This window comes from Equus caballus, chromosome 2, assembly GCF_041296265.1.
Source record: "Equus caballus isolate H_3958 breed thoroughbred chromosome 2, TB-T2T, whole genome shotgun sequence".
NCBI classification, from domain to species: Eukaryota; Metazoa; Chordata; class Mammalia; order Perissodactyla; family Equidae; genus Equus; species Equus caballus.
In genome coordinates, this window is record NC_091685.1 from 68,519,557 (window position 1) to 68,750,954 (window position 231,398).

General features: G+C 39.3%; 1 protein-coding gene and 1 long non-coding RNA gene across 3 annotated transcripts; one reads left to right on the forward strand and one right to left on the reverse strand.

The window, feature by feature from the left end:
- Nucleotides 1–6,157: 6,157 nt before the first annotated feature.
- On the reverse strand, nt 6,158–141,933 carry GALNT7 (polypeptide N-acetylgalactosaminyltransferase 7). 2 transcript variants are annotated; one of them, XM_023636293.2, is made up of 12 exons: nt 141,602–141,933; nt 71,142–71,602; nt 32,172–32,338; nt 27,464–27,594; nt 27,137–27,216; nt 24,641–24,823; nt 21,668–21,785; nt 20,092–20,214; nt 16,734–16,952; nt 12,590–12,688; nt 11,737–11,865; nt 6,158–8,232 (listed from the first exon to the last, which is right to left on the reverse strand). In XM_023636293.2, exons 1-12 carry the CDS (start codon nt 141,725–141,727, stop codon nt 8,095–8,097), a joined length of 1,974 nt encoding a protein of 657 aa, XP_023492061.1. In that variant the 5' UTR covers nt 141,728–141,933; the 3' UTR covers nt 6,158–8,094. The 2 variants fall into 2 exon arrangements, with proteins under 2 accessions (XP_023492061.1, XP_023492062.1); XM_023636294.2 differs by lacking the exon at nt 24,641–24,823 and adding an exon at nt 24,964–25,146 and having other exon boundaries at nt 141,602–141,928.
- Nucleotides 141,934–173,853: 31,920 nt separating this feature from the next.
- On the forward strand, nt 173,854–189,178 carry LOC138921761 (uncharacterized). The gene is made up of 2 exons (XR_011434647.1): nt 173,854–174,042; nt 188,983–189,178. It is a non-coding gene; the product is annotated as an uncharacterized lncRNA (long non-coding RNA).
- The last annotated feature ends 42,220 nt before the right edge of the window (nt 189,179–231,398 follow it).

Here is a 231,398-nt window from a genome sequence, read left to right on the forward strand (position 1 = left end):
TGTACATATAAATATTACCCAAATGGAAGTTTAACATATATTGTTCTGCACCTTATTCTCATTTTAGAAATCTTTCTCTCAGTATGACAGAGCTGCCACACTTATTTAAATAGCTATCTGCATAGTATCCCATTGAATAGATCATAGTTTAACCATTTCCCTAAAGAAAACTTACATTGTTTGTATTTTTTTGTTTTAAGAACCATGTTGCTGTGAACATTCTTGTATGTGACTTTAAAAAGGCCTATAAAAAGCGTTTAAAATTTTGTACATTTTAAAGTTTGCTAATTACAGTCGCTAAAACCTGTTCTTGGTATATGCTAGAAACTGCTCTTGTGCTTTAATTTACCGAAGCCTGCCAAAATTGCTCTCAATAGAAGTTATACTAATATATACCTTACAGTGGTGAATGTTTTAGAGTGCCTGTTTCCTCATCTCAGCAACATGATAGTTCTCAAACTTTTTAGTCTTTGCTATTCCCATACACAAAAAATCGTTCATCTTATGAGTTTAATGTATTTTACATTTAAGAGCCATTTGTATTGCCTATGGTTTTCTGACTCATTGGTCTTTTTATTAGTAATTTGTGGGAATTAAGGAAGATGACCATTTATAACATGCAATGTAAACATTTTTCTCCTTGTCATTTGTCTTTTGACTCTGTTTATGATGCTTTTTTGTGCAAAGATTTATTTTTATGTAGGTAAATTTATTAATTCTTTAGTGGCGTTGGGAGGCCTCTCCCACTCAAAGATTATGCAAAGTTTCTTTGCTGTCTTACTTTTTAAAATTAATTAAATCTTTGATCCTCCTGGAATTTATTTTGGTGCAAGGACTAAGGTAGGGGCCTAAATTTGTTTCTTTCCAGATGGCAGCCACTACTTTTGCTTTTTTTTTTTTTTTTTTTTAAAGATTTTATTTTTTCCTTTTTCTCCCCAAAGCCCCCCAGTACATAGTTGTATATTCTTCGTTGTGGGTCCTTCTAGTTGTGGCATGTGGGACGCTGCCTCAGCGTGGTTTGATGAGCGGTGCCATGTCCGCGCCCAGGATTCGAACCAACGAAACACTGGGCCGCCTGCAGCGGAGCGCACAGACTTAACCACTCGGCCACAGGGCCAGCCCCACTACTTTTGCTCTTTTAACCTATAAAAGCAAAGTGCTGGGTTAGAAGATCCTAAGGTCCCTTAGGTATCAAAGAAGTCACTTGCAAACTTGCTCAGTAGATGGCAGTATGCCTTTTTGTAGGCCTTTTTAACAGCATCATTTACTGTAAGTAGTAAATCATAAGCTTGACTTAGAATAGTACAAATATGGTGTTATCTTAAACCTATTACTACATATGCCACGAAAAATGTTTTACGAAACAGTAGATTTGATTTCTTGGGGAATAGCAAGAAGAAAGCCAAAGAAACTTATGCCACTGCATAACATCCAATCCTTTTAAAACAAAACACATCTCTAGAAATAAGCCATTTTTGTACTAGTTCTCATGAGAGTCCTATTGGAGACTATAACATTTTGAGAAAGATAGAATGTTGACAGGAGATGCAAAGAGCTACAGAGGGTAGACAGGGAAAAGGGCTGGATGTGATAAAGTGAGGAGCATACAAGAAAGTAAGCTCTGAGCACAGTGAATTTTTTTTGTATACTGCTGTATACCTGGTGCTGGAAACATAGTAGGTGTTCTATAAGTATCTGTAAACATAAATGACCAGGATTTTAAAGGGGACAGCCACTATTTAGCTCACTCCTGTTGCTGGATGGGAATGTGGGTCTAGGATTCCCAAATCTAAATTTTCAAGTGGAACCAGAAATCCGGATTTTAAAATGTGACATCTGTATTATAAATCTTGGCAATGAATTCAAATGTTGGGGTCAAAGACAACATGTCTATTGGTAAGATTCTGCCCAAGGGTTACCAGTTTGCCACTTCTATAAATAGTGTAGGTAAATAAAAGATTATTAATGATACTTCAGTTAGGGCTGTGGATAAAACTTGATGTACGCCTTCTAGCTAAGCATTGTTTTTAGTTGTCTAAGAAACCCTTCTTGCCCTAACTGGAAAGTCATCTAACTTCTTATCCTGTTGTAAAGGTAAATATAGACATTGTTTCTGAGGTTTTAATGGAATTTCATTGTGCTCCTGGGCCTTTGTTCTTCAGGACTTGACAGTGCAGACTTCTCTTTTAGTGAGCTTCATCCTAGGAGTTCCCAATCTATAGAGCAGTGGCTAAGGACATTTAGATTGTCCCATTAAATGGAAAGAAAAATAACTTTTAACCAGTATGTAGCATCAAATTTCAGAACTGGAAATGAGCTATCAATTGGTCCAATCTCCTTTTTTCAGGAAAGACATGGCAGTCAACTAGGACAATGTCCTAGGGCGGCAGGTAAGAGTAAAACTATCTCATTCACATTTATGTGTTATTCTTTGATTCTCCACATTTTTACAACAAAGATGAGATGGCTTACAGAAAGAACAAATTAAAATACAAACAGAAAAACAAGGCTATGAAAGAAATTAAGAGTGAGGTGAGGGGCCGGCCTTGTGACCGAGTGGTTAAGTTCATGCGCTCCGCTTGGGTGGCCCAGGGTTTTGCTGGGTCAGATCCTGGGCACGAACATGGCACCCCTCATCAGGTCATGCCGAGGTGGCGTCCCACATAGCACAACCAGAGGCACTCATAACTAGAACATACAACTATGTACTGGAGGGCTTTGGGGACAACAAGAAAAAAAGAAGATGAGTGGCAACAAATGTCAGCTCAAGTGCCAATTTTCTTTTTAAAAAGTGAGGTGATGAGAAGCTTACACTTGGGAAGCAGAGTTTGTAATAGGGCTGTTTCTCAAACAAGTCATGTAACCTTTCAGTTTCCTCATCTGTAAAATTAGAATTTTTTTTGAGGATTAAATAAGGCAATACATTTAAGACCCTTATCTTGGTGGCAAGAAATAGTAAATACCCAATAAATACTAGCTAAAAGTATACATACCAATATATATGGGTTAATATAGTTGCTATGATGAGAGTATTGGTTTCAGTTCTGAGACTCTTGATGGTCAAGGTGGAGAGGAAAACTACAGTTACATGGAAAACACAAACAAAAATTCCTCCCACAGTATTCTGGGAATATTGAGTACTGGAGTTGTTTATTTCCTTGACTCCAATACTAAATTTGTGAACTTGGACAAGTTATTTAACCTATCACATATAAATCTATGACTTACTATATGTTTAACTTTTGTTCCTTTTGATTTTACAAAAAGTGTTTGCTGAATGAAGTCTTGTGGGAATTTCCTTTGTTACTCAACACTATCCTACTGACTTGTTTATAACTAGTTCACTCATGTTCATTGCTGTGTAACATTGCATTGTATGATTATACCACAATTTATCCATTCTCCTGTTGATGTGTACTTAGGTTGTTCCTGGGGTTTTTGCTATTGTAATGGCAGTGCTACAAAAATTCCTGGGCAGGTCTCCTGGTATTCAAGTGCACTCCCCTCTGGTAACCTGCCCTGTAAATTCCAGCTGTCTCAGCAGCCCCAGATCCCCAAGATATCACCACTGTTTGAGCTCCACTTCCTTGTACCATGATTGGGAATATTCTCCTAGGCAGACACATGGTGAATCTGGGGTTCACCATGTGTTTCCCTTCTCTCAAGTTTCACAGTCTGCTTTGCCTGTTATCCACTTCCTGAAAACAGCTGCTGCATGTATTTTGTCCAGTTTTATGTTGTTTAGGACAGAAGGATAAGTCCAATACTAATTATTATGTCATGGCCAGATGTGGAAGTCTAATCATCTCTTATTTTCTTTTGAGGAAGATTAGCCCTGAGCTAACATCTGCTGCCAATCCTCTTTTTTGCTGAGGAAGACTGGCCCTGAGCTAACATCTGTGCCCATCTTCCTCTACTTTATATGTGGGATGCCTGCCACAGCATGGCTTGACAAGCTTTGCATAGGTCTGCATCCAGGATCTGAACTGGGGAACCCTGGGCTGCTGAAGTGGAACGTGCGAACTTAACTGCTGTACCACTGGGCCGGGCCCTATTTATCTGTTTTCTAGTGAAAGTTTTAGTTTCATTTTGGGTATGTAATCATTAATACAGCTAGAGTTTATCTGCTCATTTCAAAAGGCTGAGAGAAATTTCATTTAAAGATAACTTAAATAATACACTATCTTAGACATTCTTCAAGATGCATTTAGTTCTATCTAAGAGGTTAAATTAGACCACTGAAAACTACATTTGACACATGCTATATGAATGGTGTGAGGTAGCAATAACAATTTATTCCCTTATGGGTAACCATTTCACCCCCGGTTTAAGAAGATTAACTTCTGAGCTTCACTTCTTCACTTAATGATATCTCATATATGAAACACAGGTACACACACAAGTAGCCTTTATAGATGGTCTGTAGTGTAGACGTCTTAGTTCTTCTCATTAAAGACAGATTTTAAGACTTTAAAACCAGATAATAGCAGCTAACATTTATATTACCCTGTCTTTATGCAGGAACTATTCTAAGCACTTTATGTACACTAACTCATTCAATCCTAATAACAATCCTATGAAATAGTTGCTATTATTCTCTCCACTTTACAAATGGGGAAACTGAGGTATAGAGTTTGCCATAGCTTGCCCAAGGTCACACAAGCAATTTGTAGTGGTACAGATATTTGAATACAGACAAGCACACCATACTATACTACTATTCAGACGAGCAGATTGTAACGCCATTCTATTGTGAAAATTAAGGAGCCCTTCATTCCACCTCTGCTCAGACACGGCCCCAGGCCTGATTCGCTTAGAAAACTGAATCCACCCACCTCCATCATGGGCATTTCAAAATCTTAAAAACGAGAACTGCAAAGCAATTAGTGAATTTAGTTTAAGGATAGTCCTCCCTTTAATTCCAGGAATAGTGGTCCCCCAAAACCATTCTCTCTGACATTTGTCCATTTTCTTGCAACAGATTGATTCTAATGAATAATATGCATTTTCATAGTGCTCAATCCTTTTTTAAGTGCTTTCACATGGATTAATTTTCACATACCCAAACTACTGGCCTACTGGTGTCTGTCATGTTTTCTATCGAATTAGAAGTGGATTTTTTTTTTCAATTGCATTCTGTCCAGAAATGAAATATACTCCAAGATCCCCATGAGAGACTATCTGAAATCAGTCAACCCACATTTACTCCAGTCTGGTGCTACGTCACTTTTTCACATTTCTGAGGCACAGCAGCTGAGAATTGGAAGACATGACAATAGCCAAGTCAGTTGAGAGAAAGATTCCCAAATCAACACAGCCACTTCTTTCTCCTGAGATGTCGCGCGTTGTGCCACAAGGTCCGATGGCCTATTTCTAACTTCATTTTGGTAGGCTTCCCTTCTCTCTACTCACTTGATCTGCTAGGTTGTAAAGAATTTTGACTTAAATTTTTTATTTCAATAGGCAATTATATAGTAGAATACACTGCCAAGAAAGATATTGTTGGGGTTGTTTTTTATAATGGGTAAGGACTTTAAAAGAAATGACTATACATAGGCAACCAGAGGTAAAAATAAACCTCTATGTTTCCTTCCTACGGTTAGGTAAGCTCTGCATAAGCACATTCTAAGCAGAATTCTAACCAACATTCAAGCACATACTCAACATAAAACCATGGTTTATGATATTTTAGCTATTATGTTAGTGTATCTTGTAAACAATAAAGTCAAATAATTATTTCAAACAGGCAGTGTTTAGATTTAGAAATGATTACAAATACTGAAAAAACCCATGGATTAAAATACAGTATTTTATTTTTTTCTCACCTAAAAAACAAGCAACCCAGAATTAAGATATACATAAACTTCTCAAATTTATCCCTAATAAAATTTTGAATATTTATACAATTTCTACAGAAACATACAGTGTATCAAAATCTGCATAAATCAAATTTATAAAATGTGTAGAAATGCATAGTGATATTATCAACTTACAAAGCAAGGATATGAGAATTATTTCCAAAGCAGCCTACAGTAGAAAATAGTCATTATGGCAGCAGCTTCTGATGTTTTTCGCGTTTGGTAAGGTTTCTGATTTCAATATATAGAATCATTTTCATAGAGTATCTTAATGAATTGCACAAAATACCCACTTAAAATTTACATGAACAGTTTATGTGCCACCTTTCTTAGGCCTATGCATAGTTAACAAGGTTATAATCTATTCAACAAGGAAAATGAAGCCCATTTGCAAACACACAAGTACCAGTTCTCTTAGTCTCTTTTTTATAGTTGATTTATTTTGTAATTATATAAGCATAGAAATGAGTTCCTTTTAAACATCCCTGGAGATGAATGAAAGTTAAAATGGTTGATCACAGATCAGTAGCAAAATACAAATTGACAATTCAAAATTATAAATAGAACTTTGTTTGGGATGTTTAACTTTGACTCTCCAAATTTAAGAACTAAGCTTGGAAGAAACAAATTTGTAGGCTTTTCTTTTAAAGAAATGTAGAGTTTTGTTTTTTTTGTTTTTTTTGTTTTTAGTTTTTAAGCTTTACTTAAAAATATTCCCCTCTCACAGTAGTTTGTGAATTCCTTTCATTGTAATTATATCATGATTACAGGATCAAAGATGTGTAATTTATTTGCCATTCCCCACCTTATCACATTTTTTTTTCACTCAACATAGCATTTTAATCTTTTGGGTAATAAAAGAATTTATTTAGAACTTAAAATCTAATTGACCACTTGCAGTATTTGGTTTTCCTATTTTAGGTACTATCTTAATAAATGTTTAAATCGAAACAAGTCTTCTTTTCACTGGAAAAATACTAATAGAAATATGCTTCCTAAAAAACATTAAGAAACACTAGGGAACTAACACCTAATCTAAAAGAAAGGAGTTCATCTTTGTTAATGAGCTGTATTTTTAAATAGCCTTTTTTTTTTTAATTTTAAAAATGTGCAGGGAATTTCATTTGGATGAAGATATAAATGAAACATCCATTCACTCTTGGCTTCATAGGTTGCACAGCTTAGGTTATAATGCACGGGAGTTTTGTAAGGCTTAATCTAATAAGGGCTCGGAAATTCTTATCTTGGTCAGGATGACCCTTTGCTGTGTTTACAGTGGTGTTTTGTTGTTTTTGTTACCCCCATTTCAAGGTTTCAAAACTGAGAATTATTTATAGTTTTCTGTAGTGATAAGTACTGGAGGAAAGAAATCCTAAACATCAGTGGACAATGTTTCTCTAGCTGGTAGACCCCTTTGCTGTCTGAGGAGTTGGTACTGACAGAGGGCATTGGGAATGCCAGGAAGTAAGGGAGTTAATGCCATACGATCTTAAACCCAACGGAATAGCCTGGGGATGTTCCATATGGTCATTTCTTTTTCAAGCCATACAATAATCAATTTCAGAGCAAGCGGTAGCACATAAATTCACCTCTGAGGAGTAAAAGTGTTCCTCACACAGGTGACAATTCCGTCATTACCATCCTATAAGTTTCATTAAAAGCTCTTGAAATATATACTGAGAAATGAAAGAGGCACTAAATGTGTTGAAATTCACCTTTCAAAAAAGCAGCATGACTGTGAAGGAAGGCCACCTTGGCTAATAACCTGTGGCAGTGCTTCAAAAAGATGTAAAATTAAATAAAGACACAACAGGTTGATAATCACCAAGTTATATATGAAAGTCTGGTTACTCCAACCTTTTTTCAAGTGTGTTAAAAAAAAAAAATCAAACTGCCTTTCAGACCCCTGAGTGTAATCCCAAAGAAGACAATAATGCTTTTAACTCTGTTCTAAACAAAGCAGAGCTAAATGCACAAATTACCAACATCAGCTTAAGACAAAACAAAAAAAGATGTAAACACCTACAAGGTTTAAGGTAAAAGCAGTTTTGTAAACAGTAACTGCAGATGATAATGTTATTGTAAAATCACAGTTTATCAACGTCCTTCAAACTGACCAGGAGGTTCTGGGTTTGGAGCTGTACAGGTAATAATCGTTGCAGCAGGTTTCAGGCGGTTTTCAGTCCTGTATAAATTTACGTGTCAGTAGGTAGGTTATTGGTTTCTTTTATCCTTTCTAAACACTATGGATGTTATTTATTTCCCACTTTTGAGTCATTTTACTTGAGTCACAATTGGAGATGAACACTTGATGTAGGACCTCTGAGCGATCTAAACACTTTCCTGAAGGAATGTGAGTAAATCTGTGCAGGTTCTGGAAAACACAGGAAAAAGAAGTTTTAATTTTGCACTGTTTTGATATCACTGACATTAGAAGAAGTCACTACCTGGCTTTCATAATAAGATAATTCAAGCAAATTAGACAGGCTTAAACCAACCAGACCCAAACTTCGGATTTCCGTCTTTCAGTCCTTTTATTGTTAAGTCATGATGTACTGCTGGTACCTCAAAAATCCAATGTAGACAAACCTAAATTCTTTATCTTCCCCTCAGAACCACTTCCCCAGCTCCTATCACAGCTAATAGTAATACCAGCTTTCCAGCCCTCAGGATAGAGGCATCTCATGCTGCACCTTCCTTCCTTCCTTCCTTCCTCCACATTGCGGCCTTCATTTGGGACTGATATTTGGAATGTCTCTGGATATATCCTTTCCCATCTCCACTGCCGATGCCGTAGGTTAGCCCCCATCATCTGTTGTAGGTTTGTTCAGTACAGCTCAGGGTTTCCCAGAGTGTGGTGCTTAGACCATCTAAGATTGGGTCTGTAAGGTGACAATTATTTTCATAATACAAAGACCCCCATTTGCTTTCTTCATTGTATTGACATTTATACTGATGGTGTTAAAGCGATGGGGGGTAAAAGGGCTGGGGTCCTAGCATAAATTAAGCAGCGACCCAATACTGTGCCAGTAGTTACATTCTTCACGGCCACACACTCAGTTACAAAAGAAAACATTGGTTTCACTTAAGAATGTCCTTGATGAAGCAGTAAAACTTATTAGTTTTACTAAATCTTGACCTTTGAGAATACTTTTAAAAAATATTCTATAAGATGAAATGCAAAGTATGCATAAAGCACTTCTATACACTGAAGTACAATGGTATCTTGAGGGAAAGCACGTGTGCACTTGTTGGACTTGAGAGTTGAACTGCTGCTTTTCTCATGGAATGTCATTTTGACTTGAAAGAACAACTCAAACAAACTGATTATTCAAACTTGGGACTGGGTAGACATTTTCTTGAAAATGAAGTGAGACTGTCACTTCAAGAAAAAAAAACCCAACACAAATCTAACAGTTTTTGTTGCCACTGATAAAATCGAGTATTCAAGTAAAAATTAGAGTTTTGGAAAACTTGTATCATCACCATGAACTTGATAGCTTTACAATATTTGAAGACTTTTCTGATGAAATCAGTGACTATAGTTGTGATTTTTTGACAATGTATAATGAAATGTGTCAACATTTGGAAGATCTACATAACTTAGTGGACCAAAATTTTCCAAACAAGCAATGTATGATGTTACAAAAGCTCACATGGGTAGAAGATCCATTCAGAGTGAAAGACAGACCAATGGATTTTAATGTGGCATGGGACTAAATGTTCACTGACATGGTTTCAGGTTCTACACTGCAAATAACTTTTAAGAAACTACCACTTTTCAAGTTGTGGTGTAGCACCAAAGAAGAATAGCCATGATTATCTGAAAAGGCTATTAAGTTAACCCTGTTTTCCAACTACATGTTCACGTGAGGCTGGATTTTCCTCAGACACTTCAACTAAAACAACATAGCACATTAAGTGCAGTAGCAGTATAAGAATCCAGCTGTCTTCTATTAAACCGGACACTAAAGGGATTTGCAAAACTAAAAAAACGATGCTATCCTTCTCAGCTTGTTTTTGAAAAAATTATTTTTCACTAAAAGGGTTATTTATATTAACAGGTATTAGTTATTATTGTTACTTTTATATGAATTAGTACATAAATACAAAATTTCTCAGATTTAATTTCCAATTTAGGAAATAGTGTTAGCTATAACCTAACAAATAACAAATAAACAAATAACAAATAGACAAAATCTGTCTGCAGGGAGTCTCGATACTTTTCTAAGAGTGTAAAAAGCTTGAGAACTGCCGATTGAGGCTGATCTCCTTGCTTATCAGTTCATTCTTCACAATGCTCCCAGGATTATTTTCCTAAAGGTGCCCACTGTTTCCTATCACTGTGTTCCTCCACTAACGTCAATCGCTCTCCAAAACTTATAAAATGAAGTTCAATGTTCTTCCATCTGCAGTGCAATTTAGGAACACCAAACTAAATGTGACTCCTAGAATTCTCTATACACTTTCATGCCATGGCTTTACTCACCCAGTTTTCTTATTTATACTCCATGAAAAGCCTTTTTGTCCATCAAGACGTGGTACAATGATACTTCCTATATGAAACTCATCAGAAATAATTCCTCCTATTAATCTCTCTTTTGCCGTCCTATGGCATTTTGTTTATTTTTATTTCTGCATGATTTTCCTTCTCTGCCATTAAGGTATGATGTGCTTTAGCTATTTTTTGAAGTCATCACATCGTTGGGCTCAGTGAATATTTAGTAATGTCTGATGCACAAATGTATATTCAGCGCTGTGTCCTTCAAAATATCTGAAATATGTTCATTCCATTTTTTTATCCATTACTTCTTGATGGTGGTTTCTGGCCTGCCAGCTTTCTTTTACTATTTAACTAATATTGTTCTCACTGACCCCTATCATGTTTTGCTATTTTTCATCTTTCTTTGTGGAAATAAACTCTGTTCTTCAGGGTTTACGTTAATCTTTCCCTTCCTAACTTATTATAAGAAAAAGATCAGCAACTGACACATACTTACGACTTCACAGTAATTATCTATGAATGATGATAACTAGGAATATTAAGTGGGGTCATAATATCATCATTACATAGCAAACAAGTGCTTGCATGACAGATAGGAGACGATAACAAAGATCAGACGAGTAAAGAAAGTGGAGTGTTGCCAGGTTCTTTCAGTCTGGGGCAGCTTTCCCAACTTTTTGTTTCATAATAAATTGATTTATTTCAGCCAAGTCTAGACTTTGAAAATAAATCCATTAATATGTTGGAATCCTCAACTTGGCACAGAAATTTGAATACTCACAGCTTAAATAGAAACACTCCTCCCAAAGAGTCAAGTGACTAAGTAAATATGAGCTTTAAAACAAGCAACAGGCAACAGTTATCTTGTTGTATTTAGCAAACAGCAATGATAAGGAAGTTGTGAAGGCCTAGATTTCCAAGTGTTATTTGTTTGTCTCTGTCGCCACCTGCTGGACAACATGAACTATAACTGCAGTATTTCTTACATATACATATTATTTGACTTGAATGAATTTAGATTTAAAAAATCATTTTAAATCACCTTAATCACTTAAATTTCAAAAAATCAGATTTTGATATTAGAACAAATGGTGATGCTTGCTTCACAGAACATTGATTTTCCCATGTTACTGAAATTAGCAGTGGGTCTTCATGGATACCTTTTACATGACAATATTGCACCAGAGAATAAAAGTGACGCTTCATTATGGAACAATGAGTCACTCAGTGATCAGGAAAACAACTGACTAAATGAGAGGGAAGTGCAAGTCAATTTGAATGCAGCTTTTAAGATTTATACATCTAAGTTCCACATGGTAGGTGTTATTAAAATGAGATGGCATATATTATTTCAGGAATTAAAATGCAGAATACCTTGAAGTACTGCCATTCCTTAAATTCGTTTAAATTACAGTGTGTAATCATAACTTTTGACCCATCAGGTCCCTTTGTCAAACACTGGTCATACTGCATGAGTTGATTAGCTTCATTGATTCGGAAAAGCTATTAAAAAAGAAAAAGAAAAAATAACAGTCATCCTCTCTGCTGATATACATTTAAAAAACAAAAAAGAAAAGAAACTTGTCTCCTATAGTTAAACCTAATGACTATCTTATTTTTCTGTATGTTCAGAACTCTAAGTACAAAGACAGGAATTATATTCATTTTGATGTTAGTGAAGACCCCTACTAACACTTAAAGAATTATGTTCTTTAGCCTCTTAGATCTAGAATGGTCATGAACACACATTTATTATGTACCAATAATGTGAGCAAATGAAAAAATGGAAACAGACCTGATAATGTTTCACAATCTAAATTAGAGACAAGAAAAATACCCACATAAGGAAGTAAGAAAATGTATGAGTGAAATATACATTACTGGCAGTAACCAGGTTACTGGTTATCCCAGCTTACCGGGTAAAAATATGGAATAGGAAAATATTTGCAGATAAAATTGTTTGGGAATTAAGCTTACACAGTTATATGCTCACACAAAAATATATTCTAATCTCTTTTATTAGACACAAGTTCTAGATTCTGATTGCTTACGTGAAATCCAATATTGCTATTATCCCCCTCAACTAAGTAAAGGTTTCAGCATTCTCAATGTTTTATAGAATGTTTTACTTTTTCAAAACAAAATCACCAAATTGGAAACCCTGCGATCAACGAGCCTGGCAGCTCTCAGTGCAGACCAATTTAAACACGACAGTATGGCTCCTTACCTGATTCCCTCCCATCCTGTGGCAGGGTCCTAGTTCAACAAAGCCGCCATTTGTTCTTCCCATGCTATCAATGCAGTAAACAGTTTCAAAGCCTCTGATCTAAAAAAACAAACAAAGAACCAAAAAGCAGGCAACAGTTTAGTTTTTAATAAGCTCTGGCATCAAAGTAAAAGAATGTCATGTTAAATGTTGCAGTTCACAGTGGAAATCTGGGTATGTGTCGTAACAGGTCATTACAGTATTGTCAGTCTTTGCAGGGTTTAGAGCATATCAGTTATCTGTGAAATCATTTATGGTCTCGAGGTCAACACTGGAATGGACTCATTCCAACTAAGGGCAATGGCCTATAGATTTTGATAAAATACCACGGAAGAATAAATAAAAAGATATCATGAAGTACAATTTCTGATTCATGATAATTCTTGTGAATGAGAAGGAAATAGAGTAAAGTTACCTAACCACAGTGGTAAGACACTGACCCTAGATGTCTAGACCAGACCATATTTGTAAGGTAACTCTCTCACTTTTGGTGGCTACCTCCAGGGGCCTAGGGGGCAAAGGTTATGGCATGTGGGCCAGGCAGTGAGACTTTTCTCTGACTGTGGATAATGTAGGTGAGAAGCAAACACAGGTTTCCATCTTTGGGATACACATTTTGTATAAAAATAACCTTTCTCCTTTTTGGAAATATTATATATTTATATTTCAATTATAAGATACTGTAGTATTTGGATAAAATGTCTTGTTCATTCATTCAGTCAGCAAATACCGACTGAGCACCTATGACGATAAGAGCTTGAGAAGACACAAAGAGAAGCAAGTCTTGGCCCAGGCCCTCACGTCTGCAGGGCTGCTGGGGGAAGTGTCGCTCAGGATGGCGCGAGGAACATGCAGAAGGAGACTCTCGCCCTGTCTGGAGGAACTCTGAAGACAGCCCCAAGCAGACGTCTTTGTAACTGGTAGGGGTCTACCCGGAATGTGCAGGGAATGCTGAGAGGTGAAGCGTACCGTGCAGGGGCCAGAACAGAGAGAGGTTAAACTGAAGATGTGTTCAGGGGTGACACTTAGGGGGACAGGCAATTCCATCTCTCCATTCACTCACGCCTTTATTCATTCATCAAATACTAAGTGACACTGGTCAGGCATGTGGTAGGCTCTGATAGACCAGTGAACAAAACATAAACATCCTTACCCCAGCGAGCTATGTTCTAGGGAGGGAAAGACAGAATAGACGCAAAAAGCATGATGGATATGTTAGGAAGTGACTGGGGAAAAGAGGAGCAAGTTAAGGGCAGGGCACTGGGAGTGTTTGGGGGCCAGCAGGGTAGATCTCATTGAGAAGGTGACCTTTGAGAAGATGTGGGGTCTATATATATCAGCCACGCATGCAGAGGCTAGCTTTGCTTTTCCAGGCAGAGGGAAGGGCAAAGGCAGGAGCATGCTTGCGGCAAGTCTGAAGACCAGTGAGGAGGCCAGTGGGGCCAGGGTGGAGTGAGGCCAGAGAGGAACAGGGCTGATTACGTAGGCCGTAGAGGCCACTGGGAAGGGCTGTGCCTTCACTCCACGTGAAAGGGGGTGTCACTGCAGGTTTCTAACAGAGGTAACGTGACCTGACTCACGTTTTAAAAAGCTGACTCTGATTGCCGTGTTTACAACAGGCAAAGTCAGTCTCAGTGAGAGAGATGTGATGGCTGAGAAACAGCAAGAAAGGGTCAGAGGGGGAACCAGATGTGAAGTGTGAGAGAAGGAGCGGATCCAAAGATGACTCCAGAGCTTTTGGCCTGAGCTATCAGCAAAGATGGGTTGGGGAGGGGAGACAGGAAGTTCAACACTGGATTTGTCGAGTTTGAAATGTTGATTAGACATTCAGTGGAGATGTGGTGCAGGCAGCTAGATGTCCTTGTCCAGGCTCTGGGAGACAGATTTGGGTCGAAGATAGAAATTTTAGCATCATCAGCACATAGATGGTTTTAAAGCCACGAGACTGGACAAGATCACCAAGAAAACTCATTCCTTTTACAGAGAAGGCACTGTGCTAATTAGGTGTTCTCAGAGATTAAGAGAGAACCCAGATGTGGTCCAGACTCCCAGGGGCTTATGGTCTAAGTGGGAGTTAAACACAATTTGCTGTAACAGAACAGAGGTGAAGTAAGAGTATACGGAAAAAAAGGTATTAAAACCAGAGGTGCAGAGAGAGCAGCATAAGTGTTGGCTTCTCCTTTTATTCCCAAACTCTAAATGTTGGAATGCCTTAGGAGTGGATCCCATCCTCTTTTCTCTATCTATGTCTTCCCCCTGAGGTAATCTCATTCAGTCCCATGAAACTGTGCACCTGACGATGGCTCCAAATGTACAATGCCTCTTTTCTGGGCTTCAGTACCACAAAGCCTGAGATCCACTTGACAGCTCCACCTAGATGTCTAATGGGCACTTCCCATGAGCAGAAAACCAACAGAGAACTTGCTATTCCCTGAACCCTCCCCACCCGTCCCCTCTACCACCTACCCAATCTCAGCTGCCACCTGATTGACTACTCAGATGAAAACCCAAACTAGTCATCTTGGCCCATATCCTTCACACATCAATCCATCAGTGATCTACCTCCAGATGAACTGTATATCTCAAATCTGTCCACTTCTCTCCACCTCCATTTTCACCACCCTAGTCTAAGCCACCATCACTTCTCATTGGAATTACCCTACTGGTTTCCTGACTGGCATCTTTGTTTCTACTCTAAATTCTTACAGCAGGGTGATTAAAAACAAAAGCATAAATCGAATCGTGTTACCTGTTTAAAACCCTCCCGTGGCTTCCCAACACCCTTAGGATAAAGGCTTCCCTCCTCATTTATTTAGTTATTTAATTTTTGGTGAGGAAGATTAGCCCTGAGCTAACATCTGTGCCAATCTTCCTGTATTTTGTATGTAGGAAGCCACCACAGCATGGCTTGATGAGTGGTGTGTAGGTCCGCACCTGGGATCTGTGTGAACTTAACCACTATGCCACCAGGCTGGCCCCAAAGGCCCCCCTCCTCATTTAACCTCCTCTCTCCTGCTTATCAAACATGCAAAGCATTTCCTTACTCAGAGCCTTCAAACTCACCATTTTCTTTACTTGGAACACTCTTTCCTCGCTCTCTGACTTGCTTTTTATCATTCAGATCTCAGATTAAACGTCACCTCCTCAGAGGAGCCCTCCTTACCCTGTCCCTAAGTCCTCTTGAGCATCACCTGTTTATTTCCTTCATAGCCCTTACCACCACCTGTCATCATCTGCTTTGTTTTCCCTGTTTTTCTCTCTCTCCCCCGTGAGCATGCAAGTTCTCTGAGGAAAAGGACCTTGCTTGTCTTGTTGTATGTCTAGAAGAATGTCTGGCATATAGTAGGCCCTCAACCAATATTTTCTGAATACACAATTAAGCAAAGCCATGAAGACTTGAAAGGTCACGGCATGTTTAATACACCTATGAGGCAGCAGTCAGTATAAGGCACTTGGGTGGATGCAATCAGAAATGGGGTTACAAAGGCAAGTTTGCAGAAACAAAAAAATGAAAAGACAGATCAATGCCTTTGCCTGATTTTAATTATTTTCAGTTACCACTGATTAATTCATTCATTTGACAAGCATTGTGTGAGTGCCTATTGTATATGGGGATCTCTGTGTTAGTCCATTGGGACACAATGGTGGACAAAGTGTTGAAGCATTTACAGGAGGGCTGAGAGAAAGGCAATTCTGAGCATTATGAGAACCTATGGAGAGATCACAGAACTCAGTCTTTTTGATGGAGTGCGGAAGAATAGAAAAAGGCTTTTCAGTGGTGGTGCACTATAAATTGAGAACTATGGGATAAGTTGGGATTAGCCAAGAAAGGGAGTCGGAGTGAGGGGCAGGGAAGTGGCAGGAGCTGGAGGGAGCGGACAGTGTTCCAGACCAGAGGGCTACATGTGCAAAGGCTGAGAGGAGGGGACATGGCGGTTGGGGGTTGGGGGAGTTGTAACCTTCTAGTGGAAAGTACCAGACAGTTTTTAGCTAAACTCTTCCCCAAGAATTCTTCTCTTTCACTCACACATTTCCATCTCTGCCTTCCCCCAAACTCAGTCTCCAAACACATAACTTTGAGATCTGAATATCAGCTGATACTTACTTCTCCCCAGTCAACATTTTTGGGTGGTAGAGGGTAGTGTGAGGTGATATCATAAGCTATTTCTTCCATGAACCATTTGAAACTTTTGCAGTTGTGATCTTCTCGAAATTTCTTCAGCTCAGATATATCCCCATATGGTAGTGCTTTCGATTCAGGACGACTAGCATAGAAGTAGTCTTTATATTCATCCCACCAAACCTCTACAACTCTAACATAATTCTGTGAAAAAGAAAGTTAGTATCATTCTGAAAAATAAAAATATTAGTAATGTCATAAATAGCCTATCTTAGACACATGACATATGACCAACATATAACAGACTCATTTCAATAGGACCTAATGTTTAATTAAGCAACAAAAGCAAGTGAGCTAATGTTTCTAATTTGTCAATTGCCATGGATAGAAATGTCACACGTGTTCAACTAAAAAGTGATAGACACAGAATCTGATATCCCTGAGCTGCAGGATCATGTATTCTACGAAAATATATTCTATGCTGCTTTGAGAGGAAGAAATTGAAGCCCAGAGAGGGTTTATGAGAGGCTGGCTGGACACTGGTCCTCCTTCTCCCAGAACAATCTCTTTCTGTTAAGAGCCACACTACTACCATGTGTAGGGAACAAATCTCATTTCAGAAACAATCATGAAAAACAATAACTCTGATTAATAAAACACATTTTTGCAGGTGGCTTTTGTTGGTCTTGTTTCAACTCTAATATAACCATTTTACTATAACCCAGAATTAATTGGACATTTTCCCCAGTTGGTGCACTTTAAGAAAAAGCAACTAAAGAACAATACAGTATGTTGACATTGTGATAACTGACAAAGATCTAACTTCTAAGGTTTTACTGAATGAATGCATGTGACAGGTTTAGAGCATACGCAATCTAGTCCCTTGGTCTTCTACATCATGCATCAGCCAACCTTCTCTTTAAAGGGCCAGAGAGTATGTATTTTTGGCTTAGTGGGCCATACTTTCTGTTGCAACTCCTCAGCTCTGTTGTTGGAGTCAGAAAGTAGCCATATCACAACACGCAGACACATGGGTGTGGCTGTGCTCCAAGATAACTTTAGTTACTAAAAAGGGCTAGATGTGGCCTATTGGCCATAGTTGCTGACCCCTGCCTGTTTTACACCAGGAGCAGGAATATCTACTGTTGAGATTAGGTTTTCTAGGGTACAAGATAACTATCAAAGGGTGAACGTGCTCCCACAGGCATATTGTTGCAAAGCCCGTAGATTCAAACCTAAAAAAAACCACATGTGATAGTATTGATAAATATTTTGAATTCTTGCAAATCCATCCAAAATTAGATATAGTTCATGTCTTCTAGATACTAACACACGAAGAGACGAGTGCACACACATATGGTTATAGCAACAAAAAGAAGGAGCACTTCATTGTTTGGGATGGAGAAGGCCAGAGGGGCACCACGGAGGGTGCTGGAGAGCTCAGTCTCAAAGGAGTGGTTAATTAGGTGGGAATGATATCCATGGCAAAGAGAAAAGCAAATGAAGTATGACAGTCATGGTGCATTTGGGGTCCTGAAAGAATTCTACCACAAGTGGAATGCAGGATCCACTGAGAGAAAACCTGCCTCAGTTTCCTCATTTTAAGATGAGAATAATTATAGTCCTTACTTTACAGTGTGTTTTGAAAATTAAGAAGTTCATCTATGGAAAGCATTTAGATTTGTGTCTCGTACATAACTAAGCACTCAAAAAAGTGTCAGCTATTATGAATATGATTATTCTTTCCTAGGACTTTGCATTTTATCCTTTAGTAGAGAGCCATCAAAAGGTTTTAAAGAGGTAACAGACATCAGTTTTAATTTTCAGGGGGATAACGCTGGTGGTGAGTGGAGGGTGGACTGAAGGGGGTTGAACCTGATGGTAGAGAGCCAAGTGGGAGGCCCCCTGATATCCAAGGGAGAGATCTGAGGACCTGGACTAAACCCAGAGAGGAATGGATTTAAGAGATACGGACGAGGTGGAATCATCAGGGCTTGGAAAGGCGGGTGGCGAGGGAGGAGGACAACCCTAAAATGCCCCCTAAGGTTCATTCGTGGGCAAACAGAATACAGGAAAGGGATCACTTTTGAGGAAAAGTTTAAGTTCGGCTTTGACTGCACTGAGTTTGAAATATCTGAGGGTCATCTAAGAGGATAATTCTAAAAGACAATTGACTATAAAGGTCTGAGGCTCAGACCAGACAAATGGACTAAAGAAATAGACATGGGCCACTGGCACCCTGGTGGCTGTAGTGGACAGTGTTGAAACTGGAGAAAGGAAAGTACCTGGCACAGTCTGGGCACTCACTAGGTGTAGGCTGAAGTTACATTTATTGGGTAGTTTTATGGCATCTGCAGTTAATTTTAGAGTAGATAAGTATTTCCCTCTCATCTCTTTTCCTTTTCTTTGCAGCAGAGACCTTCTTGAATCAAGGTGATTTTTCATTAATCCTTCGTGCTTATGGGTCTGACTCCAAGGGCAGGTTCTTTTCCTGTAATGCCCGTCAGGCCTGGTGTTAATTTGGAGCTATCTTTGTTTTATCGTGGATCTTCTAATCTCATCCCTTGTTATAGCTGGGGCTCCATTTGGCCATTTCTAAGATAATTTGCCCAGTTAGAAAGCTGTGCAGGATCTTAAAGCCTAGCTGTCTTTGCTTCTGTTATCTATTCCCCTTTGGGGAACTGTCTCAAGTTGCATCTGCAGCCAATAATAAACTTCCTTCTGCTTTTGACTTGGTTAAAAGCTGCAGAAAACGAAGGGCATCGGAGTCATATGTTCTTAGAATTTATGAAAGCAACCCAACCAAAGGAACTTCAAAGTTTCTCAGTCACAGAGAGTGCCTTCGTGCTCCTAACAGTGGGACATTTGGCCTCTGTGGGAAGCTTTCCTGGTTTGTCCCTGGTTTAAGGGACAAAAGATACTAATATTTTGCAAACACTGTTCAAAAATTTGATTTTGTTTACTACAAAAGTTCTTAATATGGTTACTTTAATTTTTTAAAACCAAACAAAAATAATATTTTTCTCATGTGTGAATATTAGAAGCTAATATTTTCCTTTCAACTACTTTCCTACAGAGTGTCAGTTCTTTTTGAATTTATTTGAGACATCTTCGTGGAGAACACTCAATATAAGAATCTTAACCAGAATGAGATACAATGAATAATCTTAAAAAACAGTAAGATGTTTCATGACTAAATCTAGCCTAAGTTAAAAATGAGAACCAGCATGATTGCTTAAACAACATATCCCATTCAGTGAGCTGACATTTAAGTTACTACCACAGCATTTGGAACACAAATGTTAGTTCCTTAGCCTTCTCCCCTTTTAACCAAAAAACTCACCTTCAGAGTTGGAGAAGACCCAACATAAAGGGGTGGAGGATTCCCTTGCCAACCCTCAAGACGGTAGATGTGTCCAACACGAGAACAAGGGACAAACAGTAATTTGCCACCACACTGCCATATCTATCAAGGAAAAACACATGTGGAAGTTGTTTCAAATGCCAAAAGAAATTATAGCTGAAAATTTATCTTGTAAATGTAAATCTGAAATCTAAATGAGATACAGTGTCCACGGGGAATTCATAAACTAAACAAATCCTAAAATAATTTGCTTGTTTTTCAAACTCACATAATGAGGAAGAAGGCAACAGGGAATTAGTAATATACTGCTACTAAGGGGCCTCTTCCTGTGTATGTGTAGCTCCAAGCAACCCTTTCCCAATGTAACCTGGCAAAGTCATGCAGATTCTTCATTCCTAAAATCATTCATCATTTCCATTGTTAATATATTTCCCACCTGGCTGATTATTATAATAATGTCCTAACTGGCTTCTTCACCCCAGCTTCTCTCTACTCAAGGTTAACCTTATTTATACTAAGAGATTATTCTAGCTGAAGGGCAGCTTTGGGTCATGTTCTTCCCTTGCTTAATACCTTTCATAGTTTTCCATTGCTTATCAAACTAGATAAAAATCTCTTAGCTCAGCATTAAAGGCTCTCTTCTATATGGTTTTCACATACATGTCCACTTATCTTCTGGATGTCTTTCTCATTCATGCTGTCAGATTCTGCTAAACCATGCTCCTCACTGTTTCCCGAATATTCTTCAGGTTCCCACCCGTTCTGTTTGCGTAGAATTGCCCCTCCCCTCCCTCTCTGCTTATTGATACCGTGCCCAAGTTGTAGTTCTGCCTCAAATTCTACCTCCAGCATGATGCTGTTTCTTAATCACACCAACTGAATGCCATTCTACCTTCTTATTGTATTATGAATTGAAGTATAATTCTAATTTCTTCTTATTGACTGTAAGTTCCTTGAGATTAAGGACTGAGTTACTCCTATCCCTCATGGTGCTAAGTTGAATATTCAACTCAAACTGCCATACAGTTCTTTCTTTCTTTCTTTTGGAGAATGGGGGGAGGGGAGTAGGAGCAGAAGACATCATTGTCCAAGGACTGCCCCAATGACGGGGGCTGCTGCAGGAAGGCAGCTCCACTGTCAGTCTGAGGATGCCGTCACTGTTGGGATCTGCTTCTGTCCTGCATTATCATGTCCTGTGATGATGAAGGGTAACCACATCAGTGAATGGTCAAATGTAGCCCCAATACATGCAGATTCTCCAAGGGGCTCCTACAAAAATGGCTCTAGTGTATAGAATTCCTTGGCTGGGGGTTGGCGGGGGGGTATTTCTGAAGCTTGCTGGCCTCAATTTTGAGCTGAGTTACGTAAATAGGTGGTAAATTTGGAGCTTGCATTTTGCCTTATTTTTCCCGAAAAGCATACATTTTTGATAGTCATTCCTTATGATTTAGAGAAATGCTTTAAGGAGTTCTTTCCAAAGAAATCAGCCTTATCTGAAAGTCGTGAAAGCCAGTTAACTACTTTGAAAACTCCATTTGTTTAAATGAAATGTTACCTTGTATGAGATCTCAAAGTTTTCACCACCCCAAATCTGGAGACCTGGATCATAGAGACCCAGTTCAAAGAAGAACTCTCGTTCGATGGCAAATAACCCACCAGCCATGGCTGGGGACCTAAGAAAAAGAAACACTAATAACTATTAAAGACAAATTGCCAATATCCCTTCACCAACAGACAGCAAGTGTTTCTGGAATACAGTCTAAATAATGCATAACGGGGAAAAGATGATGGCCAAACATCAAGAAATTATAAAGCCTTACAATCTGTTCATAATTCTTCTTTAATAGACTTACCACAATTTCTAACTGAAATAGAATTACAGTTCACTACAAATTAGAGGATTGCATCATTTTGCCATAAGAGGGCGCCTTGGTTCCTTTACTGATTTAAAAATTAAGCCTTTAGAGTTAGTTAAAATACAATTTCTCTTTCACTCCTAAAAACACTGAGCCACACAGCCGTGGTCTGCTAACTGCTCCTGAAATGATTTATGAGTCATTCTGGGATGAGCGAAACCATACACCATGGAAGTAGTCTGTCATTTTTTAATTTTATAGCTCAGGGGCTTGCCAAATAAGGGTGTAAATCATCCTAGAACAGCCACAGTTCATTCAGAGTTTGCAAATGTAGCACAGAGACGACACAGAAGAATTAGACATAGCTATTTACTGTGTCGGGAGGTAGGAATGCAAAAGGGTGATCTGTGGGGCTTCTTGAATGGGATCTTGAATTGGGACTTTTTAGGGACAAGAGAAAAAAATTTGGTAGCTTTTTGGAGACAAGCCATTTCCATCATTAGGAGAAGTGACAGGGGAATAATTTTCATCCTGTTCTTTGTCTCCTACCCCCAAACAATTAATTATTAATGCATCATGACTTTTAAGTAGATTCCTCTACTAGAGGACCTCCTTTAGCATTACACCTGATATTCAATCCATCACTAATTCCTATTGATTCCACCTTGAAAATACATCTTGAATCTGTCTACTTCTTTCCAACTTCACTGCCACCACCCTAGACCAACCTACCACTGCTTGGACTGTTGCAGTAACCCCCTAACTTGTCCTTTTTTCTATTCTGCCACCTTCCAAGCCTGATCCACAGCAAGCAGAGCAGAGTCAATGTGGGCCTGCATGATGCCAGCCTCTCTCCACTCTGGAGGTTCAGCTGGCTCCCTCGTCCTGCATTCTTCACTGCTCTGCTCGTGCCATCAACATGTCAAACTGCCTTCTGTCTCAGGGCCTTCACTTGTTCTGTTTGGTCTCCTGAAATGTTCCTCCTCCTCCACAGGGTTGACTCCTCATTCTTCAGGTCTCAGCCTCAAGGACACTTTGTCAGGGAGGCGGTTCTGGATCCTCCAGGCTGGACTAGGTTCTCCTTTCATAAGCTCCATGTAGCCTTTTATTTTTCTTCATACCACTCATCGCAGTTGCTGTTCCAGAGTTATCTATGTAGTTATCCATTTAGTTTCTGTCTCACCCACTATATTTTAAGTACCATGAGGGAACATATTTTTTAAAATTTATCTCCAGAAAATAGTGCCTGGCACACAGTAAGCACTCATTAAATATTTGTTGAGTGGATAAATAATGAATCAAGTAATATTCTCAGTGTTAAAGGAAAATCACATCAGGGGAAAGTCATTCTCTGTTGCCTTTTCTTCTTAAAGTATGCTGCCTAACTCACTAAACAGCCCTATTACATTTTTGGTTGTATTTTCATGTCTCATTTATTTAGCTATCATTTAAAATTACTCTATTATAACTTTGCCTTTTTGATCTTTAAATATATTCCCACTTAGCTCAGTATACGTTTGAAAATAGATCTTAACACAAAAACCTCCCTTAACTTTTTCTAGCTCACTTCTAAAAGTTTCTTTACTAGCCCATGGAATTGGCAGAAATATAAATGTAATCATCATCCCCTATTTTTTTTCTCTCAGAATTATTTGTTAGGTTAAGTGGGTAAGCAGTAGTTTCCTAGACTATTTTGAAAAAAAACTTCAAAGAGAAATTTGGAAACTGTCAAATAAAGCTTAAGGTTTTATAATTTCCTTATGTTTGCCATTTCAGTATCTTGATATCATGATATGCCCAAATCCCACCGGCATTTCCATGACATTGGAAACACCTTCCCAAAACAGAGTTCTAACATTATCAGTAGTGTAACAGGGAGAGAGAGACCAAAAGCAGAACCATAAGATCAGAAAAATAAAATGAGACACATTTAGAAGCCTACACTAACATTTGAGCAAACATTTCATTTGGGGTCCCTCTTTTGAAATATAGTATAATGTTCCACTTATAAAAGACCAGAAGAATAGAGGAACATAAATTGTTCTATTTCAAGAACCACAGAAGGGACGAAAGCTGATTTTGGAACAAAGTTTCCTTTTAACCAAGTGCTCTTCTGAGAATGAACTAATAAAATCTTCTACTATGTAACATTTTCCACAGTCACGTATTTTTATGCATCAGATTTAACGGGTACAAAATTAGTATTTAAGAGTTAGCATATAAAAAAGAAAGAAAAAAACAAAAGAATCTCTCGCTAATGCCTTTCATTGCTAACACTACACCCAAGGCATCAAAGTGGATATAAAACTTGGATTGTAATGGAATTTATGTGTTTTAAATTTACAGAATGACATTACCGTCAAAAGAATAAAATTTGATGTCTAGTTTACTAGGAAAGGATGGCAAAGATTTTCTTTTCTTCATTCGTGTTTGGAACTAATGCCATATAACATCCCTCCCTCCCACCAAAAAAAGAGAGCTTGCATTTAGGGAGAAAGCAATTACAAAGAAGCAAAAGTGAATTCAGATCTCGAATAGTGCAAGGGAAGAAACCCTCTCAGAATGTGAGGCAGCAGTTACAGTTTTAATAACAAACTTTTTAGCTTGGCAAGAGGTTAATAGGTTAGCAGCAACTGGAGAAAAGAAAAACATGTAAGTGATTTAGTGATTACCGATATGGTTCAGTTTTTGTCTTTCTCATTCTCTTCTCTCGAGGGGTCAGAGGCACCCGTTTCCAGAGCATACTCCAATCCCATGCTCCTCGGGCATACCCATCTTCGTCACCACCCCCTTGGGGGATAATTTCATATGTTTTGCCATTTATGACATCTATAATCGGCACAGTGCAAATGGTTCTGTATTGTGTTGATGATGGCAGCACAGATGAAATGGAAGCATATGTATGGACCCACATATTTATACGAGGACATGGGGAAGGAAAAAAAAAGTACTTAGATAAACATTCCACATGAGAAAATAAAGTAGTAATCTTTACCGATAAGGTTCAGTTCTATGTTTTCTTTTGGCCTTTTCCTTGTGGCTTAGAGGAATACGTTTCCATAGTAAACTCCAGTCCCAGGCCCCTCTGGCAAAACCATCTTCATCCCCACCTTGCTGTGGTTCAATGGAATAATCATTCCCATCTATGTAATCTATTAGAGGTACAGTACATGTAGTTCTGAAATATTTACAGAAAATGGAAAAGCATTTAAGAACCCAAAACTGACTAGTTTAGAATGCCTAACTATATTATCTTTTTATTGTTAATTTTTTTTTTTTGCAGTAGGGGACTTTAATATCTAATGGGAAATCGAAGTAAATGAATGTCCTTGCAAGTCAAGGAGGCTGTTTCGATAAGGGGAGGACAGAGGAGATTCTTCCTCAGCTGACTGACACGTGTCAGGGACAAAGAAGCACGTCTTTGAACTTAATCATGTGTTCTCATTCTCGCTCTGGGCCGATGGGCAGCTTTCTCTTGGTAATTCTGGATTATTTATGAGATTTTCCTGCCTAGTACTTTCCCTCCTCATCCTTTTATTAAACCAATGAGCGTGTCTGTGTGTGTGTGTGTGTAGAAAGACAACACCTGCTACATTCTTAGCAGTTCTCCCAATTCTTTGCTGCTCTCTGTTTCTCTGGAAGCAGTTATTATGAAAATCTGTTTCTGTACTTTTACTTGCTTTTCTTTTCCTATTTCTTTTATTACAAAAAACAGCTTTCATTGCAAAAAAAAAAAAAAAAAAAGATACTGTATTATATTCCTGCTTTTAAAAAAATGAGAAGAAAAATCCCTCAAAACCTGCTGAAGAACTTAAGCAGGGGCCTGAGAATTTGAAGCAAAAAAAAAAAATGCCATGTATTCGGGTTATAAAAATGCTAGTACCATATGAGTAATTAGGTATAGAGTCAACTCGACAAAGATAACTTGGTACCCTGCTTGTTGCAATGCTCATCTTATCAGAAAGGATTTAAAAATGCATTTCCTAAAATGGAGATTACATTTTACGTTACATTTACATTTTCATAACCATGTTAAGGTGCTTTTTAGATGTTTAGAAACCAAGGAGAAGGGGAAAATCTTAGAATTTTGATATGGGAGCAGTAGAGTTGAGAAAGGTGCTTTATTCCCTCCAGCCTGTGGACACTCATGGGACAGTGGAGAGTCACTGTGGGGTATGTGGGACCACCACAGGGCCTTGTGGGAAACCATGTCCTTATCGCCCTGGAGGACTGCTAGTCTTCACCCGGAGAGGTGAGGTTCGTTATCTTTCCTCACTTCTCATGACTCTCAGATTTCTAAATTGTGCAGAATAAAGTGTCCCAGAGAGATCTCAGTTTGATAGTTTATTAGCTGTTGGATTTAATTGATTTCTCTAAGCCTCAGTATCCTCTTCAGTACAATGGAGCTAATAATATCTCCCTTGCAGGGCTGCTGTGAGGATTAAGAGAGACAGCACTTGAAAAATGTTTAGATAGGCCTTCACATTAAATCCTCTACTGATTAAACCCTCCAAAGTTCTTCCTTTGACTCATGCCTTTCGTCACAGGGACATGTCTATTTTCCTAGATTCCGAGAATTCTGGACCAAAAGCAGCAAAGGCTTTTGGAACTAGGAAACTGGTGCTGCCTTCTATTATTTCAGACATTTCTGTAAATTTAATGGTGATGATCACATTTGCATAGAATAGTGGATTATTTCTAAATTTTGAAGTTTCTATGGGAACCCAAACCCCGGACACAAATAACAGCCGATCCTTACTATTTAAAGTAATCATTAAAAAGGGCATAAAAAGACCCAATAGCTATAATTTCAAAGTATACTCCTTCAAGTCTTTAGAACTGTTACTACAGTGTAAAGGGTGCAATTAATATTACTGTTAGAGAAAGCTTTTGGAGCTGGAGGAAGTCTCTTCCACAACCCAACCACAAGATGATTCTGGAGGGAGCCACCCTAGGCTTATCCCAAATGCCTAACTGCCCACATTTGAATCAGCCCAAAGTATCAGTCTAGCTCCACCCAAGGAAACAACTAGCTGAAAAATAAGACTTAAAACATAGCACTTGATACACTGAATGGAACTGGAATCAGAAGAATGAGAATATCATTTGTCCTTCTAGGATGAAGTTTACTTTTCAACCAGGAAAGAAAAAAAGCAAGGTAATGTTACCTGTCCTTAGATATGGGAGCAATGAGTGGTGCATACCAGTTAACTGCCACCTCACAATGAGCATCAAGGTATATCAAAACCTTTAAAAAAAAGAAGCAAGGTAAAGAACTCTCCTCATATATGGGACATCACATATCTCTCACAATTGAAAATTAGATGCTAATATAAATTATCATCAGAGTCAATTTTGACATAAATTATCTGCTTAAGCCATCATTTTCATTTCAATTAAAAAAGTAAAAAAATTGAAGGGTACTTAAAAATCCATATGATCTATTGGTTACCAAATCCAAAATGCTGACACTGTAGATATCAAATGTTTCTTACCTGCCCAAGTTTAGCCTTCTGGGCACCAATACTTCGTGCTTGAATTAAACCTTCTCTTCTCTCATTTCGAAATACCTTCACTAGGCCATTCCACAGCTTAATATAGTCATCTAATTTTTCCTTTAAGTGTTCTATGAATAAAAAAATTCAGTCAACATTATAAATTACATTTATGTATATAAACCAATTAAACTATTATTTTTCTCAAGAAACAAGGATAGGCAACAGCTACTTTGGATAGTCACTAATTTTACACACACCAGGTTGAACGGTTCATCTTTAGGGAAGCAAGGTGAAGTGATTATTTGAGTTAAATTTTGAGCTTAATATGCCTACAGAGAAGTGGTTAGCCTGAGAATTATCAAATATCCCTCTAAACATTAAATAAATGCTAACTATTGCCAATTGACAAGAAAACTTAAAACAGATTCACATGTTAATATCATATCTAAAAGCTTTCAGGCACAATATTTCGTTTGATTTTGGCAGAAGCAATGGTTCAAGATTTCTGAAGATATATTGCCTATAAACAACATTATATGACTTCACTGGAATTCACACAGAGTATAGTGAACATTTGTTCTGGTCCATCTCTCTCCAACTACAACCAATGTCGAAGCTTGAGTCTTGGTGTGATGAATAGAGTTGCCATCAAGTTAGCAAGTAACAATCAAAAGATCCCATTTTCTCTCTATTTTAAGTATCAACAAGTGTTCATATATCTATACGTATGTATGTATATATTTATAAATATTTACATATTTATATAATAAATATAATATTTTATATAATAAACAATAGACATATATTTGCAATTTGGTAGAGGAAATTTGGTGTTACAAAAACAAGATACATCAGCCAAAGTTTCCATCTTGGCTTCCCAGTTGCAAGAGAACAGTTTTTGTTTACATCACTGTGAGCCTATGAAATTGGCACATCACAGCCACAACTAGCTCCCGGATCCTTAAAGATGTTTCTTGGAGACATAAATATTATTTTAAAATTGTTTAAAACTTTGGACCATTAATACAAAAACAAACAAAAATAGCTGTATTTCGTGATGAGCTGGTGGTTAAATGGGCAAATCAGACTGTACACTTAATACTTTACTTTTAGGGAGCTTATAATTAGCAAGACACCCACACATGGGTATTCAAAATAGAGAATAAAAAAGTTTTCCTTTTTCTATTTTGGCAACCAGTTTTAATGAAAATTATAAGTAAAATTCTTATGCTGAATTCTATTTTTTCACTCTGAAAATCTAGGTAATTTTCCCTTCGATGTAACTTTTTCTTAAAAAAGCTCTTACCTTCCTTTTTTTTTTTTTTTTTTTTTTTTTAAGCTCTATACAGTCCTAAGTTTTTTAAAGCCCCTTCTGAATTTCATTAGGTACTCTTTTGGATATGCAATCTAAATAAATCTAACATAAATCATTATAGCCAGCAATGAGTTGATGGCTGGTTCTTCAAATTTAGAGTCTTAGTTAAGAGGCTCCCAAAAGGGAAGTTGGTGACTCAGATGAAGTTGGTGACTCAGATGACTTCTGCTTCTTTGGGATCTCGCACTGTGGTAGTCTGTATTACTGTCCAAAATATTCACCCAGCTCCTTGGGGGTGATTATCCAACCCACTGACGGCAGCCTGGGCCATGTGGCTTGCTGTGGCCAATCAGATGGGGGGAATGATGTGGGGCACTTTTGAGCAGAAGCGTTAAGAGCTCACTAATACATTACCAAACCTCTTCTTCCCGTTTGCCTCAAGGCAGGCAGTGTCCACAATCAGGCTGCTCTGCCAGCTAAGCCTGACCCTCAGGGACATGTATAATAAGTGAGAGAATAGTATAACCTTTGCTGTTAGAAGCCACTGAGAGTAGGGACTTGCATTTTCCCTCACCCCACTGAGCCTCAGCGGGCTGATGCTCGCCTGTAGCCAAGTGTGCTCCAGAACCTTGTTAAGAGAGGACATTGTAATTTCCAGAAACCCAAGTGTTATGAGCAGCCAGCTCATCTGTGAGGTTTTATATTAGTAAAGTATTTCATCTTTAAAAGAAAATTATAACTCAAAGTTTTACTTTCTGAATATATTGGGGAAAGAACAAACCAAATTTTCATTCAAGTCAGATTTACCAAACAGTATATACTTTTACTGAGGATGGGACTGACTGATTTTAAGGTGTCTTGAAATTGGGAAAATTAATCAAAGCCCTCTGTTCAAGGATAGCCCCAACAAACGTCTCTCCTAAGGCTGCCAGCAAAGCTGCCCCTGTGAGTGACTGCTGTTATAGTGTGTTACAAGAGTCTGAACATAAGAGATTTGTGACAACAGAAGCACTGATCACAAAACAATGAAAGCAAAGTGGACAGAAAACTTAAGTCCAAAATTTTGTTCTCTCTTTCTTGGGCCAAGCAAGAACGCAAGATTTTAGAATGGCAAACACCTTTTGGCGGGTCTTCACTTTTTTTTTTAATAGAACATGCTAAGCTTTTACTTGTATTAATAACATAGGGGTTCTTAAAACAAGTACAATTATAGCCGTGGGAATTCTCAGTTCTTTTTGTAGATTTAGATTTTTCTAAATCTAAAATATTGTTGTACCAACAATATCACGTTAAAACATATTTTCAAATATTTATTTTGAGACAGGAATAGTATTCTTAATGAAAACACTCCTGTCCTAGAAAATTGCAACCAAGAGATGTTTAAGCTAAAGGCATTTGAGATGACTAAAAATTTTAAAGCCAAACGTTCTCTAGTGTAGTTAAAAATGATTAGTTGAAAAAAGTGATTAGTGCACAAAGATGAGGGGGAAAGGAAATAGGCCATATTTCTACTTCTTCTCCATGCTGACATGTGTACAAGATCAAGATTCCGGTTATGTCCTCATAAAAACAGCAGAGGTTTATCCAGACTGCAGGAGTTCTAAATTAAGTTTTGGAGGAAGCTTTTATAAAGCTATTCTGAATGGTATTTTCATGCTACCCATGTTCTGTCTTCACTTCTAAACATTATATTCAGTTGCATCACTACTTGTACACAAAAATTCTCTGTAAAACTTACTGGCCAAAAAGCAAATATTCTGTTGCTATTGAGTAGTCTGAGCTCCTTGGTTACTTTTCAAAGGTTTTAATTCAGTTTTGTGACAAGCAAAGAAGAATAAATAAATACTCAGATCTGGGTTTCAGCAGCACAATTACATTTTTTTATTCAGCATGCTTATGTGAGGTCTGAGCTGTGGCATTACCTATCTTGATATTTATGTTATTAAGAAGATATATTCAGCTTACAATAATGGATCTATTTAAAGAAAAAAATGTTGGAAAGCAGTTTGGAGTATCCTCAGAAAATTAAGGATAGATCTACCATATGATCCAGCTATCCCACTGCTGGGTATTTATCCAAAGAACTTGAAAACACAAAGGCATAAAGATACTTGCACCCCTATGTTCATTGCGGCATTATACACAATAGCCAAGACTTGGAAGCAACCTAGGTGCCCATCAAGGGACGAATGGATAAAGAAGATCTGGTATTTATACATGATGGACTACTACTCAGCCATAAGAAATGACGAAATCCGGCCATTTGTGACAACATGGATGGAGCTTGAGGGTATTATGCTGAGTTAAATAAGTCAGAGGGAGAAAGTCAAATACTGTATGATCTCACTCATAAGTAGAAGATAAAAACGACAAACAAACACATAGCAACGGAGAATGGATTGGTGGTTTCCAGAGGGGAGGGGGGAGGGCAAAAGGGGTGATTCAGCTCACTTGTGAGGGGATGGACTATAATTAGTGTTCGGGTGGTGAACATGATGTAATCTACACAGAATTCGAAATATATTATGATGTACATCTGAAAGCTATATAATGTTATAATCCAATGTTACTGCAATTAAAAAAAATTAATTCCTTTTCTAGAATTAAAAAAAAAGAAAGAAAAAAAGAAAGAAAAGAATGTTAACTTAACAAACCCGCTTATCTGGAAAATTCCCTGCTCAATCTCTCTCTCACCAGAATGAACCAAGACTAACCAATGCCTCCCTAAATGCTGTAATATCTGGCTCCTTAAAAAGAATAAAAATAAAACAATTTCCTTTTATTTAGTATCCTAAATCAAACATAGGACAAAATAAGCTTTAGTAGATAATTTCTATTATGAATAAAAGTAGTCCATGGTTTCTGGTCAAATTCAATATTTGCATTCTCATTCAAATGCAAAATACAGGCTATTCAATAGGTATATGGATTTCAGTCTGACAACTCTGGATGGAGTTTCAGGTGGCATTACAATATAAAGGCAATTGCATTCTCTCAGTCTTTCAATAAATTACCTCTATGACTAAAATTTTGCAAAACCCAAGGCCCGAAGAATTGGTATAGTATAAGACAGTGGTTAAATACACAAACTTATGTGCCTGTAGATTGGGATCTAGCTGTTAATTACTACCTCTGATTGCTGACAAGTTACTTAGCATCTCTGAGCCCCAAGTGCAAAATGGAGATAATAGCAATATCCATCGCAAGGATTTCTGTCAGGATTAAACAAAAAAATTAATATATAATGCTTGGCACAGTGCCCACTTGCTGATAATATATGCTATCAACAGATGCTAATTATTAGTTTTTAAAGACGATTTTGAAATCAGTTTTGCAATTACACATAATTAACTTATTTTATAGATAAAATGTCAATTCTATAACTATTACCTTTATTACTGAAGTCATCAATTAACACAATTTCTGCTAAATATTTCCTTGGCGTCCTTTTAATTACACTGTGGACCGTTCTCATGAGGGTTGACCATCCTTCATTATGGAAAACGATGACAACGCTGGAAGTGAGCAGGTTTTCATCATAATGCCAATACTTGCATCTGCAAAAGGAAAATTTCATCATATTTATTTAGAGGTAATCTATACTGCTTGGTTCCACACATACTATAATTATGCTTTCTGGCTGGATTACATATTATTGACTTAACTAAGGCAATGAAATGAAATATAACCTTTTATATTTTAACAGAAACACAAGATAGAAGAGAGAAGCTGCTATGAGATGAAGTTACTCACAGACAAAGCCACTTCCTAACCAAGTGGCACTTACTGTGTGATAAAGAGAACTAATTTGTGAATTTATGCTTCTCAGTTGGGGATGCTTAAGATATTATTTACAGCTATCAGGGTTTTCTTTCATGACTTAGTTTATTTTCATTTTTAAAACTTGAGCCTCTGGTGCAAGGGATCTTTTTCATTTGCTGTGAGCAAACCACTATGTAACTGTTTGAAAGCTCTTCTGTTCTAACAAGGCTATAACATTAAGAAAAGAAAAAAAATTAGGGTGAACTGTGGCATATAGCAGGCATTCAACTGTTGAATGAAAAAACAAAGCTCTAATAATGTTTAGAATTACTAGATTGGCTAAAGAAGGATCATTAGGTATTTTATACAAAACTATTTAAATAACTGTAGCAGGAAGAAAGTTGCTAGAAGCCTTGTTCTAATTGGAAGGAAATTCAAAACAGCGCCTGATGAAGACTCACAGAGCCAGGGATGGTTCAGTGAGATTCACAGAAGCATGATACATATCTTATATATATATATGCTAATTATATGTCTGTGTATACACATATGTATATGTACGCACACACACATTTTCTTCTGTGGTATGAGAGAAGAACAAGACAGTAACAACACAGACTAATGAGAACGATTTGAGACCCATGATCTTTCTGCAGGAGCTAGTTTTCAGAACCAGCATTTAGAGCCTATTACCTTCTCCTTAATAAGTGGGAGGGAAAGGTTTTGTTTTAGTTTTTTTATCCCAAAGCTTTTCATGAAGTAGTAAATAAGTTTCTCCCCAAGATTAAACTTAAAACCACAAAAACAATAATTAACATTATCAGCTTGATAACCTATACCAGCATTTAGAATAGTAACCATTATCTACATTATCTAAAATAGGACCTGGCCCAATATAGATGGAAACAACCTTTTCTCCTGCTGTTTATTTTTCTTTCAAAATTGTCTATGTTCTTAGAGGTTATTTTTGTAGAAATGCAGACTGAGTCTGGTCACCCATTTCATCTTATTTCTTCTATCTTCATTTTCTTATTAAATGAGTATTAGGTACCGACTATGCCCATGCTCTGTTCTGGGCACTAGAGCTGGAGCACTGAGGGAGACAGATATGGTCTCTGCCCTTATGAAGCCCAAGGTCCTATAGGGTAAGCGAGACACGGAGCAAATATCTGTACTTTCTATGAGTGTGTCGGTGGGGAAAACAGGGTGCAAATATCTGGTGGACCTCAGCCTCAAGATGTGTGGTCAGGAAGGCCTCCTGGAGCCCTGATGAGTGGGACCAGAAGGATGATTAAAAAAAAGTAGAGACAAAGAAGCGGGGAGGGAGCAGGGAGAAAAAGATGAAACCACAAGAATGAATGGCGCGCATATGATTCAGATATCATGAGAACTTAAAAATGAACAGATCGAAGATTTATGTCTTTGGAAGGTATAATTAAAACATGAAAAATAAACATAAGTTAAAGAGAAAAAGTTACAAAGAAGGGCATTCACGGTACCACAGCAAATAACAGCATATACTTATTATGAGCAAGGCACAATTCTATGTGCTTTACTTTGACCAACACCCACACCACACCCAACACCTCTATGAGGTTAGTACTATTAATGTCCCCATTTTACAGATGAGGGGACTGAGGCTTAGAGATGAATGATTTGCCTAAGATCACACAGCTAGTAAGTAATGAAGTCAGTAAATAAACCTAGGCTATCTTGAGTTTATAAGAAATCTTTTTTTTTAAAGTTGGCACCTGAGCTAACAACGGTTGCCAATCTTTTTTTTTTGTTTTGCTTTTTCTCCCCAAATCCCCCCAGTACCTAGTTGTATATTTTAGTTGTAGATCCTTCTAGCTGTGCATGTGGGATGGCCTGATGAGCGGTGCCATGTCCGCGCCCAGAATCCAAACCAGTGAAACCCTGGGCTACCAAAGCGGAGTGCAAGAACTTAACCACTCTGCCACAGGGCCGGCCCCAAGAAATCTTGTTAAACATAAAAGAAAAAAATACTAGCTATACCTATCCATGAATGGCTAAGAATTGATATTGACACTGAATATCAATTTAATACAAGGCACCCGTATTGTCATGTGATGGGAGCCCTCTTCCCTCTCTCTCTTCCTAGTGCTTTGCAGCCAGGAGATAAACCCAGGAATGGGGAAGGAATGGTGGGGGCATGGCAACAGTTTCAGCAACAAGTTAAACAAGGAGGGATTTCTAGAATAACTCAAAGTTGAGAGGGACCAAATGCTCTTTTGCAATAACAAGTTAAAAAATACAGTAGTGGAGCAATGCAGATCTTGAAAGAACACGTTTTGAGTGTTTCTGGAGAGAAAGCAACCTGAGCAGGTCTGTCTAAGGATAATAATCCCCAAAGCACAGTGGAACCCGGATGGAGACTCAGGCAACAGTTTTCTCCCTCTGAGACTAACCACTGGGCTTAAAGCAGCAGAACTCTTTAGGAAAGACGATTTTGATTTACAATAGACACCAGAATTGGTGACAATATCTAAGACATGAAGGGGATTTGGGACTTGCTGCTTTCTAAGGCAAAAGATGACAACTCGTGGAAACAAGCCAGATAAGCACTTTGAGTGGGAGACGGAAGAACTGACAACATAGAGGGACTGAAGGAGGAGAGGAAGAGGGTAGAGCGAAGATAAGAGAGATGGTCCATGAGGGACACCTTCCTTGTTCTGGGGAACACAATGTGGTGACAGTCTGAAGGTCTGGACAAGCTACCTTGCATTCTTACATGGGACAAGGGGACAAGCGAGCTGGAGTAGATTATGTGGTCCAATTTTTCCATGTCCTCTGACCTATCTACAGTTTGTAAATAACTCCAAAGATGTAAACTAGATTGTGTACCAGTAACAACTCTTGGTGGATATTTTTCCTATTTTCTTTGTCTTAAAAATTACAAAAGCAGTACACAATTTTTTTGTACAAAATTCAAGCTATATAGAAGTTTATAAAGTAAAGATGAAGTGCCCTCCCTTAACTCTTCCCAATTATGTCAAATCTCCCCTCCCAGGGGAAATCACTGTTAATGGTTGTATATTATTTAGATTTTTTTTATACTCATGAGACACACAAATGTTTGTATGTATATACAAATGGATTCAGATGAGTATATATAGATGCTTCTTCCATGTGGGTATGTATAGCTTTATTTTATTATCTAATGCTTTTTAACTATTGCATAACATTCCATAGTATAGCTGCTGTTCTATAATTTATTTAACTATTTCCTTATTATTTATGAACATTTCAGTTGATTCCACAAATAATGTTACAATGATCATCCTTATGCATACATTTCTGTGCCCTTGCTAGGAATCTCTCCTACAAAATGCTCAAGGCTGGAAGCTCATTAGGGACAGGAATCTCATCTGTTTTTCTCACTACCATCTAACACATAATAGCTACTCCATAGATAATTATTGAATTGCTTTGGGGATATTTTTGAAATGCCTCTTGATGTATTTTCTTCTCTCAATAATGTCCACTCTCCACCCCACAATCTTCCTCTGTTTTCAGGTACCCTCAAGAACAAGTCAGTCCATATATGGCAGGTGCAGGAGCGGACTTCCCTCTTCTGCAGAAAGGAGAAATAGAAGCTCTTCTAGTGGGGAGAGATAGAAAATCTTGGGGCAACAAGATGACAGCACAGAATAAAAGCAGATAGAGGAAGGGACTTGTGCTTAGCCTCCATTTCCAAACTTCAGGAGATTACCTACCATGGGGTGGCTATAGCACGGAACAGAGATAATGTTAAAGTGTATTTAGGCAGGGAGGGTGAAGGACAATTCCCTTCCCCACCTCTTCTTTGCAGTCTCCCTTGGCTCTAGTATGGAGCCAAGAGAGCCTAGAAGTTTCCACATGCTTTACACGTGGGAACATGTAAGGTAGCTGAGAGTTAAGATCCAGGGGCCAGTTAGGAGTCACCATGGGAAGGGGTAAGATGACGTGCAGCAAAGCTTAAGGGCTAGAAGGCTTAAGCCAGAGACTGGCCCTCGGGGTTCAGAGGATCCACAGCACCAGTGAAAGCCAAAGTGGAGATGAGTCCCCAAAGTGGGGCAGGCATGGGAAGGGACCACCAGTCCCGAGGGCAGCAGGAGAACTGACCAGAAGTTACTGCAGCAGGGGTTCCTTCAGCAGCAGATGAGAAGAGGTCAATACACCTGGGAAGACAGGGTGCACCTCACTCAGAGCCAGGAGTAGGTGGAAGAGACGGAGAGTAAGCAGTCCAGAACTACCCACAACACCTCAAGGATACATGACCTTTCTGTCACCTGGATGCTGTAGAAGAAGGAAAGGGAAGAGACAATATCCTCTGGAGAACAGAAACAACCCAGAAAGGGAGCCTGAACTCAGGCTGACTGGACACTAGCCCAGAGGAGATTTAAGCCAACATAGATTGGGTTACTTTTTTTTTTTTTTAAAGATTTGCACCTGAGCTAACATCTGTTGCCAATCTTTTTTCTTTTTCTTCTTCTTCTCTGCAAAGCCCCCCAGTACATAGCTGTATATTCTAGCTGTTAGTTCCTCTGGTTGTGCTATGTGGGACGCCGCGTCAGCATGGCCTGATGAGCGGTGCCATGTCCACGCCCAAGATCCGAACAGTCAAAACCCTGGGCTGCCAAAGCAGAGTGCACGAACTTAACCACTGGGCCAAGAGGTCGGCCCCAGATTGGGTTACTTTTAACTACAAGCTATTATTTGCTACATCAGACTGCATGCAGGTTCATGAGAAAGTTTAGCTCTTTGACAGCTTTTCTGATTTTCCACTGTAAGACAAAGCCACTGAGTGGAGCACACAGAAGAAATGCTTTTAATATACAAAGCTTTGCTGTTAAGTCTTAGTATTGAAAGAAGCACCTATGGTATTGAGGTAAAACCCTCTATTTTGCATCACTTCTCTCATTTTACTGGCATAGAATTTGTAATAAGTTCTAATAAGGAGGAAGGACACCTGAAAAAAGAGTGCCACAATTAAATGGATGGGTTTTGTTATAGATTTCTGATTAATTTCTGCTCTCTGGCACCTCATTTTCCAAGAGAACTTGAAAACCCTCTAACATCAAGGACAGCAGGGCTTAGCTCTGTCACAGAACTGCTCAGATTACTGGTTTGCAATGATTAAATCTATACAGTTATTCTTTTTTTTTTTTTTTTTTAAAGATTAGCACCTGAGCTAACTGTTGCCAATCTTTTTTTTTTTCCTGCTTCCTCTCCCCAAAGCCCCCCAGTTCACAGTTGTATATCCTAGTTGTGGGTCCTTCCAGTTGTGGCATGTGGGACGCCACCTCAGTGTGGCCCAATGAGTGGTATCATGTCCGTGCCCAGGATCTGAACCAGCAAAACCCTGGACGGAGTGCACGAAATTAACCACTTGGCCACAGGGCTGGTCCCAGCTGTAGGGTTATTCTTAAAGTAATTTTCAGAATATTTTCACAGTAGTTATGTGGGCCAGGTTCCTTGTATCAGAAGAAAAGATGGGAATAAGGGATTTTCATAGTGACTTCTCTATAACTTAAAAAAGTAGATTTCGAGCCAGCCCTGATGGCCGAGTGGTTAAAGCTTGGCACTCTCACCACTTCAATGGCCAAGTTCGGTTCCGGGTCATGGAACCACACTACTAGTCTGTCAGTTGCTATGCTGTGGCGGCAATTCAAATAGAAGAACTAGAACAACTTACAACTACGATATACAACCATGCACTGGGGCTTTGGAGAGGGGAAAAAAAAAAAGTACATTTCAAAACCAAAAATGAAATGCTTGTTAACAATTTACTTGCATTCTTTTTGTACCAACTATGTTTTTAACATCTGTAGTTTGATATAAAGCCTTTATGTAGTAGATTTTATCCATCAACAATATCCAATTCAGGAGACTACGAAAAACTTAACATTTTTAGGCTGGAAGTCCCTGCAATCCATACATACTATCATTAACCTACAGTAATGTGTGAATGTGTGTGCACGAGCCTGTGTATTTGTGTGTGAAAATTACTCATCTTGCCCTTTTTAAAGACTGTATCTTACTTCTAGCTCATTCCCTGAGAGTTTCAAGAAAGTCATTTTTGATTCTCTTTCTTTAATTCTGCGAGCAGTCCAAATCTAATAAGGGAAGATACTTTAGGCATAGGAAACAAATCCTCAGTTTGGGAAACAATGATTTTTTTAAACTATTTGCTTTTATTTTTAAATAAATTGAAAACCCTTCCTGCCTCCATCTAAAACCTCTCCTGCTCATTCCCATGACAAAAGGAAGTGAAAAAATGTTTACAATTTACATAAAACAGTGCTGACATCTCATGGCTGAATAAATTAGTAATGTAGAATATAAAATTTAACTTAGCATTCAGAAACCAATATACATTTTCAATGAAAGGAGAATTATCACTGTTAAACCCACTCACTCAAACTCAACAGATTGGGGGGAGTGGATTACACTCAAGTATTCAGATTCTCTGCACTTTGGAATGATACAAAGTAAGCTCCTTGAGAACACGCCATGGTGGACTTTATTCCTCACAGTGCATTACACAGAGCAAAACAAAGAATCTAAGCATCAAAGAAATTCATAAACTTCCTAATCACCATTCTCTGGATGTGCTTCACTTTGTCAATGTATTTCCCAGGAAAGAGTGCTATAATAATTCAAATGTGGACTAACCAACATAAGGGGGTAATATTACAACACTTAATCTAGATACAATTCCTTTATAAATATAATTTTAAATTACATTGGCACTGTATTTTTTTTTTGGCAATCATATCATATTACTAGCTTATAAATCCCTAAAACTGTTCTCCCCAAATTACTGCTAGGCCCAATGTCTTTCATTCTGTATTTCTGCAATTGAACTCATCATAAAATACTATGTTTACATTTACTGCATTTTATATTGCTGGTTTAGGTGCACGCTCCAGCAGGTTCTGCTCCCTTTGATGATTTTGTCAATTGGTGTATATAACCATCCCTCCTCCCAGTTTTCTATGTTGAAAACTGTACCCACTGTTTCTATGAATGAATATGAGAAGGTCAAAAGCAGTGCTTTAAAGTTATGTGCAACCCTTGAGAGGCTGCTAACACTCCATTCATCAACTTCATCTAAGCGCACTATCATTCACACTACATTTCTTTATCTTGTCCCCAGGGATTTGAAGACTTGACTCAAATATCCTGTTAAATCAAGATGTATTAGGTATCACACAGTCTCCTGGTCCACTAGCGTAAGCACAGGTCTTTTTTTAGACATGTTACTAGTTTGGTTTGACTTCTTTTCATAGACCCATGCTGGCACCTAGTGACAGCTACTTTTTAAGCATAAATGATCCCTCCTTGGATCTTAACAACGTATCAGTGTCAGGCTTCCGGAACTAAACTTTCTCTCTTTCCTTTGGAAAATATAAGGCAATATTTTCCCACCTCCAGTTTCCTAAAATCTCTCCTTCGCAATACCACTAGATTACTGACAGCACTTCCTCTCAAACTCATCTGGTAAATTCCTCAATATCTAGTGCTATAAGAGGCTTAAAGGTACTCAACAAATTTAATGTACTTAGGTGCTTTCTTATTCTATGCTCATTGTATGTGAATTTAATTCCCTCTTAACATGTTGGATATAAAACTTTCAATGTGGAGAAATCACTCCTGCAGAAAGCTAAGAAGGAAACAAGAAATATTGCACGTCTGTTTTCTCTCATATGTTAAAATTATATAATATGCCCTAATAATGTGTCTACACATTGCTTTTTCTTTATTTTACTCCAAATAGATTTGAAAATAATTGGTTCTTTGGTTACCTTTGGCAGATACCATCTGGTTTGCATGTCTGGAAAGTCTTCTGCTTCTCTGAAAGCTGCCCATCACAGTCCTGTCCAGATCCCCTTCTCTAAGAGGCTCCTTCAGCAGCAGTTTACTGAGGAGAAGAGACCACATGTTGTCATCCCTAGTCCAGTAGAATGGACTAGCAGGGAAGACTTGTCCAAGCTGGGCCAATCTGAGGCCCTCGCCCTGTGCTTCAGGCTTCTAAGACCCTAATTGGTTTCTATCAGGCTTTTGAATGATCTTGTGAGGCAAGGGCTGGACAGCTAGTTTCATGGAGAAGCAGAGAAAGAGAGAAGTAGAGATGAGAGTCCATGAACCCTCACAGAGAAAGAGCATATGACTTTGGTTCTCAACTGTTCGTTTTCTGGTTCAATCAAGTATACTTCCTGACCTTGGGTTCTATGAGATACTCCTATATCCTTTCAATTAGTGGCTCATTCTCCTCTGTTCTCACCCCGATGTTGACATTTCCCTTCCTATAATATATCCTTTCTTTTGCCTAGGCATAAAAAAATTGAGATTATGGTTTATTTTTTATTTAATCACTTTCTCAAAACTCGAGCTCAATGCCTTGAAGAGCTTGTATTCCTTTCCTTGATTATTAGAAACTCTAAGATGATCTAGTTACTTTTCCTCAATGTTCTCATCAATTAGTCCTCCCTTGAAAGTCAAAATTAAATGCCATAACAGAATTCATTCTTCCTTAACCATCCACAAGATGAAAATTCCAGCAAAGCTAATCATTGGAAGTTCTGCTCTTGGCCAGAACAGCATTTTTATCTACTATGTTAATACTCAATACATACTGGTTGGTTTGATTTCAAAAATATTTCTAGGAATAACCCTTTCCTCAAATTTGTACTATATCACAGAATACCACCCATTTTCCTTATTAATGAATTAAATATTAACAAAAAGGAGAATAATAAATCTTTAACTTCTGCTCTACTGAGATTGAAAGACAAAGTCAATGAAAACAGAATTACTGGTTAGGTCTGCAACAGTTTTTCAAATATACAACCTCTCAGGACAAAATTAGGAGGTTGAGAGAGTATAGCTGTGCGCCATACTTGTTTTGGAGTGTACTGTATAGTGCCATAGTTGGAAGGCAGGAAACCAGAGCAAGTATGAAGATAGGGACAATGGGGGCCTTAATTCATCAAGCCTATAATCTCTATCAGGTCCATCCTCCCAATCAGCTTGACCTAAATTAAAAAAATATGCTTGCCATGTGTGCGAGGTTTTAAAATAAGTGCCCCCAGTTCCAGGTAGCAGCATCTAAACTTCCCCTGGGGGAGATTTCATTTTCTGGGGCAGAGTTGTGGTGTACAGGTTGTACAGGTCTCTTTCATGTCCCAAATGATCGATGTGTCAGGGGGAAATTCTTATCAGAGCATAATGATGAGGACCAGAAACTCTCCAGCTCATCACAGCTGATTCCTAAGGCAGGATGCTACAAAAAGAGCCAGGAAAAACCACTGCTTTATGTAGTTTATGGAACAAAGAACAGCACCATTATCTGCCCAACTGGTCTCTGAAAACCTTGTATCTGTATTCATTTCCGTTTTCTCTAAACTTCTCTGAGGTAACCAGTTTCCTGGCACCCCCAGTTACTGGGAGACAGCTGTCCAGTCGTTAGCCATGACAGCCCAGCTGTCAATGATCCTCAAACACAGTCACAGTATGGTTAGAATTCAAAACAGCCAGAGGCTTCCTAAAGCTTACATCAGCACTGGACCACTCAGCTCGCAATCTTTGCAGCAACCTTAAATAACGTGCGCCAGCTGTGGGGTGGAAACCTTCGAGTACGGCGCAGGAGAACATCTCCATCTCAGCCATCCCACTGATGCTCCTCCACAATGAGTGTCCTAATAAGTCCAACCAGGTGTGAAGGGCACTGTCTCCATTTTGAGATCTCTGAGAGAAGATATAGGAGAGAACTTCTCAGCCGACTGCTGTCAAGAGTGGTAAGCACAGGGATGACTGTATGTCCCTTTGGTGAGGACATTAGTTGGATCACGGACCTCAGGCCAAGGATTTAGTGAGCACTGGCTGCGTGAGCAGCAATGGAAAGCCCACTGCAGTGACCCACAGAGAAGGAACACGAACTCCCGTAAGGGATCCAAGATGATTCATCCCCAAGCCATGTGTTCAACAATCCCAGCTGACTCCCAGGACCAGCTGGGAAACATTTGAGGGAACTAAAATTCGAGCAGAGTGGATAGCGTTTGAACCAAATAATAGTGTCTTTGCTATCTGTTATTATGATCTAATTTTCTCCCAGATTGGGGAAATGACGTTCTAATAGCTGTTATAGTTTCCAGAGTACACCCATTATCTTATCCGAGTTTCACAGTAACCCTGTGAGGCAGGCAGGGCAGCCATCAGTATCATGCATCTTATACACAAGGAAACTGACCATCTGTTAAGTTATATGATTTGCTCAAAGTCACAGTTAGTGACACAGGTGAGATTTAATAATGAATCCTTCTGGGGCTGGCCTGGTGGTGTAGTGGTTATGTTCACACATTCCGCTTCAGTGGCCCAGGGTTCATGGGTTCGGATCCCCAGTGCAGACCTACACAGTGCTCATCAAACCATGCTGTGGTAGTGTCCCACATGAAAAATAGAGGAAACTGGCACAGATGTTAGCTCAGGGACAATCTTCCTGAAGCAAAAAGAGGAAGATTGGCGACAGATGTTAGCTCAGGGCCAATCTTACACACACACACACACACACACACAAAATCCTTAGACTCTAACTTTAAGGTCCTTTTCCCTAAACCATAGATTTACAATGAATTACTCACAAATACATGCTTTTAAAAACCCCAGGAAAACGAATGCCTTATTTTCACTCAATACGCAGGGAATATATGGCCAGTAGCAAAATGACTACACACAGCTCTGTGGATTTCTGCCTGATTGTGAGGGCTGAGAAGACTAAATACATCAGGGCAAGGTAAGAAAGCTGACCTGTGTCATTGGGTAGCTGTCTTCAAATGTTCTTTTTCTGAAAAGGAAAACCTACTTGGGCAGACGTGTAATGTGTACACTTAATCATCTGAAATGCCAAAATACAATTTAGGAAAATAATCTGGCCGGGAATCCTAGGACTGCACCTATGTTCTTGTATATTTCTTCCAAATTCCCTGGGAAAGGATCAAGAACACTTCACAGTGTAAGCCATATGTTTATGGCTATATTGGACTCTCATTTCAAATAGGAGCTTACATACCATGTTCTGATTTTACAGAAGTACCAGCTTATCAAACACCAATATTGAGCTGAAACAACAACCACTAACAGGAGTAAGGATCAAGATGATGCTACTGCATGGCATATAATGACACTAACAGCATGAACCAATACAGGTTTGCACTTGTGATTTAGTTATTAATTTATACTGCACCTTATTCCACAAAGGAGTTCAGCTTACAAAGACACACAGAATACAACATTTCGAAAACTAAAAATAGGAGGGGGAATAGACGGATAAAAAAAGTGAGGAAAAAAAAAGGAGAAATCAAGAATGAGGTTTTAAAAGTGCATACCAGAGGACCAAGGGCTCCTGTGTGCCCAATTCTGGGGCACCATTCACAAAGAATACACTATGGATGGCACCACCCTGAGTTGGGCAACATAGTGGCCTTGGGTGCCTCCCCACTTCCATACTTATTATGGGTGGGCCACAATTTGGCCTGAATTTTCTAGCAGGGAAACCTGGTTAGGACTGTGTTTAATGAACCAGTTGTTCAGAAGAAATAAAATATTCTTAGTGTGAAGAGCAGGTAGGTTTTTTCTAGGGGGCCTCCTGATGGTAAATGCAGTAATGAGTTTCACTGGGCTGTTTTTCATGGAGGCTGGCAGTGGGGACCAATGGCATCATACCAAAATACAAGTCAGCAAAAACAGTTGTGCAGAGACCAAGCTGGGAATTTAAGTTCAACACAGATTTGAAAATCACACTTTGCAAACATTCCTTAAAATGTTTATTGAGTCATCTCCTATTCCATGTTTCATCACTCAGTGAGTGATCATATGCCTTCTGAACGTACTCTAATTACAATAAGGAAATCACACTGACCATATGGAGAACTTGCATTCCCAAAAGCAAATTCGACACTGCTAATGACTGAAGAAAAGGTATAAGCTTACAGTGGTAGCATGGGAACTTCAGGTGGGAGTTAGTAATATAATTTCCCTGCAGAGAATTCTTATATAGTGAAGGAGTTATCAAGGTAGGCTTTATAATATTTACTTATGGAAGTCTTAAACATTGATTGATACTAATGTTTCTATAGCAAAATGAGGAGGTTCTCTAGATCATTTTTGGAAGACTTTCTCAACTATAAAACTCTGAATACGGATGTGGAAAAGGGTACATAATGTACAACAGCTGGCATTTACTAATTCACAACACAGGCAATTTCTGGGGCTAGTAAGAATAGATCAACTATGTTTAGTAATTTATCTTCTTAAAGGTATTAGGCAGCCAGGTTGTTCATTTAGCATGTAATATAATTGATACCTATGAGATGTTCAATAAATATTGGGAGGAGAAAATCTGTTAATACTATTTCAAGAAATCATTAAAGTAGCCTGCCTCTTTTCCTGTGTTAATATAATTATATTTACTTCTCTCTTACATCTTTGCTTCACTGTAATTTTCCAGAAAATCAAGTCCTCTTGAGGCTAATGAGTCACCAAAAGTGAGTTGAAGTTAGTTATCAAAAGGTTTATGGCTCGAAGGTGCGATGGAATTATAAGGTAAAAACTGAAAGGTATGTTAATTCTCACGCTGAAGAAGGTAGATGCCAGGAAATCTCTAACCACAGTTTTGGAGAACATTTTAGTTCACTAAACTCTGGCAAGGAACCCAAGGACTGTACACACGTGAGTGTTACAAGTGAGGTACAGTCAACTGTTATCTTGAGACGGTACATTATCAATTTGTTATCTTCTCTCCTCAGGGTCCCTGGGTTTCTGATAGGTCTATAGATAGGCCATATGCAATGGAGACAATTCCAGAAAGAGAAGAAGAAAGAAAGAAAGAAAAAAAGAAATGGGCAAAACAAATATGTTCTGTGTGAGGTGGAAGCTGATAGAGGTGTGAGCCGGGGCTATGGTAGACAATGGACAAGAGACTCCAGAGTTGAAAAAATACTACCAAGTCGAAGGACACAGTTATTAATCCTTTGATCTAGCTATTCTACTAGGAATCTGTCCTACTGAAATAATTAATGGTGGGCCCAAAGATTGAGCCACAAGCTTCTTCATCACAGCATTGTTTATGATAGTGAGAAACTGGAAACAACCCAAATGTCTTAAAATAAAGGACTGGTGAAGTAAATTGTGGTCAACCATGCAGTGGAATATCTATATTAAAAAAAAACAAAACAACCCTACCTTGGTGGTAAGTGATTTTAATTTTCTTCTTTTAAATCTTCTATTAAACATATATACTTTCCTTTTTCACAACGCTTAAAAATAAAATTGCTACTTAAGACAACTACAAGTGTTCAGAACATTACTTGGCAGCTTCATCATCAGCAACCCCCTGGGGAAGAGGACTATCCTGATACCTCTCTTCTCATTAAAACTATCACACGAAGGCACTAGAGCTCCACCTGCGAATGGAATTAGACCCAACTTTGGCATTCACTGTGTAGATGGCTTTGCTGGAATGCCAAGTGAGGGCACGTTTTTAAAAAACACTACTATTTACACCCATTCTCATTTTGATTCAATAGTAGGATATGTGACAGATCTGCAAATTATACTTAAATTGTCTCTGCATTACATTTCTGCCAGTTTTTCCCCTCCTGACGCCAGCTGGTTATTCCATAGAATTCCACCTAATTATATAGCCCTTCCAGAAAGCTGCCATCATGTCATGCTGATAGAGCGGGAGCCTATACAGAAAAGGGCTGCCAAGAAGACTACTGTTGCTCAGCGTTCTGGAGCAGCTAGAAGCAAAGAGAAATGTGTTAAAGTGGGAAAGGAAAACACAAACAAAGAGATAAGAGCTCTGTCAGAAGAAATCTTTTATGAGGGCAGGTGCCAACTTTTGGAGGTTTATAAAGCCAAATAGGAAAGCCAGCTCTTCCGAGTTCCGGTATAATGTTTCAAATATTACTAAGTATGCTTAATTATCGCCGTTTTAGGAAAAAAAGTATTTCGTGTGGTGGGAAAATTACACCTCTTCAAAATCTATCAAAAGCCTTAGAAATCCTAGATATTCTGAAGCAGTTTTTTAAAGTTCTAGACATTCTGAAGCATTCGAGATATGTTCAATTATGTTTCTCAAAAGTAAAAAAGTTTAAATTCCTTTAAATAGCTGTGAGAGGACATCACTTCGTGGTACTCTAAATAACTGTTTTGACATAATACATTTATCTGACTTTTCAGTTCCTGCACTCCCTGAGCGCTCCTCTGATGCACCATGGCATCTGCTGACAGCCTGCCTGTGGTGGTGTCTGACCGCAGGATTAGCCTCCCAGCACAGCCCCCATGGTGACCTTTCATGCTAAAGCCTTCAGTGAAAGAAAGGAAGCTTTTTCTGCAGCTTCCTCATTACCTGACATATTAGCATGCAGAACACTAACTTTTTCCCTAAAATTTTTATTCACTAGACACGAGTCACCAAAACAACCCCAGTTTTTTTTTTCAAGCTGCTAAACTCAAGACCTCAGAGGAGCAATTTAGTTGAACCCCTTGGGTACCTAAAGTCTCGTTTTCTGAAGCTCATGTCAGTTTGTTAAATCTTTATTCTGGGAGCTCAGACAACTATAAGGGTTACTGTCACAGTTTAAAGGGAAAACAGTTTGCCTGTTTTTACCTCCAAATTATTCCCACCTCAATTTTAAAGATTTCTTTATGAGATTATCCCTATCTTTACATATTGCCAAAAGAGTAGCTCTGTGCCTCTGTAGAACTGTTCAAACCAGTGGCTATACTTCAAAGTACATTTGATATCGAACCTGAAGTGAGTTTGCTCACCCGTTGCTCAGCAAGCCAGTCTCTGACACTGGGTGTAGTGGAAGAAAGTAGGAATTTTATTATTGCACAGTGCTGAACAAGGAGGGAGGGCAGCTAACGCTGAAATCCCAAACTCCCCGAAAAGCTAAAAGGAAGGGTTTTTGTTTGGAGTTTTAGGTAGGGGAGGGGGAGCATATAGCCTTGCTGGTCAGAGCTTTCCCACCAGCCTGTCTTTGGCCTTGAGACTACTTGTGGACAGGAGGGAGCCCGTGACCTTGCTGGTCAGCAGTTTTCCCACCAGCCTGTATCTCTTTGCGGCAAGGAGATAGTAAATCCAGGTGCTTGTCCTTGGTGGTGTCTGTCTCCATGGAGGATAGTGAATTCTGGAGCCAGGAAGCCAGGAAGTAAGCAAGGAAAGAGTGTTATGGTTTTAATCCCATATATGCTGGGTTTATTGTAGGGCAACTGATATCAGGGTCAGTATCACATTTTATTAGCACTTTATATTTTCAGGTTCTAGAAATATGCACACGTGTATTATCTTAACTCTTTTCTTCGCAGGACCTTTGTAAACAACTTCCGCACGATCAGCTGGGGGGATGACGTATCTCTAGTTTTACTGGATCCCAGGAGTATGTGAACCCCAGCCCCCGACCCCAGCATGTAACTTCTGATCCTCAAACACCATTCCTTTCTTCTCCTGTTCTTACAATTGGACTTCATGGCAATGGTCTATCAGATTCTGTATGTTTGAGACCAAGACTGAAGTAAGAAACAGGTGTGATGTTCTTTTGTTTCCATGCTACCTGGAAAGAATTTACATTACTTTACTTGAAGAGGAGGGGAGATAAAATCTAAAATTAGTAATTGTTGCTGACAAAAGTCCAGGCTAGTTACTAGGAAATTAAATGAATTCCCTCAGCACCTAACCATTAGGTAAGGTGATGCGCTTGGGGCCAGAGAGTAACAAACTAATGTACATGGTCTTCAGTACCTTTGAAATTCAGATTAGGTCTGCTAATCAACAGAGACTATTTCAGCACTAAATCTAATAAATATTCCGAGCAGCGCAGAAAACCTCCTGTGTTTCACTGCTCATGCCACTGGCTGCAGCAGCCTCTGCTGAGCTCATCTTGGCATGATTCCAACTTCCTTCCCAAGCCCATTTTAGCAGTAAGACATGGGAAATGAGGTGGAGGGTGAGGTGGCAAGGAGAAAAGAAAGATGAATTGTGGGGGTACATTTAATGACAACTAGGCCAGTTTATTTCTGTTCTTTGAGTGGAAAAACAATATTTCTATGCTTTTTGGTCTTGATATTTCTAAAAGCCATTACCAGATTTTCTTTTTGGTATAAATTAACAGGTAAAAAATGTTTGGTCTATTAGAATTACCATTTTCAGTGTTACTGAGATTTGTATTTACTATAATGGGGTATTGGGCACTGTGCCTATTAACTATGTACTAAATATTCCTGTGATTAACTGGCGCTCCATATTCAAATATACAAAAATGCAGTGGATCCTTATTAATCACAGATTCTGTATTTGTTAATTTGCCTACTCCCTAAACTTTATTTGCAACCACAAAATCAGTAGCCAGGACACTTTGAGAACACGTGCAGAGCAGAAAAAAATGCAAATTGCGATTTGAGTTGTCTACACACAGACACAAAATGATGTTCTGCCTTCTTGTTTCCACTCTGATACTGTAAACAAGTGTTCTTGTCATAGTCTATTTAGTGCCACGTTCTTCTCGTTTTTGTTCATGATTTCGCCATTTAAAATGGCCCCCAAGCCTAGTGCTGAAGTGCTGTCTAGTGTCCCCAAGCGTGAGAAGGCTGTGCTGTGCCTTATGGAGAAAATACGTGTGTTAGATAGACCTCTTTCAGGCGTGAGTTCTACTGCTGCTGGCCGTGGGTTCAATGTTGTGATTTAACAATATACCTTAAGTAAGTTTTACGCATTGATCTGTTGATGAAAATCTTGTGACCAGAGGCTCACAAGAACCTAACTCTGTATTTGCCCTAGGAGCAACGCTTCTGTACTCCAATCCAGTGTTCATGGTGACTTACAGAACATAACTACCTTGATAACAAGAATTGACTGCCTATCAAAATGCGCATGCATAGAAATTACATTTCACCAATAAGGACAGTTACGAAAAGTCAGCTATAAAGTTTGTCACTCTTTTGGACTGCCCACTCTAAAGGGGAAGCATGACAGGTGGATGAATTTCTATTCTACGGGCAAATGCTTCTGGGTGCCAAAGCAACCTGTAAGACGTACGAGAGACAATCACATTCCCTCAATTAAAATTAAATTTATGCTTTGAAAACAATTATGCCAGAAAACAGGACTCTGATCAGTAGGGTCATAAAAAGTAAGGGTAAGTCGGGAACATTATGTATAATATCCAGGGATGCGTTACATAAAAATATGCCCTGAAAACTGCAGGAAATTGCCAAAAGAACAGAGAGGTCTTCAGCACTGAGCAGTGGTGGTAACCAAGAGCCAGCCACTGAGAAAGGAGTCTGTTTCACAGACTCACCTTCCCTGTAAAGGACAATGTGGTCTCTGGCTTAGACGACAATCTAGGCTACAAAGATGGTTACAGTTAAAATAAAAATTGGAAAACAGATTTATATTTTTAGAAATGGCAAAGAGTTTATTATTATGAAGTGTTTACTTACATACTAAACCCTATAGCCCTGATGCATCTTAATTTTTTCCTCACTTCTGTTAAAGATGCAAATTATAGATTCAATTACCCAGTACTTTCAGCAAGTAGTTCTTTATTGTATGCTGACATGAAGGACTCCTTTGTGTTTTCTCACTGTCTTTAGCACTTTTCCTCCTCTTACGTAGTAAGCTGACAGGATGAAAGACAACCAAAAGGGTAATATACTCTGAAGCTGAGCCTGTATACCACACCCCTGGCATGATGAGAGACCTATGTAGGAGAGAGAGCTTCTGGAGGTTTCTCTATGCCACACCAGGCTGGGGGTGGCTTCCAAGCACTGTGACCTGCAACCAGTGGGGCTCACGTTACCTACTGTACGTGTTACCTACTGTAACATAATGCTCTTTATCACATTTAATCTTCACAATAACTTTATGAGGCAAGTGTCATTACCCATGTTTGCCAGAAGAGACAAGCAAGGTTCTCTAAATGTCAGTTATCATTCTTCTCTTTTCAGCTCTGTGTGGGATCCCCAAGGTGTACCTCATGTGCACTCATGAACTCGGTACTCTCAGGCACCATGTGGTGCCGCCCTTTTCCTCTAGCTCAGGCTGAGATGGGACCCTGCTGCAAAGGGGCCTCTGCTCCTGTGAAGCTGGTCCTACAGCTGCGCCTGCTCTAAGGCAAGGCCACGTTGAAGACGCTTGCCAGTCTGTTCAAGGCCGTGGTTTCCTGTTGCTGCAGAGCCCACAGATGGTGATCTGCCACCACAAGCTTTGACATACCCTCCAGTGTGGAAATTTGCCATCCTTGAGTGAAAAGCTCTTACATAGAATCTCCTTAGCATTCCGGTATTAGTTCAGGGACCAGGCTGGGAGGATGACCTAAGTGACAGGCACTGTACGTGGTAAAACTTGCCCATTCCCTTAACAGTGATCCTCTCCTCTGGGACCACACCCACATGCTTTCTGCTGTCTTCTTCGGATGGCTTCTTCCAACACGGATTTAAGCAGAGGCCTTTGCCACAAATAGCTGGGATTTTAAATGCCTACATTTAAAGAGAGAGTCACTTTGGAATTGATAAAATACTCCCCTTTTGCTCCTAAGTAAAAATTTTTATGATTATAAAAATGTTTCATGAATGCATATCATGAATATTACATTTAAAACAACTGCTCTGAGAAACAGACTCTCCTGATCATCTACCCGCTATGGCGACAGGCCCTAGAAGACTCGGGTTCACTCCCGGCAGCCAGGGAATCCTGGACACTCACTTACTCTTTGGACTTCAGGTTCCCTGCCCACAAAATGAAGGAACAGTACCAAGTGACCTCTCTGGTCCCCCGTTAGCTCTAAAATTTTGTCTACAAAATACTTAATATATTAAGAGCAAGGTTGTTAAGTGTCCAATCTATTCCCTTTAAAAACTGCCATATGCCTCCGAAAGTGCAATCATATGCACTCGGCTCCCATCCATTGTGATCAGCACTATATCTGTGCCATTGGAGGAGTGAGATGAAAGCAAAGAACTGGACTCAGAGGGTGGTGATGGAAGAGGCAAAAACTAAGAATGAGAGGCTGGAAGGAATTCAAAGAAACCCCAGATTGCTTGAGAAAGGGAGAAGAGGGAGGAGAGAGGGAGAGAGTGAGAGAAGCCTGTGCCTACGCCACCATCACTGCTACTATAAACAGTTAGCACACACTTGCTGCTTCCCAGGTGCTGGCAGGGCAGCGTGCTAGCCATGTCACAAGCCTGTATCACGTAGAAAAGGCTGGTGAGGCTGAAGCATAAGGTACATAAGGAAGCGTAGGGAGTGATGAGCATGTAGAACACAGAACAAGTTTGTTATGTTCTAAAAACCATGACTATATGTATATAAATGTATGGGAAAAGAACATGACAAATATTCACCAAACAGTAGCTGCCTCTGGAAAGGGAGAAAGGAGACTTTTACTTCATGGCAGATGTGGCCAAATGGGTTTCCTACGCCCCCGGGAGCTGGCACATACAAAGGTTCACAAGAGGGGACATTCCCATAACAGGGTCATGTCCTGGAGATGCTGGCAGGGTGAGCTTGGCAATATAAAGTTGCTGATTGTCTTCTAGCTAATCCACTCTGGTCCCCTTCCTGCTTCGGGGGAAACCAGAGAAGGGTGAGCCTGGTATCCTGGCAGCCACTCTGATGTTCTCTCTGCCAAGCCTGGCATAGTGTTGAGGGGCTGGACACCAAGTGCCAGTTTTGCAAAACAGTGCAAATTGCTCAAGTGCTGGAATCAAAGCAGCACTTGCCTCATACAGATACCACATCGCTAAGTTAACAGACACCGCACCTGTTGTTACTTTCCAAGAAGAGCTGGCACCCACGGTGGTGGCCCAGGGGCTGCCAGGACCCTCAGCCCTTCCAGGACCCTCAGCCCTTCCAGGAAGCAGGAGCAGGCAACACCAAAACAGAAAGCACTCCGCTCAGCTAGAATGATAATAGCTGCACACCAGCTGCTTGCTTTTGCATCTAGAGATACACTGTGGAAGACCCAGGGGAGAGTTAGAGAAAAAACTAATTTTAAAATGGAAGAGAGCTTGGAGGATGTCTAGTCTGGTGGTTTCCAAACTGGACTGAGGAGCCCAGGGGCTTCAAGGAGGTGCAAGGAACTAAAGCACAGAGTTGCCTAAGAAGTCATTTGAAGAGAGGATTCTGGGGATTCTGGGACTAAAACAAGTTAAAAACACTGAGAACTCCCTCTTTTAGCAGATAAGGAAATTGAGACTCTGAGTGGACTATGGGCAGTGTGTCCTCAAAGAACTCACACCATAGTAGATAGAGACATAAGAATCAACACCAAAAGGTGTGTACACCCACACATTCTACTTTATAATGGACACTGATGGGAAAAATAAAACAATTCAATCGTCTTGTAGGGTTGGCTTTGTCTTATCAATAACATTTTGTCTTGTATCGTAACCACTCATGTCTTAGTTCCTCTGGCTTTGGGTGAATTCTTCTGATTCCACTGTGTACCTGCTTAAAGTTTTACAATCATTAGAACGGGAATAAATAACTACCTTCTGACTACTCAGGTATTAAACAGAAAATATTTTTCTTTTGACATGGAAAGGTGTGGTGGGTTGAAAAAATCAAAGCATGTCCTCAAATTGGCATATTTTTCTCATTAAAAATTTGATCCTAAGACTAATTTTAACGTCAAAATTTAATTTTTTTCTATATAAACACTACATATGATAAAAGACCATTTTTTGGTCTAGTAATTTGCTGAAGGGGAAAGTCTTGCATGGAATAGCTTTGCAGACGTCTTGAGCCAATGAGCTAGCAGTTCAAAAGCTAACTTACATCATCTGAGTAACATCTGACCAAAAATTTTCATCATGTTAATACTACTGACCTCACTTTATGATGCATTTATCTGATGTATTGATAGTTATCCTAGCACTATCTCTAGCCTTTAGGAAATACAGACAACTTTTGGCTACTCTGCCACGAATTCTTGAGATTCAAAAGCAATCAATACAAAATATTGATACGACAATAAAGTACCCAACTAATAACTTGTTGAACTTTGAATTCCCAAGTTTGAACCCCTGTTCGCTCCCATGAGTTCCTTTCTGAATCATTTAAATTATTCTGATGTGGGTAAACTACTCCAAATTTTGAGGTTGATTGCATCACACAATGTAAAAACATTTCTGTCCCAGGAATATTAGAGTCAGTCCTATGTAATTAGTCCCGAGATAGGATCTCATACTATCAGGTCACCAACCCTCTTAAAGTTGTTCTAGCACTTTTATAATATAAAATCAAGTTCTTCTTTACCAAATACAATAGAGTTCAATTAAATTTTGCATTAAGCTAGCATCTTAATCATCTAAATCATCACTAACCATGGAATCTGGTAAAATTACCAATGAATCAGGTATAAGAGCTAATTTAACTTCATAAAATAAGATTGTATTTGTCAATGACCAAACTGGAAGACTGAAGATGACAATTTTTTCCTGAAGAGTCTCATTATTATTATTTTTATTATTCACCTAGTTTATTCTAAAATCTTTAACAGTGGCTCTCAAAGTATCATCCACAGATCCCTGGGGTCCCCAAGACCCTTTCAGGAGTTTGGTTAAGTCAAAATTATTTTCATGATAATATTAAGACCTTCCGACCTTTTTCACTGTGTTGACATTTACTCTGATGGCGCAAAAGCAAAAGTGGGTAAAACTGCTGGTGTCTTAGCACAGATCAAGGGAAGGGTAGCAGAGGGCACTTGTGTTCATGGTATTCCTCACCATCACACACTCAAAGTAAAACCAGTGTACTGATGTCCTTGATGAAGCAGTAAGTCTTCCTGGATGAAGATTTATTAATTTCATTAAACCTTGCCCTTGAGTGCATGCTTTTTTAATATTCTGTGAGACAGAAAGGGAAGTAAGCATAAAGCACGCCTGCACATACTGAAGTATGATGCTTGTCTCAAGGAAAAGTACCTGTGCAACTGAGTTGCAAGTTGAGCTAGCCAATTTTTTCATAGATTGCCATTTCTATTTGAAAGAACCAATGGACAAACTATGGTCATTCAGACTTGGTTATTTGGCATTTTCTCAAACATGAATGAAGGGAGCAGGTCACTTCAGCAAAAACAACTGACATCATTGTTGCCAATGATAAAGCTTTCAAACAAAACTTAGAATTTTGGAATTATGACAGCCTCCCATGAGTTAAAGACTCTTCTGATGAGACTGATTGATGATATTAACAAATGTGGCTTTGCTTTTGTTATTGTATAATGCAACTGTCAATATTTGGAAGATCTGCATTGCTCAGGAAACCAATATTTTCCAGGTGACCAATACAAGATGTTATAACACCATGCAAGAGTAAAAGACCAGTCAAAGTGCAAGACAGACTAACAGAGAGTATTAAAGGCTCATTTATATGGTTTCAGAGTCTACATTGCAACTACTTTTAAAAAACTACCACTTGCCGTGTTTTGGTGTAGTCTCAAAGGATATCCACAACTATCTGAAAAACACTCCTCCCTTTTCCAATCACATATCTGTGGGAGGCCAGATTTTCTCATTTACTCTAACCAAAATAACATATGGGCAGAGACCACATGCATAAGTAGATACCAGAATCCAGCTATCTTCCATAAGCCAGACATTAAAGAAATTGGTAAAAATCCAAGACAATTCCACTTTTATCATACATTTTGGGAAAATTTAGTTATTTTTCATAAAATGTGTTAACATGTAAAATGGGTTTATTATATTATTAATTGAATTAATAATTTAGAGCTTGTTTTAATTTCAATATGGTAAATTTTGATATAGTCCACATAATCAAAAGCTTAATAATTTGGGGCTCTCAATGATTTTTAGGCATGTAAAGTGGGCCTGAGAGCAAAGAGTTGAAGAACTGCTGGTCTATTGCATCTCAACAGGCCAAGTTATTAAACAGGTATATTGTTATATGTTTTACCGTCACATAATTCATTCTGATACTTGCTGATATAACTAAAATATCAGTTTCTTACAACAGTCCTGATAAGTACATTATAAAATTATTTTCACAGCTTAATAATATAAGCATTATCGGTATTTTTCTTGTTAGAATAACATCCCCCCACAAGTATTAGCAATTTTCCTGATTAAAGAGGAAATGGAAATAACAGATAACTCAAGAGGCTGAATAGCTTAGGATAAAGTTCACACAAATATGTGCCAAATCCTGAAAATGTCATCAGTGGCCACCACTGACTGAAAGGTGGGACTAGATAAAAGGAAAGATTAGGTCTTTTTTTTAAAAAGTGAAATAAAGGGTGGCTCTCTCCATTCCACCCCTGGTGTTTATTATATTTTTAAAACATGAGAGAGAGAGAGAGAGATCCATGTATCCATGAATGATTACTGTAATATCACTGTTAATATTCAGATATTCTGCCATGATATAGCCTGAGACCCATCACAAAAGCCCCTAATCACTAGCTTCATTTTTACTTGGACCAAGTCTTATTTATTTCGCTCATTCAATCTGTGGTTATTTTTCTCCACTATGCTATGAATCCCATCTCTGTTCTTTCCACTATGTTACCCACCACCTGCTGGCCCAACATCAGAGCAGTGATTCCTAACCAGGGGTGATTTTGCCCTACAGGGGACACACGGCAGAGTCTGGAGACATTTTTGGTTGTCACAACCAGGGATGGGGAAAGGGTGTGTGTGTGTGCTACTGGCATCTAGTGGATAGTTTCCAGACAAGCTGCTAAACATCCTACAACACAGAGGACAGCTCCCCCATGACAAAGAATGTCAATAGTGCTGAGATTGAGAAACCTGGTCTTAGAGGCAGGAAAAAATTCTGTAATAATGTGATATAAAGCCTTTTGCCTTTTTCTAACTTTCTCTGTTCTTCTCTTAAAAAAGGTTAATGTACTGTAGTTTACTGTAACGTACCCCCTTGGCCATTAGTTTAGCATCACTAACAAGGCAATGTGGTATACAAGCCGGAATTTGAATCCCAGCGCCACCATCTTCTTGTTATATGACCTTCAAGTTATCTACTTCCCTGAGCCTCAGTTCCATCATCTGAAAATATAGTGAAAAAAATATATACTGTTTCAGTATGGTTATAAGAATTGGAGATAGTGTATTAAAGAATCTGGCACACTGCCAGACACACAGTAGGTGCTCAATAAATGGACAATGAGAGTACTGATCCTCACTGTCATTTACTGAAGACGCCCTGTCTTCATTAGCTGCTGCAACAGAGAAATATGGGAATGAAACATCATCGCAGCGACAGAGTTAATTATGTGGAAGTGGAAGACACAGTTTATACCTCACTTAAAGCGACTGACAAATATTTCCCCAAAACCATACAAACAAGCATCAACAAATGCCTAAGGGCTGGAACCTGCCTTTCGGTGTGTTCTACATCTATGGCATGTGTCCCCTAGCACACCCTTAATTCCAGCCCTTCCTCTCCCCAGCCCCAGTGTCTGGCATAGAACTGTGGAGAGGGAGATGAGCGCCATAACGACAAAAGACAGAAGGTCAAAAACCAGCCAAACCCTAATCCACATTGTTTCATTGTCTGCTTAGAAAATAAACTCTTCTTTGTTGGATTTAAATAAGAATACCCATGGTACTTTCCTAATAAGTTGTGGTTCACACAGACTTCAACAAAAGCTTTTAGGAAGGAGTTTCTGTCTTCCTTCAACACCCCTTTCCCTTTCTCTCTCTCATTCAGAAAAGAAACCAGCGTGAACATCTTCCTAGGCTGGGACCCGCGCCAGCAGGCCCGCAGCTGAGCGAGTTTCAGCTCTGGAGGGAGCTCCCGCCTCACTAAAGATGAAACGCGGCAGTTGGTCCTTCACACTGTCTTTCACTGAAGACTTTACAACTCTTTCCTTTAAAGCGACAGGTGTGCATCTCCAGGGTCTTAAGAACGTGCAGTTTAGATTCTCAAATCTTTCTCCAGAGCCCTTTATCCTGGGTTTTAATTGGCTCACTGCGACTTGCTATTCTGGAGAATACGCAGATATTTTTCTTTTGATTAAAATGACAGTGCTCATTCTAAAATAAGTTACTAGGTTATTAAAAATGTGACTTTCCTCCTACATTAACTGTTTTGGAGAGTGGAACCTCCCCCAGGATTCTGTGAAGAGGAAAGCACAACTATGGGCCATTTCCCAGAGATATGCTAAAAGATATTACTGAATTGAAACTATATTTTTATATAATTTTAACTCATGGAATTAGCTTGGCCTTTCTACTTTTCAACCTGTTCGCCTTATATGTCGCAAGAATGACGAAAGTATTTATTATATACTAAGTGCATTTTTTACATATTTGGCTTAAAGAGAGCAAAGATAATTAACTTTTAAGTGCATTCAAGAAGTTGTACGACAAATTATTCCTACTTCCACAGTCCTTGCATAAGAAAAACAATTGGTGCTGATGCTCCTGTTTCACATATCTCTCAAGGACTTGCCTTTACCCTGGGGGAGCTGTGAAATCGCCCCGTAGACTGAGGAGTGGATGGCAGCTCGAAACTCAATCTGACAAGAAAAAAGGCTTTAACCTGGTTCAACCACTTTTAAAGATTCTTCTCTCCCCCGATCCTACTTTTTGCTTCTCTCCAACACCAGTCCTTTTACCAGATGTCCCAGAGGTAAAGATCTACGTGTGTACATGTGAAAGGGTGAGGATGTCATCTCGGATTTTACAGCCTATCACGGCAGTAGCAGGATCTGGCTCTAAACTGGTCAGAGTTTCTCCTGAGTGTGTGGCCCAATGTGAGTGCTCACTCACTGAGCGCTGTCTATCTTGCAGAATGGTTGCTGTGCTTCTGGACTAAATGGACAGGTAGGGGATCTTCTTTTCCTTAAATGTTGGTGTATGCCTGGCTTAACAGGTAGAACCAGTTTCATGTAAATTATTCATCTTAACTGTGGGAAACACCTTAGATTATGATTCTGTAGTCATGCTGTGGTCCTATGTCCTGCAGTTTTGGCTCTGCCTACCCTAAGGCACAATACAGGCACTTCTGCTACAATGCCATATATATATATATATATATATTTTTTTTTTTTTTCCTGGTTATCCTCTGTTTTGCAAAATCATGCACTTAAAAAAAAAGAAAGAAGAAAATAGGACTCAAAGGAAAAGTAGGGATAGAACCAGACCACTCAAAACTTAGGGAACTTTGGGACCAGAGCCCTAAGGAAAACAAAATTAATCAGCACACCTAAAATCAACACTGTCATTCACACTTTGCACCACATTCCATCCTTCACATCCTCTGTACCCAGGCGCTTGTGTTTTCCTTTTTGTGGGTCCTTGGAGACATTCACTTCGAATACAGAGCAATTTTCCCAAAATTAAAACTATGATCCAGAGAGCGCCTTCTTCATCAATCAATCTCCTCTCAGCATTTCTGGATGCACTGGCAGCCTCCTCAGATGGCTTAAGACAATGACAAGGGCAGTGCATCTTGAAGCCACTAAACCCCACGTTTCTTGCATTAAAGAGAAATACTTGTGCAGGACTGTCAGCTTTTTTCTTACGGTCTTCACAAATATATGGTTACGGTGATCACTTTAACTGTGAGCAAGCTTGCCCCTGATCACTTACGAACATTAATGTGCAAGAGGACATCTAGAAACCACCAGGACTTCTACCCTGAATTGATGCCATTTCCCTATTTACCAAACATACAAGAGCCGATACCCACTAAGGAAACAGACACCCGAGTAACAGGCTGTAGGTATCTAACAGTCCTGGCTGCACCTGCTAGTCTGAGCTGCTAAATTACCAGAAGGGGCAGAGGGGGTCACGCCAACCCTCTGAGGGAAGCGGCTTGTGTTCTGATGTCCACCCTGTACTGTTCCATGTCTAGTTCTATTGGTAGAGGCTCTCTTTGCTGGGGAATTGATAAACTTTTAGCAGAGCACAATGACTAAACATTTTGAAATAATTGTTAGCTCCAAAATTGAGATTCTCCAGTAGGAGAGGGTAGAAAAACATCCCTTAATCTCCACGCCAGTACTCCCAATGGGTGGGAAACTTATCCTGAAGAGAAAAAAAGAGTCAAGGTTTTCCTGAAATTGTCACTGGCGTGGGATGTTATGGGATATCTCGTGGTGCCTCCATAAATATTTGTCTAACTAGCCTCCAGGGAGCTTATTCCAAATTCCTGGTTAGGGGCCGAGGGCTGTGAAAAGACAACCTGCATTTACAACTTTTAATCAGACATACCTTACACTTTTGTAACATTGTTGGGAGTAAAGGGAGAGGATGAAGGGAGGGAAAAAGAAGCTAAATCTCTTTTTAACAGAGCAACTTGGAAAATGGCTAGAGAGTGGGAGGGACCAACCAAATGAGGTCTGGCAGGAGAGAATGTTTCCACTAAGGGAAGTGAGCCATCCCAGAATGCTATCAAAGAGAGAGGGGGATTCAAGATTGCTGCTACTCTGTTCATGGTGGCTTAGAGCAACAAATTACCTCTACTGCCAGTTTTTGTAGGCTCATCCACGAAGGAGGTACCCTCTGAACTGCTGTGGAAATTGGGGAGACATAAGTTACCCTCTGATTTCTATAATAATTCCAGTTTGGCTAAATACATCTCCTGTGGTGAGGAGCCAAACTCCTTGTTAGGCCAAGACCTTAAACAAAAATCAGCTCTGCCACCATAATTGAGAAAATTCCAAAGCGCAATGTGTGTATATGTGTTTATAAGTGAAAGAAGAAAAGAAACTAGGTATCAGAACACAATTTGTTTTTAAAGTTAACCTGGAAAACCTCTGAACTCGAAAACAGTAGCTTCTGAGAGTAAAAATTTTCAGGCCAGTTAGAAAGTAACACTTTTTAGACATAAAAGAAGCAACATGTCCATCATGGGTCATCTGAAACCAATTTCAAATGTGTTTGCTACAGATTAGATCTAAGGCTGCCAAACTGTAGTTTGAAAAATGAGACATATTTTGGGTAGTCTACGAGAGAGAAGGATTGCGTGTTAATAATTATGATTGGCGTAGTTTGGATGGGGTCATGTAGAACCACCATATATTCTAATAGAAACTGGGACAAAGTACTGAAATAAATATGCATATATGTGACTCACATATCTATGTGCGTACATGACTTACAGATTATTCTAGTAACTTGTTTTAACCTCTTATGAGCGGCTCCTAAGAGTTTCAGTTAGTTCTCACTGAAACCCATGGCTCATGATATGTAGAAACTGATATTAAAAAAGAAATCTATAGCATTTCAACTAAACCGGTGTTATGAATATAGCATCTATTCTATAAATTACAGCACTATATTCTAAACAAAATTATCAAAGAGAGCTTCTAACACGGATAGAGAAAGAAAAAAATCTCACAACCACAATTCACCTTAAATAAAATTAGAGCATGAAAATCAGTATTTTGGAATCAGATAAGAAGAGAATTATCTGGTGTATGAGGCATGAATGTAAATATAAAATACCTTTTAAAAAAACCCTCAATTTCTCACAGACAAGCCTAAAAAAGTTATTAACAATTAATCATATTAGCATTTGCATAGCTCTTAGAATTTTCAAAGCACTTTAATGTCTATTATTTCACTTTGTAAATGCAACTAAGATAGCTTTCTACAAAATAGAAGTGCAATAGGTGCGTAGGTAGGAGGAAAGGTTAAATATTAGAAGCAGATGAATTTGCTCAGCAAGTCAAAATATTTAATGCATTTGTTCGAAACAAAATAGCTTGGATTATATACCTCTGATTGTCTGCCTTCTTGGACAGAAAAAGGGCAGAATAATTTCCATGTATTTGCATCAGCAGTTAGTTCACTGCAGAGGAACTAAAATCCCAAACTTTATTAGAAGAAAATAACATATCACACAAATAGCATTTTCCACCTCTTCCCGCAGACAGGCTCCCCATCCTGACGGGCTCTGAGTGAAGTCGTCTAAAGCCAGGGAGCAAACAGGTTTGGGGAACCCAGCTTTGGGCAGAGCAGCTTGTTCAATTCCAAGCGCCGGCACTTCTGTTAATGGCGCCCTTCTTCTTTGTGTTACTGCGCTTCAAAGCCTTAGCTTTATCTTTGATCCCTCCTTCCACCGGATCAGCTGCCGAGGCCCACTGATTCCAACTCTTTTGTTCCCTTTCACTGAGGCTCCTTTTTCTGGTTCTGTAACCTTCACTGAAGTTCCTATTCTAATGCTACTAACACCTCTACGGTCTGATATTCCTAAACTTCTCTTTATAAACATTCAATGGGTCCTCCCTGACCACCAAATTCAGTACAGACTGTGAATGGCACCGTGGTTTCCCAAACATGACCCTACCTATGCTACCAGCTTTGTTTCTCCACATACACTTCCTGATCCACATAAACTATACCACCTGCTTCCCTCCTAGTCAACGCCTAGCCTCATGTCTTCTACACTTGTAACCTCTTCCTAGGGAAACCCTACTCATCTTTCAGTGTCTGTCCGTAGTGTCCCCTACATGAATCCTTTGCTGACTCCCCCGTAACCGGACATGGCCTCTCCTCTGAACCGTGGCATCTTGCTCACATCTTTCCTGTGGCTCTTATATTATGCTGTTCTTCCCTTCTCCCCAGGGGTAGATGGGGAGTCTCTTCAAGGCAGGGACTGTATTTGCTCATTGCTGCATCCTCTGATGGGCTAGCACAGTGCCTCGCTTATTGAAGACGCTCAATATCTGTTGAACTGTGAAGAAAATCATACCTGTTTTTCATAGGAAATAAGTGTGAAGGCAAGTGAAGTCATTCTTTGGCACAAATCTTTAAAAAAATAAGTAGGCCTCCACTTCACTCAAAATACTGTTACTTACTATTTTAACAAGCAATCAACAGCCAGTAAATTAGTCAGTGAATGTAATTCAAAGCTGTAACATACAGAAGTATGAGTCATGCTGGCAGCTGGGCAGCTCTGTCCTGCTTCTAAGGTAGAGAACGTTCATCTGAAGAGACTATGGAACAGCCACAACAATGGGCAAGTTAACCACAGTGCCAGATGTCACAGCTGGACAAAGCGCCCAAAGCTTGGTTTCTTGGCTTGGCAGGTGGCTCATTTATATGTCTGACAGAGACAGGCGAACAAGACTGATAAGGCCTGTATTTTAAAGCTGCACAGAGTCAGCAACACCAAGCCAGTCTCTGATGGGCTCCATGTAGCACGTTCTTAGTGAGGGATGAGCATGAGGGAGGCTGCATGTGTGTGATATGGATGTATGGTGTGTGTTCAATATGTTGCCAGTAAAAGCAGAAAAGTGCTAATATGCATATTAGATAATATGCAAAACTTACGGGTGTTTTATTTGTTGCTGGCCTTTTTATTTTAAAGAAAGTTCATAAGACTGTCTGTATTCTAATTTAATTTATTCTAATTTAAGAATAACTCTAAGTTTTTTTTTTAAGATTGGCACCTGAGCTTACATCTATTGCCAATATTTTTTTTTTTCTTTTCTCCAAAGCCCCCCCAGTACATAGCTGTGTATTCTAGTTGCAGGTCCTTCTGGTTGTGCTATGTGGGATGCTGCCTCAGCATGGCTAGGTTCGCACCCAGGATCCAAACCAGTGAAACCGTGGGCTGCTGAAGCAGAGCACGTGAACTTAACCACTTGGCCATAGGGCCGGCCCAGAATAACTCTAATTTTTAAATAGAGTAGTCTACATTGAATTTTAAGTGTTTGAAGAGGAATAAAGCCTATCTCATTTTTTAAAAAGTGTGAGGAAAAAATCAGGTTTAAAAAATAATCTGGGATGGAATTTGGAAGATGGCAGTGTAGGAGGACCATGAACTCACTTCCTCCCACAGACACAACAAATCTACAAACTATCTGTAGAACAATTTCCTCTGAGAGAGATCTGGAAACTGAATAAAAGGACCCCCACAATGAGGGACAACACTGACTAGGGTGGAGGAGGCAGAAATACAGCTGTGCCAAGCAAAAACCACACCCTAGCTGCAGCATTTCACAGCCAGAAGTGATCTCAAAGGTATGGAGCTTTCCCCGAGGAGCAGGGATCTGAACTCCAGAGTGGGCATCTCAGCCCTTAGATTCAGCACAACCGAGGCAAGAGCCCATAATACCTGGCTTTGATGGCTTTGAAAACTAACAGGGAATACTCTCAGGAAAGCTATAGCACTTCGAAGAAAGAAACACCTGCTTTTAAAGGGGCCAAGCACAGATTCACCTGATTGAGAAACCAGCGCAAAAACACCAGACAGACAAAGGCACAGCCCATTGGTAAAGGAGACTCACTTACTAAGCTCAGAGTGCTTCTTGGAGACGCAGGAGGCACCTGGACCCGCTCCACCAGGGACTGAGACACTCACGTCAGCCATTATTGTGACCTACTTGAGTCATTCTGACACAGACCCTGGCAGCCACCACTGGATTCCTTCCTCTAGCCCATCAGTACAGGGGTCTGCGCCACCCACAAGTGCTCACAAGGTAATCGAGGGCAGCCAGGGCAGGCAGCCTGCCCCAGGGACTGGCCGTAGTCATCAGCAAGCCCATGGCAAACTTGTGGGCCTGCATCAGTAGGGCATGTATGTGTGGACCTGCATCGGCAGGAAGTTTGGGCCTACAAGTGGTGGGGAGTATGGGATTGCAGCAAACGTGTGCCACTGGCCATCACAAACCAGCACACAGGGTATCTTTCCCACCTTCCAATGCCTGAAACAATTGTATGCTGATGCACCTGGAGCTGGTTCTACCTATATCTGCTCCTGAGGCAGCTGTGTATCACAGGCAAGCAGAGCCAGACCTGGCCAGAGGCCTACGTCACCCAAAAGAGAGCCGACAACAGCCACACACTGCAGGGAGCTGTACCAGAGGTTTGCAGCAATTGTGAGCCCCTGAGCCTAGCAACTAGGCAAACTGGGAGCCCGACTCACTTAACAGCAAAAGAGCAGCAGTTGTGTGCTATTAGACCCTGCTGCCAGTCATACCAGGGCTTACCCTGCCCAATAAAGTGGCTAAAGTGACTAAAGCAGCCACACGCAACTGAGCCTTACGAGCAGCTGGCCCAGGAGCCAGCCTAGCCTACCTGCGCACCTGCAGCAATAGCAACCCCACCAAAACAGAAAGGCACACACAGCCCACACAAGGGACACTTCCTGGAGCATCTAGCATGGGTGATGAGAGGGGAGCAAGCTGCTGGGCCCCAGAAGGCCCCATAAGGACACATCTCCAAGATCAGGGGACGTAGCTGATCTACCTAACACATAGATATAAGGGCAGAGAAACGGGCAAAATGAGGAGACAAAGGAGTATGTTCCAAATAAGGGAACAGGACAAATCCTCAGATGAAGAACTAAACAAAACAGTGATAAACAATCTACCAGATAAAGAGTATAAAGTAACAGTCATAAGAATGCTCACTGAACTGGAGAGACGAATAGACAAACACAATGAGAACTTCAATAAAGAATTAGAAAATATAAAAAAGAACCCATCAGAGCTGAAGAATACAAAAATAGAAATGAAAAATTCACTAGAGAAAATCAACAGCAGACTAGATGACGCAGAGGACTAGATCAGTGAGCTGGATCAAAGAGGAGAGGCAATCATCCAAGGTCAACAGAAAAAAGAAAAAAACTAAAAAGAATGAAGACAATCTAAGGGACATCTAGGACAACATCAAGCACACTAACATCTATATTATAGGTGACCCAGAAGGAGAAGAGAGAGACAAAGGGGCAGAGAACATATTTGATGAAATAATAGCTTAAAATTTCCCTAACCTGGGGAAGGAAACAGACATTCAGGTACAGGAAGCACAGAGAGTACTAAAGAGGCCCCACTCAGACATATTATAATTAAAATGTCAAGAATTAAAGAGAGAATCCTAAAAGCCACAACCACAGAAAAGCAACAAGTTACATATGAAGGAAACCCCATAAGGCTATCAGCTGACTTCTCAGCAGAAACCTTACAGGCCAGAAGGGAGTGGCACCATATATTCAAAGTGCTGAAAGGAAAACAAAACTACAGCCAAGAATACTCTACCCGGCAAGGCTATCATTCAGAATGGAAGGAGAGATAAAGACTTCTCCAGACAAGCAAAAACTAAAGGAGTACATCACTACTAAACTGGCCTTACAAGAAATGTTAAAGCTTATGTAAGTGGAAAAGAAAAGACCACAAATAGGAATGAGAATATTATAAAAGAAAAAATATCACTGTTAAAGGCAATTATACAGGAAAGGTAGTGATCAACCACCTATGAAGCTGGTAGGAAGGTCAAAAGACAAAAGTACTAAAATTATGTATTTCCACGACAAGAAGTTAAGGGGTACACACACAAAAAAGAGGTAAAATATGATATCAAAAACCTAAAACGTGGGGGACAGGTAGGGTAAAAGAGTAGGGCTTTTAGTAAGAGGTCAAACTTAAGAGACCATCAATTTAATATAGACTGCTATTTACATAGGTTTTTATAAATGGTAATCACAAATCAAAAGCCTACAATAAATACACAAAAAATTAAGAGAAAGGAACCCAATCATAACACTAAAAAAAAGCCATCAAATCATAAGAAAAGAGAGCAAGAGAAGAAGAAAGGGACAGATGAGAACTAAAAAAAAAAATCCAGAAAAAAAGTCACGAAATGGCAATAAATACATTGCTTATCAATAGTTACTTTAAATGTCAATGGACTAAATGCTCCAATCAAAAGACATAGGGTGGCTGAATGGATAAAAAAACAAGATGCATATATATGCTACATACAAGAGACACACCTCAGACCTAAAGACACTCACAAACTGAAAGTGAAGGGATGGGAAAGGACACTCCATGCAAATGGAAATGAAAAGAAAGCTGGGGTAGCAATACTTATGTCCAACAAAATAGACTTTAAAACAAAAACTGTAATAAGTGACAAAGAAGGGCATTACATAATGATAAAGGGAACAATCCAACAAGAGGACATAAGACTTGTAAATATCTATGAACCCAACATAGGAGCACTTAAATACATAAACAATTATAAACAGACATAAAAAGAAAAATTTGACAGTAACACAATAGTAACAGGCGACTTTAACACTCCACTTACAATGGACAGATCATCCAAACAGAAGATGAATAAGGAATCATTGGCCTTAAATGACACATAAGTCCATCTGGGCTTAGTAGATATATACAGAACATTCCATCCAGACTACACATTCTTTTTGAATGCACATGGAACATTCTCCAGGATAGATCACATGTTAGGCCACAAAATAAGTCCCAATAAATTTAAGAAGATTGAAATAATACCAAGCATCTTTTCTGACCACAACAGTATGACATTAGAAACCACCTACAAAAAGAAAACTGGAAAAGCCACAAATATGTGGAGATTAAACAAAATGCTACTGGACAACTACTGGGTCAACAAAAAAATCAAGGGAGAAATCAAAAAATACCTGGAAACAAATGAAAATGAAAATACAACATACCAAAATTTGGTAACAGTGGTACTGAGAGGGAAGTTTACAGCAATACAGGCCTACTTAAAAACAAGAGAAATCTCGAATAGACAATCTAAAAATACACCTAAAGGAACTAGAAAAAGAACAAACGAAGCCCCAAATCAGTAGAAGGAAGGAAACAATAAAAATCAGAGTGGAAATAAATGAAATAGAGACTTCAAAAAAAAAAAAAAAACAAGAGAGGCCAGCCCAGTGGTATAGTGGTTAAGTTCATGCACTCTGCTTCAGCAGCCCAGGGTTTGCAGGTTCAGGTACCAGGCACAGACCTACATACCACTCATCAAGCCATGCTGTGGTGGCATCCCACATAAAGTGGAGGGAGATTGACACAGTTGTTAGCCCAAGACTAATCTTTCTCAAGTAGGGGGGAAAAAATGAGGAAGATTGGCAACAAATGTTAGCTCAGGCCTAATCTTCCTCAGCAAAAAAAAAAAAAAGGGCTTAGGAGCACTTGCTAAGATAGCCTCGGATCCTTTGATTTGATTGGAGACACAATACTTACAGGAATGATACGCAGAAACATGCAGCAATCCTATTTCTAGGTGCTGTTCCAGTTATGGAAGAGGAAAGAATATGAGGAATGAGTAGCCTATGCAAAGCATGGAAGAAGGAAGGAGGATAAGAGGAAAGAAAAGAAGGAAGGAAGGATGCAATGAAGAAAGGAAGGACAGGAGGGAGGGAGGGAGGAAGGAAGAAAATTGTAGAAGAGCAAGAAGTTTCAGAGGGCAATTGGTGTGTCTAAAATGATCAAAGGAGAGATGCAGAGTTTGCCATCATGGAAGGTGCAAATACAAGCAAGATGATGGAGATAAGGCAGTGTGTGACATTTACATTTTCTGAAAAGCAGAAGAGGACACCAAAGTTAAAATGTAACTGAAAACATTCAAATTTGACAAGAAGGTATGTGACCTGAAAAAAATGTGACAGCAATAAAAACAGCCAATAATATTTAAGTTTCGAACCAAAGGCCCGGGATAAAAGACTTTTAATCTGTTAAGTCACTTAATTATGATGCCAATCCTGAGAGATAGATATTGTTAGAACCATTCTAAGGATTGGATAACTGAGGGTTAGAGAGGATAAGTAACTGGTCTAAAATCTCATATCTAGTGATGGAGTCAAGATTTGAACACTGACAGACTTCATTCATTCATTCACTCATTCTCTCAACAGATATTTACCAACTAGATACTACCAAGCTCCTAGGTGTCAGTTACTGGTGAAGAAAATAGACATATTCCTTGCTTTCAAAACCTTATCATCTAATAAAAAAGACAGTCAATAAACACCTAAATAAACCACTATCTAATTATAAAATTTGATAAATACTATCAACAAAATGGCCCGAGGGCAGTAATACAAAATAAAGCAGGGCATTACCAAATTAGCATGGTTAGAGAGGTTTGACTGAGACCTAAAGGATGGGAAAGAGCCAGCCAATAAGAGGAAGGGAAGAAGCATTCAAAGAGGAGGGAGGAGACTGTGCAAAGGAACCAAGAAAAGGCCGACACAGCTAGAGCACTGAGCACAGCATAGTAGCGAGAGGAGGCTGGGCGGGCAGGGCAGGGTCGCGGCACAGGGCTGCTGCTAGTTAGGAGTTCGAATTTTATTGTATTGAATTTTACTTTAAGTGCATTGGGAAGGCAAAGAATGGTTTTATTTATTTATTTACTTTGGTGAGGAAGACTGCCCCTGAGCTAAAATCTGTTTGCCAATCTTCCTCTGTTTTTTTGTACGTAGGATGCTGCCACAGCATGGCTTGACGAGCGGTGTGCAGGTCCACACCTGGAATCCAAAACCGTGAACCCTGAGCTGCCAAAGGGAAGTGCATGAACTTAACCACTACGCCACCGGGCCAGCCCCAAGAATGGTTTTAGATAGGCTAGATTTGTTTGGCTCAAACACCATACTGGCTTCTGTGTAAATAAGGTAGGAGGCAAGAGTAGAAATAAACAGACCAGGAAGGAGGCTCTTGCAGGATTCCAAGACAGATGATGGTGACTTGGGCCTGGGTGGTTGCAGTGGAGATGAAAGAATGGCTCTCGGAAATAATCTGAGACATGTTTTGGTGGTAGAAACAAGAGGCCTTGCAGATAGAATACAGCGAGGGCTGAAGGAGAGGGAGGCACAGAGGATGACTCTAGTCCTGTGCACTGCTCCGTCTTGCATGTCATTTGATTTTCATAGCATATATCTTATATCGAAAAGTGAGCTGGATTTATATTGGTATTTTAAATGGCGTATCTTTTATAAATATTTCATGTGGTAAATCTCAGTTTCTACACTAAGCTCACCCTCTGATGGTAACACTGCACTGAAGCACATTGTCTGGGAAGAGACATACTTTGAGGTGGGGTGTGGTGGAAAGAGAAGGGGCTTTGACACCAAACCACCTTGGGTTGAGTCACAGCTCTGTCATATCGCTGGATACATACACACAACACTAAGCCTCAGACTGTACATACACAGGTAAGTACTCTCTCATAGTTTGGCTGTGAGAATTAGAAAGGATAACTTACAGTAAGTCCTGACATGTAGTAGAAAGTCAACAAATGTTAGACTCTGCCCTTCCTTTCCCTTTTTCCTGTTACAGTGGTGAGAACGCCATCAATAGGTTCTGAAAGAACCTTCTGTAACAGAGAGGAGTGGTTTGATTAAGTGCTATATTTTAGATGACTGAGATAGACTCCAGATAAGGGGCTGTAGATCCTGTTAGGGGTCCTAAAGGGTACTTGCATGGCAGTCCTAGTTCTGTAACAACCACCCTTACCCCCTGTCTTAGAAGAGGTGCCAGACATACAGGACGCCCAGTTATATTTGGATTTCAGATAAACAGCAATTTCTTTAAAAGCATAAGTATGTCCTGTACACAATTTGAGACATACTTAATGTTTTCCGTTGCTTATCTGAAATTCAAATTTAACTGAGCATCCTCTATTTTTATTTGCTAAACTTGGCAACCCTATGACTAGGCAAGTCTCTGCTTTGATTAGGAATAAATTGCTCCAAGCTGCTTCCTTCATAGTCCCTTGAGATGCTCCAACGCTTCTCTGTATGAAAGGTTGTCTCTCACATCATAGTTCTATGCTTCTACCCCTTCTACTTTCTTTGTATATTTCATTTACTCTCTCTCACTCTTACCAACAAATATATGAATTCCAAACTCTATTGAGTAACACTATATTAGGCACGCAATTTTACTTAGTGGTCATAAAAAATGCTGCTCTGTGTGTTGTGGGGGCAGTGGTGTGCGTGCGTGTGCTGTGTTAACCTTTTAAAATGAAGATTATGTTAATAACACATCATCATGAATACATTTTGAGAGTTTTCTGGTAGCAGTGAATTAAATCTGCATCCACATTATTGGAAACTATTTAGATCCTACAGGAGTAGAACCGGTTATTGAATAAACTGGAAGAGAAAAGCTTTGAGTTCATTCAATAATCACCGTCTACCAAAAGTTAAGAGTTGGAAATCCTTTAGTTTAAATCAAACTACGTGAAAAAGAACTTGAAAGTTTAGGCCATAGTTTTATCTGTCTAAGTGCTCCTTTTGCATATAGTCAGGAGTTTCCATTTCCAGTTTCAGGACTGAGGAAAAAAATTAAAGAAAACATAAATACCTAGTTAATTAAATGAGACATCTAGAGCAGTGTTACTCTTAGTTATTGTTCCACAACAAGCTAAGGAGCTTCATCCAGGATGAAAAGAAATACTTCAAGAAAGTTTTGTTATTAAAAAATTGTCAGGTGAACTAAACAAAGTATTTAATACTAGTTGATTTACATAATGGTACAAGCTCATTTTCTCATTGTGGACTGGTAACAAAAAATTCAGACTGGTGACAGTCTGGGGACCACATTTTAAGCAGCACTGATGTAAATGACCCCAGAATTTTCTAAGTCATACCCTCAATATAATGGCATAAATGGAGAGATCTCTTCCTTCTGGCCATTTTGTGGACCAAAGACCCTCTTATTTCCTTGAAATAAAGGCATAAATATTTTCTCCATTCTAACACCCTAACTAAATATCTATCAAAACAATAGTTGCCCCAATTTTAGAAAGAGGATGTGTGCTTACTCTTCTTGTCGTAAGTCATTGACGCTGCGGTCCAGTGAGATCATGTCACTTGCCACCATGTTAAATCCAAACTCTTTAATGCTGGCTTGAACTGCATGTTTGAATTCTGGTCCCAAAACCAATGGCTTGGCTTTCTCTCCAGGGCCACCAACCACTCCATGAGGCTCGGGTTCTTTGGGTTCAAAGTTACCGAGGATCCCTGGGCGTAGCACAGGATCACGGTAGGTGAATGTCTGAGGCTTAAATGTGAGATACTGCCTCTGTATTATGTCTTTCTGGTTATCTCCTCCAGCATGGCGCTCTTGTTCATTTTTGGCCTTGTTTTTTCTTCTAATAGACTCTAAGTCCACTTCTACTCCTTCAACATGAGGCCATGGTACCACAGGTTTGAATCTGTCATCCCCAGGAGCTAATCCATTGCCTCCTCGGTTAGGCATGGGGTTATTGACATCTCTCTCTTCCTATACAAAAGGGAGGGGATATACAATGAGTACATGAAGGCAAACCACAGCAGTTTATGATACCAATTTTCATGTCTACAAAAAGGCTGAGGCAACAATAAAATGGTTTAAAATGTGAAACAGAAGCAGGCCATTAACCAGGACTTCCCATTAGAAGACATCTTTAGCCAGGGAGGAGGGAGGACGTACCAAGAAATAGACTATTCTCTTGCCTTACCATTCCAAAATAAACAAATGGATGCATTTTTTACTTCTCCCCTTCTAAACCTAACTCTCTAGCAAAGACCTCTTAACAAAGCACATTGTTATGGGTTAGAGCAATGAGCTTCTAAGACCTATAACAAAATCAGACACTTAATAGGTCATGTGGTACAGTATGTAGTTTTCCCAGTTGTCTGGCATACGATACACATAACTTTTTGTCAGTAATACAGCCACACGGTGGGAGTGGTGTTAGATGTCACTCGTCATTAGGCTGGCTTCGTGCCCCTAAGGCAGAGGAACAAGGCAGGGATACACATTCAGTTCCAATTTGGTATTTTCTATTTAGCGAGAGTTCAGCTGAATTCAGAACTATAAAAAAAGCTCTAATAACTGTAACCAAGTCAGTTTGGGTTTTAAACCACACCCAATACCTACTTTGCCCCACTCCAAAGGCAGCCCAGGTAAAAGCAGCTTTTGCATGTAAGGATACTCTGCGAGGGCGGCCTCCCTACTCTGTTTAGATCCTCCTCATCACCAATGCAGACCTTTCAGTGAGAAATCCCGAGTGCTTTTGCTTCTGAGGTATTTTCTGTCAAGTTTTTGCTAAACCAGTACCATTCTTTGCACAAAGCACTGTTTCTCAGCATTAACATCAATCACCTCGGTGTCTTTGAAAAATACTGCTCTCTGTGTTCCACCCCCAGCCTCTGTGATTTAATTGCTTTGGGCATTCAGAGTTTTAAAAGTTCCCCAGGTGATTTTAATATGCACCCAAGCTTGAGAACTACTAACTTAAAGGGAGAGCTGCGAGCTATAATTAGACACGGGGATTACAGAGTATACACAGCTGGGGAAGAGGCAAGGCGAGCTTTGAACAAGTGCAAAATAGGCTAACTGGTCTGCCCCTTCACTCCACACTAAGATTATGGGATTCCTTAATAGATTCATAATACAATTAGTACCATCTAACCAAAATGTTTCTACAGCGTTAGAACGGTCTTGAACAGTAAAGTTAAAAACTTTGTTTTAAAGGGTACAGAAGTAAGATTCTAGGGCTGATGCTGATGCGTAGGTTGCTATCTACTGGCAGTTTAGCGACAAAGATCTCTTCAGAAAGTCAGTTAATGCAAATGTGAATTTAGTTGATGTTGACGTTTTGGTAAGGGATAGCTAACGATTGATTTTAGAGAGTTCAAAAAGGAATTTTAAAAATTTATCAAGTTTTCAGGTAAATATAAGCATGTGATACCAAATTCAAAGTATCCAAAGGGCAGAGAGTGAAAAGCAAGTTTTCTGCCTTCCCTTCTGTAGAGGCAATCGTAGCCAGCACTGTCTGGTGGATCTTTCTACAGATGGTATATGCATGTATAAACATACATGTGTATATATAACAATTGTTTTTGAATGTGGGACATAGATTTTAATTGACTTATTAATTAAAAAGAGAACTGTAAGATGTTGCAACTGGTTCAAAGGTGAATCCAAAGAACAGACAAATATAGAAACATCAAGAATATTGCAAAGAAGTTACAAATAGACGCAAAACTGGTACAACTGGTCAATATCCAGAAGGCAATAACCAATTGCACTCCATTGTACACAATTCCCATGGACAAGAATCTTTTGCATTACTATCAGGTTTCTGTCATTTACAGGACTGTAAAATAGCTCAAAGATAATGAAACGGTGAGATAACCTAGAAAGCTGAGTCAGACTATACCCAGTAATCTTTTTGGTCCATTTCAAAGAATTTTCTCAATTCTCCTCCTATAACACAAAACTAAATATAAAATGCAACTCTCAGCCTGATTATATAAATGTGATGCCTGTCTTCAGGCATGTGTTACAGGTACATAAGGCTTCTGGATCAGGCTTCTGATCATCACACAACTGAGCAGCAGGGACTTAGCTGGAGCCTAATCTGTGAGCCCTACTAAGAGTCAGAGGTAAATGGGTAGGAGGTAGTGTTGCCAGAAATCTTATATTCATGAAGTCCTTAAGATTCTCGTGGGAATTAACTCATCCAAAGGAGAGGAAGCCAAGCATGACTCTAATGGAGAGGTAGGCACCAAAGTTGAGGGGTGATTCTAATGATAGAAAAATATCCATTTCTCCAATTTATCTTCTGGCTTTTTCCAAAACTATACTCACTTATGGCAGTGTTGTAAGCAAATTAAAATAGAGAAATCACTATAAAAGTCTAAGATATTGGACCCAAGTTGATGTTGAACCAAGTATAACACAAAAAGGAGAAAGACATTCTCACCAACTTCAATTTTTCACATCAAGGCTCCAGTGCATCAGTAACCAGGAAGGTAAAAAGTGAGGAGAAGGAAATGTCACTAAATATAGAAATGTAGATTGAACAGGTCATCAGACGTCAACATGCATAACCATAGCATCCATTAGATTACCTAATATTCCACAGAGGGAAAATTGCATATTGGAAGAATGTGAAATATGATGGTACACGAAATCAAGATATCCAAATTGTGAAATACATGGTATGGTGTAGTTTGGCCAATGCTGAGGGAAAAATTACAAATTTAAATATTTCTGAAATTTACCCTCCTCAACAAGAGAATATTTAATAGATTCAAACTTAGTGCTTATCTTCTCCAAACATTGTTCTGATCTTTTCTTTGTCTAATCTTTGTTAGTGTTTATAGTTCCATTAGAAGTCTACCTGTCATTCTTCCCCTCATTGTGAGTTATTTCATTCTCTTCCAAGCGAGGTGATCAGATTTATATTGACTATACCTACATCCATTTCCTCAGCCCCCATCAACTTCTGATCTCCGGACTTTATAGTCAACTGCTTCCTGAACATTTCTACTTATATGTCTCTGGTACCTAAATTTAAGATACCCCAAACTGAATTTATAATTTGCCCCACATCACAAACCTGTTTCGACTACTGTCTTTCCCCTACTTCAGGGACTGGAACCATCATCCACTCAACTGATCAAGTCCAAAACCTGCATTTCATCCTGCATTTCTTGCTCTCTTTTATCTACCCTACTGACATCCAATCAATCACTAATTCTTGTCAATTCTAACACCTGTGTAGCTCCTGAATTTGGCGACTTCTCTCCATTACCCTCATTGCCATTGCCTTAGTTCATTACCCTCACCTCTTCATTGTTTTTTCTACATAGCAGCCATAGTGACTTTTCTGAAATTCAAATATGAACACGTCACTTGCCTTGCTTACAACATTCCACTGCTGGCCCACTCCCCTCAGGAGAATTTACACTGCTTAACAAGGTTGATAAGACTTTTCAGGCTCCAGCCTGCACCTCCATCACACCCACCAGAGCAGGGGTTGGTTAACTTTTCCTATAAAGGGTCCAGTAGTAAACATTTTAGGCTTTGCAGACCATAGGGTCTCTGCTGCCAATTATTTAAGTCTGCCATCATAGTGCAAAAGCAGCCACAGACAATATGTAAATGAATGGGTGTGGCTGTGTTCCAGTAACACTTTACTTACAAAGACAGGTGGTGGATGGACTTGGTCCCCCAACCCCTGCACTAGACTGTAAGTTCTGTGAAAGGATAGGGGTCATATCTATCATATGCACCATTGCATTGCCGATGCTTATCCTAGCATGTGATTCTTTAATAAATATTTATTGAGAAATAAATGAACCCTAAAATTTCTGCTTTGGTTAGGAGCGAGACTGAGAAGACAAGGGAAAGACAATGGAGAATACGGAGTGGGAAAGAGGGGTTTGGATCAGATAGCACCTTTCTGGCAATATTTTATGAATTCAGCAAGTGAATGGGACATAATTTTATATTCTCTGCACAGTATTGCACTCTTAATAATGCTATATAACAGTCACCAGAAAAATTGAATTTGCTCATTTCTCAATGCCTGTATGTCATTAAATCTGAAGGCAAAACCAAATATGAGAATTGTCTGTCTAACCTGAAGTCAATTAAGAATAATCATGTCAAATCTTAATGTTACATGATTCAAAGAATGGTTATAAAGCAGTGCAATACTCAACTCCCTCAAGAAGGAAAACTATATTCTCCTTCCTCCTGAGAGTGAATAAGAATCAGTAGACGCCTTTGTGACTCACTGGTACTCTAATACCTTCATAAGCACCAGCTGACTTACTGTATAGTCAAAGTCCATGAATCGCTGTTCATACAAATGGAAAAGAGAATAGCTGGATAATCTTCTCAGATCAGTCTATTCATAAAAGTGGAAACGTACTGACAAATATAATCACTTATCACCAGACGGAAATACGAGATTATCAGAAATCAAGTCCGACTATTCACCTTACACCTTACAAAGCTCCCCCCTCACCTCCAAATCCTACTTAAGTGTGATATTTTTCTAACATGGCCATGCCTCAGTAGAAATTATATGAATACGAATGGATTTGCAAAAACGGTCTGGAAAGCAAATGAAAGTAATATAGGCTTGTTCGGATTTGTAATTATAGGTGAACCCTAAAAAACTAAGCTCTTAATGATGAGCTTCTGCAGTCACATGCTCTCTTGAGAAATTACAATATAGCTCTCGGAAGTGGCCACTGCTAACAATATGCACACTATTTGGTTATCATTCTGTCTGAGCCACAGAACTTAAAAACAGAACAAGTCAAATTTAATTCTATGATTTAAAAACCCTCTTGATAAAAAACACCTTTGAGTAGAAAAATCACATCAGCTTTTTTTCTCTGGCTGTACTTGCTCACCCAGAAGGAGCAGAAGAAACAGGGGCAAAGAGAACAGGGAGGGAGGTGGTAAAAATAAAGAACTGCCAAAGTTCAGAAGAAACAGGGTGTGTTTGCAGGCTGGGCGTCCCCAAGCTCTCACCAACATGTGGCAGGATGTGGGTGGGAGTGTGGGGTACTCCAGCCTTAGTACCCTTGTTTCTCTGTGGTTAGCTAGAACTGGATTCTAAGCTAATCTGTCCCCTGCTGACATTTTCTGCTGAAAAATGTCTGAAGACCATCCAGTCTTGCTCCTTTCAGAGGACTGAGAGTTGATTGCATTGGGAATCAGTTGCCCTGTTGGGCATGAGAGGGAGGGTAGGGGTCAAGTAATTTGTCTGTGCTTAGTCAGGGCTTAAAATGGATAAACCCAAGATTAAACAGAGACTTTACTAGTCCTTGAATATCTAGGATGTCCTCCCTTACGGAAAAGCACCCTAATCCAAGTACATTTTAAGAGCCATATACCAGGAAGAGATTTAAGGCCAATAGCAACCCCTCTTGTTAGTAACTGGGGCAGAACTGAAAATGGAGAAGGGTGTGGCTTATCAGTAAGTAAAAGTATTACATTTTGATACAAAAATTTCTGCTGAACGAAACAGACTCATGTAAGAGGGATTCCTATTCTTCATTTTTATTCTCCTAAGTAACAGGCCAGGATATAAACCAAAAGGTAACAAAATGGAGAAAACAGCATGGCTGACTGACATCCCAGTAACTGCTTACCAAAAGAGATCCCGATCAGCTACTCTAGTACGATAAAGTAGACTGGCAGGGTAACCACTAGTCCAGGGTTAAGTACTATACACTAAGCCAGTTTGATCCAAACTTACTCTATGAAATGAGACACACTGAGACCCTGGAATATGGAGAGCTGCCTATTGCAAGATAGCTAATGATCATTCCTTTTCTTTTCTCTCAAAACTTATGATCCACGGTGGCAGCCACAGTTACAAAAGGGCGAGTTAGTGCTGCAGTTTTAACCACCTGCTGCAAAGATCTTACCAGGCTCATGAGGGAGCGTTTTGAGTCAATTAAATGCCAGTCCTACTTAACAAATAAGCAAAATATAAAATACAGTAGACAACACAGATCTATCCTGTGCTATTATGAATAATACTGAAATTAGTATCTTCCTAAAAAATTGGCTATGTCATACTTTTGAAGATTTAGTCATGTTAATAAAAGGGAGAGTTCCATTACAGAAGAGCCTCTCAAAAAATCTCATAGTTGTGAAACTTTGCTGTTAGTGCCGTGGCGTCGATTCCGACTCCTGGTAACCCTGTGTACAGCAGAGCAAAACCCTGCCCGGTCTTTTTTTTGCACTATCTTCTCATCTTCTGGCACTATATCAGACAATGCTCCGTTTCATGGCCAAATATTTTCAGGAGTGGGTGGCCAGGTCCTTCCTAGTCTATCTTAGTCTGGAAGCTCTGCTGAAACCCCTCTGTCTAACACAGGTGACCCTGCTGGTATTTGAAATACCGGTGGCACAGCTTTCAGCATCATAGCAACACGCAGCTACCACAGTATGACAACCGACAGATGGTGTGGTTCCCTGACCAGAAAATGAACCCAGGTCAGGGTGGTGAGAGTGGCGAATCTTAACCACTAGACCACTAGGGCTGGTTAGTTAGTACTTGCAGATTCGGATTTTCATGCATATCATAAGGTATTCTTAAGAGAAGTATCCATCTGCATTGACACAATAATTTTCTGAAGATTTCTGTGTATCTTGTAGAATAATCATGGTCAACTACAGAATATCTAGATATGACAAATTTTAAGTCTTGGGTTCTACTTCTCCCAGTTTAAACACAATTTCTTACCCATCACTAGGATGAGACAAGATAAGTTTGTGATTTACCTGACTTAAATAATGGAAAACTTAAAGTATTTAAAATACTATATACTCAGTAGAAAAATATCAACTATTTTTGGGAAATCAACTATTTGAGTTATTGAAGATAGCCTCATGAAGGTTATCTAAAATTACCTACATTTTCTGATGCCTAGAATGAGCTCTCAGTTTATCCTGGTCCAAGCATCCTTTTGGGTCCACTCCCTCTGGAGGCTGTGAATTCCCTTTTTTAGCACAAGGCATGTACTGTCATCCCAGCTGTTTCTAATCCACTCAAGGCTTTTTCCTGCAGGTAAATGATGAAATCTGGATGCTTAGAGTGGAAAACTCTGATCCTTTCTAAACATTTAAAATCATCTAAGAAACCAAATAAGGGTTAAAGAGGTTTCTTCCCACCAGATTAACTTGTCTGAAAAGTGTTTCAGAGATAAAAGGCAATACCAAAAAGAAAACTTCTGAAATATAAAAATATTCTAATTTTTTAAGTTTGATCTATTTGCATTCTAGATTATTCTAGTGATTAGGTATAGTTTAAAAATGGTTTTCACCATGTGTTAGTAAGCATGGGTAATAACATCCACTCCATTTCCTCAGAAGTATATAGTACAATTTAAAACAAAATTTAGTTTAACCAAACTAAAGTAAGTGATTGAACTGGTTAAACTTATCATAAAATTTACTTTTTAAAACCCACGTCAATGCACTGCATTCCTGCATTCCCTCAGTGTCTGTTTCCATGTTTCTCCCCAATCAGACTGAGGGCTCTTTAAGGATAATCTGTGTGTCCCAGCACCGAGTAGACAGTGTGTGTTTCTTTACAGACTGAGAAAATGGGGGACACTTAGCTGTGGGTCATCTGTTCTTACCCTGCTGGAATAGAAACTGACTTTGGATTCACTGTTTTATGCCATTGCTTGGCTTGGGTTAAGCTAGTATTTTGAGAATCCAAATGAGATAACTAAAAACATTACTCTCCTGACAAATCCAAAATTTGAATAATCCTTTTTTCAGTTCCTTCTCTTCTTCAGATTTGGGTAAATCATGTCTGCAAGTGAAATTTGTTACTTCATGGAAAATGAGTACTTTATTTAAACATGAGAAAGTAAATCTGCTGGTGTTAGTCTTAGTCCTCTAGGCCAATTTATCTTGCAAATGGTTTCCTGCCAAATTTGGTCCTTGTTTTAAAACAGTAATAAGACAGAGATTCTAAGTCAGGTCAGAAAAATATCAGATTATATTCAAGAGGGAATACATTACAAAAAGAAATGGGCAATTAAAGGACCAAAATATGGGTTAATGACTATAATAGGAAATGAACAAACTGGTTATCTTTTTACGAAAACCTTTTATTTGTAAGATCGTTTAATGCCCAGATCAAAGTTATTATCATAGACAACTAAGAAGACTATGAAACATGAAACTTAAACATATTTATGAAATCCAAATAATTTTTATTTTTCAGAGACTTTAATAAAAATTCATGCCTTAGCTCATAAACTGAATCATATGCATACTTTACAGGCTTTAAAAAATATTTCTTATTATAAATTTAATATTAAATCTTTAGCTGACTGTAACTGAATTTTATGCATCAAACATGAGTATTAAAAAAATAATCAATAAATCATTTTGTAGTATATTTCAAAAGGTGATAAAGCTATCTTTGTCAAATTTTATGCCATCATTTCAGTGAAGAGCACAGAGATCAAGGCAGGGCTATAAATACAAGGCATATCAATGTCATTTAAAAGCCTCATCTCCCAAGGGTAGTAAAACACAGATTATATATCTCTTAGAAATTATAAAAGGATGTAGTGAGTAGATTTTAACTCTCTATTTTTGGAAGATAAGCAATTAAAAAGAAAACTCCTAAGTGGTATTTTCATTCTAAAAACAGCATACAAGTTACACAAAATATTTTTATAACATTGTCAATATTTTACAATAAATATCCTATCACATTATTCCTACAAAATGACCTGTCGAAAAGTAAGATAGGTATTGGGGAAGGAATGAGAAGAAGAAAAGGAAAGCAAAGTAATGAGAGAAAAATTTGTTAAAAAGAAACAACAGGCCCCAAATGGAGTCACTTATGCTAAGCCCCACCAAGACTTACTATCTAACCTAACTTCAGCCTTTCTGAGGAGTGGAATCTTAAACCAATCAGTCTAGAATTTCCTGATCTACACTAGTGAGGTAATCTGCCTAAGACTCCTGCCTCCCCCAAAGAGAAGGTGACCTCGCTGAAACAATTCACTTTTTCAACTTCTTTGTCCCACCCTCTTTCTGCCTATAAAAACCTTCCATTTTGTACAACTCCTTGGAGCTCCTCTCTACTTGCTAGATGGGATGCTGCTTGATTCATGAATCGCTGAATAAAAGCCAATTAGATCTTCAAATTTACTTGGTTGAATTTCCGTTCTTTAACAGATTATAAAATAAAATCTGTGAAGATTTTTAAACACATGAATAATTTATGTATGCATACATATTATGTATGCACATGGAGAGAGGAAATACACATTTAAAAACCAAATAGCTTAGTAGGGTAAGAAATAAAAAAATTAACCCTGCTGAATAGACCCGTCAAAAGAACAATCACAGTATTTCATCAGGTAGAGAAAGGAGGAACTACTTAAAAGCTGGATTGATTACAAATGAGGTCCCATCTGCTCCTCCTCTGCCCACTCACATAATGTTGCAGAACTTCCTTTCAGCTTGTGCCAATCAACTCTACTTTCTTACCTAGAAGAGCTAAGAATCTGCCCTTACTCTTTTTTCTAGATCATCTTTAAAATATTTTAAAAAAGCAATCCCAACATCAATCAGGAGCCACACCGTTAACACTTTTTTTTTTTTAATCCAAGGAAGTGCTTCTTTACTCCTGTCCTTTTGATTGTTGTTTGCAATATAATCACGCACTTCATAATCTAATACCAGCCAAGGACAAACAGATAGCTTAATTCTTAATTCTCCTTCACATCTGGCAATCCCAGGGAAAGCACATAATGACTTCCAAATCTTCTTAGAAAACTTTATCAGAAATTTTGTCACCAACAGAATCATTAATAATTCTTAGGATATTAAGGAAAACATTCTACTGAGAGCAGAATGCGATCAAATGTGGTATTTGTGTTAGGAGAGAATGTTTGTAATACCCTTTTGAAAGCTGAAAAAGCGATGTCCTGTTATCCCTCTAGAGAAGAAATTCTAGAATGAATACAGCACTCCCACATGAAGTGTCACTACTTTCCGCAGCTGGAAAGGCATAACACAGCTTTTTTCCTCTAGTGCTTCCTTGCTTTGCCCTGAAGCTTGGCTTTCATAACGGCTCATAAAAAAAGTATTGCAACGTGGGGCTTTAGAATACATACATTTTGATTGGAATAAGATAATCTTCTCTTGCAAATCTGAAAAATAGTCACCTCAAGAAAGAAAATACCTCTAAGTTTTCAGGGCAGATATATCATTTTAAAGAAGTGTGGAACAACATTTTACTACCATGTCATAACTAGAAATCCATTTTAGGAAGGTGTGCGAAGGAAACATAACTATGCAAGACAGAAAAAATATATTCAGAATAGATCAAGGTTATTTACGTAATAAACTTTTTGACATTTTCAACTATCAACAGGCCTGCTCTCAGGGGGAATGGTCATCCAGTGACACTTGAGTTTGCCAGGCTGTTATTATGCATTCAGGGTAGTAGTTATATGCATCATTGAAAGAGAAAAGAACTGTCCTTTCAGTTGCTCAAATATTTATTACAGGTCTACTAGCTGCCAGGTACTCTCTAAAGTACTCTGTTACAGAAAAAGCTCCTACCTCTAAGGGAGAAGCAGCCTGGGGAAGGGACGCCTCAGAAGACTGTAAGGGACTTGATCCATGTTTTGGAAACAGCACACACTCCCTGGCACGTAGATGGGGGAATGGTTGGTAGGCAAGGATGTGGGAAGGCAGGGGTGTGGCTTGGCAGCCATTCTAGACTGAGGCAAAGGCACAAAAGCATAAAAGAACATGGACTATTCAGGGAACTCCAAATAGTCTGATGCAAGAAGTTCAGGGGACATACAGGGAGGTGGCAGGAGATGAGGTTCAAGATATTGACGGTGCCTCAGAGTGCCTCTTAAGAAATGCCAAGAGGTTCAGACTTTATCCTCTTAGATATGGGAGCCTTGAAGAGGGGAGCATGCCAGATGAGAGCTGAATTTTGTTCTAAGTGCTCTGAAGGAGCAAATGAATGAGAAGAGGAGCCGAGATGTTTTCAGAAGGACAAGAAAAAAAAATTAGAAATAAAATACCAGAAAAGGCAATGCAGGAGAGAATTTCAAGAAAGGAGTGGTCAACATGGCTAAAAACTGCAGGCAAGTTGTTAAATTAATGAGAATTCCAAGGCCTGAAGGTGTAGGCAAGAGAAGTATTTTAGTCTGAGTTCTGCAGCGTGACTTACTCACCAGCTCTGTGATACACAATGTTGGCGGAGGCCGCAGGAACTTAGATCTAGAGTGGCCTCAGGACTCCTCACAATTATCTCCTACCCAGCTGCCGATGGAAATATCCTACTATCTAAAGTGCTAGAGGCTTTTCTGTGACCCTCTTGTTCTGCCCTAGATGTTCCTTTGAAATGTCTGATGAGTTGACAAATCCATCTTGAGTAGCTACTCTGGACCAGGCTACAGGGATACAACGATGAACAAATACATCCCCGCTCTTGTGGAGCTCTCTGTCCAGTGGGGCAGACATATAATCAAATAATCACACAAATACAGTGCTGTAAAAGAGCCTTTCAAGAGGGTTGATCTAATCTAGGAATTTAGGGAAGGCTTCCTTAAGAATTAAGGATTACTGAGCAGAGATCCGAAGCATGAGAAGCCAACTAGGTAAAGAGAGGAGGGAAGAGTATTCTAGGTAAAGAACATGTTGTACAAAGTCCCTGCAGCAAGAAGTCTATAGTAAGTAAGAAGGACTAAACGTGGCTGGAGTGCCGAGTGGGGGGGGACCTGGTTCAGACAAGGCTGAAGATAGGTAGTGGCCAGACCAAGCAGGGTCTGGTGTCCATGGTAATGAATTTGGTCTTAATACAAGAGCAGTGAAAAGCCAGTTCATAGTTTTATTTGTTTTGTTTTGTTTCTGAGGAAGATTTGCATGCACTAACATCCATGCCAATCTTCCTCTATTTTTTAGTATGTGGGCCACCAGCACAGCATGGCCACTAATAAAGTGATGTAAGTCCATGCCCTGGGAACCAAATCCAGGCCGCCAAAAAGGAGCACACCAAACTTAACGACTAGGCCACTGCGGCTGGCCAAGTTCATAGTCTTAACTGCTCCTGGAAGGAAAAGGAGCATTTTGAAAATAGCCCACTGGCCAAGGAGTAAGAGAACACACTAGAAAGAAGCCAGAGTAGATGAGGGTTAATTAGGAAATGGAGAAATTCAGTGATGGACTGGGTATGGGTAGTGAAAGAGGCAGAGGTGTCAGGGATGGCTTTAAGGTTTCCACCTTGTACAATTGGATGCTAGTTACTAAAAGAGGAAACACTGAAAATGACGGAAATTGAAGATGACAAATGCCTTTTTGGATATGCAGAATTTGAAGTGCCTCTGAAACATTCAAGAGAAGATGGAAACACAGAATTTGTATCTCAGTGAAGAGGTCTGGACTGGAGAATATAATTTTGGCAGACATCTTCACATAGATAATAACTGACATAAGGACCTGAATGAGTCTACTTATGGAGAGATTATAAAGTGAGAAGAGGAGAGGGCCAAGGACCCTGCCTTGAGAAATCCAATTCTTTAAAGACTGGTGGAGCAGGGTGAGGTTACCAAGGAGACAAAGGACTGGCCCAATATGTAGGGAGAAAACCAAAAACCAAGACAGTGTATCCAAGACAGAGGGAACAGTCAACAGTGTTCAATACTGTTTAGAAGCCAAGTAAGATGAGGATATTTTTTGGTGAAAGAAGTTCACTGATAACTTAGTGACAGTTGTTTTGGTGGTGTAATGGATTCAGGAGTCCACCAGAAATGGGTTGAGGTATAGGGTTAGGAACTGTGGAAATAGTATAAGCAAAAATAGACAAAATTTGCGCAAAGTCTGCCTGTTAAGGGAAGAACAGAAATGGAGAGGTAGGAATGGAGGAAATGAGGTAGAGTGAGGAGTGTGGGTTTGTTTTGTTTTTAATGGGAAAGTCCTGATCATTTTAAATGAAAGGCAAGGGTGAGGCACTAAAATACACGTGAGAGAAGGAGTAATCGAGAAGAAAGTTCCTGAGAGTGTGGGAGTGGCCTGGTCAGGACAGATGGAATCCATGCAGACACAAGCATTTTTCTCTTCTCTGGGATCCACTCCCTCACCACTGCTGCCTGAGTCACTCCAACAGCCTTCCCATTTAATCTACTCTACACACTGCAATCAGACTTACCTCTGTTAAACACGGCTCTCACAGTGCATTGTTAGGGTTTTCTTTAAAAAAAATTGAAAGGCTCCTCATCTTTTTCTAACATAGCACATTCAAAATCCTTTCCCTGGCCTTCTAATGTCACCCACTGTTACTCACTCAAGCTGTCCCCCTTACTCTAGTCAGTGAGACCCCTTCAAGAGATCATAAAAATCCATTCTCAGTCCTGCCTCTGGAGTTTGGTTCATGTCATCAACCGTTAGCTATAGCACTGCCCTGTCTATCTCCTCTTCTTTCCTTCCAGGCTCAGCTCCAACTCCATTTATAAAGATTCAATCCCACCGTGTTCTAGTTCCAGATATTTTCCCCCTTATGGATTTCTACTCCTTAATACTTGTATAATTCTCTAACTATCCTGTGTTAGTTTTTTCTTCCCTAACAAGCCTAAAAGTTCCAGTTGAGGAGAGTCTTACTAGTCTTACTCCTTTTACATAGTAAGAGTTTCTATTATGGATCTTCTTTTCTCCTAAATTCTCTGACATTTCTATTTCCCTTATTTCTACTCCCATATACAAAACAATAATACCTATCTAATAGGAAACATGATGTCTCCTGGGCTCCATATTTCTAAAGGAGAGCCTGCTTTATATTTTTTTAGATGGATCTTGGGGAGACAGCAAAGAAATGTTTGATTTTAAAAAGTAAAATAACTGGACACTGTTAAGTATGTTACATACTCCAGCCCTAACAACAATCCTACAACAGGTGTTTTAATTTTATTCTCACATTTTATGGTTGAGGAACAAAGATTAGAGAGACTAAAAAACATGTCCAATGTCACACAATTAGTGAGTGAGTGATTTAGGACTTGAACCCTCGTCTGTGTGACTCCTCAGCCTGAGAATTTAGCCACAAGGCTAAGCCACTTGATTTAAGACTGCTTGATGATGACTTCTACTTTCTAGAAATTTACATGGAAATTAATTTGAGGGGCCTTTAAAAATGCCCAATTAATATACACTCTAATGTCTTTTTATTCTGCTTTTTCATCACATTATAGTCTGTCTTTGGCAAAGAAATAGCCAGTTCTGACACTCTTAACGAGATCTGCCTCGTCAAAAGGTTTTTTTGCTCCTTCAATGTGATAGGCTATGACTTCCCCTGCCAGCATGTGAAATAAGGGGGAAAACATTTTGAACTAATTTTACATAAAGAATTAAGTGAGCCTCTCTAGTGAGTGAGGACTAAAGTGTTTTGTCCCATGTTAAGCTGGCTCTCCTGACTGATGCACTGCTGTGGATTCTGAGCTCTTCAAACCCCCACTCAAGATTATTCTCGCATTTTTGTGACCAAAAGTATTGCTCCAGCCATGGAATAAAACCAAATTATTCATGATCAAGCCCATGACTATGGCTTCACAGATATTCTACTCTAACCAAAAATTTACCAATAACGACTCCATAAGGATGGCAGAAAATAACTACATCGTCACAGAGGAACTTACTACATTTCTCAGGAGGTGCTGCCCACATACAAGCTCCATTTGTTTCCTTCTATGGTGTAAGAAGCATCATTTAGGAAAAGTGGGGAAAAACCCCTCAGAGTATATATCCACCATTACTATAGTCTGTTTTCTAGGATACGTAAACATGCTCACTATGAAATTCAGAGAAGGATTAGGAGTAATATATCAAGACACTATCATAGAGAATAACACAGGGTGTTTTCCTAATTATTGTCTGATTTATGATGTAGTAAATGGTTTATACTTTTTTTTTTTAAAGACTGGCACCTGGGCTAACATCTGTTGCCAATTTTCTCTTTTTTTTTTTTCCTTCTTCTCCCCACAGCCCCCCATAGTTGTGTACTCTAGTTGAAGGTCCTTCTGGCTGTGGTATGTGGGACGCTGCCTCAGCATGGCTTGATGAGCAGTGCTAGGTCCATGCCCAGGATCTGAACTGGTGAAAGGAAACCCTGGGCTACCGAAGCGGAGTACGCAACTTAACCACTCAGCCATGGGGCCGGCCCCAGTGGATTATACTTACGTTAGAACATTAAAGATATGATCCAGTTAACTTTAAATTAACTTTCCATTTCTTTCCAGTTCCATTTCTCAATCTTGCTAACCAGACCTGTTAGAAATTAGAAGCAATATTCTAATTGTATCATAACTATATTTGTAATACTTAACTTCTTTCTAGAACACCTGATAAGTGATTAGACTGATCATTTCATTTCAAGAAACCTTTTGGCACTTTGGGAGAAGGAGCCACAGAAGCTGGTGAGCAACAGGAAGCAACTCTACGAATTAGCAGAGAGGAGCGAGTCAGTCAAACAGGCTGAATTTAGCTGCTCTGACACATTCCAACCAACCTCAGTATGTCACACATACTGCCAAAGTGGGACAAGTGAAATCTGATATCCCTTTGCAACTACAGGTGAAATTCTGGCAAAAAACACACACAGTACTGGGAGCAGTTAAGTCTAACCAAATATCTCAGTTTTATTTTGCCATAAGCTTCTGATGATCCTAAGTCCCATTCAAGGTTTTTCTGTTTTTCTATTTGAAAGATTTCCTTCTTTCACCTGGTACAACAAAGCTACACAACACATTTATCCTGGTATCTATGAGTGAACGGAAAACGAGGCGGCTGGTACTACAGCACACACTGAAGATCGCCTGCCAAGGTGTCAGTCAAAGCATTGTTAAAGTTAGCACATCGCTTCCAAAGGCTTAATGAGAAAAAAGGAAGACATAAAAAACAGTGGCAAATCAATTGATCACTGAAAGTGTTTCACTGAATGCTCATTTCCAAGACGATGACCACAATGATGATGAAGATGACAGGATGAGGAGGAGGCTGAAGAATCCTTACAACATAACAAGCACTATTCCAGTGCCTTACAGCTATCTCTTCCCATCCTCACAATAACTTTTGAGCTGGGTAAGTACCATCGTTATCTCACTCTGCAGGGGAGAAAACTGAGACATGGAGTTTGACTCGCTGAAAGCCATGCACTGAGGAGGTGGGAGAGGCAGGACTCAAACCCTAGGTCTCTCAATGCAGAGTCTATGCTCTCAGCCACTTCACTTTCTCCAGGGAGGGAGGCATCCGCAACCTTTTCGTAACTTTTAGCTATATAAATTGACAAATATCTTAAAAAATTTTTTAATGCAAAAACATAATATATTCCTTACACTCACTGTTAATTTCAGTAACTTCATTTCAATAAAAATGTCCTTTATTTTCAAGCTAATACAATGCTGTTAATTAGAATTTGTAACAAAATACTTCAGAAAGGGCTATTTTAATAGAAATAAACTTCTGAAAATCCAATTAGTACTTCAAAAAGTAAGTAATAACTTACTTCGAGGCCCACTAGCCTAGGTGAACATCAAGATGCAGGAAAATGTGATATCCTTAGGATGATATACTCACCTCATGTGACTTTGTTTGTACACAGAAAAATAGAAATTATTTTCAGTTTGTCACTTTGGCACTAAGACCATTAAACTGGGCTGCTATGTTTGCTTTTCTGATTTCACAGAAACATAGAATGGTTTTCAAAAATCTTCTATTTGTCTGCCACTGACAAATATGAAGTAAATAAAATAAGGTTTTTCAAATTGACACTAAAGAAGAGTTACCACCATTTCCACTCCCTGAGGCACCTTATTCGTCATATTCCTGGAAGGCATCCTCAGTTTTGATCACATGTACGTCTCACTATGGTCATATTTTTAACAAATTTCTTGCACATCTACTTCAGGCTATGCTTGTTGCTAGGCTTCTAGAAAGCTAAAAGGCAGTGATAACCTCAAGAAATATAAAATCTCTTTTTATAAATAAACATCAGTGATTCTTAACTTTTTTAGAGTCACAAAGATCTTGGACCCTTTCTAGGGGAGAAAGAAAGTACTAACAGTATAATGTTGGTAGAGTTTTTTGTAGAACCATCTGGCTGTATGTATCAAAATTCTTCAAAACATTCATTCCTTCTGACTACAAAATTTCAGAACTGGGAATATTTCCTAGGGAGATAATTCTAACTACAGAAATGACATTATGCATAAATGTTCATTGCAGCATATACAGCAAATACACTAGAAACAAACAGAATGCCTATAATGAGAATAATCAAGAAAATTACGGTTCACTTACACAACTCGCTAGAACATAAGTATAAAAATGTTCAAGAAAAGTAATTCTCATGGAAAACCCTATGATATAATGTTAGTTATTAAAAAGTAGGATAAATATATCAAATATACATAATGTTTATACCACATGATCTCAAATATATTTTAAAAAAGCATAGAAATGACTAGAAGGAAAGTTAAAAGTAGTAGCTGTCTCTAGTAGTGAGATTTTAGGCAATATTTTTTTTGTCTCTTGGTTTTCCTTATTTCCTGTATTCAGGATGTTTGTACAAAGTTTTCAAAAGTTGTTAAGCTTCTACTCAAACTTGTTTTAAAGATTACTGACAAGAAAATTGACCCATTAGAAAAGTTATACAGTAACTTGGGGTTTTTTCCCATAAGGAGACCCTACATCACAGTAGGCCATAAAGTTTGTTGATCGCGAAAGAGGTCACTGGGTATAATTTAGCGATAAAACAGAGAGAAGACACAACAAGCACTGTTGAAAGAAGGCTCAGAGAAACAATACTAATGACCACAAAAGGATTAAGCTGAAAGTTCACAGGCAGGGCACAGCTAGGAATATTTTTCATTCGAGGGCAGAAGCAAACTTCAGGTAGCATCAAAAAAACAAAACCCCCAGCTTTAGCAAATTAAAAGAAAAAAGCGCAAAAACCAGAATGCAGTGAATCTAAGTATTAATCACCCTATTGTCAATTATCAATCACTTAAAAGCAAAGGAGAATTACGTAGAATGACGTCTTCTAAAATGAGATGTACAAGAAGTAGAAGCTCGGGGCTGGCCCAGTGGCGCAGTGGTTAAGTGCGCGCGTTCCGCTTCTTGGCGGCTCAGGGCTCGCCAGTTCGGATCCCGGGTGTGGACATGGCACCGCCTCACAAGCCATGCTGTGGTAGGCGTTCCACATATAAAGTAGAGGAAGATGGGCACAGATGTTAGCTCAGGGCCAGTCTTCCTCAGCAAAAAGAGGAAGTTTGGAAGTAGTTAGCTCAGGGCTAATCTTCCTCAAAAAAAAAGAAAGTAGAAGCTCAAGTCCTACACTGCACAGCATTGTACGTGAAGATGGGTGCATCTTATGAAAAAGAACAAATACTTTATTACGCTTTGTTCTCTACTGATCTCTCCTACTTACACCTGCTCCCAGTTAAATCGTCCTCAAGATACTTCTTTAAAGGGAGTTAAATTCAAAATTTTAGAAATTATATTAAAATACTAAAGAAGTTAAATGTCTTTATCTTGATGTCGCTCCAAAGCAGTAGATGTCCACGGTAAACTGGAAAAAGGGAATTCAAAGGAGTGGTTGGATTTTAGCATCAATTTTGAGGTCATTTTTTATTATATTGCCTTTTAACCACATATTAAAGTATATTTGACATACACATAATTTGAAAGTATTTCATTTCTAGTTTAGAAAATACTGTAAAGCAAAGAAACTATGTTCCTGGGTGCCAAAATTCTGTGCACTGAGAAATTATTAAGTTTTAAAAACTATAGAACAGACATATTGAAAGTATACCACCTCCCTACAAATTCTTGATCTTTCTTTTTACTTCCCAGTCAGTCCTTTTCCCATTTCTTTACAGTTTTCTCTCTGTGCCCATTATCAACAATTATAATCAAATCATAAAAATGCCTTAGGAGAAAAAAAAAGGGAGTGTGAGATATTACTTAAGGCAAAACACGTCTCAGACATTCCAGCAACCCTGAGACTGACTAGGCAGTGGACCATGGATTTGTTATTTGACAAACACACATCTACAAGCTGACATTACTGTCTCCCCAAGACTCTGATTCAAAAGATTTGGGGGTGTAGAAATTTGTGCTTTAAAAAACTCCCCGGGTACAAAAAGAACTGCAAAGAAATCTTAAACCTCAGAGTTCCATTCTTAGTGGTAATAATATTGATACTGTAAATTTAAACATATGTATATATGAGGGAAATAAGCAAGTATATTAATAAGAACCAAGATTGTCAAAATAGACACAAATATTTTCAAAAAAGTTAATACTAAATTTAGAAATATCAATATGAACTCATGATTAAAAGAAAGAAACATATGTCCTTGCTCTGTATACCGGAAGGGCCTAGAAGCACTGATAGAAAAGTAGAACGAGCACGCCTAATCCTTAGATCGTGATTTCTAAATACTATCCCGCACTAAAAGGAAGTGGGGCTCCTTGAAGGAATAGCTGATTCTAGGTCTGAGGCAGGAAATTATAAGGTAAGCCAATTTGGTTGTGTCAGAAGGAAAAGTAGCACTGAAAAAGTGAAGGGAAAATTTGACTTATGAGATCTACCCCAAACATGGTAATTAAAGGGGAAGAATTAAGCGTTTACCCCGACTTTTTAGAAGGAACTATAGTCCATCCACAGTTGATGAGGGAATGCTCACTTTAACAGAAGAATGCCAGCTCACCATGTAGATGAAAAAATAGATTCTGGCAGGGACCACAGGATGCTGAAGCCTTTGGGTGAAAGGTTGTTGGGGAACAGGATAGTTACATGGTACCAAAGTATTACTCACCCACATTTGCCATTTACAAAAAAGAGATCTGGCAGTTACCATGATAAATAAGTGACTAAATAGCACCATTAATAAGGGAACAATCTGACATCATTTGCCTCCTAATGTGCTGTAATATGAAGTACACCCACGAACAAAGAGGTATTTTTATCAAGAATGTTTTACCTAAACCAAAGCAAGCCAAGGCCTACAGAGAAAGGTCTCTGTATAGAGAGGGAAGGGGAGGGAGAAGGAAAGAGAGAAAGCAAATCTGTCAAAATATTAATAATTGTTGAATCTAAGAGGTATTTATATGGATGTTCATTGTACTACTTTTTCAACTATTTGTATATTTGAAGAAAATTTTCATTATAAAAAGCTTAAGAGAAAATAACATTTAAAAAAAAGTTCTTTCGGGCCAGCCCCGGTGGCCTAGTGATTAAGTTTGGCATGCTCTGCTTTGGCAGCCTGGGTTTGGTTCCCACGGCATGGACCTACACCACTCTGTTAGCGGCCATGTTGTGCAGGAGCCCACATACTGAAAAGAAAAAATAGAGGAAGATTGGCACAAATGTTAGTTTAGGGCGAATCTTCCTCAGCAAAAAAAGAAAAAAAAAAGTTCTGTAAATTCTGATTCTGATGATCATTCTCTCTGACAAATTTTGGACTAGGGGTCTCATTTATGGGAGAGCTAGTTTTATGCCAATAGTGAAGTAAAGGAATTCCTAAAGAAAGTGTAAACCACAGAATGCCTTGTGCAATTCTTTTTAATTCTATAGTAACACATTATTATTGAATACTTACTCTAGAATTACAAAATTGTGTTACATGAGAACTAGTATGATCTGCTTCTCTTAGACCAAAGTTAAACTACTAATGTAATTCAAGCTTAGAAATCTTGCTGTACCAATTTTTTAAAAACTACTAAATTTATTCACCAAATTTATTGAACACTTAACATGGGTTAGAAGAAGGCAGGATACAGTATAGAAAACGGGTGGGAAGGCCTACGGCATTCAAAACGCAGCGAAAGGAATCCTATGCAGAATAGAGACACTATCTGACTTGACTTTTTGATTAGAGTATCAATGGTTAAAATTCTCAAAATCACTCATCAGGTAGCTTTCTAAAGGCTCATCTTTTGATAAAACGAAAGGCCTGCTTATCCTCAGGAAGCGCCACCTAAGTACAAGTGGTTCCAGGAAGTGATTTAGAGAAGCGCCGAGGCTAGGACGGGATTTGTTTTTAAAGGATGATTCTCACCGTCAAGAAAATCATACTACTATTGCCAAAAAAGATCCAGAGCCAGAAACTAGCTGTCTGGTGCTTTGACCTTGGTAGCAATTTTATTTAAAACAGTGATAGAGGTCAATGATAGAAGGGGATTAATCTTAGCCCTAAACCAGGAGTCAGGAATTCTAGTTTCCAGCCATGTCTTCCACTAATTAGCTATATAATCTCAGGTAAATTGCAGTTAACTCATTGGTAAAATAGGAGAAATAATAAGTGTTCAAACTCACAGAGCTGTCAAGAGGATCAAATGAGATAATGTGTGGGAGAGCCCCTGACATAAAAGTCCTATTTAAAAGTAATAGATTAAGAAGGGTAGGGGTAGTTTAAAATTTCTAAATAAGTGTTCAGAATGTAAAAACTGACTGTTTCATATGCATTACTTTAAAAGATAGATGATTTAAAAACAAATCAATACCAAACATGTGAGGTATAGATTATTAAGATAATGTTGAGCTCTTCTCTATGAAACGCTCTATTCACACAGAAGTTTATAGATAGACTGCTAAGCACATGCTGATGCTATAGAACAGAGAGACTGCCAAAGCTTAGGGATCCAAAAAGACGTGCGAACATAAGGTAAAAGGCAGCATTTAGAAACTTTAAAGCCATCTGATAGCTTACTGTATGTCTTCTGAATCTAATTTGGTCTTGTATTTTGTATGTTTTTAAAATTTTCATTTTTCTGTTAATTCACTTGTATTGTATTGTATAGAAGTATTGGTTTGTGACTGGATGGAAATAAGAAATGAAACAAAAAACAAACATGGTCCTTCCCCACAGACAGTTTGAGGAGTGGTACTATAGATCATAAAGTGATGAAAACAAAGTGTCTGCCCCTGTTAGAACTAATCCTAAAACTTAAGTATATCTCTCACCAGATCAATCTCTTTGAATGGCATTAATTAAAGAGTGGGTGGAGTTGAATAAATCTGAATGACACATCACTGAGGTAACTGCAATTAATTAATATCCTTGCCTTTATAATAAAGTCTGATGTGACAGCAAAACTTGCCAACATTTGAATCAGAGCTGAATTTTAAAACTGGCATCTGCCTTTTGCCCTTTTCAAATAAAGTTAATTAAATAACTATTTAATACTACTGAAATATTAAAGTTCTCAGTAAGCCAAATGCTAAGTAAAGAATCCCCCAAGCGTGAGTCTAGAAACTGCTATTTTAGAATGTAAGTTCATTATCTCTGTTGGTGGTCCCATAACTTCAATTAGTCTCTTAAAAAAATAACCCTCCTGGGCCCGGCTTGGTGGCCCACTGGTTAAAGTTCCATACACTCCTCTTCAGTGGCCCGGGTTCACAGGTTCAGATCCTGGGCACGGATCTACTCTGCTCACCAGCCACACTGTGGAGGTGTCCTACATACAAAAAAATAGAGGAAGATTGGCACAGATGTTAGGTCAAGGATAATCTTCCTCAGGAAAAAAAAAAGGAAAAAAATAACCCTCCCCAATTAACACATGGGTTAAAGATCTTAACAGGCACCTCATCTAAGAAGATATACAGATGGTAAATAAGCATGTGAAAAGATGTTCCACATTTTATGTCATCAGGGAAACGCAAATTAAAACAATGAGATACCGCCACAACCTACTATAGAATGATCAGAATCCAGAACACTGACAACACTGAAGACTCTAATGATGTGGAACAGGCACTCTCATCCATTGCTCATGGGAATGCCACGTGGTCCAGCCACTCTGGAAGACAGTTTGGCAGTTACTTACAAAACTAAGCATACTCTTACCATACGATCCAAGCATACTCCTTGGTATTCACCCAGAGGTGTTGAAAACTTATGTCCACACAAAAACCTAGACACAGATGTTTATGACAGCATTATTCCTAACTGCCAAAACGTGGAAGCAACCAAGATGACCTTCAGGAGGTGAATAAATAAACTGTGGCACATCCACACAATGGAATGTTATTCAGTGCTAAAGAGAAATGAGCTATCACACTATGAAAAGACATGGAGGAAACTTAAATGCATATTCCTAAGTGAAAGAAGCCAATGTGAAAGGCTACATACCGTCTGATTCCAACTGTATGACATTCTGGAAAAGGCAAAATCATGGAGACGTTCAAAAGATAAACAATTTCCAGGGGTCGGTGGACGGAGGGATGACAGGTGGGGCACAGAGGATTTTTAGGGCAGTGAAAATATTCAGTGAAAATACCATAATACTAGATATGTGTCATTATACATTTGACCAAACCCAGAGAATGTACAACACCAAGAGTTACCCTTAAACTATGGATTTTAGGTGATAATACGTCAGTATAGGTTCATTGATTATAACAAATGTACCACTCTGGTGAGGGATATTGATAATGAGGGAGACTACGCATACGTAGGGTCATGGGATATATGGGAAATCTCTGTACGGTTCTTTCAATTTTGCTGTGAATCTAAAACTGCTCTAAAAACATAGCCTATTTTTTAAAAACTCTCTAATTTTATTTATTAATTAGCCTCTCACCAAAGGATTGTGTCTCTGTACTAATATGATTGATAGTTCTGCTCTATTTGAGAAGTTCAGCTCAGTATTGGTTCTTCTTTATTTGATTCATGCTGACTTGTATTACTGGGCTGGAGAATAATTCCATAAAGGAGAGACTATTCCTGTCTTTTTACTGCCATATTCCCAATACCTAGGAGATCTCCAGGAAGACAAGTGTTGATGAAAAGAAAGAAAAACAAAACCAAATGACCAAGCATCTGGAAGCTGGTGGTCCTTAAGAGGAGGGACCATAGGCCACTCATCTTTGCATCCTGAGCATCTAGCACAGTGCTAGAAACAGCAGGGGTCAGTAAATGCTTGTTGAATAAAATGAATGAATGAGTGAATGAATGGGCCCACTGAGCAATTGCTAAAATTTAAAAGTATACATGTGCTTTTCACTCTCTACTTAAAATATTTTCATATTTACAATGAACCTTCAGCAGAAATTTTAATATCATTATTTGTACTAGATACTATCAATCCTTCTACAACCAACACAACATGAATAGCAACGCTCAAACTACAAAGAATTAGGAAAACTAAGTGGCTGAGAAAGTTGCCTGAGTTGCTCTTTTTAGAGTACATGCATAGAATTTCCTTCAAATACCCCTCCATTAAAATACATACACACACACACCCCCTCTCAATGGCCACTGCTGGATATTGTTTTTATAGTAAAGGAACAAAATATTCAAGGAGAATTTTAGGTAAGTGTGATACTATCTTGTTTTCCATAATAATAAAAAAAATCCTCTGAAATTTACTTTAAGATAAAGTTTTTTAGCTTTTCAGAAAACCTTCTCACGTTTATTCAACTAGAGTACTTAGAACAAAACTACTCACCCAACCCCTAAATTCCAGAAATCTCTTCTAAGCCTGAAGCAGTTGAATAAGATTCATTTTTTTATATCAGAAGCCATATTTCATTCACAAATAAAATGACTTCTTATCTACAGAAAATATCTATGCTAAGATTTGAGGATAAACCCAAGTCCGTAATCTATCTTATCATTTAAACTTTTTAAGCAACTCTGCCAAGCTTAATGAATAGCATAAAGTATTGGAATTTAATCTGTCTTCCTACCCTGTCTCCAGAAGCCAGGAGAAAATTTAATGAAGTGATTCAGTCAGCGAAATTAAGGTTATTACAAAATTTAATCAGAGAACTCTCTGGAGCCTGATGGCTTTATGACGGTATTTTATAAACAATTGTCAGCACCGTTAGCATTTTTTCCCTTTAAGACGGAGCATCTAATAGTAGGGACAATCTTCTATAAGCAGAGTTGCAAGTTTATCAGTCCAATCCTTAAAGACTGTCAGAAGGCAGCCAGGCTGCAAAATATCTGTGCCTCACCAAATCTGCACAGAAGTTTGATGTGTATTAAATTTCATCCTCACCGTGTGTCTTGAAGCACATATGGTACGAAAGTTTAAGAAAAAATACAAACGGCAAAACCACCACCTCGTAGCATTTAGGCAAAGGAATGGAGAAGACTCTAAGAGCCGAATCTTCGGGCAATGCAGATGTTAAATCCAATTTAAATAAAATGGCTATGCAAGGTAATTTTGGTTGTTTTTCTTTTTCTTTTGTAGAAACATTTTAAAATGCGCAAACTAAAACATGCTTTTCATTTCAACCTTACTTTCTTACAGACATCAGATATTTACTAGTTATTAGGAAGGCAAATTAATGGACTATTGCCACATGAAATGAAAATGCTATTTTTTGACTAACCTAGGATGTATAAAACTCTTCATTCATTTAGATTCTACTGATTTGGAATTGCTGACTAGTCACAAGGTTGAAGTTTACCTGTACACTTCTTATGAAAAAAGTGTTTGCTAAAGTAAATCAGTGCTGAAAAAAATATTAAAGACGGGAAGAGTTAACATAGTGAACTATCTTACGTAGAAATAACATATAGACATCATTCTCAGAAATCACGAAAGAAAGTTCTAAAGACGGGAATGTTTGTAAAAATGCAGTCGGTATTGTCTAGCGCAATCCTAATTACTATAACACTTGCAAAATAATTGACAGAAAAAATTATAGTTTTTATATGGTTCTATAATTCTAACATTTCATTAACTAGAAACAAGTTTCCTAGTTAATTCAAAAAGCTGAAGTTTTACTGTATCACAGACCTGAAGAAGTCTTGAGATTGGCCCCCTATCAATGATAGTTAAACCTAAAGCACTATTAAATTTTCTCTAATTAAATGACCTTCCTGAATTTTTCATATCAATTCCATTTTCATGTAATTTTATCCTTCTCATAAATGAAGACTTAGGCATGTTGTAATTTTATGCCTTTGTAAGACTGTCCAGAGAAACAGAGTCTCACACAGGCTCTTTTTTTTTGGTTTGTTTCGCTTGTTGTTTTAAATATAAGATTACTATATTTACAGCTAGAGAAAGATGCTAATATCACTGCTGCTGGACAGTAATCCCAGTCCTTGGACTAACTCTAGAACTTTCTTAAGGAACCCAAGAGTTGAGTGCCCAAAGGATTGTCAGAATGCTGCTTGAAAGGATTCCTTGAGCCCAACAGACGTACCATATCTAGGACTTCTCAGGGGTTCGGGTCAGCAAAGGGCCCTACCCAGCTAGCAGCTCTGATCCTTACTTAATCCAGTTGCCCTAGGACTCAATGGAATTAAAAAGAGAACAGAGATTTGAGGGGGCTAGCAAAGAACCTCTTAGATAGTTAGATTTGCTCTTTCACTAACTTTCTTTGTGCACCCACCATGCTCCTGGCAGACTCAGCTCTGGAGACAAGGAGATAGGCATCAGCCTTCTAGGAGTTTAGATTCTGCTGGGGGAGAAAGAAAGCAGGCAATTATGATAGGGTTACAGAAAGGAATGGGGTCCATGCATCCAAACCACAACTTGGCTACATGAACTGGCATTTGGCCATCACCTCAGCAGCTGGCGTATTCCTGAAGTACCGCCATGGGCTAGATGCCAGGATGGGCTGGTACTGCCTCTGGTATTAGAGAGGTGTTGAATAACATTTAGGAAAATGCTGTCCAACTACTGGGGCTGGAAGGAATATAATGAAAAAAAAAATCCACAAAACTGAAGTTTGGGAGTAAATGAAATGCAAGAGCAATAGGTTACTACTTGATTCCATCGAGCCATTCTACAAACTGTCTGGAGCCAAGTGCCAGTAATCTGACTCTCTCCCAGGCTTGAGAACCTGGATTTGGACTCCTGGGTTGGAAGAGCTCTATGGAGGTTCACATAATGTGCACGTGTGCCAAGCATTTCACTTTTCTTTGGGGCTCATCTGGGTCTGTTCATCCCTTTTCTGTTTGAAGATTTCTTAAACTCCGGTGTTTTCTTAGTGTCCTCAATCCCCTGTGGACTTGATTTAATCACACTGAGATCTTGCTCTCTCTTGAACAAACTGTCCCAGGGGACAGGCTAGTTAGCGATAAGAAGCCTGAAGCCACTACGACCTTACAGAGTGATCTGGGCCAAAGCACAAGTTAATGACTTCTCAAAACAAAGCTTCTTAGGTTATCAAAATCCAAAGGCTGAAATACTTATTACAACTGGACTCTTGAGAGTTTTTAAAGAGCTTTGTATTTATTCTGTCTTTTGAACTTAACTTTATTGTTTAAAGCAAACAATACTTGAACTTCTATTAAAATATCAAGATTAAAGAATATAGTCTAATGATTACATCTTAGTTATGTTTTGCAAACAGAATAAATAACATTGGGTTGTGTGCTATTTTCAGAGACAACCTAACCCTTTTTGCAAATGAGAGATTGTTTCAGCTTTACCAAATTTGCCTGGAACAATAGAAAAGCCCCTATATTAACTTTATAAAGTGAAATACACAACATCAGTAAAGTGCAGGGGTCAACATTTCAGAAATACATAGTGGAAAAGTCCACTTAAACTTATCTAAAAGCCCTCAGTCTAAAGTCAAAGTTGCTGTAAAAAATTTTGAGGAATCATTTTTAATAATAAGAGGAAAGGATGTTCGTGTAATTCGTTCAAGGAAAAAAACAAGACTTTTAAAACTAAACTGGTAAAAACAATTAGATTTGATGCGCTGTATGCATATCAGCGCTTTAATATTTATCAGAACAGCTTTATTTTTGTAATTTAATCTTTAATTTCATAAGACGGAATTTTATTACAAATCTTTTGGTTGGCAGACCTTCAAAAATTACTACGAAATAATTACAATATAGTTATCAAGTAATAGTTTTCAGGATATGTGTAAACAGGTTCCTTTGATTGCAAAGTATAGTACATAATAAAAATATAAATCTAGGATTCTTCTAAGACAATGTATGATTATTCATATTTGTCCACCACAGCTCACCTGTGTTAGAGACTACTGCTCATTCCCTGACCAGGTTTACAAACATTGCCACAGAAATACTAACTGTCGTTTTCTTGCTGGCTTTCAGCCTAGTTCTCCTTAATATTCTTGAATGGCACATGCTTAGCTTCTAACAAACTCCCAGGTTTACGGGGAGCAGGTCCTCACTGGGGAAGCCTGAATAGCACACAGAGTTGAGAATCAGGTTGATCAGTTTTAATTCCACAATGAAAACATTGTCCAGCATAAAAAGGAAAAAAACTACTGGATGGGAGGAGAATGTAAAAAGAGAGATCACATTTTTTTCTTATTTAGATTAAGAATCTTGAATACCAAGCATAAATCAGACCTTTATAAATAGAGTCTTCTGGTTATCATTTGGTCAATTTAAAACTGCTGATAAAATACATAGTTTTTCTCAGTTATTTAATACATTAGAAGTCAATTAAGAGCAACTCATACTTCCTAGTGCATAATATATACAATTATATACACTTGTCCAAAGCAGATTTTTTTCCTGAAGTGATCAAGCATGTTAAAAAGGAAAAAAAGGGCTGTGGTCCCAACTTTCAGTATTTTCCACAAAAGATATTTAAAAATTTGGCTCTTGTACTCAGTCATTAGAAATCTATTTTTGAAGAAATAATCATTCTCTATTTAATGCCCAATTGTAGACAGAGGGAAATACAGATGGAACTTTCAAACACTTTGAAGTCATGCTGCTACTGTCTTTATTCAATTGTATTTGTAAGTCCAACAGATAGATCTCAAAATATTTTGAATCATTTTGTTACAACAAATCACCACACCTTAATATGCTATTACATTTCAAGAAAAGAAAGTCACCATATCATAACCAATGAAAAGCAAAAATCAGTGAAGTACATCAGATGTAGACAGTGGCAGACCAGAAGGAATCTCCGTGTGACCTGGTATTAATCCCTCGATCTCTCTGGATCTCAGGCTGAATTTTTCATTTGTAAAAAGAGAGTTAGAGGCAAAACTACCGAGACAGTAAAAAGATGAGTGCTTGCCAGGGATGGGGCAGGGTAGTGGGGACTGGGGGGAATGGACAGATAGAGCACAGAGCATTTTTAGGGCAGTGAAAATATTCTACATGATACTGTAACGACGAACACATGTCATTAAACATTTATCCAAACCCATAGGACGCACAACACCAAGAATGAATCCTAATATCAACTTTGAACTTTGGGTGATTACGCTTTGTCAACGTAGGTTCATCAGTTGTAACAAAGGTACCACTCTGGTGGGAGATGTTGAGATTGGGGGAGGCTATGCATGTGTTGGGTTAGATGGGAAATCTCTCTCTCTTTCTCTCAATTTTGCTGTGAACTGAAAAGTGCTTTAAAGAAAAACAGTCTTTAAAAAGACTAGATAATTTAAACTCAAGACTCTTTCAACTGGGAGCCATATAACTATCCTGATTATGTTGAAAATCTGTTTAAACAGTCTGGAACTTTAAAATGCGTTTTAAAACTCTAGTAGTTATTTGTAGGGCACTTTGCACACTATTATTTTACTTAATAGGCCCTGTTAATTACTTGCAATTTCCGTAGACTTAAACTGATTTTTAATAAGGATGTCAATTAAAGAACTATGAAAATATTTAATTGTTAAATGCATTCGCCTTGAACAAAACTGCTGGATAATCTTTTAAGTTTAGCTGCTTCATAGAAAATTAGTGTCAAAAAGCAAACATTTTTCTCCATATGTTCAACTCATCTAGAATAATCCTGGCATGACCTTTGGATGACCTTTCTGAGATTTATTATCCTTCAGTGTAGTACATGTGCTGCCCTTGTCAGCTCTATGTGAAAGAAGAGGAGAAAGCCACTGTGACTCACCCTATAAAGAATACCCATAAAATTACAGAGTAGTCAACCATACCGCCTGTTGATATCTGGCAGTCTTGTCATTAGTTTACAGATATGAAATTTTAACCTGAAAACTTAAGAGTCGAGTGGGTTTTCCATGCTTTGAAAAATGGATAGGCTGAAGAGCTGTTATATTAGGTCATGATGTCCAGAGATACATTAAAATAATTGCAATGGTCCCTGATTGCTATTTTGATATAGATTTTTAAAAGCAGTTCAAAATAGCAGTCTATAACGCTATGGACTAATGCTAATGTCTAAAATACATCAAGAGAATGAAAGTACATACAAAATCCACACAGTCATGCCCATCACAACGACACCTCAATTAACAACAGTACTTAGGTAATGTGTGGTCAGTACGTTATTCCACATTTAATTTCCTGGCAATCTAAAGATTAATCTTAAAATCACTTTTGTTGCTAATGCTGTTTGTTGTTATTGAAAATCTACGTACAACATTAGTATGCTTTCTTATCCAATATCTTAGAAATGATGAGAAGCATGGTACAGCAAAAAGGACACCAGATTTGTCATTGGAAGACTCAAGCCTGTATCGTTACTCTCTGTGGGAAAGCTGATGACACTAGACGTGATTAGTCACAGGTAAAATGAAGAAACTGGACTAGTTCAGTGGTTTTTAATTAAAGATACTTGTCCGAATCACCTATGTACCTTTTTCAAAACACACATGCCCAGGCTCATGCACAGCGATTTTTACCTCAGTAAATCTATTGGGATACAGACAGGAATGTGCATTTTGAAAAAGTTTCCAAGTAATTCTGGACAAGTATCCCTAGTTACGAACTTCTAGAAATAGTTATTTTCAATACAAGGACAAAATAAGATAATCCAAAACTTAGAATTAAGATGATCTCTCATGTGGCTATTGAGCACTTGAAATGTGGCTAGCCCAAACTGAGATGTGCTGTAAGTGTAAAATACACACCAGGTTTCAAAGGAAAAAGATAATTTAAAGTATCTCTATTTTTTTATATTGACTACATGCTGATACATTACTTTGGATATACTGAGCTAAATAAAATACATTAAAATTAATTTCACCTGGGTGTTTAAAAACTTCTAAAAATGTAGCTAATAGAAAATTTATAACTATATGCGGCATGCATTTATTTTTCTGTTGGATAGCACTGGAATAGAGTTTCAATAAAGTATCTTCTACAGAAAACATTTAATTTTTAACATTTAAACTTTTTGTTGAAGAATCAAAAAGAAGGATGGGATTACTACAATAAATGCAAAAAGAAAAAGAATTGGTAGAAGTGATTCTCTGCTCTCCTTGGCTTCTTATAGAGATATGTGTTAGGTAGAGATTTTTCATTTTGCTCTAAGTGTGTTTAGAAAGAGTCAGTGAAGATGAGTTTCTGATGGTTGAAATTCTATCCACCTCAAACACAGGCTCCACATCCACAGAGACTCCAAAGCATAGGTCTCCTGGCATCCTTCCTGCCAGAAAACAAGTTCTCATTCTTCTGACTGGAATGAGTCATGTTTTATGCTACAATATTTCTGTGTAAGTATAATTAAATAAGTATTTCTTGAATTGCTCTGCCTGAGCACAGAGGTACTCAAGGTCAGGAACTTTCTGTGCTGACACCCTGGAAGGGAAGGCCAAGGATAGGCTGGCAGATGGGGTGAGCAAAGAGCCTGACTAAATGGCCTCTGGGCCAGCTATACATTGCTGAGGGAGGCAGTGATGGAGGCTGGGGGAGATTGCCAGAGATAGGCGCCAGCCAGGTGCGGGCCGGTGCCAGGTAGCGGAAGCACACCTGCAGTGTTGATAATGAAATCTGGCTAAGTGACCCTTTTCCTTGGCTCCAGGTAACTACACAAAAATGTCAGCGAAGACATATGTTCACAGAATCAGAGAGGATTAGAGTTACTGGCAATTTACTGCATTTTAAAATTTTATTTGAGGTCACATTGGTTTATAATATTATGTAAATTTCAGGTGTACATCATATTTCAGCTTCTGTATAGACTGCATCGTGTTCACCACCAAATATCTAGTTGCTATCAGTCGCTGTACACATGGGCCCTTTTCCCTTTTTGCCCTCCCCCTCACCTCCTTTTCCCTCATAACCACCAATCTGTTCTCCATATCTGTGTGTGTTTATCTTTTACGTTGAGTGAAATTGTACAGCATTTGGCTTTCTCTGACTTATTTCACTTAGCATAATACCCTCAAGGTCCATCCAGGTTATTGTAAATGGCACAATTTCATCTTTTTTCAATGGCTGAGTAGTATTCCATTGTATACATATACCACATCTTCTTTATCCATTCATCCATTGATGGGCACTTAGGTTGCTTCCCAGTCTTGGACATTGTGAATAATGTTGCAATGAACATAGGGATGCAAATATCTTTTCGAATTAGTGTTTTCATGTTCTCTAGATAAATACCCAGAAGTGGAATAGCTGGATCATATGGTAGTTCTATTTTTAATTTCTTGAGAAATCTCCATACTGTTTTCCATAGTGGCTGCACCAGTTTGCATTCCCATCAGCAGTATATGAGGGTTCCCTTTTCTCCAGATCCTCTCCAGCACTTGTTATTTCTTGTCTTTTTAATTATAGCAATTCTGATGGGTGTGAGGTGACATCTCACTGTAGTTTTGATTTGCATTTCCCTGCATTTTTCAATCCTAGTCCTGGAAGTGAGTGAGAACAAAACCTGGGTGGGACAGGGAACTAGTGTAACACAGAAGTTCTACTCCTCCTGCCAAGCTGGAAAAAAATACTGAAGATCGAAGAGATGGGTTAATCCACTGCAATCTCATTCAAAATATATAATACAGAGCCAGCACCGATGGCCTAGTGGTTAAAGTTCAGCAGTCTCATTGCTTTGGTGGCCCTGGTTCAGTTTCTGGTCTCGGAATCACACCACTCATCTGTCAGTAGCCATGCTGTGGCAGGGGCTCACATAGAAGAACTGGAAGAACTTAGAATATACAACTATGCACTGGCACTTTGGGGAGGAAAAATATGTATAATACAGCAAATTGTCTTCTTGCACAAGGGAAAAGGGAACACATCAGCTAAGACTATATTGAGGAAGAACAATGATGCAGGAGAAGAGACTTACCCTGAAGATATTAAAATGAATTCTGAAATAACAATGAAAGGCTTGGCACTGGTGTAGATAAGAGACAGATTAAGGAAACAAAATTCAGAAACAGCCACAAACGTATGTAAGAATTTAATATTTAATAAAAGGTGGTATTTAAACTTTGGATTACTTAGTAAGTGATACTGGAGCAATTGGCTAGCCATTTGGACAAAAGATCTCTAAACTATTTCACTCACCAAAATAAATACTGTAAATAAAGACTTAAATGTAAGAAAGAATTCTTATAAGTATTAAAAGAAAACATAATCTTAAATTGGAGAAGGACTTTTTAAACATGGCACCAAGGGTAAAAACTGAAAGAAATCATTTGTAGGTTTGATTACAGAAAAATGTTTTAAATTCTACACATCGAAAACCACCGAAGGTTCAGCTCAAAATAGTAGGCGAGGTACATTTACCTTTCCTCTTCCTGAGAACTCACTTAAATGAAAAGGCAGAGGTACAAGGAGGAAAACCTGTAACAGAGAAGAGAAAGGGAGAGGACAGGGGGAGGCTTTCTGGAAGACAGGTAGCAGATGAGAGTGGGCTGGGAGATGAGCCAGGCTGAAAGAGCTACAGTGGGGATGAATGCTGCTCCCGTGTAGACTACAGAGGGGAGGGAAGCTTCTGGAAAAGCTCTGGGCTCAGAGTCCCCCGGTGTAGGTGGGCAGGAGAGGAGTGGAGCGGAAAGGGTACAGCTGCTAACATTCTTACTTAATGAAGTGAGGAGTCAAGAGATGCTGTTGAATAATAATGGGGGAAAAAAATAGAGGATCAAGAGCATTATTTCAAATCATAAAGGTAAACAAGAGAAGAACTTTAAAAAATCTCAACTGTTAGTAGAATGAAAGGCGAACTGAAAAGGGCTGGCCCCATTTGCATCTTTTATATCAAGGAGTAAACAGAAACTTTCTATTGTTAAATCAAAAATAGGAAGAACTACGTATTTTCTAACACTATTAAATAGAAAATATAGAACCAGCATTTTTCATTTTCATTTTTCATTTTTAGCTGTTCAAATTTTCTTTAACCATGAATGATATTTTAACTTAAAATACCATGAATAAAATGAAAGACAAAAAGCTGGTGGAAATATTTGCAGTATATACGGAAACTGAAGTGTTAATATTCTTAAATTCCAGACCCCTACCCCCAAATCTTACAAGTCAATAGGAAAAAATAAACACCTATGGAAAAAAAGGCAGAAAAACATAAGCAGACAATTTACAAAAGAAAATATTCAAATGGCCAATAAGTAAATAAAAAAGATGCTCAACTTCACTAGTAATTTAAAAATACAAATCAAAAACAATGAGATTCCTTTCTTTACCTATAAAATTGACAAAATCTGAAATGATAATACCATCACTGAGGTTTTCAGTTACTAGTAAGAGAGTAAACTTATACAACCTAAGAGGCGAATGATTTCAAATTCTGCATACTGTTTGACCTAACAATTAAAATTCTAGAAACTTATCCTAAGGAAATCATGAGGCTATGGGTTGGTTGCACTGGGGGTGGAGCCTGGGTGGTAATTCTTATTTTATTCTTTTTCGTATTTTCTACAAAATTTTTTTATTTTTGAATTAAGAAAAAAATATTTATGAAGGGGCATTCTCATTAGCAGGGTCACTGACACTTTGGAGTAGCACACAGATGAATAGCTACAGTGACAAGGGCAACACGTCCCCTGTGGAGAAAGTTCTGGAGTGCACTACACAGTCCGGGGAACTGTAAACAGTTATAATTGGGACACAGCTATGAGGAAGAAGCGAGAAAACGGCAGATTATCACGTTGCAGACTCAGGCCAACCTATGAGACAACACAGATGAAGACGGCCAACATGGAGTCCACTTTACTGGATGGTAAACGCCAGCAGCTACCAACAGGAGACGCAGATGGAGAGGCTGGTGATGGCCACAGAGGGCCCCGGTGGCAAAAGGGGCAGTTTCCAAAGGCAGTAGCAGCCAGCGGCAGTGTCGCATGTTGGCTGCAGGCTGAGTTTTCTAAAGCCAGAACCACTCCAGTGGGAGGAAGACTTTGCACTGGGTACTAAGGACAATCTCTCCCCAGCACCTCAGCAACAGACCTCCTGGGGATAGGGCCTGTTGTACGGCCGTGAGAAGAATTCTCCCTCCGCCCTCAGCGTTCCTTTCTATTTCCCCCTTCTTAGAACAGAGGAGAGGGAGAAAACTCTTGAAGAACTTAAAGCCTAGTTTGAGGGTCCAGATCCACACAGCGGAAGCAAGCAGGCTCTGAATGAGAAAGACCGAGGTTTGAAACGCAGCTCCGCTACTCAACAGTTTTGTGACCGGTATGAGACTTAACCTTTTTGAACCTGTTTCTTCATCCATAAATTTGAGATAATGATAGTACCTACCTCAAGGGGACACCATGAAATAAAAACAAGCACCTGGTCTGTATTCCACAAAATGATCACTTTTATTAGGACATACCAGGCAGGATCCAAGCCAAGGCCGGATTGCATGGTGAAACAAAACCCTGCAAATGACCAGGAACAGAAGAAATCGTTGCAAGTGGGATTGAGTAGGCAAGGCTTCCTGGAGGAGGAAGATTAGAACTAGACTTTGACAGCTAGATAAGGATAGAAGAGGCAGGAAAAAAGGTGAAGGGGGTGGCCAGTCCCTGTGGCCTAGTGGCTAAGTTCGGCGTGCTCCACTTCGTGCATTCAGATGCTGGAGGTGGACCTACATCATTTGTCAGCCATGCTGTGGCAGCAATCCACATACAAAAGTTAGAGGAAGACTGGCACAGATGTTAGCTCAGGGTGAATCTTCTTCAGCAAAAAAAAAGAAAAAAGTGAAGAGGATAATCTAAGAAAAGGCAACTGCATGACCAAAGGCAAGCAGACTGACCCAGCCCCTCTTTAAGTGATTTCTCAGGCTCTAGCCACTGCAGACCCACACTAGGAATCAACTCAGAGGCTCTCCTCCCTCCACCGTCTGAGCTCAGGAAGAAGCAGCGGGCAGTGGTTTCTGCCTTGTATAAAGTCTGGTGTGGGGCTGGATCCACAACAATCTACCCTCCTCTTTCGGACAAGTCTCATTCACCCTGCATGTCTGAGTAGCCTTCTTGAGTAGCATGCCATGTGCCCGATATCGGGGATGAACCAGGAAAAGTACTTTAAATCATGTCTGCTTCTCAAGTTCTCAGAAATAAAGAAGTGCGACCTTTCGGCAAAATAAAAATTGGTATCATATATTATCAAGGTTGTTATGAAATAGGAATAAATATTATCAGAAAGAAGAAAAATCAATGAATATTATGAACTTGAAAATCAGACTTCCTAATAAACCATTCATAAACATAGGATCTTTTGTGTTTTCTTTTAGAAAGATTTTCCTCTCTTCCTCTCTTCCTCTCTTTAGAAGTATAAGATCAGGCATCCATTTACAGCAAAATTGTCACTTTTCTCAAAACTTCAAAAACATCTGAGACCCAGAGGTCTGAAAGTTCTCTGCCTTCCTATTAAAAGGAAAGGCCACAAAAATGACATCCCAATGGAAGTTGATAAAAAGCCGTTTGTAGGGTTCTGGACAACCTGGCTGAAGCTTACCAGGCACTCCAAGCCAATTACTATGGAAGGTTGTAGGACACAATCAGCAGTTACTAGAAAAGAGTGCTTTGTCAGAGATGCCCTCTCTGATATCACTTGTTGGTCACCTGTTTTGAATGGGAGTTGGCATTTTCACTAAGTTAATACAGTGTCGAACTGAATCCTACAGACCGAAAATGACTTACAAGCTTGGCTCAGTATAGAAATAGAATATAACCCAGTTCTCTTTGCTCAAAATAGATTGCATTCTAGTCATACAAATAGCTGTGAACTCGTTTAAAGCACTTAAATTTTTATCTGGATTCTATAAGGCAGCAAGGTGCACGGGGAACAGCAAGTGCTTGGTAATTAATCATGTTTGGCTTTGTATTAATATCCGGCTCTTCCATTTCCTACCTGTGTGACTTTGGCCAACTGGCCAATTCATTAATTTAATAATCCAACCATATACTGAAAAGGATATCAGGTGATCTAAAAGCATATTGTAAAAATACAATTTCTAAAATATAAGGCAAAAAAGAAATGAAGGCAGAAAAATCAGGGGAAAAAAAGATAAACACAAAATTCATTCTAAAAGTATTACATAGTTGCTAAGAGTAAGTAAAACATTTGGCTCTCAACTTTAAAGACATTAAAACGAATTCAAAACAATAATTTACAAAATCATTAGGCAACAAACTTAATCTGAACGAATTTATTTGAGATGGATAGTTATCACAGATCCGGAGTAAGAATTCAGGCCTCTAGGAAAACACCTCATGTAATCCCAGGCACATGGCAGCTGTCCCATAAATGTTTTCTTTCTTTTCTCTCAAGCTTTTCTGCGATACATCTTTCTTTCTGTTTTAAGCTGAGGTTCAAAAGTGATATTTGAGAAACGCTACTCTAATCCTTTTCTCATTCAGAACATTATTTTTGTCTCACTGAAATAAAAAGCAACATTCAACACACTCTACAATATAGAATTTCAGGATTATAGAATCTTTGTACTAAAAAGGAAATAACTTTATCCTGCACAATATATTTGCTGCACCATCCTTTATGAGAACACTTTCACCTCCCACTCCTTACATACTCTAAACACCTGATAGACATAAATTAGAAGAATAAAACCGCTATTAGCAAGCTGTGGAGAGTGTATGCTATTCAAATAACTAGGATAACACGGTCTTGAACATAGTATCCTAAAATAATATGTAGGAGGTTGTCAGCTCTCTCATATTAGTGTGTTAATTAGGATTACCCAGAATAAAATGATATGTTAAGTGAGACACTCCTTTTTTTTTAAGAGTAGAATCTATAGATTTTGGAAAGCAGTATCCAAGAACCAAGTGGTCTCAGAATGTGGCAGCACGTATGACATAGATAACTGAAGACAGTTTTAAAACAGATTCAGATGAGCTTTCCGCCTTAAATAATCAAGGGAAATTTGGCTTTCTGTAATGGAATGACCTGATATTTCGTTCTCTTGGCATAAAATTCTCATGCTGCATGAGGTGAATGACTTTCAACAGAATGCAGTTAGATTCATTCCAAAGGGCTGCTACAGAAGTTAGATAATTGGTCAGCTAAATGGGTTCTTCCACCCACAAATAGAATTTTAATAATTTCTTTAGCTTCATAAAAATCTCTCATTTATCTAAATGGTTAGGGTATGAGTTCTTCAGATTATGAATGTTTGCAGCAACTGAGACTTTCCTATTCTATACATGGATTGTCAATTTTTTAAGAATTAGAAGTCAATTAAATGCTAAAACTATTCCAGATACATCTTAACTTTTGTTAATTAAGAAAGAACATGATGAATCTTTTGGTGCCTTTATGTCACTTATGATAATCCATTATTATTGCAGATCTATGATTCTCATCTAAGCTAATCCTTCCAGCAGCTGGCTCACTGCAGATTCTGATTTGTCCCATCCTGCACTCCACCCTATTACTACCGCCCCTCTTGCCCAAATAGAAGAAAACCAGACTTAACACTTATAAATCCTCAAGAATCTTTTTTCCACTTAAAAAGTTAACTTGGTGGGTGATCATGTATCAGACTCTCATGGGCAAGCCTGGGCACCCCTGGGACGGGATGAAGGCTATCCAGGCCTCTGGGCCGCGGCACTCCGTCATCTTCCACAATGAAGACAATGATGATGTCACCATGACCTTCTGATGATGGTGACAATGACCATGATGCTGATTGTGATGGGAACATCACACTGTCATCACCAACATCATCTGTTGTAGCAAGTGGTCCCTGCGTTCCAGCACTGTTCCAGCAAGTTTGCATATACTAACAATCCGCTGAAAGAGGCACTATCAGGGTCCCTAATATTCAGTCACAGGGGTTCAATAACTCGCCCAGGGTTATAAAGCAAGTAAGTGGCAGAGCTGGGATTTGAATTTCGGCAGGCTGGCTCCAGCCTCAACCACTGCAACATGCTACCTCTGTCGTACAGCTTAACACTTGTCCCCTAAGTGTTGACTCTTTCTCCTTTGAATTACTCTATTCTTTAAAACGTAACTATGTTCTCTGTGTCTGTAGTACACGGTACCTAGCACATAATGCTCAAAAGAGATTTCCTATATTATACACAAAACTTTGATTAGGAAATACTTCTTATACATATGCTGTTTGCCCTGATTTTCCTCAAAGTGTGCTCCAGAGAACATGAATTCCTTTTTTTCTCTCTGCCTAGAAGGCTCTACCCTCCAAGACTTTTGCAAGTTCAGCTCACTTGCAGCATTCCATTTATTATTCAGATTCCAGCTCAAATATGACCTTTTCAAGAGGCCTTTTACAATCATCTGATCTATAATAGTTCTCACCTCTCACTCACAGCATTCATGCTGATTTATGATGTTTGAAATCATCATTTCAATCTTTTTACCTGTCTCTGTCCACTTGCCACAGCCCTCCCTGAGGCAGCCTATGACAGCGTCTATGGCACATAGCAAGTTCTCAAATATTATTTACTGAAGTAACAGGGCTAAAGTTAAACAAATTTCTTCAAGATTCTTCATACTTATGAATCTTTAAGGGAGGGGGATGTGATAAACAGTTTTTGCCAAACTTACCTGGCCATGGGAATTTTTTGTATTTTTAATGGAGCCCCTCACAGGAGGACACTCCGGGAGGGGAAACATAGAGACGTTTCGACTCTAGGAGACACCCTGGACACTACTTTAAGAAGTGGCCTTCTCCCCAAGCCTTTCTTCCCTGAGGACACAGGTTCAGTCAGGTCAGGCGAAGCAAGTCAGCAGCAGTGTTAGGAAGAGAATTTGGGGCCACAAAGCTGAGTACTCAGTGAACTGAAGTACATGCCTCCCACTTGATAAACTTCTCTCCTTCCTTTTCTTACATTTTTATTAGTCTGAAAACTCAAAACCAACCAAAGAAAGGAGTGCTTTTCCTTTAGGTACTTTCCTCAAGGGGGAGAGTAATTACAGCCAAATGCAAGAAAGAGTATTTTACTGTCAACTGGAAGTAGTGACTTGGATATGCCACTTCTCCTCATTGGATTATTTTCTACAGCTGAAGTTATGGAAATTAGCGGTTTTAAGTTAGGGTTTACATTCCTGGAGACCACTTCTCACGTTCCCCTCTTCCTTCCTCACACGCACAGAGTCCTGGGTTTCTGCTACACCAAACTACCTCTGTTTCCTCCTTCCCCTAACCTCTCCCCACAATGTAACAGGAGGCCAGAAATTGCAACACATAAACCACGCATTAAGCTATGTTTAATCCTCTTGGCAGCCCTGAGAGGGTGGGACTATCTCCATTTTACAGATCAGGAGGATAAGGCTCTGAAAGATTAAGTAATGTGACCCAATTCACCTAGGATCTAAGAGGGTGGATCAGGACTCAAAGTCAGAACTTTCTGGCTCCAAAGGCCATCCACTTCCCACTACTGCACACTCTACCCCTTCACCTCCCATGTCTCCATCTCCCACCTCTCCAACCAGAGCCTGGACATCCCCGGCCTGGGCTATGGGATGACCCTGAGTGGGGCGTGGCTAGCCAAGAGGGAACAAAAGTAGAGGATAGCCCATCTTCCCATTACCTACTGGAGCATACACTGCTGCTTGCACAATTCCCAGACAAGAATAAACTAACTGTGGTGAGAGGTTTTTTTTTTTAATATTCAACAACATTAGGTAGTATGGAATCTAAGCTCAAAGACAGGAACATCTCTGACGACCAGGAGTACAACAATTTCATCCCTTTACAGGATGAGATTTGAGAAGAGAAAGGTCTTTTCCACATTTCTGAATTGTTAATTAGGAAATTAATTACTTTTATCATAAAAGTCTGGTCCCAGGTTTATCAAAGCCATCCCTATCCTTTCTTTTCTCTCATATACGTGAAATTTCTTCTCTGTTCTAAGAGAACAATGATATATTAGGCTTCAGATGCAATATAAATTTATAAAAGCTTAGGTTACAGAAATCCTGCATGGCAGTACATTTTGTTTAAGACAAGAATATAATTTCAGTGATAAGAGTCTGAAACTCTAGGGTTACTTTCCAGAGCTTGCAAAAAGAAGGCATTCATGGAGTTAGATCCCTATTACCCACATCTTGACAATCCTGAATAACATAGTTCCTTCTGTTTCCCTGCAAAAAAAAAAAAAAAAAAGAGCTAACAATTTCACCTTCTCTGAAACATACACCTCTCAAATGTACCTCTGGGCAAAGAGGTACTTTACCCCACTTTGATACCCATCAATTTGATATTTAAACAATCGGAACGAATGAAGGTAACGTTTAGGAAGCAAAGCAAAGTCTAAATATGGACAGGGCCCTGAGGTTAGGTCATTATTACACCATTGCACCATAACCACCAAACTAATTTGTTTTCATGACAACCAAACAACAATCTTCCTATTACGAGCTAATAGTGCCTATCACTGCTCCAAACTCCAAGTTCTTTTTAGGTCTGGTGGAACAGATAAAATGCTTTCATTTTAAACAACTTAAATATATTCCAACTTCAGGCTCTCTCGATTATTAAAATATGAACTAGGAAAATATTACTAGGAAACTAGTAATGTAATTTGATGTAAGTGAATGTAATGCACTGCCCAAGAGTTAATTTTTTTCCATTAATTAGGGAATTATCAAATAACTAAAAGTATCTCATTCACATCTGAAAGCAAGTACAGTAAGCAGTTAGGGCTATTAGGAATTTCCATATTAATTTGAAGGCACCTACTCTTGACTGTGTAACATCAATAACAGGAACATTTTAGTTTTAAGATTTAAATTAAAGTGTCAATAGAAGTCACATGGTGATGTGTACCCTTTTTCCTCATTATTAAATCCCACATGACATTTTTGAAAGCTTCTTTGGAATCCATGCCAGATCTAGCGTCTGTCTACTGTCTAAGAGACTACACATTTGAGTAAACCAAGCACAAATTCTTTTACCTATCTCATCCAAGTCATCCACTTCTCTGAATACCTGTTTAAGAGGAACCTCCATAGAAAGCAAGGAATGGAACAGAAATTCTTAATGGTAATTACACATTTTCCAAAGAGATTCATTCGTCAGGGTAAGGACCGCTCTGCTCCTTCACTGAGAAATCATTTATCCTCAGGAGCTAGTGGTCCTCGAGAAGAAAATAGGTTTCTGGGCTACGCTTAGATATTGAAGTCATCGGGAAAGGCAGGGGGCATTTTTATGCCGCTTTTGTTTCTTTGCAGAATAATCCTAAGATCCTGGAGAAGTTATCAAGTTTACTCCAGAGAAGATGAAGAACCAACTCAAGCAACTCAAAGGTCTTCCGGACGGGAAAGGCATTAGATTCAGACAACTGTTGCAAACATGAAATCCACTTCAACGTGAGCCTAGAACTAGAGCCAGCCACTCAGACTCCCTTCAATTTCTGAAAGACTGTTCTGCCTAACCATTTTATAGATGGTTTCACTACCCTTTAAGAAATAACTAAATGTAGTCACCGATACTTACAGAAGAGGCTGAACAAGTAACGATAATCAAAGGATAAGAGGTATGACAGACTTGTTTAATGACACTTCATCAAGCCCGACACTCAATTCCATATCCCAAAGGCTGACTTTGTATTTTGGTCTTGGAATTAAAGGAAAGAAATGACTTTATAAATATTTTCTGTGTGTGTGAAACCAAATCTCATGAATCAATTGAGTTTTTATTATTAAACTGGCACTGAAAATTAATTTCTGCCACTTAACCACTGATTCTAGGTTGAAATTTAGTAAGGAAATCTAAGCCAGAAGTTCTCAGGTTTAGAAAACCTTTCACTGATCTCTTCAATAGCAACAAAAGATGAGAGGACACTTTTAAGATCTGGTCTGGACACTCCTATGGATAAAAGCCAGATTACATTTCTTTCCTGTAAGATAAAACCTAATCACAGTTTCACATGAAACCACCTCCAAAAAAAGTGCTTAGATTCAAAACCTGGTATGAGTTTTATTTTATTATTAGCAAACATCATCTCTCCCTTGTTTCCACACATAATGAATTCTTAAATTTACACTCAAAGCTACAGAATATCACAGTGACTGTGAAAGTGCTGGCAAAAAAAGTTCTGAACAGCTTTCCAAACATGTTAAAAGTTGCAATATGGTGTATACTAACCCTCAGGCGGTAAGGCAGACTTTCCACGTTGATAAGTAAATTGCCTGCTTTAAATTTACATTGTCTCTTTAAACAACTCAAGGCATGTAGAAAACATGCCTCTATAAATACTGTATATTAACATGTTATTTACATCTGACAATAAGAACTCCAATTAGTTTACATCATTAGTCTCAACCTTCTATTATCTCTTAATGCTTTTAACATTCTGTACCCTAAATGAACATAGTAAAATAAACAATAAACTCACGAAGCAATTAGCTGAACCATTAAAGAAATATTTAATTGGTTCCTAGACTATCAAAAAGAACTTAAATCCATTTACAAGTAGGAAAGTTGAAAACTGGGTCTAATTGCTTTCACTACACAATTCTATAACTACATAACATATGAACAAAATTCATATTAACTGAAAACTCAGAGTAAATACAGCAATAAATTATTAGTATTGTTAACAATGGAATACGTTTAGCCTCTTTTTTAAAACTTAATAGTCTATAGTTTTTGGCACAATCATCTATTCTAAAAGTCACTCAGATACCTCCTCAGAAAACGACAGATTTCCAACTCATCAAATTCATATTCTTCAAAAATTGAGTTAAAATGATACTTTTTTTAACCAGAAAGAAAAAATTAAAGTTTTAGGATTTTGGTTCAATGTACCACTCATTAGCAATAAACTAAATGCAAACAATTTGGGAGGTTAGTAATTCCTTTGTTCTGTTTTGTTGTCTTCTAAATTATCACTCATTTACACAGAAATTTCCACAAATTTCATATTATACATATATATATATCACAGTTAATGACTCTTTATTGCCAAAAAAGATCAACAAAAAGCCAGGCATCTCAAAAAATTATAGGAAAACAAATTTTACTCTTGTACAAAAGCATGCTTCATCCTTCTTGATTGCCATACCTCAAAAACAAATTAAGGTGGGGAAGAGACAAGACAGGTAGTGACAGAGAGAAATAAGGTGCTGGATAGCAACATCCTGTATGTGATTTGAGGGTCCTGCTCCAAAATCTTCCGCTCTGGCTTACATGTGAAATTCCCATGATAGTAATTCCTTTAGGTTAAAGCAGGAGATTATTTCTGTATGGTAGATTTGTTACTCTCGAACAATTTGTGTACAAGTTACAGAAGCCCATTTGGGTTAACTTAAGTAAAATGGCACGTGTTATAAGGATTCAGGCAAATGTCACAGAACCTAACCTGCAAGAAGAACAGGTAGGTCTCATGGAAATCAGAAGGTCCTCAGATAGAGGTAGAGTCTTTTTGTATGTCTGTCCTTCTCCATAACATCCTTCACCTCTGCTTCTGGAAAGAAAGTCTACTTCATTCCTTTCTTTGGTGACTGGCTCCCACAGCAAGAGTTTTAGGTTCTCCTCTCTGATAACTTTGCCTTGTATGTGACTTTGATGCTTAAGGAGTTGACCATGCTGCCGTGTCTACAGACCAACTCTGCGCCATCTTTAGCGGACACCACCACATGAATTGAAATTCCCAGGACCAAGAATATAATTGGTCTAGCTTAGATACCCCTGTTCCAATTAACTGTGCCCATGAGACAGGACTGTCCCTTCCAAACCAGGGATAGAGACAGAGAACTGAGACCAGGATGTGGCTTAAGATGTTACAAGGTCCCTTGAACTGGAATTTCACACAGAGGATAACATTAATCACTGGCACAAACAGGAACACTGAGGGAGAAAGGCTCAGGCAGGTACATTTTGATTCTTTGCCTACAATTTTAATCTGCTACCTTTCAAGGCAATGATGACAATCCAAGAACTCAACTGTACACACAAAAGCAACATTACATGCCCTCTTCTGGTGGTATGGCCGCTGAAGCATCTTTCATTGTTTGGTGATTCTCATACCTCTCAAGACAGCCTTTCATCAGCAGGGAGGCCCCACATACAGAAACTAGAAATTGTTCTATGAGAGACAACAAATATAAAAACAGGACGAGATAGTTTCAATTTGAAAATAAAGTAAAAAATAACAGGACTTTTCTGCTTGTAAAGGTGAATGTCCCAGCAAGGATATGGCTGAAGGACAGAAAGTGCTACTGGACAGGGGCGGGAGGGAGTGTGCCTATCCAATTCAAAATTCTGAAACAAGGAGAATCTCTTGAAGCCAAAACAAGGCCATTTTTAAGGCAACTGAAAAACGCTTCTTCATACAGCAACTGGTAAATAAATAATATATGCCATCTTGATAATTATTTCCTGAGGCTGGCCCCATGGTCGAGTGGTTAAAGTTCTGTGCACTCCGCCTCTGCAGCCCGGGTTCACAGTTTTGGCTCCCAGGTGCGGACCTACTCCACTCATCAGCCATGCTACAGAGGCATCCCACAGACAAAGTAGAGGAAGAGTGGCAGAGATGTTAGTTAGCTCAGGGCTAATCTTCCTCAGGCAAAAAAAAAAAATAAGAGGAAGACTGGCAACAGATGTTAGCTCAGGGTGAATCTTCCTCACCAAAAATAATAATAATAATAATAATTTCCTTCTTTCTCCTTAAATTTGTAGTTTCTATTTGCCATCCTCCCCCACAACACACAGCTACACACACTCCTCCCTCAGGCTGGCAAAGTCCTACTTCTGAAGATGAGCCCAAAGGTGAATTCTCCTCCACCGGCCTGCTCGTTTCCACTTTCTAGGTACAATTCATTCTATTTTCATATTTAACATATAATACTAGTTTCTTCACATTTGCCTTGTACCACAAACGAGGCTGTTGCTACCCTGAGGACAGAGACTGTATCTTAGTCATCTTTGTAGCCTCAAGGTCCAACACAATGCAAGACACCTAAAAAGTCTCACTAAGTAGTTTTTTAATGAGTCACAGACACTAGAGATAAACAAATTCAAGAAAGGTTCAAGGAAATTTATGAATAATAGTTTCATAACGGCTTTCAAAGGAAAAAGAAAAATCCAACCTGCATCCTTAACCTATAAGGACAAAAGGATGGAAGTCACACTCTCTCATAAAATTAGCTGTGGTACCGGGATAAGACAGCATACAAGACGGGGCAGACCGCTGTTCTACTTAGCATGCACATCAGCGGCATTTGGGAAAGAAAGTCTACGCTTGTCTATATGAAGAAGTCAGATCCATATTACATCCAGTCCAGACCTACCTCTCTAATTTCTCTCATAGTACTATTTGGCCCCAAACCTTCCAGCATGAACTTTCCAAAGGAAGACTTTACATCCAGTACTGTCTCAGGTATTAAACTATTAGCTCTCAGCTCCAAACTCACCCTTCTATATTCTGCTTTGTGGTCTGGAACTCTGCAAACATTTCTCCTTTGCCAACTGTCTCTGTTAGGCTTCACCAACAGGGGTGACAGAGGGAGACAAGGGCTGGCAGAAGAGATAATTGTTTTTTGCATGCTGTCAAAGTAAAGGCACTTTAACCATGGCCGTGGGAGCGGTTCTTTTATTGTTGTTAGTGCTGTCAAGGTGATTCCAACTCTAGCAACCCTGAGTACAGCACAGCGGAACCCTGCCCGGTCTTTTTGCACCATCCTCTCACCTTCCAGCGCTATATCAGACAATGCTTCACTGCTATTCAAAGGGTTTTCATGGGCAATTTTTTCAGAAGTGGGTGGCCAGGTCCTTCTTCCTAGTCTGTCTTAGTCTTGGAAGCTCCGCTGAAACCTGTCCACCAAGGGTGACCCTGCTGGTATTTGAAATACTGGTGGCATAGCTTTCAGCATCACAGTAACATGCAGCTATCACAGTATGACCACGGACAGACGGTGGTGAGAGCACTGAACGTTAACCGCTAGACCACCAGGGCTGGCTGGAGTGGCTCTAGCCTCTAGCATTTATCCAACCCAGGCCCACTCCACAAAACAGCCTGATTATAGTCTAGAGATACAATAGGCAGTTGGCCAGGGCCCACACATGTCACCCCCTGGGGATCTTAACCCCAGCTTGCAATGCCCTCCTGTGAGCTTCTGAATTCTGATCACCTCAATGTCTTCATTTTACCATCACCACCCTCCCTAACACCCTAGGGTGGGAAGGTCTTCTTGCAATCACTATCTTTGTGTTTTCTTGATATTCCCATTTCACTTTTTCAATTCTCCAACACATCTTGGTCACTGTAAGACCTACCTCTTACTGCTGCTATGTGAGTCCACAGACTTTTGCTCCCTCCTCCAGTGGCCCATAACCCTTTCCATGGTCTCTGACTGGCAACAGCAAAGGGGCCTGAGAGTGACTTTGTGGTCACAAATCTTCACCAACCCAGAAAATTCCATACCTCCTCTACATTTCTGAGCATGGATGAAGCATCTGCTGCAGGAATTATGGGCTATTCCAGTTGGCATAAAAAAAGACAAGAAACCACTGACTGACTCTATTATCAAAAGAGGCAGAATTTGAATAACTCATCATAATTCAATGTGATGGAATTCACTGAACACCTATGTTAAAAAGTATTGCTTGGTGATAATGAGTGCATAAGAAAAACTTAAAACCTGCTCCTGTTGATGTGAGCTTAGCAGACAGCTCTGAAAACAGTCTTGGAATCAACAGTTAATTAAGTAATACAAAAATAAGAAAATTTTACGTTTGGGTAAGAAGACCAAACTTACACCACATACCAACACCATGCTGATTGTTCTAGGGAAGGAAAAGTTAGGTAGAACCAAAAGTTGAGCTGCAAGTGACTTTTGACCCTTGCTTTTACAACTTTATCATTAAAAAACTTGTATGTTATTACCTTGTGGCAAAGACTACTATTCCTCAATATCCTTTCTCTCCTTCTCTCTCATTAATTACCCACCTCCTAACCTCCAGTTATTAGCCATGTACATAGCCACCCAGAATAAAGATACATTTCCAACTTCCCTCAGAGTGACCACATTTTGGCCAATGGAATGTGGCTTAAAGTGACATGTACAAATGGAAGAAGAAACTCTCCTGTTTCCTTCCTTCCTATTGACGGAATGTGGATAAGGTGGTGAAATCTCAGCCCACGGAAATGAGAGCAACTTTCTAGGAATGACAAAAATAACATGGAGAAGGGGTATGGATCCCTGATGATGTCACACAGGACTATGAAGAGTTGCTGGATCAGTTTGAGTAAGAGAAAAAAGCTCTAACTTTTTGGATTTCTTTTATAGTAGTTAAATCTGTACTTTAATTGATATAAACCCCAAATACCTAGTTACCACCCCTTAACATTCACATAGAGCCAACAGAGCCAACTGATAACTGAACCTGTGGTCTGCCCTTCCTGTATTTCCCAGGGAAGACCGGGATGGTGGAAGAAATCATCTGTTTCCTGGCAGGCATCATTCAACAACTTCCACAGGCATTTGTGCGCACTGAGCATGGGGTGAAAACGGTCAAGACAGATGATGTTAATTTTGTACAAAGAAGTTCCTTCGAGCAATGGAAGAAGATCCATGATTACTTCAGGGAGTTTCCAAAAGAAAAGGTGATGCTTTCAGTGCAAACTTTATTAGACTCATATTTTAAGAAGCTTTGCTCAATCCTGCCTACGCAGAAAAATTTATCCACATAACAGACATGATATAGTTTTGGTTGTATGTGTCTGCAAAATGTCTGTAAAAGCATCTATTTGGTTTGGGGGACCTGCTTTGGTATTTTCATAATCTAAAGTGGGTTTCCAGTAACTGAAACACAATTTATACACTGGACATCTATCTATTTCTATATGAACAGCAATCTAATATGAGTTATACTTAAAACCATTTGCCTCACAACCAAAGTCAACACCACATATGTTGAGATTCTCTGTATACGAGAAATTCCTAATCATAAATTCTTAGCAGATCCACTGGGCTCCTGAGGCAGTGGAGCGAGACGTAGGTGACAGCCAGCCAGGGGATGTTCTAAGAAACCTATTGCAACTAATCAGTAGGATTTTTCTGTAATTGTGAAATACTTTCTTTGTATGAAAATTTACAACAGAAATGAAATCATTTTTGATAAATAACACAGCAAAATCATTGAGTTTGTCCCACTGGAAAGCAATAAAAGCAATACAAGGAGCATGACTGCTGAAGCGAGTGTTTCGTAAGATGGTTACATGAGTTCCTCAAGTTTCAGGATTAAGAATAAAGTGCAGGTCTCACTGGGGGTCATAGTCAGGAGACTATGAGTATCTGTCAACTGAACAAAAGCCACTGGAACAACTTGGACCTCTCTCCTCTAAGACAGTAAGACCAGAGGCTAATCATCGGGAAACCAAGGGAGTTTAAGTATAAACAGGGCCTCCCCTCAAGGAGCTTAGGGACCAGCTGGGGAAACAGCCATGTGCTCGCGTATTACAGTCATTTATAATCACACACCATAATGAGGAACCTTTCTGAGACTGGAGACATCAGTGTGGACTAAAGTGGTTAAAGAAAGCTTTAGAGGAGAGGTAGAACTTGGACGGATCTTAAAGAACGGCAAGAGTCAGACAGTTGGATGATGATATGCCAAACATGAACACGTAAGTAAAGACCTACAGGCAAAATTCAGCAAGCCCAGGCAGCTAGAGTCCTCCCCTGGCGACAGCTGCATCCATCCACGGAGCACTGGCCAGTAACATCACGCAGGTAATACCCTTACTTAGACTCAGCTATTAGCAAACTGTTCTCTCAGTACGCTAGAGTTCTTCAAAGACTGAATCACGTCAGTTTGTAAAAGATGAGCTAAAATCTTCAAGTTTATCTTCTGTAGGATTTTTCAGAGCTTTTAACATACCAATGTGCACTGTGAATCTCTGAGGGGCTGATACAACATGTAACATTTTTCAATCTTATTGGCCCAAGAACCCTTTTTAAAGTAACTCCTGCTAATATATCTTGGTTCACAAAACACAGTTCAGGAAGCGAGCGGTCCTGAATCTCCCTGGGAGGACCGGGCTCTCTAGTCAGCCTGGCCTTGAACTCTGGTTCCATTACCTCAAAGGCCGGGCGACCTCAGGCAAGATGTTCAACCTCCCTAAACTGCAAGTTACCTCATCTGTAAAATGTCAGCAGATTAAACTGAGAATGTAAACACACCTCGCAGAGGGCATAGCAAGAATTCAACAGAAGTCCCTACTAGTATTTGATGCTCACCAATCAACTTTCAGACTAGAACTCGGCTCCCCACATGGGAGGGGAGAGACGGTGCTGACCTATTATTATATATAAGTATAAATAAATAAACAAAACGTGTGTGTGTGCTTAAAATAAGATTCAAGGACAGAGAAGAGAAGACCCCTATCACTGCACAGCGGAGCAGGCGTAGTCCAACCACGCAGTGAAGAAAGGGCACAATTTTCATTTTTAAGTGTCATAATATGGAGAAAAATATTTGAGAAAATCCAGAAGTGGCTGAGTTGAATCAGTAGAAGAAAAGTTATTCTTCACAACACAGAGATAATAGGAAGAAGATTAATAAATAAAATCAACAGTGTATTGACTAAGCCTCACAATTAACCCCATGGCAGTGACTGAGATTTCTTAATACTTATTCACTAAGCAGAAGTTTAAAAACTTTAGAGTATTCAGCAACCACAACTGAAAATTAGGTTGTGGACTGTGCTTGGGGAAGAATAAGGAAGAGAGAATGAAATAAGTAACTTCCCAGTTTTATTCCTCATATCACTTCTGTTTTTCTCCATTTAATTGTTGGTTTAGCCAGGAAGCACCCAAAATTAAACAGCAGCTTTTATAAACCATCCTATAAACCTCAGAGTCATACCTAGGTGTTTTAAGGGGCAGGGAAAAAACAATTTTGCAAATGTGGTGTACACAATTTAGGATCTGTAACTCCCAGCACACTGGTATTTCTTTTTTTTCCTAATGTCCTCTTTCCTTAAACCACCTCAGTGCTAAAACAACCAGATACTAAAAGATTAGTTTACAAAACAGTATACATATCCTAGAAACAATATATAAATTAAAATATTTCTACAGTAAAATAAAAAAGGGAATCCACAAAGCAGTAAACACGTGGTCTATGTCTACCTATACTTAAATTTGGGCAAGGCATATACCAGACAGATCATAATAATTAGCTTTGAGTAAGGAAGACATATTATGGGTGACTTTTAGTTTCTTATTTGCTTTCACTTTTTTATATTTTCTACAATGAACGTACATTTACATTCAGGGAAAAAGTATATTTTAACAGTAAATAAATGATAGCATTTGCCTCTTTCCCCATTTTAGAACATTCGTACTGAAGGACATAATTTATAAGGCAAAAGTCTAGGGGGCCAGCCCCGTGGCCGAGTGGTTAAGTTTGTGCACTCTGCTTTGGCGGCCCGGGGTTTCACCAGTTCGGATCCTGGGCTGGGACATGGCACCACTCGTCAGGCCACGTTGAGGTGGCGTCCCACATCCCACAACTAGAAGGACCTGCAACTAAGATATACAACTATGTATGGGGGGGGTTGGGCAGATAAAGCAGAAAAAAACATTTAAAAGAGAAGACTGGCAACAGTTGTTAGCTCAAGGGCCAATCTTAAAAAAAAAAAGTCTAAAAGCCTAGGAGAAAAGACAATATTCAGCCCCTTTCCACTTATAGTTCAAAATAATGAATTCATAACAAATTTGCATAACTTAAGTATTTTTCTTTTAAGCACTCTTAAAACTATGTACAAATTATTATGCTCATCCAAGAAGAAGGAAAAGAAAGAAGAAAGGGAAAACAATACGTGTAAAGCTGCAAGTTAAACACTGCCCTAGGAGCTCTGATAGACTTCACCTAATAGAGGCACAAGAACGCTGCTATGAAGCAGACTGTGTCTACCTTACAGATGAGGAAAAGGAAGCTGGGAGAAGTCACTAGGCCAAACTCACTAAAGCTATTAACAGTGTTTACACCAGGATTTCAACCCATGTCAGAGTCCACACGCACTTTTACACTATACAATTGATGTCAGCTTTTCTTTTTAATCCGGCAGCTTGTCCTTAGGGAGCTACACGCTACACAGTAAGGTAAATTAAAACATCAATATAATTTCCCCAGGATATTTAGCATTCATGGCGATTAATATTCATAGTTATCAGCCTGATTATTTTTAAAAAGAAAAAACACGTATGTGGTTTAGATACCCTCATCCTCCCTGCTCCCCACCCCAACACAAATGACCTAGACACGACCTTGTACTATAGCAAAGCTCCTCCTCCTCTTAGATGGCACACCCTTCTCTTCCTACACAAAGCTCAAACGCCCTGCCCTACCCCTCAAGCTCTAGTACGGAATACTATAATCAACTTGAGTGTATCCTCCCTAGGAATCTTCTTTCATTAATTATGGACTTATTTGAGTTTTCCAAAATCTCAATGAGACTGACAAGAAACCACCACTAAAATATGAGATTACTCCGAAACCATGAGATGGTGGAGTCTCTTGACCCCAAACAGAGTTTATGTTTCGTATTTGACTAGCACACAGTTTACATAACAACAGAAACTGTCACAGTTCACACAACAGCAAAAGCAGGACAGGAGTAAACTCTGAGGCTTGCACAAGGAAATAATAAAAAACTTCCCCAGCAGCACAGATTTGACCTCCACTACTTCCTTGTAGCTGGCCAACACTACGAAATTCTAGGTTTAGTATTCCTGAGCTGTGCGTCTCTTTTGCTTGTGCTAAATATCCAATACGTTTTCATCCACTACACTGCCTGGGACAGGAAGAATTTAAGCAGTATTATAAAATCATACAAATGTAGCACCTATATTCTTAGAGGATCAGGGAATTCTCTCAGCAAAGTAATTGCAGTAATCCAAATCCTGAATTATACTACCTTTCCCTCTAAAATGATTTTTTCCACTTTTCTGAGACTTACTGATCTTCACTCAAGGCAGTAAGTTAGCCATCTAACAGACGTTGTCATTCCAAGATTCCAGGCACCACTTAGCACTCCATTCATTCCTTAAACATACTTGATGAGGTCATGCACACTGCTACCTGCTATCACAGAGCAATAAAGAGAATTCAACCAACCTAAGTCTCCGCTGGCAAAGCAAAGGTGATTTCCAAATGATAATGAGCAGACTGAAATGCAGCCAATTTCTGATGCTTTTTGCTTCACCCCAAACCAGTTAACTCAAGGTGATTTTTGTTATGTTTGTTGTTTTGTTTTTTGGGGTGTCAGTCATCTATTACTAATATGTTTTTAAACGTACACTTTCGATATCCTACCTAAAAACAGCTATCTGAGTATCAGTACTGGCCCATGGATTTAGAAAATAAAATAAGCAAATCAAGTATATATCTCAATGGAAGACACTAGACGTAAATCAAGAACCTGACTAAATAAGGCACTGTATATTTTCTGATCTTTTGTTACCACTTAAAAACTCTGACAAGTGGATCAATGCTTATAGTCACCTGATGAGAGGTAGTGGGAATGGAGAGAAGTAGACAGAAACTTCCACTTTCAGAATATTCACATTTCAAAGTATCAACAACACTGTTCTAAATCTGTTCTTCATTTTTTTTTTAATGTTCCACTTAGCAACTTAAATTTGATTTGATTTTTTTCACCACATATATGAGGCAATTTTAAATTAAGCCCACTCCAACTAAGGAAAATCTGCACTTTTTTGATGGAAGGAATCTCCTGCAAGAAAACCAAATCTCTAATCCTTCCATTCCTAGTCATATTTCACAGGATGCAATAGCTTCTTAGAGCATTGTGTTAAAAAAAAGTGAGGTATGTGAGAGGCATTGTGGGGAGGTGGCATGCAGAGATTACAGAAAGGGCAAAAAGTTTTAAAAAAAAAAGGTTCATTATCTCTAATTTTAGAAATGAAATTTTATTTTTTCATTAGCACTGACTCATCACTGGAGTGATGAGTCTGACAGGACTGCGAAGGTTTGGTTATCTTTAATTAAAAAGAACTGGGTATATTCAAAAAAGGCAACCTCTGCTTGCGTCAGAAAATTATGAGTCAGCTGCTAGCCTCACCATTCAGAGGCGACATGCTGTGTGCCCAAATGGCAGGCAGGTTGTCTCGCTACCTTGCAGACAATAAAATACAGGTGCGACATTTTTAACTTTGAAAGGATCATTCTCACATGTAGCACCCACTGGGACCCAAAGAAACTGACCACTCAACAAATGTCTCATAATCAAAGAAAGGAATCCTCTGTCCCAAGGGAATCCTCTGTCCCAAGGGAGAAAAAAATAGTGGAACAGATTGCAGTTATTTTCATGGAGAATTGAAGGAACAGTAGGAAAGGTATCACGATTCATCAGAAAACAAAAATACTGAACAAATATATATATATTACCTTTAGTTTCTGATTTTCTATAATACTAAAAATCTATTCCTTAATTGTCACGTACAACGTCTTTTTAGCTACTCTGCGTGTTTTACCAGCCCTTTTAAGTCATAAATCATTACACAAGACATGTTTGCTTTTAAACACAAGTGCCTATTATTTAAGCTAAAGAATTAGATGCAAATCAGAACACATGTTTCAAGCCATTCGCTTCATCTTCAGGAAGTGATTTTTGCCAACACATAACAAGATTGTAACCTTTACTTTTCTCTTAGTGTTACCAGTAATTGAGCAGAGGTCAAGGATGAGAACTGCCTCTTATGAAACATGATGGTACCAGCATAAAACTAGTTAATAGACTCTCTGGCTGCAATTTTCTTCAATCTAGTCACAGGTACAGGTTGCTCAAACAAGAGTTACTGGCACTCTTCCTGTGGTTGCAATTCACGGAAAGTCAAATAAAGCCACATTCACTAACACCTTCCTCAGATTTCAAAGAGGACGCTGGGAAAAATAATCTGACAACACCCATACAGTGCATATATATTTTGACCTATACTTCAGATGACGTCAGCCATCCCTTTCTCAAGCTAAGAAACAAGGAGGACCTGGGAAAAGGCATGGTATTTTGGGCTCTGTTAACTTTGCAGGTTTGACATCGCTCTTCAAAATTTTCGAAGTTAACAACTGTGCTTACATGTACTCTACATTTATTTTAAAATAGAAGTTACACATGCCATGGTGTAGAGTCTAAATCTTAACTACAAAGAGTTGTCTTAATTTCACATAGAAAATGTACTCCTTTAAAATACCAAGGTATTTGGAAATCACCCTCTTTGAGCACATTTTTAGAATAGAGAATTTTAGAAAGCTAGTTGCTAAAAGTATTCTCTTTACCACCCACTAGGATCTCCCTGGACCATAAGCAAACATTTTAATTGACCACCACACTGGAAACACTCTCTTCCAAGCTTCTTTTACAAACACCGGACTTTGAATTTCCTCTGAGGCCATCACACAGAGACAACAGTTAATGAAACTGTGTGCCTATATTTCCCCATTCTACCAATCCTTTGCTTAAATGTTAAAATGTAATTATATATTTTAAGTGATCAAAGTTTCCAATCCTGACAGTGATCTTTTAGCTTGAAGAACTAAACACTCTACCATAGCAGAAAAATCTGCATGTGTAAAGTAATAAGATTTCAGTCATTTCCATTCCATTACTCTAAAAAGCACTTTGTAGTCATTTATTCTGTACCATAATTGAGAGCTTATTTGCCAAAAATCTAATGGATTTTTTATTCATTTTGAATCACTCTGGCAAGAGTTAGTAGACTTTTGAACAGTGTTTTAAACTTTCTTTCAAAAGAAAAGATGTAAAACCCTGCAAACAGATTGTAAAGGTAACAAATACTAAGACTTACACAGGACAACTTGTGGTATTAAAGACTAATTCTGTTCGATTAGATAAATTTTAAGAAGCATAATGATCAAATTGTTCTAATAATTGCACAGCAAAATATTAAATTGCCAGAAAAAATATTGGGGAAGAGGGTTGGATTTAAGTCATCCCATAAATAAAACCCATCCCTAATCATAAGCCAAATAGGTGAGAAAATGTCTAAGACAAGTTTTGAAATGGCTATATAAAGTGGAGCTTTGATTTCATAGGTACACGGGCTGTTATTGACAAAGCACTCCAGTACAGTGTAACATACTGCATGGGAAATTTTTCTAGGCAACTATTTCCCATCACAGATATATATTTTTCATAGCAGCATTAAACAATCGAGCAAATTAAAATATCTTAGTTGATTTAACTCCACTAGATTCTCCCTGAGCCACTTTTGAAATGTTTATACAATTAACAAACTATAAAATAAACAGAAATGGAATCTACATATCATGCTCCTCCCTTCCGATTTTCTGTCTCTGAACATCTTTATCCAGATAGCTTTGATATTTTCTGGCAAAATGAAACTTGCATGACTCAAGTATACTGATGGTTTAGTTTTTTGCTAGGTTTATAAGGGAACTATTTTTCTAATAACAGATGTTGACAAAATGTGTATGAAATGTTTACTTTAAAGTCAACAAAGTAAAATTATTTAAAATGCACTTGTAAATCCTGACAAAAAAATCTCTAGAGCACTTCAAATTTCATGACTTAGGGACTTTAATTTTCATAACGTATAACTGTACTTTATTGTCCTTTTTCTATTTAGCCTGTCTAAAGAATTTATCAAAAAAGAAATTCTCACAGAAGCATAAAGATACTGTGTTGATGTTATGATATCACTTCTCCACAAGTGCTAATGTTTCGAATTCTGAAAGACTGTTGGAAAGTGTCTCTTATACCACATTAGGAGCCTGTGGTACTGCTTCACTTCAGTGGCTGGACTCGATGAGTTAGTCTCAAATCAAAGTTTCCACCTGCAGGACTCAGCCATTCACATAGTTGTAAAAGCTACTTGCAAGTCTTGCTCACATTCGAGTATCTTATCACGGTTTTTTAAAAAAATTTTTTGGTGTTTTCATTCAAAGAAAAATCAAGAGTCAAAGAATAATTACAGTCTAAGAAACAGAAACACTGGCACACCCACCTCTCATAAGAATGACAAAAAATTTTTTAGCAGTTTCTCAGGTAATGTCTACTTAAGACATGCTTACTCTTTAATTAACACCAACTCTTCCTATACGATGTACACATCACCAGTGAGTACATAGTTTTCAAAGTAACTACTTCAATCATTAAGCGCTAAAGCATGTTATAAAATATTTTATACAGGGAAGAACTACAAATGCTAAAATTATGTTTAAGCCAGATAATTGTTAAGCATGTAAGTTTACTATTGAAGAGAACAGCATACCTCTCGAGGCCCAAATGTATTCTTAAACCCATGGACTCAATAAAAGATTAAAGAGGAAAGAAATGATTAGGTCATCTATTCTATTCTATTCTCCTGCAGAACTACTCCCAATAGTATGTGATTTAATTTTAATTCATCCAGCTTAAAACATCCTTGGTAATAACAGATTCCAATTGCTTTGCTTGGAAGCCTATTAGCAGACTAGTTGATATTGATATAATACTGCGGTTAATTGTACCTTCTAGATTTGGGAAACCAGGCTGCTCTGCAGCAATTCCATAAACCTAATTAGATAATGCAAAGTTAATTTTTTCCTCAAGTTTCAGTGTACCAGGTCTTATATTCTGTGAACTGAATCAGGGCTCCCTGTTGGCATGTTTAAATGCTTCTCAGGAGCAACGCTGTAAAACGCTACGAAGGCTGGGGAGCCCAGAAGGGAGTTTATAATGGAGCAGAAACGAGAACATTTCTCATTTTGAAATATTCAGGATTCTTAGCAAATGAAGCAACTGAAAGTTAGTTCTTCCCTCTCCAAAAAAGACTTAAGCCCTGGGTAATTGCAGTTCAAGTTGTCTCAGCGTTGCTTTCGCGATCACCGGACTGAACTAGAATTAAACAGTAGACCTCATCTTAAAAAACAAATATTACTGAAATGCTGAACATACAATTTCACTATTCTGTTTTCTCCTTTAATTACACATAAGCCAAATTAATGGATTAAAAACCAAAAATTGCCTAATATTCTCAGGTAAAATTTCTTTTCCAACTTTAAATATTAAAATGTTCTTCTAGTCACAGCTTTACATGTTACTGGATTTCAGACTAAAATAGAGTGCAAAAAATGCCTAACATGTATTCTAATCACATTTTAGTAGAATGTGTATAGTATTTATAGTATATATTATCACAAGTACATGATTATGGTTCAGCTTGAAATACATATGTACAACTGTGTCTATATATACACCCATGGTGGTGGGTGGGGGGAGGGGGAGAGGCACCCAATTAAGACAGAACAGACATAACCCAAAATGTGCTAAGTTCCCCTTTGGTAGTTACTGTTCTCTAATAAAACCCTTCCTCTTCTAATTGTGTGTTTCCTCTAGCAAAGGCGACTGTTCACTTGAATTTTTTTTGCATCTGAGCCAGTCTTCCTGGGTCCTCATTTTTACTGAGATGCTGGTGAAGATGCCACTGTATCCCCATCTAGACCCAGGCACTATGGGTTTAGCAGGCAGGTGAACCTGCTTCCACAGCCACTTGCTGCATCCTTAATTCTAATGGGTTCTTGCTCAAATATTGCAGCATTTGAAATTATTGCTGGTCCTGTCCTTAAATTATCTTTGCCCATGTTTTCTACAGGGCAATGTTCTCTAAAGCATTTCCCTCCTGCCTGTGCCTTCTTTCATCTCTGCCCCTCCCAGCACCTAAAAGAAGGCATTTTCCATGTTTCTTTTTTCCTACCCACGGTTTTCTCCTCCATCCACATACACTGCCTTAATCTATGGATCCAGTCCCCGAGCTTCAGACATGCTCCTGCCAATGATTTGCACACTTTGCATCCAGTTCTGATTCCTATGCATTGCACATTTGCATTCCAGTACCTTCACTTGACTGACCTGTGGTTTGTAAAATACTATACGCCCAAACCAAACAAGTGTACACATCCTTTAGACCAGCACTTCTCAAAGTGTGATCCCTGGACAGCAACATCAGTGACACCTGGGAATTAGTTAGAAATGCAAATTCTCTGCCCCACTCCAAACCCACTGAATCAGAAATTCTGGGCAGGAGGCCCCAAGTAATCTGTGTTTTAACACACCCTCTAGGTGATTCTGATGCCTGAGGAGGTTTGAGAACCACTGTTTTAGACAGTTCTATTCCTTCTAAAGGCATCAGCATCCTCGCTTCCCCATTTCATCCAGTATGATTCCTCCTCCCTCCAGCTACACTGGGTAATTCTACTTTCTTACTGTTCTTCTCCTAGTTTAGGCCTCATCATGTTCTACAGTGCCATTTCTCTCCTCACTGAAATCTAGCCTGCACTGTTTCCAGATTATTCCTCATAACCCAGCTCTGACCATACACAATATTCAGGGTTCAGATTTTGTTTGTCTTTCTAGGGTTCTCTCTCCCATTCCTCCCCTCTGCTATCCAGTCTCCCAACCATGAAGCCCCAGGAGTTGCCACAATCTTTCCCGCTTTTGCTTACACTGTTCCTCTTTCCTCATGTATTCGTCCCTCCAACATGCCCTTTCTAAGATGAGCTCTGACAGCACCTAGCCCCGCAGACTAGATGCTGCTTTCTCTGGGATCCCACAGGACCCAGGAGACTTAGCTAATACAGTTCTTGTCTCACCCACTGCAACTGTTATTTGTGTGTTTGGCCCAAAAACCTGTGGCAAAAAAAAAAAAGGTTATTACTCATTTTGTTTATCTAGGACCATATGTAGTAAGTAAGATTAGATAATTTATCATCCAACCCAGAGCCCTGCCAATTCTACTTCTTGAACATTCTATCCTCATTCAAACCTCAGGGGCTTTGCAGTTCCTGTTCCCTCTGCCTGGAATGCTCTTCCCTCAGAATTGCATTATAGGCTTATACTCATTCTTTAGGCCTCAGCTCAGCTATCACCTTCCCTGAGTGGTCCCTTCTGCTCCTTTCTCCTTCATATTATCCTGTATTGTCTTCATAGAGTTTCTCCCTATTGCCTCTGTGTCCCCCTTTCAATGTAGTCCACATGAGCTCGTCTATGTTGTTAAAATCTGCAGTGTAGGGTCAGCGAGCATGGCTCTGAAGCCAAAACACCTGAGACTGAATCTGGCTCTACCACTTACTAAGTAAATGACCGTGGGCAGTGAGTTCACCTCTCTGTAAATCAGTGGCCTCATCTATAAAGTGAGGATTACATTAGACTTGCATTAGAGGGTTACTGTTACAATTACACAACACAGTACACGTAGAATGCTTACCTGGCACAAAGTAAAGATTCTATATATGTTATCTATTATCACTGCTATTATTTACTACTCTGTAGTATCTCCAATGCCTAGAGCAATAGATGGTACTTGGTAGACACCCAATAAATATTTGAAATATTTGGGTGAATTAGTGAATCAAGAGCTGATGAGTCTCTCAACATAAAAAAAGGGCATATGTGACAAATCCACATCATACTCAACATCGTACTCAAAAGCTCGAAGCCGTTCCTCTCAGATCAAGAACAAGGATGCCTGCCCTCACCACTTTTACTCAGCATAGTGCTAGAAGTCCTAGCCACAACAATTAGATAAGAAAAAGAAAGAAAAGGCATCCAAATTGGAAAGGAAGAAGTGAAACTGACACTATTTGCAGATGACATGATACTATATATAGAAAACTCTAAAGACTCCACCAAAAAACTAGTAGAACTAATAAATGAATTCAGTAAAGTTACAGAATATAAAATCAACACACAGAAATGTTTCATTTCTATACACTCACAATGAACTATCAGAAAGAGAAATTTAGAAAACAATCCCATTCACAACTGCATGAAAAAGAATAAAATACCTAGGAATAAATTTAACTAAGGAGGTGAAGGACCTATACCCTGAAAAGTATAAGACTTTGATGAAAGAAATTGAAGAAGACACAAATAAATGGAAAGATATTCTGTGCTCATGGATAGGAAGAATTCATATTGTTAAAATGTCCATACTACCCAAAGCAATCTACAGACCCAATGCAATCTCTATCAAAATATCAATGGCATTTTTCATAGAACTAGAACAAATAATCTTAAAATTTATATGCAATCACAAAAGACTCCAAACAGTCAAAGCAATCCTGAAAAAGAAGAACAAAGCTGGAGGTCTCACACTCTCTGATTACAAACTACACCACAAATCTACAGTAATCAAACCAGTATGATACAGGCATAAAAACTGACACACAGAATAGCTATAATTAACAAGACAGGAAACAACAAATGTTGGAGAGGGTGTGGACAGAAGGGAACCCTTGTTCACTGTTGGTGGCAGTGCAAACTGGTGCAGCCACTATGGAAAGCAGTTTGGAGTACCTCAGAAAATTAAGGATAGATCTACCATATGATCCAGCTATTCCACTGCTGGGTATTTATCCAAAGAACTTGAAAACACAAAGGCATAAAGATACTTGCACCCCTATGTTCATTGCAGCATTATACACAATAGCCAAGACTTGGAAGCAACCTAGGTGCCCATCAAGGGACGAATAGATAAAGAAGATATTTTTATGTGGTATTTATACACGATGGACTACTACTCAGCCATAAGAAATTACGAAATCCGGCCATTTGCGACAACATGGATGGACCTTGAGGGTATTATGCTGAGTGAAATAAGTCAGAGGGAGAAAGTCAGATACCATATGATCTCACTCATAAGTAGAAGATAAAAACGACAAAAAAAAAAAAAACATAGCATTGGAGATTGGACTGGTGGTTACCATTGGGGAAGGGGGGAGGGGGGAGGGCAAAAGGGGTGATTAGGGTCACATGTGAGGGGATGCACTATAATTAGTGTTCGGGTGGTGAACATGAAGTAATGTATACAGAATTCGAAATACGATGTACATCCGAAAAAAATAAAAATTAAAAAAAAAGAAAAAAGAAAAAAAAATAAAAACTGACACAAATCAATGGAACAGAACAGAGAGCCCAGAAATAAACCCACGCAAATATGGCCAATTAATACATGACACAGGAGCCAAGGATACACAACGGGGAAAGGACAGTCTCTTCAATAAATGGTGTCAGGAAAACTGGACAGCTACATGCAAAAGAATGAAACCGGACAACTATGTTATGCCATACACCAAAATTAACTGAAAATGGATTAAAGACTTGAATTTACAACCTGAAACCATAAAATTCCTGAAGAAAAAACACAGGCAGTAAGCTGTTTGACATCAGTCTTAGCAATATTTTTTTGATCTCCTCAGGCAAGGGCAATAAAAGCAAAAACTAAGCAAATGGGACTACATCAAACTAAAAAGCTTTTGCACAGTGAAAGAAACCATCAACAAAACAAAAAGGTTACCTACTGAATGGGAGAAGTTATTTGCAAATCGTATATCCAGTAAGGGGTTAACATCTCCAAATATACAAAGAACTCAACTTAATATAAAAAAAAAACCAATCTAATTAAAATATGGGCAAAGGACCTGAATAGACATTTTACCAAAGAAGATATACAGATGGCTAACAGGCACATGAAAAGATGCTCAGCATCACTAATCATCAGGGAAATGCAAATCAAAACCACAATAAGTTATCACTTCATACCTGTCCCTCACACCTGTCAGAATGGCTATTATCAAAAAGGCAAGAAATAACAAGTGCTGGCAAGGATGTGCAGAAAAGGGAACCCTCATGTACTGCTGGTAGGAATATAAATTGATACAGCCACTATGGAAAACGGTATGGAAGTTCCTCAAAAAATTGAATATGGAGAGGCCAGCCTGGTGGCGCAACGGTTAAGTTTGCACGTTCCAGTTTGGCGGCCTGGGGTTCACTGGTTCAGATCCCGGGTGTGGACCTACACACTATTTGTCAAGCCATGCTGTGGCAGGTGTCCCACATATAAAAAAAACAATAGAGGAAGATGGGCATGGATGTTAGCTCAGAGCTAATCTTCCTCAAAAAAAAAAAAATTGAAAAGAGAACTACCATACAAAGCAGAAATTCCACTTCTGGGTATTTACCCAAAGAAAACAAAAACACTAATTCAAAAAGATCTATGCATCTCCATGTTCACTGTAGCATTATTTACAATAGCCAAGATATGGAAGCAACCTAAGCGCCCATCAATAGATGAATGAACAAAGAAGATGCGGTATATATGCAATGGAATATTACTCAGCCATAAAATAGAACAAAATCCTGCCATTTGCAACAACATGGATGGACCTAGAGGGTATTATGCTAAGGGAAATAAGTCAGACAGAGAAAGACCAATACTGTAGAATTTCACTTACATATAGAATCTCAAAAACAAAACAGATACAGAGAACAAACTAGTGGTTGCCCAAGGGGAGGGAGGTGAGAGAATGGGCAACATAGGTGGAGTGGATCAGGAGGTACAAACTTCCAGTTAAAAAATAAATAAGTCATAGGATATAATGTACAGCACAGGGAATATAGTCAAAATACTGTAATAACTTTATATAGTTGACAGATGGTAAATAGACGTAGTGGTGATCATTTTGTAACGTATATAAACGTTGAATCGCTATGTTGTACTTCTGAAATATAACACTGTATATCAATTATGCTTCAATTAAAAAAAATTGATGAAGAAATGAATGTCACCGCTCCCTCAACTCCAGTTTGAAAGCTTTCCAAAAGCTTCGGTAACTGTTGAATTAAAACCCCAACACAGTTCCTGAGTCCACCATTTAACTCCCTTCAAAATGTGGCCGAAACTCACTTTTCCAATCTTAAATTTCACCACTTTTCACAAAACCAGACTTCTCTCAGGTCTCACCATATTCCTTTAGTCTAGAATGTTCTTCCCTGCATCTCTGCCTGTCCAAATCCCACCGACACTGCAGGTCTAGCCAAAGGCTGTGGCCTCTGAAAAACCCACCTCCTACAGCTGTGTAAGGACCTCCTTTTTATGACTGTTACATCTTCACACACAGGTTATCTCACTAATGAGAGGGGATCGGAGTTTGCGTCCTCGCCATCTTTACTTCTCCAGCACCTTGCAGGGAGAAAAGCCCTCAATACATTATTTTGAGTGAAAATGGATGCCTGGAGATTGGGAGATATTGTAAAAAGGCCTGACTTTATAAATCAAAAGAAACTTGCTGTTAATATGGATACAACGTCTACTGCGTGGTTATTAGGTCCATGCCTGAGTAACATCTTTATTATGTCAAAACTTTCTACGTCCTCTACTGTACCGTACAGTATCTCCAATGCCTAGAGCAATGGATGGCACTTAGTAAACACTCAGTAAATATTTGAAATATAGAGTGAATGACCGTCATGTTTATTGTAACATAACTATATCTCTCAATTCTTACCAATAATTCTGTCCACATTGTTAATATATATCCCACCTTCCCAACCTTGCCCGCTTCCACCAGCAAAAACCCAACTATAAAATCAGTCCTTTCATAGCCTCAAGACACGTCCTATTCCAGAAATTTTAAATTCTTAATTTAACTACTTTTCTCCTGTCAGATTGTACATTCATTTTCAGGAGTGAAAATCAGAATTCAAACTATGAACAAAGACAATGATTTAGGTGGAAGCTGAATAATCACAATCATTTTCCTACATTCCATAGCTATTCAAATCTTGCTGACCAATCCTTTATAACTCAAGTTAGAATTTACAAGTATTCTGTTTACAAACGGCCCAAGTTCAGAATTCTGATTTTCATTCATGATGCATTATTTTCTCTCTTCCTCTGTCTCCACTTTGCTATTGACTGATCTAACGCAGCTTATACTGAGATCAAATTGTAGCCCACACCTTATCTCTCAGTCCACACAGCCAGCCTCAGTCACAAAACAGTTGTCCAAATTCAACTGCTGTCCAACAGTTTTCTTCCTTTCTTTCCTAATAGCTGTGCACTCTCTGAAGGGGCACTCTAACCCTTCTCCCCCTTCTGGTTAGCTATTAACGAAATATATCCCATGATAGCTCTCACAGTGTTTCCTTATATTGCTATTGGATTAAGGAAGCCAGGTCATGCGAGTATTGCATCTTTTTCTTCAGCTGGGATGTGATCCCTTTAGTTGAGGTATTCCCGTATTCTCCAATGGGGTCTTACTGGAGGCGGGAGGGAATGGAGAGGTGTGGTAGTACCCAGATCCATGCTGGATCTTCGAGCACTGGATGGGAAACACTTCCATAGAACCCTAAGATACAGCAATTTTTAGGAATGTTTGCATTTCCAGGGTGTCCAGACCTATAGGGGAGGCATAAATTAGTGCTTCAGCCCCTTGCGAGATGGGGAGCTACTCCATGAGCAGGAAACACGAAGCCTGTCTCCAAAGGACTCAGTCAGTGGTTTCCAGGCACCTTTAAGAAACATGAAAGCTTTCGATTCCGACCATGAAGAACACACATGTACACAAAAGTCTGCGATAATTTCAGCAGGTCTATAAAGCCCAGATTTCTTAGCCTTGGTAATGTGGCAGTTTTTTTATTGTGTGGGTAAGAGAGGAGAGCAGAACAAAAACCAATCCCGAGGCCATTCGCCTGGGGAACTCAGACAACAGTGACCACTTAGGACACGACACTCAGGCTAAGTGATAGCTCCATCCCTGACAGCATAAAGGGAGCTTCCATTTGACATAAACTCTCTACGTGGAGGGCAGAGTTTTCCAGGTTGCAACCAAGCCTCCCTGAGAGAAAAGGCTTCGGTAAGGTGGAACTTGCCCACGACAGGGTGATCAATTCAGTCACTCATCCTCTTTTAAGCGATTTTCCTTTCAGCTGGTCTTAGCTTGCTTATCACTCTCTGCCTAGGAAAGGTCCCTGAATTAGTCCTACTATGTATGATCCGAGCCTAAGCGGCATTAATGGTTTGACAGAAGTAGCATTTGCACATACAGAGACTCACCAGTTCACACCCAGCTTCTCACCACCGCTGAACCTGCTATACTAGAAAGGCTGAAGATCTTTCAACGTTTCCATTACAAACCTTTTGCAGAGGCTTTGATTCAACTGGGAACACTCACTCAGGGCTAAAACCTGGGTTAAGTGGTCTGGGAGATACTACACTTTACGTAAATAAGGAACTTTCTGTACTTTCCAAGTGCTAAACAGATGGTCTTAATAAATGCTGACCTTAGAACATCCAGGGTACTAAGCCTAAAGAATTAAGCTTTACCACAATCACAAAACACAACATAAGAATGTATGAATTTTGTCCTCTGCACTGTCAATGTGACAGATCTCCCACCATCCTAAACCTCCTGACACCTTCTTCTCCTTCACTCCCACATCCAACACCTGGTCCTGAGGCCTTTGCATCTTTAATAGTTCTTGAATCAATTTGCTTTTCTGCACTTCCACTGTCACTCTGCCAATCCAAGCACCAGCACGTCCCCCCTGAACTACTATAACCTCCAACAGGACTCCTCTTATCTGCTCTTGCTCTAAAGCACTTCATACGTCCTGCAGGCAGCCAGAGTGTTCTTTCCCCAAAACACAAGTCTGATCTTGTGTCTCCCCTACTTAAAAACCCTTCAATGGCTTCCCACTGCTCTAAAGACCTAATCCTTAGCACAGTCTACAAGACCCATACTACCTACCTTTGCATTCTCACTTGACCTCTCTTCTCATTCACCATGTTCTAACTATAGAGTTCTTCTTCCAGTTCCTTTGTTCACCATACTACTACCTCCTACCTCAGGACCTTTGCACATACTTCCCCTCTCAGGAGTGCCCTGGGGCCCCATCACTCAGATAAACAACTACTTTTCTTCAAATCTTCAGATTTCAACTGAAAAGTCATTTCTTCAGGGGCCAGCCCTATGGCATAGTGCTTAAGCTCGGCACACTCTGCTTTGGTGGCCCGGGTTCACAGGTTTGGATCCCAGATGTGGACCTACACCACTCATCAGCCACGCTATGGCAGCAAACCAAATATAAAGGAGAGAAAGGCTGGCACAGATGTTAGCTCAGGGCTGATCTTCCTCAGGCAAAGAGGAAGACTGGCAACAGATGTTAGCTCAGGGCTAATCTTCCTCAGCAAAAAAAATTTTAAAGAAACAAAGTTATTTTTTCAGATCAGGTTTTTATGACCAAGCTCCTCCATTGTCTTACCCCCTATGGTTTTTCTTTACAGCATGTAGCACAGTTCTTATTTATAGATTTGTGGAGTCTTGATTAATGAGGTTTTCGTCCCCTACTAGACTTCAAGATCCATGAGGTTAGGGCCAAGGAGTGTTTCCTCAACCACCAGCACTGGTACACAGTAGGCACTCAAAAATATTTGTTGAATACATCAAACCATACACAACAGAATATGACTTGAACAGTAAGATCATTTTCCACATCGTTCACCTCAGAGAAACTGAGCAAGAGGCCCAGAGATGGGAGAGAGAGAGGAAATGTGATTCTCATGTCTTGACCACGGGTAACACGTTTTGCAATAGAGCCCTCCATGGCTGGGCAGATGGCAAAGAAGAAGTAATCTAGGTAAAAAAAAAAAAAAAAAAAAAAAAAAAAAAAGAGGACCAGGTTGCAACAGACTTTCGTGCCTGAAACATTGAAAATACAACAGAAAAAGTGGCACAGGGTGGAGCCACAAGTACAAGCTTGTTGGAGTAGAGGCCGAACCTATATTTGGTCAATTGGATTGTTCTAGCCTATCTCAGGCCATTTACAGGGATCCTAAAAAGCCCACATTAAGTGTCTCACAGCAGATGGAAGTGTCTGCAATCATAATCAAAACAAAAGAACCAGAAAGGAAACTCAGGAGTCAGAATCTGAGTTCTGGTCAGGATCTTCCCCCACCAGTAGGAGATGTTCTTCTAGCGCCCTCTCTCAGGAGCTTTGAAGTTCGTTTTGATGAAAGGGAGGCAATAGTTCCTTATTTGTGCTCCTATGATTCATAAGCTGTGCCTTAAACTGCTTGGTTAACATTTGCCTGCAAATTTAATAAAAGCGTTTGGCTCTCCTGACACATGAGGCTTCTTCATAATGTTAATTATGCTTTAAAGTCCTAAAAAGCCAGCTTCTGTCTTTGAGAAATGAGAGAAATTACAGTAGATCCACTAACTACCAAAAAAGCTGGACCAAAAATCAAGATGTCATCACCTCCTACAGCTATTAATCGGGCATTGTGGCTCAGTACTTACTATGTATCAGCACTAATAAAATATTTCAAGAGATGGGCACTGAGGCTCCACCACCTCTTTAAAAGGCTTGTCATCTGAACTGCAGGGCATTCTGAATATGGGTATTTTTGTCAGTCTTTCCAGGATTTCTCTCCCAGAAAATAGTTTTTCAACCTTTCTCGCTCTCTCCAAAGGGCTATTTGACGACTTAAATACTCTCAAACAATTGCAATACTCAGTTGTCTTTTGTCAAATCAATTTGAAAGGGAAATCATAAAGAGGTCACCATTACTCCATGACAGCTGAGAGCCTTGAAAATTCGGTACTTTTTACAATCATTCATTTAGATGACTTCGAGGGGAATCCACCTCAGATATCATAAAGAGATTCCACTGCAGTAAAGACTTCATAGACTAAAACTTAAATCTTGAGAGGGAACCTAACCTCATCACATAGGCAGGCACGGATAAGGAGACCTCTTCCTGGGATTTACTCTTGAAAGGAAGCCTTTCTCACTCTACTTCCTGATGCTAACTTTCCAGAAGGAAAGTTAATAAAGGAGGTCACGCAGATGCAATGCAGATAATATTTGCAAAAGGCACTTCACAACAGAGCACAACCGCTCCCACGGCCGCTCGGTGGCCCTGAACTCCAGACTGCCTCCCTTACCCCAGGGCGGCGGGCCCAGGGGGCTCTCCCGCCTCCGGGATGGGGCGGGGGGTGCGTGGGGAGGCCGGCACGCAGCCGCCCTGTTGGGTCAGCGACGCCGCAGTCGCCGGTCCCCCGCCCCCCCCCGCCGCGGCTCACGGTAACTACTGCTCCGAGGCGCCTGACTAAACCCTCAAAGACAAGGGACTGTCATCGCGAACCGTTGCGCCCCGGGCGGCAGACAGATGCGTCCCAGCGGAGCGCTGGCAGCTCCCCGGCGGCGGCCGAGCGGCGGGGCGGGGGACAAGTTAGTTTCCCGGCCGGAGCAGCCCTGCCGCAGCCGGGAAGGGGACTCGCTCCCAGTCCCCGGCCGGGGCCGGCCCGAGCGGGAGGACGGGCGCGCCGCCCACGACAAGGGGCTGCCCGGAGGCGCGCGGGGCTGAGCACGGGGATGCCCCTCGCCAACTGCCGCACCCCTGGCCGGGGAGGCGCGAGGCCGGGCCGGGCCGGGGCGAGAGGCCTGAGCTGCCCAGCGCACCCCGTCTCCCGGCATCGGGGTGGAGGGGGAGGCGGCGCGCTCCGTAGGAGCCGGAGGCGGGGCGCCATCTCCCTCCCACTCCCGGGCGGGCGGGCCGGCGCCTGGGGGAGCCCCGGGCGGCGAGCACCCGCGGACGGGCGGTGGCGGCGGGGAAGGCGGGACGAGGGGCCTGGTCCCGACCGGTGGTGATGGCAGCGGCGGCATCTCGCCTCCTTCGGGCCTGCACGCGCCACAGGCCGCAGCCTGGACCCAGCCCGCGTCCCCGGGCCCCGGCCGCGGCGGTCCCGACCCGGAGGATGGGGGAACCCGGCGGCTGCGAACCCCCCGGAGCCAGCGCTCCGCCCGCTCCGCCCCGCAGTCCCGGCGTGGAGCGCGGGTGTCGGCGGCAGAGCCCGGGGCGGGGAAGTGCGAGAGGAAGGGGCGGCGAGGGGGCGGGCCGGCGGCGGCGGCACCGGGAAGAGTGCGCGGGGCTCGGCGCCCCGATCGGCCCGCGCCGGCCCGGCCCCACCTGCGGAGCCCCGCCGGCCCCCGCTCCCGCCACACGCGCGCGCAAACAAAACAAGTTGCGGGTCGCCGTCGCCGGAGGGGGCGGGCGGGTCACTCACCCTCATCCTGCTCTGCGGGCTCGGGTCGTCCGGCCGCGGGGACAGGGAAGACCAGAGGACCACTAGCCCCAGGAAGCTTCCCACCACCAGCAGACTGCGTAAGATGAACCCAAGCTTCAGCCTCATCTTCCTCCGGCGGCGAGAGACACACAGCCCGGCGCAGCCGCCGCCACAGCTCTTCCCTCCCTCCTTCCCCCTCCTCCGGCTCTCCTCCTCCTCCCTCCCCCACCCCTGTCGCTTCGGCTGCCGCCCTCTCCGCCGCCTGCCCTTTCCAGCTCCAGATCCGGAACTCCCCTCGGCTCTACCTTCCCCCGTGCTCTTCCCTCCGCCCCCTCCCCGCAGCCCGCAGGCTCGGCCCGCGCTCCTCCGCCACCGCCCCCCTCCCCCCGGCGGCCTCCGCAGAGCGCCGAGTGGCCCGGGAGCCTGGCTCTTCTAAGCGTCCTTTCTCTCTACCTGCCCCCTTCCAGATCCGCAGTCCCCTTCTGTCCACACTGTCCACACGCACCCCCTTCGCAATGCCCCTGTAACTAACTTACACTTTCCCCACTTCTGCTCTTTAGCCTTTGCCCCACAGCTCAGCTCTTAAAGCTTCCAGATTCCCGAACTTTTATTTAATTATGGGCCGTAACTGTCCTTAACGCCCGTGCCCTTCAGGATCTCCCGGCCCGCCGCCCCCGTCCCCGTCCCCCGGCGGCCCTGGAGCGGTTCTAGGCTGCCCCCTCCCCCCACGCCCCCTGCTTTTCTTACACCCACTGCCCGGAGCCCCCAGCCGCAAGGCTTGCAGGAAGCAAACCAGGAAGTCAGGGCTACCGCTGCAGCAGCAGCAGCTCCACGTGGCTGATTTATAGCTGAGAGGATTTTTTTCTTATTGATTGTTCTTGCTTTTTCACACAGCTCCTTAAGGAGGTAGATTTGCAACCGAAAGGTCCTGGTGTGATGTGCAAATATCACTGGACTGGAGGAGCTCACTGGGAACGCCAGTATTTCACTTTCTCTTTAGCTAATTAGAAGAAAGCCCAGCTAAGTTTCTCTTCGGAGATCCGAGGATTTCGGGTGTTTAAAACAACGCTCCAGTCTCATTGTCTCCCCCAGACCCGATTTTTACCGCTTGATGGAGCTTCCTTGATTTGTTTTTGAAACGCCTTTTCTGCTTCTGAGATCTAAATTATACAGGAAAGCATACTGACAAGTCTTTAGCCAGATGCCCCACCCTGAGGGAATAATTTTTTTATCTCCCAATAAAGATGTCAGTCACTTTATTATATTGCCAAGTGTATGTAATTACCTTATCCGTGTACTGTATCTTAAACTAAGTTGAAAAGAATGTTTAGTATCTTATCCTGAGTTTCAGGGCAGTGAAGGTAGATCCTTCTTCCTGATATTGTTTCATATCTGCTCGTACCTTAAAACAAGTGAAATCTGGTTATTTGAATTTTTAGAATGAAATAGAGAATTGGAATCATCAAGATAGATAAAGAATTGTACTTAATGTGCTTTATAGTTTGGATTTCACTACCTACTATATTGGGGAATTCTGTAGAGTCCATCATTTCAGAATTTTCACAAAATGTTTGAAGTGAAATCCTCGTGCACCACATGGGGGAATGTAGAATATAGTTAGATATATTCTTGGTTGGCTCAATAATTGTACACAGTATTGCGTGTAAGCCCAGCATACAGAGCACCTGGAGGAGGGGTTCCGGGTGTTGGACACAAATCCCTGACTGACTCAGCATTTTCATCAACCGCTTCAGTTAAAAGCCAGTTAGTTACCTTTAGTATAAGATGAGAGAAACTTTGCTGAAGACTTTTTGGTGAAAAAGACCTGGAATATTTAATTGATAAAAGTATGAACCTGCTGGGTAATGTAGAAAGCTAATGCCCCACTCCTGGGTCAATTCAGATCATTGTTTGGACCCAGGAATAGCCTGTTAATGCATACCCCAGTGATTCTGGTCCAGGTAATCTGTGCACCGCCTTCAAAGAAAACAGTGAAAGGAAGGGGTGCTTGGGGAAAGATTCATTTGGATAACTTTGGAAGGCAAGAATAGGATCATTTGTGCACCTGCCTTGAGCTGTTCAGAATGAGGAGGACTCCTGCAGTAGACAGGTCCCTAGACAGAGGCTGGGCTTGGAACAGGTGACCTTCAAGGGGTCTTATTCTGATCACATGAGAGAATAATCCATTTGAAAGCAGCAGCTGAAGTCCTTCAGGAGTAATTAAACCTTTCCTTTGTACTCATTTTCGCAGTCAGAGGAGACAGTTTTTTATTATTAAAAAATAGGAACTTTTATTTTTACTATTATGAACATAGTTGGGCAGGTTATAGAGTTGAAAGTGGTACTTATCACTCACTAAAGTGATCAGAATGATTCTTGGGCAGAAATAGTATTCAGAGAAGATCTTGCCTCCTCCCTTTAGTTTTGAGAACTTAAAATATGTGTGAAAGGACACAAAGTTAGAAATTGACAAGTGGATATATAATTGTAAAAGCTCATGTTTCTCTGAGTCCAAACAATGTTTAAGAGAAACTGTATCTTAAAACAAATGCCCATTGCAACATTCGCTGGGAGACAACCTCTGTAGAGTTGACACAACTCTATTTAGAAAATGAGAAGCTACATTCAAAGCTTAGGTCAAGGTCAGTCACTTAACCTCTCTGAACCCAGGGCTCTTATCTGCCAAATAGTGATTACAATACTCACAATATTGTCGAAGGAATAATGGAGGTCAAGTACATATGCAAATATAAAGTACAGCTAGTGTGATGGAACAAGCCTCAGTTGTGTGTGGGTATAATTCTTTTTTTTAATGAACGCTACAGTTATTGTATGACAAGGATTGTTATGCTGGAATATTTCTGGTTTGTCCAACCCAGGGTTCACTGAGGAAGAAGGTAAAGACTAGAACTGAACTGGAGGGATGTAGGGTTATGGGGTCACATGTGGTGGATGGTGACATGGTACCTTCAGCTGGGAGGCCAACTGGGGGCTCAGAAGCAAGGTAATTTGAGGGAAGAGAATTTTTCTGAATGCCTAGTGTGTGCAAGATGCTTCACATTCATTACTTCGTTTAATGTTTACACAACCTGAGTGAGGTTGGTATTCCTGTTGTTCTCAAGCTGGGGTTCAAAGCAGGTCTTTGTCACCTTAGAATTCTTGCCACTACGTACATACTCCTTGCCGAGCTGTACTAGCCTTTTGGACCTGGAATATAAATACGTTTTCTCAGACGGGATGCAGAAGGTCAAGGTCTAAAGATTTGTTAGTTTTTTCGTTCTTTCCCGTGCCTGCTCTGTTAAAGGGGAACCCACCCGAGGAATTGTGTCCATTCTCAGGCTGCAGTTTAAAGGTGTAGGCGCACACTGGACTCACCACTCCCTCCTTCGTTGCATATGCTGCAGCAAAGCTGAACTTTGGAGTTTCTAAATGTGTCTTGAACTCCCTTGCCTTCAGGCCTTTGGACCGGGAGTTCTTTTGCCTGAAATGACACCTTAACAAAAAGCTTTCTCACACTCTCTCCCATAGTCCTCCCCACTCCCATGTCCCTTCCCACCAAGATACTGGGATAGGTGCCCTGCAGGGGCTGCCATTGCTTCCTCTACTTTTCCTTCCCTAATAAGTACCACTAGATTGTGATTGCTTAATTTCTTTTTTCCACTCCCGGAGAAAAAGGTCCACGAGAGTGGAGCCTTGTCTCTCTAGTTCATCACTGTCTCCCTGTCTAGTGTCTAGAAAGGGTTCGGTAAATATGTTTTGGTGAAATGCTGAATGAAGAATTGGACTGATTATACAAAGGGAAGATGAAACTTAGAAGACGGGTCACGGCCCTTCAACTGCTGTCCGTCCTCACCTGGAGCCTCTCCTTCTGAGGAGAAAACTTTGGAGGTTTCATTTAATTAGAGAAGTGATTATTTTACATGTCGTTATCTTCAGCTGGTAGACTGTTGTTTCCCCCTTGCTCTATATCCTACTAGTACTCAGGACTAAGAAGAAAGTGATAGTTTAAATTTAAATCCAGATTTTTGTATCTACTGAGATTTCTGAAAAAAGAAAGAAACTAACTTGTATTGAAATGGGAACATGTAGCCATGGGCAATTACTATCTGCTACCAAATTTCAATTCTAACTATGTCTGCTTGCCAAGACCTCAGGTTAAATTAGAATTAGTGACCTATAAATTATTGGTTAAATATCCTGTTACCTATTCTGTAAACCAATTAATCACCTCTTTTCAAAGAAAAACCCCAGTGGCAGTATTTTTAGGTCAAGAACGTATTGTATTGTTTAGGAAAGAATATACTACTTAGATTTTTTTAAGTGTTTGTAGTGTGTGTGTTAAGAAGATATTAATTTTGTGTGGTGTTTATTCATTATTTCTTACTGCATAACAAGTTACCCCCAAAATTTAGCACTTTAAAACAACAAGCTGTTATTATTTCACACAGTTTCTGAGAGTCAGGAATCCAGGAGTGGTTAAGTAGGGTGGTTCCAGCTCAGGGTCTCTCAGGTTGTTGTCAGGCTGTCAGCTGGGGCTACAGTCATCTCATGGTTCAGTTGGGCCTGGAGAATCTGCTTCCAAGTTCACTTACAAGGCCAACGGGCAGGCCTCACTTCCTCACTGGCTGCAGGTGGGAAACTTCAGTTCCTTGTCACAAGGGTGCCTCCGTAGGGCTGCTCGTGACATGTCAGTTGGCTTCCTGCAGAGGGAAAGATCTGAGGGGGATAGAGAGAGAGACACAGACAACTCAAGTCTAGAAGCCACACTCTAGTACAATGTGGGAGGGGACGACACAAGGACGTGAATACTAAGAGGCAGGGGTCTTGAGAGGCTTAAGAACATTGGGAGTCAAATATCTGGGTCAGAATACTAGTTTTCTCATTTATTATTTGTAATAATTCAGTTACCATTATGATATGCCAAAGTTTTTCAAAAAGAATCCAGATCTTAAGTAGTTGCTTATTTTGATTATCTTTCAAGGAAATACTCTACATACTGTCTTCATCTGTAAAATGAAGGAGTTGGACCAAGTGATCTTTAACATCCCTTCCAATACTGAAATTCTGAGATTGTCCTGTGATGTTAATATATGGTTGAGACTTCTAAATTTGTTCTTGGTGGAATATGGCAAAGTCAAATTCTGCCTTTGTAATTTTTTTCTGAGATGGGTTACTATTTCTATCATAAGCTTAAGAGATGGATAATTCCTGAGTTGTGCTCATCTGGAATAAAAGACTCTTGTCACTAGGGTTTCCACTGATGAGGTTAATGGTCTCCTACAGTGCTTTGAAGGCAAAAATGCTTCTTTAAAAGTTCTCTTAGTTTTAACACTATAGAACACTACCTCATCACAATTCAGTACTGTTTCCAGACTCCCATAATTCAGAAGTGCTCTTCTGATTTAACCATTTATTTAAGAGGTGATTGAAAAAATTTTTATCTCTTACCACCCTTGTTTGGAACCTCCTCAGCAGCTTCTCCTTGCTCTTAAAATTAAGCCCAAACTCCTCAGTTTATTACAAAGACCTTTGTGAACTTGCCTCTGCTTACCTCCGTAGCTGCGTGACGGGTCAGTTACCTCTTCTTTTCAAACTTAAAACTACAGCCAAGTTGACCTTCTCTCCATGTCTGGAACAGGCCAAGTTCTCTCTCACTTCTAGGCCTTTATGCATGTTATTCCCTTACCTGGCACACTCTCTTAGTTTCGCTACCAACTCACTCTTCCCAAACTCCTGATCATCCTTCAGATTTCAATTTATACATCAATTCTTGCAGAAACTTCTGGTTCTCTTCAGACCCCACCCCTTGCTAGTTTAGGAGCACCTGCTTCATGCTTTCAGAGCAGCCTGTATACTCTCTCTCATGACATATAGAGCTCTACTTTGTAATTGTTTATTCAATGATCTGTCACCCCCATTAGACCAAATTTCTTAAGGGAAAGCACCATGTTCTTCTCATCTGGCACTGTAACCCTAGATGTTCAGAGTACCTGGCCCAGAGGAGATGCTCAGTGTTTGAGAGCAAATGAGTGAAAGAATATTTCATATGTTCACTGCTTCGTGTGTTCACTCTATGTTTTAAGCATAGAGAAGTTAGAAGCCTTGTGTAATAGAAGATATATTATGTATATGTACATAAAGAGAAAATGTACTCGTTCACTGTTCAGTTGTTAGAATACAACTAAAGAAAAGGTGAAATTTCCAGGTGTCAGCAAGATGTAGTATGACAGCTGGAAAATAGAAGGTTTGGAATTACGAGATAGCTACTCCCTGTCCAGCCTCTAATTCCTGGATTGTTTAGGATAATCTCTCTGTGTGTCTCTCTGTAACCTATACCTCAGTGTCTTTATTTGCATTCAACTCTGCTTGTCTCTCTGAAATGTCTGAAAAGGCTTCTAGGCACAGTCCATTACTAAAAATAACCCAATCTTATTTGTAACTAATCAAAAAGTATATCAGGTAGTTCTGTCACTAAAAACCAAAAATCTCTTGGGAACTGAAGATCCCTTCTTGGTACACACTGTCCCTACTGCACCTCAGCTATGAAGTTCTTTGCCTTAGTTTTCCCCATATCTTTATGAGTTTCAGTCTCTTCATAGAACTTCACAATGTGTGGAAGTAAAGATACTTTTCTTCCCTATGCTTTAATAATTTCAAATTCACCAATCTTAAAAGGCGAGAAGGGGCTGGCCCGTGGCCTAGTGGTTAAGTTCAGTGCTCTCTGATTTGGCAGCCTGGGTTTGGTTCCCAACACGGACCTATACCATTTGTTGGTGGCCATGCTGTGGCAGCGTTCCACTTACAAAATAGAGGAAGATTGGCACAGATGTTAGCTCAGGGCAAGCCTTCCTCAGCAAAAACAAAGCAACAATAGCCAAATGTTTTGCCGAAGTATTTTAGAGGCAGGTGGCTTTGCCCTTATTTAGGGGCTGGGAAAGGAGGGTACACAGTTCTACATTTTTATCTGACCAAAATGAATACTTTAATTCCTAGATAATAAACTGATAGCTGTTTGAAACTACGCATCTGCTCACTGGTGCAGAGGTTTGTATTCACAAACTGTGATAGGACTTACAGTAATACCGTGACAAATTTCAGCTTGGAAAGTTTTTCTCATGTCATTTAACCACACTCTGCTGAGAACTTGAGTCTTTCTTCAGCGAGAGTCATACCTTAATTTCATGAAATTTTAGCACTTGAAGGGAAATTAGGAATTAGAGTCTAGCCAAATCTCTCATTTTACACATGACAGGCTGGGTTCTCTATCCCTCTTAGGGACGGTTTCTTTCCATTCCACCCCAATTGCATCAAAGTTAAACTCTAGGAGATTATCAGTACTATCAAAACAGAGGCTAGTTTGTCTTGAAGCTATCAGGTTTCCATATTAAATAGTGTGAGATTCTGGGCGATGCATTTTGCTGAATCTCTCTGGCCCAGCCAAAATGGGTGTAGCTGGATAAACAGGATCTCTGCCGGGATGTGAAGATGTGTAGACCAGGAGAAAGGAGCCAAGAAGGAAGGGACTTTCTCATGCTTGTCCAAGACAAACTACAGCCTAAAAGGCACATGATGGCAATAACAAAATGCTTTCTGTCATCTTCTGTCTTTTGATTAGTTACAAATAAGATTGGGTTATTTTTAGTAATGGACTGTGCCTAGAAGCCTTTTCAGACATTTCAGAGAGACAAGCAGAGTTGAATGCAAATAAAGAAACTGAAGTATAGGTTACAGAGAGACACGCAGAGAGATTATCCTAAATGATCCAGGAATTAGAGGCTAGACAGGGAGTAGATAATTCCAAACCTTCTATTTTACAACCAGGTCATACTACATCTTGCTGACACCTGGAAATTTCATCTTTTCTTTAGTTATTTTCTAACAACTGAACAGTGAACAAGTGCGTTTTCTCTTTATTTGAACGTGTGGTTCAATGCTAAATGACTATTTGGAGAGCCACACCAGGGAAATGTGAGCCAAGAGGGCTGATCTTCAGAGGTGCTCAAATACTGTCATTTAGATAAATGTACCTTTTGGCATATTGCAGAGTGGTATGAAATTTGAATTTTAATTACATTTCTTTTTGGAGAATGGTCTTTGAGGACTTGGTCTTATGGGATGTCTTCTCTTTTTCAAACTATGTAAAATGATTCTTAATAAATGGAATCACCTTCTATGATCTCTTATTGATTAAATTTATCAAAACTTTTATTTATTCAACATTTTTTGTTGAGCTTGTATCACGTACTAGCCATTGTTTTAGATGATGGGATAAAACAGTAAACTAAAAGAGCAGAAATCCCTGTCCTCATGGAGTCAGACAATAAACAAGATATGTAAATTATTATATATTGTTATCCAATAAACTGTTATATCACTTATGTGCCAAGCATTGTTCTAAGAGTTTACAAGATTGACTCATTTATTTAGATAGTACAATAGAAGATAAATGCCATGGAGAGAAACAAAGCAGGGAAGTGGGATTTGGAATGCTGCATGGGAGTTAGAGAAGAGCTCAGTTGTGAATAGTCTGAGAAGGTCTCATTGAGAAGACCATATTTGAAGAGGACCCAACAGAATGAGGGATCAAGTCAAATGGCTATCTGAGGGGAGATGGCTCCAAGCTGAAAGAGCAGCAAGTACAAAGGCCCTGAGGCAAGAACGTTCCTGTGTGTTTTAGGAAAAGCAAGGGTATAAAGAGACTTAAAGCTGAAAAGTGAGGGGGAGTGTTAGGAGGTAGTGATGACTATGACTTTAATTTAGAGCAAGATGGGGAGCCATTGACAGGGCAGAGGGGCAGCATGATTGAATTTGCCTCTAAATAGGATCACCACCTCTGGCTTCTGGGTTTGGTGTGGAAAGGAACAAAGATGAAAGCAAGGACCAGTTAGGAGGCTGTTTTAATGATCCTGATGGGAGATCATGGTATCGTGGACTAGGGTTATGATGGTAGATGTGATTAGAATAGGTCAGAATATGGGTATATTTTGATTATTCTTCAACTATTATGGTTCCAAATTATTGAGCTTGTTGTTTTACTTCCTGACTCTCTGTAAGTAGTTAAATGAATAACCTGTAAAACAAACTCTTTAAATGCTCTAGCAGCACACATTATTTTAAGAAACTGTAAGCAATTACTTGGCAGTCTGTTTTAGATTTTCTTGTATGCAGTATATTTTCAAATGGAACAACCTGTCTTTGGAAATAAAATCTCTCATGCAACAATTTAGGTACCAGGATCAACTGATCCAATGAAAGCATGTGCAATTGCCAAGTAAAATATTTTTTAAATATTTTAAATATATTTCTGAATGCATCCATGAGTAACAAGAAAATAAAGAATACTAAGGTCGAAGACTGAGTAGAAGAGGTACACTGAGCACAAAGCTGACTTTTGCCTTAAGGTCGTTGGCCAAACCTGAGGTATCTGAGTATCATTTATATTCTGAGTTCAAGGATTTAGGAAGAGAAAACAAATTCAAGACCCACTCCAAAACTAGTCTAATAGGACCTCAAAAACTAGAATCCCCAAAGCAAGAGAGAGCTAAAATGAACCCATTCCTCTACCCCCTAAAGAGAAATCTCCCTTGACACATACCCCACACCATCCATCTAAGAAATTAGTAATCATAAGTTGGCCGTCATGCTGGTTTACAGCTACAATTCACACTACCAGGTGGATGGCTGGAAAAACTTCAAACCAAGAACTGAAAGTGGTCCCAGACCAATAATGTCACAAGGCATCTGAAAAGCAAATACAAATCCTTTTTGAAAGAACCCTCTTCACCTCACACTTTGAAAAATGTTCTGTTCCTGTGCTTCCTGAGAAGATGAGTTGCTCACAATTGAAAATCACTGGACACCCAAGGTCCATGAGGGAGGGCCAGCAAAAGCAATATACTGCAAAATAGGCTGCACAAGAAATTTAGCAATTGGAATTATCAGACACAGAATATAAAATAATCATATTTAATACATTTCAAGAAGTGAAAATAGAGCTCTGAATATATGAGTAAAATTGAGAAAAGATGTATTTCCAGAAGTAAAAAATATAATTAATTTTTTTAAGTTAATGGATAGGGTAAACAGTGAATTAGAATTGTCATGATTGAAACTTTCTCATCCCTTAGCTTACGGGCTCTCGGTTCCTTTCCTGTCTTTCAGGACACGCATTCTCAGTCTCCATCACTGACTCTACTATTCAAAAAGACAGCATCGTTTAAAGTTCAGTTCTAGTTCTTTTTCTTCTCCCCAGTTTTTAATCTTTGTCTAAATTAATCCATTCACCAGGTTTCCACTATGTTAATAATTGCCACACGTAAAATTTCAACACAGACTTCTTTTCTGAGCATTAGACCACAGGACATTTCCTAGTTGGATTTTCTATTGGTACTTCAAAGCCAGCATTTCCAGAGTAGAATTCATTTATTTTCCCACCAAATCATCTATTCTGTCTAGACTCCTGATTTAGCCATTGACACTTAAAAAAGAAATTTCTAAGATGCCTTCCATAGTTTCTTCCACTTTGTCCTCCCAGATCTAGTTAACAAGTCAGAACCACTCCATCACTGATAGTTCCTTTTGCATCTATTCCCACTGCTATGACGCAAGGTCTCTTATAGTTTATCATGTTCCCACCTTCTAATCTCTTGTTTCTTAAAACCATTCTTCCTACCACAACTAGAATTATTTTTTAAAATATAAGTTCAATCATCTCACTCTTGGAGGAAAATACTTTAATAGTAATGGGTGGTGATTCATTGCATCCTGGGAAGTACAATGCTCTCAGATAAAGCACTAACGCATAGCGCCAGTGACTTGGTTGGAGTACATCTTGAAGACTGTAGGTTTAATGGATGTTTTGTTACAGAATGTTAGAAAACTAGCTAGGTGATAAAGGAGGAGAAGCTCCTGTAGGATCTTATGAGATAAGTCCTTGATAGAAAATTTGTTTTATAGGACAAAATCATGCACAGCAACTGTGCTCCTGCTTTGGATTTGAGAAATGGCAGTAAGTGAAATCTGTACATTTGCACAGCCAGTTGACTGCTAGATAAATGAGTTCATCTGAGATTAAGTAAACTGAAGAAGTCAAAATAAGGCCCATGGAAAAGGTGCTACAAAACAATGGAACAGGAATTTGGAAGTTTTTAACACTTAGAGAAAGAACAAAACTGAATTAGAGTAGGCTAATCACTATGACAAATAACTCCAAAATTTCAGGGGCTTCATAAATTAAAATGCTTCATGTCCATGGAAACAATCCAAGTGCCCATCGACTGATGTTTGGATAAAGAAGATGTGGTATATATATCCAATGGACTGCTACTTAGCCATAAAAAAAAGACAAATTCATCCCATTTGCAAAAACATGGATGGACCTGGAGGCAATTATGCTAAGCAAAATAAGCCAGACTGAGAAAGACAAACACCAGATGATTTCGCTCATTTGTGGAATATAAACAAACACATGGACAAAAAAAACAGTTGAGTGGTTACCAGGGGAAGGGGAGTGGGGGATGGGCACAGGGGGTGAAGGGGAGCACTTATATGGTGACAGACAAGAAATAATATACAACTGAAGTTTCACAATGATGTAAACTATTATGAACTCAAATAAAGAAAAGAAAAAGAAAAAAAAATGTATCATGTCACAGTCCCTTCCTCTCTGTGGGTTGATTGAGGGGTAGGCAAGAGGTTCTGCCCTGTCAGCCCTCTGGGGACCCAGGCTCCTCCCATTCTGTGTATCTACCATCCCCTGAGGAATCCAAGTCCTCCGCTGGATTCTTTGCATCTAGCTTGCAATTTATGGAAAGAAGAGCATGTGTGGGATTCTCAGAAGGTGTTTTAAGAACTCGGCCTAGGGGTGGTGAACATCCTTTCTGCTCGATTTTATTGACCAGAACTCAGCCACATGTCTATTGGTGGGTGACTATTTAAATGGTATATTTGGTCCTTCAAATCATGTTTTAGAAAATATTTAGTAACAGGGGAAAATGGAAATAATAGGATATAAGTAATAGTCTATTAATATTAGAGAAACATGGGAGAAAATGTGATACAAAAATAAATGCACTCTGGTTCTAACTCTGTTATTAAGAGACATAATATATTTTCATTTTTAAAACACTATAAGGAAATAACCCACTAGCATTTTGAGCTCTCTCTGAATAGTGGGATTGTTGGGAATCTTCTCAATATATTTCTGTCTTATCTAAATTGTTAATAATGAAAGGGTTACTTTTTAAAATAAACATCAAAAAATGTTTTAAGGAAGGAAGACGATGTGTCTTTAAAAGGTTTCTATATTCCTGGAAAGTACCTATCAGATGCCTCGTAAGTAGTAGATACTTAACACATATTCATTGATTGAACCAGTACAAGTGAATAGAGTAATTAAATGGAAAAAACCTAAGAACAAAATGTTAAGGTATTGAAATATCCCTAGTGATGCTATTTAAATGTGGTAACTGGTGAGCCAAATTACCACATTTTCTTTCTATGATACTTTGACTTCGGTTTTACAACACTTCAATCATATAGCAGGTGTGATACCAATACTAGTGAATTAGCTGCATTAGTGTTTCCAGAACTTTATTCAACTTGAGGCTATTTATACCATTTTTAGTCACACCTAGAGTAGTACACATTTTATTGTTTTAATAGTTTTGATTAAAATTACATACTTTTAGAAACTTAAATTTAGCTTTGTGCTAAACAATGATACTAGTAAAATCACAGGATAGTGGTATTAATTTTTCTACACATACTAAAATACATAATTATCAAAATTAAAAATATTCGTGTTCTACTTAATCATCTATTTTACCCCCAAGTTTACTACACTTTAGAAATAACTGACCTAGCATATGTTATAGTTACTTATTTCGTGTTTAGGTTCAAGCTTCTATGTGTTTGGGGACAACGAACAATGTAGGTTTTTCCCACCTGACAGAATATCTAGTCTTATGGTTTATGATCTAGTTTTGTGATTTATGTTAATATATAGTATCAAAAAGTGAATGTTTAATAGGTGCTATATATAGGTTAACTTAAAAATTTTTTTTAAACAATGAGTACACTCTCTCCCCCATACTCACCCCATTTTCAGTGGAAGCCCACTGATATGATATGGGATGTTTCCATGGCAAAACACAGTAAGTTAGTTAATGTATGGAAATTTTTTAAAGACCAGAATTCTTTGGTTTGCACATAGCTAAAATGAGTAAAATACAGAGGTATCTACTGTTTCTTGAGATTATAATCTTGTTCCCAGAAACAACAATAACAAAAGCTGGTCATTAATTTTATACTCTGGATGAAAGTTTCTTTTTCAATGACAAAGAAAAGACAAACTTTGGGTTTTATGACAGTTAAGTTAAAAATACAGAGGGAACTGTAGAATCCATGTCTGGGGAAATGCTTTGTGTCATCTAAAAGTAGGGGTGTGGTTTCTTAGTTATTTCTAGCTTTGTGGTTATTGTTATTAAGTGTCTAATTTTTTAAAACCAAGTATTAAGAAAGGGGTGGAAACAAAGCAAGACAGGGTGAAGTCAGCAAAATAATAATTGAGATCCATAGCCAAGTGGAATGACTTAATAAGTTACATTAGGTGGGTTAAAGTAAAAAAATCCTACCGCATTTTTAAAAGAAAACAAAAATCTTCAGCACAAATCCCATCTACAAAAATTGTGGAGGATCTCAAGAACAACAGCTGATTGAAGAACATTAGCATTCACGGTGGGGCACAGACTTTTGGAAGAAGCCCTTTCCTGAATACTGATGACCATAAACACGTTGGCTGAGCTATTTGTTACTATTACAAATTAGATGTGACAGTTTCCATTATATATGCTCATTCCATCATGTGATTCAACCATTGGGAATATTTTAATTATTGAACCACAAAATGAATAATTGGAAAGGAGGATATTTCTAAGAAGAAATATCAATCCTTCTGTATTGTCCTACTGGTGAGGAAATAAGAATTGCTTTTTTTTTTTCCCTTTTGATATCTAAAAAAGAAACATTCATACATCTACAAGATAAAGGCAAAGAGCAAGAAAATAGAGGCATGAAACACTCCGAATTGCAGGCCAGTCTGCAGTCAGTATCCCATTTGTCCCCCGTTTCCCATGCTTGAACCCTAACCCCTATTCTATATATCTTCAGTGATCAAATATCCTGGTATACCATGCTCCCTCTCCTCAATCAGTATCTGATCTTTTCTTGTTCTTAATATGTGATTTACACAGCCTGTTGTATGTGTAACTCTAAATTGCCTCATCTTTTTTGAAGTTGGACCTTAATTATAAATAACAAGTGGTGAATTTGGTTTCAGTTTTGACTGACCTAATAAGACTTTAAATGGGAATCATAGAGACCCACAAATGTACATTTCAGTTGTTTTGGCGCCAAGGAATAATGGCTAGAGTTCATAAATAAAATAACAGAAATGATTCTATCTGGTGCGGACTGCTGGGGAAACAACAGACAGCTGTAGCCCTTGGGACACCCTGGTCCGTAAGCTGGAGGAATCACTAACCACTCTCTCTGCATCCCCAACAGGCAGAGCTGCACACTGGCCTGTTAATACTGTGAGCAGTTCCAAGCACACCTCCAGGGACAGTCCTCACACTGCTCTGTGGGAAGGACTATTCTGTGATTGTTATATTTGCAGCCACATCGCATCAATGGAAGTCATCTCCAGGGGCACCAAATTATCTCTCCTCAATAGTGCAAGAGTCTCTTAGCTTCATAAACCGGTATGAGTAAACTCAATCAAGCCACTTTACTTGCTTTGTTGGAAGAGGGGGACCAGGGTCAAAGTAACTGGCCTGAAAGCACACTGCACTAGTAATAGGATTTGAACCCATTTCTGCAGACTCTCAGGTAAGGGTTCCCTTTACTCTGCAGAAGCTCCTATTTCAAGTTGAAGGCAGGATTCATTTGTTCAATTTAATTAAGGACTTGTAAACTGAGCATGAGTGCTCGAGATACAGTGGTGGACAAGATAGAAAAATTCCCTGCTTTCACAAAGCTTATAGGCCCAGAGGGAAGGTAGACATTAAGTTACATAACACGTATTATGATCAGAGATATCTCAGATCCAGTACGTGATGCTATAGAGGCATCTAATGACACCTAATCTAGTGAATCAAAAGGCCTCCTGAAAGAAGTGGTGTTTAAGGGGAGGCTGACACCTGTTACCCAATCAAGGAAGTGGAGTGGGAAGGAGAATGTGTGGAATACCCGGGATGAGATAAAGGAAGAGAAAGAAGTCTTGATGGCTGGTGTGAGTATTCCAGGGTGGGCAATAGCTACACCAAGAATTTCAGAAGTAATCCTAAGGACAATGGGAAAGGGGGGAAAACAGATTATTAATGAGTGTGGGTTGAGAGCCACAGAGAGCCTTAGTATTAGCTAAACATCCCAGAATATACATGGTTCAGGTAGAGTCTCTCGCCTCATCTTATCTGATAACGTTAAGAATACACAAATATCTACTTTCCCAAAGGTAGACTGGGGGAAAGAGAGGCCAGTGCGCTCATACCTGAGGCTATCATTCAGTTTATTCCGTATCTGTCTGTTGAATAGCTGCTGTATTCAAGGGTGTATAACACCTAGTGCTAGGCACTGTTGAAGATTCAATGAGTAAGTGAATATGCATTGAGTGTCTGCTTACCCATCACACTCTGAGTTGTGGTTATTGGAGGGCCTCGTTTACAGTAATCTGATGGAAAGATAGGACAAAACAAAATGAAATAACTGAACCTGTCTACAAACAGGTATTATGTGCAGACTGCTTAATGTTTTAGTAAACAACTAAGTTGATCTCAAGATTATTTTATCCAAGGATATGAGATTTTCTGGGTTTTGTTTTTTCAAAAAGATTAAGAACGAATTTCAGTTTTATGCTACCAAATTACTTTTTGCTTAAAAATATGAGTTCATATCATATGCCGGGCCTTATACCGGGAATACAAACTGGGGATGTTGTTCCTGGCCTCTGAGGAGCTTACAAACTAGTGGGAGCTATAGACGTATGAACAAATACATTATAGTTAGATGTGCTATAGAAAAGGAGTTAAAGTCATTGTGGGCAACTTCATAAACCTGTTTAATTTGTTCCCTCCTACTGCAAAAATGAGAGGAATGCCTTTCCTGCATTTTTTTTCACCTGACAGGATTTTAAATAATATGGTTGAAATCCAACACATTTCTGTTTTCTTCTAAAACTTTCTCTTTTTAAAAATTTTTTTATTAAGATTGGCACCTGAGCTAACATCTGTTACCAATATTTTTTTTTTCTTCTCCTCCCCAAAGCTCCCCAGTACATAGTTGTATTTTTAGTTGCAGGTCCTTCTAGTTGTGCTATGTGGGACACCACCTCAGCCTGGCTTGATGAGTGGTGTTAGGTCTGCACCCAGGATCCGAACTGGTGAAACCCTGGGCCCTGAAGTGGAGCATGCAAACTTAACCACTCAGCCACGGGGCCAGCCCCTAAAACTTCCTAAATAGAATAAAATGTCCAATAAAATTATAAAAGTGATGAACCATTTCCTGTTTGGGAAATTAATCTTTTGGTAATCAGAAAAGGAACAGGCAGCAAATTGAACTCTCAAAATGAAACTGTTTTAATCATAAGGAGACATTTTCAGTGTGATTAGACAGTTTTCTCTCAGCCCAGAAAAGGAAACCAACCAATGGACCAGGCCCTGGAAAACTTTATACGAGTGTCCAGTTTGCTTTCTTTTTAAAAAAGACTGAAATAACCTATTTATAGTATTAAAAGCATTTGTCTAGCTTTCTTCTTACATGCTATACACCAATTTTCCTATCTCAACATGAAAAGACCTCTGGTTGTATTTGAAACATGCAACGGTGTCATACACCTCACCACTGATACGTGATTTCCTTGATGTATTCATTCAACAAATATTGAGTGATTAGTTGTACCAGACTGAGAATACAAAGTCCTCCTCTTACAGAGTTTACAGCCTAGAAAATCTGAATAGAATGATTAATGGTTATAGAAAGTATTTCTTTTGCTTGACCATTCTTCTCACTAGCATCTTTAATAAAAAATTTAAGGTTACATTTTATAAGTAGTTTCAAATGTCTCCTTTTTTTCTATTAGAATTGTGTGAAAACACTCTCTTTCTGGGTATCTTTTGTTTAGTGTTATGCCATAATGGCTCACACTGTGAACTTACCAAGGAGATTCACTGCCACGATTCACTGTAACTCTTTATGTTTAAGAAGAAAGAGAGAGGGAGAGAGAAAGAAAGAAAGAAAGGAAGAAAGGAAGAAAGAAAGAAAGAGAAGGAAAGAAAAGAAAATGCTAATGAGCATAGCTACCCATGAAGCTCTATATGGATAACGTATAATAAGAAAAGAGAGAAAATTCCAGAGGATTTCTGGGAAGATGGCAGCATAGGCAGACTCTAAACTCATCTCCTCCCATGGATACAACAAATTTACACATACCCTTGGATCAATTATTCCTGAGAGAGAACTGAAAACTGGATAAAAAGAACCCCCCACAAGAAGGGACAGTGCTGACTGAAGTGGAAGAGGCAGAAACACCTTTCTGGGAGGAAAAAGCCACATTCTAGCTGCAGTGCTTCAGGGCTGGGAGCAACCTTAAGGTATGAATTTTTTCCTGGAGGAGCAGGAAATCTGAGCAGGAGAACTTTGCCACAGTAAGCAGCTTTTGAACTCAGCACAACCAAGATGCGTGTCATAATATCTGGCTTTGCTGGCTATTAACAACAATGGGAAATACTCCCAGAAAAGCCTGCTCTTAAAGGGCCCATGCACAAATGCACTCATTTTGGAAAGCAACACAAATCACCAGAAAGAAAGGTGCACAGTCCTTTGGTGAAAAGAGACTCACTTGACATCTCAGGGTGTATCTCAGGGAGGCAGAAGGCAGTTGGGGCCATCTCCCCAGGGACTGAGATATTGGCAGGAACCATTATAGTGACCTAGTACAGGCATGCTGCCACAAACACTGGCAGATGCCACTGGAGTTCTTCCCTTGGGCTGTTACTGCAGGAGTCTGCCCCACCCACTACAGCACCAATTTAAACCCGCTCAGCCACAGCAGGCAGCCTACACTAGGGATGGGCCCCACCCACCAGCAAGCCCTCAGGCAACTTGTGGGCCTGCATAGGTAGGATGTGGGGGCCTCTGCAGCTGGGCGAGTGGAGCTGCTTCAGCAGGGCAGGGTATGCACCTGGAGCAGGATTGCATGGATGCGGTGTGTGATGCAGGCAGTGCGGCTTGTCAGCTGCAGCAGACTTGTGCTTCTCAAACAGCCATATAGGGGCTCTGCCCCACCTTCCAACACCTGAAACAATTGTGTGCTGCCACACCTGGGGCTGGCCCCACCCAGCTGTGCTACAGAGAGAGCTGACAAAAGCCTTGCAGGCCCAAGGCCTACAACAATTCTGAGCCCCTGTGCCTAGCAACCAGCCACATTTGAGACCTACTCCACAGAAACACTGCAGCAGAAATATGCTATAAGACCTTGCAGCCCACTGTGTTAGGTCTCCCCTTGCCTAATAAAGTGACTGAAGAGAACTTAGCAGCCACACACAGCTGAGAATTACAACCAGCTGGCCAGGGGGACTGCCTAGTCTTCCCATACACCTGCAGTAGAGCAACCCCAGAACAACAGAAGGACACATTTAGCCCACACAGGGGGCACTCCTGAAACATCTGGAACTGGCAATGAGAAGGAAGCACATTGCTGGGCCCCATGAGGCATCTCTTCCATAAGGCCACTTCTCCTAGATAGGGAGATGTAGCTGATCTACCCAAACATAGATATAAGTACAGAGAAATAGGCAGAATCAGGAAACAAAAGAATATGTTCCAAATAATGGAAAAGGACAAATCCTCAGAAAAAGAACTAAATGAAACAGAGATAAACAACCTACCTGATAAAGAGTACAAACTAACAGTCATAAGGATGCTCACTGATCTGGGAGAATAATGGATGAATACAGTAAGAGCTTCAACAAAGAATTGAAAAATATAAAAAAGAACCAATTAGAAATGAAGAATACAATAACAGAAATGAAAATTTCACTAGAGGTAATCAATAGTAGAGTAGATGATTCAGAAGAACAGATCAGTGAGCTGGACGAAAGACTAGAGAAAATCACTCAAGCTGAACAGAAAAAAAAATTAAAAAGAATGAGGACAGTCTAAGGGACCTCTGGGACAACAAAAAGCAAACTAATATCCATATCATAGGTGTCCCACAAGGAGAAGAGAGAGAAAAAGGGGCAGAGAATCTATTCAAAGAAATAGGAGCTGAAAACTTTCTTAACCTAAGGAAGGAAACAGACATCTAGGTAGAGGAAGCACAGCAAACAAGATGAACCCAAAGAGGCCCACACTAAGACACATTATAATTAAAATTTCAAGAACTAAAGACAAAGGGAGAATCCTAAAAGCTGCAAGAGAAAGGGAACAGATTACACACAAAGGAAACCCCATAAGACTATCAGCTGACTTTTCAACAGAAACCTTACAGGCTAGAAGGTAGTGGTATGATATATTCAAAGTGTTGAAGGAAAAAAATCTACAGGCAAGAATAGTCTACCCGGCAAGGTTATCATTCAGACAAGGGAGCCAAGAATATACAATGGAGAAAAGAAAGTCTCTTCAATATATGGTGCTGGGAAAACTGGACAGCCATATGCAAAAGAATGCAAGTAGACCATTATCTTATACCATATACAAAAATTAATTCAAAATGGATTAAAGACTTGAAGGTAAGACCTGAATCCATAGAACTTCTAGAAGAAAACGTAGGCAGTATGCTCTTCAACATCGGTCTTAGCAGCATATTTTCAAACACCATGTCTCAACAGGCAAGGGAAACAAAAGAAAAAATAAACAAATGTGACTACATCAGACTAAGAAGCTTCTTTATGGCAAAGGAAACCATCAACAAAATGAAAAGACAATTGGGAGAAGATATTTGCAAACCATATATCTGATAAGGGGTTAATAACCAAAATATATAAAGAACGCCTTCATCTCAACAACAACAACAAAAACAACCTAGTTAAAAAATGGGCAAAAGATCTGAACAGACATTTTTCCAAAGAAGATACACAGATGGCCAAAAGACACATGAAAAGATGTTTGACATCACTAATTATTAGGGAAATGCAAATCAAATCTACAATGAGATATTACCTCATGCCCATCACAATGCCTATAATTAACAAGACAAGAAATAACATGTATTGGAGAGGATGTGGAGAAAAGGGAACTCTCATACACTGCTGGTGGGAATGCAAACTGGTTCAGCCACTGTGGAAAAAAGTGTGGAGATTCCTCAAAAAATTAAGAATAGAACTACCATATGATCCAGCTATTCCACTGCTGGGTATTTATCCAAAGGACATGAAAACATGAATGGGTAAAGATATATGTAGCCCTATGTTCATTGCAGCATTATTCACAATAGCCAAGACTTGGAAGCAACATAAGTGCCCATCAAGAGACAAATGGATAAAGAAAATGTGGTATATATACATAATGGAATACTACTCAGCTATAAAAAAAATGATGAAATCTTGCTATTTGTGACAACATGAATGGACCTTGAGGGTATTGTGCTGAGTGAAATAAGTTAGATGGAGAAAGTCAAATACCGTATGATCTCATTCAAAAATAAAAGATAAAAACAACAGTGACAACAGCCAACAAACACATAGATTCAGAGATTAGATTGGTGGTTACCAGAGGGAAGGGGAGAGGGAGGAGGGCGAAAGGGTGACCGGGCACATGTGTGTGGTGATGGATGGTAATTGGTCTTTGGGTGGTGAACATGATGTAGTCTACACAGAAATCAAAATATAATGATATACACCTGAAATTATAGAAATCAATGTTACCTCAATAAGAAAAATAAAATAATTTTTTTAAAAAAAAGAAAAGAAAAAAATTAAGCAAAATTTTTTGGGAGTGGAAAATTGGGAGCACAGAAAGGAAGAAAAGTGGAATATAGCTAGAATTGTACAAGAGATCAGATACAAGAGATATTTTTAACTTTGGTCAAAAATAATCTTCCCACAGTTGAGCCTTCAGATGACTGTAGTTCCAATGACAGTTGAGCCAGAACCACCCAGCTATGCCCCTCTCAGAGTCCCAAATCTCAGAACCCATGTGAGATAATAATTGTTTGTTGTTTTAAGCTGCTCTGCTAAGTTTTGGGGTAATTTCTTACACAATAGATAATTAAAACACATAACGTAAATAAAGTCAATATGGGTTAATGATTGGTAAATAAGATGATTTGACAAGTTTTGACATTTCTGTTTCACCTTAATTGTTTTCCTCAAAATTAATTCCTTTGGGCAAAACATGCTAAGAGTGGTTACCAACAGGACATTGGAAAAATTAGCAACTAGCTTTGGGAACTAAAGTGTAACCACAGCATTATTTTCCATTTCATTAAACTCATTAAGCAGTATTGCAGTGTATTTGTTTCTATTAAAAAAGATGATATTGGACTCTTTGGGAGAAAAGCTACTTCAAATTAGTCTGAAAACTATCATTTCTTTCTAGCAATGCATAATAATATAATAATTGCTTAGTAGTAGTTCCTAAGAGATGGACTGACTTTATCACATATTTAAGCATAATATTATAAACAAACAAGTTCTTTGGCAGTAAAGATAGTGTTTTCTTATGAATGTCCTCCTTTACACTGCTAATACTGTTTGCAAACCCTGACATTATTCTTGGTATAAAATTAAACTTCAGTAGAGTATCTGTGTTAATTCTAACAATTTCTGAATTAGTGAAGCCCCAAATAATGCAGCTTTATTACGTGTAAGGGAACAGGGAAGACTAAAATCCCAAGTTATGAGTCAAGGCCATAGTTCCAGGCAGTTTATATCCCTACTGGGATTATACCACCAATGTTCTCCGTGCTTCACTGAGACTGGAATCCAGCTTGGGTGCTAAATTCACCACACTGGTAATTTCATTTTCCCACCTGTTTTCCCTGAACTAGAATGACTAGGCTCAATTGAGTTTTCCATGTAGACGAAGAATAAAAATGGATTCCTGTTTCACAACATTAAAAAAAAAAAATCCTAGATGAATCAAGGGCTGATATATGAAAGGCAGAGCGTTAGAGTTTTGGAAGCGAATATAGAGATTATCTTTATGACTTTGGAAGAATTTCTTCATCAAAACATAAATATTGCAAATTAAAAAGGAAAAGATGAGAAAATTTAACTACATCATCAACGTTCCTCTCTCTCTCTCTCTCTTTTTTTCTCTTAAATATTATATTACCAGGAAGAATTTTTAGGGAGAGCAATGTGATTTAATAAGCTTCATTATATTTTGCAATTTTGGGCAAACGTTAGTAATACAGAGTCAGAAATCTGGCTTCAAGATCAACTTTGTGTGTGTGTGTGATTCTTGATTTTAATGGCTGTTGTAGACTTCTTTTACTCATTCATATTTTTCTTATATCCTGCATTTTCTCAATTATTGTTTTCTTTTTGTACTGTAGTATCTTTGTAAGTTACATCGAAACTAATGAAGTAGGGAATAAATAAATAAGTTGAACAAGCCATTAACTTCAGTTGGTGCTCCCATCAAAAAAGTATTTATAACTTGAGCCTTCAAAAAATTATAAAAATTTTATAATAAGCAATGGATAATTTATGGAGACTTTATAGCAGTAATGAATGCAAATATGGGTAAATCTTCTCCAACTAACTCAGTTCTGGAATATCTGAACACCCTATAACCTCAGAGACAGAATACCAAACCTATTAGTAAGAGATAATATTTTCTAGTCAAAGATTCAGTTTGTCAAAGAATTTTGTTAATTTTTGTCAGGTTGTGTCTCGTATTGCACCGGCTAAATTGGAGGAATAACATCTTCAGACTTTACCTGAACTTCCTGTAGGCCTTCTCAGAACACAAAAGAGGACGAGGGACCAGGTTTTGTTCTTCACAATTCAATTTTGTTATATGACGCAGAAGTTACAAAGCTTTCATCAACAATTACTGACTGCTTTCATCGTCGTCCCCATGTGGGAGTTCTGAAAGACTGTTTGAAATTTGTTCAAGAAACAGAGGAGCGTGCACAGTGCAGCCTTCTCTATTAAACAAAGACTAAGAGAAAAATATTCACTTCTATCAAAGGTGGAAGCAAGAGTATCAACACACACACAAAACAGGCACAAGCCAGAAAGCCTGTAGGCAATCAGGGAAGGAAGATCAAAGTCAGGTGATTTAGAGGTGAATGCCATAGAGAAAATACAATGTTATTTGTAACAGAATTTTTCTAAAAGAAAGACAAGTCTGAATAAACTACTAGCCAGATACTGCTTCACAAACTGAGTTCCAGACAGTGGTTCAATTTATAAGCACTCAAAATACTAGCACACACAACCCTGAACAGAAGAGTTTGCAGAGGTGTTGTGCCACTCAGCCCCAGCCCAAGCCCAAGCATCCACAAGCGATGAATGCCTAAAACCTGATTTATTGAAAAACTGTAAGTGTCTCATATTTTTTCCCATAAAAATATGAATGAGATGGCTTATGGATGAAGGTATGGTGGAAAATTCCAAAGATTGGTTAATAATCACTTATTGCAGTTAATTGTGTCATTTTAGCAGTTGAGAAAATTGCAACCCAAGGTGAAAAGCCCACATCCTTCCAGACTTATTCACACCTCTCAGAGGCCTAAGTACTTTTTATCAATAGCTCTCTATTAAAAAAGTATAAAATGATTTACTTCTTTGACACTAAAAAAGTGAAATGTCTAATTAGAGAATATATTCAAGATTTATGATGACACCTGACAGACAATATTAGAACTTCCCAAATTTAATGCACTATTATAAATTTCACCAATTGATCATATTAGCATAAATGTCAAAGTAAGATTCTGAACACCTGAAAGTAATATTGCTTTGGGAGGGAAAAATTATAATTAGTAAATAGTGCTCTTGTGGCAACCATTGTGGAAGGTCACAAATTCTGGGCTTTCTTTCTTAGCAAGGGGTAGGGTTGTACTTCCCTGTGCACTTGGAATTAAGTGTGGCAAGTCATTTCTCTGGCTAGAGAAAGAGAAAGCTCTAAGAGGCAGTGTCTCCTTCACCACGTCGTTTTTCCCTCTGGCTGTATGAATGACAATATTTAAGATGGCAGCCACTCTGAGCAATTATCAAAGGGGGCATCCTGCCACCAACCTGCAATAGAAATACAGAATAAGAAAGAAATAAATGAAATTTGTGCTTTAAGCTACTGAGATTTTGGAGTTTGTCGCTGGGTCACAACCTAACCTGTCACATTATCGTATGCAAAAGTATACAAGAATTGGTCCTGGACATTACCATCAAGAGTGAAATGAAGACAGGTTTTAGACCATGATTCTGTTCATTTTATCAAAAGAACCACCGGTAGTTGTTAGGAGAAAGATATCCCAAATTGTGTCAATTCATTTGAATACTACAAAGATGTGGCTGGTGAAGCAGGGAAATAAATGGTGCAGATTATAACACACAATAGAAGAAAGAATTCTAGCCATGTTGAGCAGCCCATTGTGCATTCTTTTGCATATATTTATTTTAAAGGAAAAGGGAAAATATTAGGAGTTTATTTTTTAAGTAATTTATTCCCATTCCATTTGGGCTCTGATATTTATCCTCCTTACCAGAAATGAGCCAAGGCAGGAAATTGGGAGTCCTTTTACGTATTTATTTTTAAAATTCAAATTATATTGTAGATACCATTGACTTTATTTAAAGTTTTATTATTATGCTACTTTTATGAGGGAAGGAATCTTGTTGATCTTGTTCAAAGCTATGTCCCCTGTGCCTAGAATAGCACACATAATAAGCAGACCAAAAGTAGGCATTTTGGGATGAATGAGTGAATCTATATTTTTGCCAGAAGTTTTCATTACCTGCAAGGTCAGTGTTAGTTAACAGTCTGATGTGGCTTTCCCCAAACCCGAATACTGTTTTAAACTTCAATAATAGAAGTACTAGTCTAGGACAAATGAAGACTAGAACTCATTCTACTCTTCTTAGCCTTCTGGAGTATAATGTTTAGTTAAGTCGAGTGCCATGCACTAAAACAAGCATTAATAAATGCTAACGCAGTGTTTCTTTGACTTTTTTTACACCATGGTGATCCCAGAAAATGATAATATTTGTAGGATATATGTGGGTAAAAAAAGCCTTGCCGGGCCATTCTTAGAGCTGAGGGCCTAAAACGCTGTCAAGAGCTAACATACTTCTCTTAGAGAATCCTTTACTTCTAACAGAAGTTGCTGTTTAAATGCCGATAATGAAAGAATATTTATAGGACAAGGGAGAGAGACTTTTTTATTCTAAAAAATGCTGCGGTACACAGGAGGGAACATGAAAAAGAATATGGTGCTATGGCTCTCATATACACCAAGGCCATGACACCCACAGAAAATGATAATATTTTGGCCCACTGGTAACACATTGTTTGCGAAGCTCTGCTCTATTGCGTCAGGACAAAAGCTGGGTTGGAAGGAGGGGACTTGAAGCCACAGTGTTAATAATTATACTAGCCACAATTAATTAAGCACCTCTTGCATAAGGCACTTTGCATACGTAACTTATTTAATCCATTTAACAACTATGTGGGATGGGTATTGTTTCCGCTACTTTCTCATTAGGGAAACAGAGGCTTACAGACGTTAAGTTGTATCCAAGTCTGTGTAAGTGGTAAATGGCAGAGCCAGGTTTTGAATAGGACTGACCCCAAATCCCATGTTCTTTTCTCTGCAAACAGGAAGACATAAAGGGCTCACGTTCACATTACTATCTTCAAATGTTAAAGGACTCTGACTCTTAGGTGGCAGAGAGAGTAGAAATTTCTGACGCTCCAGGAGGTCAATCTAATACTTAGGAGTGGAATCGTGAAGGAAGACAGACTTTATCTGGGAATAAGGAAGAAATGATTATCTCATGAAGGTAGAATTTTCCACCCCAGATGGAATTTAACAAGTGATTACTTCGCACAGAATTTTAGAGATGACTTGTACTTGGATGACCTCTGCTTTACTTCCAACTTCAAGAGTATGATGTTATTGTAAGTAAAAAGCATGAGAAGATTCTGTTAGAGTTACTGTTTCTCTTGCATGAACTTTTTTGGGGGGGGGGGGTGAAGAAGATTGGCCCTGAGCTAACATCTGTTGCCAATCTTCCACTTTTTGCTTGAGGAAGACTGTCGCTGAGCTAAGATATGTGCCAATCTTCCTCTACTTTGTATATGGGGCACCGCCACAGCATGGCTTGATGGGTGGTGCTGGGTCGGCACCTGGGATCCACAGCTGCGAAACTCCCGGCCGCCAAAGCAGATCATGCGAACTTAACCACTATGCTACCAGGCCGGCCCCTCTTACGTGAACTTTTTAAGGAGAGATTTGTATTTTGAACTGTCTCCATATCGATAAAGAGCCCATTTCCAAGAGAGAAGTCTCAATAGTTCTCCAAAGAGTTTAAAAATGCCTTTCTCAGAAGACTGCTGTGTCATTTTGAAGCTTCCAGGGCCTGGTCAGAGATACATTCATTCTGAAAAATCAATATGGTTTCAAGCCTCCACTATCAGCAGGATTGGAGTAAAACAAAGAGAATTTATTACTTCCCTCAATCCCTCCCAGAGAAGTGAATGGACATCAGTTAACAAGAAATCTTAGAATGCATAGATTGGCCTACTCTGAGCAACGGTTTAAGTAATTTTTAATGTGATCTAGTTGGTGTGTGTGTGTAAGAGAAAGCACTGTATTTATTTGCTGATTTCCTCCTCTGTATTACTGAGTTTTTAGGGGGAATAAGACCCCTTTCATTTTCCCACCACCTCTTTCGTAAATACACTTCCACTTTCTGCTTTAGAATAGCAATTACTCTTATACATCAAGGATTCTCTTTTAAGACTATTTCTGTCCTTGAGAGAGCCCAGAGGTTTAAAGTAAAGCACTTGCCACTGACCAGGGTAGAGAAATTGTAGAGCTGGGACGAATCCTTGCTGCAACCCTCCACCATCGCTCTTTCTGCCTTTGTCCATTCTCTCTCTTTCTCCTCCTTACTTCCTTCAGGCAAGAGCAATTGATGCCCCATTGAACTCAGTCCTAGGAGGAGTCTGAGATGATTTTGGAACTGCAGCGATTATCTTCTTGATTCTTCATTCCCCAAACTGAAGGTGATTAAGTGAAAAACCTAAAGCATCACAGAGAAGGAAATTCTAGACAGGGATGTGAACTTTCATTCAAACAATCTCCCTTTTCCTTGGCTAAAGATATCTAAAGATATGCTATATAAAGATATAAGGAAGGAAGAGTGATTGAAGGCAGAGGGAAAGTCTGGTAGATCTGGATTCCAGATAATTCTATCATTAATAGCATTAATTATTTGTAAATGAAAGTGAGCACATAAATATCAATAAAATTTGCTGAAACATGTCTACCTAGATAAAATATCTGTATAATTTATTTCCTGTCTGATCTTTCCAACTGTTTTTTAAAAGCTAGGTACACAGTAAGTGATCAATCAATGCTGTTGAATTAAAGAAATGATATACTATGATTGGGAGATAATGGTGGTGAAGAACATTATAATTTAATAGCCTTTGATATCCATATTTTGAGACAACTGCTTGATAAATGAAGTCATCTTAAAACTGAAGTCCTTTCAGTTCAGTAGATCCATTGGTAGGGTCTTAGACTCAACACATACCTAATTTTCCTTCATAACAATAGGGCCAGAGAAATTTCTTCTTTGATGAGCCCAAAAAATAACATGAATAGATATTCAGGATTCAGACTGCTGGACTTCAGCTCCACCACTTACCAGCTTTACCACACTGAACAAGTTTCTTATCTTGGTCCTCTCATCTATACTAGGTTCCCTCATCTATAAATTGAGGATAACTCCAGTGCTATTGGGAGGATTAAATGAGATAAATCTTTAAAGTAATTAGGATAGTGCCTGACACATAGTACGTATTAAATGAATGTTAACCATTATTATTATCATTAATCTATCAGTATATAGAATAAAAGAAGACATATACATAGGGAAGTGTAACACAACAAATAAAGTATTTTGGCTGCCTTTCATATCTCTGAACTTAAACGTTTTTGAGATTTTAGATTACTGCATATTATTTTTCTATATTTGTACATGCTTCAATACTTATAGGAAAATAAACTATTAAACTCTACCACTCTATAGAAATATACAAAAAATTGTTTAAATGCTTGTAAAGTGTCATCAAATCTAAGGCTATTAAATTTTTTCTCCCTCAAAGTACTTTTTATGTTTTAAACACATACACTGTCTTTGGAAAATGCAGTCACTACCTTTTATTTGGCACTAGAACCTCTGTTATTCTGAAGTCTGGAAACATAATGCCATTTAAGTTTGTAAATGGATTGACAAGTGCTTCTAAGAAGCATAGGCAAGTTCAGAATATTATCCCAGAAGGTAAAAAAGAACGCTATGTAAATAGAGTTGGAAATCTCTTTGTATTGAGCTAATAGTTCGGTACATTAACATTAACAATCTTCCACACACTCAAGTTATTTGAGTTCAAGACAATCCCTGATGAATTAGTTCAATTACCCCGATGTGGGCCAAAGAACAAGGTTACATACATCCTCATTGAGAGAGCCATGTCATGTTTTATCAATTTTCAGACTCCTCGAGTTAGATTCCAACAGGGGTGGGGTTTTTTTTGTTGTTAACAACATTTAAATTTAACTTCTTGTTCACCTTTCTTACTACTTGTTTTTGTCTAGCATGATTTCTATGCCTTCAGGTGCAAATGAATTATTTATGCACCCGTATGATTTTCTTTCTACATTTCCTTGCTGTGTTTTAAGTGAAAAGTTATGAAGGAATATTAAGTAAGATGAGAGCAACCAAGGAAAGTGCAATAGTTATGTGTGTGTACTTATAACGCCAGCGGTCAAGTATTATTGGATTCAGCTGCAAAAACAGATATGCGATATTCTGTAACTGCCTTCACCAGTTGCTCATTTTATAACATCCTAAAGCAAGATTATTTCCTAGAAGATATCATTCTTTAATACAACCCTTTCTCACCTCTAATCTCCCTAGCCCCCTGATCCAAATACCAGGTGATTTTACTAAATCATAATACGTTTTGTTAGCAGTGTGGGGAAAGGAACTAAACAAATGCTGGATCATCTATTATGCCAGTGGATAATTTACAAAGTGCCATTTCTCCAAACCAAATGCATTTGCAAATCAAACCTTGCAGTAGCTGCAAAAAAGCAGACATTGCTGGACTCATATTTTACATTCATTTTAAGTCATAAATCTTCAGAGTGCCTTTTAAGTCCACAGGTACAATTATATATCTCTTTCCACGCTGTTCACAGAGAGCAGAAGCATTTGCCACACTTGCACTATTCCATCCTAACAATTCATATCCTTAACACGCCTTTCTCAAAGACCCATCTCTCCCTTAATCTTCTCCAAAAGCCATAAAACTCATGCATTTTTCTGTGATAGAGACACAGTTTCAGTCTGCAATACCCAACTTTGCATTTTCACCTTCAAAATCTCCTCTCTGTGAGGAGAAAGCCCCTTTCTTGCCTTTCAAGTCAGTAAAAATGGAAATGGTGTTTCAAGTCTAACTTGATTTTATATGTCTTTATATTATGCAACACCTGTTTCTTTCTTCCATCCTCACAGTTGGCCATACAATTTTTGTGTTAAAAATTATACCTCATCCATCACAGAGTTAGAGATCAGAAAAAGTGCCTATCGTGGCTGTTGTGAAAGAAACCATCTGCTGACTTTCAAGTGACTTCCAAGAAGGTGCAAAGTAATACATTTCAGTGGCTTGTCGCATTAAGAAAACAAAACTATAGGGCATTAAATCAACTCCAACAAACAATAAGCGATTTTTCCCCCTAATACCTAAACCTGCTCCAATATATACAGTGGCATCTTTTACTTCTTTTTCTTTGGCAATGAAAGAAAACACGCTGTCCTATAAAATGACCTCTAAGACAACTATGCAGTAACGTGGTTGGAGCAATGTGTTTGAGTCTGAAAATGAAGAACAGCTCTGCTATGTGATATCACCAATTGTCTCATTTTCTTGGTGTCCTAGGAGTTGATTTCTCTTTCAGTAAAATATGTACTGCCTTTTACCTACTACAGTAAGAACACAAAAAAGTCTTTAAGGCCTCTCAGCACAGTGCTTTCTTTTAAAGTTTTAAAATATTTTTTAAAGAATTTTAAAGTGTTTTTTTTTAATGATCACAAGTTCATTTACTTTCAGATATCAGCTGTGTTGTGGCTTTATTTTTCAGTCACTGTGTATCCACTATTTGAGCTGCTGACATTATTCCATATTATTTTTTGTCACTCATATAAAAACATTAGCTCCTCAGTAGCCACTATAGGTATTTATGTTTTTCTTTCTTGTAATACCTCTATTTAACAGTTCATTTTAACTCCCTTCTTTTCTAGATTGTTCATGTTGAAAGGTGTACTTTCGGGGCCGGCTCCGTGGCCGAGTGGTAAAGTTCGCGTGCTCCGCTGCGGCCGCCCAAGGTTCGGATCCTGGGCGCCGACATGGCACTGCCGTCAGGCCATGTTGAGGCGGCGTCCCATGAGCCACAACTAGAAGGACCTGCAACTGTGTGCGGGGGGCGGGGGGCGGGGGGCGGGGGGCGGGGGGAGTTGGGGAGATAAAGCAGGAAAAAAAGAAAAAAAAGATTGGCGACAGTTGTTAGCTCAGGTGCCAATCTTTAAAAAAAAAAAGGAAGAAGAAGATTGGCAACAGTTGTTAGCCCAGGTGCCAACCTTTACGAAAAGAAAGAGAAAGGTGTAATTTCTAAACTCTTTTCTGGTGATGATAAAATCGGCTGGAGTTGATAAATCTTTCTGCTTACAGGTTTTCAAAACACCTATTGATCCACTGTGCTTTTGTGTTAAAGGAAGCATTGAAACATCAGCTCTAAAACAAGATGACTTCAGCTCCAGGGTTGAGAAGGCCAGCCAGCCACTGGGTAGTTTTGATGTCAGAAGGATTTCAAAACCTTCCCTCTGTGAATGATCACTTACACACACACACTGGGGCATCAACATGAAGGTGGTAACCAGTGTGGGATTGGTGGAACTCTGCAGATCCTACAGGTCAGTCTGGCTAAAGTGTAAGTTAGTTATTCTCACAGAAGTGCTGTCACAAGCCCCGTGGATCTGTGGCTCTACAGTGACCCAGTGGTATGAGTGAAGGCATTTTCTCATCCCCCCGGAGACAGACAAGAGAGGAGAACTGAAAGTCAAGTGCATGTCGATCTCGCAGCTACATCCTGATACATATATCTTTAATACCACGATGAGAATGAGTTACTCTGGGCTTTCGACACGGGATATTTTGGCTTTGACGATTGAGGCTTTCCAGTTGGATCCCACACACTTCCACTTCAACCAGTAGAGATCAAAATATTCACGTAAATTCTCTGCATAAGTTCAGTTTAAACCCTTTCATAACAAGGACCCATATTATTTTTAGAGAAAGCACAGGAATGTGAAAAGGTAATTATCAAGGACTTTCTTTTTATATGCTGCCCCACCCAGAACAGAGGTGTGGGTGAAATGAGCAGACGTGGGCCGGAAAGCGACTCGCTTCTGCTTCCAGAGACCCCATTTTCCATGACTTCTCGCCTCTATGTTCCAGTCTTTTCATGGGCCGTGGGGCTGAGCTAGAAGCAAGTTTGGCCCCATAATTAATGTTGGGGAACAGGCTTTTTAGGAGGTGTGGACGGTGTGTAGTGACTACTGAGGTAAATCCTCTTCCCCAACAGAACATTGCCCGTGTGAAAAATGTTGCTTTCTTCTCTTTTCAAGAAATTTTTATGAAATTGCTCATGAATTGACGGCATGAGTTTCTTTGTTTTTTTTGTTTTGTTTTTACATCGTTTTGACCCTCAAAGCTCAAAGAGCTTGTCTCATCTGTACAGCACTCAGAATAATTCCCATTGTGGCGTGTGTGTGTGTGTGTGCGCCTAAAAATGTTTCGCAGCAAGTGTATACATGCAGTTGACAGAAGCAATGGTCTCATTTTACGTTTGTGTTAAGTCTCTTAATACTAACAGCATATACAAAACAGGTGCTGAAAAGAGCCGAAAGCAATTCTAACAGAGATGACACATCAGCAGTTGTCATAATGACTTCATAATTAAGGGTTAGCTGAAAATTTGTCCAACTTAGGAGAATGCTCAGTATTGTCCTCCTGGAGGAGTGCAACTATTAAGCTGACTCACCGTGCCACGTCATTATTCAGAACTGAAAACGCCCTTTGGATTCATGTTTCCTTGTTTCCGGCCTGTTCATTTTACCGAATGACAAGATTATGTGACTCTGGTATGCTTTGACTTGCCTTCTGTTAAGAGGTTTATTTTCATGTGTTTTCTACTAAATGTCCTTTGCCCCCAGCTTAAGCCATAAATGAAATTACACACTTTTGTAAGCTATGTTCAAGTCACATATGTCTTTATTTCATAAAATTGTATTGGCTATATCTAGTGGAATCCTTTTTATTATCCCCACTGAAATACCATTTTGGGAGAAGTTAACAAAACAGATTCAAAATCAGTTGAAAATCCTTTCAAAGACTCTAAGTGCCAACCAAATTTTTGCTGATATCAGTTTATAGAAGGTTAGAAGTTAAGTTTGATTTCTTCTTCCACAAGCTAAAATTCCAGTTCACTTCTTTTATTTTCTCCTCCCCACCTTTTTAAAAATTTGTCTTGGACGAGACTTCAGTTCCACGTGTACTATTCCTGCTTTCCCTTAAAGGCTATAATTAAATCCTTTGTTTGTTCTGACTGCAATTCATTTCCTGGCGCAGGATAAGAGCTAAGATATTGCCTCTACAGGTTCTTCCTACAATGAAAGTGGAGGTAACAGCAGAATGATTACTGGCTATTCTAATGTGAATTGTAATACACATGACAAAAGAAATTCACCTTCACATAAATGGGATGTAGAATTTTATTTTATCAGCCACCTGTCAAGCTAACCCACTCATAAATTCTAAAAATAATTTTTAATCTCTCATTAATGTTGCCTTCCATTTTCATTCTCACAAAACACATCAAATTTCGAATGGCATGCTCTTTCTTGGGTTTATGAATACTTTCACTTGTTAAAAGCAATTAATCGACTATGTTAAAGTATTGCTTCATTTCTTCCAGTCTGGCTTTTTAAGGTCAGAATTACCACTCAATTCTAAGTGCTGGGAAAAACACCCTTCCTTCTGGTCATTCTTATGCGACATCAAGTCGTCTTCTTTATTATCAAGGAGTAAATTGGAAATTGGAAAAAATAAAACTGACCTCACAATCTTAGATTTAGCACAAGATTAGGTGTAGAGTAAATACCTAAAAAATACTTAGCCATCTGAAAAACAATAAAAATCTTAACAATTTTTGGATGAATCTTACATATTAACTCCTCTGCAATTAGGCAGCTGGGCCCCAAAATATGAGATGATTTTAAGATTATAAAATGAGTCTGGAAATGGGAATAAAAGCTAGCTTTCAGACTCTTTGCTCTGTGTTTTATTAACCAGATGAAAAAGCGTCTACAGCCTTTATCTTCTAGAGGACACGGTCTCTCCATTCAGTTTTTCTGGGGTTGATCCCACAGACTTCACAGTTCTCTGCCTTCTATTGATGGCCCTCTGCAATGTGACCTTTCCTTACTCTTTTGAGCCAATTTACCCATAAATGCTTCTGCTTCAGCCAGACCTTTCTTGAACACACTGTGCTTGTTCCTGCTCTTTTCTTATGCTCCACTCTTTGCCCCCCATAATGCTTCTGTAATTCCTCTTCCTCCTCTTCTGCTTTCCATCCTTTAGAGTTCAGCTCTGGTCCTTTCTTCTCCATTAACCCTTCTCTTGATGCCTGCAATTAACATCAATCTCTCTCTACTCTGAAACTTATATCTACAATAGTTTATATTTTTATTTTGTTTATATATGATTTTATATTACATGCTCCCTATGAACTATATTTTATACTTTAAATCCACCACCAGCAACACAGTAATTGTATATATCTTATTTAATTGACGTGAAGGGTCAAAAATTGTCAATGGACTCCTTTTGTTCTTCTATTCAGCACCCGAGTTCCGGGGATTTGAATTGGAGATTAAGTGTTAGGGACTGAATGTGTCCCCCCCCTCCTCTCCCCAATTCACATATTGAAGCCCTAATTCCCAATGCAATGGTATTTGGAGGTGGAGCCTTTGGAAGGTAAGTAGGTCATGAGGGTGGAGCCCTCAGAAATGCGATTAGTGCTCTTCTAAGAATCACAAGAGAGAGGATGTCTCTGTCCACCATGTGAGGATATAGAAAGAAGGCAGCTGTCTAAAAGCCGAGGGGTGGGCCCTCGCCAGGAACCTGACCATGCTGGTGCTCTGATCTCAGACTTCGAGCCTCCAAGACTGTGAGAAATGAGTGTTGTGTTTATGCTACCCAGTCTATGGTATTTTTGTTATAGCAGCCAGAACTGACTAAGACACTAAGCAAATGAATCAGTAAAAGTACAGTCAGGGAACCCAAACAAACAAGACGGTTTAATAGAAAGGATTTAACATGAGGAACTGGTCACAAAGGTGTTGGAAGAGCTAAAAGGGCAAACAGCAAATGGTGAAGCCAGAGATTAGTAATAGCAAGAAGTTGCCAGCGTCTTTAGGGCTGGAGGGACAAAAAGAGGAGGTGGTTTCATCAGAGTTTAGTAGCTGGGCTTGCTTAGTGGGAGCTGGGACCACCAAGGGTAGGGCTGCCTGGGGGAAGCTGGACCATGGAGGAGACACACCTACTGCCAGAAGTACTGGCCAAAGCAAGGAAAGAGGGAGAGGCATACTCTGTCTTCTCCTCACCTCCTACCTCCCATACTCCAAACTTCTGCCAACGACTCTTACTGGCCAAACTAACCAGAAGACAATTGGCAAAGAAGCCTGGGCAAAGCGTTTTGCAGAAATCAACCCTCTGTGATACAGAGAAGAGCAAAGGAAGCAGAGGAAAGATATCTAAGAGCAGGTAGGCAAATCATTAATGCATTGCTAGGCCAGAATCGAACAAATTCAAAGCTATTCTACATGCAGTACAAATAGTTCAAAATAACTCACAAGTAACTTGTTTCCAATATTTTTACTAGGATTACTATTTCTGAATGATCACAATTTAATAATTTAGACTTCTGAAATAATAGCTTATAGTCCTTTTATTTTACTATAAATTATAAAATAAATACCGAGTCTTCTTTCTGTCTTTGGCCTGTTTCAAAAGGATCACAACTATTCTGGCATCTAACTCTCATGTCTAAAGAAATGATTTCCAAAATATATCTCCTAACTTCCCCTAGTCCTCTAAATTCTAGCTGCTCCTCCATTTATACCTATTTAATGAATTTTCCTTCTGTTAACATACTGAAAACTAATCTCATCCTTTTGTTATTAGCGGAGACTTTTTCACTTGAAAGTAATAGAAATATAACTCAAACTAGCTTAAGCAAAGAGGGAAATGTATTGGCTTAATCTAACTGGGAAATCTAAATCTTGTATTTCAGGCATAGCTAGATCCAGGAGCTTAAACAAGATCACTTAAATTTTGTTTCTGTCTCTCTCTGTGTTTCTGTCTCCCTCTCTTCTTGTTCTGCTCTGCTTGTCTTTGTTTAATTTAATTCTCAGACAGGCAGGATTCATGTGTGACATGCAGGAAGAACTGTGATTAGTCTGCTTGGATCACATGCCCACCTAGAGAACCATTCAGTAAGGCCAAGTCTGGTAGATTCTGATCGGCTAGGCCTAGACCAGAAAAGCACCACTTAGAGTGGGTTGAAGGTGTGATCTTCCTCACTCAAATCACATTACAGTTTGAGGAGGAGGCTGTTTCCAAAGAAAGGAATACTGAGAAGATGAAAACATATATTCACTGCACTCTTCTTCAGCCTACTATCAATTTCTTCAAAAATTTTTAATTTTGCTATTGTAATTTTGTCAGTCATCCAAGTTGTAAACCACCTGCTCCCTATCTTTTGCCTCTAGATCCAATCAATCATCAAATCTTTTTTCATTTCTTCCTTGAGAATGGTTCTATTGTCCGTCATTTGTTTTTATTTTCACTCCCACTACCTTAATTTAGACCAGGTTTTCTCAGCCTTGGCACTGTTGACATTGTGGGCCAGGTGATTCTTTGTTGTGGGGTGTTCTGTGCAGGGTGGGATGTTTAGCTGCATCCCTGGTCTCTACCCAATGGATGCCAGAAGCACTCTACACTGTGTGACAACCAAAAATGTCTCCAGACATTGCAAATGTGTCCTGGGAACAAAATATGCCCTGGTTGAGAACCTCTGATATAGAAATTTGTTATCTTACACTTGGGCTATTGCAATAGTCTTTTTACTAGTTTTTCTACTCCCATTACCACCTCTTTACATTTTTCCATACAGTACTGCCACAGCGGTATCACTAAAGCACCATACTGATTACAAAAATCATTTAATAAAATTTCTGCTGATTTTTCTCAACTGCCTACTGAATAAAGACCAGATTCTTTAATCTGACATCTATATTGGAACCCATAACCTATTACTACTCAGCTAACCATAGGGAATATTTTCCACTCAAACTAGACTACGCATTGTTCTCTGGCTCTTGCTTGCATTTTCTAAGTTGTTGGTCTTGTTGCCTTGTAGGCCAGCAGTGTCTTCTCTCAACTCAACCCGTCAAACTCTGAAACTTCTAGGTGGCCGTCAAGGGCCAGCTCCAGTGCCACCTTCTCTTCTTCTCCGGGAAATCTTCCTTGTATCTTCCTCCTTTCTCCCCAATACACCCCCATCCCCGTCTGCTATCACCTTTTGCAATGCTTTTCTGTTATATTTTGGCTCTTGTCATTCACTTGACTCATAGCACATACATCTCGCATTGTTATTATTTATGTTAATATCTTATGATTCCTCCCAGAAGGAAGAGATTGACATGAGATACTATCCCTGGCATCACCACTTAGACGTGTCTTAGGGCAAGTTATAAATTTTCCTGTGTTTTTGTTACCTGATCAGTTTAATGGTGCTCGTCATGGCCTTCCTGCCTATCTTACTTGTTTTTTGAGAACAAAATAAGTTCATCTTATAGAGATAATACAAAAGACTACACAGTTCTTATTTGAATCCTCGTAAGATTCACTGTGACTTGCTGCAGACGGTCACTATACAGCTGGGAATGGGTGGGGAAGTGAGGACAGAATCTTTATCCTGAAACATGTCCATGCAAAAACTCCTACATGAATGTTTACAGCAGTATTCATCTTAGCCCAAATGCGGAAACTATCCGAATGTCCATCAACCGATGAATGAATAAACAAAATGTGGTATATCTATTCAATGGAATATTATCTTGCTCTAGAAAGAAATGAAGCACTGTTACATGCTACAACATAGATAAACCTTGAAAACATTATGCTAAGTGAAAGAAGACGGTCATAATAGATCTCATATTATATTGTTCCTTTTATGTGAAATGGCCTGAATAGGTAAATCCATATAGACAGAAAATAGATAAGTGGTTGTTTAGGGCCAGGGAAGGGGGAAGATGGGGGGCAAAGAGTGATACCTAAAGGGTACAGTGTTTCTTTTTGAGATGATGAAAATATTTTAAAATTAACTGTGGTGATGGTGGCATGTATCTGTGAAAAATACTAAAAATCACTGAATTTATACTTTAAATGACTGAATTGTATGGTTGTGAATTATGTTTCAATAAAGCTGTCATTTTTAAAACCAAAACTCCAAAACCAACTATCCAAAACAGAGCAGTCCACAACCTAGTGATGCCTGTTCGAGTTTGTTGAATCAAAACAGGTAAGATAATGAAAGACTGCAATGTTAAGCCTGGGGGTTGTGTCATGCATGTCCTTGGTATTACTCTTTTGTTTACTCCCAATTCATTCTTATTCCGCTGGCAGAAATTGTGTTCTGCTTTCTCTTCATCTGCATTCTTATCTGATGCTGAACTTAGTGACTCATGGATCCATAGAATGCATAGAATGCCATTAACTTGCCAATAATAATTCTCTGTTTTTAACTTAGCTGTGTAAGTTTGTAAAAACAGGAAGTTTTACTAGAAAAGATTATACTTATGGTGGTATATAAGAGGAGCAAATCCTGTGCTTCCGAACTGTAGGGAACACTTCAACGGCATCAATTTCTGCCAGTGCACTGAAGTTGTGATCAGTGACACAAAAGAAAGTTCATGCAGACCATGACTTTTTGTTGTTGTCAGAGGTATCCTGGATTCTCTGCTTTCTCAGACACGTGCTTAGATCACCACTGAATTGTTGAAGAGTTTTCATTTCTCTGTGTAGTGCATAGATTGTTCTACATAAATTCAATTTCATTTTTCTGGTCTATTTCCACTTTTAAGTATAATAGGAATGTGTGAGCCTCCTAACCCCTTCCTGGGGGGTGGAGGTTTTGATCTACCCGAGTCCATTAGGAAGTTTGGTTTTACCCTCTCTTTTGCAAATATCCTCTCTGCTGTCTCTGACATTCTGGGTTTCCTGGCTGCCACGATGGCCTCTGTGTCTTAGTATATTCAGTGACTGGACTCCTCTTTGTCTTGGTGCCAGAGAGAATGGGATGAAGAAGACTGTTTTTCCCCTTCTTCCCTTGACCCTTTAGCCTCTTCAATAGGAAAACATCAGATGACATGGCATATATAATGTGCGTCCCTGTGCTGGGTGTCTTCCATTCGTCCTCCGTCTTCTCTACATTTCTCCACTCTGCTTTGTGTATCAAAAGTTGTCCTTGAACTATGTTACCCTTTGGCCCCAAGGGGAATATTAGCAGGGAATTGGAGGGAGGCGGAGGAGAGAGTTCGGCTCCCTCCTGCCTTGTCACTGCCTGCTGGCTGAGCCCCACCACCACAGGTGTCGAGCTCCTGTCATAGGCTCCCTGCACTCAGCACTGTGTTCCTGGGTTCTGGTAACCATTCCCTCACTTCGCCAGGGGTGGTCACACCTGTGGTGCCAGCCCAGGAATTGCACTAACCCCTTGTGTTTCTCTACGCCCTGGCCACACCTTTGTAAATAGGCCCTTTATTAAACTCTCCTTGAATTTCCTTGTTGTGAGTGTGCCGTTTGTTTCCTTCTGGAGCCCTAATTGATCCAGTCCCTCTGGGCGTTCCCCCATCTCTGGCTCTGCCTTCAGTTCATTCACACCTCTGCCTTATGTGGCCCCTAGGTGAACTCTGCTCCCTTCCACAGAAGGAGAATATTCAACTCTGGGTCTTTCCTGAATCCTGCAGCCTCCTGTGGGCCTTGGGAGGGTGGTGGGCCTCCGGATCAGGGGAGGGTGCACAAATTTCCCCCGGTTCTGGTCCAGTCTCCCCACCTGGGAGGACTCTGGGTCTGCGGGTGCGTTATTAACTAATTACACCTCTCAAGGACATACACTAGTTATTTTCTCAGGGACATCTTGGCCTAACCTAATCTCAAGAAAAATATATCTCTTATTAGCAGGGCTGTGGCCCAGATCTGCAGAAACATTGGGTCTTCATTATTGTGCCTGAATCATCAGATTCAGATTCTTTTCTGCTCTGCCTGGGGCCCTGGCAGCATGAACAAAAGCCCATAATAGCTTTTAGTGGCTCCCTGGAGAATGTAACCAGCTGCGATAAAATTACTTTGATTCAGAATTTGGAGGTGGGGATTTAGAGAGACGCTCACCAATTCTTCCTTGTGCATAAGTAAATTGAGGTGAGCAGTCTTGCTTCTTTGGAATTATCTTTCTGCTTCAGCTTTTCTCTCAAATTCTGAATATAGGAGTAAAGATGGAGTGCTAGGCAAGAACCCTAGACATGTGCCTATTTCAGTTTTTGCAGGGTCAAGAGGTCTTGTAAGAAGTTACAGGGATTTTCTAGGTGGAGGGAACAATTTGCACAAAGGCACAGAGGCAGGAGAAAGCATGAGAAATTTAGGGAACTGAACACAGGACTGCACGATTCCCAGGGTTTATCCAGTTCAAATGTCCTCAGATACCAAGGAGGAGAGACCTGACATGACCTCAGTAAGGCTAAATGGGTTGTGTATAGCTGGCATCTGTTCTGGTTGGTTAGCACCCTTGTAGAGGGTGATTTAACATCCCGGTTGCTCAGGACTGTCCCACTTTTAGCACTAAAAGTCCCATGTCGCAGGAAACCCCTTAGTTCCAGACAAACCAAGACAGTTGGTCATCCTATGCTGCAATAGCAGTTGACTATTTTGCACATCACCCCTGCATTCATATCTGTGCACGCACGTCTAACGCATTCTGTGTATGTATTTGTGTTCTTGGGTCCTTGCTTTACAAGGTTATGTCTTTAATAGTACTCTCGCTCTTTCAGTTTTGGGCAGGATTCCTACCTCAGTGCTGTACAGTATTTCTCCATATATGGAGTCTCTGAAGCATCTTGAGCTTTCCTTTCCTGCTCTCAGAATGAGTTTCTCTCAAGGATCTTTGAAGAACTCTCTCAAGACTTTTCTGCTTAGAGGAAATTCCTTTTGAGTCTCAGAAGACTGCTGGCTGTATTAAGAGAAGTGCTGCTATGACTGGAATGTTTGAAGACTCTTCCAGAAATTGTGGGTTCGTTTTAGTTTTAATTTTAGCTCCTGAATTACGTATTTCATATAGACCAATTTGCAAGAATAGCAGATATCCCAGCTGACTTCTGTGGCAGGCGGAAGTGTTCTTCCTATCTGTCGCTCTCTCAGCCAAACAGCTGAGCGTCGAATTTGCTCACCCAGCAGCTGCTGTCTGCAGCAGCCTTGTGGAACGCTTTTCTTCTCCTATGCCACACCTGGAAGCGCAGAATGTCACTGGACGAGTCAAACGAGGTCACGCATACCACAGAAAAGTCCGTCACCACTCCTTCCTAGACACACTGAAAGTCACAGACATCTGTAAATGATTTGCCAACCTATGGATGTCTACGTTGAGTTAGGGGCCTGAGATATGCCTGCTTAATGTAAAGACACATTCATGTTTGGAAAAACTGTTTCTTTGTTGTAGGCCAAACCATTCAACTATGACTCTACCATGACTGGTGATTACCTCCAAGCTTGCAGAGTTATCATCATTATCATCATTATTTTCATTTTGCTGAGAAATCAGCTTTGGAAACATAGCAGGATGAGCAACTGCCCAGGTTCCTGTCCTCAGGAGTGACTTTTGTGCTCCACGCTTGTCCCCCACCGTCACTTTTTCTGTGTCTTAACCTTTGCCAAATCCATACCAACAGAAAAAAGCTGCAAGGTTCTCTCTGCTCTGGTCTGTTCTGCCTGCTAGGCGTTACTTAGTTTACTTCACAAATATTTATTGAGCCCCTCCCACGTGCCAGACATTGGTCATGAGGTCCCCATCTCTGTTTGATCGTTGCTGCTAGTTTCAGACCAGCTTGGCAGTGATATTTTGGAGAAGATTGTAGTCATCCGGCATTGTGTATTTTTAAGTTCTATCCCTATTTCTCAGGGATTTGTAGAAGAAATCCATATAGTATTTAGGATCTTGAAAAAGTTAGCTGCTTTCTTTCCACAGAGCTGTATATTTTTGGGGTTTGAAAGGGATTTGGCAATCCTGTGGTCATACTCTCTCGAGACTGTCTTTTTGTTTTTTCATTCCTATGACTTTTACATATCTGCGGTTATTTGTATTTCTGCCTCCCTCTATTACAATGTGAGCTCCGGGAGAGTGGGCTGGGTCATATTAATCAGAGTATTCCCAACATTTAGTTTAGTATAAGGTGTGCTGTAAGCGCTCAAAACTGATTGATAAATAGTTGCATGATGGAACAGTTCCAGAGAGCTAAGTGACTCGCTCAAGTTCAAAATTTAGTAACAGATCTGAAACTAAGATTCAAATTCTCTGCCTGGTTGAATCTAGCCGTCTTCCTATTTAACTCTTTCTATCAAACTTAGAAACTGTAAATATTCAGGTAAGGCTGAGCTGGTGAGAGAACGTATTTTTGAAAGAGATTGGAGAGGGGTATAGATACGAAGGGGAAGAAGAGCAACAACAAAAGGATGTATTTTAAAGTTTCAAGATTCCAATTTAGAAACTAGTGTTGATGGTACCTAAGTTTCAATCTTTAACAAACAGATAATTTGGCTTCTCCTATGTGCCATGCACTATGCTAGGCCCTGGAGATAATAGTGCTGCTTTTAATTTTCTCGTCATTTTTAGTAATTTCCAAGATGAGACATTTGATTAACTGTGATCTTTCTATTAATTATCTATTAAATAATTCGATTCTCTACCCTTCTATTGAAAGCCTCTGGAGCATGTTCTCAGGGTTCTAGCACAATTTGGAGCATAGTTTGAAGATTCCTGTTGTCGTGCGCTCGATCAGTCGTTGATCAAGAAATTGAAACCCAGAGATCTAAGGGACTAAAGATTGACCTTGATGAAGATTGTAGGAAACAGAGCTCAAGAAGACCCTGGATTTGGTGTTGATGATCAAAGTTCTCTTTCTGCAAAGCCTTAAGATAATGCTTAAAAGATAGTCACTGTGTAATTTGTGTGTACCTCATTAATACGTAATTAGAACCACTTAAGCCCATTGGTGAGAAAGCCCCACGTCAGCCTAACCACGGTTCTAAGACTGGGTGACAGGCCTGAGTCAGACAGACAGGTTCAGACAGACCAGCCGAGTCACGTAAATTATTGCCTCCTTATCATGAAAGCATCTGACAAATTGAGGATTTATGGCTGGGGTCTAATAAAATTAAAAGCAAATGCCTGGTCTAATCTGGGAAAGAAGCAGGAAGAATTTTGAAGAAAACCAATATTCTACATTTTTCTGATAAGAAGGTTAGGGAGCGGAATCTTGTAATTCTGATGCAAATTTTTCTGTTACGATGCCATTTTTATGGAAAAATTAAACACATATATAGTAAATTATGGAAGGGTATATATACAGAATTCTTTTTTTTTTTTTCAGGAAGATTAGCCCTGAGCTAACATCTGCTGCCAATCCTCCTTTTTTTTTTTTTTGCTGAGGAAGACTGGCCCTGAGCTAACATTTGTGCCCATCTTCCTCTATTTTATGTGGGATGCCTGCCACATCATGGCTTGACAAGCGGTGCATAGGTCCACACCCAGGATCTGAACAGGCAAACCCCATGCTGCCAAAGTGGAACGTGCAAACTTAACTGCTGCACTGCTTGGCCAGCCACTATACCGAATTCTTAATAGAGGTTGTCTTGGGGGGTGGAACTATAAGGAACTTTTGTTTACTATCTTTTATTTTTATTAATTTTTCTTTCATTAGTAAAAGCAATAAAAATGACAGAAAATGACAGATTTATCTAACTTTTTATTTTGTTTGAGAAATTTTAAAAATAAAATTTTATAAGTATTGTATTTAAGCAAACAGTTATTGGAGCATCTATTACGGTTATAAACTCAATACTGGGTCTGGGGGAGGGTTGTCAAAAATTTTGATGTACAGCAAAGGTATAAATATTGTTCTGACAGAATGTGGGGAAGGAGTCGGGGCGGACTTTGTGGTGACTGTCAAGCAGAAGGTGACACCGGAGCAAAGACATGAAGCGTCAGGAGAGTTTCCTTAAGAAGCAAATGTGGAAGATTTCTTCCAGGTTGAGAGAACAGCTTGAGCATCATGAAAACGAGACAGCACACAGTCCTTTTGGGACAGGTTTATAGATTTTTATGAGTGAAGCACATTCTCTGGAGTGAGGAAAAGGAATTCGATATAAAGAGCTTTGAATGTTGTGCTAAAAACCTTGGCAGTTCTGTAGGTATTAGGAAGCCATAGGATACTTTGTGACGAAGAAGTAATGCAATTTTATTTATATTTAAACCTAAAAAAATTATACACTATTTTGTAATAATTCACTCCTACCCCCACTTAGAGTTTTGTGAACATCTTTTCACAGAGATGAAATGGAAGAGCCATAATTTATTTAACTAAATCCTATTGATGGATGTTCAAATTAGTTCAAATATTTAGATTTATAAACAACGCTACCACAAACATTATTTTAAGTACGCTTTTGTTTTTTGTCTGATTATTTCCTTTGAACTACTTTTTTGAAATGTACTTGCCAGTTTCTTTCTTTTATGTTTCAGAAATTCCTTCCCCAACCCTAAGATTTTATCAATGTTCACTTTTATTATTATTTTATTATTAATGTTTAACATTGAATGTTTTAATTTTGCATATATAAATCTTTAAACCATCTTAAATTTATTTTGGAATATGACATGGGATGGGGAAATCTAACAATTAAAAAAAATAGTTTGCCAGTTGCCTTGCTGAGTATTAAAGAGTTTGTTCTTTCCCTATTGTTTTGGAGCAATTTCCTAATCATATACTAAGTTCTTATATTAAATTTAATTTTAAATTAGATTTAATTTTTGGATATAGCATTTATTCCATACATCTATTCTGGATCCAGTACCACAATGCTTTAATTTTTGTGGCTTGACAATAGACAACACACAATAGGAAAATCTTTCTTCTAGCTAGTTTTAGATAATTTCCTATATGTGCTATAGTAATTCCCTTCCGTAAGCCTCAACTTTTATTAAAAATCCTCACACTTAACAGGCTTTTTTTAGTGATACTCTCAGGAATGATGAGATTGGGGGTATCAGCCCTTAAAGATGGTGGTACCAGAAAAGGAGAGCTATATGCAAAAGTGAATGATCAAGGAAAGGGAAGAATGTTTAGAGAAATTAAAGAAGACATTATTTTTACTTTGAAGGAAAGAGTGAATCCAGATGGCTGCAGATGTTGAGAACCCAAAGCTTATACATATTATATATCTTATGTATATATCAAATGTGTCAATTTTTAATTAAGTGGAATCACACAGTATTTACAATTTTATGTTCTGCTTTCTAAAAAATTAGCATCTTTATCAGCATTTTCTCTAAGGATAGATTTTTATCCATTATAAATTTTATTTTTATTGGTTGCATAGTATTCCCTCCGGTGGGTGGCATGTGATGTCATGATGCTTTGTAACATTGCATTAAGAATATTTCATTACCAGTGTCTTAGAAAAATAACTTGGAAGCATCAGAAGGTGTCAGAAAAAAAGTATTTTTCTCTGTGCGTAGAAAATACAGTGCTTTACCTAAATTGCTTGACCGAGTGGTTCTCAGACTCACCTGCCTTTTTGTAGATTCACTCTTGAGAATTATGTGCTGTCTCTAATTACTCTGTATCAGCATATTGTGAGTAATGTTTGATCGTTATTCTCCTTCTACACTGGAAATCTTGGTGTTTCATTAAAGTGTTAAGAATGGCCCTACACATATAACTCAGGAGGCCCTTTCATCTTTATATAAAAGTATATTTAAAACATTTAACTTTGTGAACCTTGATGACAGCATTATTAAAAAAGTCTTCCCCATTCTGTGTAATCTTATTTTTTATCATTTGTTTTTAAAGTTGGAAAGGGTTTTAAAGATGAACATTACTACACAGGCTGAGTGATCTGCATGATCTAAGACTGGAACACAGGTCTTCTGGCTCGAAGTTTAATGACTACTTTTCTCAAATTCCCGTTTAGTATAATGAATCATCCTTGCATTCTTTGTATAAGCCCCACTTATGCATAGAGTGATGGATTTTATATGCTAATGTATTATTTATGATTTTTAATCTATATTTACAAGTGATATTGGCCTATATTTTTATTCATATTATGCTTTCCATCTTTGATGTCAAAATTAGCTGCCAAGTTTTTCAATTTTTTTCTACACTCTAGACTGGTTTATGAGGTGCAGAAATGGTCTGTTCTTTACTTGGTAGACTTGTCATAAAAACGTCTAGTCCTGGTGTATTTTTAGGAGAATTTTTGTTTTATCTTTTAAAATTTCATATGGTTTTTGATGTACTAAGGTTTTTATCTGTTGTAGAGTTAGTTTTTTCCTTTTGGAAATCATCTATTTGATCTCAATTTTTAGATTTGTTGTAGCAAAATTATACTTTATCTTCTCATGTAATTTTTAAAAATCTTGTCTATATCCAAGGCATTCTACATTCTGATTTCTAATACTATTTATTTTGCGTCTTTTATTTTCTTCTCAAAAGTTTGTTTATTTTATTGGTCTTTCCAAAGTATTAGCTGTTATTTATATTGAGAGAGAGAATGAAAACAACATAAATTAGATCAAATTTATTACCTTATTTTTTTGTCTAGTTGGTCTATTTCTAAGAGACATATATCAAAGCCTCATATTTACTGTTTATCTATCAGCTTTTGCTTTATTGGTTTCACAGTTGTGTTCATAACTGCATAAAAATTTACTGGCGTTATATATTCTTTGTGGTTTGTATCTTTTATAAATATAAAATCTCTCTTTTTTAATCCTGTAAATGCTTTTTTCTTTACATTCTATTTTGTCTAATACTAGTATTGCAGCATCTACCTTCTTTTTCCCAAAATCTGTCTGCTACGTCTTTTTATATTGCTTTATTTTTCACCTGTTTGTGTACGTTTGTTTGCTTTAAGATCTGCCAAACCTGGGGCTGCCTACTCCTCTCTGGTTCGTGTCCTAATTTTATTCTATGGATTGCAGTAAGAGAGATACCACGTGATAGAGATCAGACAGAGAGTTCACCTGCTCTTTATTTCCTATCCTTTGCAACGCTCAGATGCTATCTGGGTAGTAACCACGCTGTTGCAGCTATCTGCTTCATGGTGGAAATCTTGAGTCAACACAAGTGTTCCTGGCTTCTTGGGCTGACGTTGCTCGCTCAGTGACTGCAGAGGGGAGGGACAGACAAGAGAAGGGCATTGTTCTCAACTGACATGCATAGGTAGCCTGCTTTGTATCTTTAGAAGATCTTTTAATTTTTTTCGTTTTATCTTTGGTGTTCTGAAACTTCTCCATAAATCCTCCAGGAATATTTTTCAGTTTTCTCCTTGAAATTTAGAGTCTTCTTTCTAAGGGCTTCAGCTCTGAAAATATTTCTAACACTCTTTACTTTGATCTCCTAACTCACTAATTTACACCTCAGCTCTGTCCATTCTGCCAGTTCAGTCCCTCAATTCAGCTTTTATTTTGTCAGTTACATTTTAAATTTTTCACAGATGTGCTATCCTCTTAACTCTGCTTGAATATAATAATCACAGTCATGCTGTGGATAGTCTGTAGGTTCACAACCTTGCCTCTCTCTATTCTAGGTGTCATAATTTGTAAAAACTTGCACCTGGATGTGCTATAAAATATACAATTCTGGCCAAAAAAAGTGCTGTTTTTTTACTTTCTTCTTTTTCATCCGTAGGAGGCAGCTATGTGATCTGGAGTCTCAGCAGCTATCTTGCAACCATGAGGACTAAAGCCACACTCTACGGATAGCAGAGCTGAAAGGTGGAAGGACCACGGATCCTTAATGGCATCACTGAATAGCTACACTGGCCTTGGACGACGTCCCTCCATCCTTCTCTTTATATAAAAAGAAACCTCTAATTTTCAGCTCACTTTTAGTTGCATTTTCTATTGTGCACAACCATTTGCAATTCCTGATCAACACAACTGATTCTAAAGTTCTCCTCTGGTTGCTCAATGGGCTTATTCTTATTAGTTTTATCAGGTCCTCCACTTGTTGAGTTTGATGCTCCTTTCGTGGTTTTGGTTTTCTTTAAGTGATTGTAATTCTTGTTTGAGTGCTCATCTCTTTAATTAAGAATCCCTGTTTGCCTGCCTGTAGTGATTACCTTGTTTTGTCAATAATGATCGTTGGGGAGAGGTGAAATGTGGTTGGGGAAAGGCAGCCATGCGTCCTTGGTGTGGGGCCTCTTACCTTTCCCATCAGTAACCACCTGGGGCTGAGTCCTGCTTTGCTGGCACAACGCCAAACCTCTGTTGTAACTGGTAAAGGCCACAGCTGCCTGCCACTTGGCACCAGCAGGGTGGGGAGAAAACCAGGGACACAGAAGAGCGGTGGGCCCTGCCCAGGGTGTTCAAGGCAGCCACCTAATTAATCACCAACCCCAAAGCACTCCCACCACTTTTCTTTGATAATTCTTTTCCTGAACTGCCTCTGTCCTAGCAGACATTTTCTCCTGCCTGTGGTAAGATTTGTAGTTTTCTCTTGTGTTGTTGCTTTTGAGTTTTCCAACCAGTCTGCTTTCTACTTCTCAAAAATGTCTCAAAAATTGTTTTCTGCTGACAGTACTCTTTCCTATGTTTCAGGACTACTCTGGATTTATTCTTTTTAAATCAAGGGTTCTCACACTTTAGCCTGCGTCAGAATCACCTGGAGGTCTTTTTAAAGCAAGATTTCTGGGCCCCATCCTCCAGTGTTTCAGTAGATGTGGGGAGAGGCTGGAGAAATTTGCATTTCTAATAAGTTCTCAGGTGATGCTAATACAATTGGCCCAGGGAGCCACACTTTGAGAACCACTTTAAAATATATCTCATTTTAGAATTTTATTATTTTTTATTCTTATTTTAGAGATATTGAAAATATATCTATGTAAAATATACTTTAAAATGCCTCTTTCATTTAATGACCCTTTGGAAAACAGGTATGCACATGTAATTAGTGCACTGTATTGATTCAATCTCAGAAGTTTGGGGGGCCGGCCCCATGGCCGAGTGGTTAAGTTTGCGCGCTCTGCTTCGGTGGCCCAGGGTTTCCCTGGTTCGGATCCTGGGCGCGGACATGACACTGCTCATCAAGCCATGCTGAGGTGGCATCCCACATGCCACAGCTAGCAGGACCCACAACTAAAAATACACAACATGTACCGGGGGGCTTTGGGGAGAATAAAGGAAAAATAAAATCTTAAAGAAAAAAAGGGAAGTTTGGCTCATTTTAAACAGATATTGTTTTCGAGGACCCAAGATTTTGATAACTGGGTATTGAAATCTGAGGGGAAGCCCAACTGAAATGCTAGTTTTAAGTTTTAAATAACCCTCTTCATGTTTCCTGTCCATTTAAAATAATTCCAGATCTTTCCATCACTCCAGAGTGACCTTATACCTCTGTTGATTTCCAGACCTCAATGTTTTCACACAGTTCAAATCTTGAGTGAAGAAAAAAACCCTGGCGGGGGTGGGGGAAGCCTAGTTTAATATCTTTGCATTTATAAAGATGCACTATTTACAGATGAAGAAGAATTTAGACAACTAAACATTGCTTCAGAAATCTATATTTCTCCAAGAGTACAAGGCCCCGAAGCGCTGTGTATCAGGCACATTCTCCAGCATTGTCTGAGACAGACTCAGATCACTTAAGCATCCCCTGAAGCCAGTCCACTCACAGTTTCGCCAAAGTAGCCACTGCTACCTGAGAAATCCACACAGAAGGAGGAGGCTAAATGTATATTGCTTCCTTTGGTCTCACATCCTGTTTCTCCTTTCTTCTTCGGAATTTATTTTCAGGTCCAGGCACATGGTTGCATGCTTGTTTTTGAGATTAAACGTTCATATCCACTTTAGACTGTGTCTTTAGAGAATGACTCTAAATGCATGAATGCATTTAGAAGAATTACTTGTGTGCATGTATCTGGATCATTAGGACACAAAATGTAACACACATATTAACCTATATGGTTTATTTTAACATAACATTTAACAAGACAACCTACCTTCCTCTGAGTCTCCTTAGCTTGAATATTTGAATGTGCTCAGAGGTTATCTTATTCCCATTACCTGTCATTGAGTGCTGAGCTCAAACACTGCCTATTTTAAACTCTAACTTCTTTACTTTAAATTTGCAAGTAATTATTACCCCCTTGAATTTGAAATGCACATTTCTATAAGTGCAAAAATCACACTCAGGTGAATCAGCTTATGCACAAATATAAACAACCTCAGAGTAAAGGAAATCTAAATTAACCAATTTTGTATTAGCTGTAATCTGAACATATCACATATATATTTTAGGCTGCAACATTCCTGCTATAACCTAACAACTAAAAATACTACCTGTGTGCTTGAGGGTAAGTTATGACTGTCATGGGAACCATAATTTTGAACTTGATATCTGTGGGCATAAATCTCAGCTCTGTTTCTGCCCAAGCCTTAACTTAGACAGAAAAAATGTTTTGCAGGCTACTTTGCATATTGTAATGATAGCATTTGGCTGGACTCTGAGCTATTGAAGTCGCCATCTAATTTTTTTCAGATATGGCAGTGAGTGTGAAGATGTCCCCTCACGTAGGACAGCATCCAGATATCGTTGCCTTTCAGCATGAGCACTGCCTGACTGCAGTGTAAATATGCAGAAAAAGACAGACTGGACGGTCACCAATGCATGAGAATTTTCTAGGTGAAAGAAATGAAGAAAGAAGAGGAATAACATCTTGGAGTTCTTTCTGCACCATTTGTATAAAAATGGTATTTATCTTGAGAACAACTATGAGCATAAACAGTGGTGTTTTTTGTTCTGTTTTGTTTGGAGAATTTAGAGCATCTAGCTATGGCCCTGCAAAAAGGTTCAATCTCTTAGAACACTTGACCTGTTGAAGTGTCGTGTGAAGGTAGTAATTCTCACCTTTCAGGGTATTTGTGAAGACTGAATGAGATAATATGGGTAAGATGCTTAGCACAGGGCCTGTGCATGCCACATGTAGATGCTTCACAAAGAATGGTTAGTATTGTTGAAGAAACTGAATCCAAGCAAGAGAATAATGATGAGCAAAGGAGATATAAGCCAAATTTGGGCTGATCCCATTGTGTGTTATAATAAACAATGCTCTAAAGAATGATTTCTAGTCAAAAATCACATAAAAATATATATAACTGAGGAGAGAGAAAGAATGAATATTCATTTGAGCAATCACTTTGTGTTAAGCACTATCTAGGTATATTAACTACTCTTGCAAAATGAAGTACCACAAAACTCAGTGGCTTAAAACAACGCACACTTATCTCATGTTTTCTGTGGGCTGGGAGTCTGTGCACAGCTTAGGTGGATCCTCTGCTTTAGGGTCTCTTACAGGCTGCAATTGAAATGTAGGCCAGGGCTGGGGTCTCATCTCAAGGCTTGACTGGGGAAGAATTTGATTCCAAGCTCACATGGTTGTTCACAGAATTCAATTCCTAGTGGGTTGTTGGACTGGGGATCTCAGTTCCCAGTTGATTATTGGCTGGAACTGCCCCCACTTCCTTGCCACATGGGTCTCCAATGTGGCAGCTTGTTTCAGTAACACATACAAGCCAATAAGGCAGTAGAGAAAGTCTGCTAGCAAGACAGAAGTCTCAGTTTTATGTAATCTAATTATAGGAGTGACATCCATCACCTTTGCTGTATTTTATTGGTTAGATGTAACTCACAGGTCCCACCTACACTCAAGGGGAAGAGATTACACAAGGGTATGAATACTAGAAAGTGGGAATCATTGGAGACCATCTTAGAGTCTGCCTGTCATAGTAGCTAACATGGAAATAATAGAAATTGTAATTACAGCAAAAACTAACATAGCATTGACTACATGCCATGCACTTCTCTAAGCATTTACGTTTGTTATTCATTAATCATCCCAACAATCCTATGAATTAAAAGTTATTATTATCCCTGTTTTAATAATGAGGACAGTGAAGCACAGAGAGCTAAAGTGATTTGCCTAAGGTTACACAGCCAGTAAGCGGTAGAGCTGGAGTTTGAACTCTGACATTCTAATTTCAGACTCCTTACTCCTAACAACTATTCTATACTGCATACACTCTATAGCTCTATACCATCAAAATTATAAATAGTAATTTATGGACAAGTATGGTAGATTTTATTATTTTCAATATTTAACGGAGTTGCCTGGCTATTAGCAGCCTTACATGAAATTAAAATGTTCTGAGTAGGTGAGATAATATAGGTACTGCTACATAGTGGGTATTGGGTCTATGTTAGTTTCCTTCTCTTGTTTTGACAGCAGGGATAGGCACAGCAGAATTAGGGTAGCATTCCACAGGGCAGTCTTTGAATGACCCCAAGATTTAACTATGTTTCCATATTACCAACTTCCTGAGGACCAGAAGTGCTCAGAAGTATTTGCTGGGAGCAGAACAATATCCCTAACCTCCTGAGATGATATTAGGATTTTTGCTTTCAGAGTGACACCTGAATAGTGTTTGAATAAGTCATTGGCTTTGGGTGAATGGATTTCATGGACAGAGTTGAGCAGCATTTGTTTGAGGGAGACTGTTTTGGTCCTCATTAAAGCTTAGTTACAATCCTCTGAGTGGTATGATGAATATGATGTATTTAAATTGACCTCTATATACTATAAAAAGTACCTTTTCTTTTCTAGCAGGTCTACTCACTTCTATTATTTTGAGGCCCGGTTTCATACCTTTTGTTGTGCAACCCTCTCCTTTATCAAATAAAATAGATGGGGATATCTACATGACACCAATAAAGCATCTCTTCTTGCTCAATTAAGTGTGTGTGTCCATGTAGAGAGCCAGGGCAAAGTTATGCCCTGAGTCCTCTGAATGGTACCATTTCTTCCTGTAGGACATTTGATTCCCAGAATAGCGCAGTTGCAGCAAGAGTTTTGATTTCCAGGTAATCTGAGTATCCACTCTACATCTTCCTTAGCATGGATAATTGAGACTTGAATATCCATGACCATATGTTCTTCACATACAAATACACATGTGAGGATGTTGGTCATCAAAAAAACCTAAATCGTGAATTATTCTTTAACAAGTCTTTAACAATTCTAGACCATTAATGCCCATTAGTAAGTAAAATGGTGTACATTATGCTCAAAGATTAAACTCAGATATCACTTTACATGGCATAATGGGTACCTTTTGCGATGCTGTTATGGACTGAATTTTGTCCCTCTAAAATTCGTGTGTTGAAGCCATAACCCCCATATTTGGAGATAAGGCCATTAAGGAAATAATTAAATTAACTGAGGTCATAAGGGTGGGGCCCTAATTCAATATAACTGATATCTTTATAAGAAGAGGAAGAGGCAACATAGATTTCTCTCTAAAGGTGCATGGAGGAAATGGCATGTGAAGACATAGCAAGAAGGTGGCCATCTGCAAGTCAAGAAGAGACAAGTGACCTGAAACCACTCTGCTGGCACCTTGATCCTCGACTTCTAGCCTCCAGACTGTGAGAAAATAAATGTCTATTGTTTAAGCCATCCAGTCTGCAGTGTCCTGTTACAGTGCCCTTAACAGACTAATACAGACGTCTATCCAGTTAAATTCCCCATCACCTACAGCTTGGTCCTCATTGCTCATTTCCTTCTAGCGAGTGAGCTTCCACAGACTTGGCTAAATTGGTAGCAAGTGAGCCATGTAACACTGCCCCCTGAGCACAGCCATTTATCCCAGCTGTTCACACTTGATCCAAGCTTGTCCAACAGATTCACTCTTGTGGGAATTCGAAACAGGGACTCAGAAACTCTAGTTAGCCTTGACGAGATGCCTTAACAGAGAGAGTATTTGAAGCCTGGGCTGTGGTGACCTTGTGCAAGCTGACCTACAGAAAGCAGGTGTTTTGGGAGAAAGAAAAGTATAAAGCAGGTGTGCAGATGTACAGGGGGAAGAAATGAGAATCCGAGAGAGTGGTCTCAAAGACTGTGGCTACGAACTTTCTAATTCTGACTTTCAGTGTCTTGAGAGGCCCTGCTGAAGTTTTACACTTGGTTTCCATGAAATACCTCTGACTGTCTATAAAAAATCCTCTTTTCTTCAGCTATCTCTAGGCAGCTTCTGTTTCTTGCAACCTAAGGACTTCTTGATAAGACATATGGAAACATGTCTAATTAAGGCCTAAAGCATGAATTAAATAGAAATCTCATAATAAACAGAAGGTTAACTCATGAATTTGCTCATCATTCTCCCTTGCTGTGGAAATAATGGGAATTTTATTCTTAACTCATGGCAATTATCGGTCTCTATTTCGTTCAGTTATTTTTATTTCTTATTATATTCTACATTATGAGTTTTCCTGAGGAAGAACTGGGCTATGATCTATAACAAGGATAGGGAGAATACATTCCATTCATCCCTTTTTTAATTATTGAGTACGTACTTCAGAGAAGTTGTGGACTTAATGTTGGGCAAACAAATTTGAATTAGATCTTATTTCTGTCTTAAGTGTTTCATGTTAACTGGTGGAGATAGACATAAGGCACCCAGGTGTGGCCACATAGACTGTTCGTTATATAACTCCAGGGGGCACGTTCAAGATTACTATGAGCAGTGCTCCCTGGGCTGTGTAGTACAGAACACTCATAACCAAATGTGGAGCTCTGAAATGGCTAAGCACACGGCTGTGTGATTACTGCTATAAAATGTATGAACAAGTCTTATGGGGAGTAATCAATTCTGCCTGGGAGGTGAAGAAGTAAAGAAGGTTGGTGCAGGCTGCTCTGAGGATGAGACATTTGATGTCTGAATGAGAATTATCCAAGCAGCACAAACAGAAGACAAGGACATTGCTACCATGGGGATTAACAAGAATAAAGGCACAGTGGCATCAGAAAAATGCACGGAGGGAGTGATGGAGTAAGGATTTCCAAAAATCTGCTCATCTGTAAAAGCAGAAAGAACATTGGCAAAAACTGTCCAAATCAACTTTTTCAGAACTCTGGAAATTAACTAAAGGCCTGTAGCAACCCAAGGAATGTTTATTCAAGAAAAATGGCAGAATCTCAAAAATGCAGCAAGCTTAGGGACGTTTTTAACTTGCCCTAATCTCATCCCCCAATCCAAGGTCTGCTGTAGCCTTGAAAGCCAACAGCTTCACAGCTATGAGAGCTGTGAAAACCCGCAGCCACTGGAGGGGACAGAACAGCTTTGGAGCTCCCCAAAAGCCCCACCTCCAGAGAACTCACAACTTGACTTGTGTGAGAGCTCACCACAGAGCTCCATTCTCGGGACTTGTCTTTGTTTGACTTGATTCAGAGCTCTCTCTGTGTGAAGGTCCCCACCCTCAAGGTGAGTTTAGCTCACAGGATAAAAAGCAGTCCATAGAAGCTGTCCCCGAGGAAGTCCAGATGTTGGACTTACTAGACAAATACTTTAAATCACCCATTATAAACATGTTCAAAGGATACCCCTCATTTAGGATGTTACAAATTATTATGAGAAACAATAGAGTCTCATGGCCAAATAAACTGATGAAATAATGAGTTGAAGAATTTCTGTATTGCAAGATATGTCAGTACCTTTCCTGTGCTAATATACATTGTGATTATCCAAAAGTGGTATATTATAGGTATTTTCCAAATTACTTTGGCTACTGAAACAAAATGTCAGAAGATATTTATTTATAGTTTATGGGAATGGTAACGATTTTTTACAGATAGTTTAGAGACTATAGACCTAGACTATAACTCCTGTAATAGGGTAATTACTCAGGTAGGAACACTGTCTTATCTAATTTGCATGTTGCCTGGTATGTGTCCTGTGCATCCTATAAGCTCTGTGATTTTTTTTTTTTTTGAGGAAGATTAGCCCTGAGCTAACTGCTGCCAATCTTCCTCTTTTCTCTGAGGAAGACTGGCCCTGAGCTAACATCCATGCCCATCTTCCTCTATGTTATATGGGGGACGCCTACCACAGCATGGTGTGCCAAGCGGTGCCATGTCCACACCCAGGATCCGAACTGGCGAACCCCGGACCACTGAAGTGGAATGTGCGCACTTAACTGCTGTGCCACTGGGCCAGCCCCAAGCTCTGTGATTGTTTACCAAAGGAATAAATATAAGGAAAGCTAGAGGGAAAGAAACAAGTTAGAGGAATAGTAACAGCAACAAAGCATGATAAAGACGCCTGTCTACCAGCCTCTCTTCTCCATACCCACTCTGGTTATCCCTACATCCCTGCATCTGTATTATTTGCCACATCCTTCCCACTCAAGACCCAACCTGGTCTTATCCCAACCCAGGCCTCACAAAAGCACTTTGAATTTCATCATCAACCTTCACTATTTCCTGTCTTTTGCTGGTCCCTAAACCAAGTCCAGATGAACTCGAAGGTCCTGTTTAACTCTCAGCTAGGATCTGACGCAGTGATATCTCAATTCAGGTTTCCAGTACTTTGCCAATCCCAACCCTGGAATACAATCCCTAAGACCTGTTTTCCTACACTTCTCCCCTCTCTGTGGTATATCAGATAAGGAGGAATTATTGTGCTTAGGCAATTCAAGGTGTGCTGCAGACAAACCTGTCTCAGCCTAATTTGAATAGATATTTCAAATAAAGTTCCCTGGGTTATCCTGATATAGATAATCTCTTCCAAATATTTGTACTTCCAAGTCAGATTTCTTTGCTGTGTTCAGCGACTCTCCTCTACTCTCTACCTCTCTCCTTTTCTCGCCTCTGCTATGCAGCAGAGGGTGAAACTAAATAACAAAGGAGAGAACATTTTATTTTAGAATATTTAGTGTGGGCAGGATGAGACTCAGTAATGGAAGACACCCTAGCTAGACAAGGGCACCCCACTCTAGCCCTAGAGACAGTGCAATATTATCTACTAAAGACTCCATCCACGTGGACTCCATCCAAGTCTTATCACTGACAAGGGGAGAGTGCTGAGGTTTTAAAGAATGCAGTGAAGAGAAGAGGTTAAGAAACTAATACTAAAGGGAAAAAATAAAGGCATCAAAGATGCAATAGTTGTGATGCAAATCAATCTCATGTAAATGCAGAAACTTACTAGGAGTTCTTTAGAGCTCTCTGATAAATGTGCATTTAAGCAACAATAGTCAATTTTCCAGGAAACATCTTCATAGCATATTTTGATGTGGACTTTTTGAAGAAAGCAATCAAAAATGTTGTTCTGATAATGAACGATAAAGGCTGAAACCTGAAAAACTAGCAATTGAGAGGGAGCAGCTTGAGGAAAACTTGAAGAAGATGAAGAGATTTTCAACTGTTTGCTTTCACTGCCAGAGTATCTGGAACATTTTAAGAGCACCATCAGGAGAAATACTCTTGACGTTAAATTCAAGTTCCCAATACATCCCCTATCTTTTGGGGTACTTGGGAGAAACCCTGAAGGTCCAGGTAGTCTTTGGAGTAAGACCACTGTAGAAGAGTGAAAGAGAGTCACTGGATGATGGACAGGGCAGACAGCTCCTTCCTCCACCAGTCATTGGTGGCTGTTGGCTGTTATTTGCCCTTCTGAGAAACAAGACACAACTGATAAACTTCAGGGGCTAAAAAAAAAAAAAAACACCTTTCAGAAAAATAAAGCACACAGAGCATCTTAAAACTCAGAGCTAGGGAAGGTGCCAAAAATGTTGAGGCGACAATCACAACACAAGAGATAGCAAGCAAGCACTGGGGAGGAATGGTGGGGACAAAAACTAAACCACATCTGGTGAAAGAAGACAGGGAGGCTGAAGAAACGCATGGTGGTCTTAACATGAATATAGACACATTCATACGCAATTTGTATTTCTGCGTGTAAACATTAAACTTGACAGCTACTTGCTGAAAAGGAATTCAGTAAGAGATGTATCACATTTGAAGGATGTAATGCTACCAGCGTCCAACATATTTGAGTTTAAGATTATAACTATACGTTATTTATCCTTTCTCCTTACATCTGCATAAGATTTTATACTTTAAGGACTTACATTTGATTATCATAGGGTTATTAAATTCAAAATATTTATATTTCTTTTCCCAACACCAAATGAAACAACAAAATTTACACTTTGTTTCTGATAAGTCCAAAACTGTGAAGGGTCTAAGATTTTACTTTTCTTAAAAGATAATGAGTTCACCTGCCAGAGCCTTATATACATGTACTGACAGAAGGCTACAAGATCCCTGGGTCAGAGAAACAGACCATTTATGATTCACAGCAAAAATAGCAGCCAGAACAGCATTATGTATTGGTTCCCAGATCTCAATCCCCACATGGTGATGTAATGAGGGCCAGATGTCACCTGTGCGTGCACTGAGAGTACATCACAGGAGAGGAATCCCCAACTTAGGAGACTCTGAGCTAATGGGGTTGCTGGGACATCTTTCCATTCTCCACTCTGGAGAGAGAGATTCCTCATTTTCCTGCAGGGTAAGCAAGTGTCTCTGAGTGGAAAAGAAGAAAGCTTTACTTGTGCTACCCTGGAATTACCTGATGAGACACATCTCTAAATCTCTCCAGAGGATTACACTATCTCTAGCTTCCAGGCTGTTAATTCTTCCAACTTGTCCTTCACTCAGAATGCTTGGACTGTGCAGAAATGCAAAAGATCCCTGGAGAATGGTATCCCAACAGTTTCAACGTCTCAAAAATTTAATTTAATTTTCTCTTTTTTAAAAAAGTTATAATCTTCTTAACTTCTCTCCTTTTGTGTTTTGGCATTTTTTACAAGTTCTTCTCTTCTTTTCACACTTACAGGCTTTCGTATTGCTATTACACCTGAAAGTCTTTACACTAAGACTGATTCTTTTTTGTCTTCTTCTTTGATTTCATTATTTATTCAATGTTAAACATTATGTGGGTTATGTACTAAATGTAACTAGTATAAAAGTATACAAAGTATCTTTCAAAATTCCATTATTCAATGATAACTGGGTATACAAATCCACATATGGAGATACAGTATTTTATGTTAATGAGGTCATTAATATGCAGTTTTGAAGTCTTCTTTCATATGTCATTGACTTCTTTTTGTGTTAATTAATATAGAATTGGAACATGCTTTTTTTTTTTGGCAAGATCAGCCCTGAGCTAACAGCTGTGCCAATCTTCCTCTATGTTTTATATGTGGGATGCTGCCACACAGCATGGCATCATGATCAGTGTAGGTCTGCGCCAAGGATCTGAACCTGCAAATCCCAGGCCGCAGAAGCAGAGCATGCGAACTTAACTACTACACCACTGGCCCAGCCCCTAAAGCATGCTTTTAATGTCTGAATTGAACTTGCCATTGATACAACACATTTTTTTAAAGAAATGTGTTTAACTAAGATACACTCGTGTGCAATAGATGATTGATAGATGGGTAGGTACAAGTACTTACTGTCCCTCTTTGTGAGCGTTCCAGATTTGTGGATTATCTGGGATAGATTGTTATTGCAGTCCAATGTTTCCTGGTCCTACGAGATCCTGTCTTGTTTCCTCATTCTCTCTTGATAACGAAATTATAACCATTATGGAAAAATAATTTCGCTATAAATTTAAACCATGATGAAAATTCTGCTCCCCAGAGTGTTAATATGTTCCAAAGTCAAATACAGACATATTTGAGAGAGACAGAGCTTTGGGCTGATGACATACTGAAGAGGAGCTGACTAGGCTGTGTGAGGTTGGTTTGCCAATCCAGGTTTTTTTTTTTTTTTTTTTACTGAGGTTTAATTTTGGACTTTGTATTCTACTACATAGATCTGTCTGTCTATTCATGTGCCAGTACTAGACTTTAATCATACAAGTTTTATAATATATTTTAATATCTGGTACAGCTACTTTTCCCTTATAGCTCTTCTTTTTCAAGTTTTTTAAAGAAATTATTCTTGCACATTTATTTTTCCATATGAACTTGAGTATCAGCTCTCTAGTTCCAGAAAAAAAGCTTATCTGTATATTCATGGAGAATCTTATTTAACTTATAAATAAAGTTAGGAAGAACAGACATTTAATGTGAGTGATCACATTCAAGAACACGAAATGTGTTTCCATTTCTTCAAGTCTATTTTTGGGTGTTTCACAGCACACTTTTTTAGTAGTAGTCAGAACCAACAATGGAAGAGAAAGTTGGCTCCCAAAGTTTCTTCTTCAGTCTAAACCTGTTTTCTAATTATAGGTTACCTGCCCCTTCTTTAAAGAGTGTTTTCAAACTAAAGCTCTACAAAACTTAATATTTGCTCCCCCTGCCAATCCTGGCCAACATAGGAAATCCTTCCTTTTTGTAGGGTTTCAGAGTAAACTAAAACGAGGGAGCTGAATTTCACCAGGACGCTCCCTTCATCTCTCTTCTTTGCTTCTCATGATGGAACCCTGCTCACAGCTCATGGGTTTAACATATCCTCCTAGCATGTAACAGATACTTCCCTATCTTGCTTCTTTCTTTCTCCTAAACCACTAGGTAGCTATGCTTCAACTCTTTATGGCACAACATTGTGCTTTGTCTGTCATCTTTCTACCATACAAAGGAGGCTTTAGAATAAGATTCACGTGAGAAATTTATCAACGGCATTAGTAGCCTCAAGTGCTAATTGCCTTTCCTCTCTCTCTTTAAAGCTTTATTTATAATATGCTTGTTTCTTTAAACTATTTGCTTTTCTTACCTATGACATTAAAAAACAAAAGTTTTCTCAGACAATCCTTGAAGTTTCAAGGAACAAAGCAGTGAGGTTATAAACACAGGAGTTCTTCCCCTGCTTTGCCTCTTATTCATGCTGCATGTTATAGATTGACTGTTTGTGTTCCCCCAAATTTCATGTGTTGAAAACCTAATCCTCAGTGTGATGGTACTTGGAGGTGGGATATTTGGGAGGTAATTAGGTCTTGAGGGCAGAGCTGTTGTGAATGGATTTGTGCCCTAATAAAAGAAGCCCAAAAGAGCTCCCTAGCCTCGTCTACCATGTGAGGCTATAGTGAGAAGACATCGTCTATGAAGAAGCTGGCTCTCACCAGACACTGAATCTATGGCGCCTTGGTTTTGGACTTTCTATCTTCTAGAACTATGAAAAATAAATTTGTGTCGTCTATAAGCTATGCAGTTTCTGGTATTTTGTTATAGCAGCCCGAATGGACTAAGATACTACTCATTTTTAAAGTTGCATGTAAATTCATCTGAATTCATTGAATTTGAATTGAATAAGCAAATAAATTTATATGAATACACCTATTCATATAAATGAATCACTTCCTTCACAAGTTGAATCCCCACGAAAGCAGACTCTGATATAGAGTTTAATGGGCAGGACGTTAATTAGGGAATGCGTTTGGGATCACACATGAGAAAGGGAGAGGAGGAACCAGAACAGGCTGGTTGGGAAGTTGAGCTGTGACACAGACCTCATGACAGCCTCAGCCAACTTCACAGTGAACTCTGGAACTAGATGGCCCTTCAGAGATGTCTTGAGTTGGGTCAAGGTGGCTGGGACATTCTGCCCTTGCATTGAACTGTCATTGGATGTGGGCTGCCCTGGGAAGGGGTGTGGCCTTGGGTAAGGCTCTTTTTCCAGCTGAGGCAATCCCTGAGGGAGCTGTCATCTGGAGGCCCACAGCAGCTGGATCTGAGCAGCTCATCATAGGATCCACCACAGCTCCCTTAGAATTAAACCTTTCTAGACCTTGTTCTGGGAAAAATTCTATGCAATGCTCTTTTTAAAGATCATTTCTTTTCTTTTCTTCTAGCTAAACTTCAATCCATTTTTAGTTCCTAAGCCTACTATTACCCTTTATTCTCTTCATGCATACTTAAAATGTCTGTAGGGAATGTCTTTAATCTCGCTTGATTTCTTTTCTTCTCTTATCAGTCTTGACTCTATTGACAGAATTGTCTCTTGGATGTTGTCTTTTGATATTTTAGTCCATTATTTTACCTTTGTTTTTCTAGCTTGTACTTGATGAAGAGCCTAGCAGTTGGGAATATTTACTTTGCTTTTTAAAATCTTTGGCTTTGTGCTTTCTGTTGAGAATTTTCTGTATATCATATTTTAATAGGTTTCCCTGTTTTCTGACACATTGAAAGAACAGATTCTCACTCCCTTAGGTCATTTTTCTTACATTTTCAATTTCTTTCAGTTCTGACAGGAATTTTCTTGTTTTTCTTGCCAAAACTCCCATTTCAGAAAGCTTAATAAATAAGTGAAATAGAAGCCCTTATTTGAATGTATTCTGGGATTCAGACAAGTCTGAACTCATAGGTAGGAGTGTAAGAGTCTATCTGCATGAAGTGAGGTAAAGGCATTTTGCCCTGTGCCCTGGGGTAAGGGAGGGAAGGAATGGAGGAGACCGTGAGGCTTGTGTCTTTGATTTGATACAGGAACCTGCCCATGGTTGAGTCTTACAGAGAGAGGGGCTCCCAAGGGAAGCTTAGAGAGCTATGATTCCAAGAGGGCCACTGTAATACAGCGGCAACAGTGGCCCTGCTCTGGGGTCAAGGTGACAAATGAGACTGAGTGGGGAGCAGGGCCTTTCTCTTCTTCAAGGAACTCACTCCAGTTCATGCAGGAAACAAAGGGTTGATCTGGCAGCTTGAAGATTTTCCAGGAGGCAGCAACCTTGGTATTGAAGCCTGGTGGAAAACCAGTCTAAAGGACTCCTTATAACAGGACAGCTAACATGTGAGTTTAAGTTGTTCTTGTGTGCTACCTATATGCTCCATCTTTCTCCCCTACCGTGACCTTCAGATTTTTAGTAATATCCGTCACCTTCACGAATACTCTTATTTATTTTATATTATTTTGGTACACATCAAGGAAGTAAAGAGTGTATTGCACTTCCGGGTAGGAGGGAGAACATACAGAGCAGGATCCAGAAACCAGAGTGGGTCTTGACAATATAATCCCCCAGGGAAACCACTGGTGTCTTGGAGAGGGGTTGAATATCCACCAGGCATGAATGCCGGAGTCCAATATGATTGTATACAAATTTCAAGGAGCAGGAAACCCCAGATGACATCAGAGTTACACAGAAATCCCACTGTTTCTTGGCATTCTGCTGGCAACTGTGTTGACCACTGCTATGGGGTGAGCTGTGTCCTCCTAAAGCTCATATGTTGAAGTCCTAACCCCTAGTACCTCATAATATGACCTTATTTGGAAATAGGGTTGCTGCCGACTAAATTGGTTAAATTAGGATGAGATCATCCTGGAGTAAGGTGGTATCCTAATCCACTAAGACTGGTGTACTTAGAAAAAGGGGCAGTTTGGACACAAACATAGACACAGAGAGAACTCCAGGTGAAGGGGCACAGAGAGAAGATGTCCATATGCAAGGCAAAGAGAGAGGCCTGGAACCGATCCTTCCCTTCCAGCTCTCAGAAGGAACCAACCCCGCCAACACCTTCATCTCAGACTTCCAGCCTCCGCAACTGCGCAAAAATAAATTTCTGCTGTTTAAGCCACTCAGTTAGCGGCACTTTATTATGACAGCCCCAGCAAACTAATACAACCGCTGAGATGAGCCCTGGCGCCAGTCACTTCACACTTTATCTTTCCATGGTCAGTGTTGTAATTTTTAACAAATTAATTTAGAAAGTATGTCTTGAGCTTTGTAATCTTCTCTCACCGTCTAGCTACATATGTGCTACTTACTTGGAGTTTCCCTAGCAGAAGTTTTGCTTTCTCCGTGACTGTGTGACACTGTTATGTCTTCTAGATTTGCTGTGAGCTCTCCCTTCCACTCCTCAGTTCTATCTTTTCATTTTATCTCATATTCTTATTCACACCCTATGGCGTTCCTTTCTCCTCTGGATGATTTCCATCCACTGCAGAGGTAGGATTCTTATTTTCTTTGTTTTTTTCTCTCTGCGATTTCTCTGAACGTTCTCACCTCATGTCATTCCCCTTCTAGCAGTTGCAAAGCTATTTCTTTTCAAGCAAATATGTTTTGATCACTTTCCTTTGGTATATATAGCGCTTGTTCATACTTACCTATTTTGTTTCTTTTCATCCGTTCTCAATCTGAAGTCCTTTTAAAAAAATTGTAAATAATCGACATCTCTTCTGGAAATCCCTCCCTAGGGCCTTCTTTCCTTTGGACCCTCTTTATTTCCATTCTCACTCTTGAAGGCGATGTAGTTATACCTGCGTCCCTCCGTCCCCCTCCCCCCTTGCCTTTTTAATGATAAATTCTTCAGCATTTTGCAAAGAGATGTCTTCTTTGTGATCAAAAGTCCTCATGGATATTTTCTTGCACTCTCTCAATGAACCTAGTGACGACAGATAAGCACAACCCAGTAAAACTACACATCTTTTGGGGTTAATCTCACAGTTGTTTCAATTTTTCACTTTCCATTGAGTAGTACTGGTTTAATGCTAACACAGACTGTCAAGGAAGTCATATCGATGAGTCACAAATGCCACATAGTATAAACAGAATATTTAGAGTTTATTTTTTTTTGTATGGTGTAATAACATTTTAACAGTATTTCTAAGTTCATTGCCTTAATATGTACGTCAAGGGAAGCTCGTGATGTACTTTTACTGTTAGCTTTTTCCTTACTTTGAAGAATATTGAAACCACAGTAAGAAGAATAACTTCAAAAACTTCTATAATTTGAGCCTACGTTTTATTTCAATGATCTTAAACTTTTATGAAAACATTGTAAGCATCACAGTAAAAACCAAAAGCCTTAGGAGGATATTAATAATGTAGTGTCTCAAGTTCATGTGGGAATGTTAGTCCCACTTACCAAAGAAGAGTTCATTATGACTCATTATGATTTAGACCTTGTAACTGTGGAGAAGCGGAAGTGTGAAAATATGCTGTTATAGACATATTGGGCATCAAATCCAAGTATACCAACTCAATAGATTGTGAGTGTGGAGTCCCTGGTGAATTTTCCTTGAAGGGCTTACTTTAAAAGTTAAACTCAGACCTAGACTTCCAAAAGTGGAGTGTTATCCACATTTGCTTTTGAGGTTATCTTGATAGGTCTATAATAGCTGCTTTAACTATCTTTTGACAGACAGAAACGATCGATTTGGAAGAATGAGGGAAGATGGCCTAGAGAGATCTGGAGAAACTGAGACTTTGGGGTTGCCTTGGATATGAGGGTCTTCAAGGGGAGGAGAAGGGTGCGCCCTGGCATTAGAGACAGGCTTGGTGTCCTTCTAGCTCTTCATTGCTATTTCGGTGTAACTTCCATAGTCTTGTTGAATATTATTGAGGCACATGTCTTTTGACTCTACTAGTCTCTCTTCCTTCTTGTTGTTATGACATCCCCATTGCTCTCACTCATTTATTAATGAGTTTGTTGGTCTAGTAGTGATCTTCCCACCCCTGTTAGTGCTATCACATATAAATACATGACCCATTCCTCACCTTGGCCTCTATTTTCTTGACTTCCTTCCTCCGATAGCTTTCTCCTCTACTTCACATCTACCCACTCCATGAGTCACATCCCGCAGCTGAAAACACTCAATACTTCTCTACTTCTAAATCATAAATCTGACAGCCACTCTCTGATTAAAGTGTCCTATATTTCCAGATTTTTTCCTCAATTACTTGTACTGTGACCATACTTCAAACTCATGTGGGCATTGACTCTATTCACAGCTCTGATTTCTCTTTGCTCGTCAGCCAAGTGTATCTTTACTTACTTCCATATCTAATTTAGATTCTCTCAGCCATCATTTCAACATCTCTCTCTCTAAGATTCCTGAGTACCTCACATTTCTGTCCTTGTCATACACATCAGAGAAAACTTCAACCCTGGCCGTCCATTTTCTCTATTTCTATTCTCGGGTAGTTGAAGAACTGTTGGAGAAAATCTTACAGTGGAGCAGATATAACCACCACAAAATCATGATTGGACAACTTCAACAGGTCTGTCAACATTATCTGGAAATCTGTGAGTGCTACTCTGTTTAACTTGTTTATCCATTCTTTGCAATGACTATTTCAGACCACTACACTTCTCAAACTTTCATTCATCACTAGCATCTCTTTTCTCGTGCTCTTGGCTAAGTAACCTTGCCCTTTACTTTACAAAGAAAATAAAGGCCATCAGAGGGAGTGTTCTCAACTTCCTTCTCTCTTTCCTCCTCTCTAAGATTAGTCCTTATACATGTGGTCAGTATCGCATCTTCTGCTGATTCAGGAAAGTTCTGTTTTCCATAATCCATTCTCCATTTCGTGTCTTCAACCTTTCCTTCTTTAATGGATCCCTCTGTCCAGCATTGAGGTATGTTTAAGTCTCATCCATTTAGATTTTTTAAGGATCTCCCCTAGTTCTCCTTTTCTCTCCAGTACTCATCTTCCTTTTACAGCCAACATCTTGAAAGATTTGTTGCTACACTTACTTTTTTTATCCACCTTCTTACACCTTGACACACTCTGAATTAGTTTCTGCTCTTTTGTAGAAATGACTTTTTTTAACCATCAAAAATAACCTTCATGTCACTGATCTGGCAGGCATAAATTAGTCCTCTAGGAAACCTTGGCCTCAGTGAAGCCTATTTTCTCATTTTCCTCTTATCTCGCTATCTTCTTTGTCTCCTTTGCCTGTTTATCTCCCTCTCCAAAGCATCACTCCACATTCTTTCCCTAGAAAATCGCATCTGTTCTTATGTCTTCACCACTAATATTCCAATTCAATATCTTTATCCCATCTCTGTCACCTGTGTAAAAGTATGCAACTTCCCAACTAATATATACACCTGGTGTCCCTAAAGCACCTCAGATTCAACATTTCTAAGATAAATACATTATTTCTAACACCACCACCACCACCCACCAAGCCTATTGGTACTAAAACTTTTCTTCTGTCAGTGAATGCCATGACTATCCATCTATTTATAAAAAGAAGCTCAAAATGAAGAACTCATCCTTGATACCTCCATTTCATTTGTCATCTATAATCCAACTTATGATTAAGTCCTGTTAATTTCATCTGTCTATTTTCTTCCATCTCTACTTCCACCATCCTAAGTCTAACTATCATTATCTCCCTCCTAAGCTATTACTCTAGCCCCATTTCCTTGCATATACTTTTGTTCCTCTCTAATCTCTTCTGCAAGTTGCAGAAAATTGTGATCTTTTAAAAACACATATCTATTGTTATTACTCTCCTGATAAACGTCTTTCAATAGATCTCTATTGTTTTAAGGAAAAAAAATCAAAATCATTTACATGGTCTTTAAAGCCCTAGAGCATATGGCACCTCTTTAACCTCATCTCCACCATTTGCCCTCTTAGTCCCTCTGCTCCAGCCACAGTGACTTTTCTTCAACTCTTCATTTGCACCAAGATCCTCTACCTCAGGGCCTTTGCACTTATATTTCTTGTTCCTTAGATATTCTTCTCTATTCCTCATTCTAACCTCCTTCACCAGTAACTCCTTTTTGTAGGAAATGTCTCAGAATAACCCTCTTATAGACCCCAAAGCCTTCATTCTCTACTACGAAAGATGTTCTCTTCTTATGGAAAACAGATGGAATCAAAAATGTCCATTGTCTACTGTTCTTAAGCAAATTATACCAAGATCTGTGATTCCCTTCCCTAGAAGAGAAAATGTAATCCCTGCAGAATGTCTTGCTCAAAGACATTCTTTTATGTTTTGTTTTGTTAGGGATTTTATTTGCTTGCCCTTTTATGTTATTAGAAAAATGGGGGAAATTTTTTCTTTGGCATCCTGGATGAGATAAGAGAATAAAGATTGATTATCACCCAAGGCAGATAATTTCAACCCTTAGAGAAGGAAATAGAAAGAATCAAAACTCCTTTCCCATTGCTCCCTTTGTACAATAACCCACGAGCGCTGCAGAAGTGCAGCATTTGCAGTGATATCCAGATTCCTAAAGATGTTGGAAGAATCTCACTTTCAGATTGACAGCTGGAAGCATGAAACAGTGCGAGCAATATCATTTTTATCTGAGAGGATATAAAGGGACAGTAAAACCCTTTTGACTGGTCTCTCCCTCTTAGGACCTTGATACTTCCATCACCTCATATTAAAAAAAATATCAAGGGGCCAGCCCCGTGGAGTAGTGGTTAAGTTCATGCACTCCGCTTTGGTGGGCTGGGGTTTGGCAGTTCAGATCTCGGGTGCAGATCTACACTGCTCGTCAAGCCATGCTGTGGTGGCATCCCACATACAAAATAGAGGAGGATTGGCACAGATACTAGCTCAGGGCGAATCTTGCTCAAGCAAAAAGAGGAAGATTGGCAATAGATGTTAGCTCAGGGTCGGTCTTCCTCCTTCCCCCCTAAAAAAAACCGAAACATGCCTAAACTGGCAAATCCTAAAAGCACTTCTACTCATCCTTTGGCACTCAGGTGAAATGTCATTTCTTTGAGAAAACCTTTCTTGCATCTGTAGACGTGATCAGGTCCTTCACTGTGTGCTCCCACAGCATGTAGTAGTTTTACTTCATAGCAGTTATCCCATTTGGAGTTATGAAATCTTCAGATTATTTGATTGATATCTGACTTCCCTATGAGAATGTTAGCTCCAAGAGGGCAGGAACCATGTTTGCATGGCTCACCACTGTCCTTCTGGAGGTGTGCACAGTGTTGGCTTATGCTGGGCTCTTGAGAAATATTGGTCGAATGAGTGAATAAATGAGTGAATGAATGTAAGAGTAGAAAAAGTCACTATTTATCTGTCCAGTTAGTAACCTTAGAAATATAGAATCATAATCTGAAAATCCTGTTATAATTTCTTGATAATAGCTGATTTATAGTTCAACTTTTTTAATTCAAATTCTGAAGAAAACATGCCAAAGACAGAAAACGGTGTTAAAATAGAGATAATTTCTTTGTGGTTATAAAACGTCATTATTAAAAGGTGCTCTTTCTCTTTGATTCCCTTTCTGTAATATCTGTAAAAGGGCTGAAATCTTTGTGTATGTGAATTCGTATGTGTTTCATACAGTCCTTTCCAGAGTCCGTCTGGAATATGGTCTGAGCTTTAGCTGTGGTTAGGGTATGCAAAACCTGCTGTTGTTTTTTTTTCTCTCTTCTTGTGACACATATCCCCTGTATTCACAATGACTCACTTTCTCCCAGGTGCTGCTATTGCTTCCCAGCAGGTCACAATTATTGCCACATGGCCTGATTTTGTGCTCTTAACGTTCCTTCCGTGGATCCTGTTCTGTCTCCGCTCTTTGCATGACAAATGCCTGCTCAGCTGGCCTCCCCTGAAAAAGCTGGCTGCCTGAAGCATGACAGCAGGACTTCTGAACAGGCCGAATTCCAGACTGAGGCTGAAGATCTTGCCCTTCCATCTGCTGTAAGGAAGGAAAGTGCAAGTTTAAATCTGACCTTGAATTCCTAAGTGGCATTTTGGGAGTAAACAAAATGACTAGGTATTTTTGCAGCATATTAGCTCTCTCACTAATACGACTCAGGGCACTAACAGGTAATTCATTTAATGAGCTTTTATGTCAGTCGGTCCAGTTTTGCACCTTTTTCCCATTTATCCAGCACCCAGCGCGCCACTTAAGTGGTGAAGAATTCACTTTGGCTAGTTTTAAACTGTGCCTTACCACTTGTTTCTGCCCATTATTCCTGACTTCTTTCCCTTTTTAGAAGTCTCACTTGCAGCCCCTGAACATGGCATACCTGTTTTTGTTATTCCTTTAAAAAAAAATTATTTTATTGAGGTCACATTGGTTTATAACGTTGTGTAAATTTCAGGTGTAACTCATTATATTTCGACTTCTGTGCAGACTGTATTGTGTTCACCACCAAAAGTCTAGTTCCCATCCGTTACCATTAGATGTGCCCCTTTACCTCTTTTGCCCTCTCCCACCGCTTCCCTCTGATGACCACCAATTTATTCTCCTTATCTATGTGTTTGTTTGTTTATCTTCCACATATGAGTGAAATCATACGGTATTTGTCTTTCTGTCTGACTTATTTCGCTTAGCATAATACCCTCAAGGTCTGTCCACGTTGTTGCAGATAGCACGATTTCATCTTTTTTATGGCCGAGTAGTGTAGTATTCCATATATATACACCACATCTTCTTTATCCATTCATCAGTTGATGGGCTCTTGGGTTGCTTCCAAGTCTTAGCTATTGGGAATAATGCTGCAATGCATATGGGTGCATATATCTTTTCAAATTAGTGTTTTTATGTTCTTTGGATAAATACCCGGAAGTAGAATAGCTGGATCATGTGATATTTCTATTTTTAATTTTTTGAGAAATCTCTATACTGTTTTCCATAGTGGCTGCACCAGTTTGCATTCCTACCGGCAGTGTATGAGGGTTCCCTTTTCTCCACATCCTCTCCAACACTTGTTATTTCTTGTCTTTTTAATAATAGGGGTTAATTTCCAAAATATATTAAGAACTCATACAACTCAACAACAAAAAAACTATTAAAAAATAGACAGAGGATATGAACAGATATTTTTCCAAAGAAGGTATACAGATGGCCAACAGGCATGTGAAAAGACGTTCCACACCACCAACTACTGGGAAATGCAAATCAAAGCTACACGAGATATCTCCTCACAGCCATCAGTGTGTTTTTGTTGTTCTCATGGTAACAATGTGGATTCCCTCTTTAGAGATTCTCTTTATTTTGTCTATGCTCCTTTCATCTTTGCTGGCTAATTAATTTCCTCAGTGATCTGCTTGGCTATTGGAATCTCAGCCTCTGTATAGACTCCACTGACTGCTGCCCCCACTGGGTGCCACCGCCCAGTCCCATCGACAAGGAGGATCCAGATTACTATTGAGCCAACTTAGTTTTATTTTTCTTCCAAGAAGTTTAAAACAAAACAAAACAAACTTTCTTGATGATTTGAGATGAACAAATATTGAGTATGAGTAAATTTTGGATGTTCACTGTACAATAAAAGACTATAATCTGTCATTATTTTATTTTTAGAACAATTAGTTCAATATTTTGGATTAGAATCTGCATATTCAAACATTTGTATGAAGCTGTTAATTTTTAGGAAGATATTTTGTTTGTTATTATTATTATTATTTTTTTTTTGGTGAGGAAGATTCACCCTGAGATAACATCTGTGCCAATCTTCCTTTGTTTTTTGTGTGTGGGATGCCTCCACAGCATGACTGATGAGCGGTGTAGGTCCACTCCCGGCATCTGAACCTGGGAACCCGGCCCTGAGGAGAGCACAGAACCTTAACCACTTGGCCATGGGGTTGGCCCCTGTTTGTTATTTAGGTAGATAGGTGACATTGTATTTAAATTACTGTGGGTGTTTGAACACTTTTCTGACCACCTAGATGTTGAAGGTCCCAATGTAACCTCATGCAGGATCTATTTGTTGCTGCAGCTGACCTGGGTGTAATCTTTGACTCTCTTCCCCCCACTCCTGTTTTGATTAAGGTGCATGAAGTGACAACTATTTCCTTTATTTCACCACTTAATGCATCCTTCTCCCCACTTTTCTCCTTGTATTACTGTTCCCATTATTATTAGGGTATCTCAAAGTAGAGGTTGTTTTATAACTTCTTGTAACAAGCAGAATCTATACCTGAATAGAGGCTATTTTGTTACTTTGTGATATGTGAAATATTCTCATAGTTGTCCTGAAATGCCCTAATTCTTGTCATTCTGGTTTCATAACCCATTGGCCTTGAGCTGCCCACTATTTCAGCCAAGACATTGGTCTCATGAATTGTTTGTCAAATTGCTCAGTTGCAGCTAGGTGGGAACCAGGATACCATTTTTCTTTTTCTGCTGTAGATTTTTAAATGTATCATGTGAAATTAAGCAAGTACCCGTTAAAAATAGATACCATTTAGCTTTTTAATTTTACTGTGAACTACCATTTTCAAATGCACAATGATGTATTTTCACAAAATCACAGATTATGATCTGTCTCCTCTCCTTTTAATTCAGACACAGCTTAGTTGTGAAAAACATGAGGGATGCTGTCGGGAAGTCTTAGTCCATGGTCCTCCAGATGTAATTAACATTCAACTCTACCTTTAAATAGCCTTTAGATTATGTAACCCTTAGCATTTGGGGGCATTTTGTTTGAATTCAATGAAGTTAGAACTATAGAAAAACTCCAAATTTTTTACTCTTTACTCAATTCAGAAACTGTGTATTTTAGATTCCTCTGGAGAATTAATTAAATATTCAGCTATTTTAAAACTGGATCATTGAAGAGGAAATTGTGATTAAATAACGCTTTTGCTGTAAGAGACACTCCAAGGCTTCAGTCTAGAATATATCACGTAGGAGGAGGTGTAACAAGCAGTCTCTCACCTTCGGGTTTCTGAGTTTCTCCAGATGTCTCATGCTCATTTTTTCCCCTGGTAATTATATTTGTGTTTGTGAAAAGATGGTCTTGTGGTGAAGACCTAGAGATGTAGTCAGCATGATGACACTGTCAGAAAGTGGAGACTTTATAGATGAGATTTCCAATCTGACTCTTCAGGATGCTGCTCTGTGACCTCTGTTGATGGCTTCTTTTTTCAACACCATAGTTTGAAACTGCTAAATGTATACAGTTGGACAAAGGGTAGTGATTTGTGAGAAGAACCAGAACCCTGGTAACCTACTGGGCTAGACTAATGAATTTTTCTACAAAAAGAATCTAAGTAGAAATTATTGAAAGTATTCGTATGCAAGAAGGCTTAGAATTTTCTCATCTTATTTGGTATAGATGTGTGTTATTTTTCCTGGGTAATTCATTGAAGAGTGTGTGTGTGTGCATGCATTAATTGGGTTTAAAGTACGTAACGTCAATGCTAATAGGATGCCAAGTAAGTATGCATTAATGTATTTATTGAGTACTCTTATTTGTTAAGCAAGGAGACTCAAGAAAAACCTGTATTTAATTTCATTTGCTTGCCCAAACGTATTGACTCTTATCTAAAAATGTACTTTGGCAACAATAATGACTTAGGTTTTAGAGTACTTGTTCTACGTGAGACTCTGGACTAATTGCTTCAAGTAGTTCTCCCGTTTCATCCATGCAAGCTTCTAAAGCCCATTTTACAACTGAGCAAACACATTTGGCTTCATGAAGGTTCCCCATGACTACTTTAATGAGGAGGAAGTGTTTTGAGCTTGACTTAGTTCTCTGACCCCTAGGCTGGCATGAGCCAGAAGTAAATGGAGTGTTGTGGGGCAATTACAGACCCACTCAGCATAGCCTGAAGGAATGATGAAGGTAAATCCTTTCACTGGGAGGAACTCTGAGCGGTACCTATTTGCTATCTAGTAAGTCTGGAAAAGAGAATGGCCTGATGTAGTGTTTTACACGTCACAATCAATGGATAATGGTTCCTTGATGACTGGATTCCTGATAATCATGAGTTTACTGGAGACTGTTCCCTATCATCCAGAAGCAGCTGGCTTTATTGAAAGGCGTGTTAAGGATTTACTTATGGTGCCAGCTGGGATGTAACATCTTGCAAGGTCCTCTATGCAGACTTTCGACTATATGCTCTTGGACCAGTTTAGGGTGCTTTTCCCTGTTAGAATACACAAATCTTGGAACCAAGGAATATAAACAATTACACCTAATGACCACTTCAAAATTTTTGCTTCTATTTCTATGTCCCTGGGTGCTATTGATTAGAGCCTTGAGTACTTAAAGGATGAATGTGTCTGCCAGTGAACAAAATGATGGTTCCATTGAACTGGAAATTGAGACTCCTACGTGACCATTTTCATCTTCTCACACCATTGGAATAGAGGGCTTTGGTGTTGACAGTGGTGGTTGATCCTGAGTATCACGGTGAAAGTGGACTGCTGCTGTGACATTGAGGTGAGGTTCTGGGGTCCTTCCTCCTTCTACTGTAGGAGGAGGTAACACTGAACGGAGAGCTACTGCAATTCCATACAGGCAGGACCCCAATGGATCTAGATCCTTCAGGAATAAAGATTTGGGAGACTTACCAGCAAATGAGCTATGGAAGAGGAAATAAAATTTTAGCCATGGCCCAATGACCAATTGTAGATATAATGACCATGGATTTCCTTCTTTGCTGTGAAATGTATATGTAACATCTATTGCTATTTGACTTCGCACTCTCTGAATGCAGAACCTGATAGATTTGGGGCAGACAGATACTTACACGTTTCCTTTTCCTTTCCAACACTGCAGGGGTAAAGCTATTCATGTTATAATTTTTCATTGGTAGAGCTAGAGGGGTTGACATCATTCCGAGAGCCTAGACTCAAGTTGGTGCAAGAACTGATGCCTTGTTTAGGGAAAGGGTTTGTGAATTTTTGACTATATAAGGATAGTTGCATTTTGTTAGGTAGGAACTTTTTTGGGATACAATTAGAGGAAGAAGAATCTAGGTAAAGTTAGGCAGACAAAGAGGTGAACTGGAATAAACGTCTGTCCATTTTCTGGCTTCCCAGCATTCAAACCTGCTTTCTGATTTGGAGGAAATCCTTTACTGTGTGAATCTCCATGGGATGCTGAGTCCTGCCTTCCACTAAAGAAGATGAAGAGGATCAGGTACTCCCTCTCTGCCTCTCTGACAGATATGGCACAGGCATGTGACCTAGGCTTGGCCAATCAGATGCTCCCAGTGGGGAAACAGAATCTTCAGTGAGAGAAACACAAGATGCAGGGATCTTTCACAATTCACTTCTCAATGGCTAAGCACAGAGGGGAGGGAGACAGTATAACAGTGTATGAGCCAGGAGCAGTGGTGACAGCAATTCACACAGTGACACCCTAACAAGACAATTTCTGTGGCGTGAGCTTGCCCACAGCTTGGAGTGACTCAACTCCCTTAATTCCCATCCATTTTCTCACCTAGTTCTACTGTTGATTCTCTGAGCTCTCTAATGCTCTTTTCTGCTTAAGTTTTCCAGTGTAATTCTTGCAACCAAGAGCACTGGCTGCTAGACATATATATGATTACTCCATCTTCAGCTGAGGGGGTCACTGAAAAGTTATGTTAATTAGCCAATGCTCACATAGTAAATATCAGGGCTGGAATTTGAACCCAGATCTGTTTGATGCCAGGCTTGTATTCTGAGCTACTGCTCTTGTTAGTTAAAGTGCAAAATATTACAAAGACTCGCTTACTATAATCTTTAGAGAATTACTTCTTAGCTTAAGGACACAAAGGATTCATGTGGTAGGTTGCCACCAACTGTTGAGGCTACTGCTAGGAAAAATCGGGTCATGTTGATGAGCTCAGGAAGATGCCTGTGCCATTGCTTTCAACACCTAACCTTTACAGAAGTTTGTTGCTAGTAATAGCTCCATCATTGTCTTTCTGAAGAGTCTGGACAAGGGTTTTCCTACCATTTTTCTGCTTGCCAATGACCTGCCTCTTCCTCACGTATTCTGCTTTGACCTCACTTTCTCTAAAACTAGCTCCCTGTGTACATTCTCACTATAGACTTTTCCTTCTCTGAGAGGAATTTTAGAAAATTATTTTCTCCCCAGAATAGAATTCTGTTCTTTTATCAGGGGCTTTTCCGATTCACAGGACTGGGAAAATTGCTCATTTGGTCCCTGGTGAAGCCTGACCTTTGAAAACCTCCTGAGAGGATGTGTCATGGTTGCCCCTGGGGAGATGTTTCACTGTCTGGCAGCTCTTTTCATCACAGACATTAAGTTTAAATTTCTCTGTCCTTAATTTCACCCCAATTTATTCCTTCTCTTCAGCTTAGTAATGACTCTGACTGTTGTTTACACTCTGTGGACACTTTCCAGTGACAATCACTTCTCTTCTTGGTTGCTACTCGGCAGAGCTGGGCATTTTAGAATCTTTTAATCATTTCTTCTCACATGTCAGTCCCTTTGCCCTCTGAGTCAGTTCTGTGCTCTCTTCTTAACTTTTTAGCCCAACTCGAAGTATGATTAGCACATAGATTTTTCTTGCTCCTGGCAATGATTTTACGAGTGGTTGCAAAAGGAAGCTATAAGCTTTTTGAAGACCCAAGGTGTAACCCACCCAACTCCACTTATCACATGGGCCAATATCCTTCTTCAAAGTCCCTTTTATACCAAGTTTGCTTCTGATAATGGAAAGTTAACTACAAGGCTTTGATACAAAATTCAGATGGAGTCTCTATTTTGTGCAGCTCTCCCTGAGGCTGTGAAGCTCAAATGATAAAGTAGAATCATAGTTTTCAGTCCACTCCTTGTGCTCAACTTTGGGCAATGTTACTTACTTTAAAATTGATTCTAGAGTGTTTTAAATGTATCTGCAGTGGCTTATATTGCTCTTTTAATAACCATCACTCTTTTCTAACAGGTATCTCTCTTGCCAGGGAGAGCTTCTGCGATCCTGAACCTCCAATTTCCTCTGGGATCTAGTGTTAATTTTTGCAGCCTTCTTGTTATCCCGCAGTGTCTTTTGTTTTGCTTTAAGGCAGCCACCCAGGAGCATTTATCAAGCACTGCACAGTTTAACTGCCTATAAAGATGGGGCCTAGGCTATTTACTTACCGGATTGGTAAAAATTGGTAATTGGGATAACAGTTTTCCCTTTCCAATAGCGGGTACAGCTGGCACATTTCTTGCCAGGTTGGAAAATATCAGTGAGCTGTTTAATATGCTTATACTATATCTCTTTTAAGAGAAATTTGAAGCTAGTGAATGAAAAATGGAAGCCTGCTTAGTGCTGGTAGAGCAGTTGCCACCTAGGTAGTTAACATTTGATAATTAAGAGTTTGAATTTGGCTTTATCAAGAGTGTTTGCCTGAGTAGACTAAAGTTTATTTTTGACTGGTTTGTTTTTTCATCATCACTATGGAGCAGAATAAATGGCCTCATATTTTCAGTAGGCTGTGCACTGTTTTCTCAGGACTTTCCTTGGGAAGGAAAGCACTTTCTCTGCCTCTATTTCTCTACTTTACCGTCAGAGACTAGTGGTCCCAAGAGGGAAAAGAAGGCAAGGTTGGTGACTAAATTCATGAAGAACTCCCTACTGCATCTGTTCTCAGTCTCGGTTCTGCTGGGACAATGATGGAGGGCCCCCACACACTCAATGTTTTCCCACAGTCAGAAGCAGGGTTATCCTCCATTGCCAGGACCCCTTTCTCATGCTACTGAGAAAGCATATCCTAGTACAAGTGAGTAAGAATGATGTTATTTTAGGAAAAAATTCAGATTCCTTTAATGCCATAAAAAATTTAGAAACTTTGGAGCTTTACACATTATTAGTAAATTAATTGTGACACATCCAATGACTGATCAAGATACACAAATAGATCCAACAAGGACTTGAGAACTGCTGCCGTTCTCATGCTCCTTTGTCAGGATTGCAAGGGTGAAGCAGCCCTCTCCTATCAGCTGTTTGGGCTGGAGGGGAATATTCAGGAAAAGCAAGGAGAGAAGATGTTTTCCACTCCCAAGGACATGTAATTCCTAGTTTTCCTTTCTGTACTGAAGATAACCGGATATTTTTATTTCATAAAAGTTAAAGACTTCAAAAGTACTCAATACCTTCTTTCCTTTTTTTAAAAAAAAATCTTATTCTTTGAGAAATCTCCAGTCATCTATTAAAAACAATAATAAAGGAGAGTAAGACTACTATTAAGAATGGTTTTCTTTTAAACACTACATCTGGCTGTGGTTTTGTAATCTGATAAGCAGATTTTCAGCCTGCTGGCACGGTTTACAGAATATTTGACTAGCCTCTCCGTGAATTCAATTATGTAAACAGCTTTTCAGGAGAAAGCTTTGTCACGAAGCATTATTATAGGTTTTTGAGAACTTGTATGATTAGTGTCTACCATTCAGTCAGTCAATAAACGTTTGATGAATGAATGCATCAATAGCTGATGGAATTAATACACTGCCAGCCACGTGTAATATCCAGAAGTGCACTATAATTCATTATCTCATTTTTGTATGGTGTATGGATAAAGTTACCTTGTTCACTCTAACATTGCCAATGATTACCCTATCCTAACCCTCCAAACGAGGGAAAATACGTTCTATGTTCTCCAGATTAAATTCTTATAGCTTAACATGGATCCCTTTTTTACTTTTTTGTTATTATAAAATCACAGTATTTTCTGTCTATATGGCACTTTAGAGTACAGTACAATTTAGGAATGAATATCCTAAATTATAGATATTAGGTCATTTCCTCATGGTTATACAGCTAATTGGTAGCAAAGTGCAACTTCAATAAAATTACAGTTGATGAACTTAGGAATTGGAAGCAAAAACAGAAACAGCGTTGCCACATGTGTGGTAAGGCTTGTCCTTCTTTGCTGATTTAGAAGAATAAGCACACTGAGTCCATGAGATGTGCCTTGAAGAAGTTTAAGAATATTAATTCACATCGGGTCAAAACACTCATGGTTAGGAAAGTAATTGCCGCCTCCATTGCTTTTGATTATTTTCCGTTTATGTGATTCAGCAGGATAAGCAAAATGAAGTAAAGCTTGTAGGTCAAGAACAGTCAGGAAACTTTCTTCAGTTACTTCTGAAGCCTTTTCTGATTGCATGACAGCCCATTTGTTTGCCTTAGACTCGCCTCCTTCCTCAGTTTCATTTCTTCTTGCTTAATTCGTTTTAGAAATCAATGTCACTACCCTGGAAAGCTTTCAAATCACAGATTCCTGCTTACAAATAGATAAATGTGAGTCTACTGGTCAACAGACTTACGTGGCCTCCATTGTTTCTTCCTCTGCCTGAGCTCCTGGTGCCCCAGGGCGGCCTTGGAAAGGGTTAATGCTCATTCCATTAAAAGCGCAGAGGCTGAAAACTATTACCCAATGGGGCTCTTCTGCCTTAGCTTTACTGAGGTCTAAGCCATTAAAATGAATATCTTCCTCAAAGGACTGGATATAACACATCTATATTTGACATTTCCATCAATAAATAGAACTCTACATATAATTTGTATACTTATCAGCTTGTATTGGACCTTTTTTCCTAAGATTCCTTGGACTACTGACCACCCCGAGTGAATATTATTACTGTTCACATTTAGAAAGGTGTGAAAACATCACCATGAGCTGGGGAAGAGGAGGATAGTCTTTCTCTGATCTGTGCTTCTTCCAACCAGGGAACCACACACGGGAGAGTTGAAGCAGTCAGATTATTAGAGATTCATCGTAGACAGGGATTTGTGCTCGTCTGTGGAGACTGTTTTTCTGTCCACTGCCTAAAGGGGTATATTTTGATTATGCCTCATTTTTTTTCTGTTGGAGCAGCAATTATCTAACAATACCACATCAATCAAAATATCCAGTTGTGTTATATTCCTTATGCTTTAAGTGTGAGCTTCCATTTATATTACTTTTCTCCCTTCTCAGTCTCTCTCTATCTTTTCCTTTCTCTCTGCTCTCCATTTTAAGGTTGAGTTAAGGGGCAACACTGAGAATAGTACAGGGCAGTAGGCATTATTCCTGCCATCCATCCATCCATTCAACAAAATGTTAAGCATATAATATATACATAATTTAGATAAACTGATTTCTGTCTCCAAAGGTCTATTGCTGGATCACCATTTAGGAGCCTTACATTTTTGTTTGTTTGTTTATATTGTTTTGGTTGGTTTATTTGGTTGTAAACCAGATGATTTATTGTCTCCTTATTTTTGCTGGGGCTGCAATATAGCTTGTCAGGAACAAACTCTGTAGAAAATAGCTTTATTTCATAGCAGCCTTTCCCAATCTCATTTGTCTCAGGATCCAGTAAAATTGAACAAACACAGCTCATCTCACATTGTGAAGATGGAGCACATTTATCAGGTAAGTATCAGGCATTATTAGCACATTTTGATAGAGGAATCACTCCTGGTGCAATGCAAACCCAAGGAAGTAAATTAGCAATAAAAAGCTAACGTCATCTTCAGTATTTTGTCTTATTGCTAAATTTCCTGACAGCAGCCTTCTTCCAAAATCCTCATTCATCAATAAAACGCAATTCTATTGGCAATCTACATAAAGCAAACTACAAAATAGCAACTTTAATATCGTGAGAGGTATGTAATAATTCAATTGTTTTTTAAGTTCTACTTTTCTTTTTAATTAAGTGTGCACTATTGCATATCCTAACAGAGGAGAAGACTATATTTCTTTTCTTTTTTTGAGGAAGATTAGCCCTGAGCTAACATCCGCCACCAATCTTCCTCTTTTTTTGCTGAGGAAGACTGGCCCCAAGCTAACATTCATGCCCACCTTCCTCTTCTTTTGTGGGATGCCTGCCACAGCATGGCTTGAGAAGTAGTGCATAGATCCACACCTGGGATCCGAACCCGTGAACCCCTGGTGGCCTAAGTGGAATGTGCAAACTTAACTGCTGTGCCACAGGGCAGGCCCTATATTTCTTTTTTAAAGCACCTTCTTTGTAAGATTTTTACTTATATTCTCTAAATTAAACTGATTGTGATGATGTTATTTTGATGCCTTGATTTAATGAATAAAGATTTTTAGGGCCATCTTCAAGCAGTGAATAGCCTAGATGTTATAATCTAGCTATAACAGCACATGACAATTTTATTTTAGATAAAGCTTCATGCTCAAACTGAAAAATTGCAATAGAACTACATAACCTACATAATTTCAAAGAACTTCCTAATAAGAGAATCGAAGTACACAAACCCAAATCCACTTAGGGAACCCTTAAGGGGATCAGGCTATGCCACCCCAACATGACACTGTAGCATAAGATTCATTTTGAGCCCAGGCATTTGAGTACCTGAAATCCTTTCTCTGCCCAAAAGCAGGGCCTCCCAAAACAACTCAATTGTTTTAAAACTCCACCCAGAGAAGAATTCTAATCTCTTCTTGGAGACAAGAAGTCGGCACCACACCCAAACCAGACATTGTTCTGAACTATCACATCTCCCATCTCTTGTTCTAAGGGCTCATTTATAGTTCCAAAATGTCACTTGTTTTTCCATAAATGCCCTTTCTCCCTGGCTCTCCTTCTAAAAAGTCATTTGTTCTCCTAGAAGTGCCCCCCTGCCCCTCTCCATCCTCTATTCAGACGGTATGTAAGCCCCAAACTCTAACTGCCTCTTCGAGTCACATATCTTTGTGAACTCCTACGCATGAGTACATAATTAAATCTGATTTTTTTCTCTTGCTAATCTGCCTTTCATCAGTTTAATTCACAGGTCCCCCAAACCTTAACTTAAGAGGGTAGAGGAAAAATTTTTTTCCCTCCTCAACAACCCCTATATGTTGGCTATATAGGTTCTGTCTTGGTATTTGATCTTACCCACGAATCTTTTGTTAGTGTCTTTAAGAAGAGGATGACCATATGTCTCAGTTTCCCCACTCCTGATTTTCATCTATTTTTCCTCCCTAGTTATTAATAACAACTCATTTCACTTGCAAAAATTATCTACTTGTGCAATAAATTATATGGTCACCCTATTTAAGAATCACTTTGCTAAACTGTAAGCTGTTAGAGGACAGAGTTTCATGAAATACTAAGACATTTCATTTACCTTTTGTTTGCAAATTACATAGCGATTTTTGTTCACTGTCATGTTTCCTCATTACCGCGATCCCGCAAGGAAGAAGAGGTATTAAAGATTCGTCATTTCAAATGGGAGAGAAAGGCTGCAGCTAGGGCAAGAATATAATTTTTTGACAACTAACCAGACATTTTTTCCTAGCTATTTGTCTGTTTTGGTCTTACCTGAAGCCTCACTCTCCTTGGTACTCAACAAACATTTATTGAATTAAATTTAGAGGGAGTGTTTAGTCCTCAGAGAAAAAGACCAACCCGCTGACATTGCCTGAAACAGTTTTTTCTAGTTTGGGAGAAGAGGCACATTAAGAAGGATGTGAAGGGAGATTGGAGATTTTGCTGTTCTAACATTTCCCTTGACCCCAACAAGAAAGATGCTCTGACTTCCTCAAGTCACCAAAGGAATTTCACTGACCTGATGTTTTTACTATTTTTCTGGAGGAAGTTTACTCAGGATTGATAAAAATAGGGAACAATTAAAAAAGAAATGAGAGGAGAAGAGTAATTTCTCAAAAAGCCTTATTGTTGTCTTCACGTCTTCACCAGTGGCTCAGCTCTGGTAGCAGATAGAGCAAAGTGCGTTGCTGGGCGCCACTGTGCAGATATTCATCAACATCTTTAGAAGCTGCCACCAAAAGTGCAGCTCATTTTTTCCATAGCCTTTCTCCCTGGCCATTTTAAACCATCACTGTCTCAACCCCACAGGCGATTTTCTGGCAGCCGACTGATGTCTGAGGAATGTAGAAACAAGGTCATTAGCTCTCCTCCGGTTAAGTCTTTCCTGTCGTTCACAATAAAAGAACCTCAACTCAATGTCCTTTCTCCGGCAGAGGCATTTGTTATCCAGATGAATTGCCCCAGAGATTGTTTTATTTTAAACATTTCAGTGACTCTGCATAGTCATTTAATACTTGTTTGCACTCCCATTCTTTAGAAATCCTAGTCTTCCAACTGAAAGCGGTTTTGGAGAATGTGTGCGCGCCTGTATGTGGATGACCCTCACCATTTCCTAGTGCGTAGATATTAATGAGAAGTGGCTTCTTGCTTCAAGTGCAGCGTTTCTCTTGTGAGATTCTTTCTTTGACATCTCAGTCACTTGGACACTTCCCTGCTGCTTCCTCCAGGACATTAAAAAATTATCTTGAGGAAAATAAAGCATGGCTGTTTCTCTTTGTCTCTCCCTTTCTTACCCCTTGCCTGACATTTCTTTACCTCGTTTAATTCCTTCTTTACTAGGACAGGGGAGCGTTGGTTGGGACTTTAATTTCTTTGGTTCTTACTGGATTTCATAAGAACTGAAAGTCCTGATGATAGACGTTTGTTCTTTTGATTTGAGATGCACTGTCTAGATTTTGGCCCTAAGAGGAGTTTTTGCATCTATTGCATTTTCTTTCTGCACAAAATCTGAACACATGTGGAGTGGATTACCAGCACATGACCTCATTATAAATTCCATAACAAACAATTTGCTGGGTGATAGAAGTTTGAACAGCATCAGTCAAGTGAAATGCCTTTTCCCATACATTCTTTTTCATGCATCCTTAGTATATAAAAAAGCCCTCAGAAAAATATTTTCTTAAAAAGGAACTTAGAGCATTTACTCTGTGAGCCATTAGAGGCTGAAATTTAAATAAATGGAAAATAAAAAAATATTCTCAATTAACTTTTACTTTTGAAGACAGAAGATGAGGGAGAAATAACCTTTAAAAAAGATCTTAGTATTTATTTTCAGTGAAAAGAAGGTTACAAATCTGAGAGAACCACAGTTCCAACAGGGCAGAAATACTAAGATTTTCTTTACCTTCTGCAACTATTTCTTTTTTTTTTTTTTTAAAGATTTTATTTTTTCCTTTTTCTCCCCAAAGCCCCCCGGTACATAGTTGTATATTCTTCGTTGTGGGTCCTTCTAGTTGTGGCATGTGGGACGGTGCCTCAGCGTGGTTTGATGAGCAGTGCCATGTCCGCGCCCAGGATTCGAACCAACGAAACACTGGGCCGCCTGCAGCGGAGCGCGCAAACTTAACCACTCGGCCACGGGGTCAGCCCCTTCTGCAACTATTTCTAATGAGGTTACTGAACTGAGTTGAGCATGATAAGATCTTGTTACACTTAAAAGACTTTTAATTAAACTTGCAGCATTTTTTGAAGCTGAGAAGAGGCGTAGCTCAGTCATATCTATACGGTGGATTTGAAATGAGCTTGGCCAGGTATTTGCCACCAAAAATTAATGTTTCTTTTCTCAAGACAGAACTCTAGAAAAAGCCTGAGCTGATATACCGAAAAACAACGTTAAGTAAATTATTTAACCATATTATGCCCTCTTTTGATTTTCAATACTATTCTACAGTAGTATGAGGTTCACCAAGCTCAGAGGAAGGAACAATAATAATTAAATTATTGGCGCCGGCCCCGTGGCCAAGTGGTTGGGTTCGTGCACTTGGCTTCAGCGGCTCAGGGTTTCACGGGTTTGGATCCTGGGCGCAGACATGGCACTGCTCATCGGGCCATGCTGAGGCGGCACCCCACATGCCACAACTAAAAGGACCCACAACTAAAAATACACAGCTATGTACTGGGGGGCTTTGGGAGAAAAAGGAAAAAGAAAAAAATCTTCAAAAAAAAGTATTAATATGATCCTCAATGCTAAGCGCTTAATGGTGGGTGTCTTGACTTTTTCATTATACTTTAACTGAGAAATGTAAGTGATTAAAAAGGTATTTACTGGGGCTGGCCCCGTGGCCGAGTGGTTGGGTTCGCGCGCTCCGCTGCAGGCGGCCCAGTGTTTCAGTCGGTTCGAATCCTGGGCGCGGACATGGCACTGCTCGTCAAACCACGCTGAGGCAGCGTCCCACATACCACAACTAGAAGAACCCACAACGAGAAATATACAACTATGTACTGGGGGGCTTTGGGGAGAAAAAGGAAAAAATAAAATCTTTAAAAAAAAAAAAAAGGTAGCCTGTTCTTGGTCTTCCAGCTCTGTGATTCTTATTTGAAGAGCTTTAAAAGAGGAACTTTCTTCTGGCTATAAATATTTATCAAACTGAGTAACGCGCATTTAAATTTTGAGTGAGTTGGGATTTTATCATTTCTAACAGATGGATTTTAAATATAATAAATGGTTCCTAAACACATTCAACACTAACAATACTATCTTTAAAAAGCTATTTTCAAAATGGTGGATCTAAGCCAACGGCTTTCAAAGTGTGGATCCCAGACCATCAGGATCAGCATCACCTAGAAACTTGTTAGAAATGTAAATTCATTGGACCTGTCCCAGATTGAATGAATCAGACACTGGCTGTGTGTGTCTGTCTTTTAACAAACTCTCTGGTGCTTAAAAGCTGAAGTTTAAAAACCACTGGCCTACTAAAAACTAGAGAATTCTCGAAATAAAATGTTCTTGGATATGTTTCTCTCAACGCAAGTTTAGCTTTGGATCACAACTGACCATTCTTCCAGACATCTACAGTTCATATATGTGAGTAAGACACCCATGTCAGAAAATTAACTTGGATTTACTAGTGGTAAGACATTAAGAGCTGGAGCACAAAGCAATTCACTACCTCTTCAATTATAAAATGAGCTACTCTACAAGCCTCACCCAGAAATTTCGATTTAGTAGATTTGAGGTAAGGCCTAGTAATCTACGTGTTTAGCTAGCACTCCCAGAAGAGAAAAACTGCCAGAGAGAACTCACATCAGTGCATTCAGAGTCTCCAATGACTAAGAGACGTACCAGGACAGAACTTTTCAGAAAGAAGAATATTGAATGCAGGTCGATTTGGAGTCTTACTGCAAAGTAAGTGCAAAATCTTTGCTTGGTGGCTGTTTTTCCCCCCTGAGGGCTGAATGCACAGTAATCACAAAGTACACAGTATTTGCTGTAGGATTTATTATCCAGAGCTATGCAAATAGCTTTAGCTGATCACTTCTTTTCTTCAAAGTACGATGGAAATCTCATTAAGAGGGACTAATCCTGAATTCAGTTTGGTGTTCTTACTTTAATAAGCCTGTGAGAAACCAACAAAACACACAGGTACATAGAAGTGCAAACATCACTAAGGGGTTAAAAACACAGGTCCCTGAGGCATGATTGCTTATGCTATTTTGAAGTCACTTAATACATCTTGTTTTTGGTTTTCTGTGGACCAATGCCCCCATAGTGAGGTGTGAAGCACCATAGAGAGTAGAAGGAGGCCTAAGCCTCAGAAGGCCTGAATTCTAGTCCTGGCTCTGCTGTTGATTTGTTGTCTGACCTTGACCTGGCCAAGCCCGTTGACTCTGAGTCCCTCAGTTTACTCATAAGGATGGTGGCGTTATTACATCAGAGGTAGTTATAAGGGCAGAATGAGATAAAAGTAAAATCACTTTGAAAAAGAAAAGCAATAATGTAAATAGAATATATCTATATCTGTTTATCATCTATCTGTCTATCTCTCTCTCTCTCTCTTACTCTCTCTCTCTATCATCCTTTACCATAATATTGGGAATTAATAATATGGTTAATGGTGGGAATCTACCATTTTTAGCTTGGAAAAGTATGAAACAACTTTATTGATTTCAAATAAATTCTTTAAGTTGTGAAAAAAACATTTAAATTAGAATTGTCTTAATTTATCAAAAAGATTTAGGTAGGTATAAGAACTCACCATTAAAAGCTTCCATTAAGCAACTTGTAAAGAACCATGTGCACGCAATAGATGATCATCAAATATAACTGGTTTTCACCTGCTCCTGTTTGAATGGAAGGAGTGAGACCAGCTGATTTCTTGTAGACTGTAGGCATTAACAGTAAAGGACATTTTAACTTTCCCTAGAGGGACTATGAAGTGAACAGGCAGGTAGATTGCCGACAAAGTGACCATATAATTTTCTATCCAAACCAGGACTCTTTTCAAAGTAAAAGGGGCCACTATCAATAATTTCATATGACAGCAGGCATAAAACAAAACTGTCCGTGGTAAACTGGGACCTAGTTCATTTAGTTATAAACACCTTTCCCCAAGGTGAGTAATTTCAGAACAAAATCATTACCAGTAAGATTCTGAAACGTAGCCAGCCTTTCTGTACTGAGGCTGGTTGCATCAGGGTTGGACTGAGCAAATGTGAGAGTGGAGGACTGCAGAAACCCCATGAGGCTAGTGTGTGGGGAGCTGAAGGGGGCAGCTTCAGGCAGGAGGGACAGAGGAAATGTTCCCAGATTTCTTTGAAGTGAAGTATCAAACACGTGCCTGAGCTGTTGTCTGCTGAGAAGCCACAGCACCAGACACACCAGCCTCATGTGTCAAGTGTGGAGAGGAGTGACTGTGAATAAAAGCTTCAGGCCAATGTCAAGTCTACCAAACAGAGTTGCAAACAGCTCCCGGTTCTGCAAGCAAAGTCGACTGACATAAATCAAAGAGCAATCTTCCAAGGTCGGCAGTGAGGGAAGGACTGGCTGTTTGTCACACTTCAGTGTCCTCCGCCACAGTTTCACACATGGAGAGTAATTACAGTCAGTGGCGTCATCTGAGAGTTATGATGGTGAGGGCAGAACTTGTCAATGAGGTGAATGGAGAGGATTACATGCACCCACGTTTAGAGATACAATTTGCCTCTCACCATTTATATTTACTCCCAGAATCATATGGAATCACTTAGAAATACTGTCCCTTTGAGGTGTTCCTACTCAGGATTTATATAAAGTATCTTATTTCCATGCCTTATTTCCTTACCTCCGGCACCTGTTCATGAAATCGTATTGCAGCCTTAAATCCCTACCAAGGGAAGAAGGCTAAAGAGATTTTGCTAAAGAGGTCCCCAGGGAAAAATCTGTGTTCATAAGAATCACATCTTATTGGGACGGTTCTAAATTCTGGTGGCATTTGAAGGCCCTGGGGAACTGTCCACCCCAGGAAAGATTCTGTAACACTTAAGATGGGAAGTCAAAAGCAGGAGGTGTGCCATAGCCTTGCCATCAACTCTGCTCTGGTCCTCAGCTGTGTGAAGTCCTGGGCCAGGAATGTCGCACAGCAGTGGGGATGGCTGGATGGTCGGCTTTGTCATCAAAATGTCCTTGGCTCTTGTGATATGTCAGACATTAACTTTACAGTGCCAGTCTTTCCAATGAAAGATTCCTTTTTGCTGTTTCCTTATGGAAAGAGTTATGAAAGGATTGAAATAGAAGCTTTTCATGTGAGGGCAAGAAGCACAAAAGATATTCATATGCCCTTTATTTTTTGGCTATTTTTTTTAAACATATAATTGTCCCTAAAGGAAATGGTTTCAAGTTTGGCATTGGTTTTATGTTTTGCAAAAACATGAGCAGAATAAGCCTGTCACCCTCTTTCATCAACTAGAAATCCATTTTCGTTATGTGTTACGCATTTATCATATAAAGTTCTATGTCACCAATTCACAAAATAATCCAGGAACTTGCATTATTCACTGAGGCCTCTGCTATAGCAAATACATTTAAAAACAGTCCTGCAATCCTATTAATATTTTTAACTAAATACTGGTAGACCTAGAAGTCAATACATTGCTATTGCCATGGTATTAATCCAGCCTTGGAACAAAGCATAAATCCCACAATTAGTTCACAACTGTTTTTCAGCACAGCCTTTTCTCAGTAAATACATAAACAAGAATTTAAAAACTTAACTATTTTCTACCTTTTGTCAAAATCATTTCTTATTATGGAGAAGTAGCAATTTCTGAGGCCAGATTCACTTTATGATGTTTTCCCTCCCATTCTGATAAAGCGTAGGTCAGTACTCCACAGTTCTACTTCTAAATCATTTTATTTCTGGGAAAGAGAATCTTTCTGATTACTGTTCAGTCTTCTTTGCCAAGTAAATATACAAACATATGTAATTTTCTGTTTTTCAGAATGGTAATAGTGGTATTCAAGTAGGTGGAGTTCTAGCCCTTGGTGGTGCTGGGAATGCCTCCTTAAACGTGCTTATTGGCAGTGCTATGCCTTTCTACTTAGGGGTAGATTCTCGATGCATCATTTTATTCTGTTTAAATGTTCCCCATTTGCACACATTTAACAATTGCTTGGCAGTTTGGGAAGTTTTAATTTTGGCTTTAATATCTTAGGTTTCTCTTAAAAATTTTTTCCTTTAAAGGTATGGGGTTTGTTTTTGGTGAGGAAGATTGGCCCTGGGCTAACATCTGTTGCCAATCTTCCTCTTTTTTTTCTCCCCAAAGCCCCAGTACATAGTTGCATATCCTATTTGTAAGTCATTCCAGTTCCTCTATGTGGGATGCCCCAACTGCGTGCCTGGATGAGTGGTGAATAGGTCCAGGATCCCAACCTGCGAATGTTGGCCCACCAAAGCAGAGTACAGGAACTTAACCACTCAGCCATGGGGCCGGATGCTCCAATTTTTTTTTTTTTTTTTGAGGAAGATTAGCCCTGAGCTAACTGCTGCCAATCCTCCTCTTTTTTGCTGAGGAAGATTGGCCCTGAGCTAACATCCATGCTCATCTTCCTCTACTTTATATGTGGGACACTTACCACAGCATGCCAAGTGGTGCCATGTCCGCACCTGGGATCCGAACTGGCAAACCCTGGGCCACCGAAGCAGAACGTGCGCGCTTAACCGCTGCGCCACCGGGCCAGCCCCCCCGCCAATTTTTTTGTAATTTTAATTTTTATGCTACATCCTTTTACTCAAAGGTGGGGTTAGATTCAAGAGACAAGACCCTCTGAGATCAAGAAAGCAATCTTTGTTGATTCTGGGCATTAAACTAAAGTGATGCAGTATTCAGGCTTTCTCAGAGGACCATGTGGCAAATGTTGTGGCTGGCTTCCCGTGATTAGAGCATCCTAACATATTGCAAATCTGGGCTTTCCAGGGTATGGAACCCAGGGTTGGCTCTTTGGCGAAACTGTAAATAGCGGTCAACTGTTTAATGACATAATGTGAATTTTTACAGGCTCACTTAATTCTCCACCCAGCTTGCTCTCTGAACACTTGAGATAAATCTTCACTCACTCTCTGGAATTGTTCAACACACAGGTTAATTTCTCACTATTGATTTTCTCCACTATGCACCTTGAATACTTCAAGATCTCTTGACCTACACAAAAAATCTCTGTGACTGTCAGTTTAAAAAGAATAGCTCTTCAAAAGAAGGCTTGAAAAATCAATAAAGATAATGAAATAACTCTTCCCCAACTATTAGCAGGGGAGTTTAACTGGACGTTTTGATTAGATTTTGAGGAGAGAATAAAATCATGAACATTTACAAGAGGTTTCATATAGAAAAGGTTCTGAATGCGAACGCTACTTGGTAGGCATCTCCAGGAAGGCACAGTATCCTTACCTAGTGATTGGAAATTTCAAGTTAAATCAGAGTAATAACCAGAACCACCTTGGGTAACAGAGCAAGGCAAACACCACACAGGAGGAAAGCGCTGAATAAGAGCTGGGAAGACCCATGTGCCCTGCAGAAATTTAGACTACCCTCCCCGGGCTTTTGTTATTCATCTGTAAAAACAAAAGGATTGGATTCTAAGAGTCTTCCCAGTTCTAAATTCAAAGCTTCTATATCCAAGATGATATGTACGTTTTTATTAACGGGGAAATCAAGTTAAAAGAAAACAACAAAAGCAAAATAAAAACTTTTTTCTACTTGAAAAAACTTGAGAAATGTATAATAAACACAATTCTTTCCTCTAGAGACCCATCTTGATCCCTCTATATTCCTTCCCCACCCCCATCATTATTGAAAAGTAAA

Bases quoted from the DNA above. Each gene is read 5' to 3' on its own strand.
- GALNT7 (XM_023636293.2), bottom strand. From the start codon at position 141,727: ATGAGGCTGAAGCTTGGGTTCATCTTACGCAGTCTGCTGGTGGTGGGA. The intron at 20,215-21,667 runs GTAACATTTCAT...TTTCCTTGATAG, and splicing joins ACTTTGAGATCTCATACAAG to ATATGGCAGTGTGGTGGCAA. The intron at 16,953-20,091 runs GTGAGTTTTTTG...TCTTTTTCACAG, and splicing joins GGTCTTCTCCAACTCTGAAG to AATTATGTTAGAGTTGTAGA.